The sequence below is a fragment of the Notamacropus eugenii genome, chromosome 4 (assembly GCF_028372415.1).
Source record: "Notamacropus eugenii isolate mMacEug1 chromosome 4, mMacEug1.pri_v2, whole genome shotgun sequence".
NCBI lineage: Eukaryota > Metazoa > Chordata > Mammalia > Diprotodontia > Macropodidae > Notamacropus > Notamacropus eugenii.
In genome coordinates, this window is record NC_092875.1 from 34109032 (window position 1) to 34389043 (window position 280012).

At 44.4% G+C, this 280012-nt stretch overlaps 9 protein-coding genes and 2 long non-coding RNA genes across 18 annotated transcripts; 3 read left to right on the top strand and 8 right to left on the bottom strand.

Moving 5' to 3' along the window:
• The first annotated feature begins 5334 nt into the window (after positions 1–5334).
• NAA25 (N-alpha-acetyltransferase 25, NatB auxiliary subunit) lies at positions 5335–52177 on the top strand. The gene is made up of 24 exons (XM_072600418.1): positions 5335–5442; positions 15531–15616; positions 16227–16365; positions 17346–17464; positions 19794–19868; positions 20866–20973; positions 21724–21802; positions 23194–23305; positions 23527–23616; positions 24086–24255; positions 25471–25583; positions 29545–29752; positions 31739–31828; positions 32380–32560; positions 33403–33502; positions 38282–38433; positions 39115–39240; positions 39419–39662; positions 42107–42230; positions 43264–43329; positions 44002–44099; positions 44921–45031; positions 47820–47966; positions 49844–52177. The coding sequence occupies exons 1-24, from the start codon at positions 5385–5387 to the stop codon at positions 49961–49963; spliced, it is 2916 nt and encodes a 971-aa protein (XP_072456519.1). The 5' UTR covers positions 5335–5384; the 3' UTR covers positions 49964–52177.
• Positions 52178–59905: 7728 nt separating this feature from the next.
• ERP29 (endoplasmic reticulum protein 29) lies at positions 59906–63017 on the bottom strand. Its single transcript, XM_072600419.1, has 3 exons — positions 62737–63017; positions 61870–62008; positions 59906–61043 (listed from the first exon to the last, which is right to left on the bottom strand). The coding sequence occupies exons 1-3, from the start codon at positions 62881–62883 to the stop codon at positions 60541–60543; spliced, it is 789 nt and encodes a 262-aa protein (XP_072456520.1). The 5' UTR covers positions 62884–63017; the 3' UTR covers positions 59906–60540.
• A 2207-nt stretch (positions 63018–65224) lies between these two features.
• Positions 65225–75212, bottom strand: LOC140499256 (uncharacterized). The gene is made up of 3 exons (XR_011965329.1): positions 74991–75212; positions 71413–74881; positions 65225–65345 (listed from the first exon to the last, which is right to left on the bottom strand). It is a non-coding gene; the product is annotated as an uncharacterized lncRNA (long non-coding RNA).
• A 2757-nt stretch (positions 75213–77969) lies between these two features.
• Positions 77970–123800, top strand: TMEM116 (transmembrane protein 116). Of its 4 annotated transcripts, XM_072600422.1 has the most exons (11): positions 77970–78117; positions 80077–80123; positions 81051–81114; positions 95515–95646; positions 111637–111741; positions 115224–115267; positions 115690–115773; positions 118315–118453; positions 120044–120188; positions 121352–121425; positions 123112–123800. In XM_072600422.1, the coding sequence occupies exons 1-11, from the start codon at positions 78070–78072 to the stop codon at positions 123304–123306; spliced, it is 1077 nt and encodes a 358-aa protein (XP_072456523.1). In that variant the 5' UTR covers positions 77970–78069; the 3' UTR covers positions 123307–123800. The 4 variants fall into 4 exon arrangements, with proteins under 4 accessions (XP_072456523.1, XP_072456524.1, XP_072456525.1 ...); XM_072600423.1 differs by lacking the exon at positions 121352–121425 and having other exon boundaries at positions 77976–78117; XM_072600424.1 differs by lacking the exon at positions 80077–80123 and having other exon boundaries at positions 78024–78117.
• Positions 123801–129286: 5486 nt separating this feature from the next.
• On the bottom strand, positions 129287–132357 carry LOC140499257 (disintegrin and metalloproteinase domain-containing protein 1-like). The gene has a single exon (XM_072600421.1). It carries the CDS (start codon positions 131756–131758, stop codon positions 129506–129508), a length of 2253 nt encoding a protein of 750 aa, XP_072456522.1. The 5' UTR covers positions 131759–132357; the 3' UTR covers positions 129287–129505.
• A 13922-nt stretch (positions 132358–146279) lies between these two features.
• Positions 146280–149752, bottom strand: LOC140499260 (uncharacterized). Its single transcript, XR_011965330.1, has 3 exons — positions 149608–149752; positions 149204–149318; positions 146280–148289 (listed from the first exon to the last, which is right to left on the bottom strand). It is a non-coding gene; the product is annotated as an uncharacterized lncRNA (long non-coding RNA).
• An 88-nt stretch (positions 149753–149840) lies between these two features.
• On the top strand, positions 149841–152853 carry LOC140499259 (disintegrin and metalloproteinase domain-containing protein 1-like). Its single transcript, XM_072600426.1, is given in 3 exon segments — positions 149841–150196; positions 150199–150240; positions 150243–152853. Coding segments are annotated over 3 exon segments (2583 nt in total). The 5' UTR covers positions 149841–150141; the 3' UTR covers positions 152729–152853.
• A 13986-nt stretch (positions 152854–166839) lies between these two features.
• Positions 166840–170026, bottom strand: LOC140499261 (disintegrin and metalloproteinase domain-containing protein 1a-like). Its single transcript, XM_072600427.1, has one exon. It carries the CDS (start codon positions 169547–169549, stop codon positions 167054–167056), a length of 2496 nt encoding a protein of 831 aa, XP_072456528.1. The 5' UTR covers positions 169550–170026; the 3' UTR covers positions 166840–167053.
• Positions 170027–174327: 4301 nt separating this feature from the next.
• LOC140498078 (disintegrin and metalloproteinase domain-containing protein 1a-like) lies at positions 174328–176883 on the bottom strand. Its single transcript, XM_072599389.1, has one exon. It carries the CDS (start codon positions 176827–176829, stop codon positions 174439–174441), a length of 2391 nt encoding a protein of 796 aa, XP_072455490.1. The 5' UTR covers positions 176830–176883; the 3' UTR covers positions 174328–174438.
• A 17362-nt stretch (positions 176884–194245) lies between these two features.
• LOC140499263 (disintegrin and metalloproteinase domain-containing protein 1a-like) lies at positions 194246–198937 on the bottom strand. Its single transcript, XM_072600428.1, has one exon. The coding sequence runs from the start codon at positions 197960–197962 to the stop codon at positions 195236–195238; it is 2727 nt and encodes a 908-aa protein (XP_072456529.1). The 5' UTR covers positions 197963–198937; the 3' UTR covers positions 194246–195235.
• A 10030-nt stretch (positions 198938–208967) lies between these two features.
• On the bottom strand, positions 208968–260431 carry MAPKAPK5 (MAPK activated protein kinase 5). 5 transcript variants are annotated; one of them, XM_072600430.1, is made up of 15 exons: positions 260175–260431; positions 243823–243896; positions 243011–243086; positions 241781–241878; positions 240345–240453; positions 238488–238577; positions 237606–237701; positions 230687–230797; positions 229845–229925; positions 224558–224745; positions 219296–219416; positions 217219–217349; positions 216784–216899; positions 215559–215663; positions 208968–213035 (listed from the first exon to the last, which is right to left on the bottom strand). In XM_072600430.1, exons 1-15 carry the CDS (start codon positions 260208–260210, stop codon positions 212941–212943), a joined length of 1527 nt encoding a protein of 508 aa, XP_072456531.1. In that variant the 5' UTR covers positions 260211–260431; the 3' UTR covers positions 208968–212940. The 5 variants fall into 5 exon arrangements, with proteins under 5 accessions (XP_072456531.1, XP_072456530.1, XP_072456534.1 ...); XM_072600429.1 differs by having other exon boundaries at positions 216778–216899; XM_072600433.1 differs by lacking the exon at positions 230687–230797.
• Between the last annotated feature and the right edge of the window lie 19581 nt (positions 260432–280012).

Sequence of the window (280012 nt, forward strand, 5' to 3'; positions counted from 1 at the left end):
CAGTGGGTGGGAACAAAGCAATGGAGGAAAAGCTAATAATACAAAGTTAGATGCAGGGTCTTTCAAGGCCAGGCAAGCTTTCAGGCCAGCAGTGTTGTTGTTGTTGTGGTCTGTCCTTTGTTCTCAAAGAGGACCATGATGTCAGGGAGGTATGAATTGGATTTCACTGGGGGAGGATTTTTCAAAGTCATCAGCCTCACTTTCTCCTCCAGAGCCATCTGGGTCCAGTGGCCAGATATAGATCAGGATGACTAGAGATGGCCCCCATGCAGTGGGAGACCTTGGCCTTGTTAAGCTAAGATTTTTAACAGGTCTTAATTTGACTGAGGCAATACCCATTAAGTGATTTAAGTCTAGGTAAGAAATGAGGCAAAGAATGACCTTTTCACCTAGTCAAAAAAACAGAAGAACAAAGAGAGAGAAAAGAGAAAAAAGTCAATCTGGTAGGGCAAAGACTCTTAGGGTTTCTGGCCAAAACAGAAACAATTGCGATTTACATTTACTCTGAGCCAGTCAGGGCCCAAACAATGACCAGGTAGGACTTGGCCTAGGGCCTGTTGTTGGCCAAGTAATGAGAGTCATGTTAGAGGCAAGACAGAGGTGAGAGAGATGGAGAAAACTCACCACCCAGCAGAGGAGATAAAGAGTGAGGGGAAATAGGGAGGTCCTGGTGGCCCAGCAACCACTCAGCTTGGACCCTTGACCTCTATCTTCTAAGGGGTTAAATCTTAGTAAAAGATAGACTATTAGCCTCCATTTATAAGGCTTTTAAAGGTCTACATATTGCTTTCCTCAAAGCCTTGTGAGGTTAGTAATATATTATCATCCTCATTTCCCAGATGAGGCTACAAAGCCTCAGAAAAGGAGGTGGGATGGTCATATAGCCAATAAGAGTCAAGGGTCATGATTTGAATTCAGGTCTCCTGACTCCAAGCCCAAATCTTCTTTTACAACACCCTGCCATCTTTCACTTTTGTTCAGTCTTTTCAGTCATACCTAACTCTGTGACCCCATTTAGGTTTTTTTTTTTGGCAATGGTCCTGAAGTGGTTTGCCACTTCCTTCTCCAGTTCATTTTTACAGATGAGGAAACTGAGACAAATATAGTTAAGTGACTTGCCCAAGGTCACAAAGCTAGTGTCTGAGGTCAGATCTGAACTCAGAAAGATGAGTCTTCTTGACTCTAGGCCCTCTGTGCACTATGGTGCCACCAGGCTGCCCCCTGCCATCTTTGTGTGTGTTCATCCTTGGTTGCCAAAGAAGACCATGCCATCAGAGAAATAATGACATGACTTGCACTTGAGTGAGGGGGGGCTGTGCAGGTCACCAGCCTCACTTCTCCTCCAGAGCCATCTGAATCCAGTGACCAGATATTCATCAGGATGACTGGAGATGACCCAAGATGAGGCAATTGGAGTTAAGTGACTTGCCCAAGGTCACACAGCTAGTGAGTGTCAAGTGTCTGAGGTGAGATTTGAACTTAAGTCCTCCTGACTCTTGCACTGGTGCTTGATCCACTGCACCACCTAGCTGCCATCCTTAGGGAAGGTAACAACAGCTAAATGCTATGTTTAGTCATGTTCAACTCCTCATGATCCCATGGACCACACTGTCCATTGGTGTTTTCTTGGCAAATATACTGCAGTTCTTCCTTCAGTAATAGATAATAGTACCTAACCTGTAGGTCTGCAAAGGGATTTATGTAGATTATCTTATTGGAGTCTTTGATATGGTATTATCTCTCTTTTATAGGGTCATAGATCAAGAGCAGAAATGTGTTGTATCTAATCCAAGCCTTTCATTTCACAGCTGAGGAAACTGAGGCCCAGAGAGGTTAAGAAACAAGTCCTTGGCCTGAATGGCAGTGAATCTTTGTGCTCAGGGCTTTGGACTCCACACTTTTGTTTCCTCATCTGTAAAATGGGGAGATTGGACTACATAGTCTCTGAGATCATTCTAGCTCCTGGCTTATCATCCTGTGACCCAGGTTTAAAATCTTTCCCCTGATCCTTACTACCTTTGTGACTTTGGTCAAGTCACCATCCCTGAGCCTCACTTTTCTTATCTGTAAAATGAAAGAAATTCGGACTACATTGCCTGTGAGGTCTCTTCTAGCTAAGCCTATGATCCTGCAGGACACCAACTGTTATCTCTTTTGTTTACATCTATCTCTCTAGTCCCTAGCAGTGCCTGGCGCATAGTAGGGGCTTAATACATATTTACTGACTGACCTAGTAATTGAGATTGATTGTAGGCATTCCATAGAATATTTAACTCCCCTATCCTCCAAAATACTAGAAGTGCTTTAAAGTGGGGGATGGGGGGGCAGAGTGGCCTGAATGAGCATCAGAGAAGGAAACCTGAGAAAAGGACCAGTCCCATCAGGAGAGTCTCTTTGTCTGGCCCTGTCCCAGGGGCTGTAGTTTTCCACTCTAGGAGGCTCTGACACTCAGATGATACAGACTCCCTTTCAGCACGGCCCTGAGCTGAACCCTAACTCTCCTCCCCTCTGTTTTCAGACCCATGTTCAGTCTCTCTCTCCCCAAAACCCTTTCTGGCCAAACCTACTTCCTTGTTAGAAGGGCCTGGGTGGGCGAGAGGTCACCTGAGCTCATTCTTGAAGGGGGTGAGGAGTTCTCAGAGGTGGGGGAAGGGGGTGAGTGGGGAGAGCCTACTAGATGTAGGGGACAGTAGCTACAAAGTCACTGGAGTGGGGACGGAATGCTGAATCTGGGGAACAGCTAGGAGGCCAGCTGGACTGGCAGAGAGAATTGAGTGCAGGGAACCAGCTCAAATTTCTTGATTTATTATAATCTCAGGCCTCTTGGTCCCTTGAGCCAGAGTCAGAAGACCTATATTTTCAGTCCTGACTCTGGCCTTTGCGTCCCTTGTCTTCTTAGAAAATTCCCATACTAAAGCCTCAGTTTCTTCATCTGAAAAATGGGCAAATGGCCTCTAAATGAAGGGGGGTTCAGTTAGGGGATACTAGCAACAAATCACGCTTCTTCACGACCTTAAGATTCGACAAGGGTTTCCTTCACAACCTCAGTGACTCCCTCTTCCCCTCTACCCCCATTTTTCAGATAAAGAAACTGAGGCCCTGAGATGTGAAGGGACTTGCTATGATTATACTGAGTCTGAGGTCAGGTTCAAACCCCAGTCTCCTGACTCCCAATCCAGCACTCTGTCCACACTCACCCTAAGGCAGGGGGGATCTTAACCTTAATCTTAGCGTTGTGGACCCTTTTGGTAATCTGGAGAAGCCCTCTTCAAAATCAGGTTCTTAAAATGCTTAAATTGGGGGCATCACAAAGGAAACCAACTATACTAAAGTGCAATTATTGCAATACATAGAAGCCCCCCCCCCCCCAAGATGTATCGAATTGCAAGTTACAAAGCCTTGCATCAGTTTCAGGCAGCCTCAAAGCCTGGGACACGTGCTGAGTTCTCAGAGTCTGGGGTCTCTGGACAAACTTCTCCCAATGGTCATAGATCAGACCTCCCATCCACTGGAATGTCCTCAAGGTTGTAGGTAGGGGTTTCTGGGGGTTTGAGTCCCCTGCCATCCCCACTTGCTCCTGAGGGGCTCCCCAGAAACTTCCAATGCTCAAAGAAACCTTAAAATATCTTTGAATTCAAGAATGTTAGAGCTGGAGTAGATCTCAGACAGCTTGTCCAAAGATGCCCATTTTGCAGATGAAGAAAGGGGAGAGAGTGGGAAGTAAGCAGACCTACAGCTTGAATGGAGGTCTTGATATCTCATTCAGCGTTCCTTTCAGTAGACTGCAATGCCCTCTCCTTATCTACTTCTTAGAATGGTAGAAACAGGCCTAGAAGAAGTCTTGGAGATTATCTTACAAATGAGGAAACGGAGGCGCAGAAAACTGAAGAGACTTACTTAACTTAGGTCACCTGGAATTCAGGTCCCTGTGGCTCCAAGTTAAGCCTTCTTTTCATTGTGTCATGCTTCCTCCTATGGGTTGGGATGAATGGACAATAGATCAATGCATTAAATAGCACGTATTATACATCTACTGTATGTCAGGATCTGGGGATACAAATCCAGGAATGACACAGTCCTGTACTCAAGTAGTTCTAATATGGGGAGATGACACATATTACTGGAGGGATAAACAGGGAAGGCAAGGAAGGTGTTGGACAGAGGGCTTGCTCTAAGAAGACCCGAATTCAAATCCTGTCACGAATGCTTATTAACTGTGATAAAATAATGATAATCATAATATCAGCAAGCATGTACATAGTATTTTGAGGTTTACAGAGTGCTTTGTGTAATTTGATCCTCACAATAACCCTGCAGGTGTAGGTGCCTTAATAATCCTCATTTTACAGATGAGAAAACTGATGCTGAGAAAGGGTAAGGGGCTTGCCTGTGGTCAGTAGGGGGTGCCAGGCACAGGCACATGCCCTGCAAACAGTAGGTCGGACTGTCTTGCCTTTCCCTATTTTCCCAGAGCTTAGCACATAGTAGGGGGGGGGGGCAGGCCTGGCACACAGTAGGTGCTTAACACATGTTAATTGATGGACTGTGCAAAAAAGGCAGTTGGGTCAGATTAGGAGTCAATCTTGGAATGACTGCTGGTCCTGGTCTGAGGCCCTGGATTTAAAGCTCACACCTGTATGACCTTGGACAAGTCATTTGCCTTCTGTAAACCTTGGGTTTAGATGAGCCGCTTTCTGGCCCATCTGGCTCCTCCGGCTCCTGGTCTAGGATCTCAAGAGTCGTGGTCAGATTTCCTTCCAGATGTTTCTATCTGGGGTGAGACCTTGGGGCACTCATGGGCCACTTACCTGGCCTCCATTTCCCCATCTGTAAAATGCGGGGTCGGACTGGAGGTTTCTGAGATGTCTTCCAGATTTAGGTGTATGATCTGGGTTCAAATCTCACCCCTGATCATTACTGCTTATGGGACCTTAGAACTCAAGCGGCCTGGCTGGGTCTGTCTATGACGCTAAGCCCCGGGTTCGAATCTCCCCAGTGACCCTTGCTGTCTCTGGGCTTCAGTTTCCCCAAGTGTAACCTCTGGTTTCTCTAAACTCCCCGGGCCAGGCGCCTCCTCCCCCTCATCCCACCGGCCCGCAGCCAATGGCCGGGGCAAGGGAACCCTCGCGACAGGCGATAGGCTCAGGCAGGGGCTGCCTCGCCGCGACAGGGCTCCGAGGGCGGGCTTCCAGCCAGGCGCAGGGCCCCATTGGCCCGAGGCGCCCGCCCGTCCTCCCCGCCCCTGTCCCGGCGCCGCGCTCGCCCCTATCGCGCACGTCTTATCGCGACCGCGGGCGGAGGACCGAGCGCGGCGCTGGCCCTTTAACGGCCCCGTCCCGGGGGCCGGCGCCGCGCGTGCGCACTGCGGCTCTGCGCTTGTCATCATGGCGACGCGGGGCCATGTGCAGGACCCTAACGACCGGCGCCTCCGGCCCATCTACGGTGAGTGACCCCGGCCGGGCGCCGGCCCCGAGAGCCGCTGGCCGGAGCCCAGCCCGCCATGAGGACCTGGAGGGCGGCCGGGAGCCGGGGCCCGGCGGCCGTCCGGAGCACGGGCCACTAGGCCGCGCCTCAGCCCCGGGCCTCGCGTGGCCGCCGATCCGGCCTCCCCCCGGCCCGGTCTCGGCGTCCGGCCCGGCGGGATTCCCGCGGGAGCGGGCCCGGCGTGGGACCCTGACCGTCCTCGGCCGGCGAGGCCGGCCCCTTCCCCTCGGGAGGGGAAACCAAGGCCCGGGGGCGGCAGCGCCGGCACTCGAACCCGGGCCGCTGGGTTTCCGAGGTCACCGGAGGGATCTTGGAGGGCATTCCCCTCCCCCTTCTTACAAGTGGGGAAACTGAGTCCCAGAGAAGCGGGGCAGGGACTTGGCCGCAGCACGTTGCGGGAAGCCCCGGGGCCGCCTGCTCTCTAAGTTCCGGCAGAGTCGGGGGAACTTCTTTTACAGACAGGGAAACTGAGGCCAGGGAGAGAGAAGGGGGCCTGGCGTGTAAGCGGCGGGCCGGGCTGGCCCTTGGTTTGTAGGTGATTCAGCGGAGGATGGGGGTGTCTGAGCACCAGACCCTTCGCTTTTACAGCTGGGGAAACTGAGAGCAGAGGGGGAGGGAACGGGAACGAATGACCCAGCCGACCTAAAGACACCCCCTGGTGTGCCTGCGGCTCAGGGAGGGGGCTTGGAGGGACAGTGAGTGTCAGAGGCACAAAGGACCCTAGAAACCAAGGAGTTCCCTGCCTGCCCCCCACGGGAAGGAGAGGTCTCCCCAATTCCAGAATTCTAGACTGAATTTTAGGCACAAACACTCTTCTTTCACTGCTGGAGAGGAAGCCTGGCGCTCTTTTCTTATCTGGTCCTCTCACTCCCACATCTAGCCGTGGGTAACTCCCACAGGAGGCCCAGGTCCTAGCCAGATCTCCCCTCCCTCCCTGTTCTGCCCCAGCCAGACTTCAGCCCCACCTGAACACCCCGTGCATGGCTCTTTGCTGTCCTCTCTGGGGCCAGGGCCTCCTCCAAATCCTGACTCAGGCCAGCTCTTCCCCAGGCCTCCTGGATTTCCCCCTGCCATCTCCCAGAGCTGCCCTGTGTTTGCAACAGTTGCATTTGCCTCGTCCTCTGTGGTGCATTAGGGTTCTTTGCCTGGGTGTCCTGGAGACTTCCCAAGAGCTCAAGGGCTCCCCAAGCTTTGTATCACCCCAGCTCTATGGTAGGGGCTTAATAAACACTGAGTTAAATTGATTTGAGAGAGTGTAGAGGCTGTCTTCTTCCATTAAGAGGCCCCTCACCTGGGGCTCAGTTACCTTAGCTGTAAAGTGGGGGGAGGGGGAGCAAACCCTGTCCAGCTCTGGACTTTGATCCATCCCATACTTTGCAGAGGGGAACCCCCAAGGGCAGGCAGGAAGTGTCTGGTATTGATCTCCTGGACTCTGGTCAAGAGGTCTCTTCACGTGCAAGCTCTTCCACTCACTGTCTCAGACTTTGGTTACTCTCCTCCGCCCTGTAAGCCTCAGTTTCCCCACCCACAAAAGTGAACAGTCATACTTGAACGGCTGAGCATCTTGGGTTGTTGTGAAGACCGAATAAAGTGCTTTGTAACCCCTAACACAGAATGGCTCCTGATTCTGAAAGTGAGACCTGGAGCCAGCGTGGGCCAAGCAGCTCACCATGACCGGCCTCCCCTGCCTTCTTGGCTCTCTGGGCTCCTGTGTCTGCCGAGCACATCCTCAATGTGACACTCACGTCGCCTGCCACTTCCGGCCTGACTGTGCATTAACTGGTGGAGAGATTGAACAGAGGAGAAAGACCCTGATGAGCAAATCTTGGGTACCTCCAGGTGTACCTTGGCTGGCCCCAGCCCTGGGCCAGTCTCCTCTGCCTGGATGAATGTGTGCTTTGTTACTTGTCTTTTTAGGAGAAGCTTCAAGGTCAGTGTTGTAGCTGGTGTGTGTTTGGGTTTTTGTTTTGGTTGGTGTTGCAAATTGAGGCCCCATGGAAGGATGGTCAGGTCACTCCTTTGCTTTATATTCCTAGGGCAGAGAGGCCAAGTTTTCTTTGTATTATACCATTGATGGGCTTTAGTAGCAGGCATTTATATAAGCCTTGGCATGTATCATGTCATTTGAAGCTAACAATAACCCTGGAAATTAGGAACTATAGAGATTCTCCCCATATTATAAGTGAGAGATCAAGGTACACAGCTCCATGGTGGAGCTGAGATTCCAGCTCTGGGCCCTGGGACTCCAAGCCTACCTGTCCACCGTGTCAGGCTTACTGCCTTTCCATTCCCTTTGCTTTGTGATGGAGTGAAATGGTAGCTCACATTTGTCATGCTTCATAGTTAGCAAAGCACTTTTCTCCTAATCCTGTGAGATCTGGCCTTTCATAGAAGGGACAGGACCCTGGGGCTTTGAATCACACAGGCGAGTCCAGGTGTCTTTGTATAGTAGCAAGCTTTCTGTTGGGTTTCCAGAGGGAAGAGATGCTGGGAGAAGTCTGAGAGAGGATCCCAGGGATCAGGATTCTGTGGCTCCACTAACTTTTTCCCCCAAAAGATTTATTGATGACTTTTTTTAACATCCTAATACTTTGTGAATATATGATCTTTCGTTGTCTTCCTTCCCCTCAATGAAATTGTCCCTTGTAATTCGGAAAAACAGTGAAGCATCATCTGTATCTGACAAAAGGTCAGCAGCATATTAGCGCTCTTTACATGGATGTTAATCCTAGCCTTTGTGAACATTGTTCTTCTAGTTACACTCACGTTGCTCTGCTTGATCATCATTTGTGGGTGCTTATGGGTAGATGCCACAGTGTTATAGCATACTGCAGTCTCCCTGTATACTTAAAATTGGATTTTTTAAAATGATGCTCTTAGTGACCATTGGATTCGTAAACAGATATTTCAAAAAGCTTTAGCTGTCTTCCACCAGAGTTCCTCTTCTGGTGCCAAATTGTGGCATGGAGGTGACCCTGGAGGCTGCTTGAAGGTGATGCCAACCTCTGGCAGGTCTTCATGGACTGTCAACCAAGGACCATCCCAGTGAGACACTTGTGATTCACCGGATGCTGCTGTGGGAACCAGGAACTGCTTTTTGGTGGGAGAGTTAGAGTTTGAGATGTCAGGTGTGGAGTTGAAATTCCAGTTGGAGTGCTTGGATTTTGGGTGGATTTTCTGTGGATTATGGGATTATTTAAGGTATTCCATAGAGCATCTTGCTTCATTCACCATAAGCTGTGGCAAAAGCTTGATGAGCAAGCTTTGGGTTTGGAGTTTTGGTTTCTGAAAAGCCTCCACCCACCCAGCTTATTAGAAACCCTGTTCCAATGGCCTCCTTTAGTGAAATTATTAGAATAAGAGAAATTGCAAGTTCCTTCTGTTCTCAGCAGATTTTTACTCTTGTGTGGGTTGATAGGACATGATACAGCTTCACTACCAGAGATTTTGATGAGAAGGGCTTGATTTTAATGCTGAGAAATAAAAATAGGTAAAACAACTTCTTAATAAAAGAGAATGATTAGGTAATAGCTTTTATTAGAAAGTAAAGCAGGAAAAGGTACCCTTACAAAAGCCTTGGGATTTGGGTTGTCTTAGACACCATCATGACCTCCCTGGGGGAGATGGTCCCGCCTTCGCCAAGCTTGGCTCAGGTCCAGTGAATCTTCTCAGGCTTTTTGGTCATAACTAGCATAGCTTTGTGGTGATTTTTGATGTTTCCCTCCAGGGCCTGGTCAGAGTCCAACCCAGGTACTTATTCTGGCTTCACCTCTGGGGTAAAAGCCGCCAAGGTTTGGGGGAATGTGAGATGCTTAGCCCTGGGCTCTGAAGTTCTCCCGAAGGTGCCCGACCATCCCGAGGAGCCCTGGTGCTTTAGGTTTGGAGGGTGGCCAGCTTTTTCATGAAAAGGGCCTTTGACCCATGTCTTTTGCTCTCTTTTAAAAGCATTCGGCCTTTCATAAAAACTCTACCTTTGAATTCCCCCAGATAACATTTCCACTCTCAATGTGTTTTTGAAATCTTTTTTAAGAGAGTGAAGAGCCAGCAATAATTAGATCCTCATGTTTTGCCTAGAGGTGCACTCATTGAACAAGCCTTTATTGAGCTCCACATATATGCCAGGCAGTGCTAGAAAAATAAAGACAAAAGATGAAATGACCTTTGCCACCTACTGGGAGAAACGCCATGAACTTGGATTAGTTAATATACACATGTGGGTATATACATGCACACACACGTGTACTTAATAAATCCACAGCAACCTGGTGTATAGGGTGGTGGGCAGGGATGCCCAGGTAACAGGGAATCAGCAGTGCTTCATGGAGAAAGAATTCCTTGAACAACCTTGAAGGAAGCTGGAGATTCTCCGAGGAAGAAGGGAGGACAGAGGAGGGCCAAGCAGGCATTAGGGGAATGGGAGAATTAGGGGAAGGTACAAAACCCTCAAGATGGGAGATGGGATCAGCAGGGAGAATCATCTGACTAACCGACAGAGGAGGTGAAGGAGCGTGGTGTCCAGTGAACCTGAGAAGATGGGCAGGAGTCGGGCGAAGGCTGGCACTGCCAACCCAAAGAGATTGTATTTTATCCTGATGGAAAGAAGGCACCATGGGAGTTTTGTGACTGGGTCAGAGCTGGTTTGGAGAGGGGACAGTGAAAGCATGTGGGAGCTGGCTGTGGCCAGAGTCTGGGCTGCCTTGGCTGGGCTGGGGGGGTAGGGGTGTTCATGGGAAGGGCAAGGTCACAGAGAGATCATTGTCATGGGAGGAGAGAGTTTGGCTTGTGCCAGCTCGTAGCTTAACCTGGCTCAGGGAAGATAGTGACAGTGTCTGTCAGAGGGCTTTCTTTTTCAGTTTGCCACACAGATTTGAGGCTTGAGTTTTGATTGCATTTACGCTTCTAAGTGAGGTGAAGCTTGGAGAAATTGGAAAATGGAGCCAGGTGATGGTTTCCTGCGGGCAGCCTGGCGATTCCTCTTAGGTGATCACCATCCTTCTCACAGAAGTTAGGAATACCCATGGCATTGGTACTGACCAGGACATCCTGGAATCAGAGTAGGTTGGGGCTTCTAGGAACTAGATTCCTACCTTAGAAGAAGGCTGTTGTGCCAGCGCGGGGCTGGGGCTGGCTGCCTCTGGTGGGGGAGGGTGGAGCTGCTGGGGTGAGGTGGGAGGGCAGCTTGAGGCCTATAGGCTTGTGGAAAGGCCATCCCAGGGGGTGGTGCTGGTGACCAGTCACAGCTGACAGAGCTGGGCAAGTATGGGGGGGGGGGGGGGGGGAGTTGTGCTGATGCTTGGCTTAGTAGACACATTGAGATTTCTAGACTGCTGAAGGAGGAAGGAGGCTTTCATGTGAATGGAGCTGGGCCGTGGATGAAGCCTGCTCCAGGAAGACACTGTGGGCATCCTCTAAATTTCCCTTTGCTGGGCCAAGTCCCAGTGGCCTCACCCTAGTTACAGCTCTGCGTCATGCTTCTGTGCCTCTGACCGTCCACTGCCTGTGGAGATGCTGCTTCTGAGCACCAAGGATGCCGCGACACCAAAGACAGCTTCGGTTCTTGTGCAGCCCCCAGGAGGAAGCGTTTCACTTTGGCTTATGGCCCACTGGGGTTCTGAGAGCAGTGCTTTCAGATCCTCTTCCCAGTTGGGCTCTGGTGTCAGCCCCCCCAGGAGGCTGTAATCCGAGCTGCCTGAAGGCAGCTTTTTGCTCCTCAGGAAACCTTCTCAAGCCCTCTGTTCAGTAGGGAAGGGAAGCAGTTTGAGTTTGCAGGGCATGTGCACATATAGAAACCAAAAAGGATCCATGTTCCATGAAGAAAACTTGCTAATTAGGTGGTACCTTCGTTAGTGCCTGCAGTTGCTGCATGTTTAGCAGAACAGTCACAGAAATCAGTGAGACCCCTGCTTGTGCTTCTTGCCCCCCAGTCGCCCCAGGTGTCCTGCTCAGGCTTAGTTCTAGCTTTGGCTTGGATGGAGAGCAGAGCTGAGAATCTAACACTCAGAGACAAGTTGGGCTAGATGGGAGGAAAGCCCTAGGAGAAGGTTTAGTGGGAATGGGAAGTAGTTTTCCAAGGGGCACCAGAAGTTCCCTCACTTTGTCAGTTGGAAATCACTTCTGGTGTTTTAGTCAGTTCAGAGGTCCCCGAGCTCAGCTTTGGCATCTTACCGTTGCTGATTTCCTGTAGCTCAGGGTGAAAGGGTTCTGTGTCCAAACCTCACGTGTTTGGCTGTAGTCAGTAGGATTCTTCCCCCAGTGGGCTCTTCTGTGATGTTTGAGGTATGCGCTAATGCTTCTCCTCCTACACCTCCAATCTACACGTTTTCAGTCACACTGCTGCTTTTGGAATTTGTCATGGGATATTGGTGCCATTTGCCAAATGTTACTCGTGGCCCCTTGGCAAACTTCTTCAACCCCACTTTGGGAGCACCTGCTTTATACACTTGTCCTTTATACAGTTGGTCTCTTTGGAGTCCCACAACCATTCTGCAAAGCAGTTCTGCAACTAGGGAAACTGAGACTCAGAGAGCTCAAGGCCACACACCTAGTAGGTGTTAGAAAATGGATCAGGGGTGGCATCCTCCTGACTCCAAGGTTGGAGAGAGGGGAAGGTCCGTTTGCTCCCAGATCTCTCTGACTTCAGATCTAGGACTTGACTCTGCCAGGCCTGGGGTCTCCATGTTCTGACTTGATATCTGACCCATATTCACCCTTCACCCATCTGACCGACCCTGACCTATGAGGGCTTTAAGCCGTGAGCGGTAATGTCCTGATACATTCCTTCTCTGACTTGACTCCCTGCTGTGTGGCCCAAGGGGCCCCTGGCCTTTCATCCCTCTCCTGTGCAGCAAAATTAGGAGGATAACCCTGAGATTTATTGCTCCTTCTAATTCAGAATCCAATTCCATCTCGCCAGCTGAGGATGCAAAGGGTGAGTCAAAAATTTGGCCAGGAAAGCTTTTCTGGAAACCTGTTGTAGACTCAATAGCAGAACAGATAACGATGGAGTAAGAGTTGGACACTTGTGATAATGTGCCTTCGACTTGGCCCAGAGCATGTATGGAAGGGCACATGGCAACTGGGAAAGAATTATGGAGGCCAGCCCTGTAGGTGAGTTTAAATGAGTGACTGGCAGAGAAACCTCTTTTACAAGCTTGTTCTTTCACTAGGTTATGCTGCTTGTATGATAAAGCATTAAGGTTGAAACGTACGTACGTGTGTGTGGCACGCGCAGTTTTAACTGTTGACCAGTTGGCACTTGTCCAGGCATCTGATTCCTGGGAGTCTTCATACTGAGAGAAGGAAACTTATTGGGACAACCATGTGCGACTGCTCTTCTCCATCCCTTTGGGGCATCTTTATGGCCAAGGGCATCTGACCCAGGATGGACCAGGCACAAGAAGCCTTATTCAATCCTGGTCAGCTCTGACTCCAGACTAGACCTAATTGACATTCAAGTTGTGGACACCATCAGCAGCAAAGTGAAGTGGCAGATGCTTCACAGCTTTGCTTGAGATTTGCTCGGCCAGTTAGTGCCTGATTGGAAGGGAGAGGACTACCCTCTTCAGGAATCGCCACGTGCGCCTTTGGAGAGGCGACAGCATCATTGCTCTGGGATCATCGACTGTCCTGGGAGCAGGAGACTAGAGAGCCTCCTGTCCATCTCCTCATTGAACGGATGGGGAAATTGACGTCTGGAGAGGTGAAGTCGTCTTGTTATGGGCTGTCCTGGGGCATCCCCGGAGTTCAATGGGCCTCTAGCTTTTGGTGATCCAGGATGCTATCCAGCCAGCCAGGTTGGTGGTCCCATGCTGGTGGCAAATGGCTGCCCTGGAGACTAACTTTCAATTCTTGACCTTAGATATTTGTTAGGTTGTTTATTCACAGGAGCAAATCTGTTTTGTTTTTGTTTTTATCAATTTATTAATCAGTTTATTAATTAATAACTAATCCTTAACTGGCAAGATAGAATTGAATTCTACAATCACTTCCATAAATCTTAGATTTTTCTCCCCCTTTCCTCCCCACTTCCTCTCCCCTCTTTCCCCAAGATGGTGTGCAATCTTATGTGGGTTCTGCACATATTTTCTTACCAAATACATTTTCACCTTAGTCATGTTGCATGGAAGAATTTAAACGAATGGGAGAAACCATGAGAAAACAACAGAACACAAGAGAAGATAGTCTGCTTCACTCTGCTGGATCTGTTCTTGAAGGTAGAGTGGGAAGACTACTGGACATTGGGAGTCAGGAGAGCTGGGCTCAGATCTCACCCTTAACACCTGAGACTCAGGTCACTGGACTTGCCAGAACCTCTGTGCCTTCCTTCCCTTTCAAACTGGAATGTGGACGCCAGTGGTGCCACCCTCCTGTGGTGGTAAGAAGGGCTTTGCAAGCTTTGTCCATGTTCCATCTCCCTGGGAGCTGTGCTTTCTTGGGAACTCCTGATTGAGCCCTGAAGTCAGTGCCTCACTTGAAGTTTAAGCTGCCTGGGAGCAGGGGAGGAGCACAGGTGCCTAGCCAGGGTGTTATCAGGGGCAGGCCCAGGCAAGCCAGGGATGACCTTTTGCCACAGTGCCAGACTTCCTGCCCCTGTTACCAGCTTTCCTTCCATTTCAGCCTCTGCTCAGTGGACTTCAGATAGAAATGGTACGGACAGAAGTTGCCACCCCCCACTATTCAGAGATGTTCATTGTTCACTAGACTGGCAGAGGGGGGTAATGATTGCCTTTTGGAGTTGAGTCAAAACAGGACAATTCCAGCAGCATTTAGGACGGTGTGTGCTTTGTCTTATTGCCACGTGGTTTTTATTTGTTTCTCTGAGTCTCATTTGGAGAGTTCCACAAGTTAGGAGACTGCAAGCTTCGTCCTTAAGTTTTTATGTCTTATTCTGTTGGAGATTTGGGCCGATCTTCCTGTGTGCAGGCCTTGCACTTGTGACGCAGCTTCTTGTTGAAATGGCCAGGTGACTGGGAGCTGTGGTTATAGTGTGAGGGAGCTTTGGTTGTGAGTCTGCATGCTTGATCGTATCTTGGTCGTATCCTGGTTGAAGGAGTGCTACATTTTTTGCATCCAGTAGAATCTGTTGCACTTTTTCAGTTTCCCTACAGAATGTCCATTGATCAGTAAGTGTGCACTCTTAGGGCTAACTCTCTGTGATTCCTCACTGGCAGTGCCCTGGCCTTGTAGAGCCCTCTGTCTACAAACACTTTTGCCATTGGTCAGTCGGATGAAGTCTTACTCCTGGTTCTCTTCCACTTCCTGCCTCATCGGCCTTTTACCAGCCCTGCTCTCATGAGAGAAGGGAAGCAGGTGGTGGAGGAGATGGAGGTCAGATCCAGATGTTTGGCTGCATAGGAGTATAGACTCAGATCTAGAGCTGAAGGGACCTTATATGCCACCTCTTACAGATGGGGAAACTGAGGCCTGGGGGGAGGGACTTGCCTACAGTCATGCAGGCCTCTGGCTCCAGAGCCAGTGCTCCTCCCACTGGACTGCCCTGCTTTTCTGCATTGATATCCTGATAAAACGGTTGGAATTGGAAGGTTGCCTCTAGAGCCCAGTGATCTGTGTGACTGAGGTCTCCCTATCAGAGGATGGGGTTGCCAGGACCTTTCTTTCATTTTGGGCTGCTGAGCCTAGGTCCTGGTGAGGATCGTATCCTGTGCCCAGTCATACATCCATAGTTAGGTAGTACCTACTTCTTATTTGGAAATGTTCCATTTTCATTCTCATTCATTCATTCAGTTACATTTCTTCCCCTCTTGTTGAAAATCAGTAGTATATGACCTGCTTAGTTCTCCTATAACAGACTCTTAGGGTTGGAAGGGGCTTACGCAGTCTTGGAGGTCAGCCCATATCTGGGCGAGAATCCCCTCTAGAAGTTGTCTTGCCTTGGCTTAAAGACCTGAGGGAAGAGGAACTGCCACCGTCTTAGGCCGCTGTCCTGGTCCACCGTCCAAGGCTGTTCTCCTGGGCTGCCCTCCTGGGCCGCGATCCTGGGCCACTCTCCCCTCTCTGACTGTTGCATTCTCTTTCCATTTTTATAGATTATCTCGATAATGGCAATAATAAGATGGCGATTCAGCAAGCCGATAAACTGCTGAAAAAGCACAAAGATCTGCATTGTGCCAAGGTGAGGCCGTTTGGCGTAAGGCATGTTTTATTTGGTGAATTAAAATGCACACGCACGCACACACATGCATGCACACACACATGTGCTCATGTGCTTCCTACTGCTCACACTTGGTCTTCCAGCCACTGTAAAGTCATTTTCGGATTCACCTCCTAAGTGTCTATTTACCTGTGGCTTTTCAGACTGTATTGGCTTAAAAATGAAATATTAAAAATGCTTTTAAGCATCAATTTCTATAAGGGCTTGGCTTTTCCACCGCCACATTATACACTGAGTCCATGCCCTTCTCTCCATTTATGAGGATTCAGTCTCTAAATATGTTTAAAACTCAGCTCAAATGCCACCTTCTGCTGAAAGCTAGAAAACTCATTTTTCCTTTCTCTGTATGTGGCCTCTCGGCCATCCTGGCTGCCCTGCCAGCTGACTTGCTGTGAGGTCCTCTGCAGTCCCCGTGTGTGTCCAGCAAGGGAAGGGAGGCTGGTGGATCAGATTCCCTGAAAAGTGAAAATCTGCTCCCATCTGCTTTGGAATGAAATCTCTGGGTTCCTATTTCCTTCTCTGAGTCTTTTTCATTCCCTTTCTAGCAGCTGTTTCTCACCTTCCTCCGTAGGTATTAAAAGCGATTGGTTTACAGAGGACTGGGAAGCAGGATGACGCCTTTGCCCTGGCGCGAGAAGTTGCTGCCCTCGAGCCCACTGATGACAATTCCTTGCAAGCACTGACCATCCTCTATCGGGAAATGCACAGACGTGGGTCTTTTGTTTAACTTTGTTTTTAATAACGTTGTGTCTCTTTTAAAAATGAGAGAGGAACCTTTGAATGTTAAGATTTTGTGCACACTTGGGTTTTGTCTTCTTGAAGTATCCTTGTAATTTAGCTGTCCAGAAGAGAGGGGAGCACTGGAGGCAGCTGGTGTGGGGCTGGGCAGAGGAGAGGGATGAGGTCCAGGAAGGGAGGAGATGGGCAGGGCCATGCTGGCTCTGCTCAATCCTCCCAGCTGTCAGAGACCTGAGAGCAGCAGTTCGGGGTCTACTCCATTAAGGATGGCATATGCGTTCATTCCTTCTCATTCTGTCCACCAGCCTCGGCCCTTCTCCCTATTTTTGTTTGCTATTCCAAGTAGTTTGAAGCAAAGCAGTGGCTCCTCTTTAGGGAAGTGGGAGGTCACTGGACCCACATGTACAAGAGTGTGACCATCAGTCCCATTTCTCAGGGGTTTATTGGCTACGGGCCTACTGTGTGTGGTCACATGGGAGCAGAGAGTTGGTCAGCTTGGCTTTTGTGACCAGACAGCTCAATGCCTTCCCTCATCTTCCAAGGACGCTGCCTTCTTCCAATAGCCGACGTTAGCAGCTCAGTGTCATGCTGTGTGCCTCCCTCTGCCTCCTCTGCATGTACAGTCCACCTGCACATCAGAGCTCTTGTCCTCCATTCCCTTCTCTCCATTCATGTAGAATCAGGCCCTGATCTCGTGGAGAGCTCAGCTGAGATGCCACTTTTGTCTCTCCCAGCACCCTTAGCTCTTAGAGCCCACTCTTTGGAAATTCTGTTGTCTGTATTCTAAATGTGGAACATCTCTGTGGAGATGTTGTGTCCTTCTCCCTGAGGGCAGGATGGTTGTGCCATCCCCAGGGCCCAGACCAGTAAGCCACTGAGAGTGGGATTGAAGCCTCTTTGGCCAAATGGGGAGGAGATGCACTGAGTGAAATCTCGCCTGTCTCTGTCGCAGCGGAACTGGTCACCAAGTTGTACGAGGCCGCTGTGAAGAAGGTTCCCAACAGTGAAGAGTACCACTCTCACCTCTTCATGGCCTACGCTCGAGTGGGGGAATACAAGAAGATGCAGCAGGTGAGTGGCCCTGCGGGCACTGCCACAAGGGCTGCGAGGCTGGTAATGTGCTTCTCTTGTGCTTGGAAAAGGGAGCTGGGCCTGTGTTCTCTGGTGGCTCTCCTGGCCTCTCTTCATGAGAGACAGAAAAGGGCAGAAATCCTGGAGCAGGCCTGTGTGAGCCAGCTGCGTGGCATGTGGTATTGTGTTGTTAATATTACTGATAGTTGGCATTTGTTAAGCCAAATTTACAAAGTGCTTTATTTACATGGGATCCTCACAACCCTGTGATCTAGATGCTACTATTTTTAGTTCACAGGGAGGAAACGAAGGCCCAATAGATGACCTATTCTCGGTAACACAGCTAGCATCTGAGGCAGGATTTGAACCTGGGTCTTCCTAACCCCCAAGTCCAGCTTCTCCCTACCCCTTCCAGGCCACCTCAGGCCCTGTGTCCCATCCTGCTGTATCTGGACAGCCCCAGCCAGACCTGGTGCTAAGCTGGATTCTTTAGGCTCCATGGAGTTCCTAGAGGGCCTCTGCCAAAGCTGGCCCCCAGCTGGACCACTCTCTTTTCCCCACCCCTAACCCTAACCGCAGCCTTCCTGACCACACTGCCTTGCCTTTGCTGGTGGGCCCTCCTGGGGTCCTAATGTCCTAAGGTGACCAGAGGAGACCTGGGCCTTGCCAGACCCTGCAGCCAGACTCTTGCTCATGTGCTTTCTTCCCCTCCTCGATGTGATCTCCCTGAGAGCAGGGGCTAGCTCCCTCTGTCTATCTGTATTCCCAGCTCTTGGGACATCTTAAGGAATAGCTGAGTAAAGGCTCTTGTATTTATTCATTTATCCATCCATGCTATCCAGTGGGCCCGACTGCCTCTCACTTACTTTGTTTGCAAAGTATCTTTAGTTCAGAAAGAAGTGCTTGTGGCTTTTAAAAAAATTAATGAATCAAGCATTTATTAAACACGTATTGTATGTAAAACATTTCTACAAGAAATGACCAGATCACTAGGGCAAAGCTGTGCCCTCTGGGAGTTCATAGTCTGATTTGGAGGAGTTAGCGGGTCTACAGATAGACAATAGCCCTGTAATTTACAATAATGATAGAAAGTACTTGTCCTTAAGGGCATCTGTTGGGACTGGGTAAGCTGGCCGTGGTTGATTACCTACCCCTTGGCTCAGCATTTTCAAATTAGGTTAATAGTGCCTAGAAAGGAAAATGTCTCTGAAAATTTTTTCCCTTGAATTTTATATATTTTTTAAGAGTGAAGAACTCAGGTAGATGAGAGCCTGCTAAATTAAGACAGTCTCAATCCCAACACATCCGAAAAATAACCTTCATGCTAAATAGAATTCACCTAGAAAAGCTTTCAGGTGCACGTTATGTTTAGTTACTGACTTGCCTTTCCTTTCTGTCATTTAAGTGGACTTGTATTACGAATGCTGTCTTCTCTGCTACTTAGCTGACTTTGGGACATCACTCTAATGCCCTTTAACAATGATGCTTTGATAGGCCAGTGTTTCTTCTGTGACTGCACATGATTCCCTTCTACAATAAATACAGTGTTGGGAGTCTCCAGGAACCATTTGAGAAATGCCAGGCTGCCTGACCAGCTTTAGACTTTCTTATGGCAGCTCCCCCTTCACGGGCTCATTTGTCCTGATGCTCATGTTGGGGTTTGGAATCATATTAAATAGAAGTCATCTTGGCACAAGGTGGGGCAGAGACGGATCCCAGCAGTCACATTTGCCTTTTGGGATCCACCAACAGACCATGTTCACAGTGGTAACTGCAGCTCACTGCCAGTCATTATTAAAATCAGCAGGTAAACTCAGAAAGTGTGGCCTGCTCAGGGCCTGTTTCTCCCCTCTTTGGGCTTTAGGCTGCTTCCCAGGCTGCTGTTAGAGCCTTTGACTCCTCCAGCCCTGCTGAAGTGAGTAAGGACTTGTCTTGGGGGACCCTCTGCTTGATCCTCCGCCCCAGTGCAGTTGGCACATGAGATACCACACAGCAGAAGTGCAACCTCCTGGAATAGCTGTGTCTTTTTACCCTTCCCTTGGATGCTACAGGCCATTCACTTTCCTCTTTGAAATGGGAATAGCATGTGTGTTATTTCCTTGGAGCTGGTTTCTTTTGGCTCCATAGCAGTATAATGTCTCAAAGTGGGTTTGTTTAGGCAAATCCTGAAGCCAGGGCCTGGTGGTTGCCTTGGGAGAGATGGCTGCCATTCTCAGGCCAGCCAGACTTTAACTTGAGGAGGACCGGGCAGAACAGGGCTTACATTGCTGATCATTGAGTCCTTTCATTGGGTCCAAGAACTTTCAAGTCCTGTCTTTTTCTCTTTCAGGCTGGAATGGCACTTTATAAGATTGTACCAAAAAACCCTTATTATTTTTGGTCTGTCATGAGTTTAATTATGCAGGTGAGTACGAGGTTCAGAATGGCGTGGGGAGCCTCCGTTTTAGACCCTGTCATTGCCGTCAGTAACCCACTTACTTCATATGCTTTTAGTAGGATATGGGGTTAGCGCCATTTCTAAATATGTTCTTATCTATTAACTTTGCACAGAGCTTATCTTGTCTCCTCACTAACAGATACAAGTGGTTTTTATGTTCTTTTTTGTACTTGTCATCTTAATATCCAGTGATACTGTTATCCTGGGTCATGGCAGCAGATGCCTGGGGGAGAAGGGGTTAGGAGAAGCTAACATGGTGTTTGGACCTTCCGAGATGAATTCATTAGCCAGCCCAGAACCCAGGAGTTAGCTAAAACACCTCAAGTTCACCTACTTTATTCATAAGTAGACATGGTTTCTAGTAGCCAGCAGTGAGCTCATGTGGGATGGGGGGAGAACAGGCCATGGTGACCTTCCATAGAATTCCTAGCGGTCTTCTGGTGCTACCATATGACCACACACCCTATGCTGGCCCAGCTGTCCAAGAGGAAAACTCACAGTGCCCTCCACTTAGTGAGTTCTCTCATTTAGACTCTGGCCCCCTCTGAAGCAGCTGCTGCTGCTCTATTGTGCAGGAGAGGGAGTGAGTGAACAAAGGTTCTGTGACTTGTGTGTAGCCACGTGGGTGAGACCAGCACTTTTCCCACTGTCCCTGCCTGCCCCTGAAACACAGATCAAGGGAAAAGCGATTCATGACTTCTGGAATAACCCTGTGTGGCTGTGCCTCCATTTACAAAATAGACTTTCTGGGGAGTTTTGTGTCCTGGGGAGCTCACTGTTTGAAGAAGTCCCTAGGTGAATTTGTTATAGTGAGTATTAGCCCTTTCTTGGATTGACTTTGTAGGTGTCGGTGAGGATGGGTGATTGCTAGCATCCATTGGCTCTTAATGGAGTTGGGTCAGAGGGAGCGTCTCGCCAAAGGCCACTGATGTGACAACTTGATGAATGTCTTTCCTTTCCTCAGTCTATATCAGCCCAGGATGAGAACCTGTCCAAAACCATGTTTTTACCCCTTGCTGAGAGAATGGTGGAGAAGATGGTTAAGGAAGACAAGATTGAAGCCGAGGCTGAAGTAGGTATCGTACAGACGTGAGGAGCAGCAGACAGAGCAGACGAGGGCTGGGGGAGACCTGGAAGAGGGGTCAGTGCTCAGGCTCATAGCTCAACTCGGATGGTTATTAGCAGCCGGATCTCAGGAAGTGCAAGGAAACAGAGTCTCAGTTTCATTATTTTTCAAAATGGAAATAGTTGTGCTGCTTGAACCAGTAACCTTACAGGTTTTGAGCATCAGATATGAGAGAGTACAGGAGAGTGCTGGCTATGTACTGCCATGTTTTTGTTATGTTGTGCCAGAGCGGCCTTCAGTGTGGTTCTGTGGGCCAGGACACAGCGGCCTCCAAAGTCTTTCCAGAGAGTTGCGTGGGTTGGCATCCTGCAGCATGACTGCTTTTCACTCTAGGTGTTGTGTCCTTGGCATTTAGTGCAGCCTCTCCCCCCCAGACCCATAGTAGGTGCTTTCTAAATGCGTTGATGGGATCTCAGTCCTACTGGAGGATTCAAGGATTTGTGAAGTGTCTTGCATGGGAGGTCTGCCTCTGTGAGCAATGTGGGGCACCTTGCCTAGAACAAGGACTCGAAAATGTGTTGTGGATGCTTAGGGCCGGGGCTTGTTGTCAGAAAACCTTTGGGTCACTCTCAGCCTGTTGGCAAGTGGACACCAGTGTCTGCCTTTGTCCTTGGTGAAACCCCAGCATGGCTGTTCCTCCATTCTTCCTGAAAGCGTCTTACTGGCTCCCATTTTCTTTTGGGTTTTACTCCTCAGGTCGAGCTTTATTACATGATTCTGGAGCGCTTGGGAAAGTACCAGGAAGCCTTGGATGTCATCAGAGGCAAGCTAGGAGGTAATGGCCTGTGGGTCAGGACTAAGTGAGCAGGGAGCTACCTGATACATATGGGCCTTCAGGCTGTGATTGGGCACTGTCACTGAAAGTTTCCTGTAACAGCAGGTCATAAGTTAAATAATTCACTTGCAACAGACATCACCAGTCTTTTGAGCATGATATGGGATGGTGTGGCTGGATCCTCCATAGAGCACCAGAGGGGAGCCCAGGAGCCATAGTTCAGGCCCCTCCTTTTACAGGAGGAAACGAGTCTGGGGTAGCCAACTGACTGGGCCCAGGCCATGCGGAGGCAGGGTCTGAACTGGGATCCTCTGACACTATGCTCTGGGCCTGGCCTGGACTACGCTGCTGCAGCATCTTTTCTGCCCCGCTAGTAGCAGCTTGTTCTATAGATGGGGAGGGGCAGTTTGTGAGTTGGCCTTGGACTGGGATTTCCCCCTTTTGTGCTGTCCTCTGTCCATGAATGAGAGAAGTCAGACCCAATCTGACTCTTGGAGTTAGCACCACATTTCCATGTTGGTTAGCGAAGTCCTGCTTCGTGTGCACATGCCCTCATGGCCCATCATGGCTTTTGAGCCCTGTGATCCTCTAAGTCTGACTTGTTCAGAAGTAGAAGAGACAGTGGGATGTTGTGGGCAGAGTGCTGGGGGGCAGTCAGGGCTGGAGTGGGGGAGAGATGGGCAAGGCCATATGCCTGTCAGCCTTCCCACGGAGATGCCTCCACGTGTCTTCTGTGGCTATAGATTATAAGTTATGGGAAGGTACTGCTGAATCCAGTGGCTTTTTTGTCATTCTTTGTTTTCCTAGTCAGCAGAAAATAAAAATACAGCTTTGCCCACGTGGAGGAGGTCTGCCAAATACTGTGGCTGTCAGAATGAGCTCCTCTGCGGGGCCAGGAGAGGATTTTCAAGGGCTTTCTAGCTGTGAAGCCTGTGATTCTCTGCCCCAGCATTAAAATCCTTTCTAAACCCCTCACTTGCCAAGCTGCACTAATGTTAAATTGCCAAGTCTGATTAGATCTGAGCTATGGATTCCTCTCTCCTCTGTGTTCAGCCTTGGGAATTGAGGTATTTCTGATGGAGTAGGATTCATTTTACTCCTTGGTGTCATCCTCCTCCTCATCACCCATTTTCCCCCGCCCCTCCTCCATCTCCTGCTCTGGCCAAAGCTAATGGTTCTTCCGCTCTGCCCAAGGACCAGCCTTCGGAAAAACGTCCCTCATTCCTGCTCTTTCACAGATGGTAGAGGGAAGGAAGGGAACAGGTTGTTGGGAAGGTGGGATAACCTTCAGGGTTCCCACTCCCCAGTATCATCCACAAGGGATTGTTGGTTTTGGTGATCACTCCTTAGGAAAGGAATCTTGTTTAAATGAATCCCTTTTGTGGTTGTAGAGAAGCTGACCAGCGAGCTCCAGAGCAGAGAAAACAAGTGTATGGCCATGTACAAGAAGCTAAGCAGGTGGCCGGAGTGCAATGCGCTGTCGCGGAGGCTTTTGTTAAAGAAGTGAGTGTGTGCTCGGTGCAGCTGGGAGGCAGGGATGTCCCTGGGTGGGTGGGGTGAGCAGTGACCAGCCTTAGCTTGGGGAGCCCCTGATGGGATGCGCCACTCTCCCCCTCTCAAGCCTGTGGCCCCACTGTGAAAAAGAGTTGAGGATCATAGTGCCCAAGTTCAGGTGGAGAGCATTCATTTTAATGGCCCCTATCATTTTGGTCTTTGATTTTTAGCTCAGATGACTGGCAGTTCTATCTGACTTACTTTGACTCTGTCTTTCAACTCATTGATGAAGCCTGGACCCCTCCTGCAGAAGGAGAACAGTAAGTGGGTTTGTTTCCTACCTTCCCCTTGAGGGGTTTGGAGGGGAGGGCAGCTCCTTGGGCTTCTCTCAGTTAGCAGCAGCTCTAGATGAGGGACAGCCCAGCACTCCTGGGACCATGGCAGTCTCCTCTGAGCAGAATGACAGGCGTGTTTCAGAGACAGTGGAAGCAGCCAACCCCTGCCTGGTAGTAAGGTGGGGGTAGCCTGCGGCAGAGTGTTGTCCACCTTGTCGGCTGCCACTCACCATAGCGGGTGATCCCCTGGAAGAACATCTTAACAGAAATGATGGTGATGTACAAACAATAAGTTGTCAATAAAGCTTGTTAAAAACAAGACGACGCGGCCCTTGTTCTCCTTTGTTGTCTGCCACTTTCTGCTTTCTCCCTGTTGGCAGCGGTTTCCTTGAGCCTTGGGGTGGGAGGTGGGGGAGAGGCCCAAGAGTCTGTGTGTCTGTGCATTTGTCCCCAGCTCTCTGGAAGGAGAAGTACATTATTCCGCAGAAGAAGCTGTGAAGTTCATCGAAGAAAGGATCCTGGAGGAGTCAAAGAGCTCCCGGCATCTCCGAGGTCCCTACCTGGCCAGGCTGGAGCTCATCCGACGTCTGCGGCACCAGGGCTGCAACGATGAGCACAAGCTGGGTGAGGAGTAGGCAGGTCCCTGCTAGCATGCTGTCATGGGGGAAGGTGGCGAGGGGCAGCTCTGTGGTGCTTCCGTGGTGGGGAGGTGGCAGAGGGCAGTTCTGTGGTGCTCCCGTGGTGGGGAGGAGGAGAGGGCAGCTCTGTGGTGCTCCCGTGGTGGGGAGGAGGAGAGGGCAGCTCTGCGGTGCTCCTGTGGTAGGGAGGTGGCAGAGGGCAGCTCTGTGGTGCTCCCGTGGTGGGGAGGTGGCAGAGGGCAGCTCTGTGGTGCTCCCGTGGTGGGGAGGTGGCAGAGGGCAGCTCTGTGGTGCTCCCTTGGTGGGGATTTGAAAGTGAGGAAGCTCTTTGGTGCTTCCATGGCAGAGTAGCTTTTCCTGTGCTTAGGAAGCCCCACCCCTGCCCATCTGCTATAAGCAGATTCTGGGCATATAAATGCATTTTAAGATCACCCAGTCGTGACGAGGGAACTAAGTCTGCTGCCAGAGAATGGTCCATGTTCCAAAGGCTCACAAAATGACTGACTCATAGTTCTTTTTCCCTGCCTCTCAGGAGTGCCCAATGTGCACACGCGTGCACGCACGCACACGCCCACAGTTGTAAGCACACACATTTCCTCTTTTGGGGTGCCTAAGTGCACGTCATCGTTCATATATTTCTTCCTACTAAAATGGAAGCACTTCAAGGCACTATAGAAAGTGTTGCAGAGAAAGGCTTTCCTTAAGGTCCGGCTCACTCTTGTGCTGGTTGGATTTGTCACTGTTTGGCCGTTAGGTCTGTAATCTTGAAGTATGATTTTTGGAAGGGAGAGGGCTGGTCTAGGTCATGATCTCGGCAGAGTGGTGAACCTGGCCTCAGGAGCCTCTTTCTGCCTGTGTCTGGGGCCAGCGTGGAGTGTTAGGGTTCTGTTTGAGGGGGCATGACGACCCTGGGTTCAGCCAGTCAGTGTCAGAAGTGGGGTTTGAAACTAGATATTCCTGACTGAGACCCCACAGCATGAGACAGAGAGGTTGACACTGGGAATGAAATGCCAGCCTTTAGACCCTTCCCCTTGAAGCAGGCCTTGGTTCTGGACTAGTCAGTCCTCTTTTCTCCCTTCCTGCCCATCATGCCTTTGGAGCTAATGAGGGGTCTGACTTTCACTGGCACCAGGCTCACAGCTCCCACTTATATGCTGATGTGCCCTTGAATGTTTAGTAATTTGGTGATTGTGTCTCCTAGGTGATCCAGAAGAGTTAATGTTTCAATATTTCAAGAAGTTTGGAGACAAGCCTTGCTGTTTCACTGACCTAAAGGTGTTTGTTGACCTCCTGCCTGCCTCACAGTGTACAAAGGTAAGAATGCTGCTACCAGGGGAGTGTCTTGGACACCAGGACAGGCCCAGAGGGATTCTACTTCTGTCTGGGAATGGAGCACTGAGCACTGATGGCTTTGACTTGACCAGGTTGTTTGGAAATCTCAGAGGAGTAGATTCAGCCTAAATACAGGGAATCACCAAAAAGGACCTGACTGACTAATCCTGACTGTTAGGGCCACTCCCTGAAATATCAAGACTTTTGTCAGAGCAGAGAACCCTCAGAATGGAAACTCAGGCCCATTAGGGTGAGTGACTTGTTTAGTTCTGTGGCTGCTGAGTGTCAGAGGCCAAAAACCAGTTTTTCTTCCTGAAGGCAGCTGATTGGAGCCATGCCCAGAGTGCCAAGCCTGAGTGAGGAAGGCCTGAGTTTAAGTCCAGCCTCAGGCCATTTCTAATTAGGTGACCCCGGGCAAGTCACTTCACTGATGCCTGCCTTAATTTCCTCATCTGTAAATTGGGGCTCATAACAGCTCCTCCTTCTCAGGATGGTTGTAAATTAAAAATAAGATGGTAATTGTAAAGTACTCAGTGCAGTGCTCTGGCACACAGTAGGTGCTTAATAAATGCTTGTTTCCTTCCTCTTCCCTTCCTGATATCAAGCCCAAGATCCTATCTGCTAAATTAGGTAGGTGTGAACCTGTAGTAACATATTGACAAGTGATCTCTGCAGTTTTAAAGTTTGCAAAGCCTTCTCCTTGGAACAACCCTTGGTCATAGGTCACGCGTATCCTTAGTCCCATTTTCCTAATGAGGAAAGACTTTGCCCAAGAGACAGGTCTTTGAGGCAGGTCTCGTACTCTGGTTCCCCTGTTTATGATTGCCTCCCTTGAATCAGTGAAGGCCCCCGTGGTGCACCTTTGGGTCTGTGCTAGGTGGTTAAAGACCCAGACACATGTTGGAATGGCTTCTCTGGTTGCGTTTGATGCCATGTAATTTGGACAGGCAATTTTCAGTCAGGGATTCTGGTTTTTCCCCATTGGATGAGAAACAGTAGAAACCCTGGACACTCAACAGCATTGTCTCTTAAAGCAAATGCTGCATGTGTGGGGAAGCGTAATCTGAGGGCCTTGCTGAGGGGGCAGTTGAAATGAAGCCACCCACCCATTGGCCTTAACATAGAAGGGTTACAAAAGAGGGTGAGGATATGTTGTTAATTTTTAGAGAATCCCTCCCAGAGGCTGGTTCTGAGCTCTCTGAAATCTCAGCACCTTCTCTGCTACACCCTCAGTACTTGGTGGGATTCGTTAAGTGTTGTCAGTGTGCCAAGAACTGTGCCCTGGTGCCAGAGGCTGGCCTCTGGGGGAACAGGCCCAAGACAGCACACTTTGGGAGAACTAGGGCCTAGGGAAAAATCTGTTTACAAGTTTCTCATTCCATCTCATACAGGGGAGAGCATTCATGCCACTTACCAGAAAAGAAACAGAAACTCTCCAAGGTCATTTGAGTCCCTGTTTCCTCTGCATTAGTAAGGGATGTACAGCCAGTTCCGTCCTTGGAGCCTCCTGCCCCTGCAGGCTCCGTAGGCTGATGGCAGCCGTCCCACTGCCTCTTTCCTTCCACTCTTGAAGTCTGGCTCCTCCCTGAGCTCCCGTAGGTGACTCCAGTCCTGTGCTCCCTTTTTCTATTTTCTTGTCTTCAGGAGAATGTGAGTTACTCTGGGTAACTTCCGGGTGATTCCTGTGCCTTCCCTCGGTCTATCACTTCTTACTTACTCTGTACGCAGCTTGCTGTGTTCATGTCTGTTTGTCTGCACATTGTCTCCCCCATGAGAGGACAGGGACAGTGTTTTGCCTCTTTTTCTCTCCTCAGCATTCAGCACGGTCCACATGGTAGGCACTTAATAAAGGTTTATTGATTGATTATTGATTTATTGATTGCAGACCCTTAATCCATGTTTATTGGATTGGAACATTGGGTGCTAAGTTCCCTCTTCCAGATGCTGCCTCTCTCCTTGGCTTCAGAGGCGCTGCGCCATCCTTCTCCATTGCCCTTGCCGGCTCTTCCTTCTCTTCTCTTGCTGTGACACGCTTTCTCAGTGGAGCCTCCTTCACTCCCCTACCTCCCCTGGCAGATACTTCAACATGCCTGTCCCTGGTCCTGCCCTGTCATGAACTCCAAATCTGAAGCATCCCCAACCCTGCCTGTTGGAGCATGTCCTCCTTCACTCCCTCAGTACTAATGCCAAGCTTCCTACCAGGTCTTAGCTTCCTATGTCCTGGCTCCCTTTGGCCTCCTAGGGAAGCCTGAGGACTCCTTCTTAGAATTCTCTCTTAAATGCACAAAATAAAATAGGTAGGATTACAAGGAAACTATGTTGAAAAACAATTATCAGAATATTTTTTAAAATGTCCACGGACCCAGGTGAAGAGCTTGTGCTTCATTCTCTCCTGTCTGCCCCTCACCCCACTGCCAAATCCTCTCATTCATAGATCTAGTCATGTCACTCTTGACCAACACAGTGGTCTCCTGTGCCTAATAGTCGGAGTTATAGCTGGTTTCCTTGGTACTCAAGGCCCTGAACACTGGTGCCGTACTTGATCCTGCATCAGTGAGCAGTGTGGGATAGCAGGTACAATGCTAATGTCACCTGGGGCTGCTTTCAGAGGGGCAGAGTGTGTAGGAGGGAGATTTGTCAGCATCTAGGGGAAGACAGCCAGAATGGGAGGCCTTGAGACCTTGTCATGCCTGCTTAAAGGCGCCAGGGATGTTTAATCAGAGGAGCCAAGAGAGCTGTGTCAAATATGTGACCAGATATCCCAGGGAAGAGGGATGAGCCCCGTTTCCTTTGACCCTAGTGTCAGGATGAGGAGCAAAGTGAGTGTATGTTGCCTGGAGGCAGATTCCTCACCATGAGAGCTGTCCAGTCATGGAAGGGGCTGTCATAGGGGGTAGCCCCAAGACATGGAAGGTCTTCACACAGAAGCCAGGTAAATACTTACTGGCCATGTACCCAAACGCTCACTAGCTGCGGGACTCTGGGCAAGTCCCACTGCCTCTAGTTCCTCATCTGAAAAGTGGGGATGATACCAGTGTTTACCACACAGGACTCCTGTGTGTATCAAATGAGAAAAATCTGTGAAATGCCTTATGAACTTTAAAGTGATTTATGAATGCTAGCTGCCGTGAGGGTGAGGGTGATGATGATGAGGTGGGAGTGCTGTTTTGGATCTCTTCGCTCTCCTGTTTGGTGTGATTCTGTCAGTCAGGCTGACCTGTTCTCTGTTCCCAGACATTCCTCTGAACACTCCCCCTGCCCCACCCCTAGCCCCCATGGACTACCTGTTTTTTATCTGCCACTGGACCTTGAGCTCTGTGAAGGCATTCCCCTTGTCCTGCCTCTGCATGGTAGCTCTTCTCCTACACTGTGGTCTCTGCACACAGTAGGCTTTTCACAAGTGTTTGTCAGAACAAACTGCATTCTTAGCTAATCCCGAAATGTAACTTGAGCTGTCCAGAATCTCTCTTTTTTTGTTTACTGCTTAACCCTGGGCCTAACCAGGGCATTGCATGGTAGCCTGTCTCAGCAGGGCTGTAGGGAGTTAGGAGGGACTGAACTCTAAGAATGACTTTAACTTCTCTGAGGCCAGGTTTGTGTCTTTTCCAGCCCAGACTGCAGGGCTTGCCCTATACTGGGCTCAGTCCAGAGATCCACGGTGTTGGAGTACAGGTGGTCACTTACCTCCAGCCTGGTGGGGGAGTGAAGGTCAGAACTTGGAAACCACCGTGGGGAGAGGCCCCTCCATTTGCTATCCCTGCCCCACCCCAGGGGGAGACCGATGGCAGCATTCGCCAGAGAATGAACCTCAAAGCCATCCCTGTTTAGTTTGTGAGGCAGTGGGATGGTTGCCAAGCTGGAACAGAGACGACCAGGCACCACCGGGTGGATGGTGGGCAGACCAGGACAACTCACAAACTCTGCCTCTCTTTCTCCTTGGCAGTTTATCAATCAGCTCCTTGGAGAGGTGCCGCTGTCTACCCCCACAGAAGATAAGCTGGCCCTGCCTGCCGACATCAGGGGCCTGCAGCAGCATCTGTGCGTGGTACAGCTGATGCGCCTCCTGGGCCTCTACCACAGCATGGAAAAGGACCAGAAGCAGAGGGTGGTCTGGGAGCTGATGCTGAGATATCAACACGGACTGGAATTTGGTGAGTTGCCTTCCCAGGGGTGGTCAGGGCACAGGGGACTCCTTGGATTGTCCATGGGGGTCCAGTATCTCCACCCTTCCAGCTGCTGAGTTCCTTGGGCTCTCTCTGATGGGACAGACTGGGACATGTATAGTTTATTGTATTATAGACCTATTTTTTTGCTCACCTTAAAATACATGAAGTGACCTGATAGTGAGCTCCCATCTCTGAATAGAAGCACACGTCCCTTTGTAAACAGATAAACCCTTCAGACGCCCACAAGCGTCTGGTTTCATCGGTGGAGGCATAGCCCCTGTGACTGTAAGTGAAGGGGACCTTTCCTTGGGACTGCAGCCCACGTTGCAGCTAGTGCTTGCATTGCAGACACCTGGCTTGTTTCTGTAGCTTGGGGGAGTGGTCAAGGGGGGCAACCTGCCAGCTCTGGCCTGGAAGGGGCAGGTTAGGACACTGAGGCCAAGAGAGGGGAGGGGCCTTCCCTGAGGTCATGTAGAAAGGCAGTAGGAGGCAGAGCCAGGATCGGAACCCACACCTGGCATCTCCTGCATGGCAGCGCTCTCCTTGACCTTTGCTTTCGAGATCCGTGGTCACCCCACCAAGCTGTCCAAGTACAGCTGGTCAAGAACAGCAGTGGTTGTGATCAGTTCCATTCTGTAACTGCTTTTTTGGTTGCTTTTTCTTTAAAGATGGCTTTTTTACATCATTTCCACATATGCCCCCTCCTAGGTGCCCCTTAATTCCTCCCTTGTAGCAGAGACTAGGAAAGAGACCAGTTTAGTGAAACCAACTAAAGCATCAGTTGCATCTGGTAGCATATCCCATATTCCATGCCCATAGTTCCCCACCTCTGCCATGAAGGGAGGGAGGAGCATTTTCTCAAGTCTCCGAGGCCTAGTTGGGCACTTTAATTCTTACCCTGCATTCCACTGTTGTAGTCCCTGTGTGTGTGGTTTTCTCAGCTCCACATCAATGTGTCTTCTTCTCTTTCTCCAAAATCATCATATTCTCAGGTTGTTCCTTATGCGACGATGATAATCTCTTGTATTCATGGGTTGCAGTTCATCCAGGCAGCCCCAAGGGGACCCTCTATGTTTCTGGTCCTTTGCTCCATAAAAAACAATATTGTTATGAATCTGGTGGTCAATGGGGTATTTCTTCCCCTCTCCGGCCTCTTTGGAGTTTGTGCCCAGAGTGCAATCTCTTGGTTGCTACAGTCTGTGGGCATTGTAAGTCATCTGATTGTGGGTGGGGGCAGGCAGGGAAGGCTGCCTCCCAGAACCTTAGATCAAGTCTCAGCTAACAGTGTGTGAGGCGGCCTGCCTTCCCATGATCCTGAGAGGCTCAGCCATCCCCATCCATTGTTTCCTGGCCATTTTGCTGAGTGTGACTCGAAACATCAGAGCTGTTTCGATTTGTATTTCTTTACTGGTGATTTGAAATCATTTTGAATATAGTTCATAGTTTACAATTCTTTTGAGAATGATTCATATTCTTTAACTCCTTAGCCAGTGGGGAGTTGTTCTTGGTCTTCCACCTCTGTGCTAACTCTCTATACACCTTGGCTGCCAGGCTGATATTGGTGCAAATAGACGTATATATATTCAGATTTTTACTAATCTACATGCTTTTCTTCTTATACTTCCTAATTGAATTGATTTTGTTTGTGCAAAAAAGCTTTCTAATTTGGTGTAACCAAAAGTACAGTGCTTTTTGCAGTCTGTCCCTTTTTTCATTAAGAAGTCTCCTCTTCCTGAAGTTGTGAGAGATCCCACCGTCCATTCTCCCTCCTCCCCATTTTTTCTATTTTAGCTGCATGTCCATCTGGGGTTGATTGTGGCCTCTGGGCCAAGGTGCAGCTCAGTAACTGCCTTCTGAGAATGCTCTGTGAGGCACAGGGAATTGATTACACACAGGCTCTGAGTAGAAGGCAGCACATGGGATGGCCGGAGCTTTCCCTGATGCTGAGACGATGCTTTTTTCCCTTTCCAGGAAAATCCTGTTTGAAAACAGAGCTGCAGTTTTCAGACTATTACTGCCTCCTTGCTGTGCACATGCTCACTGACATGTGGCTAGAAGCAGGTATACTGTGTATCCATCTGTGTCTCCTTCCCCCATTTCAGGCCTGATGACTGCACCAGGCTGGGCAAAGGGCTCACCCACTGAGGGGGTTTTCACCCTGTGCTCCTGTAGAACAGTTTGCTGTCTCCCTGGTCTGTTTGCCCAGTCCCAAAAGGTGTGGCTTGGCTTTTCTTGTCATCGTAAGTGAAAGATAATGATGGTTACCAGGACAAGCCAGCCCACCTCACTGCCTCCCCACTGCCCTTGGCTGTACCCAATGAGGTGGCCTCCGCAGCCCCTTCACACAGTGCTTCTCTGCCCTTACGGCCCAGGCCCAGGAGCAGTAGCATCGTGGTGACCCTACTTTGTAGACATAGAATGAAGCCTGAACAGGTCTATTGAGGCTCCAGATCTTGGGGAAATCCCCTGGCTGGCTGCAAGTGTGTGCATCAGGTGATGGCCGTTCTTCCCATGGGAACCTCTCCTCTTCATATCTGGTCACAGGGATGGCTTGTGTCCACTTTCCTGGCAGCATCACTGGATCATTTGCCTTTTTTTCCTTAAACTTCCAGGTGAAGAGAGAGCTGCGTGGCAGGCCCTGACATTGCTAGAAGAGGGCTTGACCCACAGTCCTTCCAATGCCCAGTTCAAATTGCTGCTTGTCCGAATCTACTGCTTACTCGGGGCATTTGAGCCCGTGGTGGACCTGTACTCCAGCCTTGATGCTAAACACATCCAGCACGACACCATCGGGTGGGTAGTAGATACTCAGAATGCTGTGCAACCCACTCTGCCCCGCTCCTCCTGGGTGCTGGGACAAAGTTGTCCCCTCTGATGGGAGATAGGAGCACTTTAGAATGTCATGGCCTGGGGAGTCTTCAATGGGGATTTCAGAGAGATGGGTTCAGATTCTGGCTTTGGGACAAGTCCTCCTTCTCTGGGCCCTCTGTAAAATGAGGGAGTTAGACCAGGATAGATCCCTGGAGTCTCTTCTAGCTAGAATCCTATGACTTGCCATGAAACAGGTCTTATTGGACCTGCCAGTGGTCTTCAATGTTGTATTAGCTTGTTAGAGTTGGGGTTGGTCCAGGGGTGGTGCTCTCTATCTGGAGGTTGGGTTATAGGACATATTTGTGGCTGACTCAGTGAGTCTTTATTGTGAAGTCTATTTGTCCCCTGACAAGGTTGAAAGTAATGCCTCATCTGGCCACCTGTTAAAACTCTGAGATTTTAAAAAAATATATTACTATTATTTTTGTTAGAGATCCTTTAGCATATGTGTTTCTACTTTTGTGATTAAGGTTGGAACCCACCCTTTAAAGTGTGCTTTTGGAGGAGGCTTTGGATTGTATTGAAGTATCAGGTTCATTGAGAATCCCAGGTTGAGATCCCAGCTGAAGGAGCCTTGTGAGGCTGAGTCACCCATCATGAGCCCAGTTGCCCAGTGCCTGGTGGCCTCCCGACCCCAGTTATCAAAGGCTGAGCCACCCATCCTGGGCCCAGCTGCCTGGTGCCTGGCGGCCTCCCAGCCCCAGTTACCCAGGGCAGTGTGCCCCATGTGTGCACTCATGACCTGCCTGTGATCTTTCTTCCAGCTATCTTCTGACCCGCTACGCAGAGCCTCTAGGTCAATATGCTGCTGCCTCCCAGGCCTGTAACTTTGCACTCAGGTTTTTCCACTCCAACCAGAAAGATGTAAGTGAAAACCTTTTCTTTTGTGGTCTCAGCTAATGAATGCCCCAACTCCAGTTAGAGCAGAATGTCCAAGTTGGGAGGGAGCTCCAAGGCCATACCTGGGGGGCCACAGAAGCACACTGTGTTTGAGAGGGTTCTACGTTCAAGGACTCTTCCTCTTCCTGTGGCCAAGCCAAGCCTGTGAAACCCATTACATTCTGTGGGGACGGATTTACAAGTGTCTCTGATCACATCCTTAGAATTTGGCAAGGTCAGGCCTATCTGACATGATCGGTCATAGAGATGTGGCCTGCCTTTCAGATCTGTGTCTTCTAATGACTGAGCTCTACAGGGGCACGTTCTCTCCAAGGGGATGACAAGTAGCTCATCAGAGTTTTCAGCCTTGGAACTCAGCAGCCGGCAGGCCTGGCTGGTCTTCATTTCTGAGTCTGTCTGTCAGCCACTGTACTCTGTGGTTAAATCACTGGAATATGGAACAAACTTTTTTTTTAAAGATAGTTTCATATTGTTTAGACTTGCAGTATTGCAGACTAAAAAGATGGGCGTCCTGTTTCACTTCAATTGGCCAGGCTGAACAGACTTTGACCAATCACTGAGATCGGTGTGTTGGGTGCATTACTGGTGGTGTGGTGGCCCTCGTCCAGGGGCTGACTGGGCATCTGGACAGGTCAGGTTTCAAGGGTCTCCATGTGCAAATGATGAGCAAAGCCAGGCTCTGCCGTTTATTAAGAAGGGAAGGAGTCCTTCAAACTGGGGATGGGGAAACCTTTGTCCTCTAGCTCCTTGAGGTTGGCATTTGGAAGTCAATGGGAATGCATGCTGTCGATCCAAGCTGTTAAGAAGCTTCCTAGAGAAAGGCTGCAGAGCTGCTGGAGTGACTCTTAGCCCGTTGAGTTCCTAGGCCTCATATTTTGCATAGTACCCACAGGTTTTCTTCTGTCGAAAACCTGCTTATTGTGTTTGATGCTTAGACTACCCAAATTTCAAAGCACTTAACCACTACATTGACTTGGCACTTGGCACAGAAAAGATGATTAACAAATGTTTATTGACTGAATTTGTTGTTCTTTGTAACCTTTGTCAGTCACAAAATGAGATAAAATTTTCAAAGCAACAGCCCCAACAAATGATTAGTCACAGAGGTTAGCACTTTGGAAGGATGACCAGCAGTCTCTCTGAGTAGCTGGCTGCTGGGATGTAGAGGGTCTCTGCTCAGTGACCTGTGGTTCTCCTGAGGAGGCGCACAGTGGGAGCTCACCTGTGGCTCCCAGTTTGTTGGAAGGAAAAGTTGGGGGTCAGTGAGCAAGTGTTAGATAAATGGTACCCAGCATGTGACTGACCATGGGCCTTTGTAGGCAATGAGTGGTGTGCCTGCTGCCAACTCTTCTTTGTGGGGGGACAGTACCCAACAGTGAAAGAGAAGGAAGGGCAGGTCCTTCATAAACCCTTTGCAGGGGGAATGTGTGTGGTGGGGAGCAGGGGCACCCTCATATCCCAAGGGAGTTGACTTCCAGAATCACCTCCCCTGGCAGAGCCTGCAGGAGCCATGGGCTCCAGGCTTCTCCCCTCTTAGTCATGTTTCTTTGCTTGTCATGGACTTTTTGTAAGAAAATGTTTCATTATATTTTAAAAAGAAAGACAACAAACGAAGATGTGAAGAAAATCCCAATATCTTGCTGGTTCTTCTTCTGGCCAAATGTAGGAATGACTGAAGAAATGAATGCCTTCCCCTGAGACACTGGACTGCTAGTGGAACATGTTGGGGGTGATCTGGCTTGAAGTAACTTAAGGGATGAATTCATCCCCATTCCCTTGTTTGGGACCTGCTGAGTTCTGTGGTCAGGAGGCCCTGTCTATGAAGATGTGAATTTTTGTGGCAATGATAATGTTTCGCTGTGTATTTATAAAGGTGATTCTCTGAAGTCAGAGATGGTTGTCTTACAGTGTTCTTCTGGCTTTGTGTCCAGAGGGCTGAAGAGATATTCGAGGTAAGAAGAAAGTGTCCAAAGAAAAGAAACTTGCTTCCAAGATGGAAGACGGCTTGGAATAATTTGTTTTCTCTCTGTGTGCTATCTGGCTGGTTGTGGCTTGTGGTGAGGGTAGGCTAATTCATTGGCCTGAAGGTATAGGATCTCACAGATTGGAACAGTAACAACTCAGCAGGAACCACGACTTCTCTCAAAGCTAATTTATTTTGAATGTTTTCCATCAAGAAGATCCAGTTGTGTTCAGTTGCTACTTACCTATCATGGACCTAGGGAAGAAGTCAGCACCCATGGGTAATAGCAGTCACAGAAGGTGGCGACAGGAGCCAGAAGCCACCTCTTCAGTGCGATGCCTGTGCTCCGTGGGTACCTGGATCTTCTGGCCAAAGACGGTGACTCCTGCCTGGAAATAAAGCCACAAACGAGAGCATGAGCTTAGCTGCTGACAGCTGCTAGATGAGGAATTGCAGATGGCCCTGGGGAGGGGGCCAGCTGCAGCCTTCTCTGCAGCGTGTGTGGTGTTCAGAACCTTCTTTGGAGAGGAGAGTGACGTGTGAGGGTCTTCTGTAGGCATCGCATGTTCTGGAGATTCAGAGCCACACAGCGTGTGTGCGTGCATGTGTGCGTGTGTGTGTTCATTGCTTTCCTAGTAGCACTTTTATTTCCTTTAGTGACCATTCAGTGTGAATTCTCAAAGCGTTGCTTTGAAATGGATGTTTCAAAGCTGCCGTGGGGAAAAATGAAAAAAAAAAAACATAGGTTTTTCTGTTTCAAGGCTCTTCCTGGTGAGGAGTCTAGCAGACTCCGACCGAGACCTTCCCTCTGCAAGAGTGAGCTGCTCTGGATTCCTGCAGCTATGAGAATGGACTTGTCTGTACTTTGGAATGTGCTGTTTTAAACAGTCAGGACCGTTAGGTTGGCATAACAGACTAGGTGTGATTCTTGAGTTGGCATCCGTGTCTCTCCTACCCTTTCTGCAGTGACCAGGGTTCATTTCAGAAGTCCACAGGGGACCCACAGCACCTCGGTGATCTAGAAATAAACACAGACAGCTCCCAGACCACCTCTTAGGGTTGTCAGCAGAGTGTGCTTGCCTGCAGTCTCTAGCCTGGCCTCCTGTTGGCCAAGCCGGGAGCGTGGGGTGCTCCTCTCCTTCATCTGACACTCTCTCACTCTGCTGATCCCCCTCCAGGGGGGACATGACCCAGGCAGACATGAAGGAGATCCAGCTGTCTGCTGGAAAGACAAGTCAGCGGGCTTCAGCTGCCTCTAGTTTGGTAAGGAGTGTGGCCTCCTTCTTGCTGAGTCCTCCAATTTTTCATCCTTGTATTTAAATTGTACTAAACCCATGTATTCCTGGGGCCACCCAGAGATGAGAGTTACCTCGTGCCTTGTGGTAGTGAGTTAGTTTGGAGGTGGGGTGGGTGCATTGAGCCACTGTGGTCTCCTGACCACCTGTGGAATCACAGGCTCCCAGGGAGTCCTCTCCAGCTGTGACCTCTTGAAGCCCTGCTGTCCCCTGCTCTCCGAGGGCCCATAGAATCCAGGCCTTTGGGAAGAATAGACATCCCCCCCCCCCCCCACATTCCCCCACCCCTCTGTAGGCAGTCAAGGAAAGAGGCGCTCTTGCTGCCCTTGGATCGTGCCAGAAGGTAACTTGAGGATTTTGAGGTAGTCCTTCTCTAAGCCCACAGGATCACAAGTAATCTTTTTAATTTTCTTGTGTCCGTCCGTCTTTAATTTCTCCAGATACTGCAGGCAAACAGCTCAGCGAGGTGTCCCGTGGGGGTTTAAAAGCCGCATCGAATGCAGTTGAATTAGCGCCCCTGGCGCAATCCCGCGGCCTGAAATGAACCCTGCGAGGCTGTTTATCAGAGGGTATGTTGTTGACTATTGCCCTATTTTCCTATCATGCCAATTATCCAGACATAATGGAGATGGGACAGAGGAAAATGAGGGAGGCCAACAGAAAAGAAACTGGTTGAGAGTGCTCGTGGCAGTGTGGTGCGCTTTCTGGCATACGTCAGCCTTTCTGGGAGGTTTTTGGAGGCCGGTGCTTTCTTGGGTCCTGCTGACATGGTCTCCCTCCTCCATCAGAGCTCTGCTGTCCATAACTTTTCTCTGGCTGCTAGACCAGAATGTCTGTCCTTCTGTGCTCTCTCAGGCTGCCTCTCCTAGGGTCTGTGGGCCACATGGAGGCTGTGTTCTCCACATGATGTCCCTTAGGTGCTCCAGTTATTGGGTTCTAATCCTTCATGTCCTCCAGATGGACTGATTGACGGTGCTGTGAGCCTTTGTGGTTGACATTGTTCGGCGTCTCACTTCAGTCTCGGTGTTATGTGATACTGTATTTGAAATAATAATAAAATGAGAAGGAGCCAGCATGTCTTTGGGCCTTTTTTTAGGTTTGGGGACCTGGGTAGGCAGTGGCTATGCTTTTGAAACCTTACTGGAAAAGGGCTATCCCTGTCTAAGTGGTATCTGCCTTGGAGTGGCTCAGGTCAGGGGTCACTGCCTTTCTAACCTAATCTGACCTCCGGTTCAGTGGGAGTGGACCAAGGGGTAGCTTCCACACCGCCGTGTATGGCAGCTGGGTCTGAGTTGTTATCAGCAAAGGGGATGCACAGAGAAGGTTGGGAAGGATGGGGAAATGGAAGGGAGAGGAGAGCTGAAGTTCTGTTCAGTGATCGTGGCCTGTTGGGTTTATTTGGGGCTTTTTGGTTGAGTTGCTTTGCCGCAGGTGTCTGATCTGTTGAAGAGCTTTGTGCCAAGGTGATATTTTTTGTCTCCCCAGACCTCAGAATATATTATTCAAGCCTACAAATATGGTGCGTTTGAGAAGATCCCAGAGTTCATCGCTTTTAGAAACAGGCTGAACAACTCTCTGCACTTTGCCCAAGTGCGCACAGAACGGATGTTGCTGGACTTGCTGCTTGAAGCCAACATGTGAGTCTGGGGTACATGATGGAGTTGAGGGGCGGTCACGGACCAGCCCCTGTGGCCGTCATCTGCACGGTGACACCCGCCCACCGCATAGCATAGCCTGTCTCAGGGCTACTCTGGGCCTGGAGCACTACTTCCTCTTCTTTTCCCTTTTTCACAATCTGTTTTGTGAGTATTGTCTATGGATCGTCTTTGGCCCAGCCCAGAGCCCCTTATACCTTCTGTGGCATCACTGACTCTGAAGGGAAGCAGCGCAGCCTGTGCCACCCACCGCACTCGCCTCCCTTTGGGCTGAGAGGCCTCATGTTACACAGAGCCTCATCTCTTGCTGCATCTCTTGCTACTTTTTGTCCCAGTAGAAGAAAACCTTAAAATGAGCATAGGTATTGAGCCCAGGAGCAGTGTGAGGCAGTGCAAAGACAATTGGATTGGGAGTCAGAGGACCCACACTCGAATACAACTCTGCCACTGGGTTTCCTTGGGACCATAAACAAGTTACTTCACCTTTCATAGCCTCCCTCATCTCCTCAGATCCCTCCAGCTCTGACCCTGGGATCCTGGCATCACAACTTTTCAGATGTTTGTAAACTTGTGATCTAATGTTCTAGTTAATTCTCTCTTTTTCCTCCTGAGCCCCCACAGCCTGCGTGTTTTGTAAACATGGATGTTATGTTTCTGTCACAGATCAACGACCTTAGAGGAAAGCATCAAGTCCATGAGTCTGAGTCCAGAGGAGGACGACATCCCTTGGAAAGACCTACGAGACAACAGAGACCTCCATGTTTTCTTCACGTGGGATCCCAAGGAGAGGTAATTCATATTTAATTGAGAATCATGCCAGCTTTCTTGTGAATGCCAAGTCTAGACAGGTGGTCCAACCTTTGTGGCCTGATGTGGTTGAGGAGCCGCTGGCAGGCTCAGAGGGTCAGTGGCTGCTCGAAAGGCCACATTCTGTTTGCTTACCCACTGCTGGTGCTTCTGTCTTAAGGGATGTTTCTGAGGAACATAAGAAACTCTCTCTGGAGGAAGAGACCCTCTGGCTGCGCATCCGTTCCCTGACTCTGAGATTGGTTAGTGGGCTTCCAGCCCTCAGCCACCCAGTAGAGCCAAAAAACTCAGACAAAACGACAGAGAATGGCGTCTCCTCAAAGATCGATATCATCCGTTCACTTCTTCGGCAATTGGAAGGTGTGCTGGATGCAGGAAAGCGATTTGTTGGACGGAAGGTTCAGGTACAGTCTGAAAAGCAGAACTGGGCCCGGCGTGGGGGATGCTACCTTTGTGAGAATGGGGTTTTCTGGGACCTCAGAGCCAAAGATGAGGTGTCAGGAGACCCAGGGGAATCCTGGCTATGCCAGTTCCTAGGGGTGGCCTGAACCTTGAGCACAGCCCCCCAGCCCCTGAGATCTTGGCCTCTATGAAATGAGGGTATTGGGCTTCAGAAGAACTCATTTAATCCATCTCTGCTGGACTGCCACCTTTTAAGTCCTTGGTGACGCTCCTCTGTGCCGTCAGCTTTCTCCAGGCTAAGCGTCCCACATTCCTCAGTGGGGTCTCATTTGGCATGAACTTGAGGCCCTTGGCCATGCTGGGTGATCTCCAGCTTCTCCGGGCCCCTGTCCTCCAGATCTGGCCGTACTCCCCTGTCCCATGGTGGGACAAGCACCTTCTACCTGGCCGCAACCTGGCATGGCATCCTCTTTTTGGCTGCTAACCCCTGCTGGCTCATGTTATGTCTGTTGTCCACTAAGGCTCTCGAGTCTTCTTTGTATGAATCGCTCTCTCAGCACGCCCTGTCTTCTGCTCGGGGATCTGATTGTTCTGAACCAAGGGTGAGATTTTACATTTACTTCAAATTCTGTTTCATCTTACTTGATCTGGTCCAGGGTCAGGATATTTTTGAGTCCTTCCTTGGTTATCCAGTGTTGCGTGTTAACTGTCTTTTTCATCTGTGAGTCATGCAGATTTGATAAGCCATAACCTTGTGTGACTTAATTCATATCATTGAGGGGATTGTTAAACAGTGTCGTGATAGACCCTAGAACCCTAGACTGCTCCTTGGAGAAGTCTTTCTGAGGTGTCATGGAACCACTTCTAGGAGCAGTTAGATCTGCTGGGGCTGGGTCTGATCATTTCTTTAGGTCCCAGTCTGTCTCACTGTCCTCCCACTGCACCTGCATTTCTACTTCTTCATTTAATGAAAAGCTTGAGCTGTTTGGGGCCAGTGCTCAGGAAACAGTCTCTTTAGCATTTCTTTGATCCTTGTCAGAAAATTAAATACAGGATCCTGTTTGTGATTTAGACACACATGGCAGCTCTTTTTGGTGACCGCTCCCTTGTCTGCACAGGCACTAGCCTTCCCATTAGTAACACACTCAAACTTTTTCCCACTGTTGTCCCCAGTGCCCCCTCTCTTGCCTTTCTTGAAAAACTGGCCCTTTGCCCTTCTTTGATTTTGTAGGACCTCTGCGCTCATCCGCTAATGTTGTTCCCAGGTCCCTGAGGGTGGCTCGGCAGTCCTATCTGCCAGCTCTTTCAGGACGTGAGGGTGGAGTTGTTCTGGTCCTGGGGTCGAATTCCTCCAGGATACCTAGTCCTCTCTTACTGTCTCCTTAATTTTCTTGGGATCAGCTCCCCCTTAGCTTTTCAAGTCCAAAAATGGTCCTTGTCAGAACAGAAGCAAAACAGCAATTTGGTGACTCCACCAGGTTTCCTAATAGTAATCATCTTGTCCAGCCCGTACAGTTATCCTCGCCCCTCTTTTATCGTTTTCTTTTTCCAAACATGTCTGAAACTGCCCTTCACCCCAGCCCAGTCCAGCCCCAGTCAATAACCCAGCTCCTCGCTGACCCCAGACTGTTCTGAGCTTGGCCATTCTTGATTGGATCTTTAGAGAATTGGTTAGAGGACTGCCCGGCCCCAGTACTGGCCCCCATCTTCCTTCATGTCTTTCAGAAGTTAACACAGATCTATTTCTGTCTTTGAGCATACAAAATCATACTGTATTTTTGCTTGATTTTTTTTTTAAGTGTCTAACTTGGTAGAGAATAATGTTTCCTTTTAGACTGTCCACCAAGTGTTCTGGGTCTGCTTAAACCTTGTGGTGCAGTGGAAAATGTACCACCTGGCTCTGGTGTCCAAGGACCTGTGTTCAAATTCTGACTAATCCTGTTACTGCCTGTGTGACTTTGGGCAAGTTAGTAATTCTCCTGGGCCTCCATTTCCTCTCTGTAAAATGAGTGGGTCAGGCCTAGTGGCCTCTGAGGTCTCTTATTCCATGTGTTAAATTCTTATAAGATGCCTTCATTGATGCCAAAAACAAGCCTTGACTTGAGTCAGTAAGGCCCAGTTGAAATCCTCCTGCCCTGATACTTATTAGCCACGTGACCCCAGATTAGGCCCCTTTGCAAAGGTGCCCCTTCCTGCTCTAAAGTGACAACAGTTAGTATCTCTGTCGAGCCTCACACAGGAGGTGTGCGCTCTCTGGGGTTGGTGCCACCGTCGGAGCTGCTGCTTTTAAGGGTTCTCAGCAGGTGGGGAAGGCCCCCACATCCTCCTGCCTCTTAAGGACACTTTACTGATCACATTAAGGTAGCCCAAGGTCGAGTCTTCTCTGAAGCTAAGATGGCTCCGCACATAGAAAGTAATGAGCTCTTTTTTCCTTTTCGCTCTCCAGTATCCTTTCCTTGGTCCCGTTCCCACGCGGATGGCTGGCTTCTTCAGCAGTGGCTGCTGTCAGTGCCAGACCAGCTCCTTTTATCTTGTCAGTGACATTTATGAACTAGATACCAATGGCCTAGGTAAGATGCCTGCATGTGTGTGTGTATGTGTGTGTGTGCACGTGTGCAAACATTCTTGTGTACATGCATGTGTGGGGGTTTGACCAGATAAATTGTGTTGTTGATTCGCAGATGGGTTGATTTTGTTTTCCCAGAAAATGAATTCAGCATTATGGGGAGAAAGCCCTCTGGTCAGCAGAGATTCTAAGCTTACATAATTAATAATGTTTCAGAAGGCAGGACCTCTGATTTCCCCCCGAATGTGGGCTTCGCCAGTGTGGATGAGGGCCGTGCCATCTTTAGTAGATGGCTGGCAGGGATAGGTCTGGCTGGAGCCCTTCATCCCTAGGTGCCCTGCCTGATCGTAGCTCACACAGAGCCACGGCAGGCTCTGGCACCAGCATCTGTCTGTAATGTGGTAGGGCCAACCTGATTATGGGGTGCTGCAGAGGCCTTAAAGAGCCTGAGTTTTGAAACCCCTCCTGCTGCGTCATTTGAGGGGGACAGCAGAGGGGCATAGTACACATTTGTTTGAGGCAGATGCATAATAATGATCATTGAAGTCTGTTAAAAAAAAAAATTCCATTTCCCAGTGGCCTGTCAGCATGTTAATTTACCGTTAATTGGGTGATTTAGAAATGGAAGGAATCATCTTGTTGAGACTGTATTTGTAAGTCGGTGTTTGGAGAACTGAACATTTGTTGTGGAAAACAGACCTTCTGAGCTTCTAACCCAATAAGTTATCATCATCATCTCAGTTCAGAATTAGGAATGGCTTTGTGGAATTGTTAAACCCAGCTTCTAGCTAATTCCATTTGCCTTTTTAGCCATTTGAAAGGCTAAATTAATTAATCTCCGCCTCCTTTGGGGCGACCGTTTTGGTCAAGAAGAAATGAGGTTTTTTTGGTTTTGAACAGTAACTCTGGGAGCCAGAGGTTCGAAGGCCATGGGTGCACTGAGGGTCAGGAGGGTTTTTGAGGGGCCTCCCCAGTTTTGTGTGACTTTCACCTTGAAATGTACCTGCTAAGCTTTAATTTCTTTTTTTCCATTTCAGAGGACACAACTGAGATCCAGGAGAGAATAGGGAATAGTTTTGAATCTTTACTAGAACAATTAAGGGGTAAGTGTCTGGACACTAATGGGTTCTTCTTATGGACATTCACACACCCGTCCTGAGTGGGCACAGCTGGAATCACCGAGGCCACCCTTATTTCTGGGCACCAGAGCTGAGGGCAGGCTTCTGGCCATGCCTTCCTCTGTGATGTAGCAGGGACACACTGCCTTGAAGGATGCCTTCCCTTCCCAGAAGCCCTCCGGCCTTCTGTGTTATTGCCCAAAAGGAGAGTATTTGAAGATGGAAAGTGGTTACCTGAGGCGCTGGGGGTCCTGAGTCTAGCAGGACTTGAGCAGAAGAGGCGCCTTGGGCCTTGCCATCAGGAGTGGTGCCCTTTCCTCCCCAGCTGCGGCCCCTGTCATTTCACCTTGTCCTTGGTCTGGGTGTGTGGGCTTGGGGGTTGCTCTTGTGATGGTGGGGAGATCTTAAAGAAGGAGGAGGTGCCTCAAGGTGCTCAGGAAGTGGGCAGCTGGCTCTCCCAGGGGCTCTGGCCGTCACTCAGCCCCCCGACATCTTGGCAGGAGATCTTAAAGAAGGAGGAGGTGCCTCAAGGTGCTCAGGAAGTGAGCAGCTGGCTCTCCCAGGGCTCCCTGGGGCTCTGACCGTCACTCAGCCACCCAACGTCTTGGCAGGAGTGCAAGGAGAGACAAACCAGGGACTTTTCTTTTTTTCTTGCAGAAGCATTCAGTCAGTGTAAAGGGGACATCTTAGAAGTAGAAGACAGGAGCCTGAAGACTCATCCCAGCATCTTAGAAAATCTAGTCTTCTTTGTGGAGGTGAGCGCTCCAAGCTCCCCTGCCTGCCTCCTATTTGTTCATCCTGTTGTTCACAGTGAGCTTTGATTTTCCCTTTTGTCCAACAGACATTGCTTAAACCCCCCGTGGAAGGAGGTGCCAGGCTGTGGGCCCCTCAGCATGGTGCCCTTCTGGACCAAAATGCCCTGCCCCATGAAGTCAGGTGGGCCTAGTACAGCAGGGAGGCACCCCCTGGTGTGAGGGCACTGGGGGACCCTGAGCAAGTCTCTTAGCCTCGGCCCGCCTCCCAGGATCCTTGCAGGATAATCAGTGGAAAACCGTGGGCCCCTCTTATGGAACCATGTAAATGAGAGCTCTTCCTGCTGCTGCTCTTTGCCCCTTAGCCACCCCTGGAAGGAGAGAGAGGAAAGTGAGTGAATCACTGTCGTCAGCCTGGGGATTCCAGGATGTCTCTCACAAGGCTCAGTTTTGAGTCGGAGGACCTGAATTCAAATCCCAGAGATGCTATGAACTAGTCCAAGTCAACCAACACTTAGTAAGCAAGCACCTACTGTGTGCCAGCCACTGGGCTAAGTTCTGGAAATACAGAGAAAGGCAAAAACAGTCCTTTCCTCGAAGAGCTCCTAGTCTAATGGCACACAATGTGCAGACAACTGTGATCAGTACCGTGTGCTCCCTAAGGGTCCCCTTGTATGGAATGAGGGGTGGCCCTTGAAGATCCCGAGTCCCTTCTTGGCTCTGAGTCAGGTCATCCCAAGATTGCCTCTCTCCCCCCCACCCCATCCCTCTCCCTACCCTGTTAAATAGTTTGACTAATACATGTTTTCTCTCCTTCCTTTCAGACCGTCTCCATTGTCCTGTGGGTGACTAGTTACTGTGACAGTGTCTTGCAGCCGTATAAATTAAATTTACAGAAAAGGAAAAAGAAGAAAAAAGAAACCAACCCCCTCATGGTAATAACACCAGATGGGGAGGGTTGGGATCCCTTTCCCTTCCCCCACAGAGGAGAGCCATTCCCCAGGGGCGCCTCACACACCCTTCTGTACCAGGCCATTCGAGGCAACAAGCCTTTGTGCATGGCACCAGGACCCTCTCATCTATCTTTTTCTCTCCCTAGACTATTTTCCCCTCCCTCCCCTCCCACACACACTGCAGCCCCAGGGGGTCTCTTATATGGGCCATCCCATCTTCCACCTTTGCCCCTTTGTCCAGACTGTCTTCTGCACCCTGAGCATTCTTTCCCTTGGGATCCCCAATTTTTCTCGAGGGTTGGCTCAAGGGCCACTTCTTGTGGGAGACTTTTCTTCATTTTCCCACACCTGCTGTTTATCTGCGGTGTTCTCAGATACTTTTGTGTTTGTCTGCATCCCTGTATCAGATTTCCTGGACCAATTGGAAACTCTGAGGACTCTTTTGTGTTTCTCTGTCCCCAGGGCCATGCACAAAATCCAGGCCTGATAAAAGCTTGCTGTGTCAAATGGCCTGGTGCAGGAGGGTGTGTGGGCTAAATGACTAGAAGGATATGCCCAAAGAGGCACCATTGTGGAATGGTGCCAACATGGACAGAAGTCTGTGGGCGAGGGCCACAGGCTCTGTGTGCAGTCCAGGGCTGCACAACGTTGTCATTGGTGGCTTGGGAAAGGCTTTGGGCGATCTGCTGCTTGTGTTTCTGGATGACACAGACTTGGGAGGGACACGGTCATTTTGACTGTCATAGACAGTTACACAGAATAGGCAGCGTAACCAGGACAGATGCATGCAGTCTTGGGGGGCCGTCTCCAGACGTCCTGATTCACATCTGGCCCCTGGAGCCACATGGCTCCAGAGGAGAGAGTGAGGCTGGTGACCTTGCACAGCCTTTCTCATTTCAATCTGGTTCACTTGTATGTCATGACCTCACCTCCCTGGTGTCAGGGTCCTCTTCCAGGATGAAGGCCAAACAGCAACTCTGGTTTAACACATAACTTCAGATGCACAAGATGGGAAAGACCTGGCTTGTTGGTTGACCTTTATTCTGAAAAAAGATCTGGGGGCCTTGGTGGTCTGCAAGCTTGGCTGAGAGGGGTGTCCCTGGCAGGTTGCCCTGAGTGCTCGGCATGGTTCTAGGTACCACATTTTTAGGAAGGAGAATGTCTGGAGGCCGGCAGAACTGTGACCAGGATGTTGTGTGGGAGAGCAGCTAGGCCCCGGCACAGGCAGGACCAGGGCCTTGGCCAGTGGTTGCAGGAGACAGGTTCAGGCTAGGTAAAATGAGGCCACTTCCATCTTGTCAGCTCTGAGGGGAGCCTGGGCTGTCCATGGCCTGGGGCAAACCTACCATTGGACTTTGAGGAAGACTGAATGACCACTGGTCTGCTGCACTGGAGAAGGAATCCTGGCTTGGGCTACAGGGGCGTAAGTCATCCCTGAGGCCCCTTCCCTTTCTGAGTTGCTGGCAGCCTGAATAGCTCAGAGGCCCAGACTGGGCAGGGTGGTCAGGAGAGCCCTGTATCCAAGGCCACTTTGGACACTCGCTGGGCCAACGCCCCTGGAGTGTGCATTTCCTCCTCTGTAAAATGGGGCTGATGAAGAGAGCACTTCAGAGCAAAGCCCAGAGAAACTTTGAGCTGTGTGTCCCATGGAGAGATCCTCAGAGTGCATTGGCAAAGCAGGATCGCAGTGACAAGCCTCATCTTGTGGGCTTGCAGGAGCAGCATGCAGGCTGCATCCTGACAATGGCTGTGGACTCTGGGCTAGCAGCGTGGCTGCTCCCAAGGCTCTTGGGTTGGTGTACAGGAGCATCTGAAGGGAGGCCTGGCCCCTGCTGCCTCCTGTCTCTCCCCTCGTTGAGCCTAGCTCCTTGAGCTATGCTGCCTGCCCCAGGAGTGATGCTTGGGATGGCCGGCCTCCCCAACGGAGACTGCAGGGACTCGGCCTGGGGTTCTTGAGGGTGGTAGTAGACCCAGACTTCCTGTCCCTCTCATCCTATTGATCACAGTTGATTAGCTGCTGGTGGTGCTGAGGAGGCAGGTGCTCTGAATTCAAGGTCCTGGACACTGTCCAGTCTGGGTCTGAAGGGAGATGTGGTCAGGTTGGCGGTAGTGGTCTGACCTGACTGGTCCATGGCATCTCCTGCCTCTCGCTCCAGGGGCCTCACTCCCTCTGTGAAACTCTTGGGGGTCCTGAGAAATAGTGATCCCAAGAGCTTTGGTCTGTTCTGAGCCTCCCCCCACCCCCATCCAGTCCAACAAGGGCCTGAGCTGTGGGCATGACCCTCACAAGGCCCTGGGGCTACAGAGACAAATGAAGAGCTACCCAGCTCACCCCTCTCCCCTGAGGAGCTCCCCTTCTGGGGGATACAGATGGGTAGGATTATCTGAAGTTGTAGAGAAGGGTCAGAGAGACCTTCCTGCAGGAGGGGACACCCAGCTGAGCCTCTGAGTGGGGAGTGAGGAGGGCCCAGAGCAATGCCTGCAGCATCTAGTTTGAAGAATAGTGAGGAAGCTGATCTGACTGGAAGGTTGTACCTGCAGAGCATCCCCTGAACCCCTGGCGGGGGGGCTCTCACTGCCAAGTCGATGAGCTCGTCTGTTGGGCTGGAGGTGGTAGGGAGAGCCCAAGGCTGAGACAGCAAGCAGATTCCCCAGGCTCTTCTCCCCCTGTGACTGTTGTCTGGTCGTGGGCTGTGCACACCCCCGGGGCTCCCAGGAAGCCCTGCCTGCCGTGGCCTGACTGGCTCTTTCTTGCCTTCTGTCCCCCCAGCCGCCTGTCTTCTCCAGCTTCCAGCACTATGTGGCTGGGCTCCAGTTGCTCATCTCCAGTGTCCTAGAGCACATCAGAGGGCTCGAGGCTCTTCTGGCTGCACTTAAACTTGAAGAATTGTCCCTAGAAGACCCTGCTGTTTCACAGGTAAGAGGAAGGTGACCTGGAGCCCCCCTGGGGCATCCCTGTCACTCTCAGGTGCCAGTTCACTGATGGAAAAGGGCCGGCTTAGTGCTGGGTATTAACAGTCAGGGTCTCTCCTCACCTTCGAGCCCAAGGTTAGGAGAAACAGCAGCCTCTGGGTTTGGATCCGAGGAGCTAAGTTCCAGATCCTGTGGCTGGGTGACCTTAGTTACAAGACTGCTTTCTGCTTCTTCATCTGCACAATGAGAGGGGGGGACTGGGGCCTGTCCCAGGGCACCCGTCTTGGAAGTGGACAATCAGCTTGGGTCTCTCAAAAGCTGTGGAAGGTTTGAAGAGCCCTTCGCAGATGTGACTTTGCATCATCCTAGGATGACCCTCTGGGAGGGCTCGTGTTACTTTCAAGGGGTTAGTGTTTTTAAATGAAGGAAACTGAAAATATTGTTATATAGTTGTCAGAATCTTAAAGTTAACAAGTGTATAGACCCCTTGAAGTCATCCACAGGGAGGTCCTTGGACTGCGAGCTAAAGATCTTAGTACTATACTATACTGTGCATATTAGCACCAACGTGGTGCCTTAAAACGATGATGACAGTTGCTGCCCTAGGCAGCTCCTTGACATTTACCAAGTGCGTGGCGTTAGTGTTTGATCCTTACACCAGCCCTGGCAGGGAGGCGCTAGTGGCGTCCTCACTTTGCAGATGGTGAAACTGAAACATGGGGAAAGTGACTTGACCAGGGTCACAGCTAGTAGATGTCTGCAGCTGGATTTAAACTGGGTCTTCCTGGTTCTGGTTCTGTCCTCCACTTAGCCTTTGCTGTGCTTAATTTTATTTACAATAAGTGATGCATAGAAATTACTGGGCCCCCGGCTCCCGAGAAACATGGGCATGGGCTCCTAACCTCATGCAGAAAAATGAAGGCACTTTTTAATTACTTCCTGTATGCCAAGCACTAGGGCTACACACGGAAGAGGGGAGACCATTTCTGCTCTCAGGGATCTCCACGCCAACACACAAGGGGGTCAGTTGTGCAGCCGGCCAAAGGGCCAGGGCCTTCAGCTGTCTCAGTGAGTCAGATGAGACCAAGGAGTCACCAGGGGGCAGAGAAAGCACATTTACACTCAAATCGGTGTTTTTAGATCCTAGCTGGTTTCTTTTCCTCAGCTGAGCCTAAAGGAATTGGCATGGAAGGCCTGGCCAGGAAATAGTTTATTAAATCTGGTGCCCTCCCTCCCCCACTGCTCTTCTTCCTTCTCTCCTTCCTGCCTTCCTGTTTCACCTTACAGTGGAAATATGGGGCTGTGCTTCTTTGCCTCAGTGGTTATGGGCGGCTGACTTGTTGCCTCAGGTGCCCAGACACCATCTGTGCTGGTGGGCTTGGTCACTGTGGAGGAGGGGCTGCTGCCTAGGATTGCCCTGACTTTAAGTATGGGAAGGAGCCCTAGCAAGGCCTAGGGCTGACCCAGGCATGTCTGAGGGTCAAGGGTGGGGTGGAGTGGGAGAGGCTTGATTCTTGTACAGAGTGTCGCTGGTCTATCTCATTCTCTCATCTCTTCTGCTTCCCTCATGTACAATCCAGCCTTTATAACAAAGGATCAGAAAGACAACTGGGCTGTGGTTCTGAAGCTGGCCGGGCTCCTGGGGGGGTGGGGGGGTGGCCAGCACCTCCATTTTCCATAGGAGATCTCATGCTCATAGGTGCATATACACATCCCACCCTCTTTCCCTCCAGGGCCTACCAGGCAAGCTGTGGTCCTTGCATTTCCTGGAGTGTTGGTGGCATCCTGACTCCTTGGTAGAGGGGGTTCTGGGCACTTGTGGGGGGCTCTGGGCAGGCCCCGCAGGCCTTGGCCAGCATCCTCTTGTCTCTCTCTCTGTAGGAGGAGAAGTTCACCAGGACTGTGCATGGGAAGGTGCAGAGCAGCTACCAGCACTCGCTGCAGGAGATTGGGGAGCTGCTGAAAAAGCGGCTGGAGACCATGAAGAAGCTCAAAGTGTAACTGCGAGGCCTGCACCGCCCGGAAAGACCCCGGGGCAGGCGCTGACCCCAGCGGAGCATCGCCAGCCTCCCGTGCAGTGCCGGGGGCCAGAGCTTCCTCCTCCAATGCATGAAGGACTTGGATCTTGAATTGATTTTTTAGGTATTAACTGTATGCAGCTGATTAAATTATTGTACATAAACCGGAAGCCGAGCCCTCCCCTAGGTCTGACCACTTTTTATACGTGTTCATTAAGCTGATGGCAGCAACTAGAGAAACCCTCCTCTTCTTCCTTTCCATCTCCAGAAACTTCTGGGGCTTGTTTTTAGAAGCAGCAATAGTGACTCAGAAATAAAAGCCTCGGCCTCCCCAGGAGGGAGAGTAGGGATCTGACCTGGCTTAGAAAGAGCAGACAGCAGAGAGGCCTGCTGGCTTGGGACCCATCTCTCTTCCTCCCAGAGCTTCCCAGGGGATGGGGCTGAGGAGCCTCTGCCCTGGACGTGCAGGTATGTCCCTGGTATCGATGCCAGCCGGCCAGGCACGAGAGAGCCGGCAGGTCTGGCTGCACTGGCCTCTGGCCTCTGGCCCCTGCCCCGTGCCCGTGTTTGAAATCTGAACCAGGATAGGGAGGCAGAGGAAGCAGCTGTCCAGGGGAGAGAGAGGAGCATGGACCATCTCCAAGCCTGCTCCTGACTAGCCCAGCCTCGTCCACAGTGTCCACGGTTTGGGAATGACGGGACAGGAGTCACTGTTGGAAAGCCAGAGACGTGATGTGAATAGTTTATGCAAGTGAAGCCCTGTACCACTGTTGCTGATTTCTTCAGTCATATACTACAATCAGTTCATGAATTAAAAACTAAAAAAGGTGCTTGAAAATGAAGGCTTAGTGCTTGAGGACCTTTACTAATGGGGCCGAGCAGGGAGGAAGCGAGCAGAGCTCTAGGCAATGTCCAAGAGCCCCTGGAGCTTTCTGTGTGATGAGGCAGAAATCCCCTCCATCCTGGGCAGGGGAGGGGCAGCCCTGCTCACCAGGAGGAGCCTGAGCTGGCAACCTTTGGAGGCGGTGCCCTGACCATGCCCCTTCCCCTGCCTGGGCACTGGGGGGAGCCTGAGCTGGCTGCCTTTGGAGGCAGTTCCCTGACCATACCCCTTCCTCTGCCTGGGCACCAGGGGCGCGTGAGGCTGGCTTCTTCCTTGACCCTCAAACTACACGCAGGATTATAACGACATCTTTTTCTCCAATGAAATTTGACCATTTTTTTTATTTCTTGGAAAGGTTGGGAAAAAAAATCTTCCTATGCAAAAACCACTTGCTTTTTTGGTCCTCCTGGCTTCAAGAGACCTTGGAGGCTTTTAGAAATCTGTGATCTGGCCTAGAGTAATTGATTCTCCTATTTAAAATTTGGAAGAAAGTTGAAAAGGATCATACCCCTTCCTCCAAAAAGACTTCTTAGAAGTGCTAGATCTTTGACACCTGGGACTCTGGAAGAGAGATGTTCTTGTGGGAAATGCCAGTGGTCAGTCTCCTGGACCGCCATCCACAAAGGAAGGATGAAGACCGAATATTCAAAGTGTGATGGACTTGAATATGGTTTGGCTACAGTCTCCAACCTCTTGGGGGTTGGGGGGGGGGCGCAAAATGCAGCCTTTTGAGCAAAGCTTTTGGAGGGGGCGGGGTGTGGGTGGGTGTGTCTGTGTGTGTGTGTGTGTGTGTGTGTGTGTGTGTGTGTGTGTGTGTGCGCTGAAGTGATGCTTTCCATCACCATCTTGAAATGTACAGTATGTAGAAATACCCTTTGAAAGATTAGAGATTGACCTCAGTCCATTGAGCATGCACAGGGTTGGGGAAGCTTGGTCTCTGTCCTTAGGGGCATCTCTCCAGCCAATCTCTGCTTCCTGGTGGCAGTCACCCCCTCCCCCCATCCCACCCCTCCCCAATGGTTCAGTGTCAAATAATGTTATTGGGGAAGGGGGGATGGCGATTGTTACTTCCTTTGTTTCTTGTTGACTTTTGTATTAACTGTAGCATTGAAATCAAATTCAACCTCTTACATCTTGCGATGTCTTTGTATAAAAACAACCGAAAACAAAAAACTAAATTGTGTGCAGAAATGGCCAACACCTTGTTGATCTAGTCTTTTGGAAACTTTGTCACATCCTATAAATTGTGTACAGTTAAAAAATATATCTATATCTATATATTCTTACATGAGTAAAGAAACACCCTCCAACAAAGTGGATGTCATTTGGTATTTGACAAGGAATCCCAAATAATTTCTTGCTGCTGCCGCTGCTGCTTTTTTGTTCGTGAGTTTTGTCTCGGAGTCGAGGTTTCCGTTTGGTGGGTTGTTTTGTTGGGTTTTTTTAAGTGTGCTGAATTGAGATTTTAAAACAAGGTAGGGTGTGGAAGAGAGTAGACAAGCTAAGGAGACCACCCCCTGAAAGCTTTGGGTTTTATTCCACTGGCGTCCTCTGAATTGACGTGGAGGTGAAATCATTTCTGGGGATGGCAGTGCCGATCCGGGAGCTCGCACATACACAAGAGGAAAACTTCTCCAGTCTTGTGCTGGGGATGCCTGTTCACCTGCCCCCCCCCCCCCCCCCCCCCCGCCCCGTTGTGTTTTTTTGTCACGATTTTAACTGTTCAAACATTGTGCAATCATTTTGTTCAATCAGAATTTGTCTTTTTTTTTTCTTTAACACATACAGGGTTTTCGTTGTACCTACAGCTTTGTTTTGTCAGCTGTCCTGAATTCCTGATGTAATTTATGAATGTAGAAGACCTGTTTATCTGTCCTTCAGAATTAAGTGACATGGCACAGTAAACCTGCTTTAACCTTTGATCATTTATATAAAAGATAGTTTCATTACAAGTTAGCCTACCTGCCTGCTGCTTCCTGTCACTGGTGTCCGACCCGTAGGGACCTTTTCCCTTACTAGTTTGGAGGCACCCATTCTGGGATCTGTGCAGAAAAAGGGATTATTCATGAAGTGCTACTTTTCAAAGAGAATCAGGCTTTTAAGAAAGCTAAGTAATGATGATAATCAGAGTGGGAGACCACCAGAGAGCCAGCCTTGAAGTTAGGACCACCCAGCAGGGCTTAGGCCCTGCTTCCAACCTGTACTGGCCACATGACCTCAGCCAGGGGATGTCTCAGGGCCCTGAGTCACTCTGAACAAACTAAAGATAGGGGGCCAGCCTGGATTGTGGAGGACATTTCCACTCCGGGCATTTCCTACACGAATTAAGTCACTAAGTTAGGACAAAAAGATGAGGATAATTTACATCAGTAGAGAGAAGCCTTATATATTAATGCAACCTTCCCATTTCTAGTATGCTTTTCAGGTCTGCAAAACTTACAACAGCCCTTGGTTGGTAGTGTGAGAGGGAATATTGTTCTATTTTACACATAAGAGAATAGAGGCCCAGAAGATTTCCAGGATCTTGGCCCCAGTCCCAAGGGGTACTCCATTGTATGGGCTGCGACTTGAAGTCTATTTGGCCACATGATTGGTGGTGGGTGCTGGACGTGGAGTCAAAAAACTAGAGTTCAGATCCTGCCTCTGCCACCTCGGTGACCTTGGGCAAGTCATTTTCTGCCTCCATTTATCTATAAAAATGAGAAGGTTGGATTCAGCTCCTAGGAACATCCAGTCCAGGTTCCTTTCTGTTCTGTAACGTTAATCACCCATGATTCTGACCTCAATGAGATCAGTCACCATAGGCCAGGTCCTTGGTCCTCAGGAAAGAGGCAATCCCACTCCAGCCTGCCCTTGCACCTGGCACAGGACAAGCAGCTGAGCAAGCCTCTGCCATGTTATATGCCACCCCCTCTTAAAAGCCAGAACAGACTTTCACTGGGGCCAGGTCAGAGTCCCAGCTAGCCATGACCCCTGGTCAGAGTGAGGTAAGACTCTCTCCGGGCCTCTGCTTCCCCTCTGCTCAGGGATACCGGGGGTGGTCCACCTGCAAGGCTGGTAGGGAGGAAAGCACACTGTGAGCGGAGTGCTGTTGTCCCATCATCAATGGGCTGTTGCATGCATTCATCAAGGGCCTACTGTGTGCCAGGCACTGCTAAGCACTATACAAATAAAGGGGTATGTGTGTGTGAATGTGTGCACACCCATGTGCACCTAAGGGAGAGCAGGTGGGCCATCTCTGACACAAGGCTATGTCACACACCTGGACAAGTCACCTATCTGTAAAGGGTTACGGTTGGGTCTGGATACAAGTGTGTGCACTCACATCCTCCGGTGACCCTCAACCCCAACAATGCTAACACTGGACCAGCCCATTCTGTGTGACTCCTGAGTGTACCTTCCCCAGGGGTCCACCTGCTGTGCTGGGGGGTAGTCTTCCTTGCTCTCTTGACATTGCGAGGATTCCAGTGGGACCCCCCCCAAATGTAAAAACATTTCTCTGATGGTGACCTTTACTCTTGTTTCTTATGGTTCCTTGTTAAGACCGAGACTGCTCTCAACAACCCCTCCCCATCATCCCTGGCCCTCTACAGACACTCCAGACCTGAAGAGATAGATAGATGTGTTCTGTGTCTCACAGTCATGCAGAATATTAGTATTAAAAGAGATAAGTTTTTGTTCCTTGAGGGAATTTGGTGTCAATGAGGGAGCTTTGCAACTTTGTCAGGGAAATCTAGTTTACTCTTTTCTAGCACTTCTGGGCCCAGTTCACCCGTGTGAAGTATTTGTCCAGATAGGTAGATCTCTCTGTCTCATCAATCTACTTCCTATCACCTTTCTATTTCTAGATCTATCTTATCTATCCAAAATCTATACCTACTTCCCTACCTTTATATCTCCCATCTGTTTTCTGCCTTTCTATCTTACCTGTATGTGTCTGTTTTCCTGTCTGATGGATGGTATCTCTGGATTGCCCTTGCGACTCCATGCCCTCCTCTGGGCCTTAGACATCCTTCATCCACTTGGCCTTCCCTGTGTGAATGGTCAAGCTAGATTCCTCTGCCTGGTCCAAGACCTCTCCCTGGAGGCTCGGCAGCATCCTGGCAGCACTCACTGTTGTCCTCTGGTGGGAGCACCTGTAGGATCTCATCAAACCCAGGGAATCCCAAGATGCTGCTTCTCATAGGACAAGAGGAAGAAATGGACCAAGAAAAGAGAAGCAGCTTGCCCAGACCCACCCAAATAGTAAGTAGCTGCACTAACATTCCAAACTACATTTCAAAGCTCCAAACTCACAGTGTGTTGAAATTTATCCTTTTTATGTCGTCCCCTTTTTGGATCAGCCAACGGACCACGGACTTTGTTGGAAGCCTGTAGCCCGGGGTTCATGAACTTATTTTTTGTTTTAATTTTTGATAAGAGCCTTTCTGTACATGGTGGGGGGGGGGGGTGGTAATCAGATATTCATTAAAAACCATAATTCTGAGAAGAGGTCTCTAGGCCTCCCCAGCTGGCAGCCCAGGATGCAGACAAGGTGAAGCAGCCCAGCCCTAGTCCACCCAATGCAACCCTCTCATTTGGTAGAGCACTGTCATGGAAAGGGAGCTGGGCTAGTGAAGAAAAACCTGAGTTTGGGTCCCTCCTCTGACAGCATCACCGGCAAGTCATGATCTCTCAGAGCCCCTAAATCCCATCTAAATCTCATGATGAAATTTCCTGTAATCACCTCTCAGGTTTGTTAGAGGCAGCTGGGTGTCCTAGTGGATAGACTGCTGGACCTGCAGTTAGGAAGACCAGAATTCAAATCATGTCTCAGACTAGCTGTGAGAAGACCCTGGACAAGTCACAGAATCTCTGTTTGCCTCAGTTTCCTCATTGTAAAATAGAGTTAGTAGTACCAACTCCCAAGATTGCTGGGAGGATCAAATAAGTCAATATATAAAACATTTTGTAAACCTTAAAACATATAAAGACTAGCTGTTACGATGAATAAGATCAAATGAGAGAATGTTTGTAAAAAATAACTTGTAAATTTTAAATCTCCACAAATGTCAGTTAACTTCAGGGGTCCTATCTTGGGAATGCCCTCATAGGTCATAAATAGAGCGATGGCCTCTCAAATGAGATATTTGTAAAGAGCTTAGGACCGTACATAGCGCATAGTGGGTGCTTTCCAATATGCTTCTCTTTCCTTCTCTCCGTCCCCAAGGTGATGGTAAATTGGATTTGTAATCAGTCGTATTGACACTGGGTTCATGGTTTAGCAAATTCAAGTCCTTCCTGTATATAATGAAGGCTGGAGATCCATGAAGGTGAATGACACCACCATCACCTCCACACACCCCACAGCTACTGATGCAGCCCTGACTTCTCTCCTGATCTGCAGCAACACCATGTAGGCATCTCAGATGCAGGGGGATCCTGGGAGAATCACTTCAACCTCTCTGGTCCCCATGAGGAATCAGAGCATCTGGGCTCCCAATTCTGCCACATATTACCTCAGTTTCCTTATCTCTAAAATGAGGGGTTCCCTTAACACTAAATCTGTGATCCTGAAACTAATGATTCCCTTGCCCCTTCTCCAAATCCTTTTTTTTTCTGTTGAGGGAACATAGAATAAAGTGCTTTCTAAACTCTTGGTTAATATCTTTGCCAACATGCAGGCTCATAGCCTTGGTCGTCCGTTCTTGCTTTAGTTCTCCCTCTCACGATCAATCTGTGGCCCCATCTTACTGATTCTACGTCCAGACTATGTCCTCTCCCTTCACTTGGCCGTCCCTCCCGAACAGCATCCTAATAAACATTTTTAAAAAAAGATTTTTTTTTTTAGACGCAGTCGGGATTAAGTGACTTGCCCAGGGTCACGCAGCTAGTGTCAAATGTTTGAGCCTCCTAAATAATCACCTCTTCTCCATCTGTCTCCCAACACAGCTGCAGAAAATATTCTACCTACAGTGAAAATCTGACCTGTCTACTCTTCTGCTGGAAAAATCCTTGGTGGCTCCCCATTGCCCCAAGAATCCTATCATGAACTCCATCACAATCTGCCTCCAACCAGGCTTATTATACACTGCTCCCCTTCACACCATCTTTATGTGGCTACCAGCCTGGGCTTAAGCTGACCCAATCCTGGCATCCCAGCTCCCTCTGGCCCTTTGTACATGCTGACTACCACACCTCCCGTGCCCTCCCTCCTCACTTCTGCTCCACATCCTTACATTTCTAAGCTGCCTCCTCCCAAAGGAAATGTTTTTCTTTATGAGCACTGTCTCCTTAAATAAACATATACACACTTAACTGTTTACATGCCATATCCAATTCCTGAAGGTAGGGACAGTGTGTGTATTGGGCGGATTTTTGTCCTTGCAATCCCAGCACCCCACACCTGTTAACCCATGAGGAGCAGGCATCTTAACACCTTCTGGCAGCAACAGGATAGAGTGGATTAACTGCCCCCTTTTCCACCTGGGTCAGAGGGTCCTTGAAAGAAGAGACTACGGGGGCCATCATGCCCAATCCCTTCCTTTACAAAGAAGGAAACAGAGGTACAGAGTTCCTTCAGCTATTCTGTGTCGGTGATGGGATTTGAATCCAGGTCGTCTGGCTCCAGAACCAGTCCTTCAGCAGAGCTACTGGCTTCATGCCATCATACTTGGCCCCAGAGGCCAGCGCAAGGGCAGTGAGGTCACTGTGGTTTGTGATTATTTTGGCCTCTCCATGAGGACCATGGAAATCCCCTCTGAGCATGGAGCCAACTTCCTTCCCCTTCCTGGTGGCTACTTTCCAGCTTCCCCCCAAAGGTGAGTGGGACCTTCAGGGCCTCTAGGACAGCCCCGGGAAACTGATCCAGGCATTGTTATAGGGTATTTAATTTAGAGCTAAACAGGGGAATGTGACAGAAAAAATACTGGGTTTAGAGTCGGGGGAACTGGGTTCCTATCCCCCCTCCCTGCCAGCTGGGCAGCCTTGGGCAGGTCATCTCTCTGGGCTTCACTTTGTTCATCTGTAAAATGGGGGGGAGGGGATCACATGACCCCTCTAGCCATGAATCTGCGATCAAATTCACCCTCTCAATTTTAGAGGAAGACGTTTTTAAAAATGACTTGCTCAACGTGCCACAGCCATTACGCAGCAGAAGCAGAATCTGAACTAAGGTTCCTTGATTCCATATCCAGTCTTGAACCCTAACACATGATTCTGCCTGCCTCCTCCCCTCCACCTCCCCAGCAAAACTGCTTTAATAATAATGCTGGCAGACGGGAAGGGAGAAGACAGAGAGCCCTTTGGATGTGGCTATGTTGGCTGACTCGGTTGGACCTAAATGATCCTCGTATGGGGGCAGCCAAACTTTCTCAGGTTGGAGGACATCTTAGGTCACCATCTGACCAAGAATTCAAGGGACGAGGCATCAACAGGAAGCTTACACCCCCCACAGCCTGTAATACTACTACAGATAACTGCTTCCCTCTCCAGGGAATGTCCCTAAAAGCCATTATGGTACGGTACAGTGTGCTCTGGACACTGTGTCCTTCCAAGGATGTCGATGGTGACAGTGATCTGTGTGGGAGGCAGGAACAAAGGAGCTGGTGAGAGGACGTGCCTGGGCTCAGCACTCGTGCTGTCCAGGTGGGCCTCAGTGTCCTTATCTGTAAGATGAGGTAGAATCTCTCAGTCATATCCCTGTAAAGCAAGGGTGCTGCTGAATACAATGCCTTTCCTGCTGTGGATTTATGATCTTACAGGGAATGGAAAATGCATTTATTAAAAACCTACTACTATGTGCCAGTGCATCAAGTAGTAGATAGAGCTTGGGGCCTGGGGAAAGGAAGACAGAAGTTCAAATTCTGCCTCAGATACTTCCTAGCTTGGACACCCTGGGCAAGTCATTTCACCCTGTTGGCCTCAGTTTCCTTCTCTGTAAAATGAGCTAGAGAAGGAAATGACAAACTACTCCAGTATCTTTGCCAAGAAAAACCCTAAATGGGGTCAGAAAGTCGGACACAACTGAAAAGAACCCAAAAGCAAAGGCTTTGTGCCAGAGTCTGGGCTAAGTGCTTTACAAACATCCCATTTGATCCTCACAACTCTGGGAAGTAGAGTGGAAGAAACTGAAGCAGACAAAGGTGACTTGCCCATGGTCAGTTGGCATCTAAGGATGGATTTTAACTCTGATCTCTTTTCAGGTCCAATATTCCATCCATGGTGTCACTTAGCTGCCTCAGCAGTGTCTGATTCTCTGGGACTCCAACTGGGGGTTTTCAGGGCAGAGGTATTGCAGACGTTTGCTGTTTCCTTCTCCGGCTCCAGCTCAGGACACTGAGGCAAACAGGGTGAAGTGACTTGCCCAGGGTCACACAGTATCTGACCGAGGCTGCATTTGAACTCAGGTCTTCCCGGGCTCCGTGAAGCTAGTTGCCCCTTCCATAAGGACTTTTTTCCCCTAAACCTTTCAAATCAGACTTAATACATTCACTGACATTGTCTTAAGGACAAAAGAGCCAACCAATTTGTCGGTCTAGATCTGTGCACCCCCCCCACCCCCCAAAAGGAGCTGTGTAATTTCTGATGGAGAATGGCCCAGGGTACCCACTGGCTTTTTAAAACCACTTCCTGTTGGTGGGGGTGGGAGGGGAGGATGCTGTATATGGCACCATAATTTCATCATGGAAGTAAATGTCAGTCCCCAGTGTAGAAACCTCTCTCCGTAGATACATGCTGATCTGTATCTTAGGATCAAAGATTTAAGGCTGGTAGGGTCTAATCCCCGGCAGTTTGCTGTGGAAAACTAAGGCCTATGGAGGTAATATAGCCAGCAGAGGAAAGATCTGAACCCAGGGCCTCTAAATCCAGTGGTTGGATCTCTGCACTGCTCAACCTTAGAGTGGCCTGGAGCACTCAGAGGTTAAGCCCGGGGTTAAGGGACCAGTATATACTGGAGGCAGGGCTGGAACCCTGGCCCTCCCAGCTACTCCCCCCATGATGCTTCTCCCAGACCATTTATAATGAATAAAAAACATAGACACCACCATGGGCAGAAAGTGGTTCAGGCAGTGAGAAAATATATTATGTAGCAATGGTTTGTAGAAAACACAGCATGGTCCATCCTCATCTTCCCAGAGGTTGAAAAGCAGAGCTCCCCCAACTCATGTGCCCCAGTGACCCAATGTAAACACTTTGGTTGCTCCCATGGAATCAGGGATGCCCAGGGTAGACCATCCAGGAATGGATGGGATTTGCATCTGGGCCCACTTCAGAATTAACAGAGGATGCTCATCCCCCTCGATGGCTACCAAAAATGGTGGGGAGGGAGATGGCAGAAATCCAAGTCCAGTGCCAGGGGATCCCCAGGGAAGCAGGAGGAGGAGAGGAAACCCAGAGAAGGAGAAGGGACATGGGGGATGAGGGGGGCTACCAAACCCAAACAGCGAGACTTTCATTTTTAAAGAGAATTACACTGTAGGGCCGGAGCAGTGCACTGTTTATTGTAGGTGTTAGCACCGAATCCTCTCTAGGGGCAGTCTTACCGGCGAGCTCCCCGATTCTACCATCTGGGTGCAGGGGAGGAAGATCCCTGGCGCCTTTGGTACCCGTATCTGGAGATCCCTGATGCCTGGGTCACTGGACCAGTCCCCAGATGCCTCCCCCTGCCCCCAGGTACCCCCCCCCCCCAATCCTCTTCAGAGCTCCTCTCTCCCCAACCCCTTCTTCTGAAAGGCAGTGAGGATGTTGAGGGTTTTCTGGAGCTCCTCTCTCTTTCCTTCGCTCATCTTGTTCTTTTCCGTCAGCTTGGTGATCCTGGCTGTCTCCGTGGCAACGAAGTCCTCACCCTGGTCCAGGATCTTCCCCATGATCTTCAGGTACTGCTCGGCCCACTTCCTCTCAGCCTCTTTGACCCCGGCCAGGCTGGCCTGGCCTTGCTTTATCAGGGCCTTCCGTTCTTCTGCCCCCTCTGCGCTAAGGAACTGGGCAGCCAGCGTGTCGTAGGGGAGCAAGCAGCCGGGCATGCCCAGGTAGACGCCCTGTCCCTTCAGCCAGCGCTGGATGGCACTCGCCTTCACCGGCCCCTGGTAGGGCAGCGGCTTCTCAAAGTCCCCGTTCTGGAAGAGGTAGAAGGCTGGGTAACTGTCTTTGCTGAGCTTGTACTTTTCGCCAAGTTCCACATTCAGCCTGTCGCCATAGTCTGTGAATGGAACCGGGTGTGAGGCATGAGGCCACCAGAGACAGACAGTGCACCCCACAAGGGCCCGGGGACACCCTTGTCATTCCCCAATCCTCTCTGGGCCGTGCCCCCAGGGGCAGGGAAGGCCACGTCCTGGGGACCCAGGCAGGGAGAAGCACTGGTCCCCTGAAGGCTGGAAGGAACTCCATGTTCATAGGAGCTGGAGAGGGTGAAGGGAGAGAGGGAGAGACAGACAGACATAGAGAGAGATACAGACAGACAGACACAGACAGACAGACACACATAGGCAGAGACAGAGACATAGACAGATGCAGACAGACAGAGACACACAGACAGAGACACAGACATAGACAGATGCAGACAGACAGAGACACATAGACAGACACAGACATAGACAGACAGACACACATAGGCAGAGACACAGACATAGACAGATGCAGACAGACAGAGACACATAGACAGACACAGACATAGATAGACACAGACAGACACACATAGGCAGAGACAGAGACATAGACAGATGCAGACAGACAGACACACACATAGACACAGACATAGACAGATGTAGACAGACACAGACAGACAGACACAGACAGACAGACACACACAGACAGACACAGACATAGACAGATGCAGACAGACAGAGACACATAGACAGACACAGACAGACAGACACAGACACAGACAGACAGACACAGACAGACAGACACAGACACAGACAGACAGACAGACACACATAGACAGAGACAGACACAGACAGACAGACACGCTCCCGGCTGCCGCCCCAGGAGCGGAGGACCCTCCCCCCCTCGGAGCCTGCTCTCACCTGAGATGCCCACCTCCGCCACCAGCAGGTCCTCGGCCGAGGCCGCCCGCTCCGCCAGGGCCTTGAACTCGTCCTGCTTCTCCCCGTAGGGGTACTGGGTGTCGAACTTGACCAGGACGTACTTGCTCTTGGGGATGACCTGGGGGAGGTGAGGCCGGCTCAGCCCTGGAGCCCAGACAGGGCTTCGCACGGCCCTGGGTTCGAAGGCTCCTTGCCCCACCCCCTCCAGGACCAGAACCACAGCCTGGTCTTACCGGGTCCTCGGGCACCTGGTTCAACCTGCTTATTTTACTGACAAGGTGAAGGACACCCTGGGAAAAGGCCCTAGTACCGCCCGTGGCTGCGCACAGTAGGTCTGCGGGTGGAGGGTGGCACCCGTGGGCCCATCACCGCAAAGACTCACGGGAAACGAAGCAGCCGAGGCAGAATCCGCACCCAGGAGCCTGGGGGGATGGCTGCCCGCTGCGCGGAGGCAGGAAATGAGGGGACCCGAGCTGGGCGGGAAATCTGCCGTGTCCGGGAGCCTCAGCAGAGCTAAGGGGCAGCAGGCACTGAGCAGGGGCTTTAGTGGACCCCCATCCCCCCAGAGCCCCCCCGCCCTTTCCCCAGGGCCTCCTGGGCTCCCCGCCCCCTCCACGACCTCGGCCCGCCGTGGGGGGGCGGCAGGGATGCAGGCGCGGCCCCGGGGCTCGGGCTGCGGCTCCCACTTGTCCCCAGGGGATTGGCCCCCACGTGCGGCCCCGCCCACTGGGAAGCGCGCGCGAGAGGCTGGGGCTTAGAGGGAAGGAAGCCGGTCTCCGCCCCCGTGCCCCCGCCGTGCCCCCCTCCCCGCTCGCCGTCCCCGGCCTCCCCAGGCCCCATTTGTACCTTGTAGAACGTGACGGTGTCCAGGGGCAGCGCGCCCTTGGTGTGCAGCCCGCGGCCGCCCGGTGAGGCGCCCAGCAGCAGCAGCAGCGCCAGCAGCAGCGCCCGCGGGGAGAGGGGGGTCCCGCCGCCGGCCCCCGCCGCAGCCATCGCGCCCCCCGGCCGCCTGCACCAGTCTGCCCGAGCCGCAGACGACTGGCCTCGGGGGGGGCAGGCGGGGGTCACGTGGCGCCCCCGCCCCGGAGGGGGAGGAGCAGCTGCCCGCCGGTGGCCCAGTCCGGGACCGGAGGGAGGGTGGGAGGCGCGGCCTGGAGAGGGAGGGGGAGGGGTGGGAGGCGCGGCCTGGAGAGGGAGGGGGAGGGGTGGGAGGAGCGGCCTGGAGAGGGAGGGGGAGGGGTGGGAGGAGCGGCCTGGAGAGGGAGGGGGAGGGGGAGGAGCGGCCTGGACAGGGAGGGGGAGGGGTGGGAGGAGCGGCCTGGAGAGGGAGGGGGAGGGGGAGGAGGCGCGGCCTGGAGAGGGAGGGGGAGGGGGAGGAGGAGGGGTCTGGAGAGGGAGGGGGAGGGGGAGGAGGCGCGGCCTGGAGAGGGAGGGGGAGGGGGAGGAGGCGCGGCCTGGAGAGGGAGGGGGAGGGGGAGGAGGCGCGGCCTGGAGAGGGAGGGGGAGGGGGAGGAGGCGCGGCCTGGAGAGGGAGGGGGAGGGGGAGGAGGAGGGGTCTGGAGAGGGAGGGGGAGGGGTGGGAGGAGCGGCCTGGAGGGGGGGAGGGGGAGGAGCGGCCTGGAGAGGGAGGGGGAGGGGGAGAAGGAGGGGTCTGGAGAGGGAGGGGGAGGGGTGGGAGGCGCGGCCTGGCGAGGGAGGGGGAGGGGGAGGAGCGGCCTGGAGAGGGAGGGGGAGGGGTGGGAGGAGCGGCCTGGAGAGGGAGGGGGAGGGGGAGGAGCGGCCTGGAGAGGGAGGGGGAGGGGTGGGAGGAGCGGCCTGGAGAGGGAGGGGGAGGGGGAGAAGGAGGGGGTCTGGAGAGGGAGGGGGAGGGGTGGGAGGCGCGGCCTGGCGAGGGAGGGGGAGGGGTGGGAGGCGCGGCCTGGCGAGGGAGGGGGAGGGGAAGGAGCGGCCTGGAGAGGGAGGGGGAGGGGGAGGAGCGGCCTGGAGGGGGGGAAGAACAACCTAGAAACACTGAAGCGAGAAGGGGGCGGGGCGACCGGTGAGACCGGGCTGGGGGCGGGGGAGCAGCCGGGAGAGGCTGGGGGGGGCCGGAGGGTCCTGCCCTCCCCCTTACCCACGCACACGCAGTCACCCACACTCCGGAAGATCTGGAGGGACCTTCATTTTACGGAGGACACGGAGGCCCACAGAGGTCGGGGGTCTTGGCCAAGGTCACGCTGGTGTTAGGTGGCAGGAGTCTGGACTCCAGAGCCCGGCCAGCCTCTCCAGGGCTGTCCTAGAAGGAAGAGGAGCCAGTCGGGCCACAGCCGGCCTGGTTCAGCCCAGGCTGTAGTTTGGGGCAATACTTGTATTTTTTGAATGGGCGAATGGCATTGTGTCCGAACAGCTCCCGACAGAATGTTCCTCATTCATTCACTCCCTCATTCATTCGTTCACTCACTCGCTCATTCACTCACTCATTCACTCACTCATTCACTCATTCATTCGCTCATTCATTCACTCATTCACTCATTCGCTCATTCATTCATTCGTTCACTCACTCGCTCATTCACTCATTCGCTCATTCATTCATTCATTCACTCATTCGCTCATTCATTCATTCGTTCACTCACTCGCTCATTCACTCACTCATTCATTCACTCATTCGCTCATTCATTCATTCATTCACTCATTCATTCCTTTATTCATGGTAGCTAGGTGGTGCAGTGAGTGGATGGAGCTCAGGGCCTGGAGTCAGGAAGAAGACCAGAGTTTTTATTATTATTACCAAACTCATTTAATTTTTAACATTTTTTTGAGTTCCAAAAGAGCTGAGTTTAAATCCAATGCAGACACTTTTTAACTTGTAACCCTGAGCAAGTCCCTGCCTGCCTCACTTTCCTCATCTGTAACATGGGGGAAATAACAGCACCTACTTTCCAGGGTTGTAGGGATCAAATGAGAAAATCATTGTAAAGTGCTTAAAGCAATGCCTGGGATATGGTAGACCCTTATCAGTATAAGCAATTATTACCAATATTACTATTATTAAGAGGATCTACCTCCCAGTGTCATTGTGAGGCTCAAAGGAGATGTTTGTAAAGTGCTTTTCAGACTTTCCAGCACTGCATAAATGCTAGTAAATATAATATTACAGATTATATATAATTAAATGTACTTATATATAATCATATATATTAGCTATTCATTTAACAAGCATACTTGTTAAATATAGCAATAAATTGTATAAATATAACCAACCCTACTGTGTGCCAGCAAACACCTAGTGTGCTGGGTGCTTCAGATACCCGATGAAAATGAACCAGTGCCCTGCCCTCAGGGAACTTACCTTCTATTGGTAGCTCCTGGAGGTCAGGCATTGCTTCATTTTTGCCTTGTATCCCCAGTGGACAGCACAGTGCCTGTCACTCAGTTGGCACAAATGGATACTTGCTGGTCTGTACTTCTGGAAAACTCTGAGGGTGGAAAAGCTTCTTTAGGAAAGTAGGTTGTAGGAAAATCACTATCACCATTTGCAGATGAAATCAAAATTCAGAGGTAAATGAAATCACTTATCCAGGGTCACACAGTCAGATATCTGAGGTGAGATTCAAACCCTGAGGTCCTGACTCCAAATCCTCCAAAACTGCCATACCACTTAATTAAAAAACATTTACGTATAGGCATATATCTGCCTACTATGGATAAAGTGAGAGGCAGCGTGGTAGAATGGATAGCAAGTTAGCTTCAGTCCAGAAGACCTCCCTCAGATGTTTATTTTATAAGCTGTGTGATTTCAGGCAAGTCACAGTCTCAGTTTCCTCCCCTGTAAAATAAGGCAATTGGATTCTAAGGTCTCTACAATCCCTTCCAGCTCTATTATCCTATGATCCTAGAGAACATGGAGTCTAATTAAGAGGAAAGCAAATAACTAAATATGCAGAATAGACTGAGATGTATACAAAGGACAGATCCAGGTAAAGGACTTGAGACATGTGACATCAATTTTACTTGATGCTGACCACAGTCAGAGAATCAGCTGATCAATGTATTTATTAAATAAGCCCCTACTAAGACTGTACTAGGTACTAGGGATGTAAAGAGAAAAGCAAAACAGAGTCTACCCTTAAAAAACTTACATTCTAACAGGGGTGTACATGTGTAAGTAGACAAAAAACACATATGTACATGGTGCTGGCTAATGAGCCCAAGTCCTTATAAGCATAAGCAGCGTGTTCATCTGATGCTACCTTCACATGGACTTGAGCATGCACAGACATTCTACAGACAAGTCCAGGAATTTGGCTCTAGGGACTGCCTTCTCTCTGCTAGGATTCTGGCTCCCATCACTAGATTCTCAATTCTTTTTTGCTGGCTTAACTTGATTCCAGCTGGACTCTGCTCCACTGGATGCCGCCAAGTGCCAGGATGATATAGCACTTAGCACAGTGCCTGGGTGTGAGGTGAAACCTTAAGAGTTGTTTTAATTTGCATTTTCCTATTTATGACTTTGAGTATTTTCATATGGTTATTGATCTCTTGTATTTCTTCCCCTAAAAAGTGCTTGTTTGTATCCTTAGGCCACTTATCACTTGGGATCAAGTGGGAAATGGTTCTTGTTCTTAAAATTTGATTCAATCTCCTATATATCTTAGAAATGAGACCTTTAGTAGAGATACTTGCTGCAAAGACTTTTTTCCCCCATGTACCTACTTTAGCCGAATTGTTTTGTTTGTACAAAACCCTTTTAATTTTATATAAGCAAAATCAAACCTTCTTTGAGCCTCTCTATCTCTTACTTGGTCATGAACTTTTCCCCTCTCCAGAAATGTCTCTGGTAATTTCTTCCTTACTCCTCTCACTTGTTTATGATGCCAGACTTTTCTCTAAGTCACGTACCCATTTGGAGATTGTCTTGGTGTGTGGTGTGAGATGTTGGTTTATACCTAGTTTCTGCCAGACTACTTTACAGTTTTCCCAGCAGATTTTGCTGAATAGTGAATTTTTGACCCAAGAGCTGGAGTCTTTTGGTTTGTCAAACACCACGTTATTGTGTGCTTGATCTGGCCCATTGATTGACCTCTCTGTTTCTTACTGGGCGCCGGATTGTTTTGATGAATACGGTTTTGCAGCACAGATCAGATATTGCTAGGCCCCCTTCCTTCCCACATTTTGAAGTTGACCCTTCCTTTAACTGATGTAGCATTCATACCCTGCTGCTGTGGAGGGGCAGGGAAGAAACAAGGGGCCCCTCTGAGTTTACCATGTTATACCAGGATGCCAAGTATCTTATCTTCTCAGGTGACTCAGTGCATAGAGTCAGGGCTTTGAATCAGAAAGATCTGAGTTCAAATGTGGCCTCATACACTTACTAGCTGTGTGACCCTGGGTAAGTCACTTAACCTTCGTTTGCCTCAATTTCCTCATCTGTAAAATGAAGGTAATAGCATTTTGTGAGGATCAAATGAATATTAGTGACATACTGGAAGCCATCTGTAGGAGAAGATGGGAGGAGAGGGGATCATGTGTTCAGAAGAAGAGCTACCTCTCTCTCTGAAACTAGAGAAATGAGGAAGTTGTGGAAGATGATGTCAAGGGGTGGTGAGATGAGGAACAGGGCAAAAGAGGAAGCTCTTTGAATGATTTTTTTAGCTATAGAGCAAAACAAAGTCTCTCGCTGAGAGTGCAGAGCAGAAGGTTTGAGAAAGTCTGGAACAGCCATTGTGGAGAGTAGGATCGATAATCCATGTGGTATCGTGGATAGAGCTCTGGGTCTGGAATCAAGAGGACCTGAATTTAAGCCCAGCTTCAGACCCTGCCTACCAGTGTGACCCTGGGCAAGTCACTTAACTCTATTTGCTTCAGTTTCCTCATCTGTAAAATGAACTGGTGAAGGAAATGGCAAACCACTCCAGTATCTCTACCAAGAAGATCCCAAACGGGATCAGAAGATTTGACTGAACAACCACATCAAAATGACAAATTGAGGTTCTTAGAGAATCAGCAAAGGAGGTTGCTCAGATAATTAGAACAAGAGAATAGGATGGTGAAAACAGAGAGAGGAGGGGGGATAGAGGAGAACGTGGCAGTGAACAGTACTGAATGTTGACCAGAAGGAGACAAAGTAGGGTTATCTATTCCCAGCATTGAGAATAGTGTGAGTAAAGGCAGTGAGGCAGACAGGAAGGGCAGCAGTGGATGGAATTCTGGGTTCAAATCCTTCTTCATATACTTATTAGCTGTGTGACCCTGGGCAAGTCACAACCTATTTGGGCTTTCTCATTTATGAAAAGAAAAGTTTGTATTAGATGGTTCTTCTAGTTCTAAATGAATGATCCTAAGGGCAATACTGTTTGGAGGTCAGAAAGGTATCCTAAAATTTATGTCACTGTGTTGTTGTTGAGTCATTTTTCAGTCATGTCTGACTCTCCATGACCCCATTTGGGGTTTTCTTGACAAAGATACTGGAGTGGTTTTCCATTTCCTTCTCCAGCTCATTTTCCAGACTAGGAAACTGAGGCAAACAGGGTAAAGTGACTTGTCCAGGGTCACACAACTAGATTCAACTAGTTCAGACTCAGGTCTTCCTAATTCTCAGTCCGTGCTCTATCTGCTGTGCCATCTTGCTGATTGTCATCAGAGGTGAAAACTTAGGCCCAGACAGGTGAGGGGATCTAGCCAAGGTCACCTAGTAAGTGGCAGCACTTGGATTCCATTGCTTGTCCTTTGCTTTCAAATCCACTCTTTCTTCTGCCAAGTCAGAAGGAGCAGGATCTGGGCAATGGTCTTCACCAACCTTACCACCCTGCCTCTGGCCAGTCCTAGTGGGAGGAGAAGGTGGGATATGCAAACATAACGGGATGGGAGATGGGAGGTGACATGGAAATGTGGGCCCCCACATTTGGTTGGCAGACAGGAAAACAGCAACCACAACTGCCTTGTAGAGGTGCTAGGGCTACAGAGAAAAACTTCTCAAACTCTAGCTGATGCTGCAGCCAAGAATGTGGGCAGCCGTAGATAATTCTGGCCTGGCCACTCCTTGAGCAATTTGAGGCCCTGTTCTTGGCAGAGACAAACGTCCTTTGTCTGAAAGCATCTTTTATCAGTTGGTGATGGTTATTAGCTCTGTCATCCTTATTATAGAACTGATTCGGGGCCTCATATGAGCCCTTTTAGTGGAGATTTCTGACTCAGGAACTTTACTTCTCTCATGAACCTTTAGGATCCTCCCCTTTTCTCCCTCCAGTCTTCCTCACCTAGTATTTTGTGTGTAGTACAGCAAAAAGCACACTGGATTTGGAAGCCCTCATTCTGACTCTGTGCGACTTTCTGTAAGTCCTTTGCCTTAGCTTGGCTTCACTTTCTTTGTCCATAAAATAAGAGGATTGGAGTAGATAACCCCTTGGACCTTTCCAGCTCAGTATTTGGTGAAATAATAATGATAATAGAAATAATAATACCTAACATTCATATAGCACCTACTATGTGTGGGTCACTATGCTAAGCACTTCATAGATATCTCATTGAAACCTCTTGTTATTTTGAATTCAATACAGCAGACATCTGGAAGCCACAACCTGGAGGACAAGCCCTCTTGGGGTTCAGTCCAAGACTGAAAATGATCCCCAGAGAGTAATATGAGGCGAGAACTTCCTCCACTCTTTCCACTATGGCAAGACTGACTGGTGGATAAGTCTGAGAGAGTTGTCTTATGATCAAAGAACATGACCAGAGTTAAATGGCACACACTTGAACCCTGATCTTCTTGATTCTAAGACTAGCCCTCTATCTACTTCCCTCACAAGTAGCTGATACAGTAGAAAGCGCACTGGATCTGGAATCAGAGGACTTCCAGCTTTGGTTTTCTCATCTATAAAATGAAGAGATTGGATTTTATGGCCTCTAAAGTCTAGATGGCACAGTGGATAGAATGTTGGACCTTGAGTTCAAATCTGACCTCAGATACTTACTAGCTATGGGACCCTGGGCAAGTCACTGTACCCTGTTTGCCTCAGTTTCCTCAACTGTGAAATGAGCCGGAGAAGAAAATGGCAAAACCTCTCCAGGCTCTTTGCCAAGAAATCCCCAGATGGGGTCACGAAGAGTCAGACATGACTGAAATGACTGAACAATGACGAAATCTTGTCTAGCTCTTAATCTGTGCTCCTAAGCAAAGGCCAAATGGCTACTTATTGAGTACGCCACAGCAAGGATTCCTTTGGCAGCTGGATTGGACTAGGTGGCCGCTGAAGTGCCTTCCAACTCTGGGATTTTGTAACTTACTCTAGGCCCTAGTTTCTTTCTCTTTGGACTTAATGAGCTCCACAAGGTCTTCCGTCTCTAGGTCCATGATCTTATAATCCTTGCTAGTGCAATTTACATCTTATATAATATTTCTAGGTTTGAAAAATGCTTTCCTTTTGCGTAAGGTGTGTGTGTGTGAGTGTGTGTGTGTGTGTACAAGTGTGTGTCTGTGTGTACAAGTGTGTGTGTGTGTGTGTGTTATACTACTTACTCTAACCACCATGAACCCCCTCCACCTCAATCACTGCACAAGAGGGAAGGAAGACCTACACATCTCTATTGAATCAATCCATCAAAAGCATAAACCAAGTGGGAGGAAGGCTCAGATATCTCTTTGGACTAATCAAAGGATGAAACTGGGTGTAATCACTTTCGGAGGCCTGAAGTCCTTTTTAAGCTATCCAATGAAAATGAAAGGGCCATTGAGATTGAAAGAATGATGCCTACCTTTGGGTCTATGTCTGTCTCAGAGAAGGGATTCTAGCAGTTAGATTTCAGGAGAGCGGTCTTAAGGAGAAAGACCTCAACTTATTCCTGTTCCATAGGGTAACAAAGTGGAGGAGGAGTGAACTGAGAAGTAATGTTATCCACACCACTCCCAACCCTACCCCATTGACCGAGTGACAACTTTATGAACTTGAGAAGATTGTAAGATTTGGAGTTCCCTTCAGCTTCAGTGGCAGGGTCCCCCTCAAGCAGCAATGGATGATGGCAGTAGCGTCAGTACTAGGATCTGAGAAGTGTCCTAAAGATAACTAGACACAGGAAAGGCAGTTACAGGATTCTATAAGGAAACTGACCCTTAGAGCCTGGCAGAAAGCTACACCCAAGGGAGAAAAGGACTTCCAGTGATCTGCAGTTGTAAATTTACCTTTTGGCTACACGAGCTTTCTAAATTTGAATCCACCTTCAACAGACATCTTGGGTACGAAAGGGGAGAGAGTGCCTTGGTTTGGGGGGATGTTTCTATGACAATTGCTTTTGCTCTGCTTGCTTAATAAATGTTCCCCTTTTATTTTTGTCTTTTATTTTTTGGTTTTCAACATTCACTTTTATAAGATTTTGAATTTCAAATTTTTTTCTCCCTTTCTCCCTCCCTTCCCCCCCCTCCAAAATGACAAGCAATCTGATATAGGTTACACATGTACAATCATATTAAACATATTTCCACATTAGTCATGTTGTGAAAGAATCAGAATAAAAAGGAAAAAAAAGAGAAAAAAATTGAAAATAGCATACTTTGATCTGTATTCAGATTCCATAGTTCTTTCTCTGGATGTGAATAGCATTTTCCATCATGAGTCTTTTGGAATTGTCTTAGATATTGTATTGCTGAGAAGAAATAAGTCTATAAAAGTTGGTTATTGAACAATGTTGCTGTTACCATGTACAATGTTCTCTTAATTCTGTTCATTTCACTCAGCATCAATTCATATAAGTTTTTCCAGGTTTTTCTCAAATCTACCTGTTCATCATTTCTTTTTTAAAAAAATTATTTGTTTCAGTTTTCAACAATCACTTCCAAAAGTTTTAAATTTTCTCTCCCACTCTCTCCCCTCCCACCTCGAGACATCATGTAATCTTTTATGAGTGCTATACTTACACTCATATTAAACGCATTTTCACGTTAGTCATGTTGCATAAAAGAATTAAAATTAATGGGAAAAGCCATGAGAAAAACCAAACCAAACCAAAACATAACACAAGAGAAATAATCTGGTTCATTCTGAGTTCTGATCCCATAGTTCTTTCTCTAGATGTGGATGACATTTTGCCTCGAGTCCTTTGGGAATGTTTTAGGTTCATGCTTCACTGTGAAGGATTAAGTCTACCAGAAAAAAATCCTCACACATTGTGGTTGTTACTGTGTACAGTGTTCTCCTGGTTCTGCTCATTTCACTTAGCATCAGTTCATATAAGTCTTTCCAGGTTTTTCTAAAGTTTGCCTTATTTCATTACATTCATATCCCACAACTTGTTCAGTCATCCATTCCCCAGTTGATGGGCATCTACTCGATTTCCAGTTCTTGGCCACCACAAAAAGAGCTGCTGTAAATATTTTTGTATATGTGAGACCTTTTCCTTTTTCATGATCTCTTTGGGATACAGACATAGTAGTGGTAAATACCCCTTTCTAAAAGCTAATTAAATCTGTCTGGCTAATTGAAAACCAATGGGGAGCATATCAGATGGAGGCTTGTGAGCAGCAATAGAGAATAAGGGAAAGGAGAAAGCATTTATTTAGTGCCTGCTATAAAGCAGGCTTGGTGCTAAGTGCTTTTACAAATATTCTCCCATTTGATCCTCATCACAACCTTGGAAAGTAAGTGCTATTATGGTCCCCATGTAATAGTCAAAGTAAGGCAAATATATTAAGTGATTTGCTCAGGGTCACAGAAATAGTAAGCACCTAAAGTCAGATTTGAACTCAGGACATTTCAGCCTCAGACCCAGTGCTCTATCGAGTGGGTTACCTAGCTGACTGAGATTAGAAAGTCTTCACACTCTTAGTTACCCCTAGAACCCTGAGGGAAGATGTAAAATCTACCACTGTTTGGGAACCTAGCCTTTAAATGTTAATGGAAGTTTGGAGAAAGTAAACTCAGAAGGATGTTATACTTAAAACAACTTGTTAGGTAGGTCATCCAAGGATTTTCATCCCCATTTTACATATGAGGAAACTGAGGCTCAGAGAATTGAAGAGATTTGCCCAATATTATATAGCTAGTGAGCATCTTGTAGCATCATTTGAACCTAGCTCTCCTGATTCTAGATCTAGAATTCTTTCCCTTGCACCACAAAAGCTGCTCCGCTCCTACTTTTCCAGTCTTCTTATGCCTTATCCTTTTCCATGTGCTCTGCAATCCAGGTATACTGGCCTACTGGTATCCTCAAACAGGTTACTACATCTCCCATCTCCACACCTTTGCACTGGCTGTCCCCCACACATGGAATGCCCTCCATCTTCACCTCTGCCTCCTGGTTTCCTTCAAGACTCAAGCAGCACCTGCTCCAGAAGCCCTTTCCCAGGGCTCCTAACTGCTGGTGTTGTCTCCTCTCGACTTACCTTGCTTCTGTTCTCTCTGAATCTTCAGGTTGTCTCTCCCATTAGAATAGTGTAGATGCTCATTCCATTAGACTGTAAGATCCTTGAGGGCAGATGCTGTTTTGCATTAGCTTTTGTATCCCTGGAGTTTAGCACATTCACTAAATCTAAAGGATGCACAGAAATTCAACAGGTGGAGAAGGGAAGGGAGGACATTCCAGGGGCAGGGAAAAGAGGACAATCAAAGGCATAGGATAAGCCTATTTAAGAGCAGCTAGAGGGTTCAATCAGGTATCGGTAAAGCCTGAGTTCAAATGTGGACTCACTTATTAGCTGTGTCACCCATCACTTGTGCAGCTAAGGGTGCCATAGGCCTGGAGTCAGGAAGACTCCCCTTTCTGAGTACAAATCTGGCTCAGACACTTACTAGTTGTGTGACCCTGGACAAGTCATTTCATCCTGCTTGCCTCAGTTTCCTCATCTGTAAAATGAGCTGGAGAAGGAAATGGCAACCCATTCTAGTATCTCTGCCAAGAAAACATCAAATCTGGATTAAAATACTTAATAGCTGTGTGACCCTGGACAAGTCACTTCACCCTGTTTGCCTCAGTTTCTTCACCTGTAAAATGAGCTGGAGAAGGCAAAAGCAAACCACTGCAGTATATCTGCCAAGAAAATCCCAAATGGGGTCACAGAGAGCTGGACATGACTAAAAGAACTGAACGTAAACAATAAAGTCACTTAATTGCTGCCTGTCTCAGTTTCCTCATCTGCAAAATGGAAATAATAAGAGCACCTACCTCTCAGGATTGTTGTGAGGATCACCATAAGATAGTATTTGTAAAATGCTCTTCAAATCTTAAAATGCTGTTTATTATTGTTGTTGTAATCAGCTCTAAGAATCTGCAGGAAACAGAGATAAGATAAGATTGGAGAAGTGGGGTAGTATTTGATTGCAGAAACAATGACAAGCAGAGTAGTTTAAACTTTGTTGGTTAGGTGATGGAGAGCCATGGAAGACGCTTGAGCAGAGTCAGAAAATGTACTGAGCAATCCATAAGGAGGAAGATTCTGGTACAAAGTGGTATGAAGAATACACGCAGTGGAAGGAAGAGGGAAGACCTGTTCTGTATCCATGGGATGAGGAGTCCTAGTAGGCAGGATTTTAAGATCACAGATTGAGAGATGGAAGGCTGGTCAGTTGTAACACCAATCATGGCAGTACACCTGAGGACTGCTGTTGTGAATGATTTCAAGGGTCTAATTGCATAGTATAATGAACTCTGTATTTACTTAGTAACAAGCTAAACATTATTCAACAAAGTAAAGCATGATATTCATAGAAACATCCTTAAGTAAAACATGCCATTCAGTCAATATATATCTCATAACAATAATGACATCCTTAATGAATACCAAGTATCCAAGGAAAGTCCTTTCTCAAAATATCACAGCATTCACCCTAGGTTACCCATTAATCCATTTCAAGTGTCCAAGAAAAGTCCTCTTTCATCTTAACTCGAGGTTGGCTTTCAAGTCCCACGGCTCTTCCTCTGTGGGCTGACCATTCCCAGCTATCGTCTGGATTCACATGTAGGCAGCTCTCTGCTCCTGCTCCATGTCTCAGCTTATGGGGACTGCTCCACCACAAAGCCTCTATCTCTGGGAAAACAAAGTTCACCAGGGTAACAATAAATACTACCACACACTCCCAGCACCATCATCTCAACTCACTGACAAAGATCAACAGACAGAAGAAATCAACACAGACCAACAGACGGGGCTTCTGTCTGAGAAATCAACATAACCCAACAGATGGGACTTCAGTCTGAGGAATTAACACAGATCAACAGACAGGGCTTCCTTCTGGCTCTCAGAGGTCTTCCTCTCAGCTCTCTTCTTCTCAATGCTGGCTCACCCTTTCAACATCGGCTCTCTTCACGTCTGCTTCTCTCAGCTCTGGCTCTCTTTATATACAGTTCTACTCAGTGTCTGATTGGCTAGAGCCCACTTTCATATGACTGGTTGGTTAAAACTCTACATGTGTGTGTATAAATATGTGTATATTTATACACACATTGTTTCTAGTTAAAGACTCTTGATTAATCAAAGGCAAGATTCAATCAGAGGCACTTGATTATATAAGACAAAAACAACAAAAAGATCCTACTTTAGTTGCCATTATATCATTTTAGATAGAAGGAAAGGGGTAGACAACAGTTAGCTGATTTGCCCCCAAAGTCCTCCAGGAGGTCACCGGTGGAGCCAGGGATGGGAGTGAGCTTTTCTGACCCCATCCTTCTTTCTGCTGTCCTGGGGAGTGAACAGCACCCACGCTAGAGGGAGAGCAATGAGAACAGAGAGGAGAGACCTGAGACAAGAGATAATGCTGGAAGCAGAGCCACCAGATTTGGCAGCCAATGAGCCATGACAGGGAAGGGAGAGGGAAGGGTTAACAACAGCATGAAATCAAATACGAGAACCTAGGTGAGTTAACATGTTGCCACCAGAAGGAGGAACAAGTTGGGAGGGAAGGCACTCAAGGTGGAGGAAATAATTAGTGGGAAAAGGCATGGTGATGGGGAAATTCCATGATGTGTTTCGGGAGCAGAATAGTTCAGCTTGGTTTTATCTGAAAAGTGTAAAGATGATTACTGAAAGGAGGATCAGGGGAACTAGTCACAGAGGGCCTTGAATACCAGGCCAAAAAGTCTGTATTTCATTCAGTTTGGTCATGGAAGGAAGGAAATAATCATTTACTAAACACCTGCTATGTCCTGGATACCGTGCTAGGCTCTTTCTGAATAATATTAGATCAACAAGCTGGGAAGTAGGTGCTATTTTAATCTCCTTTTTAAAGTTAAGGAAACTGAGGCAGACAAAGGTGAAGTGTCTTGACACTTTTTACAGATTTAGACAAAAATTCACATTTCACAGATGAGGAAACTGAGGCCAAAAGAAGCTAGATGACCTGCCAAGGGACATACAGATAGTAAGCTAGCAAGGATCCAAACTCAGGTTTGCCTGGTCCCAGGTGCAGAGAGCCATCGTCTGAATCAATCTCTGCACAGGGATGATCACTATTATTTCACTGGTATAAAGAAGTAGTCGTTAAGGAATATCAGACCGTTGCAAGTCAGTACCTTCTCTCCAATTTCTTATCTTAACAGAGTTGTCCAGGGCACTGAGACATTAAGCAGTTACAGAGGGTCAGGTCACGTGAGATCTGTCAGAGATGAGATTTGAACCCATGTCTTCCTGGCTTTGAGGCCTGCTAATTGATATGAGTTAATTGCGAGGCTTCAGAATATTTTCATGTAGAAAGATGGCTCTTGAGCAGAATTCTTAAGGGATTTTAAAAGGGGGAGGCTAAGTGGGAATGCATTCCAGATACAGGGTGGGGGGGAGATGTAAGAGTGTGGATGAAAAATAAAGAACCATGGGAGAGGAACAGTAAAGAAAACACGATATTCCTTTTGCCACTGAAAATGTTAAAGGCCAGTTTTACTAGAACATCTTGTCTCCACATCTAACACTGTCCCCTGGGCCATTCTGCCTCTCACAGGCTTCAATCTCTCGCAGCAGGCATTGTGCCCTGGGACAGGGACATCCCTGCCTTCAGGGAACCTACAGAGGTATCACTTCCACAAACAAGATATAATCTCTTTCCTCTACTGAACCCCAAACACGATACACTTACATTAGAGTTATTTCTATACTTGTCTTATCTCCCTTACTGGGCTGACAATAAATTTCTTCTGAGGTAGTTAAGTGGTTAAGTGACTTGCCCAGGGTCACACTTGCTAGTAAGTGTGTGAGTCTAAATTTGAACTCAGGTCCTCCAGACTCCAGGGCCAGTATCCACTGCACCACTTAGCTGCTCCTGACTGTAAGTTTCTTGGAGACATGTCTGATTTTTTAGTGTCCCCCACAAAACCTGGTGCGGAGTAGATGTTCCATAAATTTTTATTGAAATCATCAAGTGATGTGTCCTTTCCCACCTCCGCCATCTTTATCCAGAGCCATGGGGATGCCCCAAGACCCCCAAATTCAGAGAGTGCTGACCCAGCTCACCCTCCTTCAGCAGGTAGAAACAACTGAGCTTAGCGACTAGGTCAGCTACCCAGGTGCCTCTACCTGGCCCCACCTTGGTACTTTCCACCTTGATCACCCAGGCAATAGGCAGAATTTGAACTCAGCAGCTGCGACTCCAGAGCCAGTATCCATTCCCTAATATCATCTACTCCTCGGGCTGTCAAAACTACCCTGCATAAACTACAAAACCCCACTACAGAACACTGCACTACAAAATCACATCCATCCAGATGTAAGGAGTGTTGACTGGACTGAACTGGTCACCCACCACAGAACAAAGCAGGGACGAGAAAGAAATTTAATTGGAAAGTGAGGAAAATAAATTGCAAGCACAGATACATGTGCCAGAGCCCATCTCCTAGTGGGGTGCCTGAGGCAGCATGGAGAGGTCTCAATACTTCTACCTAGGCCTGCTCTCAGACTCATTCTTTTGGTGAGCTGCGGCAGGTCCCCTCTGGGCCTCAGTCTCCTCATCCGTAAAGTGAAGGCTGTTGGATGGTCTAATCTTGAGAGCCCATAACAATTCTACCATGCTATGTGTCAATGAAATCAGAACTCAAGTGAAGGAGAATATGGGTTTATTTGGCCTTTCCTCCTTCCCCTTCCTCCACACTCCCTCCTTGACCTTAAGAAGCCTGGCGGGATGGGCATGGGAGGAGCTCTCCGGGCTGTGCTCGGGGTGGAGTCATCCTGCAGAGGTTTTCGGACTAGGAGCCAGGCAAACTTTTCTGGAGATCACTGGGACTCTGGGCCCCATGGCCCTCCCGTCTGAGGCCAGTTACCTGGAAGACAAATGGGACTCGGTAAGAACTCGTTGGGGACCCTTAGGGAGGGCTAGCCCTCTCCTCTTCCTGCCCCTCTGCCTTCCTGTCCTCTGCTCTCTATTTCATATTTTTCTCCATTCTTTATCTATTCTCTCCCCTCCCTCTAGTATTATGGCAATTGAACACTATTGAGTGTTTCAGCCCCACGCAGCCCATCCTGTGCTTTTTCATTTCTCTAGTCTCACATTGCTTTCCTTTTCTCTTTCCTTTCTTTTTTCTTTTCTTTTTCCTCTCCTTTCTTCTCCCTCCTCCCTTCTCCCTCTCCCTTTCTCTGTCTCTGTCTCTGTCTCCCCCCTTTTCTCTCTCTCCCCCCCGTCCCTATTTCTCCCCCTCTCCCCTTCACCCTCCTTCCTTTCTCACCCTCCCCTTTCTCACTCCCGCTCCTTGTATCTGTCTCTCCTCTATCTCTCTCACTCTCCTCCCTATCTCTGTCATTCTTCTTCTCTTTTCCCTGTGCCTTCTATTCATTTTCTCTCTCATGTCTCCCTTTTTTCTTTTTTCTTTTCCCACTCCTCTATTTTGCTGTTTCCCTCCCCCATATCAGAGGCACAAGTAGGCTCCCCAGAGTTTGAGGGTTCTGAAGCAGTCGCGTCACCCAGGCCTCAGACTGGCGCTTTTGCCTCATTAACTTTAGACCCTTTGGGCTGTGGGAGAGGAGGTGCAGCCCCGGCCTCAGGCGCCGTTTGTCTACACCTCGGTTCTGTTCCCGATCTTCTCATCCCCACCCCTTCTCCTATTTAGGCTTCATTTGCTATGGTGCCTAAAGAACCAAGGATCATGTTCTACCAGAAGCCTTTACTGAACTCCCTGCTCCGAGTGCCCACCCTCCCCAACTTGGTGCTGCCGATGTTCAGTCATGTCCAGTCCTCTAGGACCCCGTCTGGAATTTTCTTGGCAAAGACACGTCCTTCTCTATCTCATTTTGTAGATAAGGAAACTGAGGCAAACTGGGTGAAGTGATTTACCCAGGGTCACACAGCTAGTAAGTGTCTGAAGCCGGATTTGAACTCAGGAAGGTTCCTGACTCTAGGTCCGGCATTCTATCCACTGAACCAGCTAGTCTTTCCCAACTGCTTTGCTTTTAACCGTCTTGTGTTTATTTGCATTTATTCTCTCTATCTTTGTTCTGTATATTTTTACTTATCTCCTCGATTAGAATGCAAACTCATTGCAGATTGTTTCACTCTTGGTATCTCCAAGTGCCTACATGGCATCTGGCACGCAGTAGACAATTAATAAACATTTGTCAGTTGATTTATCGGAAATGTCTCTTGGTTAGACAGCCTTGTGCTACCTAGAGAGGAACAGCTAAGTAAAATTGGAAGCAGCTCTGGTGGTGAGGTCAGAGGGTTTGGGTTCAAATCTCAGTTCTGCCCCCTTGCTATCTGTGTGACTTTGGGGAAATCACTAAACCCTCTCTAGGCCTCAGTTTCCTCATCTGTAAAATGAGAGGAAGACCCCTAAGGTTCCTTCTAGCAGGAATTTTTAGCCTTTTTTGTGTGTCATAGACCCCTTTGGCAGTGTGGTGAAACCTATGAACTCCTCAGATCATGATGTTAAATGCATAAAATAAAATACATAGGATTAAAAGGAAGCTAATTATAAAGTACAGTTATCAAACTATTAAAAAGATGAGTTCACAGACCCCAGATTAAGAATTAGTGCCTTGGGGTTCTAGTCTTATGATCTTGGGCAAATAATTTCACCTCTCTGGGCCTCAGTTTCCTCATTTGTAACATGAGTGGTCAGACTAGGTGGGCTCAGAAGCCCCTCCCAGCTTCAGATCTGTGACCCTATACTTCCTTGGGCCTCAGTTTCTCTATCTGTAAAATGAAGAGTTTGCATTAAATACCCCTGAGGCCTCTTTCAGTTCTTAGTTGTTTTTTCATTTTACTGAAAAGCTCACTTTCATATTTCTCCTTTTTCTTCCCTCCCCAGGTTTTTTCTGCGATACAAGGGATACAGTTTGTCATGGCTACTCTCAGGTATGTCCATTTCACGTGGCCATGGTAGGGCAGGCTGAGTGAGTCTTAGCAAATCTTGAGCCCTCGACTTTGGCTCCTTCTGTCTTTGTTTTCTACAGTTATAAGGTTCTTCTCTTCAGAGTGCTCCGGTGCTCTTTTCCCTAATGAGATCTTGAAACTAAAGCATGATACAACCAAACTAAGACTCTCCCCTTAACCACCCCATCAAAATGAAATGGTTGATGTTCAAAGTATTAGCTGGGATACTTTAGCACTTTAAGGACCTATTTGACTTAGGTCTACCAATCTATTTGATCCTCCTAACAACCCTGGGAGGTTTGTTGCTATTATCAATACCATTTTACAGATGAGGAAACTGAGGCTGAGATTAGACTAGCTAATAAATTGTATCATAGGAGCAGAGTGTCATAGCTCTGGAACTAGGGAGAAGAGCGAAGGGGTCTTATCCAACCCCTATCATCTTAAAGAGGAGAAACCTGAGACTCAGTGACTTGCCTTAAGGGCACACAGCTGCTTAAGTGTCTGAAGGAGGATTAGAATTTGGGTCTTTTTGACTCCAAATTCAATATTCTAATCATTTCCTGCAAAATCTCCTTAAAGTCAAACTTGATGACCAAACAAGGTCACCTAGCCTGTTTTTAATTAGCTGCCTTTTAACCAAAATCTTTATATGGTTCAGTAACGTCCTACTTTAGTCTTGGCACCACTTAGAATCCTTCCTTGTAACAAAGAAAAACAGCTAAGCTGGAAATCTAATCGTATACAGCCCCCATGTGAGAGTATATACAACATTCTGTCCCTATAGCCCTCCACCTTTTTTACTCAGAGAGGGAAAATGTGTTTCCTTGGTCCTTTGGAACTGAATGGCCAGTGCCTTTAAACTGAGTCATGATGAATGAATGGTTGCTTTCTTTTTTTTTTCGCCAGCATTATAGGATCAAGTTCAATCATTGCGTATACTTTCTTCCAGAACATAATGAAGTCTCCAGAGGTAAGTAAGCCTCTACCTTTGATTGGACTCTGGTTATTTTCATGATTGAGCTCTTAGAATGATAAAATCACAGAGTTAGGGATGAAAGGGACTCAGAGGCCATCTCGAATCTCTTTGTTTTTACAAATGAAGAAACAGAAATAGCCAGTTAGCATTTATGGAATGAAATGCTTTATCAATTTTATTTCATTTTGTCTTCATAACAACTCTGGGAGGTTTTGTCCCCATTTTTCAAGGAGGAAACTGAGGCCAACAGAATTTAAGTGAGGCAGGATTCCTGAAGAATCTTAAGGCAGGATTAGAATTTAGGTCTTCCTGACTCCAGGTCAAGTGCTTACAAGGGTACCTAGCTGCCCAGGGAGGTCAAACTACTTGCTTAAGGTCAAGTGGCATGGTGTCCAGTAGCAGATGCTTATCTGTGTGTGTACAGTTAGCTTGTTAGTTGGTGCTGATTATGTGGCACCTACACCAGGTCTGGCGAGGATGAGGAAAAATCTGTTTTCAGTTCAGCTAGACCTGGATGCAGATCCAGGCCAGCTGACCCTAACAGCTCAAGAAAGACCCTCTAGAGGTCTCTGCAACCCTCTAGGTCCTCAAGTGAGGCCCTTTGAACCCAAACTTCACAAAGCAAATCCCCGTAATAAAAGGATTTGTTCTGTAAAACTTGGACTCAGTCAAAAAGCCTCACCTGAGGACCTAAAAGGCCTCGTGGCTGTGAGGCCTCAAGTTCCCCACCTCTGCACTAGAAGAACAAGAATGACTCAGATTCTTACAGCATTCTTCACCTTCCCAAAGCCTGTCCCTATAACACTCTGGAAGGCGAGCACTAGATTGGGGTGGAGTTGCAATCCCAACTCTGCTAATGTTCTGGCTGCATGGTCCTGGGAAAAGTCATCACGTGGGGGCCTGTTTCCTCATCTGCTAATGAGGGAATTGAACCAGATGAGTTCTAAGATCCTTTCCAGCCTTAACTCACCAGGACATGGACTTTGCACTAGAAGGGACATTCGGGGTCATTTGAACCAACTCTTTAGTTTTACAGAGAAGGAAAATAAGGTCTATTTGAAGTCTTTCAACCAGAGAAGCCATGGTGGTATAATGGATAGAGCAAGGGAGTTTGAGTTGGGAAGACCCAAATTCAGATTTTGCTGCAGAGACTTGTAAGCTGTGTGACCCTGGGTGGGTTCTATAACCTCTCTGAGCCTCAGTTTCCTCATTTGTAAAATAGAGGTAGAATCAGAGTCAATAAAGTTATTAAGCACCTACTATATGCCAGCTGCACTGTGTTAAGTGTTAGGTTACAGAAAAAGGAAAAAAAGATATGACAGTCCTACTTTCGAGGAACTTATAGTATAATGGGAGAGACAACACATAAAAAGAAACTGACAAGGCATGGGAGCAAGGGGGGTAGGCAGGAGGTGGTACCCAAGCAAGGGATGTGATGAATTTATGAAGCCAGGGAGGGAAATGATCTGAGGAGGTGAGAGTTTCCAAGTCGATTTCATCTTTCAGAATGATGGGTTTCTGGAGATGATAAAGTCCAGGAAACACAGGACCAACCCATCACTAACTAGGTGTTGTTCCTTTGTTGCGGGGTGGGGGAGTCACGTGAGAAAATGTGTCAATTGCTTTGCAAATTTTAAAGTACTATAGGAATGCTATCCATTATTTTTGTTACCATTATTTCTGTCCTGGATCACCCAGGAGAAGTTGAAATTTGAATCCACCACCTCTGACTCCAAACCCAGTGCTTTATCCATTGTACCATGTGGGCTAATCGGAAGGCCTGGATTCACTTTCTGCCTCAGATAAGTGGCAGAGCTGGGATTTGAACCTTGATCCTCTGGTTCTAAGTCTAGCACTCACTTCTTTGCATCAAGATGTTCTATGATTCTATTTTTCTAATGAGGAGACTGAGGGGTGGAAGTTGCAGAGAGGCAAATTGAGACCTGAGCAGCTAGTTGGTGCATAGTTGGTGCTAGTTGGTCTTGAGTCAGGAAGCCTCATCTTCCTGAGTTCAAATTCGACCTCAAACACTTTCTAGGTGAGCAAGTCCCTTAACCCTGTTTACCTCAGTTTCTTCATCGGTAAAATGAGCTGGAGAAGAAAATGACAAACCACACTGGTATCCCTGCTAAGAAAAAAACAAAAGGGGTCGTGAAGAGTTGGACACAACTGTAAAGACCGAACAAAAACAAACTGATAATTGATACAAGGAAAATTTTTTGAATAATTCGAGCTATCTAATGTGTTATGAATGGGTTTTGACCCAGAGATAAATGTGCTGTTTGTGGTCAGACACTTATTACCATGACGGCTTCAGGGACATGACATTTTTGGCTACAGAAGCTTTTAAACACCATCTCACAAGTTGTAGCAGGATGTAGAAGCTATATCACAGAGAGGTAATCTAGGCTGATGAAATCTAGGATTCTTAAAATACTCAGCATTGCCCAGAAATACCAGGAATTAGGTCAGTTCCATTTAATTCACATCAAACAGCATTTATGAATCCCCAGCTATGTGCCAGGGGCTAGGCTGCAAAGAAAAAAACTGTCATAAAGCTTATGTTGTACTAAGGGAAAAATAATATGATGCACATATGAGTAATCGGGAAATGCATATATATCAGCAAATAAAAATATAGGAAGTAAACAAAGAAATTTCAAGGTGGGTTTATTGTTCAGTTATGTCTGACTCTCCATGACTCCATTTGAGGATTTTTTTTGGCAGAATTACTGGAATGATTTGCCATTTTCTTCTTCTCCAGTTCATTTTACAGATGAGGAAACTGAGACAAACAGGGTGAAGTGACTTGCCCAAGGTCACACAGCTAAGAAGTGTATGAGGTTGAATGTGAACTTGGGTCTTCCCGACTCCAGGCCCCAAGCTCTTTCTGCTGTACCACCTCACTGCCCTTGGGTGGTCAGGGTGGGTTGAGTGGGCTAACAACAGGTGGGATGAGCAAAAAGCTCATGGAGGAGGGGGCTGGTGTGTGTGTCTTGAGTGATGAGTTGGATAGAGGTGAGGAGGTAGGGCATTTTGGACCTGGAGGCTGGTCTTTGGTAGATGGAATCTATCACTTTCTCTGGAAAATAAAGGGTGCATGGGGGAGAAGTAGGAAAACCGATTAGAAAGTTATGGTAGAGTCTGGTTGTGGACAGGGGGAAGAACTGGCCCTATTGTTTTCCTAGTATAGCAAACTCCTTGGTGAGGAAGCACCTTCTACTAGTGTAGGCTGGCATCTTTTATGCAATTTTGCTGACTCAGTATTCCTTAATTTTTTTTTTTTTGTCTTCAGGACCCTTTTATACCTTTAAATATTATTGAAGACCCTAAAGAACTTTTTTTTGGTTTATGTGGATTCTATCTATCAATAGTTACCATATTAGAAGTTAAAATATCTTACTATTTATGAAAATAGTTTTGACCTCATGGACCCCCTGAGAAGCTCTTGGGGAAATTCCCAAGGCCCCTGGGCAACACTTTGAGAACCACTGGCTTAGAGAGTTTACTTAGAACACTGATTGGTTTGCCCAGGGTCATACTGTCAGGAGGTGGCAGAGGTTGGACTTAGAGGCTTTGAGGCTGTCCACTGCTGGTGCTGCTGCCATAGAAGCTAGAGTCTGGTCAAGAGAAGCTTTAACTGCCAAATAAAGGCTCACATCTTATCTTAGAGGTAATAGGGAGCCATGGAAACTGTTTACACATGGAGGGTGATGCATCAGAGCTATCAACGAAGTCTCTGCTGATACCTTCAAGGGGAGGTTTTGTGGAAGGTCCATTAGACTCCTGCTGATGGAAAGGGGACAGAAACAGGGGGACTCTAAGAAAGTGACCCTCAGTTGGAGAAATCTTCTATCCCTATCCGTCAACGATTGACTGGGCTCTAACTCAAACTTCTCTAATGTTTCTTTCCATGGTGGGAGTCTGAGTCCTGGTGTGGGTTAAGGACTGTGAAAGCGTGATTTAAGGAAGACTGAAGAGCTCTTCAGGAGTAAAGAGGGAACACAGCCTTCTGACCCAGTGTGGGCCTGAGGCTGAGGCCAAGGAAGCACCAAGCAATGGAGAGAATGCTGGAAATGGAGGCCCAGGACTGTGTTCCAATCTTTGCTCCCTTCACTATAAACTCTTTGTTTCTTCATTTGGCACCTGTGTTGGTTCTGTTAGATTGTAAAATGTGGGAGGACAGGATTTCTGTCTTGTATTTCCTTTGCATCATCTTGCTTTTCTGGGCCTCAGCTTCCAACTCTGAAAAATCAACAAGCATTTTTACAATGACTTGTTCCCATTAATCAAACATCTATTTCTCTTCCCTTCCACCCCCTCCCAGGGGTATAAAAAAAATCTTTCAACAAGCATTTATTAAGTGCCTACTATCTGCTAGATACTAGGGACAAAAAGACTCTAATGAAGCAGTCTCAGGAGTTTACAATCTAAACAGAATAGGTATATACAAAACAGATACAGTGTAATTGGGGAGACATTAATATTTGGGAAGAAGAATCATGTAAGGACTCATGTACGAGGTGACTCTTTAGTTGAATATTGAAGAAAGTTAAGAATTCAAGGATGGGGATGGCATACCAGGCAAGGAGAACAGACAGCATAAAGGCATGGAGAAGGGAAATGTACCCTGCATAAGGAACAGCAAATCTATATGAGGACCAGCTTGGCTGGACCATAGAATAAGAAAAGGTGGGATGGGGGTGTGGTAGGCTGGAAAGGTAGTATTGACCAGGTTTGAAGTTTCAAATGACCAATGAAATAGTTTCTATCTGATCTACAGGAAACCACTGGAGTTTAATGAGGGTGCATGGGTGACATGGTTAGACCTGCACTTTAGGAAAGTCACCTTTGATGATCTCTAAGGTCCTAATCTAAGCCATGAACCTTCATTAAAGAAAGATGAATGTCCAGACTGTGCAATTTTCTAGAATTAGGTGGTGCTGTGGGACTTGCTGACTGGCTGGTGACTCAGAAGGTAGCTGGAAGGAAAGAAGGAAGTGACGGGACACTTAACCACTCTCCTGCAAAGGCTACTGGAACACCGAGGACATCCAGGGCTTTGAGCTTCTAGAAACCTCCTAAATTTTCTCCCTTGTTCCCGACTCCTCTCCACCCTCTTCTCTTACCTGTTTATTAGCAGAGGATCTCAGCTTCACTGAAAAGACTGAGCCCATCCATTAGCTCCAGTTGACCTCCCTCCCTTGCTCAATTCCAGACTCTCTCAAAATATCCCCATTCTCTCTTCCTTTGCTTCAGTCTCAGGGTAAGGAGTGATCCTTCTCCTCGCCAATAGCAGTTCTATTTGTGCCTTTGATCCCATAATTTCTCTTTTCTTTTTCTAGCTTGTCCCTTCCTTCTCTCTTTGTGAATTCCCTTCTGAATTTTTAGTCTTTCCTTATCCATGGATCCTTCCCTGCTGCCCATGACCACTCCCAGGACTCCTCCATCCTGCTAAATAGCTTCCCTTGATCCTGAATCCCTTCAACCTGCCATCCTGCATAGTTAACTCTTCCCTTCACAGTCAACTGGAGTGCTGAATTTAGAGACAGAGGATGTGGGTTTGCATTTTGCCTTTGCTATTTACTACCTCTATGAGCTTGGACAAGTCATTGGATTACTCTGGATCTCAGTTTCCTCAAATATAAAATGAAATTTGATGATATGACCTCTAAGCTCCCTTCTAACTCTAAATCAATGGTTCTGAGATCCTAGAAAAAACCATCTACTTTTGTGACTTCTACTCACACTCTCTCTCTTCCTGTTTCTCAACTCCTTGCAATCTGGCTTCCATTTCCACTATTCAACTAAAATTGCTCTCTGAGAGGTGACTGATGATGAATTTATTGCTAAAGGGTTTTTCCTCTATCTTCTTGACTTCTATCTAGCTTCTATTCCTGTTGACCAGCCCCTCCTCATGGTTGAACTACGATGACCTTATTTTGTTATGGATTTCTTCCTGCCTGTTTGAATTTTCCCTTTCAGTTTTCTTTGCAGCGTCATTGCCCATGTCCCAAGCCTCAATGCCTTTGTGGATTCCAGGTCTGCGTCTTCTCTCCTCTCTCCTCATCAGCTCCCATGGATTCAACTTTGCTCATCATTCAGGCACCTCCCAAATCCACATATCCAACTTTCATCCCCCCCCCCCCAGGTTGGACATCTTCCCAATGGATTGCCCAAATTAACACAAGCAAAACAGAATCCTTTCTCCATGAACCCACCTTCCTCTTCTCTCTTTGTTCTAAGACCCCTGCATTCTTCCAGACACCCAGGTTTGCAACCTAGGAGTCATCCATGTTTCCCTCTACCCCATTCTCCCAATGTCCAGTCAATTGCCAAGTCTTGTTGATTTGACTCCCACAATGTTTCTCGTATTTGTAGCTTTCTTTCTTTCTTTTTTTATTAATTTGTTTTCAGTTTTCTACAATCACTTCCACAAGGCTTAGATTTTCTCCTCTTCCTTCCCTCTCCTTCCCTAAGACGGCATGCAATTTTATATGGTTTCTATACTTTCTTATTAAGCACATTTTCACATTAGTCATATTGCATAGAGGAATTAAAATGAATGGGGGGAACCATGAGAAAAAAAGAAACCAAAACAAAACACAAGAGAAAAATAGTCTGCTTCATTCTACGTTCCAATTCCATAGCTCTTTCTCTGCGTGTGGATGGCATTTTGCCTCGAGTCATTTGGGAATTGTAGCTTTCTTCCTACACACACTATAAACTTTCTTGTTCTGACCCTCATTATCTCTTGCTAGGTTATTCCAACAGCCTCCGGATTGGTCTCTCAGCCTCAGATCTCTTCCTTCTCTAATCTACCCTCTGCACAACTGTCAACATGACATTCCTAAAGTGCACATGAACTTCTTAGCTTCTAAGTCATTCTGTCAGTCCCTTGCTGAAGAAACTTTCTCTCTGAAGGAATGCAAATTCTTCATAGTAGTTAGGGTATTGGACTTGAAGTCAGGAATACCTGGGTTCAAATCCTGCCTCGGACATTATTTGTCTGGACAAATTGGAGCTTAATCTCTCAATGTCCAAGATTCCTCATCTTCGATGAACTTCCAAGGTCTCTTCCAACTCTAAATCTATGACCCTTTGATGACATATCCTCCACAATCTGCTCCTAGCCAGATTTTTTCCACACTGATTTTATATTATTCTCCTTTATTTACACTATTTTCAGACAAATAGTCCTTCTTGTTCTCAGAGCATGGAATCTCATCTCCAACTTCTGGACCTTTGTCCTGGCGGTTCCCCGTGCTTGGAATTCCCTGTCTCTTCAACTCTTCCTCTTAGTGCATGGCCCAATACAAAGATCACCTCTGTTAAGACAGCTTTGCTGCTCGCCCCAGTTGTTAATCCCTCTCCTCTACAAAAGACTATTTAAAATTTTTTTTTGTATCTATTGTGAATAAACTGTACCCCCTCCTCCCAGCAGAATTTAAACTCCTTGAGGGCAGGGACTAGTTCTCTTTGGTCCTTGTCTTCCCAACACTGGATTTTTCTTGGCGTTGAGTCATTTCAGTTCAGTCCAACTCTTCATGATCCCATTTGGGGTTTTCTTGCAAAGATCCAGAAATGGTTTGGCATTTCCTTCTCCAGCTCCTTTTACAGATGAAGAAACTGAGGAAACAGAGTGAAGTGACATAGCTAGTAAGTGTCTGTGGTAGAATTTGAACTCATAAAGATAAATCTTTCTGACTCCAAACATGGTACTCTAAGAACCATGGTGCCATCTAGATGACCACACTAGGTACTTAGTAGGTACTTAATAATTGCTTGCTGATTGATAGATATAAGATTGAGAGTTGAAAAATCATAGGATACCAGATTTAGAGTTAGAAGAGACCTTAGAGACCATTGGGTCCAATCCCCTCTGTGGGAAGAAAGAAAGTTTTCTTTTCCACATTCTTAGGTAATAAAGGTTGTGACCTAGCATGGACAGGTTAGAGGTCAGAAACTAATGCACAGGCCCAATGAGCTATGTGAGGAAAAGCCTATCAGAGAGGAGAACATGGAGTCACATGGCCAGTATCACAGGAGATCCAAAGTTCAGAGAACAGTATAAGAAGCCCCATCTTTGTGCACGTGTTGTAGTTGTCCTGTAACCTTACTGGGGAGGCTACCGGTCCATTCAGGGGGAATGGATGGAAAGATTAATTAAGGTTTTCCTGATTTCACAACAGGCATTGTTCTTTGTTTAAGATGAGCATGTTTCTCACTGTTGGGGGCTTATTAGACAGCTCACTTCTAACACCCTTCTTTTGCATATTAGGAAACGAAGGCCTGGGATGGGGGAAGGGAAGGTGGAGGGCGGTGGTCAGCAATGACTTGCTCAAGGTCAGGTAGTAAGTAGCAAAGGTAGAATCTGAACCTGATCCTCAGACTGCAGAGCCAGTGCTTGTACCATGCTGCCTTAAAGGTCATGTGGTGCAATACCTTCACTTCACAGGTGGAAAACCTGAAACCCAGAGGCAAGAGTGTTCCAGAGCCAGGACTGCTCAGTTTTCAGTGTGAACATTCACACCTCAGAAATCACTACAAATGGGCCTGGTTTTTTGTTTGTCTAGAATTTAGACTTTCTGAAGTCTACTGTCTACACTTAAGGAAGTATTCATAATGTAATTAAACTTCAAAATGTGGGTACCTACATATTCTCCCCTGAAAAGACCTGGGTGTTAAACATTTACCAGCATACCCCTGATCAGAGGAGAGGAAATGACAACTTGTTTAATGTCATCCAGACAGTAAATAGCAGAGCTTGGCATGGAATCCAAGCATAGTCAAAACTCCAACTCTTAAGTCCAAAAGGAAGCACTCCTGTAGGAGAATGGGCTGCCTTGGCAGGGAGGGAAATCTCCTCTCCTGGAGGTCTACAAAGTAAAGTATGAGTGACCATGTGCTGGGAATGCACCGTACGAAGGTCTTTGCTTTCCGTACAGCTGGATTCAGCTGTCTCTGTGATTCTTTATAAGCACAGTCAATTTTCGACTCCACCATGTTGCATTTTTAACTTGAAATCATCCAGATAAAAATATTTGAAGGGGGAGGGATAAAGAGCCAGCTTTGGCCCAGACGGGTGCCACAGTTTCCTCTCCCCTCCCCCCCCTTACCCAAGCGATGACTCTGGACCCTGCACCTGCCAGGGTATATGCCTGGGCCACATTTGTGCAGACTTCCTGTTTTCTCAATTCCTAACATTGTTTTTAGCTTAAAATAAAGGGCTGTGCAAACATTCTTTTGCGAAAGTTTCTATTTAATATTTTCATAGTGTTCCCTTATGACTATGTTTTCTCCTTCTTTGCACCTGATCTCCCTGGGATTAGGATGGTACATACAGCAAAGAGTCAATAAATACTCGTTGATGGTTTGGCAGATTCTTATCTCCATTTCCCAGAACACGTGGTTTTCCACCTGAGCACAGATGGAAACTTTCCTCACCACCCCCTCCTGTCCCAGCAACTCCCTGGGTAAACAGAGCTATTTCCTGGAACTGTGACCACTCACACACTTGCTCACAGAAGACCTCCCATCCTTCTCCACCCTGCCCCCATCTTTACACTGAATTGTTTGGTTTTAATTTCTCATCCATTAACAGTAGCATGCTTGGGGCATGTCACAGCTCAGTGGGATCTGTCACAGCTCAGTGGGATCTGTCATCTCTCCAGGCTCACTTGGGCCAGAGGACACACACTCAAGTTAGCCAAGGTCACTACCAAGTTACAAAGAGGAAGATTTTGTCTGGATGGAAGGAAGGCCTTCCTAACAATTACTCTGAGTGCCTATTTTTTCCACCAGTAGAATGAAAGCAGAATCATAGATATGGATCTGTAAGGGACCCCAGAGACCATCTCGTCCAAACCCCTGCTTTTACAGATGAGGAAACTGAGGCCTACAGTGGTAAACTGATTTACCCAAAGTCACACTGGGAATAAACATCAGAGGTGGGATTTGAACCCAGGTCCTCTGACTCCAACTTTATTTTTTGCATTTGGTTCCCCATTGCCTAATGGGGTGGCTGGCACATATCAGGTGTCTCGTTGAATGAATGGGTCAGTGTCCAAAATTAGAATTGGCTGCCTTGGGAAGTAGTGAGTTCCCTGCACACTAGAGGTATCCCAGCAAAGTTTGGACAAGCACTTCCCAGATATGTCACACTGGGGATTCTTTTCAAGCCTAAGTTGGGCTGCATGGCCACCGGGATCTTGTCTAATTCTAAGATTCTACGATTGTGTGATTGTGTGATATGGGAAAGTATCAACCTTGAAGTAAAGAGGCTTTGTAATTTCTTCACATTATGAGATCAATCATGCATTCCCTTTTTATTCTCCAATAGAAGATACACGAGTTGGCATGCTTCTCTTCTACAGGTGGGACAACTGAGGCTTTATGTCAGCAGAATGTTGGGATTACAGAATTTCAGAGCTGAAAGAACCTCGGAAGCCAAGAGATCAGTGTTTTCCCTAAACAAAAAAGTTCTACAGAGTCACTATGAAATGGTCATGCTGCCTTTGAGTGAAGGTCTCTAGTGAGGGAACCTCTTGAGATAGCCTGCTCCAGTGTGGATTCTTGGGACATTTTTCCTCACATGAAGCCTCTCTATAATGCAATTTGCCTTCAGCCTGTCATTCCAGGCCTGTTATGTGCTTAACATATACTGGCTCCATCTCCCATCTCCACACCCTTGACCAGGCTGTGCCCCTGAGCCTGTGCCTTGATATGCATCTCCTCAGAGAGTCCCTAACTTCCCTTGAGGCTTAGGTCAAAGGCCACCACTGATAGGAAGTGCTTAGCAGAGTGCATGGCACATAGTAGGTGCTCAATGATTGTTTCTCTCCTTCTCCTGACCTGCTAGTGCCCTTTCTCCATATTTACTTCATTCCTTCATATTGATATTGTGTTTACTTTCCAAGCCTGGGAAAAAATATCTTGTATTTAATTTTCTGCGTAGATTTGTTTCTCTTTAGTAATTCAATCCAATAAATAAATTTATGAAACACCTACTATGTGTCAAGTTACACTGAGGATAAAAATAAGGAAAAGAAAGACAGTCCCTGTGTTCAGGGAGTTTACAGTCTAAGGTGAGGGGAGAGACACCACACAAAAGAAAGCTGACAGGTTTGGTTTTGTATTTGTATCACCAGCTCTTAGCATGGTGGATGGAACACAGCAGCATTTAGAGAGGGTGTGAAAGTTTGCAAATGCTTCACTAATGTTATCTCATTTGAACTTCACAACAATCCTGGAAGGCAGGTGCTATTATTAGCCCCATTTTACACATGAGGAAACTGAGGCAGAGAAGCTAAGTGACTTGCCCAGGGTCACATAGCTAGTAAGTGTCTGAGGCTGGATTTGAACTCAGGTCTTCCTGATTCTAGGTCCACAGCTCTGACTGCTGTATCACTTCACCCTCTTGGAAAGAATGAAATCATAAGTGCTCGCAGCTCTCGTCTCTGGGGCCAAGGAGGACAAGACTCTTCCACATGGCAAAGCTTCAGATACCTGAAGGCAGGTCTCATGTGCCCCCAGAGCTCTCTCTTCTTCAGGATAAGGCTCCCCAGTTCTTTTCAAGTGATGTTTTCAGACTTCTCTCCTTTCACCATCCTGGTCCCTCTCCTCTGGAGATGCTTCAGCTTCTGCATATTCTTCCAAAACTATCATGCCCAGCATTGAGCTGAGCACTGAACTCTAGATGTTGTCTGGCCAGGGCAAAGGATGGCATGACTCTCACTCCACGGACCTGGAAGCTGTGGCCTTGTGCTATTTGGACCTTAGATCTCCAGCTATTTGGGGGAGAATATAATGGGAAGAAAGGAGCCTGCAAGGGAATACTTCTGGAAGATATGTGTTCCAGAGACACAAATCAAATTATTTCCTGCTAAAGACTGGAGTGTTAAAACTTGATGCTCCACAAATAAGCCTCGTGCTACTCCCACCCAGTATTAACTATGATGCCACAAGCATTGGAGGGGCATGTCCTTATTTTGTTCCTGTTTTCTCTGCTAAGGACAAATTGAAAGATCTGACAGGGACTCCATAGCTAAGATGATTAAGGAAATGGTGATAGGGAGCCTACTTGTCCTTGATGAGTTTATTACCTTGCCTGATGAAGATCAAAGAACTGGCAGATGCGAGGGTTGCTGAGCCATGGTTATGAGTCAGTCTTTGAGACATCATGGGGAGCGGAAAAGTACTGCAGGATTGGAGAAGGGCAAATGTCTCAATGTTCAAAAAAAGGAAGAAAATGGAGTCTGCAGACTAGAGACCAGCAAACTTGACTTTGATTCTTGGTCAGACTATGAAAAGGATGGTTAGTGAACATTTAGAAAAGGAAGCAATAATCACAGAGTGATGAGCACATGGCTTCGTTAATTATAGGTCATAGCAGTCTGATTTCATTTTCTGCCTTGTCAGAGTTGCTAGACTGGTTGATCAGGGAAAGTCTGTAGATGCAGATTACAGCAAAACATTGATAAAAAAACATTTCATGAAATTCTTGTGGAGAAAGATGGAGAGAGGGCAGGAAAGGAAGCAAATATTTATAAACTTGTACTCTGTGCCAGGCACTGGGCTAAGTGCTTTACAAATGTTAACTAATTTAATCCTTACAGCTCATTATTATTATATATTATTATAATTATATATGATACATATATGCTTACATATAATATATTCTATATTATATATATAAAATATAATATAAAATTATAATGTATTTAATTAACTCATTTGATCCCGCAAGGTAGGTGCTATTATTATCCCCATTTTACAGTTGAGGAAATTGAGGCAAAGAGAGGCTAAGTGACTTGTCCGGGGTCACGTAGCTAATAAGTGTCTGAGACCAGATTTGAACTTACATTATTATAGATGAGTAGATTGAGGCGCAGAAACGCTAAGCTATTTGTCCAAAGTTACACAGTAAATATCAGAGCCAAGATTTTAATCCAGCTCCTAGGATTCCAAGTCCAGCCCTCGTTTCCATTATTCCGTATTTCCTTCTTATGGCAGAGCAAACTTGAAAGAAAAAAAAAAGTTTGCCAAGCAAAAACACTGGGCTTTCAGCAAGTGAAATTTAATTAGAACAAATATAAAATCTTACACTTGCTTTCAGAAAGTCAGTTGCATGAGTACAAAATGGAGGAGGACAATGGCAAACTCAGCCCTGTGACTGAGTAGCCGAAACAGTTAATCCCACCTTACGCTACCTTAAGAAAACCATAGCATCTGGGGTAAGGAGGTGATGGGCCCTCTGCACTCTGCCCCGGTCACAGTCTATTTGGAGTACTATGTTCGGTCCTGAGTGCCACATTTCAGGAAGGATATTGGTAAGTCAGAGAACATCCACAGGAGGGTGGCCAGGGTAGTGAAAGGCCGTAAGTCCATGTCATCTGAAGTTCTAGGGATGCTTAAAGTCCTGGAGGAGACCCAGGTGCGGCATGAAAGGTATCTTCAATATTCATAGGGCTATGACATGGGACTATTCTTATCCTCTTTGAAACAATAGATTGGAGGTATAAAGAAGAAAATTTAGACTTGAAGTCAGGAAAACCTTCCTAACAATTAGAGTTGTCCAGAAATGAAATGGCCTGCCTGTTTAGTGTTCAATGCCCTTCGTAAACTGCTTCCTCTTTCCAGTCTTGTTACACCTCCCTCCTTCCTCCCTATTCCGTGATTCCATGACAATGGCCTCCTTTGGTCAAGACACTGCATCTCCCAACACTGGACATTTGCATTGGTCATCCCTCATGCCTGAAACACCTTCCCTCCTCATCTCTGCCTCATGGAGCTTCTCTCTTCCTTTAACTCAAGCACCATCTTCTGCATTAAACTTTTCCTGATCTCCCCAACTACCAGTCTTCTCCCTCCCTAACTACCCTGTTTTTAACTGCTTGAAACACATTTGTATTGATTCACATTTTCTTTATAGTGTATGTATATATTTTTACATAGCTTTGTTGTCTCAGGTATAAGGTCCTAACAGTTAGATTCTTCTGTTCTCTGTACTTCTTCCCCAGGGCCTAGCACAGAGTAGTTGCTTAATAAATACTTTTAGAATGATGGATTGGTCCATTATAATGGGTAATTGAAGAGGCAGCTAGGTGGCTCAGTGGATAGCACCCTGGCCCTGGAGACAGGAAGATCTGAGTTCAAATCTGGCCTCAGACCCTTGACACTTACTAGCTGTGTGACCCTGGGCAAGTCACTTAACCCCAATCGACTCACCAATAATAATAATGATAGATAATTGAATGATGGATAGGGGTCCACTCCCATGGACTGTCAGAGTTGGATGGGATCTCAGAGGTCACCTAATCCAATCCATACCTTAGTGGTTTTAGAAGTTCTCTTCAATTCGTGTATAAAGCCCACCTCCCTTTGCTTTGACAGGTGAGACCACTTTTGTGCTTGAGTTTCTCGGACCTGCTTCTGGGGATGTGTTGGCTCCTGGGAGCTCTGCTGTATGGGACCCCAACGGCCAGTGAGGACGTGGTCTGTTATAACCTTCAAGCCACAGGTCAGGTGAGTCTCCCCAGGTGACTGCTTACCTGTCAAGATGAGACTTCTGAGATGGGAAGGAAGCCAGGTTGGGAAAATGTCTTTCAAGGAGGGGTCTTCCATTTCAGCCCCAAAGCTCACCTTATTTCTGGAGTAGGCCACCTCATCTACTCTTTTCATCCATCTCTAGTAGTCAACAGGCTTCTGCTGGGGTACCCTGTCCGGTACCCTGAGGCCAGAAAGAATCTTTAGTGAGTCCAGAGCCTGCAAATGGAGGGTGTCAGGCATAATGCCAATAGATGATAAAGGCAGAAGGTTTAACAGCCAGCATCTCTACAGCATTTAAAGGTTTGCAAAAGGCTTTACACGGGTTATATATTTCACTTGATCCTCAAGACAATTCTGGGAGGTAGGTGATATTATAATTCTCACCTAAGAGATAGGGCTGAGTACAATTAGAACTCAAGCCTACTTGACTCCAAGTCCAGTGCTCTATCCCCGGGGCCACAAGGGGCCATCGAGAGAAGCCAGAAGTTGCGTTTAAGAGTCAGATGGAGAACAGGGAAGTTGTAATGTCCCTAAAATCAAAAGAAGGAGAGAGAAAAGGAAGGAGGAAGAGGTGGTCAAGTGGCCCAGGCTTCAGAGATGCAAGGAGGGTGAGCCTTGAGAAAAAAGCCATTGGATTGAATAATTCAACGAACATCTGAATAATAATGATAATTACTAGGTAGCATTTCTGTAGTACCTACTATGTGCCGGGCACATCCCGGCAATCCTGGGAGGGAGATGCCATTAATATCCCCATTTTACAGTTGAAGAAACTGAGGCCAACAGAGTTGTTAAGTGACTTTCCCAGGATCACACAGCTAGGAAGCATCTGAGGCCAGATTTGACTCAAGTCTTCCTAATTCCAGGCCCAGTGCTCCATCCACTGACCCACCCAGCCATCTCTGTGAATAATTTTAATAGCTAACATTTAAATAGCACTTACTATATGCCAGTCACTGTACTAACTGCTTTAGGATCTCATCTGATTCTCAAAACAACCCTGCTAGTAGGTGCTCTTATTATTATGTGAAAGAAACTGAGGTTGAATGACTTGTCGAGGGTCACAAAACTAACAGGGATCTGAGGCCAGATGTGAACTCAGATCTTCTTGACACCAACTGCCTTTTGGGGAGCAATTTTAATAGAATGGGGGGATGTAGCTGAAGCCTCATTTCAGGGTGTAAGGAGGATCGTGGTCATGGACCTCTGGAGACGTCAGAGTAGATGACTCTTGTAAGAGAAGGGGAGGAGAGTGGGGGCGGTAACTGGATGGAGAAGGGGAGCCCAGAGGATCCATTAAGTTATGGCTGAGAAGAACAATTCAGGGCAGATCCGAGAGGGGAATCTTGCCTGGGAAGAGTCAGCGCACGTGGGCTCTGCCACTGAGCTGGAAAATAGGAAAACAATCATTGACTATGGTCAGCAATCCCCGGGAGGGGCACAGACAGGGCAGACAAGGCCACCCGTGTCCCTGCCCCAGCCCCAGCTCTGCCCCCAGCCTGGAGCTGTTAAATGAACCAAGTGGGAATCCCTGGGCCCATCCCTGGGCAGGAACCATGCTGGGCACTAGGAATCTAGAGAAAAAAAGGGAATCCTTCTCTGCTCTTCTTGAGCTTATATTCTGGGAGAGGTGATGTGTGCATAAATAGATGGATAAAAAATCAAAAGGTAAGTGGGGCGAGGGACTGGGAGAGGGCCGGTCATCAGGAAAAACTCCCTGTGGGAGGAAGGGCTGCTGGAGCATTTTCTCTGAGGCCGAGGCAGGGAGCGAGGGCACTCCAGGTCCAGGGATCAGCTAGTGCCAAGACTGGGAGATGGAGAGTTATGTTGGAGCAGAGCAAGAATTCACCTGCACTGCACACAGCAGGAAGAATAAAGAGGGAAAAGGAGATTGGGAAGAGGCCTGGAAGGTAAACTGAGGGGCTCACACGTGACCTGGGGCAACTGGAGTTTTTATCTGGGGAAGCGATGTGGGCAGAAAATCATCTTGGCCATGAGTAGAGGATGGACCATGGAGGGGTGAACTCAGAGACAAGGAGGCTAAGGGGTGGTGAGGCCCTAAGCTGGGAAGGGGCTGGGAAGGACTGAGTCTCTAAAACTGGCCATTTCCATTCAAAAGACAGCAACATTGATGGATTTGTCTTCTTTTAACACCAACATTTATGGAGGGACTATCATGTGCCAGGTCCTGTGTTAAGGACTGCAGTTTACAAAAGTAAAAGACAGACAGACTGACAAGAGAGAGGGAAACAGAGACAGTGAGAGAGACAGAGAGACAGAGACAGAGAGACACACGCACATACACAGAGAAAGACAGAGAGAGAGAGGGAGAGACGGAGAGAAAGAGAGAGAGAGAGAGAGAGAGAGAGAGAGAGAGCACAAGCACTGGGCTGTTTGGATCAGGTAAAGCCTTATGTGGGAGATGGTGGCTGAGTTGTGTTTTGAAGTAAGGGAGGGCTTTTGACATTTCTAAGCTTGGCCTCAGGTTACTCTGTGGATCACTTGTCCTATGCTGATATATGTCCAATCTTGACCTGCTGAGAATCCCACCAGCATCAGCCCTCAGACCAGCAATGCAGCTTAATGACAACAGAATCCTTAGCTGTAGCAGGGGTGTGCTGGAGGCTGCTGGTTCTGGCTGTGAGAACCAATTGTTAAATTTTCAGTTTGAGAACTTATAACTTGGAAATCTGAAAATGCTACAAATTAGGGTTTGATTTCTTGTTTTGCTGATTGTCTAGATTTCAAGAGGTGGAGAAAATATTAATAATACAGATCAAACTTAACAGTGAACTCAGCACTACATTTCCCCCCCCCTTTGGAAAGTGGGCCATTAAACATTTACCAGCACAAGAATATTGGGTCTGGAGAGAGGAACACCTAAGTTTAAATCTGACCCCAGACGCTTCCTTGCTATGTGACACTGGGCAAGTTACTTAACTCCTGTTGGCCTCAACTTTCTCATCTGTAAAACAGGGATAACAATATTACCTCCCTCCCAGGGTTGTCATGAGGACTAAATGAAATAATTATTGTAAAGGGCTTAACACAGTGCCTGGCATACGCTGAGTGTTATATAAATGTTACCTATTCTGCCGCTGCTTTAAGAGTTATTGTGATTGTGGGGTTTGTCCTTCTTTCTCAAAGAAGACCATGACATCAAGATGATGACATGACTTTTTTTTAATTTTAATTTTTAAATTATTATTATTTGTTTTCAGTTTTCTACAATTACTTCCATAAGTCTTAGATTTTCTCCCTCTCCCTCCCCTCTCCTCCCCAAGACAGCATGCAATCTTATATGGATTGTACACGTACATTCTTATTAAACACACTTTTACATTGGTCATGTTACATTTGCATAGAAGAATGAAAATGAAGAGGAGAAATCATGAGAAAAACCATAACAAAACAAAACATAACATATGTGAACATATTCTGCTTCATTCTGTGATCCAGTTCCACAGTTTTTTCTCTGGATGTGGAAGGCATTTTGCCTCCAGAGTCCTTTGGAAATGTTTTAGGTCTTTGTATTGCTGTGAAGGGCTAAGTCTACCAGAAAATTCCTCATACACTGTGGTTGTTACTGTGTACAAAGTTCTCCTGGTTCTGCTCCTTTCACTCAGCATCACTTCATATAAGTCCTTCCAGGCCTCTCTTAAGTCTTCCTGTTCATCATTTCTTGTAGCACAATAGTATTCCATTGCATTCATATACCACAACTTGTTCAGCCATTGCCCAGCTGATGGGCATCCCCTTGATTTCTGGTTCTTGGCCACCACAAAGAGAGCTGCTGTAAATATTTTTGTCCATGTGGGACCCTTTCCCATTTTTATGATCTCTTTGTAATAGAGTCCTAGAAGCAATATTGCTGGGTCAAAGGGTATGCACATTTTTGTAGCCCTTTGGACATAGTTCTAAATTGCTCTCCATAATGGTTGGATCAGCTCACAACTCCACCAACAATGACTTAGTGTTCCAACTCTCCCACATCTTCTCCAACATTCATCATCTTCCTGTTTTGTCATGTTAGCCAATCTGATAGGTGTGTATCTCAGAGTTGTTTTGAACTGCATCTCTCCAATCAATAGTGATTTAGAGCATATTTTCATGTGACTATAGATAGCTTTAATTTCTTCCTCTGAAAACTGCCTGTTCATATCCTTTAACCATTTATCAATTAGGGAATGACTTGTATTCTTGTAAATTTGACACAGTTCTCTATATATTCTAGAAATGAGGCCTTTATCACAGACACTAGTTGCAAAAATTCTTTCCCAGTTTTCTGCTTCCTTCTTAATCTTGGTTGCATTGGGTTTGTTTGTGGAAAAATTTCAATTTAATGTAATCAAAATTATCCATTTTGCACTTCATAATGTTCTCTCTCTTGTTTGGTCATAAATTTCCCCATTCTCCATAAATCTGACAAATATACTATTCCTTGCTCACTTAATTTGTTTATAGTATCAGTCTTTATACCTAGATCATGTATCCATTTGGACTTTATTCTTGTGTATGATGTCGGGCATTGGTCTATGCGCAGTTTCCACCACATTGTTATCTAATTTTCCCAGCAGTTTTTGTCAAACAGTGAGTTCTTATCCCAGAACCCAGGGCCCTTGGGTTTATCAAACAGCAGGTTGCTATATTCATCGACTACTGTGTCTTAAGTACCTAACCTGTTCCACTGGTCTACCCCTCTATATCTTAGCCAGTACCAAGTGGTTTTGATGATTGCTGCTTTATAATACAATTTTAGATCTGGTAGGGCTAGACCACTTTCCCTAGCATTTCTTTTCATTAGTTCCCTTGATATTCTGGACCTTTTGTTCTTCCAGATGAATTTTGATATTATTTTTTCTAGCTCTAGAAAATAATTATCTGGTAATTTGAATAGTACGGTACTGAATAAGTAAATTAATTTAGGTACAATTGTCATTTTTATTATATTAGCTTGGCCCACCCACGAGCAATTGACATTTTTCCAATTACTTAAATCTGACTTTATTTGTACGAAAAGTGTTTTGTAATTGTGTTCATATAGTCCCTGGGTTTGTTTTGAAAGGTACACTCCCAGATATTTTATAGTGTCTAATGTAGCTTTAAATGGCATTTCTCTTTCTATCTCTGGCTGTTGGGCTTTTTTAGTAATATATAGAAGTTCAGATGATTTGTGTGGCTTTATTTTGTAACCTGCAACTTTGCCAAAGTTATTTATTATTTCAAGTGGTTTCTTACTTGATTCTCTAGATTCTTTAAGTAGATCATCATATCATCTGCAAAGAGTGATAACTTAGTTTCTTCTTTGCCTATTCTAATTCCTTCAATTTCTTTTTCTTCTCTTATTGCTACCCCTAACATTTCTAGTACCATATTGAATAACAGTGGTAATAATGGACATCCTTGTTTCACCCCTGACCTTATTGGAAATGCATCTAGCTTATCCCCATTGCATGTAATGCTTGCTTATGGTTTTGTTTTTTATGTTTATTATTTATGATAATGTATTATTATTAAATATATTAAATTATTATTATAATAATTTATTATTTACATTTGTTTATTATTTTATGGAATGCTCCATTTATTCCTATGCTCTCCAGAGTTTTGAATAGGAATGGGTGTTGTATTTTGTCAAAAGCTTTTTCTGCATCTATTGAGATAATCATGTGATTTCTGTGAGTTTTGTTGTTGGTATGATCAATAATGCTAATAGTTTTCCTAATATTGAAACAGACCCGCATTTCTGGTATAAATCCTACCTGATCATAATGTATTATTCTCATGATAAGTTGCTGTATTCTTTTTGCTAATATCTTACTTAAAATTTTTGCATCTATACTCACTAGAAAACTTGGTCTATTCATTTTTTCTCTGTTTTGGCTCTTCCTGGTTTAGGTATCAGAACCATATTTGTATCGTAACAAAACTCCTTCTTCTCCAATTTTCCCAAATAGTCTATAGAGTATTGGAATTAACTGTTCTTTAAATGTTTGATAGAATTCACTTGTAAATCCATCTGGCCCTGGAGATTTTGTCCTAGGAAGTTCATTGATGGCTTGTTCAATTTCTTTTTCTGAGATGGGGTTATTTAAGTATTTAACTTCCTCTTCTGTTAATCTGAGCAATTTATAATTTTTAAATATTTAAATAAATATTATATATAGAATTTATACATTTTATATTACATAAAATATTATATAATATAAAATAATTTTTAAAAATTTAAATATTCATCCATTAAAATAATTTTAAAAAGAAATTAAAGGTGACATTAAAGTTGTAAGCCTGGATGCCTGGAAAGATGGTGGTTTATTTGACAAACTTGGGAAATTTGGAAGTGAGCAGGATTTTGACAGAAATATGAGTTCTACTTAGCTCATGTTGAGTTTGAGACACCTATGGAACAAGATCCAGTTCAAAATGCTCAAAAGCAAATTGGTGATTCAAGCATTCAAGAGAAAGACTGAGGCTGGATATAGAGAGCTGGGCATCATTGGCACAGAAATAGTCATGGCACCCATGGGAGCTGATGAGATTGATGGGTGAGAGGACTCAAGAGAAAAGAGAAGGTCCATGAAAGAACCTTGGGGGCCCTGGGAGTGACTCTGGGGAAACAAATACACACAAAAAAATGAAACATCCCTACAACTTATTTTTTTCTTTCCTTAAAAAATGAACAACTAAACAAAAGCTAAAATCTTTAGGATGACGTATTTATTTGTTCCCTTTCTTACAGTCTGACTGTATTAGCTGCCTCATTTAACAATGCTCTCTGGGAAAATGTGTATCCTATAGGAGGGCAGGATTTTCATTTCTTTTTATTCATTTTTTTGAATATTGAGGCTTTTTCCCTCCCTCATAAAACCATTTTCTTTTAAGACATTCTATTAATTTTGTAGCTAGGTGGTACAGTGAATAGAGCACCAGGCTCAGAATAAGGAAGATTCATCCTCCTGAGCTCAAACCTGGCCTCAGATATTTACTAGCTGTGTGACCCTGGGCAAGTCACTTCACCCTCTTTGCCTCAGTTCCCTCATCTGTCAAATGAGCTAGAGAAGGAAATTACAAACCACTCCAGTATCTCTACCAAGAAAACCCCAAGTGGAGTCACAAAGAATCAGACGTGACTGAACAACAATAAATAATTTTGCTCCTTTTCCCACATAATTACTGTCTTCTGAGGCTGTCATGTGGAAGAGGATTCCTTGGCTTGGACCCCGGAGGGCAGGACTGGGGGGGGGGGATGGGTGGATATTGGGCGAAAGCTGATTTGATCTTGATGGCAGAAAAAATGTGCTGACCAACAGTTCTCCCCACATGGCACAGACTGCCCTCCAAGACTCAGGAGGCTCCCCTTGACTGGAAGTCTTTGAACAAAGGCTGGATGATAACTTAGGACCATAGATTCCTAGATACAGAATCGGAGGGGACCTCAGAGTCTTCTAGTCCAACCCTGTTATTTTACAGATGAGGAAACTGAAGCCCAGAGTCACAACATCATAGGATCACAGCTCTGGAGATGTCCCCTAGTCCAACTGCCTCATTTTACAGGTGAGGAAACTGAGGCCCAGGGATATTACTGGTTTGGGATATCCTCATGGGCTGGATTATCTGGCCTTGGAGGTCCCTTCCAGCTTAGAGATTCTGGGACCCCTTTACCTTTTGGGGTGAGGGGGAAGATGGGAAGGAAGGCTGGGGAGCTGAAAGGTTTTTCTACGATCTCTCCCCAGAAAACTGACAAGTTCAGTTTCAAAACTGAACCCACAGAGAACTTTGGAATCCTTAAAGATATGCACCAAAGGGAGAGACTGAAATGAAACCCAATTCCCCCAAAACCTTGGCAAGGTTTAGACCAGTTTCCCCATCTTCAGGCCAGACCCAGATGCTCTTGAGAAGAGGGCTGACTCAGCCAGCTTAGCCTCAGATGGTCAGCCACACAGTGAGCCCCTTGTTTCTACAAGTGGATAGTGGAGAGGCCCTAGACCTGGGAGTGTCACCATAGCAGAAGGAGCTCTTAAACCTCCTACGTCAAGGGAGCAGGACAGGGAAGGGTTTGAAAGGCAGTACCACCTCCCTGTAGCTGTATGAGCCTGGGCAAATCACTTATCCTCTGCCTCAGTTTCCTGTAAAATAAAATAAAATAAAAGTTCTCTGTAAAATAGTAACAATTGCATCTGCTTCCCAGAGGTATTGGGTTGTCATAAGGATAAAATGAGATAAGATTTATAAAACACTGCAAATCTGAAAATTCTATCTAAATGTGATTTTATTGTTGAGTCATTTCAGCTGTGTTCCTGTTGGGGGTTTTCTTGACAAAGATATTGGAATGGTTTGCCATTTCCTTCTCCAGCTTATTTGACTGATGAGTATACTGAGGGTGAAGTGACTTGCCCAAAGTCACATAGCTAGTAAATATCTGAGGTCAGATTTGAACTCAGGAAGGTGAGTCTTCCTGACTCCAGATCTGGAATTCTATCCACTGTGGTGCCACCTACCTGCCCATCTAAATGTGATGTACATGTATGTATGTATGTGTATGTGCATATGTATACACATATGTATATATGCATATGTATACACACACATATACATATATAGACATATGTCTATATACACACCCACCCACATATATATATACTTGTGTATGTATTTGTGTGTGTATACACACATGTACACATGCACACACAGAGGATTGAACCTGAGGACAGGAAGGCACAGTTTTGAATACTGACTTAGACATTAGCTGTATGCAAGCCAGTGACTAAGACATATTACCTTCTGCTTCAATGAAACTACAGTGAAAAATGAGCTAGGTTCAAATCCTGGTTTTCCTCTTTCTTATCTGGGTGAGCTTGGGGGATCAATCAATCAACTGGTATTTATTAATCAATTAATCAACAATCAATTTATTAATCAATTAACAGGTATTTATTAAGTGCAGACTCTGTAGTAGGGGTTGGAGATAAAGGTAGAAAGGAAGTTGCAATCCCTGCCTGCATCTCCTGCATCTCCCCACTTCTCACACAGCCATGACTTTAGTTAATTCAGGCCCTCTCATCTAGATCACAAAAAGACTGTGAGATTTGGCAATGAAGGGGTACTGGTAATTTTGGAGAAGATAATTTCAGTTGAGTGATCGGGTCCAAAGCCACATTGCAAAGGGTTGAGGACTGTGAGAAAGGAAAGTTTAAGCAGTGAGTGTGGACAGCTGAGAAAGGAAGATATAGGATAACATTATGAGGGGATGGTAGGGTCTTTTCAGTCTTTTTTCAGTTGTGTTGGACTCTTCATGAGCCAATTTGGGGTTTTCTTGGCAGAGATACTGAAGTAGTTTGCCATTTCCTTCTCCAGTTTATTTTACAGATGAAGAAACTGAACTGAAACAGGTGAAGTGACTTGCCCAGGGTCACACAACTAATAAGTTTTTGAGCCTGGATTTGAACTCAGGTCTTCCTGACTCCAGACCCCAAGCTCTATCTTCTAGACCACTTAGCTGCCCCTAGCAGCATCTAGTGAACTTTTATAAAGGACAGTATTTGAAGGAAGGCACATTGATAAAGAGAGGTTGAAGATTTTAGGAGTGGGGGTGGGATGGTTGACACACAATCTACTGGAAAAGATAGGAAGGGATGGGACTGAGTGCACATGTAGAGGCATTGGCTTTGGCCACCTCCTTGTCAAAGGCTAGGTGGAAGGACAGAGAGTGGGAGACAATATTGAGGGGCTTTGAGATAAAGAGAATAAGTGGAAAGGGAGATGGGAAAATCACTTAACCTCCATTTGCTCAAACTGTAAAATGAGGGGATTAGACCAGGTGAAATCCCAGTTCTAGGTTTCTGTGATCCTGGGCAGGATATCAGTTTCCCCATCTGTAAAATGAGGCTAAGAGCAGCACCTGCCCCACAGGACAGTCATGAGGATCAGATGAGATGTTATGTGTAGAGTCCTGTATAAATGGGAGCTGTTATTTTTGTAACTAAAGGGACTTTGTCATTCAGGGAAATCTCGTTTTGCAGATGGAGAAACTGAGGACCAGGAAGTAAAGTGGTTTGCCCAAGGTCCCACAGCTGATAAGTGGCAGAGGTGGGATTTGAAGCCCATTTCTCTCTCTGTGATACCAGATTGCCTCCTTAGAGTATCATTAGACTCTGGAATGGGTCACCCAAGGAAATTTGTGATTTCCTTTTTTGAACTTCCAAAAGGAATAACTTCTCATCTTACATTTGAACACCAAAAATTCATTTTTGTGGTTTTACAAGTACAACATGAGAGAGGTCATGGTTAGACCACAGTAATTCTGAAAAAGAGCTGGGGTTTTCAGTGGACTACAAGCTCATTGTGAGTGAACAGTGTGACGTGGCACCTAATACAATCTTGGTCTGAATTGAAAGCTGAGTATTGAGAGGGAGTAGTGGAGACTAAATGTCACTTGTCAGTCATGTTACAGTGGGATTTTTGTTTGCTTATAGGTCACTGAGGTCCTTCCATGACTCAAATTCTATGATTCATCTCTAGTCTGGACTCTCAGCAGTGTGTCTACAGACAGGATCTGGATGAAGGGTTGAGGTTCTATCTCGATCTGGGATTCTAAGACATCTACTCTCCTTTTCCATTTTGCTCAAGGCTTTTCTTCCCCTTTGCCCAGGGGAAGTGGGATAAACCAGACCCAGAACTGCTCTCTCCCTGCTTTTTCATTATCTTCAGCACGGCATCCAATCCTTCAATCTCCCGTCATTCTATTGAGATTGTTCTCTTCAGAGTGATCTATGAATCACCAAACCCAATGGCCTTTTCTCAGTCTTCCCCCTTCTTGACCTCTCTACAGCCTTTGGAATGATTGCCCTTGACCTTGACATTCTCCTGTCTCTAAGTTTTCATGACAGTGAACTGTCTTGATTGTCCTCCCACATATCTGACCATCTCCTTGGCTAGATCTTCATTTCATGGTTGCTGATGGCGAGTGTCTTCCAAGGCCCTGTTTTCTTCTCCCTTTATTCCATTTTCCTTAGTGATCTCATGAGCTCCCATGGATTCAATGAACATCTCTATACTGTTGATTCTCAGATCTACTTATCCAATCCTAACCTTTCTCCTGACATCCAGCCTCCTATCTCCAACTGCCTCTTGGAGATCTCAGACTGGATATTCTATAGACGTCTTAAATTCAACATATCCACAACTAAGTTCATTATTCCCCTTCCCCCCAAGTCTTCCCTTCTTCTTGACTTCCATATTGAGGGAGCCGCCATCTTCTCAGTCATCCAAACTTGCAATCTGGGTATCATCCTCTACTCCTCATTCTTTCTCACACACCTTACCCCCCATATCCAATCAGTTGCCAAATCTTGTTGGTTTTACTTCTGCAACATCTCCCTTCTCTCTTCTGATACTGCCACCATCTTGGTTCAGGCCCTTATCACCTCATATCTGAACGATGGCAACAGTTGGTGGTTGGTCTCCCTACCGCAATTCTCTCCCCACTCCAGTTCTACTTCCATTTATCTGTCAAATTGATCTGATCATATCATCCCCTATTTCAGGTTCCCTGCCCTATTCATCAACTCTAGTAACTCCTTATTGCCCCCAGGACTGAATATAAAATATATTACAAAATATAAATATAATATAAATTTATGTATAATATAATATTTATAATAAATATATTATAAATATAAAAATATCATAAAATATAAATTATACCTCATATATCCATATAATACTTATTACATGAATATTGTATTAGATATTATATTACAAATATTATAAAATATTTATATACAATATATTTATATAATAAATTTTATATTATAAATATTATAAAATGTAAGAGAAACATCATATATTTATCTGTGATATTTATATAATAAATATTATAAAATGTATTGTAAAATATTAAAAATATATCAAATAGAAAAGCCTTGGTTTGGCATTCAAAGCCCTTCACAACTTGGCCAATTTGACCTTTCCAGACTTCTTATGCCTTCCATTCCTTTCCTGACTTCCTTCAAGTTTCAGTTAAAATCTTGCCTTCTGCAAATTTTCCCACAATCCTCTTTAATCTTAGTGCCCCCCCCCCACAATTTATCCTGTCTATTTTCATGCCATCTCCCTCACTGTGAGCTTCCTGAGGGACTGTCTTCTTTTCTCTTGATTTCCTTTGTTTCTCTAGCACTTAGCACAGTAAATGCGCTTTTAAAAAATCCTTATTAACTTGACTTGCCTATCTTTCCTTGGTCACTCCAACGCTGACTACTCCTATTTCCCCAATGCCTTTACCAGTTTTCTAACTCCAGGGCCTAAGTTCTTTCTATTGTACCACAACACCTCCCAGAAAACCCACCCTTGGTCATTCCCTGACCAAGGGTTGATTTGGGAGCTAGCTCCCAGACTAACTTGAATTGATTTCTACATGATAGCTTGAGACCTGGAGTTTTCCTCCGGGTTACTTGTTACTGTGAGCTCAGCTGTCTGACCCATAAGCTGGTGAGTGACAGTAGAAAGAGAAATGGAACTGGAGTCAGAGACCTCAGTTCAGGTGCTACCTCTGTCACTTAGTGACCTTAGGGAAGTCAGTTTCCTCATCTGTAAAATAAGAGGATTGAACTCAAAGGCCCTTTGCAGTTCTAAATCTATGATCTATGATCCTGTGATGCCTGCATGACATCTGGACTGGAAAGTTCCACTGGGACCATCTGGCTCTGAGAGACGCAATCCGATTAAATCTGCCTAGACAGTATATTCTTAGATTCTCTGATGGTGTGGCTCTGCATAAATCAAAATCTTTTGTAGCCTCAGTCAAGACTGTGGGGCCTTAGCTTTGTAGAGTTTGGTTCGATCCCTTGAATTATAGTTAAACTAGAAATCCTACATTTGGGGGATGGGGAGCAGGTGAGAGAAGAACCTGACCTTTTTGGCTCCTGAAAACTCACCGTGAGCAAGTCCAGGATTTTTCCTTCTGCAATTAGCCTAAGTTGGAGTGTGCACCCCTGAGGGAGGTGGGGCTGGAGAAATAGCAAAGCTTTCTTTCCCAAGGTCAGCCGTTTGTTGACCTATAGCTGTTTACTTTGAGACTGGCTGAAGTATATGTAGTCATCCTTTCTTTGCATCACTTTGCAAAGTACATATTTTACATTATTTGAACCGCATGGTCCTGGAAACTGCCAGTAGGGATAAGGATTGGATTTATGATTTCCTTGTATGGAACTCTCAAATGAGGAAACCCCTCAGATAGTCACCTTCTTCGCAATTTATAGGGTAAATGACTTCTCCAGGGTCCTATAGCTTCCCTAGATGTCATTGTTATCCTCATTTTTCAAATGAGGAAATTGAGGCTGAGAGAGCTGAAATGACTTAGAGGAGCAGAGCAGTGTGATAGCCTCAATATGGTCCTAGAATGACTCCCTGTCCACTCTGTGACACTGCCTTCCAGCTGTGATGGTTATTTCTTCATCCTGGACCATATTTTCCATTGTGCTTATTTCCCATGTCTTCATTCTGGGCTCATCTTTAGTCTGAAGTCATGTCAACCAGTTTCCTTTGGAGGATCTTGGGAGTATTTTCATAGAATCTCTCTTTCCCTCAAATCCTATATCGTCCAATTCATTTTTACAATGGATACATTTTGTTTGTACGTTGACTTTATTTAGAGCGCTGGGCCTAATGTCAGGAAGACTCCTCCTTCTAAGTTCAAATCTGGCCTCAGACACTTACCTAGCTGTGTGACCCTGAGAAAGTCCCTTAACCCCATTTGTTAAGCCCCATCTGTTTCTTCATATGTGAAATGAGCTGGAGAAGGAAACAGCAAACCACTCCAGTATCTTTGCCAAGAAAACCCCAAATGGGGTCAGGAAGGGTCAGAAGTGACTGAAAATGACTGATCAATAACAACAAACATTTTTCAATCTATCCCTCTCCTTCCTTTGCAATGAATCCCTCCCCTTATGAGACAGGATGAAAAAAGAAAATGGAAATAAAGTTCAAGAGAACCATACCCATAGTCCCCCACCTCTGCAAAGAAGGGAATAGGATGTATTTTCTTTTCTTTTTTTTTTTTTTTGGAGGGAAGCAAGGTATTTGGGGTTAAGTGACTTGCCCAAGGTCACACAGCTATTAAGTGCCAAGTTTCTGAGGTTGGATTTGAACTGGGGTCCTTCTGAGTCCAGGGGCCAATGCTCCGCCACCTAGCCCTGTAAGATGTATTTTCTCACTTCCCTGTTGTCCAGTTTGTTCACTATAATTTCACAGCAGTCACTTCTCTCAATCATATTTACATACACTTGAGAAACTCATTATTTAGAGGGGAAAACAATCTATGAAGATTTTTGTTGTGGTTTTGAAATATGAATATTTTTTCCCCTTTCTTTTACATCTGCATCTACAAGTCTTGGAATAGTGTGTTTAGTTCTGGGTACAGTAGTTGAAGGAGAAAATCCAGCACCACCCTCAGAGTTAGAACCCTCTGACACATACTGACTGTGTGACTGCAGGCATGTTACTTGCCTCTCGGTCTCAGAATCCTTATCTGTAAAATGAGGGGGTTGGATGAGATGCTCTCTGAGGTCCTTTTCAGCTGTAAGTTTTTTAAAGATATTGTGAACTGCATTGATAGAATGTGTTTCCATACTGGGAGGTTCCTACACTGGTAAAAATCACAGGTCCAGGTTCCCCCACCCCCCTTTTCTTCCCCTCTCCAAAAGTGACAAATTGGAGCATGACCAGAAAAGGTGAATAAGCCTTGAAACCATCATCTGATAAAAGCTGAAGAAACTAGGGCTGCCTGGAGGGGGAGGAGAAGATTCAGGGCACACACAATAGCTCTCTTCAAGTATTTGAAGGGATCTTATACAGGAGAGGAAATAGGCATTCCATGTAGCTCTGGAGGAATGAACTAGAACCAGGAAGTGGAAATCACAGAGAAGGGAAACTTGGTTCAGAGCTAGAAAGAACCTTCCAAATATTTGAACATTCTAACAAAGGAATTCCATTCAATTCATATAAACATTTATTGTACTATTATTGTGATCAAGGAGTACATGAAGTGCTAAGCTCAAAAGCTAGAAGACCTGGGTTCATCTCCCACCTCTCATTCTAGCTGTGAGATGACTGGCCAATCATTTAACCACTATTTGTCTCAGACTGCTCCCTAGAACAGATCTACTGAGTTATAGTCATGTTGGCTTCCGCACACAAAGTTCCCCCTACTGACAAAATCACATATTCTTCACATATTCATTTATGTTCAAGGCACTGTGCGAGGCTTTGGAATAGGCTTCTTTGTGAAGGACAGTGAGCCCTATTGTAAATTAAGTAAGCAGAGCGTAGATGACTGCTTATCCAGGATGCTCTCTGTGACTGTAGAATTCGTGCATTGGATGGGAATTTGGATTAGGTCACTTCAGAGGTTCCTATTTAAATCCAAAGAATTTTTGTGATATATTAGGTTGGCTAGAAGTGTAATATATCCAGGGATGTGTTGGAGCCAATTGTTAAATGTTCAGAGTGAGCATTTGCACTTTGGTAATTGAAAAAGGCTAAGCTGTGGCTTGATTTATTATATTGTTAATTATCTAGACTTAAAGAAAGTGAAGGAGAAAATGTTAATGATGCAAATTAAATTTGTATTGTGGGTTTGTTTGTTCTTCTGGAGAGCTGGTTGTTAAACCTTTACCATCACACCCCTGGAAACAGCTCTGAACTTTCCTGCAAAGGCAGCTGGTGGTGGTGTTGTGAGCATTTAGCAACAGACATCAGCAACCTCCATATCCATTGTAGAGATTGGAGCTGGGCTCCAGTTGGGTTTGGCTTGTCTGAGTCACAGATAAGTCACTAAATTTTCCCTAGTTTTGAAATGCCCCACCCCCACTGGTGAAACAGCAAGTGGTTAATGCCATTAGGAAAAATTGGGAGGCCAAGGGAATGAATGGGTGAGTGGACAAATTTGACCAGTTGTCTGAATTTTCCTAGATCTTCTACATCTCGTCCTTTCTCTACACTGTCAACTTCACATGGCACCTTTACATGGACCTGAAGGTGAAATACAACCAGAATGTCTACTCGGTCCCCTCAATGGTGAGTGCAGCTGAGGGAATACAAGGAAAGTCTATTAACACTTCCCTCCTTGGGAAAGAAGGTGGAGGGCTACAGGTGAGGAATGGAGTGTATGCTGTCAGGCTTGGCCGATAAGCTGCTTTTCTCTGGTCCAAGGAGGGACCCATTGGTGTGGGGGTGGGGTATTTTAAGAAACAGTTGTAGTGTAAAAATGAAAATCATTAATAAAACTTTTAAAAATTAAATTTAAAATAAAAATTAATTAATTAAATTTAAATTTAAAAAAAATTTAAATTAATTTAAGGGGCAGCTAGGTGGTGCCATAGTGGATAGAGCACCAGCCCTGAAGTCAGGAGGATCTGAGTTCAAATTTGGCCTCAGACACCCTGGGCAAGTCACTCAATCTGAATTGCCTCCAAAAAGTTAAAAAAAAATTAAAAGAAGAGTATAGTAATGCAGGGGAAAGAGCATTGATCCTAGAGTCAGAGGACTTAGGTTTGAATCCTGAGACTGCCACTTACTATCTATGTAATCTCAGGCAATTCACTTAAGCTTTCTGAGTCTAGCTTTCCTCATTTGTGAACTGAGAGAGTTGAGTTAGATAATCTCTAAAATCTCATTCAGTCTATGATCTACGGTCCCATGAAAAAAATGAGGTCTTTCTACCCTTTCCAAAAAACATTAGCTTCTCCTCTTGACCTGGGTGCACTGGATGAGACTTAATTAAAGAAGACCTTTGCTTTTGGCCTCCCAGAGTTTCCCTTCTGTCTCCCTGGCTTTGGGGAAGCAAACCTTGCAGTGGACCATAGAACTATAACTTTCCAAAAAGGCTTGTTTTGGAGAATAGGGAGTTCAGGAGGCTTAGAGAAAGGCCCTTCTCCAAGTCTTCTGCGGTCAAAAAGAAGCCACTTTGCACTGTGCATTCACCCATCCTTGTCATAATCTGGAATGCAGGCACTGGAAAGGAGCAGAAGCTCTGATGGTCAAAGGATGATGAATGTTTAACCTTTGGTTAACACCCTGGCCACAGGGATGATGTTTAACCTGAACAAGACTTAGTGCCACCAGAAGAGCCATCTTCAAGATTTGTACAGCTGTCCAGTGACTGGAGAGATACTTGGTCTGTTTGGCCCCAGAGGGCAGATTTAGCAGCTAGGAGTGAATTAATGTTGCATGTTGGGAAGAGCTTCTAGCAATGGGGGCTATCTCCAGGTGGGATGGGCTCCTCCTCCTTGGGGATCTTCAGGCAGAGCCACGTGAATTTTAAAGGGCATTCTTGTTCATGTATGGACTTCACAGAATAGCTACTGAGGTCCCTTCCAGCTATCTAAATCAGAAGAGGGACCACAAGGGCAGAGGCATCTTCTAGGGGGAGAAGGCTGCTGGGAGGTAGTGCAGAAGGTCAGAGAGTCAGCACTGAAGCTTAGAAAGGAGGGAGGTTTGAGACTGGTTCCCTCTCCAGTACGCTGTGCTGTCCCTGATATCTATTTTGTATATAATCTCCATATATTATATATGTCTATCAGTCGGTCAGTCAATAAGTATTTATTAAGCACCAATGGTGTGCCAGGCACTGTGATAAGCCCTGGGGATACAAAAAGAGGCAAAAGCTCCTACCTTCAAGGAACTTACAGTGTAATGGGGGAGACAAGCAAACAAACTATCTATGGGATAAATTGGAAATAATCAGTGGAGAGAAGGTGCTAGAAAGACTTCTTGGAGAAGGTGGGATTTTGGCTGAGACTTGAAAGAAGTCAGAGAAGCCAGGAGGCCAGATGATATCTATTCCAGGCACAGGAGAGAGCCAGAAAAAAGGCCGAGACAGAGATGGAGCACAGTAAAGAGGCTAGTGTCGCTGAATTGAAAAGTACATGGTAGGGAATAAGAAGCCTGGAAATGGCAGGCAGAGTCTGGGCTGCGAAGGGCTTTAAACATCAGACAGAATGTCATCTGCCCTTACAGACATTCTAAGCCTCTTGGGGGCAAGTCCCTTTTTATTTAAGTACCTGCCATACAGCTTGATAAGTTACCTCCCTGGTTGTCTCCTCTGTAAAATGGGGGTGATACTTGAACCACCTATCTTATTTTGGAAACCTTAGCTGTATAAGTGAGGAATTATTACAGCTGTTCCTAGCTGATAGTGTGCCGGGCCTGGAGTCAAGAAGACGCCCTCTTTGTGATTTCATATCTGACCTTGCACACTTACTAGACCCTGGACAAGTCACTTAAACCTGTTTGACTCAGATTCTCATCTGTAAAAGGTCTTTCCCCAGGCCTCAGTGAGTCGTCTTGACTTATGCCTTGCCACTGGATTTTGATGCCTCTTGGAGGAGAGAGCGAGGCTGACTTTGGCTCACTTAAATCCAGTTCATGCGCAAGTCAAAACATTACCCGTGATGTCACTAGACCTCTTCAGGAACAAAGAGCAGCATCTGTTTCTGTAATAAATACTCATTGATTGATTGGTTTCTTTTATGTGTTCCCAGTGCTCAGCACAGTGGCCTGCCCAGAGTCAATGATTAATAAATGTGTTGAATTTAATTAAAAGGCAGGGGTATTTAATAACTGTTCTTGAAGTCAGTCTCCTTCCTGAGGCTCCATAGCATAATCCTGGCCAATGTCTGCTTTATTCTCTGCTTAAAGAGTTCTTTCATCCCCTAGTGATGACTGGATAGGAAGGAAGATGAGTTATAGACTTTCTGATTTCCATTTCTTCAGCTTCCTGCCTTCCTGGATTAAATCTATCCTGCCCTTCTCATCTATCTTTGTCTTTTGACAATAGTCAAGAGTGAGAATGCAGAAACCCAGGGGGTAAAGGGGCTCAAGACAAGGCATTCAGGGGGAGAAAGCATGAGCTCTCTCCTCACCATCTTGCTTCTCTAGACATGTATAATACCTGTATAATATCAGAGCACACACCCTGTTATATACAAATAGCACTGATTACATAATGTCACAGACAACTTTCCAAGACTGTCAATTGCATATAGCTAATTTACTCTGATGGAGGGATTTCCTTACTTAAAGTTCCCTAAACTGATAAAATCTTGTCTGATTTAAAAACATCCTCCCCTATCTCTTAATTCTGTTAATTATCTTTTATTTGTGGTTGTTAAGTCATTTTTCAGTCATGTCCAACTCTTCATGACCCTATTTGAAGTTTTCTTGGCAAAGATACTGCAACAGTTTACTATTTCCTTCTCCAGATCATTTTACAGATGAGGAAACTGAGGCAAACAGGGTTAAGTGACTTGCCCAGAGTCATACAACTAATAAGTGTTTGAGGTTGGGTTTCAACTCAGGTCTTCTTATTATAAACTCCTAAAAGGCAAAGATTATACCGCTATTCCCTTAACCTGTGGGTACCTCAGACACTTTGCTGGCAGTGAGGCACTGATCTATATTGAAAAGAGAGAAACTAGTTGGTGTTTATCATATGGGGATCTTTCCCATAATGCAACAGCCTAGTCTTAGGACACTGATCCCATTTGTCATTCTCACAGGACTACACCTCCCGAGTTGGATGGATAGCTGTTGTTTTGTCCAGGTGAGATTCTGCCTCTCTTTCCTCTTCTTGTGAAGGTTTGAATTCTCTGAATGCTAGGGTACGAAGAAAAAGGAGAGCCATTTAGGGAATGAGTAAACAAATGTAATGAAAAATTGCTGTGCTGTAAGAAATAATGAATAGGAGAGATCTAGAGAAGCATGGGAAGACTTCTAAGAACTGAGTCAGAGCAAATGAAGCAAGACCAGGAAGATAAAATAGACAATGATGACAGCGTTCTTGGAGAATTGTGATAGCAAGAAAAAAGCATCCTTCTTCTCTGAGAGGAGTGTTTGTATGTGTGTGTGTGAGTGTGTGTGAGTGAGTGTGTGTGAATGTGTGTATGTGTGTTGGAGGAGAGAGGAGAAGGGAGTTTGGAGGGAAGGGAGGTTTGTTCCTGAGGGTTGTGTATTCTCTTTTCCCAGCCTAATTCCTCTGCTGCTGATGGCACCTATATTCTACCTGGGAAACAGCAGTGAATGTTTCCATAACTTCAGCCAGAGTCATAGGTATGTAAAGCTCAAATCTATTCACTCTGCTCTTTTTCCTCTTATCTTCTTAGATCAGAACCATTCTTTTCCTGCTCTTATTTCATATTATTCCCCTTCATGGACTCTCTGTTCAAGTTGGCCCCATGTTGATTCCATCTTCGCCTCTGTGCTTTAGTATAGACTGGAATTCACTCCTTTCTCTGGCCATTGGGGTTAAGTGACTCACCCAGGGTAACGCAGCTAGTAAGTATCTGAGGTCAGATTGGGACTCAGGTCCTCCTGACTGCAGGGCCAGTGTTCTGCACCATATGTGCATCCATAGCACCACCTAGCTGCACCTCCTCCTCTATGTGTCAAGAACTCCCTAGCTTCCTTTTCACCCAGTTCAGGTGGGACCTCCTATGTTGACCTCTTGCCCTATAGTGATTAGCTAGGTGATGCAGTGGATAGAGCACCAGTGCAGGAGTCAGGAGGATCTGAGTTCAAATCTCACCTCAGACACTTGACCCTCACTAGCTGTGTGACCTTGGGCAAGTCACTTAACCCCAACTGCCTCATCCTGGGTCATCTCCAGTCATCCTGATGAATATCTGGTCCCTGGATTCAGATGGCTCTGGAGGAGAAGTGAGGCTGGTGACCTGCACAGCCCTCCCTCACTCAAAACAAAGTCAAGTGCAAGTCATGTGATCACTTCTCTGATGGCGTGGTCTTCTTCGGCAATGAAGGACGAACACACACTCTCTACCTCTCAGAATTGCTTTATATCGTTTTATTTGTATGTTGCATTTGCCTGCTTGTGTACATTTTATATCTCCCTGGTAAAACATAAGCTACTTGAAAGCAGGGACCACTTCATTGTCTTTGCATCCCCCTGGTGCCTAGCACACAGCTGGTGCTTCATAAGTGCTTGCTGAGTGATGTTATCGCCAGTGCCTAGTATAGTTCATGGCACATAGTACCTAAATGGTTGGGGATTGATTCTTGGTTGGTTGGTGGTAGCTGTGGGGTAAGAGCTATGGATCATGGCTAGAGAAGAGGCTGACTTAGTCATAATTATTAATGATGATTATAACTGAAAGACAGTGTGGCATAGTGGATCAAGAGTGGGGGCCTTGAAGCCAGGAAGACCTGGGTTCAAATCCTGCCCCTGGCACATAGTAACTATGACCTTAGGCAAATCACTTAACAACTCAGTGCCATGGACAACTCTCTAAGACTGTAGTCAGAGAGGTGCCAGCTTCAATTGGCAGAGGAAGTTTTCTCATCTGAAAGTTATCAATATGATAACAGTAGCCTGTGTATCAGAGATGTGTAGATAGATATGGAAATGTTTCACCCTACCTCCCCCCTTCCTGGGCAGGGGGAGGACAGCTGTGGCTGGCTGGTCACTTCTTCCATTGCCCCACTCTGCTGTATCCAATAGGGATATTTGGCTGGAATTACTTCTATCTATTACTTATCAGATATTTGAAGTCTAGGGGCAGGACCATTTTTTGTTTGTTTGCTTTTTTTGGAGAAGGGAGAATTGGATAAAAACACTTTTCAAGGAAATAGTTCCCCGCCAGACCTGGAGAATAGCTATGAATTTAATCTCAGCGGGTTCAGCTTCCGCTCTTACCAAACATATATTACACAAAAGAGTCATGAATACTGGGCAAACATCAAAGTCAGCAGTAAATAGTAACTGGGGAAGCCAGACAGATTCATTTAGGTGATGGACCACTCAAGAGGTAGGGAGCTCTGTGATCCCAGAGAAAGATGAAATCTCAGTACTGTCAGTGAGAAAATGAACTCACTCAATGAGTTCATTCTTAGCAGTCTCTGCAGGTGCAGTTGCTGGGAATCAAGGTACCTTTTGGGGTGCTAGCTCTTTCCTATATGATTGTGTTTTGGTGGGGTAGTCTCAATGTCTATACCTCACCTTCTCTTGCATCAATTATCTTTCTCTTTTCCTGGTCTCACTCTCTCTGTTTTTGTCTCTCTGTTTCTGTCTCTCTCTGTCTCTGTCTCTCTCTGTCCCTCAGTCCGTCTGTCTCTCTGTCTGTGTCTCTTTGTCTCTGTTTCTCTCTTCTCTCTCTCAGAAGTCATATCTCCCTGGAAGTAGGAAGCCTCCTTCAGGGGACCACAAAGCTTGCCTAAAGGTGGGGCTACATCCACATGGATGAAACCACAGATCCAGTTCCCATCATGTGACATGAATAATAACAGCTAATGTACACATAGTATTTAAGTTTTGCCAAGTACCTTACAGATATGATCTTATTCGATTCTCAAAACACCCCTGTAGGTAGATACTATTATTACTCTGTTAGGACAATGTTTGTAGGTATTTGTGTGTATGTGTTTGTATGTTTTCATGTGTGTATATGTTTGTGTGTGTGCATGTATGTGTGTGTGTGTTGTAGTGGGGAGTGGGGTTAGCAGTGACCAAAGCATCCTGGACATTTAGATGGGTTTCAAAGTGACATGTTCATTGCTTTGAGTTAGCCATTGGCATCCCTCTGGTCCTAGTACCATAGCTGTTCTGCCTGCTGACTCTCATTCCTTCATTTATCCTAGGTGTCTCCTGATGCACTCACCACCCCCAGCCATGGCTGAACTCCTGCCTTCTGCCAGCACTTTGGTCTGCAGAAACCTCTACTTTTACGGGCTCATTGTCTTCCTGACTAGCTTCCTGCTCAGCCTCCTTGCCATTGTGGTACAGTGCCAGAGGGCTTTTTGGGGCTGGTTGTCCAGCAGTCTAGAGCTGGGGTGGGGCGAGCTTCTCCTCAAAGTCTGGGACAGGTTCTTCCCAGACAACTCCAAGCCAAAAGGGTAGAGTCCCAATCTCAGAAACTCAGAGTTGGAAGATCCCTCAGTATCATGAAGCAGAATGATATTCTGGATAGAGCCCTGGACTAAAAAGATCTGGATTCAAATCCAGATTTTGATACTTGCTATCTCAATTCATAATTTATTGTTAAAATTGAGGACCTTTGTCATGAAGTTTGCTTTTTTCCCCTTTTCAAAACCCATTGACATCATCCACCATTCTCTCTTCCTTTACTCCAGGGTCTGATGAAGACCTTGTGTCTCCACAACATCTCTCCTCTGTGCCCCTTCCCTTCTCTCCCTTTCCCTCTCTTCATAATGTCTCCCCTGGACACCTACAACAGCCTGTTGGTTGTTCTTCCTACTTGAAGTCTCTGTCCACTCCAGTCCATACTCCATACAGCTGCTAAAGTGATCTTCCCAAAATGAACATCTGACCAGGTCACTACCTCCTCATAACCTCTGGTGGCTCCCTCTTGCCTCAAGGATAAAAATATAAACTACTGCTCAACCTTTAAAGTCCTTTACAACCTGACTCCAAATACCTTCACAACCTTATTATGTATCTCTCCCTTTCTTGTCCAAGGAAACTGGCCATGCAACCTTTCCTCTTCTGTCTCCTACCTTTGTACTGGTCATGACCCTCCCTTTTTAAATCTCTAGTTTCTTTAAGACTCAGTTCAGGACCCTCCTTCTACATTTCATTTGCCTTGAGCCTCCCAGTGGCTCATACTCTCCCAAAATTTGAATAGATTCTGTACATACTTTTGACGTACAAGTTGTCTCCCTGATAGAACAAGGGCAGGGACTGTTCCAATTTTATCTTTGAATCTCCATCACCCACCACATGGCCCACCACATAACAAGTACTTAATAAACAGTTATTGACTCATTGGGGAAGGCTGGAACAGTTAGAGGCCAGTGGTGAAGAGTTTTAAATGCCAAACAGTGAAAATTATATTTGATCCCAGAGCTAATAACCATTGGAGTTTGCTTTGAGATGCCAGGATATGTTTTTGCATTAATTGTTTTTTTTTGGTTAAATTAAAAATGTTAAATTAATAAAAATCTAGTTTCTCTCCTTCCCATGGGGGTAAATCCCTTGTAACAAACATGTATAATCAAGTAAAACAAATTCCCACATTAGTCTCATCCAAAGAGTACATGATTGGTAAGATATGGATAATCTCTTATGATCAGCTTCCAGAATTGTGGTTGGTCATCATGTTGATCAGAATTCTTAAGCCTCAAAGTTGTTCTAATGGTGTTGGTGTTATGGCATAAACTGTTCTCCTGGTTCTGCCTACTGCACTCTGCATCTGTTTGTACAAGTCTTCCTAGGTCTCTCTAAAACCATCTCCATCATTTCTTCCAACACAATCATTTTCCGTTACTTTTGTACGTCACAATGACTCTCTCATGAAGAGGAAGGACCCTCCACATGACTTCCATCTACCTTCCTCTGACTTCTCTCCAGGCATTACTCATCCGGGCCCAGATACTGTATAAGAGGTTTGTGAAGTCCACTGGCTTCCTGGGCGATGAGCAGTGGGCTGCGATCCGTGTGGTGGAGCACCGAGTGTGTTTCTATCCAGCCGCCTTCTTTTGCTGTTGGGGTCCAGGTGAGCAGCTCAGGATTAGAGGAGTCCCAGGGAAAGAACTCTAGTCCAGAAAAGGGTTTGAGGGAACCAGTCTGTCAAAATCTCTCTGCATTGTTTGTGACCCCTTTTGGGGTTTTCTTGGCAAAGATATTAGACTGGTTTGCATTTCCTTCTCCAACTCATTTTACAGATAAGGAAACTGAGGCAGACAGGGTGAAATGACTTGCCCAGGGTCACACAGCTAGTAAGTGTCTGAAGCCACATTTGAACTCAGGTCTTCCTGACTCCAAACACAGCCCTCTATCCACTGTGCCACCTCGCTGCCCTTCAACTACCTAGACCTATCTACACCCTCTGGTTTCTCCACCCACCCTATTATTTTCTTCTGCAGGGTGTCTTACCTCTTTTAAGAGAAGCTTGTAGTACAGTAGAAAAACCACAGGACCTGGAGTTGGGTTTGAATCCTAGCTCTGTGACTTCAGGCAAATCACTTCAACTCTCTGGATCTCAGTTTCCTCTCCTGTAAAAGAAGGGCCATGGATTCTTTAGTTTTAGATCTCTAAGCCTAAACCTCTGACTTCCTAGCAAGTAGTCATCCAGCTTTTGCTTGGTCAGTTTAGAGTGAGAGAACAGCATCTTCTTATAGCAAATCCATCCACCATTAATGCCAAAACTGCAGTGAAATCCATCAGAAGGGGAGACAGAAGATAGAGCATGTTGTTTGTATCTTCAGACCTGAGGCTACAGGGCCATGAAGCTCCCAGTTTCATTTCTAGTTATTCCCTAACCCACATTTCTATGCTGGGGGTACAAGGGAGGGCCATGGAAACTTATCAGAAATCATAAACTATCAGAATGGAAAGGGTCCTTGGTGGTCATCTAGTCTAGTAGCTCCCTGAGTCAGATTTTCATCTCTGGCCTCTGACCAAAGGCTGTTCAGCCTTTGTTTGAAGACTTGGAATGAGGACCAGAGGCATCCATTCTCTTCTGAGGCAGCTCACTTCATTTGGGGGTGACTCACTCTTAGAATGTTTTTCCCAACATTAAACTTGAATTTGTTTTGAGGGTTTTTTGGGGGGACAGATTTCCTGGTTTCCAGTTGCCCCATGGTTCCAAGTAGAACAATAATAGCCTTCAAATAAGGTGATACTATGTCTCTCTAAGGCCATTCTCTGTATTCTCAGCTGCCATCTTGGTGATCCTCAAGCTGACCAAGCCAGAGAACACCCAGCTACACATGGCTCTCTATGTTCTCCAGGTAACTCATTCCTGCCTCAGCTTTGCCCTTGACCTCTGCCCCCTGCTCTCCATCTGACATCTGACCTCCTAGCTGCATACCCATATAAATAAATACTGGCCACTGGCTAAATGTAAGCAGGACTGGCACCCTAAACAATGGGGAAACTGCTTTGCCAAAATGCCTACAAGAATCCTAGAGAGTGCATGACTCCAGCTGGCTTCGTTGGCTGAGGGACCTTGCTAGTAGCATGATGTAGTAAAGAGAGGGCCAACTTTGGAGTTAGGAAGATCTGAGTTCAAATTTTGCCTCTGATATATCCTAATTGGATGACCCCTAGCAAGTCATTTAACTTCTTAGTGACCCAGGCAACTTTCTAAGACTGTCCATCAATGGAAAGAGTTTTGACACCTGGAATTTCTCACAACAATGAAATCAGAAGTCTGGACCCCAAAAGAAGAATTCAAAAAATACCAATGAAACCACAAATCTGTACCCCAAAAGAAGAATGACCATGAAATTACAAGTCTGAACCCTAAAATAAGAGTCCCCCCAAATACCGGTGAAATCATGAGTCTAGACCAAAATTAAAAAAAAAAAAGCCAAATGGAGGGATGGGGCATACATGATGGAAACAAAAGTTCAATAATGTACTCTCATGAAACTTGGGTAAAAAATAATATAATTATTTTAGTGGGGTTAAAGGAGAATGTTTGGGATGAATTTAACTTCTGGGAAGCTTGAAGTGGTTGGTCTGCTTGCCAGAAATGATCTGACTGAAAGATTAGGCTGATGTAAGAGAAGTGACAGGGTAATAGATTCGGGGAACTTGTGCACGGATCTGCTGGTCCAAACTAGAAGTTTGTATTCTGTCAAAGGGCCTCACTTGAGGACCTAGAGGGTCACATGTGGCCTTGAAGATGCAGGTTCCTCACCTCTATGCTAGTCCACCTCTGTCATGTTATAGAAGAAGAAACTGAGAAACAGAGAGGTGGTATCTTATCCAGGAACACGCAGCTGATGTATGGCAGGGGCAGAACCTGAACTCAGCTCTTTCTGGCTGTACATCTGGCACTCTAGGACCATCTTTCTGCTTTTATGTAAAGCCTGGGAAATAATTGTCCCTATGAAGATTCAGCTTGGTACACAGAGAGCTAAGAGACCATCGACAAACTTGTGAAGTCTGGAATGGGATGTGGCAGCCAGAGGGAGATCCCCTGCCTTTCTCTCTGACCAGTGCCCTAGTAGCGCAGAAGTGGACAGGGAATTTGATGCTAGAGCTCAGGGAATGAGCTTGAGAAAATGTTAAGACCTGTAGTAAGGGTGGGACAGCCAGAGTGTGGTCTTCTGAGTGCTGAAATTTAGAGGGCACCAACAACACCATTGTGAGGTGTGTATCCTTCTTGTGGGAAGCTGGAGCCCCATCTCCTCGCTCCCTTCCCCCTACCTCCTCAGCAGTGGCCAGCCTTTCAGAAACATAGAAATCTTGAGATATCCCAAGGCAAGCTTTCTTTCTCTCCTTGCTGGTCACTCTCTAGGTGACCTCCTTTTAAGAAGAAAATACCTTAGTTACGGTTCTAAGAAGTAGAAATATCCTTTGAAAAGGCCAAGGCTGATGGGTGGCTGAGAACAGAATGGTCCTCATTGGGCAGAATGTCCTTCTGGGAGACTGCAAGGTAGACATTATTACCTCTCTGTTTCCCCTAGGCTCTCACAGCAGCATCCCAAGGTTTGCTCAACTGTGGGGTCTACGGCTGGACGCAACACAGATTCCACAGGCTCAGACAGGAGGCGCGGAGGGATGCAGACACCCAGACTCCCCTGTTACGCTCCCAGAAGAGGTTTTACACTGGTTGTCTAGCTAGATCTACTCCAGCAGATGCTGCCTCTACCATTCTCTGAAATTTGAGAGGAACTGGAGCCACTAAGGCGGAGACATTCTGCAGAATTGTGCCAGGCGGTGATGGTGAAGCGGACCAGGAAATACTGCCCCTAGGAGCTGCTTGGGACTCTGGTCATCCCTGTTCCTTCTCCCCTCCCAGTCCCCCAGCATTTCAGGCCTCAGAGGATTATCAATTTTGGAACATGGAGAGTAGTGCCTGGGTTGGTTATCAGTTGCACTGGGTAGAGTCTCTTCTCAGCTATGTTTCTCTTTTGTCACCATTCATTTCTAGTTGTAAAGATCTCAGTTCAGGGAGATGAGCCCACCCCCACCTCCTGAGATGACTAGCATTACCTCAAGAAGGCTCAGAATTGTGGAGCTCTCTTGTGGAAACAAGAGAAACCCCAGATAATTATTTATAAATGTTATTGTTAGACGTGCATCTCTGTTCCCTTGGATGTGGGGAGGAATAAACTCTTCCTCCAACACCTTGTTTAAGATTAACCACAACAAAGGCCTGAGTTTCCTTGTCTTGGGGGTGGGACTTGGGGGCTGAGGGAATGGCTCAGGAAACCAAGAAAAAAAAACCCAAGGTCACGACTGACTCCAAACCTGCCTTTTCTGGGGCTTTCAAGTAGTCTTCTTTCTATTTTCTTATTTTCTCTCTTCTGAGGCTTGAGCACATGGCCACGTACTGTTGGGACAAGGGTTTTAAGGCAAACTAGGCTCAAGTGCTAAGAAGTGATCAGAAATTCTAAAGTATCAGTAACTGACCATCATTTCTAGATAAACTGATTCCAAATCACCAAATTATTGATGACCTAGAGTTGGAAGGGACCTCCAAAGTTACCTAGTCCAAGCACCTCATTTTACTGTTGTTCAGACGTTTCATTCATATCTGACTCTTGGTGACCCCATTTGGGGTTTTCTTGGCAAAGATACTGGAGTGGTTTGCCATTTCCTTCTCTAGCTCCTTTTACTGATGAGGAAACTGAAGCAAACAGGGTGAAGTGACTAGCCCAGGGTCACACAGGAAACTGAAGCAAACAGGGTGAAGTGACTTGCCCAAGGTCACACAGCTAGTAAATGTCTGAGGCCAGATTTGAACTCAGGAAGATGAGACTTTCTGACTCCAAAGCCCCATGCTCCATCCATTGTGCTACCTAGTTTCTTTCCTGCCCCTCCTCCCATTTTACAGGTGAAAAGAATAAGGCCCAAAGGTCTCCAGTAATGCTCCCTGTTCTCTGTTGATTCATAACACTGGAGATCTGATGTCTGAGGATCAGAGATTTAGAGCTGGAGGAGAAGTCAGAGGTCAGCTCGTCCAAGGCCTTCATTTTACACAAGATGTAGTAAATGTATTTGGAGTCTGATGACACAGGTTCAACTTCTGCCTCTCACACTCATTCCCTGTGTGATCCTGGACAGTAACTCGCATTTATGTATCATCTTAAGGTTTGCAAAACACTTCACATAAATTATCTCACTTGATCCTAACAACTCTGGGAGGTTGCTGCTACTATCATCCTCTTTTCATTCTCGAGCAAACTAAGGCAAACAGATGTTAAGTGATTTTTGCCCAGGGTCACACAGCAGCTAAGTGTTTGAGGCAGGATTCAAAATCAGGACTTCCTGACTCCAAGTTTGATACTATGCATTATGCTACCTAATGGAAACACTTCACTTTTCAGAGCCTCAGTTCTTCATCTCTAAAATAAAAAGGCCAGACTCTAAGAGCCTATGAGTCTTGGATGGGGTTGTAGGGACAAGAAAAAGTTAGGTTAGGTCTTCTGAGCTTCATCAGGTGCTGGAAGTGCCTAGCCCACTTTCTCCTGAGTTTCCCAGTGACTAGAACTTGGTCTCTCCAACTGCAGGGTCACTATGGCTCAAAAGAGAAACCGAGGCTGGGGCAGATCACAGCATGACTATGTAGTCAGAGGCAGAGTGAACCAGGTGACTGAGATAGGATTCTGTGGGAACGCCTGGAGTTTTTGGTGCTTACTAAGGTACCTGGGATCACTTCTTCTGCCAAGGGGATTAATAAGTAGGTTGAAAAGTCCCCACATCAATGGGTTCTTGGGAGAAGGTTGAGGAAATTCAGGAGTGCTTCTTAGGGTCCTGGGAAATGTCATCCACCTCCTACTCCTGACATCAGAAAGCTCATTGATTTGGAGATGGAAGAAACCTTAGCAGAGACCTTTAACAGAGAAAGAAACTGAGGATGAGGGAGATTAAAGACCAAAAGCTGGGATTTGAACCCCCAACTTCAGTTGGCCTGACATCTCTGTTTCCAGAATGTCTCTTGTGTCCTCACTATTGTCCCCTGGCTCAGGAGCCCTGATTTCAGGTGAGAACTGAATTAAGGCAAGTACCTCACTCAAGAAGTATGCTTCTATTTACTTTACCTATTCATGGCAAGGGGCAGCTAGGTGACATCATAATATATAGAGCACAGGACTTAGAATCAGGCTCATCTTCCTGAGTTCAAATCTGGTTTCAGATACTTTCTAGCTGTGTGACGCTGGGCAAGTCACTTAACCCAGTTTGCCTCGGTTTCCTAGTCTATAAAATGAGCTACAGAAGGAAATGGCAAACATTTCAATATCTTTTCCAAGGAAACTACAAATGGATTGATGGAGAGTTGGACATGACTGAAACAACTGAACAACAAATTCATGGCAGTGCCTCAAGGATCTGTGACTGGATCAGTGTAGGTGATGCCATACAATGATACCTATCCTTTCCTCTCTATCTAAACAGATGAACTTCATGAGCTGCTGTGGCCAAAAAATTCATCCCTTGGTAGCCAACCTCCACATTTAGCCAGGTTGTCTGAGCAGTCATTGGAAAAACAATTTAAATGTATGTATGCATATAGATACATGCATATAAACCCATATACATATATACATAAATATATAATATAGACAAAAATATATCCATGTGTACATGCATACATGCATACCCATATATATACACAGATACACTTGTAGACACAAACATAGAAACAGACATAGATATAGACATAGACATACATAGAGACAAAGATAGAGACAGAGACAGACATACACATACACATAGAAACAGACATAAACATAGACAGAGAAACAGACATAGACATAGAAATAGATATAGACATAGAAATCAACATAGACATAGAAACAGACATAGACATAGAAATCGACATAGACATAGAAACAGACATAGACATAGAAATAGACATAGAAACAGACATAGACATAGAAATGCATATAGACATAGAAACAGACATAGACATAGAAACAGACATAGACATAGAAATAGACATAGACATAGAAATAGATATAGACATAGACATACATAGAGACAAAGATAGAGACAGAGACAGACATACACATACACATAGAAACAGACATAAACATAGACAGAGAAACAGACATAGACATAGAAATAGATATAGACATAGAAATCAACATAGACATAGAAACAGACATAGATATAGACAGACATAGAAATCGACATAGACATAGAAACAGACATAGATATAGACATAGACATAGAAATCGACATAGACATAGAAACAGACATAAATATAGACATAGACATAGAAATCGACATAGACATAGAAACAGACATAGACATAGAAACAGAGACATAGACATAGAAACAGACATAGACATAGAAATAGATATAGACATAGAAACAGACACAGACATAGAAACAGACATAGACATAGAAACAGAGACATAGACATAGAAACAGACATAGACATAGAAATAGACATAGATATAGACATAGACATAGAAACAGACATAGACATAGAAATAGACATAGAAACAGACATAGACATAGAAATAGGCATAGACATAGAAAGACATAGACATAGAAATAGACATAGACATAGAAATAGACATAGACATAGAAACAGACATATAGAAACAGACATAGACATAGAAATACATATAAACATAGACATAGAAACAGACATAAAGATAGAAACATTGATATAGAAACAGATATAAACATAGACATGCCAGACACTGGGATTGTTCCTGAAGTCCTTCTAGCCTGGCAGGACCTACCTGAACCTGGGATTGTAAGATCTTAGATCGAGAACTGAAAGGGACCTTGGAAGACATTTGGTCTAACTGCCTCACTTTACAGATGAGAACACAAGGGAGCTAAGGGAGGTCCTTGCTCAATGTCGCACAGGTGGTCAACATCTGAGGTGAGATTGGAATCACTGACCTCTGACCCCACCCTCCTATCCCATGTTTGTGCCTGCTGCCATATTCTCCCAGGACCTCCACATCTTAGAATTCTGAATTCCCATCAGGGCTCAGTTCTAGGTCCCCCTTCTGTACAAGGCTTTGTCTCATCTTCCCTCTCCACCTCCACCTGCTACTTTTTTCCTCACTTCTTCAAAAGTCTTTGGTATTTTTTAAAATTTTTGCCCATGAGGCTAGGGAACTCGCAGTGTGGAAATCCATACAGGTTAGTGTTTCATTTCATATACCTGGGGCTGGAAAGGAACCCAGAAATCATATATTCCAATCCCCTCACTTTTCAGATGAGGAAACTGAGGCCAGGGACGGAACATGACTTGCCCAAGGTGACCTAAGCATTAAGTCTCAGAGATGGAACTTGAACCCAGGACCTCCAGCTTCAGTCTATAAACATCTTATTAAAGAGTGGCCTGAGAGATTTAGCACGATGCCTGGCACATAGTAGGTGCTTAATACATGTTCAACTGTTAGCACATTGCCTAGCACATAGTAAGTGCTTAGTAAACGCTGACTGGTTGTGTAGCTGGGGATAGGTCAGGACAGCAGTGCCCCCATCTGGTGTATTCATTCCACCACACCTATCCTCACTTTATATTAACCCTGTCAGTATATGTTTTGTACTGACTCCTTCAGGAGGATGTAACCTCCCTGAAGACAGGAATAATTTCCTTGTTGTTTCTGTGTCCATCACACAATGCTGACCAGGCAGTAGGACGCGTGATCATGGATCTAGCTCAGGGCTTCTTGATCTTGTATCCTGGATCTCTTGGACAGTGGGCTGGTGAAGCCTGTGGACCCCCTCTCAAAATAAGGTTTTTAAATAATTAAAGGTAATGTTAGATTTCAGTTTGAGGTTAACAAAGATAGAGATGTCATTTTTTCCCCATACAAATTCACATCCACCTTCTTTCCCCGGAAATATATCCACAGACCCCATCTAGAGCTGGAAGGACACTTCAGAGTCTGTCTGGTTCGTCATTTTACAGACAAGGAAACTGAGGCAGGTACAGTTTAAGGTAGCAACATAAATTGGATTAGAGAAATTGGACTCCAGGGTCAGTGCTCCAGAAAGAGCTTAGCACATTGTTGGGCAAACAGTAAGTGCCTAATAAGTGCTTGTGGATTGATTTCACCATAGAATGGTGTTCCCTTGTCCTCAAATAGCTGAAGAAATAATAATAATAAAAGTTGGCATTAAAGGAGTTTTTTAAGGGTTGTGAAACGCTTTACAAGTATTATCTCATTTTATCCTCCAAACAACTCAAACAAATAGTATCTCCATTTTACAGCTGAGGAAAATGAGGCAGAAAGAGGTTAAGTGACTTGCTCAGGGTCATACAGCTAGTGAATGTCTGAGGCTGAATCTGAATTCAGATCTTCCTGACTCCAGTGGGCAGCTAGGTGGTGCCATAGTGCATAGAGTGCCAGGTCTGAATTCGGAAAGACTCCTCTTCCTGAATTCAAATGTGGCCTCAGATACTTACCAGCGGTGTGATCCTGGGGCAAGTCACTCAACCCAATTTGTCTCGGTTTCCTCATCTGTAAAATGAACTGGAGGGGGAAATAACAAACTACTCCAGTATCTTTGCCAAGAAAACCCCAAATGGGATCACAAAGATTCAGATATGACTTAAATGGCCGAACTGAACTTCCTGCCTCCAAGTCCAACCCTGTGCCACCTAGCTAAATGCTTGAATTGAATAAAAAACCCTCCATCAGTCACCACTACATCCCATGAAGTTTGAATAGGATTTTAGTGGAAGTGATCTTCATTCATTTTTAATTAAAAAAAAGAAATTGGAAGCACTAGCATCTTCCTAGCAGAGCCTGGTCCCTTGTGGAGAGGCTGGGTGCTGATGATCTTGCCTTCTGCTGGACTGTTATAAGCACTTACAGAAATGAAGGGACCCGATGAAGCCGGGGAGGTGGGGGAGGGGCAAGGGGAGTTTCATGCCTAGCCAACCTCCCTGCCCATTGAACTATCCTGAGTCTCCAGCTCCCTGCCCTGGGCCTTTTCCATCTTCCACCAAAAGCAAATCCCCACAAAGGCAATGGGTGTGAGCAGCAGGGCAGTGGCCATCAGGAACCAGAGCAGGGCAGCCAGCTTCTGGTGGATGACTCTGGCCTTGGGGGAGGGACCACTGTCCATGCTGCCTCCATGGCCCTGGGATGCGCATGTTGGTGGGCCATAGCCATAATTGCAGTGACAGTTTTGGAGGTTGTTGCAGACCCCTCTCTCATGACATTGGATCAGGCTGCAGTCCTGGTGGAGCATGGCCTCAGCATCCAGGCAGGACTGGTTGATACAGATCTTCTGTGGGCCACACGAGGTGCCGTCCTTCACTGAACCATCATGGGGTATATCCAGGGTGCTGTGAAGATCCGCCCCCCAGCACCATGTGTCTTCCACGAGGACCTGAATGAGAGTATGGTGGCTCTTTCTATGGGGAAGGCTCTGGACATTCTCACAGTACAAGCTCCCACACATGATATCCTTAGGTTGGCACTTAATAAAGACCCTGACTGGTCCTTGCCACTTGCTGCCACAGTTCCCAAACCGGTCCCCCTGGGTGTTCATGTGATAGCAGCGGGCTGGGGCAGCTCTCGAGCCCTTCCCAAATACCTCCACACACTGGCTCTCTAGGCTTCTACACCGCCCCTGGTAGCAGGAACCTTTGCCCTTGCATGGGGCACCATCTTGTTTGTAGGAATCAGGCTGGCACCACATGGAGGTGCCATTGCAGTATTCAGGAAGGTCACACTCATCCACGCTGGGACGACAGGGCATAGTTGCTTGGGTAAACCTGCATTTTCTACAGCAGGGCCCAAAAGCACAATCTGAGCCTTTCTTCAGTCGGCATGAGGGCAGGCAACACGGGTCCTTCACACAGTCCCAATGACTGCCACAGTCACATGCCTCCCCTTCCTCCACAATCTTGTTCCCGCAGTACTGCCTTCCAAAGGGGCTCCTTGGCTCAGGTTTGTTGTACAGACAGATCCCTTTGCTCCTGCTCAACATCTCATAGAAGGTTTCCACGCTACAGTTGCTGAAGCTCCCCTCCAGGGTGATGGACTTGTGCATGGAACAGAGGAGTGAATCAGGGCATGAGCAACCTGGATGGTCATGCTTCATGCCCAGGTTGTGGCTCAGCTCATGGGCCAGGAGGGCAGCAAACCGAGGCACATCATCATGATGGAAGACCTCCACACCTGTCTTGTTCCCAGAGGTGCAGACACTCCCCACAAATGCCTGGCCTTGGTGGGTCCCAAGATCCTGCCCAGTGACCAGGTGAGCAACATCGTGCCTTGCCCTTTTGGGGAGCTCTGAAGCTTGCCATCGGTTAAAGTCATAGAGTGTTTCCTGAAGGTCCCAAGAGATCTGGACTAGGTCCCTCTCAGACCAGATCTCCACCCCAGCCAACACAACTTCTAGGTTGATCTGCATCATGCGTTGGTTGACCAAAGCAAGGACATCCATAAGTGTCTGAGTGGTTGTGGTCACATTCCTGTCCCACATCTGGAACCGACTGTTGTCCACTACTATAAAGATCTCCAAGTACTTTGTGTGTGACCAGGCATAGGGGAAGTATGCTGGGGAGAGTTCCATTTGGCTGAGGCCTATCTTGTGTGCCCAGGACTCTTGGTTTTCCCTTTCCTTGACCGCACAGGCATCACGGGATACCTTAGATAAGCGATACACAGCATGTTCAAATTTTTTAGAGGATTTGACTGGTAGGATGCCGAAGGCAATTGTCTGGATGATGAGGATTCCTTTGAGCCCTGAGCAGGTGCTGATGGATGCAAAGGACCCCTGGTCACCTACCAGGTACCCATCATAGTAGCAATCATCTTGGATAAAAGGCATGTCCAGACCTGGGATCCCTTTAGAGTAGGTGTAGACAGGGAAGTTCTGGATGGAGAGCCCTTTTTTCTGCTTCAGGCTAATGACATGCCACCTCCCTTTCATAAAGAAGGAGTAGTGCATCTTCTCTGGTTGGTCTTCTCTCCTCCAGCTTGCCAGTCTCCTAGGGATGATGATTTCATAGAAAGAGAAATACACTGATCTCTGAATGCAGTATGTACCTGGAAGAAGAATCTCCACCAACAGTAAGAAGACCCCCAACTTGACATGGGAGGGACTGAGTCCAAACCCCAAGGTTTGCATCTGGGGACCCCTGGATGGAAACTCTTTCTGCTCCTCATCCATGACCCATTGACTCTCCTGTAGGGAGTGGGGCTGGAGACACAGTCATGAACATGACCAGAGAGAAACAGTTTAGGATGCTGGGACTCTGACCTTCAGCTCCTTGACTCAGGCCCCTGTCCTTTGGGTGACATGACCCTATCTCACCCCCAAAAGCTGCCTGCAGAGGAATTGACTCTCACCCCCAGAGAACCTCCAGGATCTCAGATGACTCCATTCTCTACCAATGACCATAAGACAGGGTCTGATTTTGTGATATCCTTATGGCAACAGCAGCCAGGGCTTTTTGGATCTCCTCCCTGAATGAGCTCTTTCTGTCTTTACAGTGGGGCTCTTACCACCATACCCTAGCCTTGGATGGTACCTAGCATCAAAATAAAAATCACATCTCCTTTTCCCCTCATCCCTCAGAACCATGGAAAACCCCTCCCCCTCCACTCAGTCATCCGTTGCTCTGCTGGCTTTGAATCCAACAGTTCCAGAGATGGAGGGTACAGGTGTGTGTGTGTGTGTGTGTGTGTGTGTGTGTGTGTGTGTGTGTGTGTGTGTGACCCAGAGTTCTGCTCTGTTTCCCAAAGCAAGACTCTTCTATTGTGTTTTTCTCTCTCTGGCACAGAGCCTCCTCTCTGGGTCATCGACTAATGACCTCGGACCTTGTCTAAACCAGAGCAGCCTGGCCATACGCAAGCCTTCTCACAAGGGACCAAGCTCTGCTACAAAGATGGCCTCCAAAGCAAGGAACCAACTGTCTCCTTCTCCCACTCTCTCTTCCTCTGACTGAAATTCTCCCACCCTCTGAGGGTTGGAGCCTGTCTCTCTGGGCTTTCATGGTCCCTTCACAGGTTCGTAGATTGAGAGCTGGAAAAGACTCTAGAGATAATCCAGTCCAACTACCTCATCTTACAGATGAGGAAACTGAGACCCAGGGAGGTTGTGGGACTTGCCTGAGGTCACCTAGGTAGTAAATGCTGTTGGGATCTTAGATCTAGAGCAGAAAGAGGTATTGGGGGTCATCTAATCCACCGTCCTCATGTAATAGATAAGCAAACCAAGACCCTGAGAGTTGGAATAACTTGTGCAAGTCCAGTTTGTCTGATTTCAAGCTCAGTGCTCTTTCTGCCACACTGTGAGATGGTGTTATTTAAGTATTTTACTTCCTCTTCTGTTAATATGGGCAATTTATATTTTTGTAAATATTCATCCATTTCACTAAGATTGTAAAATGTATGGGCATATAAATTGGGCAAAACAGCTTCTAATTATTGTTTTAATTTCCTCTTCATTTTTCTGCCACACTTGGAGGGGAGGGTTTGAGGACACTTTAGGCATTGCCTACATGTCCTACTTGACAGATGTCACCAATCATAATACTGATACTCTGAGTAGCACTAAGCAGATATAGTAGGGTCTGGAGTATTGCAGGGGGTTTCTTCAGGTAGGAACAACAGAGGACAGAATCAGAGAAGAGACAAGACAGGGATTTGGTACTTTGGTATGGGAGGAATAGATTGTCTCTGATGACCAAAAATTGTCCTGAAGGATCCTGTATTCTGAGCTTTATACAAATGATTCTGACGGTCTTTGTCTAAGGAGAATCATTTCTTTTCCTTTTCTTATTTAATGTTTTACTGATGCCTTTTTTTTTTTTATTCTTCAAGCATCTCCTGATATATTCCTTCCCTCTGCCCATTGACAACCTTCTCCATTTCTCAGCTCTGGGCATTTTCATTGACTGTCCTTCAAGCCTGGAACATTCTCCCTCCTTATCTCCACCCCTTGGATCCCCTGGCTTCCTTCCAGTCTCAGCTAAAATCTCACCTTCTACAGGAAGTTTTTCCTGATCCCTCTTAATTCTAGTGCCTACCTTAGTTAATTATTTCCTATTTATCCTGTATATAGCTTGTTACTTGATGTCTTTCCCAATAGATTATGAACTTCTCAAGGGAAGAGATTCTCTTTTTGCCTGTGTTTATATCCCAGCACTTAGTATAGTGCCTGGCACACAGTAGGCACTTAATAAATGCTTATTGGCTGGCACATAGTAGGTGCTTAACAAGTGCACAGGTGCAGGTATTCTATTTCCTTTCCCCTATGTGAAGAGATTTTTTTTTTATTGGCCATCAAAATCAAAACTGTGTATGCATATAAATCTCTTGTTCTTTACTCAGTCTCTCATTCTTTATTCCCTACCTATGCTGTAGTGAGGAGGATGAAGTTCTGTGGTCTTCTGCAGGTCTTGGCTCCACCATTACTTTGGTTTTCCTCTTATTTTTTTGAAAGCAAATTAACCATTTATCTCTTTTTATTGTTCCCCCATCCCCCAATAAAACCAGCTTCTAGTTTTACTTATCAGGTTGGTGGTTTTCTCACTTTCAATTTTGTTGATCTCTCCTTTGATTTTCAGAACTTCTAATCTGATGTTAAATTGGAGATTTTTAATTTGTTCTTTTTCATTTCTTTAGTTGTGTGCCCAATTCATCGATCTGTTCTTTCTCTATTTTATTGATGTAAATGTTTAGAGGTATAAATTTTCCCTAAAGTATTGCTTTGATTGCATCCCATAAGTTTTGGTACATTGTCTCATTGTTGTCATTCTCTTTAATGAAATTATTGTTACAATGATGTGTTTTTTAACCCACTCGTTCATTAAATTAGTTGATTTTCAATTAACTTTTCATCTGTTTCCATGGTCCTTTATTGTGTAATTGTTATTGCATTGTGATCTGAAAGGATATATGTAATATTTTTGCTTTGCTGCATTTGGTTCTGAGGAGGTGGTCAGTGGATTCTTTCAATTTCTATTTTACCTTCTGGTTCTAGGATATCAGAGTAGTTTTCTTTGATAATTTCTTGAAATATGTTTAAGCTCTCTCTCTTCTCTCTCTCTCTCTCTCTCTCTCTCTCTCATTCTTTCTCTTTTTGATCATGGCTTTTAGGTAGTCCAATAATTCTTAAATTATTTCTCTTTAATTTATCTCTCAGGTTAGTTGCTTTTCCAATGACGTACTTCACACTTTCTTCTATTTTTTCATTATTTTTATTTTGTTTGATTGTTTTTTGATGTCTCATGGAATCATTAGTTTCCATTTGCCCAATTCTAATTTTTAAGGAATTACTTACTTCAGCGAACTTTTGCACCTCCTTTTCCATTTGGCCAATTCTACTTTTTTAAGGAGTTCTTTTCTTTAATGAATTTTAATTTTTTTTTCCATTTGGCCAAATCTTCTCTTTAAAGGAGTTCTCCTCAGGGTATTTTTGTGCCTCTTTTACTATTTGGCCAATTCTGTTTTCTAAGGTGTTTTCAGAATTGTTTGTTGACTCTAGTTTTATAATTTACTTGCCTTACTCACATTTCTCCCCCCCTGCCATTTTTCCTCTGCTTCTCTTATTTTATTTTTAAAATCCTTTTTGAGCTCTTCCAGGAATTCTTTTGGGGGCCTTGTACCCAGTTCATATTTTTCTTTGAAGTTTTGCATGTGGTTATTTTTGGTTGGTTGCCTTCTTCTTGGGTTTGTGTCTTGATCTTCCTTGTCATCATAGTAACTTTATGTCATCAGGTTCTTCTTTTGTTGTTTGCTCATTTTCCTAGCTTATTTCTTGATTCATAACTTTGTGTTAAAGCCAGGCTCTGCTCCAGGGGTGGAGAGGGCACTGTATCAAGCTTCGTGTTTTTCTCGTTGCTGTTTTCAGAGCTACTCTGAGGATCTGTAGGTTTTCAGTTCTTCCAAGGTGGTATGATCTAAGGAGAGATGTGTGTACTACTTTGCTGACTTCTGCTATGGTCTGTGAGTGAGCATAAGCACTCTTCTCTGCTCTGGAACTGTGAGCAGGTCCCCTGCACCCCTACTACCACAAACTCTAGTGAGCTATTCCTCTTAGCTCTGGGACTGTGACCTGGGACTACAATATGGAATTGTGTGGCAATATGACAGAGTCCTGCACCCAATGCCAGCAAAGAGTCCTTTGTAATCTCCTTCTGGCAAGTTGTCCAATCCCCTTAACATCTGTGGACTGAGATCTCCCAAAGCTGCTGCTGCTGAACTCTCTCCAAGGGCCACTGCCCAGTTTGTCCTGTACTGGGAGGTCTGTGCTGGGCTCCTGGTCTGACCACCACTCAGCTGAGAGAGATCTTTCCCACCAACCTCCTAAGTTTCCCTAGGCTAGAAAATTATTTTATCCTGACATTTTATTGGTTGTGCCATTCCTGAATTTGATTTGAGGCATTATTTTAAAGTTGTTTGGATGGGAACTGGGGAGAACTTAGATGAGTCTCTGCCTTTACTCCACTGTCTTGGTTCTGCCTTTATGACTGCTGCTTTTTAATGTAGTTTTTCATCTGGATGTACTATTCCCTCTTCATTACTGCCTTTTTTCTTTGTTTCTTTTTGTTATTGGTTAAAGAAACAGAGAAGTAGATCAATAGACTAGACTAGACAAGGGGGACTCACAAATGATGGAACTCAAGAGTTTAATATATCTGAAAACAAATTACTTAAGAAAGAATTCCCTATTTGGTAAGAACTGTATGGGAAACTGGAAATCAATATGGAAAAAAATTAGACTTAGACCAGTCTCTTACAGTGTATTTTACAGTAAATTAATAGTGGATACATGACATGAATATTAAAGATTAAAGCATAAAAACAATGAGAAGAGAAGCAATCATATATCTTTCACATCTCTGGGTAGGAGATGTATTCTTAACCAAATAAGGGATAGAGGTGATAGTAAAAGAGAAAATAAATCATTTTGACTGCATGAAATTGAAAAGTTTCACACAAACCAAATTAATGTACCCAGAATAAAAAGGGAAGTGGTTATATAAGAAAAAAAAGTCTTTGTGTCAAATTTCTCAGATAAAGGCATGGTATCCAAGATGTATATATTATATTTGTATGCGTGTGTGTGTGTGTGTATACATATATATACATATATATGATCTCTGTATATCTACATACGCACACACTCTCTCTATATATATAATATGTATATTATATATACATACACATACACACAGTATATATGACCAAAAGTCATCCTCAATAGATAAATAAAGAATGTGAAAAAGTTATTCTCAAAAAAATTGCAAACTATTAACAACAACATAAACAAACAACATCCAAGTCACTATTAATAAGAGAAATGCAAATCCAAAGAACCTTGAGATTTCACTTCACACCCAGAAAACTGGCAAAGATGACAAAGGAGGGAATAATGTTGAAGGAGTTGTAGGAAAAAAGGCATACTAGTACATTGCTGATGGACCTGTGAATCAATATAACCATTCTGGAAAACAATTTTGAATGATGCAAATAAAATTAATAACATATCTAGACCTTTCACCCAGAGATTCCACTAGTAGATATGTACCCCAAGCAAGTCATTAACAAAACAAAATCCCAATATATACGAAAATATTTATATCAGCAGTTTTTGTGATAGCAAAGAATTAGAAACAAAGTAGATGCAATTTAATTGGGAAATGGCTAAACAAATTGTGGCACACACATGTAATGGAATATTAGTGTGTTATAGGAAATGATGAATATAGACAGAAGCAAGGGAAGACTTGCATTCAGAATGAGGACTTGCATTCAGAGTGAATTAAATGGAGCCCAGAAAACAATTTACAAAATGACTAAATGTAAATGAAAGAACAATTGTAAAACAATAGAAAATGGATGCTGTGAAAAAAATGCAAAAAGCAAGTATGGCCCCAAAGAAAGGATAGGAAAAGATACCTCACTATTTCTTTGTACCAGTGGGAGGCTGGCAGGTATGGAATATTACCTTTTTTTTTCAGATTTTTTTGACTTATTGATTAGTTTTGCTTTTCTTTTTTTCTCTCTTTAAAAAATTCTTTGTTATATGGTATGGGCCTCTGGGAGGAGGGAAGGAGAGAGGAATAAGGGGAGAATTTAGGTGACAAGAAAGATATCAATAAAAGTAATTTTAAAAAAACATATAATTTAATCAACTCATTTCAGCTTCTCAAAAAGTCAGTACACAAATAGAATTCATGTGTATTGGGTGTAGGGCAGGTGATCAGATTTTCCTCACCTTTTCTCCATCAAAGGTTTCCAAATGAACGACTTCTGTGATCAGTTAACAGCCAAAACAAGCGGAGCCAAGATGGAAGAGTGAGAGCAACTATTCACCCAAGTTCTTTTTTTTAGATCTTTTTTTTTTTTTTATTTAGCTTTTAACATTCATTTTCACAAAATTTTGGGTTACAAATTTTTCCCCTTTTCTCCCCTCCCCCCCCAAACGCCAAGCATTCTAATTGCCCCTATGACCAATCTGCTCTCTCTTCTATCATCCCTCTCTGCCCTTGTCTCCATCTTCTCTTTTGTCCTGTAGGGGCAGATAGCTTTCTATACCCCTTTACCTGTTTTTCTTATTTCCTAGTGGCAAGAACATTACTTGACAGTTGATCCTAACACTTTGAGTTCCAACTTCTCTTCCTCCCTCCCTCCCCACCCCTTCCCTTTGGAAGGCAAGCAATTCAATATAGGCCATATCTGTGCAGTTTTGCAAATGACTTCCATAATAGTTGTGTTGTATAGGACTAACTATATTTCCCTCCATCCTATCCTGTCCCCCATTACTTCTATTCTCTTTTGATCCTATCCCTCCCCATGAGTGTCGACCTCGAATTGCACTCTCCTCCTCATGCCCTGCCTTCTATCATCCCCCCCACCCTGCTTGTCCCCTTATCCCCCACTTTCCTGTATTGTGAGATAGGTTTTCCTACCAAAATGAGTGTGCACTTTATTCTTTTCTTTAGTGGAATGTGATGAGAGTAGACTTCATGTTTTTCTCTCACCTCCCCTCTTTATCCCTCCACTAATGAGTCTTTTGATTGCCTCGTTTATGAGAGATAACTTGCCCCATTCAATTTCTCCCTTTCTCTTCCCAATATATTTCTCTCTCACTGCTTGATTTCATTTTGTTTTAAAGATATGATCCCAACCTATTCAATTCACTCTGTGCACTCTGTCTCTATGTATGTGAGCGTGTGTGCATGTGTAATCCCACCCAGTACCCAGATACTGAAATGTTTCAAGAGTTACAAATATTGTCTTTCCATGTAGGAATGTAAACAGTTCAGCTTTAGTAAGTCCCTTATGACTTCACTTTGCTGTTCACCTTTTCATGGTTCTCTTCATTCTTGTGTTTGAAAGTCAAATTTTCTTTTCAGCTCTGGTCTTTTCATCAAGAATACTTGAAAATCCTCTATTTCATTGAAAGACCATTTTTTCCCCTGAAGTATTATAGTCAGTTTTGCTGGGTAGTTGATTCTTGGTTTTAGTCCTAGTTCCTTTGACTTCTGGAATATCCTATTCCATGCCCTTCGATCCCTTAATGTAGAAGCTGCTAGATCTTGTGTTATCCTGATTGTATTTCCACAATACTTGAATTGTTTCTTTCTAGCTGCTTGCAATATTTTCTCTTTCACCTGGGAGTTCTGGAATTTGGCCACAATGTTCCTAGGAGTTTCTCTTTTTGGATCTCTTTCAGGCGGTGTTCTGTGGATTCCTTGAATATTTATTTTGCCCTCTGGTTCTAGAATCTCAGGGCAGTTTTCCTTGATAATTTCATGAAAGATGATGTCTAGGCTCTTTTTCTGATCATGGCTTTCAGGTAGGCCCATAATTTTTAAATTGTCTCTCCTGGCTCTATTTTCCAGGTCAGTTGTTTTTCCAATGAGATATTTCACATTATCTTCCATTTTTTCATTCTTTTGGTTTTGTTTTGTGATTTCTTGGTTTCTCATAAAGTCATTAGCCTCCATCTGTTCCATTCTAATTTTGAAAGAACTATTTTCTTCAGTGAGCTTTTGAATCTCCTTTTCCATTTGGCTAATTCTGCTTTTGAAAGCATTCTTCTCCTCATTGGCTTTTTGAACCTCTTTTGCCAATTGAGTTAGGCTAGTTTTCGAGGTGTTATTTTCTTCAACATTTTTTTGGGTCTCCTTTAGCAGGGAGCTGATTTGCTGTTCATGCTTTGACTTCATGTCTCTCATTTCTCTTCCCAGCTTTTCCTCCACCTCTCTAACTTGATTTTCAAAATTCTTTTTGAGCTCTTCCATGGCCTGTTCCCATTGAGTGGGCTGGGACGCAGAAGCCTTGATTTCTGTGTCTTTGCCTGATGGTAAGCATTGTTCTTCCTCATCAGAAAGGAAGGGAGGAAATGCCTGTTCACCAAGAAAGTAACCTTCTATAGTCTTATTTCTTTTCCCTTTTCTGGGCATTTTCCCAGCCAGTGACTTGACCTCTGAATATTTTCCTCACACCCACCTCACCTCCTGATCCTCCCAGCCAGTGTTTGGGGTCGGAGATTCAAATGCTGCTTCCAGCCTCAGGGCTTTGGGCGGGGGCAGGGCTGCTATTCAGTGTGGGATTAAATTCAGATGCTCAGGTGAGGGCAGGGCTGCCTCAGTTCCCTCAGGGAGTTTATGCACAGACCTTCAACAATGGATCCAGGCTCCTGCCTGCTTGGAGAGCCCTGGTCTGCCGCTGCCCCTCAGCTTCTGTCTCCCAAGGGGGCCCGAGCCATGGGGGCACCCCACTCCCCCCTCGACCCGCCAAAGGGACTCTCTCACCGACCCCTGTCACCTGTGGGTGGAGGGACCCGCGTGGCTGCTGGAGATCCCGTCCCTGAAGCCCGCTCGGATCTGTTCCTCTCGGTGCCGCGGCCGCGGCAGGGCTGTACTCAGCTCCCAGTCCCGGCGCCCAGTCCGCAGCACAAAGGACCTTTTACGAGAGGTTTGCAGGTCTCTCCGGAACAGAAATCTCCCTCGCTCCAATGTTCTGTGGCCTCTGGGTGCAGAATTCGCCGTGAGTTACTTCTTTGTAGTTGTTCTATGGGTTGTGGGTTCGGAGCTATGTGTATGTGCGTCTTTCTACTACGCCATCTTGGCTCCGCCCCCCCTATTCACCCAAGTTCTAAGACAAACTCCTTCAGATACCTCTAAAAAGAGAATCTGAACCGATTTTGGAGGGGCAGAATCCAACTGGAAACAGACTGTGGCACACTCACAGACCAAGACAGATTGGAAGGCTGATGGGAAGGATCTGTTGCCTGGATCTGGAGGAGCACACAGCTCACGGTGCACAGGCTGTACCAGTGCGTCCCTGCTGCTGCCGGGCCGAGCAGGAAGCCCCCGGAGGTCTGAAGCAGTGGCCACACTGCAGCATCTCAGGCATGTCAGCCCAGGATGGAAGGCCAGCAGAACTGAGCAAATGAGAGGCCAGAGACCCAGGTGTCTCCAGCAGTGGCTCCTTAGACTATCAGCCCACAGATTAAATGTCTGCAAATCACCTACTTGAACTTCTGGGAGCAAAGATGGCAGAGTGATCAGTAAATGCTCTCCCCCTCCTTTTGTTGAACTTGAAAGACCTTAAAGTATTTCCCCAGAAAAGATCCTGGAACGGTGGAATCAGCCAAAGGGGCAAACAGTCTTTTAACTCACGAGGTTAGGAAAGTTGCAAAGGGGGGTCCCTCAGGCTATGACTGAAGGGGACCAGTGCAGGACCAGAGCTGTCCCATGCAGCTCCACCTCAGCAAACCAGGAGGAGAACCTGAGCCCCAGGGGGGTGGAGCGTGCAACCACCAACATCAGGACCCCAGGCATGCCTCAGCACCCCAGAGTTTGCCTATGCTCTAGCTCAGCAGAGGAGACCTCCTGTGGCCAGACCACTCCTCCCCAACACTTAACACAGCTAAGTCCAGTGTAACTCCAGGGAAACACAGAAAGACTTCACCTGACCCGTCCTTTTGAATACCAGCCAGCTCAGTACCAGGTAAGTTGCAGCATTTTAGCTTCCAGTTGAAAGAACCAGAGGTCACAACACACAACATCTCAAGTTCAAGGCACAAGAACTGTCGGACAGAGCCCCTTGTGCCCCAGAAGCAGAGATCTACTTTAAAGGGTGAGCATCATGAGTAAGAAGCAAAGCAGAAAAGAAAAGATCATAGAATTTTTCTATGGGGACAAGGACCAAAACACAAATACCAAAGAGGTCAGCCCTGAGACTGTACTCCCATCTGAAACTTCAGAAAGGAATATGAGCTGGTCTGAAGCCTAAAGAGAATTCTTTGAAGAGCTGAAGAAGGATTTTAAAATTCGAATTAGAAAAATAGAAGAAAAAACTGGCCAATGATTTTAACAATACGAAAAAAGAAATAACAGAAGAATTTAAAAGGAAAATTGTACAAATGGAAAAGGAGGTGCAAAAACTAACTGAGGACAACAATTTGATAAAAATTAGAATCGTGCACGTAGAAGCTAATGACTCTATGAGACATCAAGAATCAGTCAAACAGATTCTAAAGAATGAAAAGATAGAAGAAAATGTAACATATCTAATTGGAAAAAGAACTGACCTGGAAAATAGATCCAGGAGAGAAAATCTACAAATTATTGGTCTACCAGAAGCCACAATGAAACACAGAGTCTGGACATTTTTTTCCAAGAAATCTTCAAGGAAAACTGCCCAGAAGTCCTAGATCCAGAGGGCAAAATAGTCATTGAAAGAATCACCATTCACCTCCTGAAAGGGATTGCAAACTAAAAACACCAAGAAATATCATTGCCAAATTCCAGAACTATCAAGTGAAGGAGAAAATACTGCAGGCAACCAGAAAGAAATCATTCAAATATCGAGGAGCTACAGTCAGGATCGCACAGGACCTTGCAGCTTCTACATTAAAAGACTGAAGGAATTGGAATATGATATTCCATAAGGCAAAGGACCTGGGACAACAACCAAGGATCAATTACCCAGCAAAGTTGAGCATAATATTTCAGGCAAGGAGATAGACATTCAGTGAAATAAGGGATTTCCAGACCATCTGAATGAAAAGGCTAGAGCTCAACAGAAAATTTGATCTTCGAACACAAGTCTCAAGAGAGACATAAAAAGGTAAACAGGAGGGAAAAAAACCTTGTTATTCAATGTGGGCAAACTGTTTGCATTCCTATAAGGGAATATGATACTTGTTAATCTTGAGAATTGCATATTTACCATGATATATAAAAGGGATATAAATAGAAGGAGCAGGTATAAAGTAAATGATATGACAATAAAAAATGTGATTTAAGGGTGAGAAGGATTTGTAATAGGAGATATGAAAAGGAGGAGTCAGAAAATGGTAAATTACATCACAGGAAGAGGCACAAAAATATATTACAGTAGAGGGAAAGAAGGAAGGGAGATGAGCATTGTTTGAGATTTACTCTCATCTGATTTGGTTCAAGGAGGGAACAAACTCAGTTAAGTATAGAAATCTAACTAGATCTATAGGCAGTATGAGAGGAAGGGGGAAAAAGGAGAGGAGGCTAAAAGGGAGGGAAGAAGCAGTAAAAGAAAAGGGGAGTAAAAGGGAGGGGTCTGAAAGAAGGAAGGAAAGACTGAGGGAGGAGGTTGTCAAAAATTAAAACTATTGTGGAGGAGAAGGGAGAACTAAAAGCACAAACTGTGGGAAAGAGGATGGAGGGAAAGACACAGATAGTAATCATAACTGTGAATGTGAATGGGATGAATTCTCCCATAAAATGGAGACAGATAGCAGAATGGATTAAAATCCATAATCCAATAATACGTTGTTTACAAGAAACACATTTGAAACAGGGGGATACAAACAGGGTAAAGGTAAAAGTTCAGAGCAGAGTATAGTGTGCTTCATCTGATGTAAAAAAAAACAACAGGGCTAGCAATCCTAATCTCAGACAAAGCAAAAGCAGAAATAGATCTAATCAAAAGAGATAAGGAAAGAAACTATATCCTACTAAACGGCACCATAGACAACAAAGCAATATCATTACTAAATATATATACTCCAAGTGGTATAGCATCCAAATTCTTAGAGGAGAAGTTAAGGGAGTTACAGGAAGAAATAGACAACAAAACTAGAGTAGTGGGGGACCTCAACCTCTCCCTCTCTGAACTTGAGAAATCTAACCTCAAAATATACAAGAAAGAAATTAAGGTGGTGAATAAAACTCTGGATAAGGTAGATATGATAGATCTCTGGAGAAAACTGAATGGGGATAGAAAGGAATATACCTTTTTCTCAGTGGTACATGGCACAATACAAAAATTGACCATGAACTAGACCATAAAACCCTCACAATCCAGTGCAGAAAGGCAGATATAGTCAATGCATCCTTCTCAGATCATAATGCGAGAAAAATTATATATAACCAAAGGCCATAGAAATATAAACCAAAAATTAATTGGAAACTAGATAATCTAATACTAAAAAGTGAAGGGGTTAAACAACAAATCATAGAAACAATCAACAACTTCATTCAAGAGAATGACGATAATGAGACAACCTACCAAATCTTATGGGATACTGTAAAAGCAGCTCTTAGGGCAAGTTTTATATCCTTGAATGCCTACATGAATAAAATAGAGAAAGAGGAGATCAGTGAATTGGGTATGCAACTGAAAAAACTAGAAAAAGAACAAATTGAAAATCCCCAAGTAAATACCAAATTAGAAATACTGAAAACCAAAGGAGAAATTAATAAAATTGAAATTAAGAAAATAAATTCATTCTTAATAAATTAAGAAAATAAGTAAAACTAAGAGTTAGTTTTATGAAAAAAACAATAAAATTGATAAACCTTTGGTCAATTTGATTAAAAAAAGAAAGAAGAAAACCAAAGTTACCAATATCAAAAATGAAAAGGGTAAACTAATCTCCAATGAGGAAGAAATTAAAGCAATAATTAGAAGTTATTTTGCCCAACTGTAAGCCCATAAATTCAACAATCTAAATGAGATGGATGATTATTTTTAAAAAATATAAATTGCCCAAATTAACAGAAAAGGAAGTTGAATACTTAAATAATCCCATCTCAGAGAAAGAAATTGAACAAGCCATCAATGAACTCCCTTGAATGAAATCTCCAAGGTCAGATGGATTTACCAGTGAATTCTATCAAACATTTGAAGAGCAGTTAATTCCAATATTCTGTAAACTATTTGGGAAAATTGGGGTAGAAGGAGTCCTACCAAATTCTTTTTATGATACAAATATGGTTCTGATACCTAAACCAGGAAGAGCCAAAACAGAGAAAGAAAATTATAGACCAATTTCTCTAATGAATATAGATACAAAAATTTTAAATAAAATGTTAGCAAAAAGAATACAGCAACTTATCACAAGAATAATACATTATGAACAGGTAGGATTTATACCAGGAATGCAGGACTGGTTCAATATTAGGAAAACTATTAGCATTATTGATCATGTCAACAACAAAACTAACAGAAATCACATAAATATCTCAATAGGTGAAGAAAAAGCTTTTGACAAAATACAACACCCATTCCTACTGAAAACACTGGAGAGCATAGGAATAAATGGAACTTTCGATAAAATAATAAGCAGTATCTACCCAAAACCATCAGCAAGCATTACATGCAGTGGGAATAAGCTAGATGCATTTCCAATAAGATCAGGGGTGAAACAAGGATGTCCATTATTACCACTGTTATTCAATATGGTACTAGAAATGTTAGGGGTAGCAATAAGAGAAGAAAAAGAAATTGAAGGAATTAGAATAGGCAAAGAAGAAACTAAGTTATCACTCTTTGCAAATGATATGATGATATACTTAGAGAATCCTAGAGAATCAAGTAAAAAACTGCTTGAAATAATAAACAACTTCGGCAAAGTTGCAGGTTAAAGGCCTCATTTCTAAAATATATAGAGAACTGAGTCAAATATACAAGAATACAAGTCATTCCCCAATTGATAAATGGTCAAAGGAAATGAACAGGCAGTTTTCAGAGGAAGAAATTAAAACTATCTACAGTCATATGAAAAAATGCTCTAAATCACTATGGATTAGAGAGATGCAAATCAAAACAACTTTGAGGTACCACATCACACCTATCAAATTGGCTAACATGACAAAACAGGAAGATGATGAATGTTGGAGAAGATTTGGGAGAGTTAGAACACTAATTCATTGTTGGTGGAGCTGTGAGCTGATCCAACCATTATGGAGAGCAATTTGGAATTATGCCCAAAGGGCTACAAAAATGTACATACCCTTTGACGCAGCAATATTCCCTTCTAGGACTGTATCCCAAAGAGACCATAAAAATGGGAAAGGGTCCCACATGTACAAAAATATTTATAGCAGCTCTCTTTGTGGTGGCCAAAAACCGGAAATCAAAGGGATAGGAATGGCTGAACAAGTTGTGATACATGAATGTAATGGAATACTATTGTGCTATAAGAAATGATGAACAGGAAGACTTCAGAAAGGCCTGGAAAGTTTATATGAACTGATACTGAGTGAAAGGAGCAGAATCAGGATAACTTTGTACACAACAACAACCATAGTGAGTTTTTCTGATAGACTTAGTCCTTCATAGGACTAAGGATCTAAAAAATTCTCAATGGACTTTTGAGGTAAAACGCCTTCCCCATCCAGAGAAAGAACTATGGAATTGGATCGCAGAACGAAGCAGATCATTTTCTTTTGCGTTATGTTTTATGGTTTCTTCCATTCATTTTAATTCTTCTAATTAACATGACTATGGTGAAATTGTATTTGATAGGAATGGATGTGTAGAACCTATATAAGATTACAAGCTATCTAGGGGAGGGAGAGGATAGGGAGGAGGAGGGAGGGAAAAAAATCTAAGATATGTGGAAGTGATTATTGAACACTGAAAAAAAATAAAATAATAATTAAAAAAAAAAGTCAAAACAGAATACTTTAGGGGGAAGTGACAGTGGGAATTATCTCCTGACCTAATTGTAGGAAGATTTTCCCCACTCTCATCTTGAATCATTGAGTAGAACCACTGCTATCTAGGGGCTTAGCCTAGAAAATACTCACTATCTGCTAACATACTCAGTCTTCTTTCCTTCTAATGTCCAGTGAAGGATTTGGTGCCAGTCAGAGTCACCCAAAGGGAAGTCAGTTTAGTTAAAGAACATCTTTTTTAAAATTACACTTTTCCTATGCCTCGGTGGCCCTGCTTTCTCCCCCTTTTCCTCAAATTGCATACTGCCATGCTCAAAAATTCCCAGTCATTCAGCTGTTAAAGCCAGCCAAATCTCAGTGGCTCTTAGATAGATAACCCTTAAGTTTATGTCTTTCCTTAGTCTGTTTAAAAACAAGATATTTACATTCAGACCCTATAGAAAAATACATATCTAACTGATACCCTGACCTCTCCAACGATCTTTCTGTTCATTAAAGTATACAAAAGGCACTTTGATCCTTCAAGATCAAATTACTTCCTAAGGAAATATCCCCCAACTTTGTCCAGCTATCTTTTTAATTTAAAAAATTGGGGTAAAATTTGCCCCCCAAAATGTGGTTTTATTTCAAGACAAAAAGGATGAAGGTTCTAAAAGACATGCCAAATGCTAGCTATACAATCCCAATTGTACTGAGCTTGCTTTTTCTAATGAGGTTCTCTATGTGTATAGGATAATCCCAATTCATATACTCTCTTGTTCCTGCTCCCTACACAGTATCATCCAATTTCTTGCTGGATCTGGATGTCTTTTTGCTCTAGTATACTACCACAGGTCCTAGTTCAGTCCCCACATTGGAATACTCTTCTCAGAGTCTCCAGAGCTCACAAAATTCAATCTCCTTATGCTAACCCAGGATGGAAAAATGTCTCACTATGATTTTTCCTTGGGTTTCTGATTATGACTCAATCTGGTGCTCTTTTCTAGGTTATTGGCTAGCATAGTTGTGGAGGAGAGATAGGCTATACTGCTTGTTTCAACACCACTATTTTTGCTGGTCTCTCTATAGGTTCTATCTCTTCCATTGGTTCTAAGGTCTTCCTCCACTCCTACTTCTACTGAGATGAAAAAGTAATCCCTAACCCCTAGACAGGCTCTAGATTCTTCCCTCATTCCCTTCTTTTACCATCATCCTTGTTACCCAGACTAGTTTGGTTTAGTGACCATCATATTTTTTAAAAATGTCAATGGGAATAAATTTATAAGCAAAGCATTGACAGAAATCAGTCTAGGAGAATACTGATTTGAAATGCTGGAATGCTTTGAGCAACAGAGAACAGAAGAGGTCTCTCTCCTTTTCTCCTCTTCTCTCAGGTAGGGAGGGGAAACAAAGTGGATATTGAACAGTCTAGAAAGAGTTTCTCACCCATCAAGGGTGGCAGAGGAGAATGGAAGACATCAGGGACCTGGTATGGACAATTGACCACCCCATTCCATGATCTGCTGCTTCTGCTGGAGCCCCATCTTGTCTGTTAGGTGCCATTGTGGCTCAACAACTTGTCAAACCTTGCACTCCACAAGTTCCTCTTGGGTTTGTCGGAGGGGGAATGGCACTAGCCATTGGTCATCTCAGCCCCAACAAGACTCTAAGCATTGCTGCCTCATCAGTCTCTCCTGGCTTCTCTCCTTTGTAGAAGTCCATTCAGGGTCAATGTCAAGGGCATTTGGGAGTAAAGGTGTATGCTTAGCTGCCTTACACCCTTCCTTCTTTCCATCTTAAATCTCCATGGTAGCACTATCAAAAGAGCAAAACAATGGTTACATTCACACTTTGTACTCTCCCCCAGTAGAATATTAGTTCCTTGAGGGCAGGGACTTTGTCATTTTGTTTCTGTGTTTCCAAATCTAGCACAGTGCCTTCACCATTAGTAGGTGTTTAATAAATGAGTTGGATTAGATTAGATTATTGGATCTTTCTCTGTTCAATTTTCTTATAACCCTTTTTTTCTGATTATTTCCTGTTATGGTTATTCCATCCCCATGAATTTATAAATTCCCTGAGGGCACCATCCTATTTTATGTTTTCACCATCTTATTTTATGTTTGGTATCTCTGATACATGGTGTAATGGAGATCTGCTAGGAGGGAGTGCCTCAGGAGCTACACCAAAAATTATATTCTACTTTGCTATTTTGAAACTTTGGGGAAACTAGACACAAAAATTCCCAGGCTGCGTTTAAATAGGTCTCTTTGTGGGATGAAGGGGAAGACTGGGTTAATGTACGTTCCAGACCATGTTTACGTATCTTTTTTGTTGGTTTCATTGGTTTAATGAGCCAACACAAGAATAATTATTTTTAAAAGACTGATCTGTTCTACTCACTTCTATTTTTTTATGAATCAAAGACAGGTTTAATTCAATTCAACAAATATTTATTAACCCTGCTATGTGCAAGACTCTATTGCTAGCATAGTTGGAAGGAGACCAATGGAAGAGGTTTTATGGAGGTAAAATCAATGAGCCTTGGCCACTGCCTGCATCAGGAATGGGGAACCTCAAGGCCACATGTGGACTTCTAAGAAAGTCAAAGAGAATTAGGCTGTATGAGCATGTTTATTTCTCCCAAACAGGCAAAAGTGTGCCCATCATGCATGGGAGTTCATTTGGAAATGAGCTCAAAGAAAGGTCAGTTGGAGGAGACTACATACCCAAAGAGCAAAGAAGCATTTCCTCCTCTTTCCCCGACTCAAGATGCCTGTGTCCTTCATCAGTCAAAATTAGAGTTTCCGTAGAACAAGAGAATACCCTTAGGGTGTCCGGTTTCTGTCAGTCATAAACAAGAGAATGTTACAAAATAAAAGTGTCATAACAGGATAGTGTCCCCTAAAACAAGAAGATAAAAGAAATGCCATTGATCAAATTCAAAGTGCCTGGTCCTTATCAGTCATAAATAGGACTGTGTCAGGTGCATCTAGCAGGAAAACTTTGGATTCATGTGAAAAGAATTATGGCATGCTAATTCAAAATGGGCCCAAATGTCCCTTTCTGACTGGCCAGTCCAGGTTTTCGGTCTCCTTTGGCGGATAAAGGGCTGGAACAGGTCTCATACTACCTATAAAGGGTCCAGCCCCCAAACTTCTGGCATCGAGGAGACTCTGAATCAGAGAGAGATAGCATTGACAATGTGCAACAAAATTAATAATACTGGCTTTGGCCAAAGGGGAAAGCAAGTAGACTGAGCCCTATCCACATGGACCTTTGCCCCACCCCACCCCCAGCTCTGTAACTCTTGGATTCAAAGCCTGTGGGAGGGGTTTCCATTGTGATGGCAGATAAAAGGGAGTGTAGGGATGTTTTTTCACACCAAGAGGTACTGAAAGGACATCTGCAGTCAGTACATCTGCTGTGAGGGCAGAAGAAACTTATCTAGGAAACCAGAGGGATATAGAGAGGGGTGAGGCTGCACCTACTAGAACCCTAAGAGCCAAAGAGAGGAAGGAATCAGAGAGCCACCTGAGATTCTAGGAATTCTCTGGGAGGGGAATGAACAGCCTACAGAACTTCAAGATCATGTCATTGAGAGGACCAAGGTCCAGGTGAGGAGTCCAGGGCAGAGGCCCAGCATCATCATTGCTTCCTTCAGGTCATGTCTGGGGCTGTAGCCCAAGTTATGCCCTCTGACTCCCCTCCTGGGGAGCCAAGAGGCCATGGATGAGGAGAAAAGAGAGTTCTCTTTCAGAGAGCCCCAGATGTGGGAGTGGGGTCTTAGGCTGGGATCCTCCCATGCCAGCCTGGGGTTCTTCCTTCTGTTGATAGTGGTACTCCTTCCAGGCATTCATTGTGCCTTGGGGTCAGTTTATTACTCATCCTATGAAATAGTTATCCCCAGGGGATTAACCATCAAGGGAGGGGAAGAAGGAACAAGCAAAATCTATTCAATATTTATGAGAGGCAAGAGGCAGGTGATTCATCTGAAACAAAAGACAGGGCTGTTTGCTAAGAACTTCCCTGTCTATACTTACTACGATGGGAAACTAGGCTTGGACGTGTCTTTTCTCCCGGATGACTGCTACTATGATGGCTATGTGGAAAGTGATCTGGGATCCCTTGTGTCTCTCAGTACCTGCTCAGGCCTCAAGGGTATGATAACCATAGAGAAAACAGTCTATAATATTGAGCCCATTGATGCTTCAAGTAAGTTTGAACACGTCCTGTATGAAATGAAAAAGGACACACCGGATAAATGCAAGGGGCCTAAGAGAGAACCTCTCCCTTTCAAGAGCCGTTTAGAAGGGAAACAATATGAAGATGATTTAGATGAAGCTGGGGAGGACGTTTCGAAAAGACCACTGAATTATATCTGGTCACACACCAAGTACTTGGAGATGTTCGTTGTGGTCGACAAGAACAGATTCGAAATGTGGGATAGAAACGTGACCAAGACAACCCAGATGGTGATGGATATCATCTCACACGTCAACAGCTACACTCATGAAATCAACATCAAAGTTGTCCTGATTGGTATGGAGATCTGGAAGCAGAGGAATCCGATCAGTCTTCCAGTCCAGCTAAGGGAAGCCCTTCCTGTTTTCAACAGATGGCGGGACAGGTCCCTCTTCCATAGGGTGATTCATGATGTCGCCCATCTGATAGTAGGGCATAATCCTGGAAGCGTTGTGGGAGATGCCTATTTCCAAGGGGCTTGTGTGCTCGGGAATGCTGCAGCAATTGAATCCTTCTATCATGAAGACATTGTCCGTTTTTCTGCCCTCATGGCCCATGAGATGGGCCACAATCTAGGCATGGTGCATGACCATAGAGACTGCTTGTGCGGTGAACGCTATTTTTGCATCATGCATGAGTTTATCACCCATGAGATGCATTTTAGTAACTGCAGTAAGGACAATTTATATGACTACCTGAGGCTACACAGAGGATCCTGCCTCTACAACAAGCCAGAACCTAGGCAAGTAATGAGAATGTCAATCTGTGGGAACAAAGTGCTAGACAGAGGGGAGGAATGTGACTGTGGCAGTGTAGAGACCTGTGCAAAGAACCCTTGCTGCCTGTCCACATGCAGGATGGCGAGAGGTGCCATGTGTGCCTTTGGGCCCTGCTGTAAAGGCTGCCAATTTCAGTTAAGGGGCAGAGTTTGCCGTCCCAGCAGGGATGAATGTGACCTCCCTGAATATTGCAATGGAACCTCAATGTGGTGTCAGCCAGATGTCTACAAACAAAATGGCACCCCATGCAGAGGTCAAGGGTTTTGCTATGAAGGGCGCTGTCGGGAACTGGATCAACAGTGTGTTGAGGTCTTTGGCGAAGGCTCCAGGTCTGCCCGGGATAGTTGTTACCGGCTCATGAACACCAAAGGGGACCGGTTTGGGAACTGTGGCAGTGAATTTACTGGGGATCTACACAAGGCCTTTGTGAAGTGTGCTGAGAAAGATATTAAGTGTGGGAAGCTTATGTGTGAGAATGTGCAGAGGCTGCCCAAAATGAGGGACCACCACAACTTTATCCAGGTGCGCCAGGAGAACACTTGGTGCTGGGGGGCAGACCTCTTTGAGGGGATAGGAATTGCTGATAGAGGAGAAGTAGACACTGGTACCACGTGTGGCCCAAACAGAATGTGCCTCAACAATTCCTGCTCTAATGCAAGGTTGCTCAGGTTTGGGTGCAATCCAGTTACCAAGTGTCATAGGAAAGGGGTGTGTAACAACTTGAATCATTGCCACTGTGATTCTGGCTATGCCCCCCCAACTTGTAAGGCAAGAGGTGATGGGGGCAGTATAGACAGTGGACCCCCTCCTCAAACCTATATTCCGCCTTTTCCAACTACAACCACCACTACCACCACCACTCGCCAGACCACCAGAATTACTCGCCAGACCACCAAAACCACTCGCCAGACCACCACCACTACCGACACCACTGTTTCCCCTCCAACCATCACCTCCCTATCACAAAGCCATCCTACTGATCCCCCAGGGATTATCATCACTCCTGGCAGGTTCCCAAGCAAAGAACACAGGGAAAAAGTACTGGTCATCTTCTTGTTTTTGGTTATTCTCATTCTCCTTGTGAACAGTATAATCTGGTATCTCATTATCCTGGCCTATACTCAGAGAAGAACTGTGATAAGGAAAATAAAAAAGAAATTCCACCAAAAAAGGCCCAGAAAAAGGACATCAAAGGTCCATCATGTAAGAAGAATCAAGCAGAAGCATTGAAGCTGAGCTGGCCAAAAAGGAAGTGCTGTTTTCCAGTACCTATCGAATGGCACCAAGTCATGCTTTGGAAGCACAGGTGTTATTTGGAACAGGAATCATTTGAATAAAAAGATAAGTGAAAAATACAGGTGAGATATTGACTTGAGCTTGGGGCTACATAGAACTGGGGTCTCTCTTGAGTTGTGGGAAAACATAGGTGCTCCATGAGGAGACTAGGACTGTGAGTGAGACCCCTTTGAGAGGTCTGGGATCATTGGCAACAGGAAAAGCAACCTCCAGAGTACTGTGGCCAGCACAGTCCAGCAGGTCCGGGGCCGTTACGGGCTCACAGAGCGAGGACGAAAAGACAGGCAGGACACAGTAGTCTGAACAAGCTGAGTTTATTCTAGACAGACTGAGCCAAGAAGTTAGGGGGTTGGGGTGCTTAAAAAAACCATAGGGGTAGCAATTGAGGCATGAAACAACAGATTGTGATAAGTAGCAAGGGAGGCCTCAAGGCCTCTTTATCGGAATGTTATCCTGCATAGCAGGAGCCCTGATTCCTGGAACTTCAACACCCGAATTCAAGGATGTGCACCTGAGAATAATATTTCACTTAACTTCTCAAGTCAGTTACTCTCCCTTGGAGGAGGGGAACTCTTGATAAGGGGCTCTTTCAAACCCTTCAAGGTTCTCTACACCAGAGAGGACAGGGGACTTTAGGAACAGGACAGGGTGTCTGGGCTCAGGAGGCAATACTTTTCTTTCTTTTTCCCTTGGAACCTTTTCTACATAGTCCTAAATTCTCTGGATCAGTCACCAGTCAGATCCTCCCACCTTTCAGACCTAAGGACTAAATTATTTTCCTTCCCAGTATCTCCCTGCTCCCTTGGCTGCTTGGCTCCCAGAACTTCCTTTCTATCCTCTCTTCTCCTTCCCCTCAAAAAAAAGTCTGAGGTTGAGGAATTTTGACCCAAGGAAACAGATCAGGTGAGCTGAACCCACCAGCCTATGACCTCAAGCCTACTTGAGAAAGAATACATGAGATCCAGCAAGTATTTACCCAGGTTTTGAAGACTTCCAATGACCAGGAGGTCCCCACCTCTAAGGCAGCCCATGCTGCTCTCAGATAGGTCTTATTGTTAGGAATATATTTTCCCTTGCTATCCAGGTGAAAAATGCTTCTTGGTAGCTTTCTACCCACTGCTTCTGGTTCTATCCTCTGGGTCCAAGTTTCCACACAACAGCCCTTTGGATATGCAGAAGATATTTTGTCCCAACCACAACTCCTGAAAGCCATTCCTTCCTAAGGCCAAATATCCCATGTTCTCTCACACATGGGATCCTAGAACAAGAATTGACCTCAAAGACTAGTACAACTCCTTCATTTTACAGAAGAGCAGAGGCACAAAGAGACTAGTTACTTGCCCAAGGTAACAAGGTAGTAAAAATGAGATGCAGGATTTGACACCCTGGCCTCTGACTAAAGGGCTCCCCCTTTTCCCACAATATTTTCATCCAGTCCTCACACACCATTCTATCAGTCCTTCCTGTGATATGACTTACAGTGTGGTAGGGGGTTTGCCACATGAGCAAGTAATCCTGGGATATATGTTCCCAAGAGAAGAAATTCTTGATGACTAATTTGAAGGCAGACTCTAAGGTGTCTGCCTAGGTCCTTCTCACCTCATATCTCTAGATGAAGGTTGGAGTTTCCAAGCCAGTTTTCCTGCCCCTGATTTCTCCCCTCCCAAACATCCTCTATACAAATCCCCACTGCTAGGTTATTTTTCAATCCTTCCATGCTTCAGGAATTCATGCCTTCCCCAGTGGATTTATTCCTTCCAAAAAGGCAGACTCTAAACTCTCAATGACTCATGTCTCAACGTGTCATGACAATTGCCATGTCCAGAATAACCCATTACCTTGTGACCAACTTGGTCATGGGACCACTAGGGTAAACTTCCTAAACAGCAACTTTACTGTTAGTCTCCTATAAAACAACCTTTACTGGTTCTTCAACATCCAGAGTTTAAGGGAAGGGAACAAGCATTTACTAAGCACCATGTTCCAGACACTGTGCTAAAACACTTTACAAATATACTCACAACAACAGTTAAGAGGTAGGTGCTACTATGATCCCTATTTTACAACTGAAGAAACCAGGTAGACACTGGTCAAGTGACTTGCTCGTGGTTCAGACAGCTGGTAAGTATCCAAGTAAGATTTGAACTCAAATCTTCCTGACTTTTACATCACCTGCACTCCCTTTATTGTTAGCAATGTTAACCATTTGGCATCATTCTCCAAGGCTTTAGATCAATAATCATTCCATCGTGGTTATCTGTGACAGTAGAATCTTTTTTGTGTAGTTTTTCTATGTATTCTTGTCATCTCTTTTTAATTTCTTCTGCTTCTGTTAAATCTCTACCATTTTTGTCTTTTATCATACCCTTTTTCCACATGAAACTTTCCCTTGATACCTCTAATTTTCTTGAAGAGATCTCTAAGTCTTTCCCATTTTATTGTTTTCTTCTATTTCTTTGCGTTGCTCAGGGCTGTGTGCTTGCTCCTATGCTTTTTAGCATGATGTTTTCAACTATGTTGTCAGATGCTTTCGATGAGGACGAACAAAGCATCAATGTCAGCTGCTTCATTGATGGTAAATTATTTAACTTGAAAAGGCTATAAGCCAAGACTAAAGTGGAGTGAGAGTTGGTGTGTGATTTTTTTATTTGCAGATGATTGTGTTCTCAATGAAGCCTCCGAAGCTGAGATGCAACAAAGGATGGATCAATTCTCTGCTGCTTGTGCTAACTCTGGCCTAACAATTAACACTAAGAAAACACAGGTGCTCCATCAACCACCACCACACCATCCATACATGGAACCATCGGTTACGCCAAATGGAGAGATTTTGAGTGCTGTGGATAAGTGCCCTTACCTTAGCAGTATATGTTCCAGGGACGTACACATGGATTGATGCAAACATTGTCAGAGCTAGCTCAGTGTTTGGGAGGCTCTGAAGAAAAGTTTGGGAGAGAAGAGGTATTAGACTGACTACCAAACTGAAGGTCTGCCGAGTTGTTGTTCTGACCTCATTGTTGTATGCCTGTGAAACATGGACAGTCTACCAGCACCATGCCAGGAAACTGAAACGCTTCTATTTGAATTGTCTTAGGAAGACTCTGAAGAGTACCTGGCAGGATAAGGGACCACACACTGAGGTCCCTTCTTGAACTAAACTGTCAAGTATTCAAACTCTATTGTAAAGAGCACAATTCAGATGGGCTGGACACATTGTTCAAGTGTATGCTTGCCTAAAAGATTATTTTACAGAGAATTCATGCAAGGAAGGCATTGCTGTTGGTCAGAAGAATTGCTCCAAGGACACTCACAAGGTTTCTTTGAAAAACTTTGGAGTAAACTGCATGATACGAGAGATGTTGACCCAGAACTGCCCAACATGGCATGCCCACATCAAAGAGAAGGCGCTGTGCTCTATGAGCAAAACAGAATTGCAGTAGCTCAAAAGAGATGTGAAAATTTAGACATATGTCCATCCAAATGTTCACATGGGCTATTTGTGAGGGAACTGGGATAGAGCCTTCTGAGCTTGTATCAGTCTGATCACTGACAGCTAGGACACACTACACTTTGACCCCAACATAGTGATGTCATTTTGGTCCTCTTCAAGAATGAAAGACAACAACCAAGTTACCTCTCCTGGAATTCTCCATTAAATTGGGTATATCTTTCCCTTCCTCCTTTCTTTCACTTCTTGACTGTTTGTTGTTGTGTTTGTCCTTCATTCTGAAGGAGAACCATGACATCAGGGAGGTGATATGACTTGGATTTGAGTGAGGGAGGGCTGTGCAGGTCACCAGCCTCGCTTCTCCTCCAGGGCTGTCTTGGCTATTTGCAAGCCTCTTCAGAAAAGCGGTTCGGTTTCTGGCTCTTCTTCTTTGGAATGTTTTGTTGTTGCTGTCACTGTTATTGCCTCCTGTACAACATTGCACACCTCTGTCATGGTTCTTGAGGCACTCCATCTACCATATTTAATCCCTTAAATCTATTAATCACTCCTACTTCTTTTTAGGTCGTACCTATATGGTCTTATAAAAAAACAAAACAGTGGCCACTGGTTTAGAAAAGATCAGCGTATGTCCCAACCCCAGAGAAGGGCAATGGCAAGCAATGTTCACATTACCAAATAATTGCATTCATTTCACATACCAGCAAGGTTACACTTGAGAATTCTGCAAGTTAGGCTTTAGCAATATGTGAACCAAGAATTACTAGAAGAGCAGGCTGTTTTTTAAAAAATATATGATTTATTTATTTTCAGTTTTTAACATTCACTTCCAAAAGATTTTGAATTCAAAATTTTCTCCCCATCTCTTCCCATCCCCCATCCCAGGACAGCATGCACCCCATCCACCCCTTCCTCCATTCTGTCCTCCCTTATATTATGCACCCATCTTCCATCCCCCTTCCCCTCTACTTTCCTGTAGGGCAGAATAGATTTCTATACTCCATTGCCTGCATAGCTTAATTTTCAGTTGCATGCTAAAACAATTTTTAACATTCATTCTTAAAGCTTTGGGTTCCATATTCTCTCCCTCCTTTCCCACCCACCCTCATTGAGAAAACAAGCAATTCAATATATGTCATAAATATGTAACAAATGCAAAACACTTCCATAACAGTTATGTTGTAAAAGCCTAACCACATTTCCCTCTGTCCTATCCTGCCCTTCATTTATTCCATTCTCTCCCTTGACCTGTCTGTCCGCCAACAATAGTGTTTGTTTCTGATTATCCCTTTCCCCAATTTGCTGTTTCTTCTATTATCATCCCTCTCCTATGCCCTTCCCCCTTCCATTCCTGCAGGAAATAAATTTCCATATCCAATTGAATGTGTGTTATTCCCTCCTTAAGCCAAATCCCATGAAAATAAGGCTCACTTTTTTCCTTTCATCTCTCCACTCTTCCCCTCCATTGTAAAAGTTCTTTCTTCCCTCTTTTATGTGAGATGATTTGCTATGTTCTACCTCTCCCTTTCTGTTACCCCTAATACATTCAATTCAACAGTAAATTTTATTTTTTTTAGGTATTCTTCCTTCATATTCAGCTCACCATATGCCCTCTTTGTATATATATGTATGTATGTATAGATATATATACATATATATACACACAACATACACCATGTACATATACATACCTAAACATATATAATAAACATATACATACACACCCATACCCACCTACATATATATGTATATATATGTGTGTGTATGTGTATATATATATACACATATATACATACGTATATATGTGTGTATATATATATATTCCCTCTAAGGTCTCAGGAGTTACAAATAGCATCCTTCCATGTAGGAATGTAGGAATTTGCAATATAGTTCATGTAGGAATGAACCGTTTACAATTCAACTTTAATGAATTTCTAAAGGCTTCTCTTTCCTGTTTATCTTTTCATGTTTCTCTTGATTCTTGTATTTGAAAAACAAATTTTCTATTCAGCTCTGGTCTTTTCAACAAGAATGCTTGGAAGTCCTCTATTTCACTTAATTCCATTTTTCCCCCTGAAATATTATACTCAGTTTTACTAGGTATGTGATTTTTGGTTTTCCTTTTTGGTATCTCCTTTGACCTCTGGAATATCATATTCCAAGCCCTTAAATCCCTTAGTGTAGAAGCTGATAAATCTTGAGTTATCCTGATTGTATTTCCACAATACTGGAATTGTTTCTGTCTGGCTGCTTTTAATATTTTCTCCTTGACCTGGGAACTCTGAAATTTGACTACAATATTCTTAGGAGTTTTCCTTTAGGGATTTCTTTCAGGAGGTGATTGGTGAATTCTTTCCATTTCTATTTTATCCTCTGGGTCTAGAATATCAGGCAGTTTTCCTTGATAATTTCTTGGAAGATGATGTCTAGGCTTTTTTTTAATCTTGGCTTTCAGGAAGACCAATAATTTTTAAATTATCTCTCCTGGATCTATTTTCCAGATTGGTTGTTTTTCTAATGAGATATTTCACATTGTCTTCTATTTTTTCATTCTTTTGGTTTTGTTTTGTAATTTCTCAGTTTCTCATAAAGTCATTAGCTTCCATCTGCTCCATTCTAATTTTTAAAGAACTATTTATGTCAGTGAGCTTTTGAACCTCCTTTTCCATTTAACTAATTCTGCTTTTTAAAGCATTCTTCTCCTCATTGGCTTTTTGAATCTCTTTTGCCATTTGGGTTAGTCTATTTTCAAAGGTGTTATTTTCTTCAGCATGTTTTGGGTTCTCCTTTAACAAGTTGTTGACTTGTTTTTCATGATTTTCTTGCATCCCTCTCATTTCTCTTCCCAATTTTTCCTCCACCTCTCTTACTTGATTTTCAAAATCCTTTTTGAGCTCTTCCATGGCCTGAGACTATTGCGTATTTTTTTTTTTTGTAGGTTTTAGACGTAGAAGCCTTGACTTTGATGTCTTGGTCTGATGGTATGCTTTGTGCTTCCTCGTCTGAAAGGATGGAAGAAAATATCTGTTCACCAGGAAAACAACCTTCTATAGGCTTATTTTTTCCCCTTTTTTGGGCATTTTCCCATCCAGTTACTTGACTTTTGAGTCCTTTGTCAAGTGGAGGGTATTCTTTAGGGACCTGTAAGTTGTCAAGTTCCTTCAAGGTGGCATAATCAAGGGAGAGGAGTTTACTCTTCTCCTGACCTGCGAGCAGGATTCCCCCTCCACCGGCTCCATTATGCATGTGCTTCCCCTCACCCCAGGATCACCACTCAGGACTGAGATTCAGATTGGCTGCTAGATTCCCCCAGGGTCTTTAGGCTGAGGGCTCCAAAAGTGGATGCTGCTTCCACAGAGGCTGCTGCCTCCCTGGGGCTGGGCCTGGGGCCAGACTAGGCTCCCTTCTCATCCAGGTGAAAGAGCTTTCTTACTGACTTTTGAAGCTGCTTTGGCATTTGTGGGTTGAGAACCACAGCTGCTACCTGTGATTCCACGCCCTGAATACTGCTCCAGTCCTTGGTGGGTGGCCAAGGTTGAGCTGCACACCACACTGAGCCCGATGTGATAGACCTTTCCTGTCAGCCTTTCAGGCTATCTTGAGCTGGAAATTTCTTTCACTCTGTTGTTTTGTGACTTCTGCTTCTCTAGAATTTGTTTAGCATCATTTTTTACAAGTATTTTATAGGCTATGGGGGTAGAACTAGAGCAGGTCCATCCTTCTACTCCGTCATCTTCAGCAGGCTGATTTTTGAAGAGGCAGAAGAACTAGAGACCAAATTGCCAACATTCATTTATTCGATTATGGAAGAAGCAAGGAAGTTGCAGAAAAACATTTAGTTCTGCTTCATTGACTACTTAAAAGAAAAAAATGGCAATAAGAATAAAGTGGAAAAATTATGCTCTTTGAAGTTTTTTTTAAAGAATGCATAGAAGAGAAGAGAAAGAGGGTCAGAAGGAAATACACATAAGCAAGACAGTTTTGAAAACCATAGGTTGAATTAATCATATCCTTAAAAGGAAAAGTAAACTATTCATTGAGATTCATTGACTGTACTAAAGCCTTTAACTGTGTGGGTCATAACAAATTATGGCAAGTCCTAAAAGGAATGGGAATACCAGATCATCTTACTTGTTTCCCAAGGAACCTGTAAAGAAGCAACAATTAGAACTGAACATGGAACAACGTATTGGTTTATGATTGGGAGAGAAGTATGACAAGGCTGTATTTTGTCACTATATTTAACTTATATGCAGAGTATGTTATGTGAAATGGCAGGCTGGATTAATCAAAAGCTGAAATTAAGGTTGACAGAAAAAATACCAACAATCCCAGATATACAGATGATACCATTCTGATAGTGTACAGTGAAGAGGAATTAAGAAACCTCTTGATGAGGGTGAAAGAGGACGTATAAAAGCTGGCTTAACATAAAAAAAAGATCTTGGCAACCGATCCCATTACTTCCTGACACATAGAGATAGAAGAAATGGAAGCGTGTCTTGGACTCAAAGATCACTGCCGATGGTGACTACAGTCGTGAAATTAAAAGACACTCCCTGGAAGGAAAGCTATGACACATTTGGACAGAATACTAAAAAGCTGAGACATCTTTTTTGCCAACAAAAGTTCAGACAGTCAAAGGTATGGTTTTTCTAGTAGCAATGCATATGGCATTGAGAGTTGGACTATAAGGAAAGCTGAGTGTTGCAGAATAGATGCTTTCAAAATGTGGTACTGGAGAAGATTTTTGAGAGTTCCTCAGACAGCAAGGAGATCAAATCAGTCAATATTTAAAGAGTTAATTCAGATTATTCACCAGAAGGGTCAAATACTAAACTGAAGCTTAAATCCATAATGAGAAGATGGGACTCACTGGAAAAGACCCTGGTGTTAGGAAAGATTAAAGGCAAAATGAAAAGGAGACAGCAGAAGATGAGATGGATAGATGGTATTGTGGAAACAACAAATATGAGCTTGGAGATAGTAGGGGATAGAAGGGCCTGGTATACTGTGGTCCATGGAGTCAGGAAGAATTGAATACAGCTGAACATCTGAACAACAGCAACTTCCTGATTTCAAGCCCAGCATTCTAAACTGCACCATCTGGTTTAGCATACCTTTTTTTTCACTTTTTAAAAATTTATTTTTGATTTTCAATATTCACTTCCATAAGATTTTGAGTTCTAAATATTCCTCCCCTCCCCAAGATGTCATGCAATCTGATAAAAGCTGTACATATATATTCATATTAAACATATTTTCACATTAGTCATGTCGTAAAGGACAATTGGAACCAATGAGAAAAAACAAACAAAAAATAAGAGAGCCAATAGTCTGCTTCCATCTGCATTCAGACTCCATGGTTCTTTCTCTGGATGTGCATAGCATCTTCCATCTTGAGTCTTTTGGAGTTGTCTTAGATCCTTGTATTGCTGAGAAGACCTAAATCTATCAAAGTCAGTATAGTGTTCTCCTGGTTCTGCCCATTTCACTCAGAATCAGTTCATATAAGTCTTTCTAGGTTTTTCTGAAGTTTACCTTATCATTTCTTATACCACAATAATATTCCATCACATTCACATACCACAACTTGTTCAGCTATTCCCCAATTGATGGGCATCTCCTCAATTTCTAATTCTTGGCCACTACAAAAAGAGCTGCCATAAATGTTTTTGTATGTGTGAGTCCGTTTCCCATTTTTGTGACCTCTTTGGGATACAGACCTAGAAGTAATATTGCTGTGTCAAAGAGTATGCAGTTTTATAGCCTTTAGCCATAGTTCCAAATTGCTCTTCAGAAAGCCTGCATCAGTTTACAACTCCACCAACAATGTATTACTGTTCCAATTTTCCCACATCTCCAACATTTCTCAACCCTGGGAGGTAGGTATTCTTATTATCCCCATTTTAGAGATGGGAATACTGGGTCTCACAGAAGTTATGTGACTTGCCTAGGGTCACACAGCTGGTGAGTGTCTAAAGTTAAATGCCTGTAGTATGGTATTCCTAACACTACCCCTCTACTCACACCTACACTTTACTCTCATGGGATCACAGAGGAGGAATTCTAGAGAAACTGGAGATTTTTACTCTAGAAAGGAGAAAATTCGGGGGAAAAATGTGTCTCTTCAAGAATTTGAGGAGCTAACCCATGGCAGAGGGATTGACCTTGTTCTGCCTGGCTCCAGAAGACCAACCTTGGAGTGATGAATGGAAGTTAGTTACAGTGGCTTGTCTTGAGAAGGGTAAGGCTCAATCAAAGTACATAATTTACTAATGAAATTCTTCATATTTCAAAGTTCTCTACAAGTGATAGCTATTATCATTAATGCATTATCTTGTAGGAGGCATTCTCAAGTGAGGGTTGGATGTCCATGTCTCAAAGATGGTGTAGGGAATCACAGGATCCTAGCTCTACAGCCAGACAGGACCTCAGAGGCCAGTTGTGCCAACCCCTTCTCCCACTTTACAGATGAGGAAAGTGAGGCCCAGAGAGATGAAGGGTCACCCAGGTCATCAAGGTCACACAAGTTATATGCATTCAAACCAGCCATCCCTCTTTCTCTGGACTTCACCACATCTCAGCTGCCTCCTGACTCTGCTCCCTTTACTGTTGGTGAACTCTACCTGGTTCCTCCATTTTTGGGAAGGACTCTAGACCAGCCATCCCTCATTCTCCAAATTTAGTCACCATGTCCCCAAATGAATGCCTCCCAACTTGTCAGCTTATCAGCTCCCATTTGTGTCTTGTCTTTTAAAATTAGAATGTAAACTCCTTAAGGTGAGGGAATACATTTTTGCTTTATAGATGAGCAATGCTAGATTTGGATCCAGGTCTTTTTAATGCTAATTTCAGCACTGCATCCAATACAGAATTTAGCTGCCTCTACTGCAAAGAAGCAAATACTACTGATAATTACTGTGATTATTAACTTAGGATATAATTTATACCATGATTTATGATTTGCAGGATTAGGCACACGGTAAACGCTTAATGCTTGGTATATAGGACCAAATGCTAGGTACACAGTAAGCACTTAATACTTGTAGCCCGCCTGCCTGACTTTTGAACAAGATAAACTCCCTAAGAGTCATTTTCTAGTCATATTTCTTCCTGGTATATCTCAATAATACCTGAAATAACGTGCATAAACTGTTTTGCAAACCTTAAAACCTTGTATAAATTATGTATTATGATAATAAAGTAATTAGTGTTAGTATTTGCCTCTTACATTAGAGGCAGTCAAATGCTGTATTGGATAGAGTGCTGAAATTAGCATCAGGAAGACCTGGATTCAAATCTAGTTCCAGACACTTGATATCTGTGTAGTTTGCTATCTATAAAATGGGGATAATTATAGGAGTTATGTCAGAGTTTGGGGGCAGCTAGGTGGTGCAGTGGATAGAATGCTGGACTCATTTTACTGAGTTCAGATCTGGCCTCAGACACTTCCTAGCTGTGTGACCCTGGGCAAGTCACTTAACCCTGCTTGCCTCAGTTTCCTTATCTGTAAAATGAGCTAGAGAAGGAAATGGAAAACCACTCCAGTATCTTTGCCAAGAAAATCCCAAATGGGGTCAACAAGAACCAGACATGACAGAAGAAACAACTGAACAACAAATTCTCAGGGAAATTGTAAGGATAAAATGAGATCATATTTGTAAAGCTCTGTATAAATGCTATTGTAATACTCCACTGCACTTGGAAATAATGACGTTTATTGTTGGCTCCTTTCTTAAGGTTTGTCTCCTGTGAATTTCTGGATTTTGTCACACAAAAACACTGTACATTTTGCTGAAGGTGTTGGAGCAGGGATTCTTTTAGGGATATTGGTCAGACCATATGGCCTCAGAAATCCCATCTCTACAATTTGGGGATTCTGATTAAATTCCATGCAGGCAATCCCCAAAGCCATCCCTGGCTCAGTCCTCACCCTCGAACTCCAGTCCTATGTTTTCAGCCTTCCATAGGATATTTCCACTTGGATGTCCCAGACCAAAATCAGTATCTTCTTTCTAAATTGTATTCCTCTTCTGTTTTTCTCTGCTTCTCTCAAAGGCGTCACTCGTTCTCAGTTGTCAAGACTGAAAACTTTGGGGTTATCTTGACTTTTTCATTTTCTGTCATCTCCTATTTCCTGATAGTCTCAAAGTCTATGGGCTGTACTTCTGAAATATCTCTTGAATCTGTACTTCTTTCTCTTCACTTTCTCTTCACTACAATAGCTACTGCCTTATTTAAGGCCCTTTTCACTCCTTGCCTATACTCTTATAAGAGATACCTAAATGGCACATGAAAGCCAAATAAGCTCCTGTACTAGGAATCTAATCATGTTATGACTATTACATATTATTATTATTATTGTCATTAGATGCAGTCAGATAACACAGTGAATTAAGAAAATTGCATCTGGAGTCAGAAAGTACTGAATTCAAATCTAACCTCAGGTACTTCCTAGCTGTGTGACCCTGGGCAAGTCACTTAACTTCTATCTGCCTCAGTTTCCTCAACTGTAAAATGGGGATCATAACAACATCTACTTTCTAGTTATTGTAAACATCTAATGAGATAATATTTGTAAAACTCTTAGTACAGTGCCTGGCACACAGTAGTTGCTTAATAAATGCTTGTTCCTTTCCTCTCCCCGTTCAAAAACTTTCTATGAATCCCCCCTTACCAAGCAGATTATTTCCCACTTATGTTGACCCATTCCCTTGCCCTTTGCTACACAATATCCCGTGCTGGGAACAGACTTTCCCCCCTTTTCTGACTGTTAAAATCTTTCTGTCCAAATGGCTGAACAAGTTACTATATATCATTATGATGGAATACTGTTTTGCTATAAGAAATAATGAGAGGGATGCTCTCAGAAAAACCTAGACTTACATGAACTGATGCAAAGTGAAAAGAGCAGAACCAGGAGAACATTGTATACAGCAACAGGAACATTGTTTTGTATGATGATCAACTGTGAAAGTCTTAACTAATCTCAGCAATACAAAGATCTAAGACAACTCTGAAGGACTTGTGATGAAAAATTCTATTCACCTCCAGAGAAAAAACTGGTGGAGTGTGACTGCAGATTGAAATAATCTTTTTCTTTACTTCCTTATTTTTCTTGGGGTTTTCTGGTCTGAATTTTCTTCTACAACATGACTAAAACATAGAAAAGTTTTGTATGACTGCACAGATATAATCTGTATCAAATGATTTGCCTTCTCAATGAGGGAGGGGGATGGGAAAGGAGGATGGGAGAGAATTTGGAACAAAAAAAATTTTTTGCTTTTACTTGTAATTGGGGAAAAAATAAAATATACATTAACAAAATCTTTCCTTCCCATCAAAGCTTAGCCTAGGTATCACCTTCTGTTGAAAGCCCATCCTGATACCTTCAGTTCAAAATAATCCTCATTCCTCAAATCTCTTGCACAATTGTGTTTGCTTAAGAAAAATTCATAAGTTCTTTTCTCAAATTAATTCAGTCAGGATGTGGATCGTGGGTTTCAACCTAGAAAGGACTGCCCAAATCTCATTTTACAGAAGAGGAAAATACCCAGAGAGGTCAAGGGCATTGTCTAAAATCACACAGATAGTAAGAGACAGACCTGGAGTTTGAAACCAGGTCCTCTGGCTTTTCATCCCAGATTCTTCTACCATTCCATGCTTTCTTCTCACAGGGTGGGAGATGCTCATCTTTTTCTTAAAGCAAGGAAGCTTCTGGGTGAAAGGATCCTACCCCAGGGTGATCCAAAATCTCCCAGGCTTTAAGTAGGTACCACCCCTGGGACCATGGGCCAGTCACTGAATGTCATAGGTTTCTCATTTGTTCTCATTTGTGTGAGTGAAACAATGGTGAAATGATGGTGGGGAATGGTGGTGTGTATGTTGGTGGTGGGGAGAGTGATTCTTGATCATATTAAAGGTCTTTTCCAGCTCTAAATTCTATGATCTTTGGAAATAAAATTTTACCAAGAAGAAATCAAAGAAACAACTTGAGAGGCCCTTTATAAGCTAAAGTCTTCAGATTTCTCCCAAGTCCCACCCTGAGAAAACTTTATTTACTTTCTATGGAGTCAAAAAAGAAAGCAGCTTTTGGTTTCTCCAGTTGTGGAGCCACCGTAGCGTAAACACAAGGCTGAGTCTGGGGTCAGAGAGAGGACCAAGGTTCCGGAGGCAAAGAAAAATCAGTATGAACCAGATGAATGAGAATTAGCTGAGGGTCTCATGTTGCTGACTAGGGGAGGTGTTACTCCCCTAATCTATGATTCTCGAGGATACCAGAAAATCAAGGAATCTGCAGGTTGGAAGACTGTCTAGGGGATATTACAAGCAGGAAGGGTGAGGCATCAAGCTTAGAAAAGATGACAATGCTAGGAATGTTAGTCCACTGGTGGGAAGGGCAGCTGATCCAAAGGACCCAAGTACCATTTCCCAAATGGATTCAGGGAGGTCATGTGGGGGAAGGTGAGCAGAGGGGTCAAGCAGCTGTGCCATTTGAAGGGTCCCTGGCCTCTCTGTGGCTGTATCATACCTCATCTCCTTCCACAGTATTCCTACAATTCCAGGTCACCTGAAAAGATACATCAGCTAAGGATACCATTTAATTTATTCCTTTATTCAAACCCTCTCCGTCTCAGGGAAAGCAACAAAATACATGCACACATTTTCTGAGAGGGTCATCCCATGTTTACTTCCATGGTATATACCATTCCTAGTGCCCTTACCAGGCCATGAGCACCATTACTCCCTGGAAGGCAGGTGTCTGAACATCTCACTCCGTACATGCAGTTCATGGTGGACTGAACACGTTACGGAGGAGGTGGGTTCGTTGTTTGATGAGTTTCGGAAATTTCAGCACCTTCTTTATCATCTCTACCTAACAAAGTTTTATTTTGGTAGAAAAAGACGACAAAAATGAGGGCTAGCAGACCTACGAGGAGGACCATATTGACAATCAAGGCTGAGATCATAAGAATGAGACCTGGGATTTTTTTGTAAACTTTCTTGGCGAAACATTCTGGAGACCTTGTGGCATCTGGAACGCCACCCTCAATGGTGGGACCAAAGCTGAGAAGGGGGGCTTCAGAACCTATCTCATGTATATCAGACTTGGCACCAGGGGTAATTGCACGAGGCACAGCAAAGTGGACTGCTTCAGTGGGAGGGTTGTTTTGAGGAGGGAATGGGGCTCTGACCTCCAAGGCAGGACTGACCTCCAAAGGGGGGCCACTGTCCATACTGCCCCCAAAGCCCATGGAATCACACATGGGAGGGGCATAGCCATCATCACAGTGACAGTGCTTGAGGTTGTTACAGACCCCTCGGCCATGGCACATGGTCTCTGGCTCACAGTCATACTGCAGCGCCTGCACGGCAGAGCACGTGCGGTTGAGACAGATCTTCTGGGGGCCACACAAGGTGCCTTCCTGCACAGCCCCTCCATCAGGGAGATCCACATCCTCAAAGAGGTCCACTCCCCAGCACCATGTGTTCTCCAGGGGGATCTGGATGAGAGTGTGGTGGTCCCTCATTTGGGGCAACCTCAGGATATCCTCACACAGCAGCCTCCCACACATGACATTCTCAGGCTCACACTTGACAAACACCTTGTGTAAGCCCTTCTGGTCACTGCCACAGTTCCCAAACCTGTCCCCTTGGCTGTTCAGGTGATGGTAACAGCTATGCCGGGCAACTCTGGAACCCTCCCCAAACACCTCCACACACTGGCTCTGCAGGCTCCTACAGCGGCCCTGGTAGCAGTACCCTTCACCCCTGCAAGGGGTGCCATCTTGCTTGTAGGTGTCTGGCTGGCACCACATGGAGCTGCCATTACAGTACTCAGGGAGGTCACACTCATCCATGCTGGCACGACAGGGTGTGGAGGCCTTCAGAAACTTGCACTTTCTGCAGCAGGCTCCAAAAGCACAGTCTGAGCCCAGCCTCAGCTGGCAAGAGGGCAGGCAGCATGGGTCCTTCATGCAGTCTTGAGGACCACCACAGTCACACTCCTCCCCTTGGTCTACCATGTGGTCCCCACAGAAGGGCTTGCTGACCATGCCCCTGGGCCCTGGTTTGTCATAGAGGCATGATCCTTTGTGCTGCTGCAGGAATTCATAGAAATCCTCCAAGCTGCAGTTGCTGAAATGACTCTCAAAGCTGATTGTGGCAAGCATGATGCAGGATGGCTGGTCAGGACACATGCAAGCCAGGTGGTCATGCTTCATGCCCAAGTTGTGGCCCAACTCATGGACCATGAGCAAGGCAAACAGAGTGGGATCTTCATGGTAGAAAGATTCCACTCCTGCTGCAAGCTCAGACACACAGGCCCCATTGAGAAAGGCTTCCCCCATGAACTCCCCTGGGTCATAGCCCACTATGAGATGGGCAACATCATGCTTTGCCCGACTGACCAGCTCCCCTTCTCTCCAGTGGTTGAAATTGTGCAGCACTTCCCGCAAATCCCCAGAAACCCTCACCTGGTCCCTCTCTGTCCAGATCTCCAAACCTGTCAGGACCACCTTGACACGGATTCCTTGGCTGTAAGTGTTGACATGGGCAAGGGCATCCATCACCATCTGGACTGTCTTGGTCATGTTGCTGTTCCACATTTGGAAACGCCTGTTGTCGACCACGACAAACATCTCCACATACTTGGTGTGTGACCAGATGTAGCTGAGAAATTTGACATCTTTGTAGCCATAATCCTCATCCTTTCTCGGTTTCAGATTGGGTGTGGACTGTGGGGTATCTTCTGCTTTGACCTTACAGGAGCCTCTTACATGCTCATCCATGTGATACAAAACATGTTCAAAATCCTTTGAGGTGACAATGGGCTCAATGCCATAGACTGACTTCTCTATAGTTATCATGCCTTTAAGGCCTGAGCAGGTGCTAACAGAAACCAGGGACTGCTGCTCACCTTCCACGTATCCATCATAATAGCAGTTATCTTGGATAAAAGGCATGTCCACGTCTAAAGCCTCTTTGGTGTAGGTGTAGATAGGAAAGTTCTTGAGGAACAATCCTCTTTTCAATCTCAGGTGAATTACCTGCCTTTTACCTCTCATTATTAGTATGTAGGACAGTTTTTCTATTGATTCTTCCCTGCTTCTGAATGTTACTAATTTCCTGGGGATGACTATTTCATAATAAGAGTAAGACTCCTGGACACAGGATATGCCTGTGAGAAGCATGCCCACCCACAGAAAGATGATCTCCAGGCCAGTGATGGAGGAGCCCAGGCCAAGGCCCCAGACCCTCATCTGGGGTCCTTTGAATAGATGTTTTTTTCTAGTCTCACCCATGGCCACGTGGCTTCCCTGGGAGAAGGGCCAGGTGAGCTGGAGCCAGTAGCTGGAGTACCTGGAGCTGCAGCCACAGACATGGCCCACGTGAAGCAGCTGATGAAGATTGGGCCTCTCTCCTTGGGTGCCTCACTTTTGGTTCAGTGGCATGGTCCTTGTCCCCAGACCTCTGCAGGCTGCCTGCAAAGGAGCTCAGGTCCTCAGGTGACTTTCTGTCTTCTTCTGTCCACCCCCTGCAGATCTGCCTTCTAGCCCTTGCCACAGTCTGATTCTGTGGCCTTCCTAGGACAGCAACAGCTCAAGTGCTTCTAGGACCACTCGACTCCATTCTGCTCCTTCTCTGGCTCCCAAAGAGGGCTCTACCAAATAGTACCCCAGTCCTGAACTAGACTTGGGACAAAAGGATGAAAAAATCACCTCTCATCCCTTCCTTAGCCATGATCAACATGAAAAATACCCCTCCCCCACCATGCCAGGCAGCCGTTGCCCTGCCAACTCTAAGAATCCAACAGTTCCAGGGTCAGGACAGGTCTGTGGGCTGGGCCTCAGAGCTCTCTGCTCACTCCTCCTGTCCTCAAATACCACCCCACCCCTACTCTATTCCACACTGTCTGTCTTGGGAGATTTAGTGCCTTACCCCCAAAGCAGTTTTAGATTCGATTCCTAATGTGATAGTGACTTCAGAGGGTCCCCTGGACATCCACACTCACTTTTCGAGGAGCTGAGCCTGCCCCTGGCACCCTGATGTTCTCCCTTCTCTCAGAGGACGTTGGCTGCTACATGCCAATGAAAGTTCAGGTCACTGTTATGAGACCCCAGATAAAAACAGAATATCCTCAAATAGGGGGCATATAAGGGACAGAAAATTTGTAAGTGTTTTCTTCTTGTGCTCAGGAAAACATGACTTGGCATCCAAATAGTATGGCCACTTCTACTAACGTATAATCTAGAGTAGCTTGGAGGGAATTTATCCTAAGGTTCAGTGTGGAATGAGTGATGGATTTGAGGTTATAAAATTCCTGGATTCAAATCCTCCCTTCTTTCTCCCCCAAATGCTCTTGGACAAGGGAACAAGCATGTATGTAGCGCCTACTATGTGCTGTGCTGAGTGTTTACAAACATGATTCAATTTTGGGAGGCAGGCGTTATTATGGTTTCCATTTACATTTGAGGAAACCAAGGCAGACAGAGGCTGAGTAACTTGCCCAGAGTCACACAGCTAGAAGGGATCTAAGCTAAATTTAAATGCAGGTCTTCTTGACTCCAGGCCCAGCACTCTGTGCTATGGCACCCTTACCTGCAAGTTACACAACCTCTCTAAGGCTGCATGTCCTCATCTGTAAAATGGGGTCGTTTGGGGCAGCTGGGTGGCGAAAGTGGATAGAATGCTGGACCTGGAGTCAAGAAGAGAGTTCAAATCCAGCCTCAGACACTTACTAGCTGTGTGACCCTGGGCAAGTCATTTCACCCTGTTGGCCTCAGTTTCCTCCTCTGTAAAATGAGCTGGAGAAGGAAATGGCAAACCATTCTAGTAGCTTTGTCAAGAAAACCCCAAATGAGGTCACAAAGAATCAGACACAATGGAACAACCACCACCATGACTCTATCTTATATTTATAAAGATGATTTTTTGAACCCAATCCTAAGACTTTACATTCATTCTAACTAAATTTCATCTGATAAGATTCAACCCTTCTCACCAAGATCTCTAAAATCTTTTTGGAGTCTGACTCTGTTATTAGGTGTTAGCTGTTTCTCACAGATTTGTGTCACCTGCAGATTTGATGCCTCTATGTCCCTTTTCCAAGTCACTGTTAAGGGCCAACTATGCATCCCCTGGGGGGCTTCCATTGGAGATCCCCAGATAAACTGACATTTAACCATTCACCAATGACTGTATTATCTCTAGTGCATATCTCTTTAAAATTCCCACAGTAACTCTATGATAGATACTTGATCTTACTATCTGCCTTGCCCTTCGATGTGACTTCTGATCCACTAGCCCTTGCTGTTTGATCTGCTACCGTCTCCTACTCTGTAGAACCTCCAGACACCTCGCCATAAAGGACTCCATGTTTCCAGGGCTTTCCAAGGGGCCTATGATGTCTTGACCTGGTGAGTATAACACCTGGCCCCTCTAGATCTCTCCAGCCCCAACTATGCTTCATATTTCATTCCAGTCTTACAATTTTCTTATCATCAGCCTGGCCACCCTATAGTGGACCCTTCTCTTCTACCTTTCCCTACCAGCTGTCTAGCTCTGGAACCAAAATAAAACCAACACTTCCATGATGGCTGGAAAAACCAGGCCAATCATTCCCTCTCTGACTCAGCACTATCCCTGTGACTTCTCAAAACAAAATATGCCTTCCTGGCTACCCCATAAGGGTTGTCTCTCCCTCTTAGAAAGTAAGCTTGTTGAAGTCAAGTATCTGTGTACCCAGCATTCAGCACAATGTTTGGCTTATGTTAAGCTTTTGTTGTTTGGTCGTTTTTCAGGAATGTTTGATTCTTTGTGACCCCATTTGTAATTTTCTTGGCAAAGATATTACAGTAGTTTGCTATTCCTTCCTCCAACTCATTTTACAGATGAGGAAACAGAGGCAAACAGGATGAAATGACTTGCCCAGGGTCACACAGCCAGTAAGTATCTGAGGCTGAATTTTAACTCAGGAAGACGAGTCTTCCTGCCCCTAGGCCTGGCACTCTACCTACTGTGCTACCTAGTTCCCTTATATACTAAATATGTTTTAAAATGTTAATATTTTCTGTTCTAACATCACCTACACTTCCCATTACCTACCATCTCCCTCCTCCTCCCAGAAAACCATTTCTTCTAATAAATTAAAAAGAAAAAAAATTCAATAAACTGACACATTGAAAACATCTGGTGTCTTACACAGTGTTCCACATCCACAGTCCCCCACCTCTGAAAAGAAGATGCAGGGAGCTCCTTCTTCTATAGGTCCAAGCTCAGACAGCATAGAATAAATACCTAACTCTACATATATACATGCTGTCTCTCATCAGAATGTATGAGACAGTAGCGACTCTTTGTTTGGGGGGGTTTGGGGTGGGGAATGATATATAGGGTGCCTTTCTTTTTATCCCTAGTACTTGGGCCCATGCTGTTTCTGCTGAGTTGTTTTTCAGTCATGTCTAACTCTCCATGACCCCATTTGGCAGAGACACTGGAGTAGTTTGCCATTTCCTTTTCCAGCTCATTTTACAGGTAAGGAAACTGAGGCAAACAGGGTGAAGTGATTTGCCCAGGGTCACACAGCCAGTAAGTGTCTGAGGCTGGATTTGAACTTGAGTCTTCCTGACTCCAGACTTGACGCTCTATCCACTGCACCACCTAGTTGCCATGTAAGTCTTAGCTGGTATTATTATTTGTTACAAAGGAATATTCAATGTCAATAAGCATATTGTGAAATGATTCTATTATTTTTAAAGAATAAATGATAATAATAGTATATGTATATATATATACACATATATGTATGTGTGTGTACACATATCGCTTTAAGATCTGCAAAGTCCTTTACTAATATTTTCTTAGTTGATCATCACAAAATCCCTGGGAGGTAGGTGCTATTATGATCCCTATTTTACAGTTGAAGAAAGTGAGGCAGATAGTGACTAGTGTCTGAGACTTTTTAAAAGGTCCAAATAAAAATTACTATTATTACTTAGCGGAAAATGCTAAAGACATGTCTATTAAGTAATATTTCTTTTTTTTGACAGGGTTAACTAGACAGTTACCAAGACTTTAGCTACACTTTTGACTTTTCACAGTCACTTCAGCTATACTCATGAATAAGCTAGAAAGGCAGAGAAGCAATGTGATATGGTGGATAAAGTTTTAGACTTACACTCAGAAAGACAGTTTCAAATTCTGCCTCAGATTAAAAGCTGGATGAAAGCTATGTGGCACAGTGGATGGTGTGTCTGGGCCTGAAGTCAGGAGGTCCTGAGTTCAAAGCCAGCTTCAGATACTTAGTAGCTGTGTGAGTCTGGGCAAGTCACTTAACTTCTGGTTGCCTTAATCCATTGGAAAAGGAAAGGGCAAACTACTCGAGTATCTTTGCCAAGAAAACCCTAAATGGGGTCATGAAGAGTTGAGCATAACTGAAAAACAACTAAACAACAAGACACAACCTCTATGATTTTCAGCTTCCTCATCTATAATGCAATTAATTTAATTTGGAACTAACTGAATAGCTTGAATCAAAGCCATTGAAGTCAACTTAATGTTTTTGTCAGTGACTTAAATTCAGAGATATACAGCATGCCTATCCAATTTGCAGATTAGAGAGCCAGGAAATCCTGGAGCCATCTAAATGGAGACCTACAGGACTTGAGATACTAACAGTACTTAACATGTAAGGTTCACAAAGCTCTTTACGCAAGTGATCTAATTCGATCCTCTCAAAAACCTTGTGAGGTGGGTATCATTGTGGTTTCCATTTTACACATCAGGGAATTGAGACAAGAGTAGGTTAAGCAGGGTGCCCAAGGTCACACAGATCTTCCTGACTCCAAATCAACTTCTCTATCTACTGGGCATGTGTCCAGAGCAACCCCAGTAAAGAAAGATAAGGAAGTTCAGTACTGCCCCTCTGGTCATGGATTGTACTAGAATACTTATCCTTATTCTTAAAGGGTGACCTGGCATGCATATGCAGAATCTTGACCCTCCCACAATGCTCCCAATTCTAGGAAGTCTAAGGAAATACATCAGGTGTGGACAGTATTTTATTTTTTCATCTCCCTGCTTAAGATTACTATGTGATTGAAAAATTGCTAGAGTGCATTTTCATGTCCCAGCCATGGTCTTCTCCTACCCCCTATTTAGGTCATGGAGGCCAGAGTTTGCTACCAAAGCCTTACTTCCTATAACTCCACTTGTACCCACCCTGCATCTCTTCCGATTGTCCTCCTCTTCTTTCTTTCTCTAACTCGGAGGGTCTGAACTTAATCTTATTGAACAAGGATAAGGAAACAAAAGTCAACAGGATGATCAAGAAGACAATGGAAATCAAAATCCAAACAGAGGATTTGCTTCCTATGCTTTTTCCTTCAGACTTGATGGTCATGGTAGGACAGGTGATGGCTGGGTAAGGGAAAGGGGTAAAGTCAGAAGCAGAGATGTCTTCAGGAGTAGGGGGTTCTAGAGGAGTTGGGAAAAGGTATTCTTGAGCAGATAGAGCAGCTCCCTCAAGAAAAGGTTCACTGCTCTCCAAAGAAAAGGTTCTGACATCCATGGAAAAAACTCTGACCTCCAGGGCAGGACTGACCTCCAGAGGGGAGCCACTGTCCACACTGCCCCCAAAGCCCATGGAATCACACATGGGAGGGGCATAGCCATCATCACAGTGACAGTGCTTGAGGTTGTTACAGACCCCTCGGCCATGGCACATGGTCTCTGGCTCACAGTCGCACTGCAGCGCCTGCACGGCAGAGCACGTGCGGTTGAGACAGATCTTCTGGGGGCCACACAAGGTGCCTTCCTGCACAGCCCCTCCATCAGGGAGATCCACATCCTCAAAGAGATCCACTCCCCAGCACCATGTGTTCTCCAGGGGGATCTGGATGAGAGTGTGGTGGTCCCTCATTTGGGGCAACCTCAGGATATCCTCACACAGCAGCCTCCCACACATGACATTCTCAGGCTCACACTTGACAAACACCTTGTGTAAGCCCTTCTGGTCACTGCCACAGTTCCCAAACCTGTCCCCTTGGCTGTTCAGGTGATGGTAACAGCTATGCCGGGCAACTCTGGAACCCTCCCCAAACACCTCCACACACTGGCTCTGCAGGCTCCTACAGCGGCCCTGGTAGCAGTACCCTTCACCCCTGCAAGGGGTGCCATCTTGCTTGTAGGTGTCTGGCTGGCACCACATGGAGCTGCCATTACAGTACTCAGGGAGGTCACACTCATCCATGCTGGCACGACAGGGTGTGGAGGCCTTCAGAAACTTGCACTTTCTGCAGCAGGCTCCAAAAGCACAGTCTGAGCCCAGCCTCAGCTGGCAAGAGGGCAGGCAGCATGGGTCCTTCATGCAGTCTTGAGGACCACCACAGTCACACTCCTCCCCTTGGTCTACCATGTGGTCCCCACAGAAGGGCTTGCTGACCATGCCCCTGGGCCCTGGTTTGTCATAGAGGCATGATCCTTTGTGCTGCTGCAGGAATTCATAGAAATCCTCCAAGCTGCAGTTGCTGAAATGACTCTCAAAGCTGATTGTGGCAAGCATGATGCAGGATGGCTGGTCAGGACACATGCAAGCCAGGTGGTCATGCTTCATGCCCAAGTTATGGCCCAACTCATGGACCATGAGCAAGGCAAACAGAGTGGGATCTTCATGGTAGAAAGATTCCACTCCTGCTGCAAGCTCAGACACACAGGCCCCATTGAGAAAGGCTTCCCCCATGAACTCCCCTGGGTCATAGCCCACTATGAGATGGGCAACATCATGCTTTGCCCGACTGACCAGCTCCCCTTCTCTCCAGTGGTTGAAATTGTGCAGCACTTCCCGCAAATCCCCAGAAACCCTCACCTGGTCCCTCTCTGTCCAGATCTCCAAACCTGTCAGGACCACCTTGACACGGATTCCCTGACTGTAGGTGTTGACATGGGCAAGGGTGTCCATCACCATCTGGACTGTCTTGGTCACGTTGCTGTTCCACATTTGGAAACACCTGTTGTCGACCACGACAAACATCTCCACATACTTGGTGTGTGACCAGATGTAGTTCAGGGCCTCAGTTTCAAGCATCTCTTTCTCTTCCTTTCTCTGTTTCTGCACACTGCTTCTGGATCTTTGGTCTTCCTCAGTGGTCACCCTGCAGGAACTGTGGAGCTGCCAATCCACATGATATAAGATGTGTTCAAACTGCCTCAATGTTTCAATCGGTTCAATGCCATAGACTGATTCATCCATACTTATGATGCCCTGGAGCCCTGAACAAGTGCTGATGGACACATGGGACCACTGCTCACCTTCCACGTATCCATCATAATAACAGTCATCCTGGATAAAAGGCATGTCCAGGTCTAAGTTCTCTTTGGCGTAGGTGTAGACAGGGAAGTTCTTGACAAAAATCCCTCTCTTCAGCTTCAGGTGAATCACAAGCTTCTTGCCTCTCATGTATAACAGGTAGGATACTTTTCTTTCTGAGCCTTCCCTGCCCTTGAAAGTTAACTTCTTTGGGGTGACTATTTCATAAGAGTAATCTACTGATCCCAGGACACAGGACATGCCTATGAAAAGCATCCCTATGAATAGCACACTTCCCAAACCAACAAGGGAAAATCTCAGATCTACACCTTCCAACTTGAAAGTCTTCAATGAGAATACTGTCTCAGTTTCATCCATAACTACCTAGTTCTCTAGGCTGAGTGGTTCTAACTAGAGCAACAATCACAATTCTAACCCAAGTAGAAGTGCTAATGGTGTTGGGTCTCTGTCCCTCAGATTGCTCTCTGCTGGTTCTCTCAATAATATGGTCTTTTCTCTAATAGCTCTAGAGAGTGTTAATTCTCAGCCTCAGAGAATCCCAAAATTCTTAGGTGACCCACTGGGCTCCCTCACTTCCTCCATGAACCTCACTTTTGTCCCATAGTACATTTCTGTGACTTCCTTGAAACAGCAATAACCTCATTTCTCCTTGGGGTATCTTGAACGAGCCCTTTTTTGCTCTCACAATGGGGGTACTGGCTACCAATCACCTTGCCCAAGACAGGACTCAGGGAAGAAAGAAAAATCTTCTCTCATTCCTCTGTCAACCCACAGTGGACAACTCACTTCCCCACCCCCCCACCCCACCCCCCATAGCAGCAGGCTTCTCTCTGCTAGGTATTTGAATCCCAGAATTCCATAGCTGGGAGTCAGAGATCTGAGAGGACTGTGGTCTTGGTCCCAGGTATCTCTTGTCAGTGATGATCAACATTCCCAAATAGAAAGTGATCTCTCCAAAGAGACAATATATTGGTTTTATCTTTGTATCCTGGCACCTGGAACATAATAGCTATTTTAATCAATGTTAATTTAATTAAATTAATTGACCTGTCCAAGGTCACAAAGGTAGTAAGTAACAGGGGCAGGTTTTGGATTCCCTTAACTCCAAATCCAGTATACTTTCCAATAGTCTCATCCCTCCATTGGCAGCCTCAGGAAGGGTGGTTTTTTTCATTATCGTGTATATATTGTAGTACAAGGAGTAGAAGATTTCCCAATAAGTCAATAGGGAGTAACATCACCTCCCAATAAGAAGGTTAATGCTCCTGTGTATAGGAGGAACCTTGCCCCTCTCTTGGGCTCTAGCCCCACAATACTTTTTGAGTTCACATGGATTTTATTTCACTCAAGAAAACCTAGCACCAGCTCCCAAGGTAGGGATGGGGATGGGGCTGATAGGGCCATGTCCAACATAGATTATGTCTACTCAAATAAGGGTCTGGAAGGATTTAAGGGACCTTTTCTTGACATAAACCATGAAAAAAAAGAACCTGTTTTAGTCCCCTACATTATTCTCTTTTATTATTCTTGTGCCTTTGGGGATATTTGGTCAAATATGGTCTTATCAGGGCTGTAGCATGATCAAATGGATAGAGAGCTTACCATGAAGAGCTGGGATCACAGTCTCCTGACTTAGACTTGCTGTATGACCCTGAGAACGTCACTTACTTCTCAGTGCCTCTAAGAGAACTCTCCACGACTTAAACTCAAAGAAGGGTGGCTTAATCTGTGATAATGCAGAGAATTCCTATAGGCATTGTCCCTCACTGATAAAGTGACCTCCTTTCTCACCCATCAAAATAAAATAAAGGTCTCTTTTAGCCTGTATTTTGATTTTTTTTTTTAATTCTCTTAGTGGACCAGCAGGACTACAGTGATTTTGTAAAGAGGCAAATTCACTCTGCTACACTCAGTGCTACTTTAAAAAATCAGAACACCTCCCGATAAGCAGTCCCCTTTTTACCAATCATTATCACCTTCTGCCTCAATAGACCATTTTTATACTGACGTTCCATGGGATCTCAAAGTCAACATTCCAGAAACTGAGCTCTCTTTTCATCCAGACATCCCTGTTTCTGCCTCAAGCAGCACCATCCTGCCAGTCACCCTGGTTCTCAATGTCTATGTTAACCCCAGCTCCTCAGTCTTCCTCACCTCCAACAATGGATAAGTTGTAAGATCTTGATTTCACTTTACTTGATGTTCTCTCACACTTGGTGATCCCCAGCTGTCTTCTCACATACCCAGTGTCTTAGTTCAAACCTACATCGCCACTCACCTTGACTATTGCAATAGCCTCCCTGTCTCAAATCTCTCGCTCCTTCAATCCACTTCACACAGCTATCAAAGCAATTTTCTTAAAGTACAGGTCTGATCTTGTCATTCCACTATTTAATAAACTCCAATGGCTCCCTATTGATTCAGGAAAGCAATCACAGATCTGTTCTCTATCTATGCATAAATATGTATGTGTGTATACATATGCGTATATATGCGTTCGTACACGTGTGTATACATGTGTGCACGTGTATGTGCATGCGTGTGTATGTGTGTGCGTATAGATACATATATGTTTGTTTGTTTATTGGCGGGTGGCCTCCCACTGCCCACCTTCTCCCCAACTTCCATGCACACATACATGCAGACTGTCCTCTCTCTGAATTTGCTCACCGAACCCACACACATGCCTTCCTGTAACTACCCTCAAAGTTCTAAAGGTACTCTTGAGGGGATGAAAGACTACTTCCCTACTAACACTGAAGTTCCCAAGCCAATTCAATTACTGTATTTCTCCGCACAGTCATCACCACTGCATAATCATTGCACCCTGTTTTTTCAGTCCCAAAATTGGTCGATAATCTTTCAACATGTAATTGCCATATGACCACATTCTGTTGGTCATATCACTTAAAAGGTAAACAGCGGCGGTGTACTCACCAGTCGCATGTGGATACACATTTATCTCTTGCTCATCGTGAGCCTAGAATTCTCAGCACATGCACATTGTCACTATTCAATTTTAATATGCATATTCTCGCATATTCCATGCATCCTAATCTTGCACCAAAGGCAATTCAGTAATAAATGATTTTTAAGTAATACCAGCACAAATTTTTAACACCCTTTTGTGCAAGAAACTTGGCATAAAGTCTGCAATGATTATGCAGTGATATATGGTCATTTTTAACAAAAGCAAAACAAAATTGATTAATTTCATAACATTCTACCCAAAAACCTGGGGCGCCCTCTCCCACCAACGCACACAGCATCAATGGGGAAAAGTGAGCACAAATTTTAAATATCATCACGGGGAGGCCCAAGAGTAGGGAAAACATACAATAGGGCAACTCACAATTCTGGAACTTTGGACTTCAGTGTCCTTTCGTTTCCTTGGGGTTGAGCCTCCCATTGATGGTCATGGCATTGGTGTTGAACAATTCCATTTAGCAGCCCTATTATTAAGCTGAGCTGTTCCATGACTGTGCTGTGCTGGTCTGCTCCCAACTAATGGGCATCCCTGCAATTTTCAGTTCTTTGCCACCACAAAGAGAGCTACTATAAATATCTTAAAACATATAGATTCTTTTTCTTGTTCCCTAGTCATCTTGGGGAACAGACCTAGTAGTGGTATTGTTGGGTCAAAGGGTATAGGCAATTTAATAACTCTTTGCTGACCAAGGAAAGTATTTTTGCTTTTCCAGATTTGGAGAGCAATCTTTTTTGCTCTCCAAAATGGTTGGGTCAGTTCACAACTCCACCAACAGTGATTTGGTGTACCAATTTTTCCACATGCCTTCCAACATTTGCAGCCTTCTTCAATTGTTTTAGTCAGTCTAATAGGTGTAAAATGATTATCTCAGGGTTGTTTCAATCTGCATTACTCTTTTCAATAATGATTTAAAGCATTTTCCATATGACTATAATTTGTTTTTCTTCATTGGAAAATTGCCTGTTCATATCCTTTGATCATTTGTCAATTGGGGGATGACTCATATTCTTATAGATTTGGCAAAATTCTTTATATTTTTGAGATATGAGGCCTTTATCTGAGAAACTGTCTATAATATTTTCCCCATGCTTTCTGCTTTCCTTTTTATCTTGGCTACAGTTGTTTTATTTGTACAAAACCTTTTTAATTTAATATAATCAGAATTATGAGTTTTATACTTACTCTGTTCTCTATCTCATTTATTCATTAGTTGCTTGCCTATTCATAAATCTGATAGGTAATATGTTCCATAGTCTTCAGATTCTCTTATCTAGGTCATGTATTCATATTGACCATATCTTGGTAAATGGTGTAACATACTGGTCTGTGCTCAATTTCTGCCAGACTGCTTCTAGCTTTCCCAACAATTTTTACCAAATAACAAATTCTTATCCTCAAAACTTAAGTCTTTACACTCGTCAAACACAAGGTTATTATAGTAATTTGCTGTGGTAAATTGTATGTCTACTCTGTTCCACTGATCTACCTTTCCATTTCTTAGCCATTACCAGATACTTTTGATGATTAATGCCTTATGATAGAGTTTAAGATCTGGCACTGTTAAACCTCCTTCTTTAACATTTTTTATTAGTCCCTTTGATAATCTTAACCTTTTATTCTTCTAAATAAATTTTGGCATTTCTTTGAATTCAGTAAAATAACTTTTGGCTAAATTAATTTTGTCATTTTTTTCAAACTCAGTAAAATAACTTTTGGCTAATTTAATTGAAATGGCATTGAATATATAAACAAATTTAGGCAAAATTGTCACTTTTATTACATTGTTCCTGCCTACTCATGAACAATTAATATGTCCTTCTGTCTTCCATTTCTTCTTTTACCCTCACCAAATCTGGTCCTCCTCCTTACATGTGGGTGCTCTGGTTATAGGAATATAACTTTTGGTCACTTACGTTTTATAACACATTTTAGGGCTTGGGGCCTAGATTTTTAAATTTTTAAATTTATTTTTTTCTTTTTCAAAAAGTTGGAACAAAATACTTTTTGTCTTGAAGTTTTCATTTATGGTTTCTTGAAATATAGCTCTGATAAAACAGGCTTTAAAAAGGCCATTGTGTTCCATTTTGTTCTCTTTGAGAACAAAGGACAAACAATAAACAACATTTTTAGTATTTATATGGAACTTTCAACTGTTCAAAGCATTGTACAAACATGGTGGTTAGGAAGGCTTAGATTCAAATTCTACCTCTGATACCTCTTACCTGTGAGACTGTGGGCAAGTCGTGGCATCTACTGCATGCTCAGTTTCCTCATCTGTAAAATGGGGGGGTTAATAATACTTATAATACTTTGCTCACAGGGCAGTTGCAATAATGAAATAAAATAATGTATATAATTCAACAAGTATTTATTGAGTGCCTACTGCGTACCCTCTGTTCTAGATTTCAGGGACAAAAAGACAAAAATGAAAAATAGTCCATAACATCAAAGAGTTTTATATTTTACTGAGGAGAAGACATGTATATAATGTGCTTTGCAAACCTTGAAACTAAAGTGACTTGTGGTCCAGGACTCCCCAAGACTCTGGGCTCACATGGACTACATCCAAATTCAGAGTCTGACCCTAACATTTCCCTCTGGCTCATTACATTCATGCCTGGAGTTTACTCCAAAAAAAAATCCAACTTGTTAATGTTAATGATCTGAAATGCTGCGTTAGTTTTCTGAGACCCTCTTATGATTCAATTATTTAAGTAGATCCACAATCATATTGTTTTAGGATTTCCCTCATCATAATTTCATGCAGGTTCCCATCCTGTAGATGAAACTCCTATCCATGCCCACCAATAAAGGTACCACAGAGGACCCATCCAATATCTGGTGGCCTTCCTCAATTTTTTCCATATCACAAGAGTATCAATGAACCCTTGGACTGTCCATCTGTCACCTCTGTCCATCACTCTTTGGCAAACCCTTTGGCTGGCACAGCCTAAGAAATCCCAGCCCCCTCTTCTAACTAGGAAGGTGACGTTCAAAAGAAACAGTGTTGGAAACTTCCTATCCAACTCCCATGTTCAAAATGATTCAGCCATATGCTTCTACAAAGTCACTGTTACTAATTTACAAGTTAGGGCAGCCCCATGAACCATCCATGTCTGCAATTTCAGGAATTCTCTAGAAGAAATGGAAAAGGACAAAGGAGGAAGTGTCAGATCCTTTGAAGAAAATTTCCTTTTGTAGAATAACACATAGGGTAGATCCTTCCAACATAATCCATCCTTCCAAGAATCTAAGCTAACTAATTCATCTGGGTAGAGCCAACACCACTGAAACTCAAGATTCAGGAAGTACAAAGGGATGGTTCTAAACCAATCAATTAATCTTGAGAGCATCCCCAGTCTCTGAGACTCACTTAGCTGTTTTATCCTCTTAACAAGATGCCAAAGGGCATGTCTGGGTGGTCCATCAAAAATTCCAAATAAAAGTTTACTATAATCTATGCTTGTTAAACTCTGGACCCAACTCAACGTCCATCTGGCCCATCTGACCCTAATATACATAATGATGGACAAACTCTACCTAAATTCATGGTGTAAACTAGACAAAAGACAGTTTTCATTTACAAACACTGTCAGATGTAGAAGATCAGGCCAAACTCTTTTGAGTGAATGATATTATTTGTCCTTTGTTTTCAAAGAAAACCAAAAACATCAGGGGGTGATGGCTTGTGCATGAATTGGATTTAAGTGAGGCAGAGTTGCAGAATATCATCAACCTCACTCTGTCTTCCTGAGTCTTCAAAGTCCAGTGACAAAACAAAAGTCAAAATGACTGGTGATGACCCAAGATGCATTGGATGACCTCTACTTCTTTAATGCCTGATCAAGCTCTAAGTACTCCACAGTGCCTGCATCAGCTGCTTCATAGGCACTGGAACCCCCTGAACTCACTGACATGTTCTGTAGGTTACCCTCAACCTGCTTTGACCCATGTGTCAAGATGGTTTACCAGGGTATGGCTGCTGGATATGCTACATAGCTTCTTGGAGTCAGAGGTGAGAGTTGGGTGAATCAGGTGGATACCAAAGGTGAATGAGCAGCCCTGAAAAGGGCTCAGCAAGCCCTCACACCAGAGATGCTGGTCCTCCTGAACACCTCACACACTCCTGAGTGAATATAGATCTCTTCCAGAAGGCTCAACAATGTTCTCGGACTTGTAATCAGCCACCTTGTTATTTGCAAAAGAGACTATCTAGCAGACTGCATCATCCATAGGGAATCTCTCTTTAACTTTGCTCTGCTGGATGTCCTCCATTAAAATAACAGATGCCTTTGGCGAACATATGCCTTATGCCTCACCTGATATTAGTAAACAGAGGATCATGGAATGAGATTATTTCCATCGCTATATCTTTTAAGGAATTTTGAATGCTTTTAACATATGGGTAGGTAACTTCTTGTTAAAAGAGGGCCCATAAGGCCTTCTTCCAAATCAAATATTATTTTGTAATCAGCAAACAATAAGCACAATGAAACCTTGTATTCTCTACACTCATCAGTCAACTGTGAATTAGTAAAACATAGTCCATTGTTGAAGGACACTTTCAAAAATCTGCTTATTTCTAAAAACACCCTTACTGAGGATCCTGCTTCATGACAGACAACTTGCATTAAAATTTTATATAAAAGGAAGTGTATGAACATAATTTGGTAGTTACTGTTTTCTCAGTTACTTTATCAGCGTTAGAAAGGCTTGCCTAATTTTCATGCCTTTGGTAATGTTCAGATACCATGTACATTGATCACTCAGAGCTTTCACAATTTTATCACTTTCTCTATAGATCTCTTCTACATACCCTTAGTCTAATCCAGTCTAATCTACTTCTTCTAAAAACACATTTGGGACTGTAAGGATAGGATCTAAGTGTGGTGGTTCCACTGTTCTTCATGAAAAAGAATGTGATAACAATTTTTACATGTTTTTTTTTCCTTCAATTTTCCTTCTGAGGTGTTCTCCTTCCATTTTTATCCCTAAATGGCCTTGGGATGATTTTGCCTATTTGGATCTCTTGAGGTTTTCTTTAAATTGGTTTTACCCTTCACTGATTCTCTGCTCCATGAAAGGATACTGCTCATAATTTTCCATCATCTTTCTTTGTAAGATTTTACAAATGAATTTATATTTTGCCCTGGTCTTGCCCCTGACCACCATTTCTTTCAGTTTGGCAGTGAGATGGTTGCTAACTGGGCTCCATGTTGTGGCAATCCATTTACACTAGCTAATCTTCTTCATGAAATTAATATAATTGGTATTGATGTCATTTCCATTGGCCATTTCCCAGTTTGGGTTTTCAATTTCTTTGAATAGTTCAGGATTGATTTGTTTCAATTTTCTGCCATTTCTTTTTCTCATTATTATGCTTTCTTTTTTCTAGTCACTAATTCTGATTATAGGTCTGGCAAATTGACTAGAAACAGATAACTAGTACAGAGATAATTCCACATCAATATCAGGTTTTTTCTTGTCCGTTAAAATGTAACATATTTCATTTTTTTGCAATGCTGTTTGGTATATAGTATGTCCAGCACTTAACAACTTTCCATATTTTACCCGGTTAGTGCTTGCAAAAGAGACTTGGTCTGAATGCGGCTTAAAAAAAAATCTTTGGAGGAAATCCTGAAATAACTGAAAAACAGCAAATAAAAAGTGAACAAATAGAAAACAAATTTGACGGAATAACAGACAAAAAGATAAGGGAGTTTGGGTAGAAGTGCAAGCTCAGAAGATAAGCTGGAAAAACATTGCCAAGCAATCAATAAGTATTTATGAAGTGCCAAACCTAAACTAGGCACAGATATAAATATGAAGAATTAAGTAAATCTCACTTCTCAAGAGGCTTATATCTCCAAGCAATAGAGGGAAAAATTAAGGATTTAGAGGATTCGTGAATTAGTCATCATGGTGACTTTGGAAGAGCATTGGACTAAGAGTCACAGGATAGTCTCCACTGACCTTCAGCTCCATCATTTAATAGCCATGTGACCTTAGGCAAGTCATTTTACCTCTCATTGCCTCAGTTTCTTTATCTGTAAAATGAACAGATTCAACCACATGATGTTTTTTATAGTTTCTCCAGCCATAAATCCTATTATCTTAAGACTTCAAAATTATTTTGTGAATGAAGGGAAATATAGGAAGAAACCAAGACAATCTTTAAAAAAAATAAAGTATTTTTAATCATCATTTTTCCTTTCTGAACACATTGGAAAAGAATGAAGATAGTCTATTTCAAGACTTACAGCATTCATCCTTTGAAAAAAAGGGGTCATTGATGCCCTTTGCTTTTTTATCCCATTTATTTCATGAAATGTCTCACTCCTATATAGAACGTTTCCTTGTAAGAAAGAAAGATCCCCAGACTCTACGGAAAGAAGCAAGGGAGTTTGTTTTATGATCTGCCTTCAGACCAAGGTTGTTTGTTGTAAATTATCTGAATTTAGCTTCTATTCCCTTTACCTTAGTCAATGTGTTTTTAAAACTTCCCAGAGTTTTCAGAAACAAAGGACCTTCTGGAAACTGAAAGAATCCACAGAACTTTCAAAATGAAGAATGTGAAAATCACATGTGTGAATTTCAATTCATGTGAAATGTGAATTTCACCTCATCCAAATAGATCACTGAGTATCAGAACTGTAGCAATGACGAAAAAACAAACAAACTGACTTCTAAGAAGATGGCAGAGTGAAAGGTCCAAAAGCAAACAGGATTTTTAACTGAGCCCCCACAAAAACCAACAGAAAGAATTCCTATTCATACATTAAAAAAAAAAATCAATCAATTAATTAATCAATTTTAAAAAATTCCTATTCATATGCCACCACCACCACCACCACCACACATACACACACAAAGAAACTCCCTTAATAAAATTGTTTTTCAAGAAAGGAACAAAGAAATGAGAAAACAAAAGAAATGGAAATAAAAAGGAGTCGAAGAAAGGTAATCATTTAACACCAGCTATGACCCTAGAAATAGAGTCAGAGACACAAGAATGTGGATAATCAATACATTGCAAGGAAATGAAGGAAGAAATAAAATTAGTAAAGAAGGAACAAGAAAAAAATCACAACAAAATTCAACAACTGGGAAATATCAGCGGAAAATCGAGCAATCCCATAAGCACCTATGGCCTGCACTATGTATGTTAGGTGTCAAGGATACAAAGACATGTAAACAAAACCAGCAATCTGCTGAAGGAGCTTGTGTTTTATAGGGAAACAACATGTACACATATACAAAGTAAATGCAAGATAATATTGGTAAATATAAAATGACACTCATTAACGTTGAATTGATTTCCTGGAAATCAGAATAGCAAGAAAAATGGAAGGAGTAATTTGTTGTTGATTGAGTAGTTTTTCAGTCATGTCCAATTCTTTGTGATCCTTTTTGGGGTTTTCTTGGCAGAGAAATACTACAGTTGTTTGCCATTTTATTCTCCAATTATTTTACAGATTAGGAAACTGAGACAAACACAAGGGTGAAGTGACTTGCCCAAGGTCACATAGCTAGGAAAAGACTAGATTTGAACTAAGGAAGATGAGTCTTCCTGACTCCAGGGTTGGTGCTCTATGCGTTATAGCAACGCCCAACCAGGTTTCTTGCCAAGACAGCAGGGAGATATAGAGGAAGGCAGACTGCTCAGCTACCAAAGACCCACTCCAGCAAAACCCAGAACTAATAATGAAAAAGAAATCCAAGGGAAAACTACAGAAAACAACTTCTTCCAGTCTAGAATTGCACAAAATGTTGACCAGGAAGTTCCCACTCTCCCCATTTCCAGTTCTCTTGTATATGTGTCCCAGATTTAGCCAAATCTCACCAGTGTCTGGCAGACAGCAGGCACTCCATAAATTCTAGCAGATAACTGAAGAAGTGACAAATTTGAGGAAGATAGAGAAACAGAGAAAAACATGCGAACTGGTGGGTTATTTTCTTTTGGTCTATATCTTGTTATGCAATATGACTAATATAGACACATGTTTTGTACCATTGCACACGTATAACCTGTAAAATTGCTTTCCATTTCAAGGAGGGAGGGAGAAAATTTGGAACGCAAATTTTTTTTAAATGAATGTTAAAAATTGTCTTTACATTAGTTGGAAAAATTAAATATTATTTAAAAGAGAAAAAGAAAACCATGAACTGAAGTAAAGTGAGCAAGGCAGAAAACAACATACACATTGACTAAGGTAAAGGGAACAGAAACTGAATTCAGATGAACTGCAATGAATAACCTTGGTCTTAAGGCAGATGATAAGACAAACCTCCTTCCTTCTTTTCCATAGAGTCTGAGGGTTTTTCTTTCTTACAAGGAAAATTTCTCTATAGGAGTGAGGCATCTCAGGAAACAAATGGGATGAAAAAACAAAGGGAATCAATGACACTTTTCTTTTCAAAGAAAGAATCTATAAATCACAAACTATCATAGAATAATGGCTTTTATACAAACCTGAGTTATTCCTGATTTCTCAGAATAGCTTGGATTCTCAGCCATAATGCTACATTGACCACATGGTTCGACATTTTATCATTCTCCATTTTTTTCATGACCTGGCTTCATCTCTCAGTTTCTTCCTCAGGTCATCACTTTAGATATTTCTTTGAGAACTGCGCTAGAGTTCTCATAAAAGGGAAAGAGCTGGGGAATGTGCTTCAGAGAATCACCTAAGAGTAACAAGCCTGCATTGATTGCTACTTCCTATGCCCTGCCTCAGTGGAGTGTCATGTTTTTAGCTTCATACAGAATAGACCTTATTCATCCAGGAGTCAATTCCTGAAGGAGTATGCATTGGTCACTCTGTCAACCCTATATGAAAATCAATCCAGATTTCCTACCACAGATTCTACTCAGTTCACAGACCTTGGAGAAGTCATGGAGAAGATGGAGTGTCATCTAGTCCAACCCCTTCGCCTTCTAGATGGAGAAACTGAGGCCAGAGCGAGATTGAGTGACAAAGTCCATGTAAGTAGAGAGTAGCATCTGAAGGATCTGATCCTGGGTCCTCTGACTCCATATTGGGTGCCCTTGCACTGTACCACATTGCTTCTGGTGGCATGTGGTTTTAGACCAAGGGTGACTTGATCCCACTCTTAGGCCGGATTATGGCCTATACCAGCTGTCTCCTCTGACCTGTCCAATGCATACTCACTCCTTCAGTAACTGGTTCCAGGATGAATAGGGTCTATTACACATGAAGCTATTAGACAATAGATACCACAACCTGATTTGACTGTCATGAAAATGAATATGAACCAAAGGGGTTTTTTGTTGCTGGGAAATAACACATAAGGAAAAGCAGAAATATGGGCCAGGAGTTAGGGAGATTTTTGATTGCTTTGTGATTTGTTTTTGTTCTTCTTCAACTCATGTACCATAGGCTTCCAAACTCCCCAGGTTACCATAGATAATATAGATGCCAGAGGATATCATAGCTCATCATGCCCCTAAGGGACAAGCTTGAGCCTTCACTTCAGTGGCTTTTCTCAGGCACACCTGTCCCCATCCATTGATCCTCTGCCTCAACTCATTCTCTGATATTTAGGACCCTCTCACCCTATCTTCCTCTCACCGTGTCAGTGATATTGAATCCCTGGCTGCCCAAAACAAAAACAACAAACCAAGAACCTCCCCCATCTCCTTCATTCCCATCCACCTCAACCTTATCCCTACCATGTTCCACTCCAGATCTGCCAGTTTCTTCTACTGCACCCATAATTAACAAATTTTCTCACATATAAAACATTTTCATCTCTCACTCTCATCCTTTGGCTCACTGGGACCTGGACCACCCTTGGGAAGTCACCCTTTTCAGTACTGACTGCACATCCTCTCATATCTCAACTCCTTTATCATGATGGGGGACTCAGAATGCTCACTGCTTCCCATTGTCACTTCCCAGCTCTCCCTCTACCACCATCCTTTGCACTCGTCTCCAAGATTCACTACATTAAAATTTACCACTCAATCCACCTGACAGTGAGTATTATATATTTACCCTAGAGAATTCTCCCTAGTGAGTCAGCACCTGGTTTACATTCTGTCTCTCCACCCCAACTCTTGCCTTCATACCAAGGTGATTCAGGACGCATGTTGGTGTTCCCTTAAAGACACCAACTTTTCAATTTCTCTTCCATTAGAATTTTTTGCAATTCAATAAACATTTATTAAGTGCCTACTATGTGCCAGGCACTGTGTTAAGCACTAAGGGTACCAAAAAATGCAAAAGACAGTCCCTGGCCTCAAGGTGCTTATAATCTAATAGGGGAAACAATGTGTGAACAAATATATACAAAGAAAGTTGTTTGTCCTTCCTTTTCCAGAAGGACCAGTGACATCATAGGGTGATGTCTTGACTTGCGTGTGAATTGGATTTAAGTGAGGCAGAGTTGCACAAAGTTGTCAGCCTCTCTCTTCCAGAGTCCAGTGGCAAGACAAAAGTCAGGATGATGGGCAATGACCCAGCATGCAATGGATGGCCTTGGCATCTTCAGTATCTGAAGCTCTAAGTACTCCACAGCACCTGCTTCTGCTGCCTTCATGTTCATTGGACAAATTATTCTCATTGACCCATTCCGCCAAGGAAGTCTTCACCTGCTTGGGGTGCACATGCCAGTAACTCAGCAATGGGTTTAAGGCCTGTAGGTTATCCTCAGTTTGGTTGATGGAGATGATTTTGCCAGTGTGGCTGCTGTGCAAGCTACTGCTTCTTCGAGCTATAAGTGAGAGCTGAGTAACAGGTGGACACCAAAGATGGATAAGTAGTCCTGAAAAAGACTCAGCACATCAGAGGTGCTAGTCCTCCCTGAACACCCCACCATCTCACCAAGGGAAAAGACGAATTAAAAGAGATTGGGGAAGCCTTCTTGTAGAAGGTGGGGTTTTATTTTGGACTTAAAGGAAGTCAGAGAAGTTAGGAAGCATATATGAGGAGGGACAAAGACATCCAGAGAAAATGCCCAGAGCTGAGATGGAGTCTCTCTTTTGTAAAACAGCCAGGAAGCCAGTGTCATGGGATAGAAGAGTTATGTGTTGGGGTGTAAGGTATAAGAAGAATGGAAAGATGGGAGGGGGAAGATTATGAAGGGCTTTGATTGTCAAAAAGAACATTTTATATTTGATCCTCAAGGTGATAGGGAACTATTGGAGTTTATTGAGTCACCTGTGTTTTAGGAAAATCAGTTCAGTGACTCACTGGAGACAGGCAGATCCTTCACAAGGCTGTTGAAACAATCCAAGTGTGAGGCAATGAGGGCCTGCCACAGGATGATAACAGTGTCAGAGGAGAGAAGGGGTATTGCAGAGGAGACTGAAAGACTTTGGCAAACAGATTAGACATGAGGTTGAGAGAGGGAGAAGCCCAGGATGACTCTTAACTGAGAGCCTCAGGGACAAGGAAGATGGTGTTGCTCTCTATAGTAATAGGGAAGGGGGCAGGGAGGATTTAGGGGACAAGATGAGTTCTGTTTTGAATATGTTGAGTTTGGAATGTCTACTAGACATCCAGCGTGGGAAGTCTGAAAGGCAGTTGAAGATGTCAGCAGAGTAGATTGGGGCAGGAAAGGCAGATTTGAGAGTCATCAGCATAGAGATGATAATTAAATCCATGGGAGTTGATGAAATGACCAAGTGAAGTAATATAGAGGGAAAAGAGAAGAGGGTCCAGGACAGAACCCTGAAGGACACCTTCAAGTGTGTGATCTGGAAGAGGATGCAGCAAAGAAGACTAATTAGGAGCAGTCAGATATGTAGCAGCAAAACCAGGAGAGAGGGGTAGCCAGAAAACCCAGAGGTAAGACAGTATCAATGCAGAGAGGGGGATCAACAAATACTGTCAAATCTGCAAAGGGGTTAAGGAAAATGGAGATTAAGAAAAGACCATTAAATTTAGCAACTAAGAGTTCACTGGTAATTTTGGAGAGAGCAGTTCTGGTGAAATGATAAGGTTGGAAGTCATATTGTAAGAGGTTAAGAAGGGAGAAGAAAGACAGAGGAGACTGATTGTAAGTGGCCTTTTTGAGGATCTTAGTTATAAAGGGTAGAAGAGATAGAGGATGATGGTTAGCTGGGATGGAAGGATCAAGTAAGAATTTTTTCAGGATGGGGGAAACAGGGGCATGTTTGTAGGAAGTAGAGAAGGAGCCAGTAGAGACTGAAAATAAGTGAAAGAGTGGGGAATTGGAAGAGATGGTCTAGGAACTCTTCATCAGGTACATGGGTCAGCCTTGTTAAGAAGTAAAGTCATCTTTTCACATGAGACATGGCAGTCTATGTGTAAGGCATGAAGGCAATGAATGTGGGAGTAGCCCAATGCTGAGGCTTCACTGGACATAACAGGAGATATGATAAGGGCTCAAGAAATTGAAGATAGCAGAATAGTATAGAACTGAATTGGTTCACCAAGGAATCAAAATGAGAGAAGACATTGAGAGTGGCTAGTGCAGGGGAGATGACCTGGGAGAGAATTGAGGGGTCAAGGGATTGGAAGTCATTGTGTGGACCAAGAGTAGGGTTTTGTAATGGAAGGGCAGAAGGAGAGGTGAAAAACCAAGAGATTATGGTTCTATGGGGGGAATATCAGAATTCTTTTAGATCAAAGTGGTACATTTGCAGGTGATGGCAAAATTAAGGGTATGACCATCTTTGTGTGTGGCTGAGTTGGGGTGGAGGAGTAGCTCATGCAAGAAAAGTGGGTTGAGGAACTAGGTAGTTAGGACATTTGAGAGAATTGGTTGAATGGTGAAGTCCCTAGAAGGAAGGCAGGAATTGGGGAGAAGAGAAAAATTGTGAGCCAGATACTAAACTCATTGAGGAAGAAAGGGGAATACTTGTAAAGTCCTTGAGATCAGGGTATTGTTTCTGCGTGTGTATATGTGTCTGTGCTTCAGTGTGTGTGTGTGTGTGTGTGTGTGTGTGTGTGTGTGTGTGTGTGTGTGTGTGTGTGTGTGTGTGTGTGTGCGTTTGTGTTACCAACACCTAGCACAGTACCTGTTGCATTTGTTGTTTGGTCATTTTTTAGTCATGTCTGACCCTTTGTGACTCCATTTTGAGTATTCTTGGCAAAGAAACTGGAGTGGTTTGCCACTTCCTTCTCCAGTATATTCAATGAATTCATTTTGTCAGACAATCAACAGTTAGTACCCGAGGCTGGATTTTAATTTAGGTCTTCCTGACTCCAGGCCCAGTGCTCTAGCCTGGCACACAGAAAGCTCTGAATAACTGTCTGTTGATTAACTTTGGGAGCACAGAATCCCCATAAGGAATTAAGTGGGGATTACAAAGAATTTTCCAATCCTATGTCAGACAGTCATCTAGAACCAGACTTAGAATCAGCATCAGTGGGAAAGAGTCAAAAGAACAAACTTAACCTGGGAACATTTCAGCTAGCATTTATTGGCCGTTCTTTGTTAAGATGGCTCATAGTCTTTACTAGACTAAAGAGCTAGCAGCTTGTTTATCATGCAGTGAGCTGGCACAGTGGATAAAGCACTAAACCTGGAATTAGGAACACTTGAGTTCAAATCCTAACTCAAATATTTTATTAGCTGTGTGACCCTGGGCAAGTCACAATCTCTGTTTGCCTGCTTCCTCAACTGTAAAATGGGGATAATAAGAGACTTAGCTCAAAGGACTGTTGGAAGGATCAAATGAGGTAGTATTTGTAAAGCTCTCAGCAGAGTAAGAGTTTAATAAGTGCTTGTTGTATTCCTTTCTTCCTGCCTTATTGTTAGGCAGGGGCTTTCTGAGCAAGCTGGGGATCCAGTCCAGAAGATAAGAATAAAGAAAACCAGAGTGACTAGGACAGTTTCTAACCCAGAAAAGGAACAGCAAGGTTGGCAGAGAGAGCCCAGTGGGAAGTGTAGGCACAACATCCATCAGGGAACAGTGTGTCAGTATTACTACAAGGTAATGATAGCCCTTTAGCTTCAGGGCATGGGCTATCCTCACCACATATGTCCCCTACACAAGCATACTTGCCCCACACAGGTTCCTAGTGAGTGTCTCTTCCCCTATGTTCCACCCCCACATGTATTCTGTAAATATTCCATCCATGTATGTTTTCTGGTCATGAATATATATGTCTACTCCAATAGTTTGTATAAGAACCTTTAAAAGAGTATAACCTATGTGTATTTGGTGAGTGGTGAGGAATCTTTTCCTTGTCCCTCCATTTATTATATTATTTTTATTAAATATATGTTGTTTTGAGTGAATGACTGGTTGGTAAAAGTAAGTGCATCCAAGGAATCTGGTGAACTATGATTTTGAGTGGTTGTTGACCTCACTGAATACTTCAGATCTGAGGTGGTTCCTGAGGAGGTTCCATGTGTGAGAGGAGGTACCCAGGTGCTACATATGGAAAAATCCCTGAATTTCTGAGTCCTACCCAACTCTGGTAATCCTTTACCTACTTCCATCCTGGGTTACCCAGCAAAATGCTCCTGGTCTGTTCATGTGTGTGTTGGCCCTAGATTAAAGGCTGATCCGAGAGTGAGGCTGGGCAATTCATGGTTTCACAGATGAAGGAAATAGAGTGAACCAGATGACTAAGTGAGAACTAGAATAAAGTTTTGAACTCGTCACTGCCCACCCTCTGATCTGGGACACCCAGGGAGGTCAAGGGTCCCCAGAGTCAGAAGATTTTCTAGCAGAAGGGCCTAGAAAAGAAGCAAAGGGATTGAAGGGGCAACATCCACGGAGGCAGAAGACAAAGGTAAGACCCACAAGAGCATACGTTCACAGATTATATATAGCTGGAAGGGATTTTTGTTCATGCTACAGTATATTTTCCATGAGGAAGTATGGTAGGGATGGAAGAATCATGAATGGCTGGTATCCCTTCAATTAGAGGGGATTTTTGCTGACTTCTTTTCAAGTTCAAAGTCCAACACGTCCAAAGGTTAGTGAGCATATTTAATAGGCTGGTTTGATTTGTGAATATGATACTTACTGGTCTACATAGTACACTGTGTAAGTACAATTTCTATTTAACAGACTTACTGATCAATTTTCTTTTATCTGTAATAACATCCAAAATCTACAGCATACCTCGAAAAATTCACAGCACACATGGGATAGACCCTTTGAGAACCATCTCTCCTGAATTTCCCACAGATGAAGAACATGAGGGACCAGTGAAACCCAAGGTCACAGATATCATAAATGGCAAAGCCAAGGTGTCAATGCAGGTCCTTGTATCTAACATATTTCCACTTCACTCTAATATTAAGAAGAAAAAACCAACAAACCCAACCCACATGGCTAGAAGGGAAGGAGGAGCAAATTGATGGATGAGTCAGAGTTTGGCCACATGTCCAGAGAGTAAAGATGAGTATGCTCAGTGACAGTCCCTCTGGTGGCAGTGCTGCCCTGCTTCAGAGGTGACTTGGACTCTGGACCTAACTTTCACAGTTGACTCACAGTTGCTGGCAGTCTGAAGAGAGCTATTACTTTGGGGCATTCTTTTATTCAAACCCTCTCTGTTCCAGGGGAAAAAGGGAGAGCTTGGAAGTCCCCACCACTTGGACACATGATCTGGTCCTGTTCCCTCTCAGGGATCCTCAAAGTTGAGGCCTGCTCATGTTCACTGAGGGCTTCCAGTTAGTTTGCACCATGTCCTCCCATCCTCGAGACCCTCTCTTGCTTTTCTTCTAAACTGTTCTGTTCGTCCTCCTCTTTTTTCTCTCCTCCTCTTCTGCTTCTTCCTCCTCCCTTTCTTCCTCCCTTTCCTCATCCTTCTCCTCTTCCTCCTCTTTATATGTCTCTTCCTCTTCTCTCATTGGTTCTGATTTGTAAAGGACAGATAAAACTTGCTCTCTCTCCTCCTCCTCCTCCTCCACCCTGTCCTTCTGTCGAAACAGTACATATAATAGGCAATACATTAATATGAGAAAAACAAGGATTATGACCAAGATCTCAAAAAAGGACAGAAGAGACCTGCTGGATTCTTGGCTGCTGTCATTTTCCCAGCTGGTATTTTCCTGGCTGGCATTTTCCCAGCTGGCATTCTCCCGGCTGGCATTCTCTGTAGTAGGGCCAGTAGAGGGTTCAGATGTTGGAAAGGGGCTACCTAGGGATTGAAGACGACGGGAGTTATGACCTTGAGCTCTGATGAAGAAGGGAGGACCCTGCAGTCTAAGAGGGGAAGTGTGCAAACTAGGAGACAGGTTGTTTGCAAGAGGAGCTGGGGCTATTTGGGGTTTCTGATATAAGAGAAGTGACTTAGGAGAAAGGGTTCTGACCTCCACAGGGGAGCCACTGCCCACACTGCCCCCAAAACCCACGGAATCACACGTGGGAGGGGCATAGCCATCATCATAGTGACAGTGCTTGAGGTTGTTACAGACCCCTCGGCCATGGCACAGGGCCTCTGGCTCACAGTCATACTGCAATGCCTGCATGGCAGAGCACGTGCGGTTGAGACAGATCTTCTGGGGGCCACACAAGGTGCCTTCCTGCACAGCCCCTCCATCAGGGAGATCCACATCCTCAAAGAGATCCACTCCCCAGCACCATGTGTTCTCCAGGGGGATCTGGATGAGAGTGTGGTGGTCCCTCATTTGGGGCAACCTCAGGATATCCTCACACAGCAGCCTCCCACACATGACATTCTCAGGCTCACACTTGACAAACACCTTGTGTAAGCCCTTCTGGTCACTGCCACAGTTCCCAAACCTGTCCCCTTGGCTGTTCAGGTGATGGTAACAGCTATGCCGGGCAACTCTGGAACCCTCCCCAAACACCTCCACACACTGGCTCTGCAGGCTCCTACAGCGGCCCTGGTAGCAGTACCCTTCACCCCTGCAAGGGGTGCCATCTTGCTTGTAGGTGTCTGGCTGGCACCACATGGAGCTGCCATTACAGTACTCAGGGAGGTCACACTCATCCATGCTGGCACGACAGGGTGTGGAGGCCTTCAGAAACTTGCACTTTCTGCAGCAGGCTCCAAAAGCACAGTCTGAGCCCAGCCTCAGCTGGCAAGAGGGCAGGCAGCACGGGTCCTTCATGCAGTCTTGAGGACCACCACAGTCACACTCCTCCCCTTGGTCTACCATGTGGTCCCCACAGAAGGGCTTGCTGACCATGCCCCTGGGCCCTGGTTTGTCATAGAGGCATGATCCTTTGTGTTGCGGTAGGAATTCATAGAAATCCTCCAAGCTGCAGTTGCTAAAATGACTCTCAAAGCTGATTGTTGCAAGCATGATGCAGGATGGCTGGTCAGGACACATGCAAGCCAGGTGGTCATGCTTCATGCCCAAGTTATGGCCCAACTCATGGACCATGAGCAAAGCAAACAGAGTAGGATCTTCATGGTAGAAAGATTCCACTCCTGCTGCAAGCTCAGACACACAGGCCCCATTGAGAAAGGCTTCCCCCATGAACTCCCCTGGGTCATAGCCCACTATGAGATGGGCAACATCATGCTTTGCCCGACTGACCAGCTCCCCTTCTCTCCAGTGGTTGAAATTGTGCAGCACTTCCTGCAAGTCCCCAGAAACCCTCACCTGGTCCCTCTCTGTCCAGATCTCCAAACCTGTCAGGACCACCTTGACACGGATTCCCTGACTGTAGGTGTTGACATGGGCAAGGGCGTCCATCACCATCTGGACTGTCTTGGTCACGCTGCTTTTCCACATTTGGAAACGCCTGTTGTTGACCACGACAAACATCTCTACATACTTGGTGTGTGACCAGATGTAGTTCAGGGCCTCAGGTTCAAGCATCTCTTTCTCTTCCTTTCTCTGTTTCTGCACACTGCTTCTGGATCTTTGGTCTTCCTCAGTGGTCACCCTGCAGGAACTGTGGAGCTGCCAATCCACATGATATAAGATGTGTTCAAACTGCCTCAATGTTTCAATGGGTTCAATGCAATAGACCATTTTCTGGATGGTCACTATGCCCCAAAGGCCTGAACAGGTGCTGACAGACACAATGGACCCCAGCTCACCTTCTACGAATCCATCATAGTGGCAACTGTCTGGGATAAAAGACATGTCTAAACTTGGGACACCTTTGGAGTAGGTGTAGACAGGGAAATTCTTGACAAATAATCTTCTCCTGAAGTGAATAACTTGCCTCTTCTCTTTCATTAGCAGCACATATGACAGTTTACCTTTTGAATCTTCTTTGTCCCCGAATGTTAACCTACTGGGGATGATGGTTTCATAGGAAGAGTGATGTACTGATTCTGAGGTACCATAAATACCTAGGAAAAGAATGTTCACCAATAACAAGAAGATGCCCAGCCTGATGTGATAGGCTCCAAGAACGAGATCCAAGACCCCCATCTGGGAAGTCGTCGATGAAAATTCTCTCTCAACCTCATTCATGACCATTTGTTTCTCAGAGACCCTAACTGGAGCCACAGTCACAGACATAACTCAAGTCAAGTAACTGATGATGTCCTCAGCACCGTCCTCACTGTGGTCCCTGATTTCAATTACATGGTCATTTCTTTAAGTTCTGTAGCTTCTTAATGGCCACCATCCTCAGAATTTCCCCCCCACTCCCTGATCTACTGACCTCCCCTCTTCCCCTTAAATGGTTTGGTTCTGCAGCCCCCATGCAAGAGCAGTAGCCTCAGTGTTCCCTGCTGGCATTCCCCAGTGAGCCTTTTGCCTTCATAGACAGCTAGGACAATAGAGGGCCAACCAGTAGGCTAGCTCAGGACAGACATAGGTCAAAAAAGTAATACCATTTCTCTCTCCATTCTTAGCCCCAGACACTCTGGGCACAGACCCCTCCCCCACCCGTTCAGGGTATCCGTTACTCTGCCCACTCTTTGAATCTAAGAGTTCCAGAGGTGGGGCCCAGAGATCTGAGCAAGGCCTAGAACTTTTCTCACTACATGCTCTCCCAAAACCAGCACCATTTGTCCTGTTCCACTCTCCCTCTCTGATTCGGTGCCTCTTCTGCTCCCAAAATTGACCACTGATCTGCTGGTGACCAGACAATGTCCCACTAACATTCACTCTCACTCTCAAAGGGACTGAGCCTACCCTTTCTGCCATATTTCCCATTTCCTTTGGAATAAGTAACAGACCCTGCACCATCCTATCCGGTAAGTGCCAATTTACCAATACTTAATTGAGACAGCAGTTCTGAAGTTTCAAGGAGAAATCAACCTCTCCAAAGATTCAGGGAACCGCATCAAGTGGGCAAAGTTCTTAATAATATTTGTGTGGTGCTTTACAAATATTATCTCATTCAAATCTTACAATAAGTGCTGTTATCCCCATTTTACAACTGAGGAAACTGAGGCAGAGAGAGATTTGCCCAAGATCACATGACAAGTAAGTGTCTGAGACTGGATTTGAACTTAGATTTTCCTGACTCCCAGCCTGGTGATCTGCCTCTGCAGCTGTGGACAAATATAAAGTTTATTCATTCAACATTCATTTATTAAGCAAGCACCTAATGTCATGGGCTTACAGAAGAAAAAAAAATATTTGAACTCTGTATTTTAGGCAGAAGCCTGCAAGAAACAATTTTTATCCATGTTACTAACCAATAATTTAATTAATAATTTTTAATAATAATTATTTCAATTAGACAAACTTTTATCACTTCTACTTAGACACAGGTCTAGAAAGGGGCAGAATTTCTCCATAGCTTTGAAAAAATCTTTCTTATGTAAGCCACTTCTGGAGTTATAATTTGTAGTAATCTCAAACAAGAAACACAATTCCAGTTGAAATTAAGCAAGGGTTTAGAACTGAGGTAACAAGTCAGGCAGCAGTTTGCTTCAGCAAACAGAGCAGAGGTCACAGTCTTTGGCCCACCCAGAGATTCTAAAACCATTCCTCTCTGACCATTACTTCTAAGAAAACAGTTAACCTGGGGCCCATAAATTACACACAGTTACACACATACACACAAACACATAGATGCATATATGTATATAAGCACATATGTGTATATATGTGTGTATGTATGTTTCTTTTGTAATGGGGGTCTGCAGCATGCGCAAACCCTACCAGCTTTTTACCTTGATGCAATCTGTCCATGTGAGGAACCTAGGAAGACTGCTTTCAGGAGAGACAGTGGAGCAGGCATAGACATTCTATAACTAATTCCAGTTGGCTAATTATATGGTTGGTTGAAGCCTTTTTCAGTTGGCTATATAGCTAAAACTGTCAGCATCTTCAAAAGTCAGCTTTGGCTGTCTTTGCTTCTTCTGTGTCTGCAGGAACTCCACTTTTTGCTCATGAGAGACCATGCGCTGAGGGGAAGAAAAGTGTTCAAGCCTTTCCCTCTTAAGCCATGTGGCCCCAGGTACCCCCTGGGTCTTTCATTCTTTTCCATTTGGGGTTCAGATGCTGTAGGGAGTGGGTTGCCTGACCACAAGAGAGGGGGCCATGGGAATTCAGGAGCCAGAATCTAGGCTGGTCAGCACAGCACTGATGTCCCAAGGAACAAGGAGTAACTTTGGAGAGTAGTTTTCAGGACCACAACCTGGCCAAAAGATTCATCTGCCAGCAATGTTGCCTTTAGATGTGAACTTGGAAAGACCAATGCTTTGTAGGAACTGAGACAAGTTCTGAGTACTCCCCCAGAAACTGAGGCATAAGACAGAACATTCTGTCCTCAGGTAGCTCTCAAGCTACTGGGGGAAATGTTTGTACTTCTGTTCTTTCTACAGCTGAAAGTAAAAAATCCTCTGTAAAAGGTACTCAGTCAAGTGATTAAATGGAATTGAGGTGCTCAACACCAACCCCCCAATAAATGGGGGAGGGAGGAACATAGCCTATGATGACTTTAAGTCAATGGCAACAGAAAAAGCCAGGAAGGCAACCCACAACACTCCAGTGAATCCGTTTGTCAACCCCATAAGACCCCTATAGATCACCAGACTTATGGTACTACCCTGAGAGGTTAGATTCCCCAGGAGAATCTAAGTTGTGCTCCAACACAACCTGCTAGTATCCCAGTAAGTTTCACTTTCACTCCTGAAATTCATAAAGGTATCAAGTCTTATGGTACCATACTGATAATTGGGACTGCTCCAGAAAAGAAATATACTTGGCGTTGCTAAACAGACTTCCTCCCCATACCCAATATTTCCACTTTCACCTCCGGAAACTTAAATAGGCCTCCAGCCTTATGGTACTACTCTGAGTTTAGTCAACTCTCCTGGAAACAGAATGCCTTTGGGACTGTTTAATCCTCATGGATTTTCAGTGTCCTAAAATCTCATAGTAGCAGTAGAGGGCAAAGTTGAGGTTTGGCTCCCTCATGTTGTGTCCTTATAGCCCAATTACTCCTCTAGATGTGAGGTCTCATGTGCCCCAAGAAACTGGGGTTGCCTAGGCCCTTCTCTTGCTAAAACGTTGAAATCCAGAATTGAGCCGACCAAGAAATCTTCCCTTCTCTACCCAAAAGGCTGGGATTTAGAAACTATTCCTCCAGAAAGCTGAGGGTCAGGAACTTCCACCATTCAGACATGGTTCCTCTATCCATCTCTTGAGTTGAAAGATTACATGATTGCTTCTTCAAAGTTGGGTCCATATGACAGAGAATATAAGACACCTCTAGCACACATCAGCCACTAGCAAATCCTATGGGATGAAGAGAAACCTCATCCTTGTCCCCAGAACCCAGCCCTATTCTTAGTTCTTTGGCTTGCTGAAGAGGTCACTGGACAAAAAAAAAAGGTGATGGTGCAACTAACTCCCATTTATCGTTCCAACACTAAGGATTGGTTCTTCCTACAACACTCCAAGCCAACTAATTCATCACCAACCAACCACAAGGAGACCAGAACAGATCAAATGGGCATGTACCACCTCTTTCACAGGGAGTGGTAATCAAAGGCCCAGAGACTCCATCTCCTGGGAAATTCATCAAGTTATTCAGTGAATTCCTCTGATTCAATTAATCAATAATTTACTAACAATCTACAATTGCCAGGCACTGTGCAAGAAACCAGGGTTACAAAGACAGAAATGGAAGAGCACCTACCCTAAAGGAGCTTACATCCTACTGGAGGAGAACAATACGTATATAAATAGGAAATATATTCAAAGTAAATATAAGGTAAATTGTTGGGCCAGGGAAAACATGAACAACTGGAGGGAATCTAGCACATGTGAAGGCAGCTGGGGATTCCAAGAGAATGAGGCATAAGTGAAAGTCAATACAAAGGCATCATACATAGGCCAGCTTGGCTAGAATGTAGTGCACATCAAGCCAAAGCAAGAGCATTTATTAAGCATTTACTGTGTGCTAAGCACTGGAGATACAAATATAAGCAAATAGGATGAGAATCTCTGCCTTCAAGGAGCTTCTATTCTAATAGGGGAAGATAATACGTACAACGAAGCTGAAAGTGGGGGAAAGGTGGTTTCCCTCATTCTGGAATTTGGGAATCAGCGTACATTTATTTCATAGCTGGTTGAGTCCTTTCCCTCTCAGGCTTCACCTTTGCAAACTGAAGTTTTTAAGTCTGTCCTCATAAGATAAGAGCTCCATTGATGTGACCATCTCAGTTACCCCTATGGACTTTCTCTGGGTCCATTCTATGTTTCTTAAGTCACGTACTGGTCTGCACTTGACCCCAACATTAGGTATGTCACTTTTTTTGCCAAAAGGCACACCTTAACACACTGGCTCTCTAGACTCTTGCACGAACTGCCCTTGGTAGCAACCACCATCTTGCTTGGAGGTGTCTGCTTGGCACCATTGGAGTACTCAAGGTCATACTCATCCCCCTGGGAATGACAGGGCATGGCTGCCCTGTCTACACTCTTTGCAGTAGGGTCCAAAAGCAGTCTGAGCCTTTTCTCATCTGGCAGCAGCAGTCCTTCCCACAATCCTGTTGAATGCCTCATCCTTGCCTTCTATTTATCCCATAGTCTCCAAAGAAGAGTTTCCTGAGCCTCCATTCCCCTGGGGCATGATTTGTGTGAAGGGTAAGGTCCATTGTGGGGAGGTAGAAGTTCACAGAAAGAGTTTGAAATGATCACTAAAGTTACCCTCAAAGGTAACAAAATTGAATCATAATTCTGGTCTGGTCTAGACTTAGGTAAGCCAAGTGGCCACACTTCATGCCCAGACTGTAGTCCAGATCATGCTGAATTATCAGTGTAGCAAACTGAAGGGCATCATCATGAGAGAAGCATTTGACCCTCACTTCAAGCCTAGCAATGGAGGCATCACCAAGGTTTATAGATGTTCCAGGATCATGCCCCAAAATAAGACGGACGTTTTCGTATTCTGCCTCTGGTGAAAACTGCAAAGGACTCCCTAAAAGCGCATGGAATCTTCTTCTGGTTCAAATCTCCAAAGCCATCTTAACCACCATTACCATGAAACCCTGGCTATAGGCTTTGACACGTGCAAGGACACCCATTACCATCTGCACCATCTTGACCATCTGAAGCTATCGATTCTCAACAACAAACAGCTCCATGTACTTGAGGTATGATCAGATAGCGTTCAGGGCTATGTCTTGTTTTTAGATTCTGCATGCTGGTTCCAAGTTTTTGGTTTTCTTCTCCAGTGACTCTACAGAAGCTAAATGGGTATTCAATCATGCAGTAGTTGATGTGTGCAGACTCCCTTGAGAATGAAGCTGTTGCTGACAGACAGAAGGGACCCAGCTCACTTTCTATAGATCTATCGTGGTCACAGTCACTAGGATGCCACTGTGTAGGTGTAGTTAGGGAAGTTTTTGACAAACCTCTTTTTTAGCTTCAGGTGAAACCATCTGACTCTTGCTTTTCATAAGCACTGGGCAGACCACTTCTCCCAGTCTTCCCTTCCCCAGAAAGATAACCACCTAGCGATGACTGTTCTACAAAAGCAATTTGCTGGATTTCTGGTCAAGATGGCTACATTAACAAAAAAGCAGACTCCCTGGCTCCCACATACCTATTCTAGGAAATTAATGAAATTTGTATCAGACTGAAAAATGATCGCAAAACTACAGTAAGGGACCTTTGACCTTTCCCCATCCCAGAACCGTGCAAAAAGTGTCAAAGGGCCAAAGGCAATAGAAAGGGGTGTTACCAGTAAAGCCAATGCCAGTGTAAGCAAACAAGACAAGCATCCCAGGACAACCAGGAGACAGGCAAAAAAACCATGTAGTCCGGCAGTCACGCAATAAGCATTTATTTGTGCTTTGTGCCAGGCATTGTGCTAAGCACTGGGGATACAAAGAAAAGCAAAACATTCCCTGCCCTCAAGCTTACAACCTAATGAGAGAGACAAGCAGCAAACAAATATATGCAAACAAGCCATACGTAGGATAATTGGGACATAATTAAGAGGGAAGGCACTAAAATTAAGAGGAAAGACTTCCTGTAGATGGCATTTTCATTGACAGACTATTCCAATTGCAGAGGAGAGTCTGGATTGAAGACCATGTTCGGGGGGAGGGGAGAGAGGAAGAAGGGGCAACTGGAAAGGTTGTGGGCAGGGAGGAAGTCTAGATTATGTAGGACTTTGAACATCAAACAGAGGATTGTATTTGGTCCTGGAAGTGAGAGGGAGTCACTAGAGGGAGTCTGCAAGCCTCTGTATCTGGACAAAGTAAGAGCAGAGAGCTCCTTCAAGAAAACCCCGGGAAAGGGAAGATCAGAAAGCCCCAGAGTGGTAAGAAATTTTCAGGGGCACCAGAAATACATAATATTGACCTTGTAAGCACAGGGGAACATTAGTAACCAGTACAACAAGGTGGCACTCAGCCTGGGACAGTCCAGGCACACAGATGCTCTGAGATCCCTAGAACTATCTTGAAACATCACAGAGAGTCAATGCTCTGAATCTAAAAGATGAGGGGAAGGGGAAGAGTTAGTTCCAATAAGTGGGGTCAATTAAGGTAACAGAGGATACGATTAAGCAGGGCTGATCATCCCAACCAAAAGCACAGAAGGGGGCAAAGTCCTACACTGGCATAAATCCTTAATTCAGGAACTAAAAGATGAGTAAACCAAAAAAGAAACTCAGCAATGGAAAAAAATACAAGACAGCTAAATGTGCCTAAAAATCTAGCCTACAAGGAGAAAGTGACCCTTTAGCAGCTACAAGTAAAATCTCAAAGGAAAAATGCCATCTGATGCCATTAATGACATGGTCCATCATCATCACAGATCTCCAGGTGATGCCTGCAGTGTGAATATCTAAAATAAAAATTCCAAGAGAAAAGAGTCAGTAATCAGGTAAACCTGACTCAAATCCTTGAAAACCAGAACAAACTAAATAGAAATCAATCACTCCATGATACTTTAAGAAATATCAGAACAAAATCTAAAGATTTAAAAAATAGAAGAAAATGTAAGATATCTGATATAAAAAACAACTGACCTGGAAAACAATTCAAGTAGAAATGTAACTAAAAATCATTGGACTCTCTGAAAACCACAATTTAAAAAAAAATACTCTGGATACTCTATGTCAAGAAATCATAAGTGATGTCTTGCCCAGATATATTGGAACTAGAGGGCAAGATGAAGGTAGAAAAAAATTCACTTATCACTTCCTGAAAGGAACTCCAAAAAATAAAGTCCCAAGAACACCAGAGGCAAAGAAAAAATACCACAAGCATCCAGAAAAAAAGCAATTCAAATACCAAGACATTATAGCTATGAATAGGATCACATAAGACCTGGCAGCTCCTACAATAAACTAGAGGAGATCTTGGAATAAAATAGTCCAAAAGGCAAAAAAAATACAGGCTTATAACCAAGAATAACATAACCTGAGTTAAAGAATATTCCTACTGGGGGAAAAATTTACTTTTAATGGAATAGAGGATTTTCAAGGATTGCTGAGGAAAAGATCAGAACTGAGTTTGAAGGGTCAAGAGAAACCTTAAAAGGTAAATTAATTTGAGCAATTGGAAGGTACTGTTTGATGCTGTAGTGCTAACATTCTTATTAAGGGAAAAGAAACAAGTATCCCTTCTGAATCTTAATATCTTGAAAATATATAGAAATGATTCAAGACAATTCCAAAGGACTCATGAAGAAAAATGCTATCCATCTCCAAACAAAGAACTGACAAACTCTTAAGTGCAACTACTTTTCCCTTTATTTTCTACAACATGACTAAGGTGGAAATGTTTTGCATGACTTCACATGTACAATGAGTACCATACTGCTTGCCTTCTCAATGGATGGAGGAAGGAGAGAATTTGAAACTCAAGTTTTTAAAATGAATGTTAAAAAATAAATAAAAATTTAAAAGAAAACTTAAAAAGTATATGAAATCTCTTGGAAAAATGTAATGAGGAAATTAAATAAGAAAAATAGATGAAGGGGGTGGATTGGATCTGTTCTGAGAATTTTAAGAGGAGTAGGGGGGTAAAGAAATACACTAGTGTAGAAAGGAGGAAGAAGGGGGTGGAATTTGCCAAGAAGAGTATATAAATATGGAGGAAAGTTTGGTGTGTTTTCAGTCAAATAAGTGAGCATTTATTAAGTATTTCTCAGTGCCAGGCACTGTGCTAAATAATGGGCCAAAAAGAAAAGCAAAAACCGTTTCTGTCTTTGAGGAACTCGTAATCAAATGGGAGACAACACGCAAAAAACACTATATGCAAACAAAATATATACAGGATAAATTGGAGATAATGTCAGAGTGAAAGCATCTGCCTTAAGGGAGACTAGGAAAGGCTTCCCACAGAGGGCTCAACTTTAGCTGAGACTTAAAGCCAGGGGAGCCAGGAGGCAGGCATGAGGAGAGAGAATATTTCAAGCCCAAGAGACAACTAGTGAAAACACACAGCTCCAATGTAGTATGTCAAACTATATGTGTGTGTTCAATCTTCCTTAGTCTGTCTCAGATAAGAGTGGGGGTAGAACAGTTTATGTAAGGATAATAATATAATATGGTAAGGACAAACAACTCCAAAAGGTTAAAGACTCCCATCAGCACAATGACTAATCAATGATCCTCAGGACTTGGGATGGGTTCTGTTCCTCACTTCCTGACAAAGGGGATGGACTGAAGGTATAGATAGACATTTTTGGACATGGTTCCAGCGTGGGATCAAGTCTTGCTTACCTATACTTAACTGTTCTTTTTCCTTCTTGATATGGGAGAGTTGGAACACTGATTTATTGTTGGTGGAGCTGTGAGCAGCTCCAAACATTCTGAAGAGCCATTTGGAACTATGCCCGAAGGGCTACAAAAATGTGCATACCCTTTGACCCAGCAATACCACTTCTGGGACTGTATCCCTAAGAGATCATAGAAATGAGAAAGGGTCCCACATGTACAATATTTATAACAGCTCTTTGTGGTGGCCAAAAACTGGAAATCAAGGGGATGCCCATCAATTGAGGAATGACTGAACAAGTTGTGGCATATGAATGTAATGGAATACTATTGTGCTATGAGAAACAATGAACAGGAAGACTTCAGAGAGGCCTGGAAAGACTTGTATGAACTGATGCTGAGTGAAAGGAGCAGAACCAGGAGAACTTTGTACACAGCAACAACCACACAGTGTGAGGAATTTTTCTGGTAGACTCAGTACTTCACTGAAATGCATGGACTTAAAAAATTTCCAATGGACTCAAGGCAAAACACCATCCACATTCAGAGAAAGAACTATGGAATTGGATTGCAGGCAGAAACAGACCATTTTCTTTTGTATCATGTTATGTTTTGTTGTGTTTTATGGTTTCCCCCGTTCATTTTAATTCTTCTATGCAACATGCATTTAATAGGAATGTATGTGTAGAACCTATATAAGATTATACACTGTCTTGGAGAGGGAGTGGGGAGGGAGGGGGGAATGAGGGGGAGAAAGAGGAAAAAAATCTAAGATATATGGAAGTGATTGTCAAACACTGAAAACAAATAATTCAATTTTAAAAAAAAAGAAAGAAGAGGCCATTGAAACTTTTTTAACATGCAGAAAAGAAAAGCCGTAAGTTCAAAAGGAAGAAAAGACAAACAGACCAGTTTCGAAAGTAATGTGTGGAATGTATAATATTATACATTTTTCTTTTTTAAAAGCAAGAGGTGAGAGATGGAGATTCAGTTTCATATACGACCCTTTTTTTTGTATTCTACTGTGTACGTGGAAATGCTTGTTTTTGGAGTTCAGAAATTAAAAAAAAAAATTTTTAAAGCAACATACTGATTCCAGGGCATAGCACTTGCTGGGGAGAACCTCCCCTGAAAGCAAGAATAAATCCAGCCTGTTAAGGAAGGATCTCAGCCTTATTTATGGCCTCTGCTTTCCAGGAGAGAGCTCAGATTTCACGGAGCAGCTGACAATTCTGGGGGTGTTTCTCAGCATCTTACCTCAGTTCCAGATGCCATTAATGACACGGTCCATCATCACAAATCTCCAGGTGATGCCTGCAGCGCTGCTGTTTTGGCCACTGAGAATCCCAGGATGTCAGGTAAACCCTCTGGCTACCTCTATCCCATGCTGATCTCCCTTTTGTTTCTCACAGTACCTGACTCTGTGACCTGCCCAGAACCAGAGCAACTTTAGTGAGACTTGGACAAGTAGGAACTCTCTCTGCCCACCCAGTGGGTAGTGTCAGTATCCCAGCTTTAAGGACAAAGCTCAGAGAAAAAAGAATTCTTTCTTCTACAGCCCCAGGCACTGTGACCACCCCTCACAGCAGAGGCATCTCGTCTTATTCGGCAGAGACACTGAACTGAAGAGAATTGTGCTGGGACAGATCCAGATCTGCGGCTGTGGCCAAGGGCTCTGCTCACTCCTTTCCCCAAAACTAGTAGTATTCTCTGCTCCAACTTGCACTCACTTGGCTCCCAAGGTCTTGGAGAGTTGGCCATTAGTGTTGGGCACCACCCCTTCACATACATAGACCTCACACACACACAGATCTCCCCCAACCCGACTTTCATATTCAGAGGAGTTTTTCGCTCATAGGAAAATTTCTCAGGAGCAAAATGGTGTACAAGTTCCTTCCCTACCCCTACTCCCAATTTTTAAATATAATTTCTGGTGTATATATTTCACAATTGCAAATAAATACAATTTAAGATGTTTTCTACTCTATCATACAGAAAAGTACACAACATGTAACAAAGACAGCACTGGTGCTTTTTTTTTTCTTTCTTTTTTTCTATTCACCTGCTACCATTTACTAAAACAAGTATAGATAGGCTGTAAGGCATGCGAATGAAACACAGGATCACAGATTCAGAGTTACAATAGAAGGGTCTTTCAAAATTATCTAGTCCCATCCCCTCATTTTACAAAGGGAGAAAGTGAGGCCCAAAGAAAGAAAGGGATGAGCCCAAAATGAATATCCACCCAATATCCCAAAGATAGTCAAGTAGCAGACCTGAATTTGAACCCATAAGAAGGCTGCTACCCTTTTGAGGTGCATAGCCAAATATCTTCCTGTGGCTTCCCTTTTATTCTAAAAATAAGACTCAGCATCTCTTAGCTTTAGTAAAATCATTTTATATACAACAATGTAGAATATTTACAATATAATACTGATTTCAAAATAAAAGTAAGCATACAGGTAACACTGACAAAGGAGAACACTCTTGACCTGACACAGAAATGAAGAGTAGGTACTATGTGATATCTCACATGCCATCACTGCTGTAGACCAAACTGTCTGGGGTGATGGTTTTATTATCAATTTATAGCACTTCTCTCCTTGAATGGATGACAAAGTTTTTCTTCATCATCTGACAAGAATATAAAACATGGTCAGACAGCTGGGTCACTAGTTCTGAAGAATACCCAAGGACCAAATGGTTTCTAGACACATCTTTGTCTCTGCATTTCATACAAAAAAGCATTGCTTTAAAATTGTCCAATGTGAACATTTCAATTCGAAGAATCTGGGGAGAGATTCCTCCAGGACTTCACAAAAATCATTGGAATTACATATTTGGGTGACTATTTTGAAACCAAAGAGTGGGATGGCATAAGAGTAATCGTTTGTAGGGGAGGAACCATTCAGACCTTTGATTCCACTGGCACAGGGAACTCCCAGTTTGGAAAATTCCTGCACTTGAGGCATACCTCCAACCCATCTGCACCTTCTAGTCTCAGAATCAAAATGAATGACAACAGCTCTGAGAGGTCAATTGCTTTGGCCAAGGTCACCCAGCCAGGGTGTCAGAGACAGAACAGTTCTCCGGGCTGCAAGATCAGCCCCTAGTCACTTACACCATGCTCCACAGTAATAGCTGACATTAATGAGTTGAGAACTTCACATCCAGTACCTCTCTCAATAATTACATTTTTTTTCACTTAAAGGATTAAAACATAATTAGAACTCAAATTACATCCCATCTTTATTCTAAAACACAATTGTTTTAGACATAACATGCCTGAAATCAATCATCTGACCTTCAACCTCATGTTATCCTACTTGTACCTATCAATCCTTCAAATTGGTCCTTTCTCAAATGGACAATACACTCAACATGAATGCTCTAAAAAGGCGGGGGAGGGGAAGGTAATTTCTTATATCCACACACTTCAAACACCAACTTCTGACGACCCTCTCCCTGCCCGTGCACATTAGTTTATAAAGACACACAAGGACACAGGTAGAATTGGCTCTGCCACCTACCAGACACCTAACTATGGGTGATCCAAAGGCATTTCACTAAAGAACAAAGGCTTGCCTAAATAAATCAATGGGGAGAGGGTCAGAGGTACAATGGGGAAAAGTCAAGACAGTCTATACCTGGTGACTTCATGGGATTCACCACTCTAGGCAGGAGCAGTCTTCTTATCAACTCTCCAGTTCAAAAGGCCTACAGATTAGCAATAATGTGTCAAAGCCTTTCAAGAGTAGGATGTTCTCTAATATTTACACAAAAAAGAAACACATGAAAATTCTGTTCAGGATTGGATTACATCTGCTTTTTGCTTTACCAACAAAGCAGGAGAGATTGCTACTTCAAAGTAAGCACAAGCCCTAGGGGCCATGAGACCAGGGCAACCTTCACTGGACAAGGATCCCTGGCTCCAAGGGCTCCAAGAACACTGAGCCCTACCATCTAAACCAATCACTCTGCTCTTTCACAGCCCAGAAGGATAGCCATGACTGAGTCATGACTGAATGACAGTAGATCAGACTTCCCAGGTAGCCTATATAGTGTCGGCTCAGTCCTCCTATGGGCATAAAGACACTTCTACTTGATTCGATGGACTGATGTTCAATGTAGCATAAGGTGAAGTACAGGTAACCTCCTGATCACTGCCTCAGATGCCCCCTTACACCATGGCCACAGTTCACCACATCCAGCCCTAACAAAAAAGAGTTCAAAGTGATGGTTCTCAAAAATGTCCAGGCCACCAGAACTCTGAGGTGGAGATGATGTTCCAAAGGCCACCACAGAAGGGACAGCTGAATAACAGTAACATCAGGATGACAAGTGTTTGCTTCCAACACAGTCTTCCTGGTGCCTCCCTTAGCCCTAACCTCGATGTCTCACCCCCCACTTCCTTCTTGGACCTCTCCTCTATCACCAGGAAGATGGGAAACTCCATGTTTGGCTGCCAGAAACAATCCAGTTAGAAGTTTTCCTGACAGAGGTTAGGGTCTTTGAAACTACCTGTGATCTCAATGGCCCGGATTATCTCCAAACCAGGTTTTTGGATTAGTAGAGAAAAATATCCATTAGACTCCACTCCTTAACTCCCTCAGGTTTAGGTTTTGCTGCTCTCAGCCAAGAGAGAACACAATTATTTGTAACCATGAGCACGTAATGGCTCCTCTGATGGCAGAAAGCATGGCCAAAGGGGACTGATGTCTAGCCATGCTGGGTGAGCTGGACAGCAACATGAGGAGAGAGCCCCTGGAGGCAAAGAGCCTCTCTAAATGGCCACTGGCATTCTTACAAACTGCCAGAGTTGGCCCCAAGTGGTTCTAACCAATCTGAAGATCTGTTAAAAAACAGAGCTTTGAAAAGGTAAACAGGCACAGAGCAGCAACCCAAGTGTCTAAATTTTCAACTGGAAATGCAGAAATCTAAGGTGCTCCCTGAAAGCAGCAATGGTTTCATTTTGATCTCTAACCCCAGAGCCTGACACTAGGAGTGGCTGATCCACAGCAGTAGGAGCTTCATCAGGGCCTGCTGGGTAAGAGACTGCTTCACCCCAACAGAATGGAAGATCCTTCAAGGCACTGACTGTTTTGTTTTCTCCTCTGCATCCCTAAGGCCTAGTCCAGCGCTTTAATCGGTGCTAGCTGACTGACCTGGCATGCTACAAAAGGTGAACAAACCTACTGCTTCTCTTCCTGAACAGGATCTCAGTTTACATCACCTAATCTGCTTACCTATATAGGTACCAAAGTCTCTCTAAAGGCCTCCATTTATTAAAGGAAAACATTACAACAGATTTGTTCTACATTTTGAGGACCATGCTCTGAATTACATTCAGTCTAATGAGTGGCTATGACAGTTGAGTGAACATTATGGGAGCACGAAGGAGAAACACGGCCAAAAAGGCTGAGAGAAGAGCACAAATTTGGGGAGAAACCCAAATAATGCAGAAGTCTCTAGTCTCAGAGTCAGCAGATATGTACAATGCACAGCCTTCCAAGCCTTGGACCAAGGTTTAGAATCAACAGAGAAACAAGCAAAGAGAAACAACAAGAGAGAAACTTCAATTCTGGTCTGGAAAAAGAAAGCTAATGCTCCAAGGGACCTACAAGCAAAAAAGAGTAAATGGACCAGAACCTGCCTTTACTAAACTATTCGAATCCTTTTCATTCCTTACCATTACACAAAGAGAAAATCTCAAGGGACCTTACTATTCCACCCTAGAAAGACCAGAAGAAAAACAAGAAAGGAAACAAGACAAGTTGTATACCAAAGAATCCCGCAGGCACAGGCAAGCACAGTGACAGCGGCCTCAGAGGCCAGGAGGGCTGAGGAGCTGCTGGCTGGGTTCTCAAGGACGGCCATCTGGAGCCAGAGCCAAACGAGCTGCACCCCTGCCCCACCAGGTGCTCCAGCTGTCCCAGCTCTGACGGTTGAGGGGGAGGACATGGGGAGCAGATGGGATTATATTCCACAGTCCCTGTTCCAGTTTTTTACTGCGGAGAAAGACCCATGGAGCTACTCAGCTGCTTGTCACTGGTAAAGTGCTTCTGCGCCTAGTACAAGTCAAAGGATCTTGGTGACATGACCTGCCTGTCTGAGAGACACACAAATGAACAACACAGGAGTCATAATCTATCTCTAAGAACTGAGCTTGTCTTAAAAAAATATTACAGTACCAATGATTCTTGTATCTACACCTATACAGCATCTTTCAGCAGTATGGAAATTTAATGAAATTATGATTTATTAATTTACATAAAAATTACTTTGTACAGTTAAGGGATAAATTTTCAAAATGTAAAAAATAAAACCAAAACAAACTAATGCTCTGAGGCTGTGGCTACTGGGACTCATGAGAGGCAGTCTGCTCTTCAATCACTTGTTTCACAATTTCAGCCAGTTTCAGTCGATCAACTTTATCTGTGAATCCACGACCTGAAAACCAAAAAAGAAAGAAAAGAAAGAACAGAGTCAGTACCAGCCTCTGGGGGCCAAGAAGCAGCAGGGGAAGGGGCCAGGGCCTGAGCCTGGCTCCTCATACAACCCATCTTCATGCAAGGCAGACTCAGGAGGGAATCCTCGAGTGCCCAAGAGGGATCGGCAATGCAGACTTTCACTTGGCCTTTAACCATCAGTGCCTGGTCAGCCCCATCACCCAGGGTGGGGAAAGAGGTCAGAGAGGTACCTCAGTATCAGTTTACTTATCACACACACACACTCAAGGGAGCTCATCTCTGCCAAGGCTAGGAGTCTCTATAAGCTAAGTGACAGCCACAGCGTGTGCCCAGACAACAAATCTGCAGCTACAGCAAGGCAGAGGTGCAATCTGCCCCTTATCCCAGCATTCTGGTACTCACAGGCTCACACAACTGGAAAGCCCACATCTGACTCTAAATCATCCCTACAAAACAATCATCCAAGTCTGAATGAACGCCTCTTGGGAAGCTGTTACTTGCACTGACTTTTCTCCAAGTCCTTTGAACCTTTGAACCTCCTTACCTTGGCTCCCCCAATTTTTACTTTCCAGGCTAAAAATCTCCAGTTCCTCTGACTGATCTTAGTATGGCGTCATTAAACATGCTCTTTCTAAAAGGTGGCATGGAGCCTGGAATACACAATTGCAGTAGTAGTCTGACCAGGGCAGAATACGATGGGACTGTCAGCTCTCATTTTGGACACTTCCTCTGTTAGTGTTTAGGCCAGCCTCATCACCCAGCTGACAAGGAACAAGCACCTACATGTGCAAGGCAGTGTGCCAGCTACTTTACATATATCCTCTCATTTAATCCCCACACACCCCTGGGAAGGAGGTCCTCTTATGATCCCCATTTTATAGCTGAAGAAACAGGTAAACAGAGATAAAGTGACTTGCCCAGGGTCACATAGCAAATAAATGTCTGAGGATAGAGTTGACTCAGGTCTTCCAAATTCCAGGACTAGCTTTCTGTCTACTAAGAAATCCAAATCTTTTAAAGATGAATTGCTACCTGTGAAGGTGATTTTTTTAAAACCCAAATGTAAGACTTTATATTTGTCCCCATTAAGTTTCAGCTTCTCAAGTTTGGCTCAGTGTTATAGCCTGTCCAAATCTTCTTGAGTTCTTACAATCACTCAGCATGTTAGTCACTCTTCCTAGATGATGGCATCTACAACTCTGAGAAGCACACCATATGACCTTTCTTCAGGGTCCAAGGATAATAATGTTCAAAGATCCTAGTGGTACTCTATGAGAGACCTTCCAAGGCAACAATATGATGTGAAGGACTCTCCTTAAGTCTGATTTCAAATACACCTGAGTGCACACTTCTCTAAGTCCATCTTATCCACAAGGAAACCATAAAACAGTCTTTCAAGCATTTGCTAAAAAATCAGGATATTAAAACTCTGGCATTCCTCCAAGCTACCAGGCTGGTAACTAATCTAGATCAAAAAGGAAACAAGGAGAGTTGTTCTCTGTGTTCTCTGCTCTCTGTGGTCACCACCTATCTCCTTGCCTAGATGTCCACTGACCATTCCTTTGAAGGCATACTTAAGAATTTTGCCAGAAATCATAATTAAACTCATTGGTCTATAATCTATACATTCTGCTAGCTTCCTTTTTTTTAATCAGGAAAACACCTGCTCTTCTTGAGTCCTCTGGCACCCCTCCCATCTCCAGATCCTCAAAGATCACAAAGAGTGGCTAAGCAATTACATCAATAATCCTCTCAGCACCCTAGGACAGCTGGTCTGGATCTGACCACTGGGAATAGACTGTCTTGGTCTGAATACGTCATAGAGAATAAACTGGAAAACAAGACTCCCCCTTGGTTATGCCCAGATTTAAGGAGTTTCCTGTTCCCCCACGACCTCTCTTCTCCTAACTGAAGGCTGACATAAGAGGAGGCAGTTTCCACGGAGCTTATCCTCATCTTCCTTCCCTCTACACTAGGCAGCTTGGTGGCACAGTGGATAAAGCTGGGCCTGGAGACGATACTTCCCAGCTGAGTGGTCCTGGGCAAGTTGATTAACCTCTGAATCAGTTTCCTCATCTGTAAAATGGGGATAATAACCATAGCTACTTCCCAGGATTATCGTGAGGATCAAATGAGACAATACTTGTAAAGCACTGGCAAATCTTCAAGTGCTCTATAAATGCAAGCTATTGTTATCCCTCTCCTCTGCTGTCAGTGACCCTGAAGGCTGCTTCAATCAGATGGTTTCTCCCAAAGTTCCACCTCTTGTGAATTATCACACCTTCCACCCTCCTCCTTCTTGGTGTGAATGCTTTGGGGCTGCTTTCCTCCAGGATGAACCCAGGGTTCTGAGAATCACTCTCCAAGACTCATGATAACAGCAGCAGTAGCTGCAGCACGTGGAGAGCTGCCTAAAGCCTTGCCCGCCCTGCCCCTTGCAGCCTGAGGTCCTGCCACTTGCCCCAGATGCCATCTCGGGGCTGGCCTCCCGCCACAGCCGTACCATTCCAGCTGAAGCTCTGCAGGGTGTCCCGCAGGAGTTTGCATTCCCGATTGTACTTCCAGGCCTCTTGCATCACTTCATTCAGCTTCTCATCTTCGTTCTCTCCTATTGAAAGGGATGAACAGGAAGTTGTGTTTTCTCAGAAGCAGCACAGGGTAGAAGGAGCATCAGAGAAGTCCCTTTCCTTAGGTGAGGCTTGGAGGGACTGGGGGAGGGGAAGGAGAAAGGAAGCAGGAGGGAAGGAGAGGACCAGGAGACAGGATTTTTCATCAGTTTATTATCCAAGATCAAATATGTAAAATCTCAGTCTTACTATCCTTCCCTACTTGGACCCAGACAGTCCCAGGTCATTAGAAGGCCTTGGTTCCTCACAGTCTCCTCCATTTCCCCTCAGAGTGTAGCCCTAAACCCTTCACATTTGGGGACACAACATGAATCGAGTCATTAGGTTTGCTCACACCCTGAGCAGGGAGGCAAGGTCAACCCCTACCAGACTCTGAAACCCCACGTCAGGCAGGGCAAAGTTCAGCGGGCTACCTGATTACCTTGAGCTCTTTTCCTATCTCAAAACAGCTGGATCATTAAAGAATTGTCTTGAAAGGGCTTGTGTCAGGGAAATAGTGGGACTTTTCCTAAAAGCTGAATAGTTAGTGAAGACAGGTGAGAACAGTGAGGCCTTCGGTTAGCTCTCTGACTGCTACAAAGACCCATTGGTGTCTAACAAGAAGCAAAGGAGAATATACTATGATTATCACCCACAAACACCAAGGACTCAAGCTTGGTACACTTTGTACACATCACAGAGTAGCAGCAATAGTAAGTTTTAAACCACTAAATGTGTTGTTTTTCTTGCTACCAAGATGCTAAGCAAAGTCTTGACCACAGACTCCTAAATCTGGAAGAGATGCTCAGCAATCTACACCCTTGGGCATTAAAGAAGTCTTCCAAGTTCATCTATCTGTTCAGAGACTCAACCACATCCCTCTCTGCAAAAGTACAAAGGGCAAGGAAACCCAAAGACAGAGAGCTAACAATACGTCTCTGAGGCTCCATATAAGATTTTGCTCAGTGGACACAGGATTATCCTGAAGTCTTTTTGAAACACAAAGATAGAGGGGCTGCTACACAAAGAGCTACTACTTTTCCAACCCAAGCGCACACGTGCACATACACACGGAACCCGCAGACGGACAAAGAAAGCATTCTTAAAGAGTGTGACCTTTACCAGCCTGGGGCAGAATGCACTGAGCAATGACATCTCGCAGTTTCTCCAGCGCCACATTGGAGTCCTCTGCTCCGTTCTCAGGGTCATGAATATAGACACCATCCTTAGGCTTCGTGCTTTGAAACGTTGGAGGAAAAGTAATTTTTTTTTAAAAAGTCAGATTTCCCAATCCAAACCCCTGAAGAGAGGCTAAGCCCACACGCACCCAAGGAAAAAGACTGTGACTAAAAAGCTGCTCAAACAATATCATGGCTACACCTCCCAAATGCTGACAATGCCTTGAGCACACTGAGTTGCACCCTCCCAGGGCATGGGCAACTAAGGAAGAAAGTTGAAGATTCCTTGCACAGCTGGGTTTGGGTAGACAGAACCAAACTACATTAGCCTTGTTGTCTGTAAGGGGAATAAAGCAATCCAGAAACAAAACCAAATTACCCAAGCAATTTCCTCTTTCTGAGAATGGGATTATTTACAGAGTGCAGGGGTTTGAGGCTGACTTTGAGGTCCTGGATTCTCATGTTGGCCAGCTGTTCTGCATGAGCCTGTTGGATTCCAGCAACTACTGCCTGAATAGAAAGCAGCCAAGTTAGTTTAGCATTTCACACAGTGCCTGGCACATAGCAGACAATCAACGCTTGCTTACAGACTGATCGAAAAAGACACTTGGCCATGTTGGAGGAAAACTCAAAATCATTCCAATTCCATTTCACCAGGTTATCACAGGGATCATTCTACCAAACCAAGTAAGGATCCCATCACGGCAAGTGGGTTACCAAGGACATACAGGTCAGGACAACTGAAAAAACAAAGGAGTAGCAGCACCAGTAGTAACAACCACAGTAACAGTAATGGCAATGGTAGCAGTGGCAGTAATAATGCTGTTACCAAAGCATGGTCACATACACTGTCTCATGAGAACCTCACCAGAACCCTAGGAGATAGGAAGGACAGATGTTCCTATGGCTATGGCCACTCAATGGCCAAGAGACTTGCTCAACGTCACAGAGCAGCAGTAAGCTCCCACAGCGAAGCGCACTTTCCTGTTTCATAAGATTTATACCCAGATTTTCTAACCCTGAAGTCCAACGTTCTTTCCCTCAGATTTGAGAGCTCATTTCCAGAATTATTATGCAGCTTTACAAAAAGATTAGCTATAGATAGTATTCAGTAAAGAATGTCCCAAATCACATCTTTGGCCCTCTGATTCTTTCAGCTCTCCATTTACTCCTCTGAACATCGTGTCCCTTCTCACAGCTTCAACCAGACCATTTCTATGGTGATCACTACCATTCATTCTGACCTCTTGCTTGAACTCCAGCTCCACATTTCCAACTGCCTAATGAATGCTTCTACCCAGATGTCCTACTATCTTCTCAACACATCTAGAACCAAACTCAAACCCAATTTCCCTCCCAAACTATCTTGCCTCTCCCACTTCCTACTTTCTGTCAATCACACCATTGCCCTCTAGGCTCAAAACCACTAAATCTTCTCTGAACCCCCCTTTGCTTTATCCTCTACATCTAGCCAGACAAACTCTTCTGATGGATTTTTCCTTCTAAATGTCCTTCATATCCCATTTATCCATCTGTTCCTTCCTCTTTCTTCCAAATGCCAAGAAACTCCTCCAAAGCCCTGATCACTTCATACCTAGACTATTGCCACAGGTTCCTGGATGACTTCTCTACCTGCCATTTCTCCTTCCAATCAAAATCACCCTCCAACTGCAAGCACACACCAACCTTCCTAAAACACCACCTTTGCTGTAGCCCCACGTCATTAGAAACCTGTGATGGCTCCTATGGCATCAAGTCCAAACTCTTCTGCCTGGCTTTCAAGGTCTTTCACAATCTGGCTCCCTCTCCCTCGCCAACTTCATTTGCCTTTAGCCCATGACCTGATGCAAACTCAGTTTCTTCCATGTGCAGATTCTAGGTGTTTGTTCCTGGGACTTCACTAGCCCCTGGGAATGTCTTTGGCTCATCCAAGGCCCAGCTCTCAGGTCCTAATTCCTCTTGGACCCTTCTGATTCCTCTAGGCCCGTGTTAATTACCCTCTTCTCTGCACTCTAAAAGCTTCTCCAGTTCTACACAATGACACAATTATCTACTATCTGACACTATTGTCCAACTGTTTTCTACATTGGAAACAAGGCTTTAAGCAGCTTGAGGTCAAGGACTGAGTCTTCTCTATAACCTACAATGCTGAATACAGGGGTAGACACAAGGGAAGTGTTCAATAAACACTGGAAAAAAAAAACAACTGGGAGTAGAGACCTATATTTCAACCACTCCAGGCACAGGTGGGTAATCCCTTGGAGTGTATCTCCTAGGTCTTGGTCTAGTCTTCTATGAAAACAAATACATTCTTTTGCACAAATGTTATCTCTCTGATACATACCACCTGAGTACCAGTATCTCCTAAAAGGATAGCTGACCACAACATGATACTCTGTCCCTACATTCCTGCTAGAACAACCTTTCCCAGAAACAAAAGAGATGTCAGCAAAAACCTTGTCCATCATCAGCTGGGCAGATGGCAACACGTTGTCCAGAGCTTCATTCGAGTTTAGCCAGGGGTGGTCCAACACCCCCTCAATGGTAAGCCGCTCCTCCGGCTTGACCTTCAGCAACCTGTGGGAAGAAGACAAATATATCTGACCTGTCCAGCTGCTAGTGGGAATTCTAATGGAAACAGGTGGCCTAGAGCTGGTTTTCATCCTTCCCAGTGTCTCCTCACCTTCCTCAATTTGCCAGTCAAGCTCACTGAAACTTAAAGTATATAAAAAAACTGTGGCTGAGAAATCAAGAAGTCTCTCCTACTCTACCTTGGGGAATTCCAGTGTCGATACTGCTGTTCCTTCAAGAATCCCCAGTCAATTCACACTGGGGCCAAATTACTAACCTATCATTAGGATCAGCCCCCCTGTGGTTTCAGGTTACAGATGGAGGACTTGGCAGAAGCAGAAAGGATGCACCACAGAGAAAAGGATTTAGTTCAGGTACATTTAGACACCCTCTGAACTTCATGTAGCTCTTCAGAGGCAACCTGAGATGCAAGGTCTAAATTTCTGAATATTAATTATTTTACACAAAGGATGACTACAGTTGAATGGTTATTCTGGCCAATGGTGAGTGCAAATGAGGCTATGGAGGAACAGAGCTGTAAGTAGGACCACAGACTTGCTCTTACTTTCATAGGATGGAGGCAATCTAAAGCTAAACATCAGTATTTCTGAGGGCTGGGCATTAGCATTCAGACTTGGGGAACTGCCCAATAAATTTCTGGTCACCTTTAGCAAACACAGTTGGTTTCTGCTGCATTGCCTCCCAAGGATGAACACAACATAGTTCTTCCACCCAAGTCCTAGTTACCCAGCTGATCTTTCAAAAACGTTATCTGGAATGGCTCTATACTTTGTTATTACATTAATTCCATATTACAGACATCATTTACAACACTTTCTAGACTGCAACTACCAAGAAGTCACCTACAGAGTAAAGATTCCTTTTAGAATCATATGATCACAATTTAGACTCAGAAGGGCCACTAAGTATCATTGAGTCCAATCACTTCATTTTAGAGACAGAGAAACTTAAGGCCCAGACAGATGAAGTGATTTGCCAAGGTCACCCAGGAAATCAGTGGTAAACTGAGGACAGGAATTCAGGTTTTCTGTCTTCAAAGCCAAAGTCCTCTCCCTTAAGCTTTGCTTGCCGACAGGCTAATGTCATTCAAGCAGGTATGAAGGACAAAACTGTCAAGAAATACTACACAGAAGCAACAATAAGTAGACGCAGTTGTTCTAATTTAGGATAACCAGTTTCTCCATGTACATGTCACAATAACATTGTCTAGTGTAAACTGAAGCTAGATCAACAAGTGAGATGCCACGGGAAGAGGCAAATGGGAGTGGCACATACTAGACTTAAGAAAAAGAGCCACTAGAGTAGAACTCTGTAATATTCTTCTAAAATATAAATTACTCTTCTGTATGGTTTTTAAAAACCTTTATCGCCTGACTCCCCCCCCACCTTCCCAGCCTCATTCTACATTATTCCCCTTCATGCACCTGGCAGTCCAGCCAAACTGGCCTTGCTGTTGCATTCTACAAAGCTCTCTCTCCCATCTCTGTGGTTTTGCGTTGACTGTCCTCCCCAAACCTGCAATGCTCTCCCTCCTTGCCCCAACCTCACAAAATCCCTCCTTTAATTCAAGACTCTACTCAAGCACTGTCTTCTACAGGAAGCTTTTCCTGATCCCCCTCCCCCCACCAACTACCTTGTATTTATCTGGATGTTATATACTTCCTTTGTACCTGTTGTTGGGGAGGGAGAGGGGAGAAAATCTAAAATTTATGGAAGTGAATATTGAAAAGTAAAAACAAATAAACTGATAAATTTGGGGAAAAAAATAAAAGAAATGTCTGTTGTCTGTTGACTGGATGATGATGATTCAGACCCAGATGAAATTCCAGGCTTGTCTACTCCATCTATATCCCGAGTAGACATCAGTGGCATGGCATATAACAAGTCTTCCTGGAGAGGCAGTCAGGAGAGCTGTGTCTGTGTACACGCGCACAATTGCTTCATGCAATTTTCATCTATGTGTGTGTATGCATATGTCTGCTTCTCCATCCCTAGAGCATCGTGTGTGCTCAGGCCCTCTCTGATGGCTAAGGGTCAGTCTTCCTAAATGAGGTCAGACTGTGAAAATAAGGTCTACTTGAAACAGCCTAGACTTGCATCTCTATAACAGCAAGAACCTAACCGAGGAAGCTCAGGGCAGAACATAAGCTCTTAGGGATAACAGGTGATTTACTGTGGTCTTTATACTCTCATTACCCAGCTGAAGTGCCTGGCACATAGTAGGAGCTTAATAAAATGCTTGTTGAATTGAACAGAATAGAACAGATTTGAGAATCCCAGACATAAAGCATGGAGATGCATTTCAAAGGCATTATGAAACATATACAGGCATTAAGAGAAGTGGCAAAGATAACTCCATTTTATAGATGAAGAAACAGAGACTCAGCTTTGCTTAAGGCAAAGCAGTGAAAGTAGAGCATGGCACCCAAGACCTTAAGCTACACTATTTTATGCAGAGCTGGGTGAAAAAAAACAAACCTACCTCTAATCTCAAATCCCATCTTCTCCACAAGGCCTTTTTCCTTTGCTCAAGCTGCTAATGCCTTCCCCTCTGAAAAACTTTCCATAACTTTATATATATGAAGCATCTATCAAGTTATCTACATGTTGTTTCCCCATTAGAATGTAAGGTCCTTGAGGGCAAGGAATGGTTTTGCCCTTTTTTGAAGCCTGGCATATAACAAGCACTTGATAAATGAGTTGATGGACTGATTTTCTATAAAATCTCTCAGTTCCTCACAGGGTCATAGAGCTGGAAGACCTCTGTAGCCATAGAGTATACTAGTTCAATCTACATCTGGAGAGGAATATCCAACAAATGATAGACAAGACACCTTGCAAGAAGGCCCGCAGCATGTGTCTGAAGACTCCAAAAAGGAGATAAGCCCACTGCTCTTCAGGCAATTCACTGCCTTTCTGGACAGCTCTAACGACGCGTCACCATTCTCCTCTTTCCTTCTGTCAAAACCCAGGATAACAGCTGACCTTCTTCAATCCTGTACCACCTCTCATTTCCAGGGACTTTTCAAGATCACTGATGGTTGCTTAGCTAGTACATCCCTCAATTCTATCAGCATCTTTAGAGTTCATCTGGGCCAGGTGACTTAAAAGTCATCCAACGCTACTAAGTGTTTTCTTATTATTGCCTTATCTGTTTAGGGTTTAGGTTCCCTTTTAGCTATTTTCTGGCTTTTCCTGTCCAAAGAATACACTCCTTAGCAGAGAAAACAGAAAAAAAACAAGAACAAGTATTTCTATGTTGTTATCATCATCCACCATCAGCAATGGTCAAGGCCCCTCTTAGATCTGTTTCCCCAACACATCACTATCACTAAGCCAATGATCTGTGATAAACATCATTAAAAACCCCACACTAGCCATGGACAAGCTTCAGTTCAACAAGCATTTAGGAAGCATCTCTTCTATAAGTGTTCTGGTATAACAGACAGAGGACTGGACTAGGTCAGAAAGATCTGGTTCAATCCCTGCCTCTGACATATGCTGGCTTGTATGACCAAGACTAGGGAGTAACAAACTCTCAGTGCCCTAGGAACACTCTAAGACACAAATCGATTGTTGCTATGCTTATGTAGAAGGAATTTCCAAACCAAGAGATTCCTAGACACTGATGAAACCAAAAAATAAACAATTAATTAAGGCATGCTTTGCTGTGCAGACAAACAAGTCCTGGTCTTCCAAGAATTTACATTCTATTGGATATAACTTAGACTTGCCTGAGGCTAGGTAAGAAGTTAAGTGGATTGCTCATGGTCACAGAGGAAGGATTTGAACCCAGGTCTTCTGGATCCAAGTTCTGCTCTCTGTTCAATAGCTAGACCGCCTTAAGGACATCCAGCTCAGAAGCCAAACAGTATTGAAAGTGGTTCTCAGGAGGCCCTATGGAAGAGGAGGCACTACAGGCTATTTAAGATCTAGCTTTGGTTTTTCCAAGTCCTCTTCTGTTGCCCACAGCATCCTGTCCAAACTTGGCCCAATGTGACCATCAGCACTGGCGACTCCACTCTTCCTGCACCATGTCACTTACTTTTCTGTTCATCCTCTCTGGCCTGTCCTGCTTCAATCATCTCTTAATCAAAATTGGAAGAAAAACCTGGGAGATTGTATCTGAAGAGAGTAGAGTCAGGAGATCACGTCTGACTCTTCATGACAACATCTGGGATTTTCTTGGCAGAGATACTGGAGTGGTTTGCCATTTCCTTCTCCAGCTCATTTCACAGATGAAGAGAGTGAGGCCAACAGGGTGAAGTAACTTACCCAGGGTCCCATAGCTAGTAAGTGTCAGAGACTGGACTTGAACTCAGGTCTTCTGGACTCCAGGCCCAGCACTCTATCTACTGTACCACTGAGCTGCCTTTCCAAATCTTAAAGAACGATATAAACATCAGCTCTTATGTACTGCAAAAGAGGGACTGGACTTGTTCTGCTCAGACCTGAGGACAGAACTCAGAACAAGGGGGGAAGCTTTAGAGAGGCTGGTTTTCAGTTCAATGTAGGGAAAAAAAACTTACTCAAATCATGGCATTCGAAAGTAGAACAGGCCAGCTAGGAAGAGGCAGGCCTGGAAGCCCTGCTGCCAGGGGGTCCATACAGGGAGCCTCTGGGAATGGGAGGCAGGGGAGAAAAGCCAAAGCTTTGAAGCCGACCAGAGCAGGGCAGCCCCTAACTATACTTCCAGCCTCAGGGAAACAGGAAGCTTTATTTTTTTTTTAAAGTGGAATAAGCTGCCTGAGTAGAGAGTGAGCCTCTGGTCACTACAGATCTCCAAACAAATGACAGATATGACCATATTGGTGATAATATAAAGGGTATTTGTCCTTGTGTATGGCTTGGACTAAATGGCCCCTGGCATGTCTTTTCTAACTCGGTGATTCTGGGTTTCTGGCCTCAAGCAAAGCATTAAGAGTGACAAAGGAAATTCCAAGGGTTGTGGAAAAACACATTTTGAGTTACTTGGGCTCATCATCCCTCCACAGCAGTGGGAGGCCATACCAAGGATCCCGCCCCACTCCGTCCCACCAACACCAGCCCCCCCCACCCTCCCCAGGCCCTCTGATCTGCTCAAATGATAACAGAGAAGTAACAGAACAAAGCCTCTGTGGACTCACTTTCTCACAATGTCTTTGGCCATCTCTGAGATCTGGCTCCACTCTTCCTCAGGAAACTCAAAGCTTCCTGTCATGATCTTTCTCCGCATGTCCTTTGGAATTGTCCGGCTGTGGTGTTTGGAGTAAAAAGGTGGGTAGCCGCACAGCATCACATAAATGATCACCCCCAAGGACCACAAGTCACAGCTCTGAAAGCAAGGAGAGGGTCACTTTGGGGCACAACGGGGGATGGAGAAGAGCCAGGAAACAAACCTCACATGACCTGCAGCAAGCAGCTACCTGGAATGCATTGAGCTGGTCTGGCCTGTAGGTAATCACCTCTGGAGAAAAATGCTCCCAGCTCCTAAGACAGCAAACTTTTCTATTCAAAGTATTTATTTTCATGCAGCCAAAGCAAAGACACAAAATACATTCAGTTCAACAAGCATTTATTACAAGCTGCTCCAGGTGGAAAATGTAAATGATGTCACATGTCTTCCCTTTGGCCAGCCTCAAAGCACATGTTTAACCACCAGCCTAGACTGAGATGGAAGATACAATCCTTTTCCTGGTGCATAAGGGTCCTGCTGGGGGAAGAAAAGATACTTGACCTTAACAATCAACACAAGTGATTTCTGAAAGGGGCTAACAAGGTAGCTCCGGGTACATCTTAGAGACCTTGTGAATGAGCACCCAGTCAGCCGTCACCAAGGTTATCATAAATGGCAAGGGTTGGGATGCAGAGGATCTGGGTTTGAATCCTAGCTCAGCCACGTGCTAGCCATGTGACCTTGGACAAGTCATTTCCTGTGTTTGTGCCTCAGTTTCTTCATCTGTAAAATGAGGGAGCTGGACTAGATGTCCTTTAAGGATTCTCCCGGTCTTAAGTCTGATACTGAGCAAACATCCTTCCTGGGCCTTCCTGCACAGATGGACACATTCTGACAAAAACAGAGCTGTTCTCTGGTAAGTACATCACCGGAGACAGGGCAAGTCCTGGGCTCTGGCCAAGGGGACTCACTCTCTTCTTCCAGACAGTCTCAGCCGTCTCTGGACCCCCACGATGGCTCCCACATGACTTTGTCCTGTCATACAAGATGGAATCTGCCCCCATCCCCACAACGAGCCCTTCTCTTAGAACAGCAAAAATGAGAACAGGTCATGCTGCAGCACTTGAAGGTCTGCAAAGGTCTACACATGCTCTCCGGGAGGCTTCCCAGCAGTCCCACCTGGGGGAGGTGGGTTTCAGGTTTCCCCAATAGAAAAAAAAAAAAAGAAACCAAAAGGCCTTCCTTGGATCTATTCACCCCAAGCAGCCAATGCTTCATTTCGTGTCCCTCTCCCTTCCCAGTCAGACATCTCGAAGAAGGTGCCTGCCCTTGGTGACCACTTCCTGACCAACTGCTCTATACTCCTCAAGTACTTTCCCTGCCACACCTTTCCTTACCTGTGCCCAGCACTGCCTCCTTCCTCCTCTCCACTTCTGAATTCTTAACTTTAAAAAAAAGCCCAACTCGAATATCACCTGTTCAATAAAGTTTTTTCTGATTCCTTAGAGGTTAATGGCTTTCTCCCACAAACCTCACACATAACCGTGTGTGAGGCAGCCGGGCCTGGAATCAGGAAAATCCAGCCTCCAATACCTCCTAGCTGTGGGACACTGAGTGACTCACTTCCCTGCTGTCTGCCTCATGTGTAAAATGAGGAAGAACAAAGGAGATACTACTGATAAAGCACTTAGCACAGTGCCTGGCACAAAGGAGGTGCTATATTGTACTGTATATTGTAAGCTTCCTGAGAGCAAATATTATGTGTTATCGAAATTTTGCATCTCCTCTAGTACTATGTTCTGCAAACAGCAAGCACTTTATAAATAACGTACAACAGAAGCCTAAACTTAGAGCTAGAAGTCACCTCGTCCAACCACCTCACGAGGAAAAGGAAGCCACAAAAAGTAAAGGTCACACAGGGAGTGAGGGACAGAGCATTCTTCACACTTCATCATGCCTGGGAGGCCCAGCTCTCCCCTCTGGGAGTAGCAGCAGCACCTGGTGGTGCCTCGGCTCCTTTATCCATAGGATGCAGGGGCTGGATTAGAGGCTGTCGAGGTGAGTCTCGGCTTTGGCCTTGTCCAACTCTAAATAGTTACTGAACAGATTACTAGAACCAACCAGCCTTGTTCTTGGTGCCTAGGCAAGGTAAAAGAACAATTCTCCTTCTGGATAACACAGTCCTCCCAGCCGTCCTCAGCACCTGGGATCCACATGGTCTGCAGAGGTCACCTCTCTAGGCAAAGCAAGCCAGTGTGAATGCCACAATGGGACCAGCTCCCCCATACCTGGCCTCTCAGGGCTCTTCGGAGATGGCTCAGTTCAACAGAGTTTCAGGCACTGTTTCAGAAGCTCTTGACAGTAGAGAGAAGGGACTGCCTCTTTTCATACCCATTAGGCTACCTACCCCGCTGAGAAGACAAAGGGAAGGCAAATGGAGGCTCTTCCTTAAGACCTTTTAGGATTAATTTTTCTATCAAGCTGACCTACCACATGAGAACTCCTCAGCCCTGGAAACACTAACCAGGTCTGCCCAAGGGGGTCTGTCTCCCTCTAGGGAAGGGATAAGATGGGATCTTCCACCCAGCTAATGGCCTGGCCCAAATGTCACTGTTCTCCAAAGGCACTTTCATTGTAAAATGAATTGAGATGGTATCGTAAGGCTGACTTCTGTCAGTTTTACTGAGTTTTTTCTTTCTTTTTTCTTTAAAAATGATATTTTTAAATGACATGATCCTCTGGAAAGAGGGAGGAGAGGAATATTAGGGGAAATTTTAATGATGCAAAAACTCAAAAGCTAGCAAACAACATTTATCTTAAATAGATACAGATATATAGATACATGTATCTCTATATTAAGATAAATGTATATGAAAATGTATTTTAAGATGTTATTGCTATCTTATTTTTTATATCATCAAAATTATATGTATTTAATATATACAAAAACTACATATATATTATATATATCTTGATGATGTAAAAGAACTAAAGACAGGTGTACAAATGCATATATACATATATATCGCGCATACCAAACGAGAATTTCTATTGAGCTCCTGAGGTGCCCCATCAACCCACATGAGGTCCCAAATTTAAGAATATGAGTGAAGAACTCTTGAATCTCCTCAGCACAGTGCTGCATTAAATCTTGGTCACCATCAATTTGATATTTTATTAAGAATAACGAACCCCTGAGAGAAACAGGTTCAAATCATTATTCCATACTCCCTGGAGAAGGCAAGGTCAAACATCAAAGATTTGAGTTTTGTGCCCCTGCAATGCGAGTGCTAGATTCTAATGATGGATGTGGGTCTATTGTCCCTGCTATACTGTATGCTCCAAGGGCAGGCCAAGCTCTCCCTAACGCCACGCTCTGAACCCAGTAAGCACTCAATAAGCAGTCATCAAGACAGGCAGTTCAGGGCCCACATGACACAGGATCTCCAATGATATTCAAGTCCTTTGCACCAGGGGAGTCAAACTAAAATAAGAAGAGGGGATCTACCCCACAGTGAGTTGGAAAGCACCAAAACAACATTATCAATGTGCTGTATTTCTATTTCCTTTCTTAAACATTTCCCAATGGTTCAGGTCACCCCAGGGGCTCTGCTGGCTCCCTTTGGTCAGGGGGGACAGTAAGGCCTCTACAGTATCTCATCTGCAGCACAGTGCCTGGAACACAGGAGGCACCAATAAATGCCTGGTGATTGATTAACTTAGGTTGTGTCTATATGACAGTTAACTGTTGATCTAATCTGTCAAAAGTTCAGTTAGTTTGGATGTTTAACTCTCTTGTAGACAACAACCAACCAACCATTTATTCTGTATGTACCCATATTTTCCCAGGTTGTTATCCCTGATAGAATATAAGTTCCCCGAGGGTGGAGGTTATTTTACCCTTGTGTTGGTCTGTGTGTGTGTGTTCGTCCTTCATTGCTGAAGAAGACAATGCCATCAGAGAAATGATGACATGACTTTCTATTCTGTGCCTAGCACACACTAGCTACTTTATGAATGCTTCTTCACGAACTGATTGGATAGGCAACCTTGATGTTGGACAAAAGACCCCAAGGCTAACTGTGCAACGACTGTAGTGACTGGATGTTCTGAGTGACACATGGGGTGTTTGCTATATCAGTGACTCGATGATGAACACAGGTTACGGGATGACAGACACAGGACCCTGGAATCTTCAGGCTGGAAGGGACCTAAGAGATTCTCCCATTCAAGCTCTGGATTTGGACAGCCCCAAAGGTAAACGACTTGATCAAGGTCATGGTAAATGGTAAAGCTAGGACTGAACCCCGGATCTTCGGAAACCCCAAGTGTGGCTCCTCCTGTCCTACTACACTGTCTCCTTCCATCCTGAAGGTCCCAGGAACCTTACGGGCTCCACTAACAGTAGCCACTTCAGGAGTTTCCTCATACCCCTATCTCTGTATGGAGGTAGAGCAGTTATTCCCAAAGTCTGGTCTGCACTACAGACCATTGGGCTTGGGAGTAGAAAAGATTCGAGTTCAAATTTCACTTTAGTCACTTAACTGTGGGATGTTGGGCAACTCACTCTCTCTGAGTCTGTTTCCTCATCTGTACACACTGAGGGGTTGGAATGGGCAGCCTCAAAGGTCCCTCCCAGCTCTAGAGCTCCAATCCTATGATGATCCTCAGAACAAGAGATTCTCTTATATAATTGTCTTCAATACCTCAAGGACTGGTAATTTCATTGGCGTGGGCAATCCAAAGGTGACACTTGCATAAGTGCCTGCATGTCTATAACATGGAAACTGCCACCCTTATTTTTGGCACAAATCCCTCTGTTATCTTTCAGAAAACATCAGACAGCCCATCATTAACGTCTCATCAAAAGTAGTTTCAGTCTTCCTGTTCATTTTGAACTAACAAAAAGGAGGAGTGTCAATGAAAGTAGCTGAGGGATCTTTCGACCCAAAAAGAGGAGTCCTCAAAAATGCTTAAGAAGCACAGCTCTAGAACAGAAGCCAAAAGGGCACAACATAAACAAAGGGCAACCAAGTGAGAACTCCACTCCCACAGAAAAACACCAAGAGCCTTCAAGTGAACCACAGCCAGTGGGCCCTCCCATGGAAATTCCATTGCTTTGTATCACACATGAGGCAACAGGCAAAAATGGTAGAACCCTCCCAGGCCTCAGCTCCAGGCTCTTTCTGGTAGACACCAAAAGTGACTAACTCTCTGCATAAGGAGATGGCCAAGAGAGGTACATCCCAGAAGCTTACCTTATTGTAAGTGTAGGGTGTGGGCGAGGTAGGTATGATCCCAGACTTCTCTTTTTGATGCCTTCTTTGTGCCTCCAATACCTGGTGGACCAAGTCAAAAGCAGAAAAGTCATCACTGACCACAAACGCCATTCACCTTGACCTTAGGACTTCTAGGAAGGTCACAGGGTCAAACAACTGCTAACTAGAAAGGTCAAATCTGGCTTTGGTCAGCTTCTTAGTCATACACATCTCTCAAGTCTGCAAGGTTAGGATCTGGTTGGGAAAGTTCATCTCTCCAAAAAAAAGTCTTGCTGTATGGGGAGCAAATTGTAATCATATTCTGCTACATAAATTATTATCAGTGTTTATTCTACTGAGAAATCTATATGAACTGCTCTGAGCCTATTCCCAGGCTGCTGGGATGTGAGCAAGGATGCCTTTCCTTGCAGACACATCACAACTCCCTGCACAAGGGGACGGGGATGATGGCACTTCTTTCATAGGCACCATTCTCCGGATTTAAACCTGGGCAGATCAACCACCTGGACCAACCGCATCATTCTGCAGATGCAGATGTCTGAGGGCCAGAGAAGGAAAGTCCCTTTCTTGAGGTCAGTTAGGAAGTAGCAGAGATAGATTCACAGCCATGTTCTCTAACTCCAAATTTCGTGTTTTTGCTATCTTTTTCTGGGGAAGTATTCACTTTTTCAGGCTCCTTAGAGCCCATTCCTAGGTGATGGGACAACAAGCCTCTGCCAAAGTCATGTGAAAAAGCGAACCCATCTCTAAAAATGGACAGAATCAGATCTTTGAAAACCAAAAGAAGAGAAACCTGGATGGAATCAATGAGTTTGATTCACCAGCCCCAGATGAAGTCCTTCCTGGGCTCCTGAAAGACTTGGAGTTTGTGACTGCTCGGAGCTGAAGGAACATGGAGAAGGAATGATGTTTCCCAGAAATACTGACTGGATCTTCAAAAAGAGAAAGACAAGTGGAGTCAGAAAACTATGGGCTGCTGAGTCTGACTTTGATTCCTTGCAAACCTCCAAATGTATAATTAAAAGAATAGTTTGTGATCATTTTGAAAGTGAGATTATCACTAATAGAGCAGAACGGCCTATCATCAAAACAGGTCATACTAAACTAACTTCACTTATTCTTTATAAGATTACATGACTGGAAGATCAGTGCAGTGCTGTGTATGCTCCTGAGTCTGGCACTGCGCAGGCAGTTAATAAATATTGGTTCATTACTTGATTGATCCCTGATTAATTTAGAAAGACATTCACGTTATCCTTGTGGATGAGAGGGAGAGATGCAAACTGGACAATCAGGTGTATTAAGATCCAACGAAACGATTAGACACGAAGAAGAGTTGTTGTTGTTGTTGTTGAGTCATTTCAGTCGTAGCTAACTCTCTGTGACCCCATTTGGGGGTTTTCTTGGCAGAGATACTGGAGTAGTTTGCCATTTCCTTCTCCAGCTCATTTTACAGACGAGGAAACTGAGACAAACAGGGTGACATGACTTGCCCAGGGTCACACAGGGTGTCTGAAGCCAGATTTGAACTCATAAAGATGAGTCTCCCTGATTCCAAGCCCAGTGCTCTATCCCCTGTGCCACTTAACTGTCCTTCGAAGAGAACAGGAAGGAGCAACTTGCAAGAGGAGGGAAGGGAGCTGACCATGGTGAACTGACTGGAAGCCAGGTCACATGAAGAAAATCAATTAAAGGCACTAACCTAAAGAGAGAAAACTCAGTAGGGACATCACAGCTGTCTTCAAGTATGGAAGGATTTTAATGGGAAGGAAGCACTGGATGTGTTCACAGAATTAGTGGGCAGAACTTACAGCAATGGGGGGAAGTTAGAGGTTTATGCTTGATGTAAAAAAACAAAACTTGCTAACAATCAGAGTTACCCCCAATGTGGATGGAGTTGTCTCAAGAGGGAGTGGTTCCTGTCAATAGGTCTCCTGCAAAGATGACCACCTACTGGGGATGTGGCAAAGAGGATGCTTGGTCACATACAGGTTAGATTTTGACCAAGAATTCCATGAGGAAGCACAGAGCCCAAGAAGATCAAAGATAGGAAGAAAGGCCAATAAAGAGGCAGAGCAGCTCTCAGGAGATGGCCCTCAATTAAGGAACAGCTAACCAAACTGGTCTATGAGTGTAATGGATTATTACTACTCTATAAGAAATGAGGGCAGCTGGGTGGGAAAGTGGATAGAGTGCCAGGCCTAGAGTCATCTTCCCAAGCTGAAATATGGCCTAAGATCATTACTAGCTGGGCAGCCCTGGGCAAGTCACTTCACCATGTTTGCCTCAGTTTCCTCATCTGTAAAATGATCTGTAGAAGGAAATGGCAAATCACTCCAGTATCTCTGCCAAGAAAACCCCAAGTGGGGTCACAAAGAGTCGGACATGACTGAAAATGACTGAAGAACAAGAAGAAGAAATATGATAAATACAGATAAACTTGGTAAGATTTATATGAACTAATGCAGAAAAGAGTATGAAGAACCAAGAAAACACACAAAATGATGACAACAATGTAAATGGAAAGAAAAAAAGCCAATTAAAGGTTCTGTAATTATAATGAACCTAGGAAAGAGAGCCTCCCATTCTTTGCCATGGCAGGAGGATATGGGGGGGGAGAATTCCATATACCATCTTGGTTAATTTTGCAGAACTATTTCTTCTCTTCCCTCCTTTTATTCTTTGTTATACAAGATGCCTTACTGTGTAGGAAATGAATTAGAAATGAAAGTGACAGGAAAAAACAAAAGGATATGAACTGGATCTGTGATTCAGTGGGGAACTCCCAGGTGAAGAAAATCCCTCTACCAATGCGGGTAAGACACTTTCTACACAACAGTTCTTACAGCAGGAGTTCTGAACTTGGGGTCCATGAAGATTTTTTAAACTATCTGATAACTGTATTTCAATGTAATTGGTTTCCTCTCTAACCCTATGCATTTTATATATTTAAAAAAGTAATTCTAAGAAGGGTCCACAAGCATCACCAGACTGCCCAAGGGGTCCAGGACCCAAAATTGGTTAATAATCCCTGACTCAGAAAATTACCCAGGGTTACACAGTCAGAAGGTCAGGGGCAGAATGTGAATCCAGGTCCTTCTGGTTCAGAGTCCAGGTCTCTAACCACTATCATTATGCAGCTGTCTCTCCAACAAACAACAAAAAGTACCCTTAAAAAATGTTTTTAAAAAACATGATTTGAGAGAAATATTAATTGCTCATGAGTAGCAGGCCCAGCCAATATTTTTTAAAATGACAATATTACCCAAATTAATTATAAAAGCATTACTTTATGGAGCTGGAAAAAAATAATGTCAAAATTCATCTGAAGAAATAAAAAGATCAGGAACCTCAATGAAAATAATGGAAAAGAAAAAAAGGAAATTTAGCAATGCCAGATCTCAAATCATACCTCAAAACAGTAATCATCAAAATGATTTACTACTGGTCAAAAAAGAGAGATCGATCATTTTAAGAGATTAGGTTCACAATACTCAGAGGCAAACTAATGCAGTGGCCTAATATCTGAAAGACCCAGAGACCACAATTACTTGCATAGAACCATTCAACAAAATCTAATAAGAAAACTCGAAAACAGTCTAATGTAAAACTGGTACAGATCAACATCTCATACCACATACCAAGATAAGTTCCAAATGGACACATGGTTTAGATATAAAGGGTGACATCAGAAACAAATTAGAGGAGCAAAGAGGGAATCACCTTTCAAATCTATGGACAGGGAAACAACTCATGACCAAACAGGATTGAATCACAGAAAATAAAAATTTCAATTACATAAAAATTTAAAGTTTTTGCACAAACAAAACCAATGTAGCTAAAATTAGAATGGAAGAATGTAACCAGGAAAAATATAGATTCTCCAATAAAGGCCTCATTTCCAAGATACATAAGGAACTAATTTAAATTCATTTAATAAGAATCATTCCCCAAATAATAAATGGTCAAAGGGATATGAACAAGCAGTTTTCAGAGGAACAAATCTAAGCTATTAAGAGTCATGTGAAAATATGTTCCTATTTACTAATAACTGGAGAGGTGGATTTCAAGCAACTTTGAGGTTCTACCTCATACCCCTTAGGTTAGTAAAGGTGACAAAACAAGAAAATGAGAAGTGCTGAAGGAGTTGGAGGGAAATATACACTTTAATGTACTCCTGATAGAGTTGTGAACTGACCTAGCCATTCTGGAAAGCATTATCACCTACACTCCAAAGAAATCAAAGAAAGAGGAAAAGGATTCTTATGTACAAAAATATTTAAAGCAACTCTTTTTGTAGTGGCAAAGAACTAGAAACTAAAGAGATGCCCATCAATTGGAAAATGGTATCAAATTGTAATAAAATATTATTGTGACATAAGAAATGATGAAAGGGAAAGTTTCAGAGAAACCTGAGAAGACTTGAAATGATGCAGAAGGAAGTGAACTGAACCAGGAGAACAATTTTTATAGTAACAAAACAAACAACTGTGAAAGACTTTTAAGAGCTCTGATCAATGCACAGGTCAACCTCAATTGCAAAGGACCACAAGCAAGCGTGATGCCCATCTTCTTACAAAGAGGTGACAGACTTAGGGCAGACTGAGACATATTTTTTGACATTGTCAATGCAAGAATTTGTCTTGCTTCACTACATATCTGTTAAAAGGGTTGTTTTTCTCCCCTATTGGAAGAGGTGATAAGAGGGGAAGAAAATGGATTTTTATTCATTAAAAAAATTTAATTTAAAAAAAGATATGTTTTAAATTGGATGGTATCTAAGGTCCCTTCCACCTTTGAGATTTTATGGGTATTAAAAATAAGCTGATGTACAGGAAAGTGGGGGAGAAGGGGATAAGCAGGGTGGGGGAGATGATGGAAGAGAGGGCAATGGGAGGAGGGAGCAATTAAAAGTCAACACTCTTGGGAGGGACAAGGTCAAAAGTGAGAATAGAAGAACTAGGGGCAGAGTAGGATGGAGGGAAATATAGTGAGTCTTACACAACATGACTATTATGGAAGTTATTTGCAAAACTACACATATATGGCCTATACTGAATTACTCGCCTTCCCAGTGGGGATGGGTGGGGAGGGAGGGAGGAAGAAAAGTTGGAACTCAAAGTTTTAGGAATAATTGTTGAGTATTGTTCTTGCATACAACTGGGAAATAAGGAATACAGGTAATGGCGTACAGAAATTTATCATGCCCTACAGGACAAATGAGAAGATGGGGATAAGGAAAGAGAAAGATGTTAGAAGGGAGGGCAGATTGGTGGTAGGGGTAATTAGAATGCTTGGAGTTTTGGGGTGGGGGAGGGGAGAGATGGGGAGAAAATTTGGAACTTAAAATTTTGAGGAAATGATTGTTGCAAACTTAAAATAAATAAATAAACTAAAAAAATAAGCTGACGAAAATTTGGGGCCCCATTTTAGAGAAAAACCTCCATGAAGAAGGGGGAGTCAGTAAGGAATGAGCTTAATTGTATCCCCAAAATATTTTCTTTCAATCAAATGAACAAAGCTTATCAACACTGTATTACAGAAATCACATACTTAGAAGTAACAATGAGAGTGCATAGCCATGCAGACATTATTCTGGCTGCCCTCCTCCCAAATCCTTTCTGAAGCTTGTTAAATATCTCCTTATTACAGTTCCCCAAACAGTCTACAAACACTCCCAATGTGTTCCGATCAAGAGGAGAGCAGTATTCTGAAGCTGGCCGTTCCCTTACTGCAGATGGACAGCACCCTACCTCTCTTGGGCTGCCATGACCCAGAGCTGAATCCTCAAGAGCTTCATGGCCACTAAGACTTGAACACTTCACTTGCTGCAGCTCCCTGACCTTCTACTTGGGCAGTGATCTTTTAAATTCAAGGGCAGGTCTTTACAGTGAACCCCAATGACTGTCACTTTATGAGAATGGGCCCAAGGCCAACTTGAGCCTGTTGAGATCTTTCTGGATCCTGAATCAACTGTCCATGCCAGCTTTGTGCCACTGGCAAATGTGAGGAGCACACCATCTAGTCTTTCATCTAAGTCATGGGTACAGATGTTCAATGGCCTGGGTCCAAGCAGAGTTGCCCTGGAGACATCTCCCGAAGCTAACAGAAAGCCCCTGATGATTACCCTCTCAGGTCTCATCAATCCATCAGCTCCACCTCTCTCTCTCAATGACTAGCCCATGTTTCTCCGTCCTGTCCACAAAGGTAACATGGGAGATTTTTGTCAAAATACTTTGCTGAAGCCTAGGTAAACTTTATCTCAGCAAGCCACTCATCTCCCACCCTAGTAACTGTCAAAAAAAGGAAATGAAGTTAGTCTGACATGGCCTGCTCCTGAGGAAGTCACACTGGTTCTCTTGGTGATCACCACTTCCCTTGAAAATGCTCTCCACCTCTCCCTTTACTAACACACTCTAGCACTTTGTCAGGCACCGAAATTCAAGTTTACTAACTGGTACATTATATTTTTTGAAAATCAGGATATTAGATCTTCTTCATCCCAGTGCATTCCTCTAAATCTTCACAACCTTCTGTGAAGAGGTCTGTGTCAATGTGGATAGGGGGCTAGACTTGGGTCAGGAAGCCAGGGCTTCAAATTCCACCACTCACAGTGACCAACTGTGTAACTGGGGAAAGTCACTTAAACTCTGAGATCCAGCTTCCACGTCTGAAAAACAGTAACAGTATCTACCTCAAAGACTGCTAGAAGGCTCAGCTGTTATTACTATTATAATGACATTATTTTAAGAATAAAATGTTAATCATCATCATTATCATATTACGTATGTATGATCATACTGCTTACAACTAATTAACTGTCATATAATGGTAATGATATTGTTAATTAGAATTACTGAGGCAGCAAGGTGACACAATAGATAGAGGGCTGGACCTGGAATGAAGAAGACCTGAGATCAACTCTGGTCTCGGACACTAACTGGGTGACCCTGGGAAAGTCACTTTCTCTCTGCCTGCCTCAGCTTCTCCATCTATAAAATGGGGATGATAATAACAGGACCTAACCCCAAGAGTTGTTATGAGGATCAAAATTATTGATATATATATATTTTTATTTACATTATAATGATATAATATTATTGTTAACATAATATGCTATTTACATTTACTATATATACTTATAAAGTGCTTTCTAAACCTTCAAGTGTTTTATAAATGCCATTGTTGCTGCTATTATTTCAAAGATCACAGAGAGTGGTTCAGAAGTGGAATAAAGACTGGATGATTTTAGGGTCAGGGGACCTGGATTCAAAGCCCAGCTCTGCCACCTACCACCACCTTGTTAAGTCTCCAGAGGCTCTTCCAGCTCTAAATTATGCTCCCAGGACCTCTGCTCCAGTTCTTTCCCAATCCGGGAATGGAGCTGGTCCAGACCATCTGCTAAGGGCAGTAAGATGCTCTCCTCTAATCTCCTTACTTGCCTGGTGTTTCAGCCTCCATTAACCATTTGTGTACTAGGCTTTCCTCTCTAAACCAATGATACAGATGAAAACTCACATATGAATTAGAAATTTAACTCAGGTCTAAGTGAAAATCATTCCATTTTTCTCAAGCTAATCCTATGAATAACACCCAAAGGAAACACTAGCCAAACTCTTGGATCTTATTCTAAAAGCTCTCATTTATAAGACAATATGTGTGCATCCTGAGAAGGAAAGAAGGTGATGTCACTTCTTCACATACAAAAATGAGTCTAGGACAGGAAAAGCTCATTCTTACCTGAGGTGCTACGTAGTAAGGGGTGAACTGGGGCGTCATCAAGTCCCCTTGGTCAATTTTGGCAAATCCAAAGTCACACAACTTAACTGGAGCATCCTAAAATGAGGCAAGTGAGACATATCACTTGAAAGTTCTGCCTTGTGTTGGATATCACATCTGGGGTATGAAGGTCCAGGGAAGCAGGGTCTGGGGGGAATAGTTCACCTTACTAATGTAGATTGAGGAATATCTTTACTCCCATACAGTAACTGTAACTGTACCAACCAGGAAAAGAAACAATGGAAAAGTAAGCCTGAAACCAAATGTGTCCCAATCTTAGTGACCTATTACTTGTAACAGAAGACTGAATCCCTGACTGTTTCAGAAAAAGACTGACAGTTAAGTACAAAGTGCTTAATGCTATGCTTAACACTTGTTTTAAGACTTAGAAAAATTTAGAGGGAAATTTTATGCCAGTAGAACAAGTATATAGCAATGAACAGGGTTAAAAAGTTGCTTTTATCAAGTGTTAACAAGCCCAAAATTTTAATTCAAGGCCAAGCAACAGCATTCCCCCTTATACTGACAGGACACATTCCTTCTATCTTCTTCCCTTCCCCCGGCTGGAATCAAGCCTGACTGTGGTCATGGGCTCCCAGCAACTGGCCTCTCTTTCGGGCCAAATATAGCTATGGGAGCCAACGCTGAGTACACAAGATTTCTGAGACCCAGGCCTTCAGTGATATATGTGGGTGCTGGCAAAGGATCAAACCAGGGTTTTGGTACTCCCTGAAGCCTTATGGCCTAAGCCCTCTCTGCCCTCTCACCCCTGAATTTGGCCCATGCAGCCTGAGCTGGGGTTGGAAGAATAACTTGAAATTGTCAAAAAGCCGGGATTCTCACCAAAGAGTTATCCTTGAAGAGCAGATTCTCAGGCTTGAGGTCTCTGTGTGCAATGTTTAGTGAGTGACAGTGCTGCAAAGCCAAAGCTATCTGGAAAAGGGCACAATAAATCAACTGAAATTTAGGAGTGAAAAGGGGCTGCATTCCCCTTGCTTAGTTAGACCTCAGAGGAAAATTAAACAATTAGCCTTTTTCCCAAAATGCAGTACAGACATTTTCAAACAGATTATACTTTTGGAGAAACCCGAAGCAGAGGACATGAAAGAGCAGTCCCACCAAATGAAACCAAGGACTCAGATTTAGCGGTAAGCCGCCAGACACCAACACTGGCAAGCAGAGTGGGCTTGGGCTATGTGCGAAGACCAGCAGGAAGGGAGCACCTGTCAGGCATTGTTCTTTAAAAATGCAAAGCCTCCCTTCATCAGTTGTGCCCTTTTCAGTCCAAGTCGAAGTCCAGAGTAAACAGGGATATTCTTCTGGCGGAGGGCAGTAGCGGCCCCTGAGTCCATTTCAACGTAAGCTTTACAAAGACTTTTCCTCACATCACCCCTGTGAGGTAGATCATAAAAGGATTCTTATTCCTATTTTTTCAGATGAGGAAACTGAGTCTCAGAGAGATGAAGTGACCTGAGCTTGGCTGCCCATGTTTAGAGGCAGGGATTCACACCCACCGCCCTGGATCCAAGTCCTTCTTTCTTCCCACTGCACCATACTGATTTTCCTAGACCCAAGCAATAATAAACAATAGAACTGAGTTCAGAAGGCAGTCACATTCTGTGATCTTCAGGTTCTGACTTTGAAGAAAAAAAATCTGAAACCATCCAGCTTAATTTTTCCATCTGACTTTCCTCCTAGCTCAGGCTAAACGTTGACAAGTTGTTTATATATATATGGGTTTGGGGCAGGAGGCTGGGTTCTGTTGTCTTCAAGATAACCACAGGGCATTCTTTATTCCAAAAGAAATTTTAATGTAAGATTTGTTATGCTAACGGAAGATTTTAAAAAGATATTCAAAGCCGGAGGATAGCATTTCCTAGTTATTCCAAAAATAACATTCCTCTCTGCTGCTCAATGGCATCATGGAAAATTTGGCAGTACTTTCTACTCAGAACTATTTGTGCTGTGAGAAATGATTTTTTCTCCCCTCAGCTGGCCTGAAAACACGACCTCTGAGACTTAGCTTTTCACCTTCTCAAGAGGTCTATTCTCCAGCTGGAGTTCATGAGGTAAATCATCTCTATGACAACCAAACATGAGGTCACACAGAGGAAGAACCCTCGATAGGGACAGGCAGAAGCAGGGGAAATTCAGAGAAACAAAGATCTTACATACAGTAGGAAATCAAAGAAGAAAGAGAAAGGAAGGCTACACACACATGCTTGCATACACACATGTACACACACACGCATGCACTCACACACACACTTTCCCCACCACCCTTAGTATTTTTACAGGCACAATGATCTTGGAATACACCCCGAAAACACAGTCCCCTAGGCATTATCAGCAATATTTTAACTCAGCCAAGAAATAGCATGTCAGAGATTCCCTATCTCAAAGATACCCATAGCTACCCAGTACCATCCTCCATCATGAGCAGAACAACTAGTCGTGCTGTAGGTTTCAGAGAACAGCAAAGTCAAAGTGGCCATCCCTGCAGCCTGGGGGACCCCCAAAAGGCACCAGTTCACAAAGGTCCCATCTCTCTGCCCAGAGGGCTTTTCCGATCGCATAACAAAGCAGGCAATGAGAGCATCAGATCAAACAAAGCTTTCCTCGGGGCCTCCTTGTTTCCCCCCAACGAAATTGTTCTTGCCCCAAGTTTGCAGCTGGGTGGCTAGGCAGGGGTTCACTTGCCTGCTTTGTTACTTGGCTGGCTTGCTTCTCTGTAAAGTGCCGGTGCTGGCTGATTCTGTGAAATAGCTCTCCCCCTTCCATCATCTCCATTACAATTAGGAGTCGAGCCCTGTTTGAAAGCATTTGATTTTTGTTAAAGTGAAAAAAATACTCAAACATCAAGTTGTTGACTTAACGATGCACATTTCACACCTGGAAAGTGTGCCACCCTTTTATCCATGTTTAAATACTGCTAGATCAATTATGAACTGTCTCTCTCCCCTTCCCCTGGTTCTACCAACCAGACCCTACAGTGCCACACAAAGTTAAGCCAGCTAAGACACAGTCTAAGAAACTAAAATGGAAGCAACCCATTTGTTTTTAGGTCACTGAAAACTTTTTTTGTATCTTTAACAAACTCTTAACTTCATTAAGAATTTAAGATGGGGCAAGATCTTGTAAGCATAGGACCTAATAAATATTCCATAGTATTTTGGATGGGATCACAAGATCCAATATTCTAGTGCTTGGAGATACATCAGAGGCTACCTAGTCCAAAGCTCTCATTTTACTGATGAAGAAACTAAGGCAGCCATAAGGAGATTAAGTGACTTACCCAAGGTCACAGAGCTATAAGCATCAGCGAAATGTGAACCCAGGTTCACTGAATTCAGAGGAAGTGACTTAACACTGCACCACAGAATTATAATGAAAACACTGTCACTGTTCTCCCCTCCTTGCCCCACCCCCCAAAAAATGTGCTTTTGGGGGCATAAGATGGTAATATAACTGATTCTATATCATTAAGATCTGTTCTTCTCTTTTTCACCTAGTCCCCAATGTAACCCATAATATGTATGTGCAAGACGAGGTTACAGAGAGGTATGATCTGTGGTCATGGAACAAAGGGCTGGTGGGAAACAGACCTACTGCAATCCCGTCTTCACTGGTACCAAACCAATGAGCCACCCAACTACAGAGATCATCTCCCATGAAAAATGAGATTCAACCAGAACCTGCCTTGTCCCACTGGAGCTACTAAAAGCAAACAATCAGACATCCCCCCCAAAGTTCCCAAGAAGACTCCTTCTATTTCGGCCACCTCTTTTCAATACGAAGGCTTCATATCTAAATGTTGCTTGCTTCCAAAAGTTTTCACCAATAATGCCTCCTTATCAAATAGAGACCATTTAGTTTGTGATCTATATTTACCAGGGTAGGCCCATGTCCTTCTTTATTTTCAAAGTAAAGTAGTGATGCTTGTTACAAATGGTGAGAAAGCAGATCTGTGCTGGACAACACAAGATGGTAACTTTACAAAAAGTAGAAATTTCTGCTCAATTTCCATTCTAGCAACTGGGGTTTTTTATAGCCAGGTTAACTTTCAAGATTTTGCCTTAAACACCAGCGAGCTGAGAAATGGGAAGCAAGTGTTCCAACTTTCCCAAGCATCTTACCTTGGGCTGGATTCATGAGGAAACTGCACACTGTTAGCGTATACTTCAATAATCTGCACAATATTTGGATGTGTTGCACACATCATATGCAGACGTACCTTAAAGAGAAGAGGAAAGGTTACCATGGAGGGGGTTTTGCAAATGCTTTCCTTCCAAACTTCCAGGGTCCTGAAAGAGCCCAGTGGAATGAGGAGGCAGCATGTTGGGGGGGGGGGGGGGGGGGGAAGCCCAACCCCTGGGACTGACAAAAGGATTTTTTCTGAATAAAAAGAGAAGACTGGATCTTCAAGGAAATCCTCTTACTATCGTCCCAGAAGTTAGATTTGAAAGGGAAGACAAAAGAAACCTCCCCGGCTGTCACTGCAGCAAGGCTGAGGCTGACAATTGCAAGGTCAAAGGTCCCAGCTACCCACACACTCCCTTTCAGTGCTATTTCCATGAACCAAGCTCCCATATGGATGGACTTTGTACCTTACTGTCTAACGGAAAAATGAACCGAACGGTAACAATCAGCCTTGTGCAAAGCCTTACTTTTTGTTCAATAAGTCACTGCTTTTTATTCAAGAGATTCCTATGCATGCGATCTTTGGCAGACTGGAGTAGTCCCAGCAATACAGAAAAAAAAAAAGGCATTCAAGAGCTGTGAAACCAGCCTCACAACAACATGCAGACTTGATTTCAGCCTTCCTAAGAATCCTGTTGAAGTCATCCCACCTAAATCATCACTTTCAGGAGTTCTGTGCCCTCTGTTCACCACTGCTCTGCCTTCTCCCACAAATCCCCTGCCCCTACTCACACATGGAGCTGAGGTCATCCATCCCCAGGCTCCAGTGAACAGACAACTGAGTCAGTATGAACACTTCGGAGATCAAGGACCATAAAGACTCAAAGAAGGTTGAGAGGCTGTTCTCAAGAGTCGTGCCCAAAAGGAAGTGTGTGCCCATTGTATGCCAGTTAGTACTACTTCAACAACACCTTCAAGAGAAGTTTAAATCACAAGCTGAGGAAGGAAGGACAACAGCATGAAGCCCCAGGTGGGAAATCCCAACTCAGCTTTCTGAGTCTAAATGAAATTCTCTTCTATGTGTTTGTGTCACTTTAAAAAGGCAAAATGCTGAATATTTGGCTACTTTAAAGTTAATAAAGGAGGAAAAAGAACTGTTTCTACAAATAAAAATGGAGGAAAGAAAGAAGGAAGGAAAGAAAGAGAAAGACAGACACAGATCATACCTCATTCCGAGCTTTAGGACGATCAAGAAGAATTTTCAGTGCAAATCGTTCTTGGGTAGATTTTTTCACACAGACCCTGTTATGGACAAAAGGGATGTGTGGTCAGAGATCACATTAGAAAGAAAACTCTGTCCTTTATCTAAAGATCTGCATATAAATTATATAAACATTCCCAAGCCATTATCCTCCCCTAAAAGGACTGGCCAAACAATTCTTCCCTATCCAGGTGAATACAGAATAGAAAGAAGTCTGTGTAAGCCAGTAACATTGTGACCAGGACTTGTCTGAGGGCAGGATTCAGTTCTAGTTCCCATCTAACACTCTCACAGTGGAAGCTGCAGGGAGTACAAGTGGCTCTTTTGGCAAAAGCTCTGCAAACGTGGCTCCATAAACTTAACTCCTCATACCACTGCTAAAGCTATGTCAGTGGAAAACACATCTGAGGGAAATACAGAAACTTTTGTATTTATTTTTATTTCTAAATGTACCAAAAAAAAAAATCTTTTAAACAGCTGTAGTGTCATTCTAAGTGATAATTCTATGTTATTTTCAAATCCCGCTGTACACTAGACTTCAAAAACATTCCAAACATCCCTCATCAGCACAGTGTTACCACATTTCTTGCATGGCAAAACTGTTATGCACTATGTTAATATAATCACTGCAAGTCACATATCAACAAGGAATCTGTCAGAAAATTATCTGTATCATCCAAAAAAAGGGGGCAGGGGAGTGGAAAGACAACAACATTTGAGTTAAAATCAATCTAGTATCCATTTCTAAAGCAGACATTCAAATATATACTTTCTTACCTAACTGGACCACTAATTCCAGCTCCCAATTTCTGAGTCCAATTAATATTGTATTCCTCTAAAATGGAGGTCTCCTATTAAAATAAAAAGGGGGAGGGAAAAGGAAATACAGAATTAGTCCCTCAATTAAGATTCAGAATCTCCTAGTCTTCACAGAGACTCTTACACATAGTACATATTTGATCAAATAAATGTTTGCTGAATAAATTAATTCCACTGGGATGACAAAGACGCTCCTTTCACTTAATGTCTCAATTGAAAAGAAACTATGACATAATTCTGGCAGTGGCTTGATGTACGATGTTAATCACTGAAAATTCAGTCACCTTGTTTGGGACAGGGTTTACACCCAAAAAAGGAAGAAGGGCCAAGATAAAAGGCTTTTCTACAAAGCTTATGTAAGCTGCAAAATAATGATAATGACAATAAATAAGAACTTTTGTTTAGATAATTTTTTTCGAAATAACTTCAACAATTGCTCTAAGTCACTATTTAAAAAACGGTGAGATACCACCTCACAACTATCAGATTGGCTAATATAAAAGAAAAGGAAAATGACCAATGTTGGAGGGAATGTGGAAAAACTGGGACACTAATACATTGCTGGTGGAGTTGTGAACTGATCCAGCCGTTCTGGAGAGCAATTTAAAACTGAAAGAGCAAAAAATTGTGCATATTCTTTGACCTAGCAATAGCACTACTAGGTCTGTATGCCAAAGAGATTAAAAAAAAAAAAAAAGGCAAAGGACCTACATGTACTAAAATATTCACAGCAGCTCTTTTTGTGGTGGCAAAGAGTTAGAAATTATGGGGATGCCCATAAACTGGGGAACAGCTGAACAAATTGTGGTCTATCATTCTGATGGAACACAGATAGGAAATGACGAGGAGGCTTTCAGAAAATCTGTAAAGATTTACATGAACGGATGCCAAGAGCAGCGAGCAGAACCACTTATACTGTTACTGCATAGAGTAACAGCAATGCTGTAAGATGATCATCTGTGAATGACGGAGCAAACAATGATCTAAGACAACTCTGAAGGATTTACGAGGAAGAACGCTGCCCAGCTCTCCAGAAAGAGAATTCATGGCGTTTGAGTGCAGACCAAAGCGGACTTTTTTACTTTGTTTTCCTTGGATCTTTTTTGGGGAGGAGGCAGAATTTGTGTTTTTGTTTGCTAATATGTAAATATGTTTTGCATAACTACATGTATAACATACATCAAATTGCCTGCCTTCTCAGGAGGAGGGAGAAAATTTGGAACACAAATTTAAAAAAAAAAAATTAAAGTTCAAAACTTTTCACATGTAATTGGAAATTTTTTTAAAAATACTTCAACAATTTAGTTATAAAACTGCTAAGAGGGGTTCTTAACCTGGGGGTTAGTGAACTCTTTTTTAAATGTTTTGGTACCTGCATTTCAGTATAATTAGTTTCCTTTGTAAGCCTATATCTTGTGCACTTAAAAAAATTCTGAGGAAGGGTCCATGGGCTTCACCAGATTGCCAAAGTCAGTCAGTCATCAAATTTGTATTAGATGCCCACAACATGCTAGGCACTATGCTAAGTACTGAGTATGCAAAGAAAGGCAAAAGACAGTCCCCATTCTCAAGGAACTCACAGTCTAATGAGGGAGACAAGAAGCAAATAACAATGTACAAACAAGACAGAATCAGGATCAGTTGGAGATTATCAGTAGACAGAAGGCACTAGTATGAAGAGGCATCGGAGAAAGGCTTCTCGTCAAAGATGAGATTTTTGCTGGGACTTGGAGGAACCCAGAGAAACCAGGAGATGGAGATGAGGAGGGCATAAATTCCAAGCATGGCAGAAACGCCGTGAAAATGCTCAGAGTCCAGTGTTTTGGCTTGTATATTTGCCTACTAGAAAAGCAGGAAGGGGATAGGTTCCAAAGAGCTTTGAACCCTAAAGGATGTTATACTGAATCCTGAGGTGATATGAAGCCATTAAGAGTTTACTGAATAGGGGTTTATACAATCAGACAAAAACAGACTGGATTGGTGAGAGACTTGAGGCAGAGAATGCAACCAGAAGGTTATTACAATAGCCAAACGTAAGGTTTTAGGTTATCAGAATATATATCAAAAGTGTTGCATAAGTGAGAGATACTACAGAGGCAGAATCAACAGAACTTGGCAAAAGACTGGATTTGGGAGGTGAGAGAGAGAAAGGAGTCGAAGATGACCCCTGGCAAGCCTAGGGATGGGAACCGATGACAATGCCCAATACAGTAATAGGAAAATGAGGAAGAAGGAAGACTTTGGGAGAAAAGATAATGACCAGTTTGAGATGTGTAGAAGAGGCAAGAGACTGGATGACAAGAATAATTAGAGTTGGATAAGCAGATCTGGAGAGGATCACTGGAAACTTTGAAGAGAGTCTCTGTTGAATGATGAAAAAGCAAGACTACAGAGTTAAGAGAGTGAGAGGAGAGAAAGTGGAGGCACTGAATTCATGGGTCCTTGATTTAAAACAAAACCAAAAACAAGTTAAGAACCCATGGAATAACCTGTTCCTGGAAATTTAAGGAACAAGAGTCTAACATATAATACCACATAAAAGAAAGTAAAGTGTGGAAGAGGAAAATATGCTACTAACCAAAATAAATAAGTCAGATAAGAAAATTCAAATAAAAGTCTTAGTGCTAACTAAAAACAAACATCTCTAAATCCTCAACATCACTACCCTGATTAAAAAGCTTATGTTGTTATCAGTCATCAAAGTCTTCCTGGCCCAGAATCATGCCTTGCAGTCGATCAAAGAATGATAAAGAAATACTCCTCAACATCTGTCCAAACCAAGGAGGGAGATCAAAAAACTGTTCCTTCATTTAGCAAATATTTACCAAGTCCATACTATGTGCTATCAGGGGATGTGCAGAGAAATTCTCTGACTTCAAATTGCTTTAACTGTACTGGCAGACAGGTCATCTGAGTAGATAATGAGTAAATAAAGATAATTTAAGGCAAGTGAAAGCATAGTACTAGCAGCTGCAGAGACTAGGAAAGGTCTTTTGTAGGAGATGGCACCAAAACTGAGCCTTGAAGAAAGCTAGAGATCCCAAAAGGTTGTAGTGAAGGGAGAAAGTATTTTACCCACAAATATGAGGCTAGAATAAAACAAATTTCCCCAACTGACAAATGGGCAAAGGATATGAAAAGGAAGTTTTCAGGGGAAAAAAAATCTAAAGCTATCAATAACCTTGTGAAAAAATACTCCTAATCACTAAGGATTAGAAAATGCAAATTTGAGCAACTCTAAGGTTCTACCTTCTGAGTCCTTAGACTGGCAAAGTTGACAGAAAGGGAAAACAACAAATGTTGAAGGGGCTAAGGAAAAACAGGGACAATTAAACAGGGAACAGGAAATCTCCCAGTTATTCTGAAAAGCAATTTGAAACTATGCCTAGAAAGTTACCAACGTATGTATAGCCTGGACCCAGTAATATTACTATAACCCCAAAAGATCCAAGTAAGAGAAAAGAATCATGTGCAAAAATACTGTATACACCCACAACAGCACTGCACTAAATGACAAGAATGTAAGGCTTCCTAATGATAATGATGACCATAGCACTTTCAGGCTTGTGTGTGTGTGTTTGTCCTTTGTTGCCAAAGAAGACCATGCCATCAGAGAAATAATGACATGACTTGTACTTGACATTGTTTTGAGTGAGGGAGGGCTGTGCAGGTCACCAGCTTCCCTTCTCCTCCAGAGCCATCTGAATCCAGTGACCAGATATTCATCAGGATGACTGGAGATGACCCAGGATGAGGCAATTAGGGTTAAGTGACTTGCCCAAGGTCACACGGCCAGTGAGTGTCAAGTGTCTGAGGTGACATTTGAACTCAGGTCCTCCTGACTCCTGCACTGATGTTCTATCCACTGCACCACCGAGCTGCCCCTTCAGGCGCTGTACATGTGCAATCTCATTTGATTCTCCTAACAACCCCAGAGGTAGGCAGCTGAGGAAACTGAGGTATTTGCCCAGTGTCTCACAGCTCATGCCTAGACTGGATTTGAACTCAGGTTTTTTTGTCTCCAGGTCTAGTACTCTTCCCCATTGCACCCTGAGATACCTTCGACATATTATAAAGACAACTTTAAATGTCTTAGGAACGGTAATCATCACAACAAACTACCACCACTCCAGAGGACAAATGATGAAGCTGCCTCCTGACAGTGGGCTCAGCATGAACACCGAGACAGCTTGAGGGGCATGCACGCTGCAGGAATTTGTTTTGCTTTGACTAAGCATGTTTGTAAGAAGCTTTGCTTTCTTTCTTTTTTTTTCTTTTTCAAGGGGGGACAAAAGTGGAAGGGGAAAGGAAGATTTTTGTTCACCAAAAATGTAATTTAATTTTCAAAATGTAATAATTTTCAAAAAAAGAACTAAATAAACTCCTTTGGGAGAGCTGTCTGGAAAAACTTAACACTAAACTTGTATCTATGAGTAAAAGAAACTGCTCCTGTTCTAGGGTTTCCCAAATCCCAGCTCTCCTCCTTTCATTTTCTCAAATACCTTTCCTTGTACAGTTTTATTAATACTTCCATGAATACTGTCCATATTGAAGACAAATTAAATCCTAGCACACCAAAGAGGAAACAGTTCAACATCCTAATGTTAGACTGATTGTAACTGACATGTTTACTCACAAAGCTCAAAGCCAGAAGTGAAAAGTGGGAAGAGATAATAAGTAAAGGAATCTTACTAGAAAGAAAGGCTACCTGACAATTAATCCATCAACAAGCATATATTGAACACCTAATACATGTCAGGTAATAGGCATACAAAGACATAAATGAAATGGGCCTTGCACTCAAGTGTCTTACATTCTAATAAAGGAGACATGAATAAAGATATACACAAGATACACAGTAAATCAATGAACATATTATGTATCAGGCAATGCCCAGGAGATCATACTCTAATAAGGGAGATAAAAATTATATTGGCTTAGAGACAGTTAAATCTCAATTCATGAAAATGCAAGTTCAAAGCCAGCCTCTGCCATTCATTAGCCATGTGACCCTGGGAAAGTCACTTAACCTGTCTGCCTCAGTTTCCTCATCTGTAAAATGAAGATCATAACAGCACTGACCACCAAGGGTTGCGGTAATAAGGAGAGGAGAGGGGAAGGAGAGATGAATGATAGATAGATAGATGGATAGATGGATAGATAGATAGATAGATAGGCAGACAGATAGATAGATAAACGGACAGAGGTTAAGCGTCTTGCTAACCTTAAAGCACTAAACAAACACTAGGTATTTGAGATGGAAGGCACTAACAGTTCTGGTGAGCAAGAAAGACTTTACGTAGAAAACCGATAAGATCAAGCCAATGGGCGGATACATGGAATGAGAAAGAAGCCAGAATAACACGACTGGTTGACAATCTGGAGGCCAGGTGGGGCCCTCAACAGTGACAGGGAAGTTCTGAAAAGGACTGCCTGAGGTTAAGTCTGTTGTGGACATGCTGGGTTTGAAATGCCATTGGACAGGCCGCCGGCAGAGGTGGGACTAGAGCTCGAGGAAAAAACTAGGGCTGGCATACAGACTTCATCACCATCAGCATAGAAGTGAGATCACGTAAAGAAAAGAGAAAAGTGTCCAGCACAGAGCTGGGGGGAATACCCACAGTTAGGAAGTAGTCTTCCAATTCAATTCCACAACCATTTACATACAACATGCTTAATAATTCAAGTGCCAGGCACTGTGCAAGGAACTGTGGATACAAACAAGAAAAAGAAAAGTCAGTCCTGGCTCTCAAGAAGTTTACTGTTTAATGGGGGAAGACATCCACCAAAGGAAGCTGGAAAGGGGTGGGAGGCCTCAGGAGGTGGCTGGTGCAGGGCATCTTGGTCTGGAAAGCTGGAACCAAGTGAACTGCTAATGGAAAGTGAGGGAACTAAAAGGTCCAAATGCTGCGTTCTAGAAAGGAAGGCTCTGGGAGGAGGCTGGGGAGAGAAGGCTGAGCAAGGAAGTAGTTCAGTACTCAAGGCTGAGTTAACAGTATGGTGAGAAGATTTTTTTCATGAAGATCCAGAAAAAGAGAATGAGAGAGAATGGTCAGGTAGGCCAAGACCCCAGAGACAGCAGGGTCTCAAAAACCCAGAGAGGAGCAAGAACCCAAGAGAATGGGATCAAGCATCAAATGCTGCAGAGAAGACAAAAAGGAAGAGAACTGAAAAAAGGCCATTCAATTGGCAACGATGAGAACACTGGTAAGTTCAAAAAGAGCAGACAGATCACAGAGGGTTTAGAAGAGAAAGAGGAGAGTGAGCAGAGGCCCCTCAGATTTCTGGCTGGTTGATTTTCTCCTCTAGAGGCAGATAGGTGGCATGGAATGTTGGACCTGGAGGCAAGAAGACCCGAGGTCAATCTGAGCTTTGCGACCTTGGGCCAATCACTTAGTCTCTCTCTCAAATTCAGTTTCCTCTATAATAGCAGTAACTACCTCCCAGAATTGTTGTGAATATCAAATGAGAAAACACCTGGGAAGCATTTTGCAAACCTTAAAGTGCTATATAAATGCTATCTATTACCATCATTATCGTCATCATCTTTGCTGTCATTATTATGGTATTTATCTACAGAGAAGATATAGAGGCCAACAGCTAGTAGAGAAGGTAGGACCGAATGAGGGGTTTTTTCAAGGATAACAGAAACATGGGCATGTCTGTAGACAGAAAGAAAGGAGTCAGTTGACAGGGAAAGACTGAAGATAAAGAGAGAGGGCTGAAATACTGGCAGAGGAAACTGCGGGAAAAGCCCAGAAAGGATGGGATTAAAGGACTTTGTAGAAGAGCAGGTCTTGGTAAGATGACAGGCCACATCTTCAACAGAGATTAAAGGAGATAATGGGGGATGATGTTAGGAGGATATGAGACAGAGGACATCGACAGAACAGGCAGCTTTTAGAAAATGGCCTCAATTTTTTTCAGTGAAATGTGAGGTAATGTTCTCAGCTGAGAGAGTGGGGGGAAGAGACTTGAAAAAAGATGAGGAGCTTTAGCATAACCTTTGGGGTAAGCGGGATACAAGATTGCTGCAGAAAGTGCAAGACAACAGATTTGCAGCGGAGCCAATTAGCACAGTTCTGTGCACCCCTCCAGCTCCATTCAGCAGCACATGAAGAGCAGAGGAGGCCAGGGTCATCCAGGCTAGAGGTCTGGTAAGGCAGGACCCGTGAATGAGACAAGGGAGTCAAGATTTAGGAGACAGTCTACAGTTGAACTGCTGACCTGATTCCAGCGGTCAAGACTGACGAGGGAGAAGAATAGGGTGAGCATAGTAGAGAGCTAACAGAGTACTGAGAAGGGGAGAAAGTGGAAGTCATGGTGGGAACAGTTTTAGGGGATATAAGGCAGAGGTAATACAGAATATGAAAAACAGAATTTTGGAAAAGTTGTGGGAGAGAGAAAGATTAAGAGTATGACCATCCCTGTGTGAAGCTGAGGTACAGCAGAGGAGGTCATGGACATTGAGCAGATTGAAGATCTCGGATGTTGGGGTATTTGAGGGCACATGAACATGTATGTTGAAGTCCCCTTTAAGGAGACAAGGACCAAAGTTGGGGTGGAAAAAAAGATTGTAAATAGGAGTACTAAGTTTACCAAGGAAAACGTGAATGGCTAAACCTGGCCATGAAGGTCTTTAGATGCCAAACAGAAATTTACATTTGGTCCTGTAGGTTATATGGAGCTACTGGACTTTCTTGCCTAGAGGAGCAACACTGGTCAATTGACAAGGCTCTATTTTATTCCAGTTTTTTTCCTGTATGTGAAATAGAAAGCAAAATGGCAGCCCCTGAGCTCAAAGAGCTTACTTCTTACTGAGGGAGAAAATGGGCAAAACTCAATCCACACAAAATGGACACAAGGTGACCTACTAGGGAAGAACAAGCTGAAGGGATCAAGAAAGTTCCGATGAAGAAAAAAAAGGGGCACTCAAGTTAAATCTGAAAGAAATGAAGGACTCTGAGAGGCAGAGATCTGAAGAGATTACATTCTAGGCACAGGGGACAACATGTACCCAAAGCACCGTCAGTAAGGAACAGCCTGGCCGGTCTGGAGATCTGCAAAAAGAAATGACATTAACATAAATCTTGAGAAGGCTGGCCTCTTCTGCTTGGCTCTGAAGAGGCTTCCAGTGCCAAACTGAGAAACTGTATTTGATCCCTTCAGCCCTGGGATTCAAACTTGGCCAAATCTTGTCACTTCTATCTCCATAACACCCTCACTTGTGTCCTTCTTACCACTCACAGTCAATACCCTCTTTTAAAGCTGGATCTTTCACCCAGACTTTCCATATCTTCTGGATTGACATCCCTGCCTTAAGTCTGCCCTACACAGCCAGCAGTGATTTTCCTAAAGCAAGAGTCTGAACATTACCATACTGCCTTCTTCACCATTCCCAACATATCACACTATTTCCTATTTGGGTGTTTCTACACTGGCTGTCCTCACCTGAAAGACAGTCCTTCCTCACCTCTGCCTCTTAGAATCCCTGGTTTCTCTCACAGTTCAGCTTAAAAATAATAGTTAATAAAAACAGCATTAACATAGCAATTTAAGCTCTTTGCAAATATTATCTCATTATAACCTCACAACACTTCTAGAAAGTAGGTGCTAACACCCTGGTTTAATAGATGGAGGGACTAAGGCAGCCAGGTTAAGGGCCTTGCCAACGGTCACACAGCTTGTAGGATCTGAGGTTGGATTTGAACTCAGGTCTCCTTGACTCTGGGCCCTGCACTCTACCCACTGCCTCTTGAGCCATCCTCCTGGATGACATTCTTCCTCATCCCCTCAGATGGTAGTTCCTGCCTTCCCTCCCCTCCAGTTTACCTCATATGTGTATCTACACATTCTATGTGTTTGTATGTATGGGTATATTGTCATATTCTTGCTCCACATTACAGCATTTGTATCCCCAGTATCTAACAGTGCCTGGCACATAGCAGTCACTTAATAACTACTTGACTGACTAACTATAGGGATACTAGGCAGGCAATTGAGTGAGTGCGTGGCTTGAGGGAGTGACATGACCAGAAGTGTTTTAGGAACATCATTTTTTCAGCTTTGTGCAGGACTGATTGGGGTGGGAGGAGATTTGAAGCAAGGACTCTAAGTAGGAGGCAACTGGACCCATCCAGGTGGGAGGTGAAAAGGGCCATTTGGGGAGAGAGATGCAAACAAATGTGAGGGACACTCCCTCAATACAGAGGTAAAAGGAAAGTCTAGCTCTGTATTTGGCAAAATACTTGGCAACAATATGGCAGTTTATTGAATGGGGGTGGAGGGGGAAACCACAAGGATGAGGAAGCTGAGGAGGAGTCCCAGGTTATGAACCTGAGCGATGGAAGGATGGTCGTGCCCTCAACAAAAATAAGAACATTCAAAAGAGGTGAAAATTGTGGGGAGAAGATGAGACCACCTGACTAAAATATGAAGTAGATTGTTGAATATTTCCCTGGAGATCTTTACCATAAAGTTCCTAGTATCTCTACCCACGGTGGCCCTGAGGGACTATTTCTTAATAAGCATTTATTTTATCTGCTACCATATGCCAGGTACTTCAATATTTTTTTCTTTTCTATAATTTTATTATATATTTTGTTTTCAAATCACCTGTATCTCCCAATATAACCTCCCTCTCCTTCTGTCCCTCCCCTTCCCAGAGGGCCACAGTAACAAATAATTTTTAAAAAGGAAAACTAATTTATCAAACTCATCAACAGTGAAAAAGCCTGACATTATATGCAGTGTTCCACACCCATAATTCTTGGCCTCTGAACACGGGGAGGGGCAAAGCCTTCCCATATCTCTTCTCTACAACCTCACTTAGTCATTACACTTTGGCCACATTCCATTCCAATTGCAGTGCTGTGGCTACTCTTGCATGGTTATATTCATTGTGTATATGTACATATTATTCTTGAGATTCTGCTTACTTCACTTTGCATCAGTTCATGTGGCTTCCCATGCTTCTCTAGAGTTTTTATAGTCATCACTTCTGAGAGTACAATAATATTCTATTACACTCTTGTCCCATAATCTGCTTAGGCTTTTCCCCATTCACTGACATCTACTTTGTTTCTAATTCTTTGGTACTAGAAAAAGTTGCTATAAATATTTTGGTGTATATGGCGCCTTTCTTTTTATCAGTGAACTCCCTGAGGTACATGCCTAGCAGTGGAATTTCTGGGACAAAGGGCATAAACATTTTAAATCACTTTCTTCACATAATTCCAAACTTTCCAGAATGGCTGTTCCAACTCACAACCCCACCAAAAATGCAACCCTGTGTCCATCTTTCCACATCTCTAACGCTAATTACTCCTGGGTCTTAATGGTTTTTTTGGTCATCGTTGCCAACCTGTTCAGTATAAAGTAAACCTCCTGGTTGTTCTTAATTAAGTTTCTCTTATTAGTGACTTGGAGCATCATTTCACACAGCTGCTCAGAATTTACAATTCTTCGGGTAGGAATTGTTGGTTCATATCCTATGACTACTTGTCTATTGGAGAAAAGCTTTGGGCCATATATTGTGGTTAGTATCCAATACATCTTAGATATCAGATCCTTACCAGCGGTGTTGCTATAGAGCTCTTTTCCCAGGTGACCACTTCCTTTCTTATCCTAGATGCATTAACTTTGTTCATGCATAAGCTTTTCAATTTCGTGTATTAGAAATTATCATTTTACTTTTGTAATCAACTCTTTCATACCTTTATTGGTTAATAATTCATCCTCTAGCCAAGGCTGTAAAAGATTCTGGCTCTGGTTTTCTTCTCATTTTTTTATAATAGGATCATTAATGTTTCTGTTGTATATCAATTTTTGAGTTTACTATGACATATGATCTACCTAGATGCTTCCTAAAACAAATACTCCGATGGGCCTTTGCTCTCACTGACACAATACTCCTCCAATCCATCAAAACCTGACTAAGTCATTTAGCTCTCAATTATGTCTAAGGCTCCCCAGAGGAAATCCTCCTTCTCCACCCCTCCCCACCTATAACATTCACTCCCTAAGCGGACGGTGGGACAATCACATGAGCTCAGTTCTGGACCACAGTGTGTGCTGTGCTGTTCCCACAATAACTGCACTAAATTCGACACCAATATGGAAAACCCCACGCTCTAGACCCAAGAACAGTGAGGACAACCAAGTCATGTAAGGAGGGATCAAGGTGCAACATCTAAAATAGACTAGGTCAGGGCTCGGGAGCTGATTTCAAAGCTAATCAACTCAAGCAAATAATGTTCTAATTTAAAAATATTTATTGAACACCTACTAGGTGTAAAACAGAATGCTAGGAAACATGGAAGAATAAATATGTAAACCTGAGTACTGCAAAAGTTTACAGTCCAGTAAAGGAGATATAGCAAGGGCACTAGAATCAAGTATTATTAAAGCAGAATGGGGTAATGGTTACATGGATGATGTGAAGAACTAAAAGAATTCAAAGGGCAGAACAGAAATCTAAGACTGTCCACTAGAGTGAAAGTCAACAGGCACTTATTATTAAGTACCTACTATGTGCCAAGTACTGGGCTATGGCACTTTCCCTTCTCTTCTTCAAGCTAGCCTCCTTCAGTCCTTTCAAGCTCCTTCAGTCCTCCAAGAGTCCTCAAACAGCACAGGCCTCAGGCTTTCTATAATGCATCACTGCAAAGGCCAACATGGTCCAGTGGACAAAGTTCTGGACTTGGACTCCTATGCCCTGAGTTCACAGTCTACCTCTGCTACACATTTACCTACTATCTGTGTAACTAACCTCTCTTAAGGTCTCATGACCTCCTTTTGAATTAAACAAAAGTCAGCCTTGAAAGGACCCTCAAAGATGATTGACTCCAAAGCATTTCCACATACAAACTATCATTTGGAAAGGGCCAACAAGTGGTCAACCAGCCCTGCTCAAGGATGTCTAGCACCTCCCACAGCAGCCCAGGCTACTAGTGGTCATTCTAATTGCTAGGGAATTTCAACTGATGTCAAGACTAAGTGTGCCTTGGCCTCTTCCACCCACTGCTCCATCTTCTGATCTCAGGCACCAAGCAAAACGAGTGACTGGGTCTCCCAGTCCTTCCACCTCTAGGGCAAACAGCCCTTACTCATGTGGCATAATCTCAAGGCCTTTCCCACTACTACTTATCCTTTTCTTGGTGGTCTCCAATTCATCTCCAGGCTTTCTAAGTGTGGCCCCTCAGCCTGAACAGCACCAAGGCTGCTAACACCACAAATAAATGAATTCCCCAAGATGTCACAGAACCAAAGTTTTATGGGAACAAAAGAGGCCCAAACTAGGAACTGATGGTTACTGCAAGACATTTCCATCAGATACTCTTTTAATTCCACCACTCCCTAACAACACACTTCTAGAGGGCTTTAAGGTGACCTAAAAACCAAGCTAGGTAATGCAGGCAGTCTCATTCCCATTTCACTAAAGAGAAAAACAGAGGCTCAGAAAGATGTGACTTGACTGCTTCATAGTCAGTCAGGGTCAAACTTGGGTCTTCAGACGTCAAGGCCTGTGCCAGCTTGTGCCATGCTGCCTCTGAGAAGGCACTGAACCCATGCAAGGCGATGCATAACAGGCAACTCTATTTGGTACCAACAAGTTGTATGTAACTATTAGTAAAGCTGTTAATCAAGAAAAGCTGTAAAACACGGAGGCCAGAAAATTAATTTGGGCTGTGCTCAAAAAAAGTCTTTTCCTGAGCTGAAAATTCTGACTTTCTAAACTACATGTCCTATTTACGTACCTGAAAAACACAGACTAGGAGGCTTGCAAGCATACACGCAATTTTTTCCCTTGGGTCATCTTCACAATAGCATATAATTCAGTCATAAAATTTAAAAAAAAATTTCCAATTCCCAAAGAAGAAGAGTCAGATACAACAAAGCAGAAAATGAATTTTAAACCTTGATTTTTTTAAAGGCATAGGTCTTTCTCAGTATTTAAACTGCTTCCCAAGCTTCCTTGAAAAGTCGATACTCCTACTACACCAAATAGTCCCTAGTACATATTGTCTAAGAGAAGACCTAGTAGACAAAAAAGCAGATAAAAAGCCAACCTGAAAACCTGGGTTCAAGTTCTGTCTTTTACCTTATATTAGTCATGTAAGTAACTCTGGCCAACCACTGAACCAACCAGGCTGACCTAACGTTCCAAAGTGCAGAGGCACTTACCTACCTTGATAATGGGAGTCTCCTCACCCCTGGGCTACCTATAACAATGAAGTCCCTGGCCTGGTGCTGAACTCTATATCACTGCTTATAAAATACACAAAAAACTGAACTGACGTAAGTACTGACCCAGTCACTGGAAGCCACCCTTCCAGGGTTCATATGCAGAAGGAAGTCTAAGCTGCCAAAGCAAGCCTGTGTCAGGGAGACAACCCGAAGAAGAATGAAATACTCTGACAGATCAAAAACTTTGGTTTACAAGATGTCAGGAACAAATGATACACATCAAACTTTTCATCAAAAGTGGCATGACAGCTTCTAGCTTGCTTCTACATTGTACAGTTTAAGCCCTCATACTTTCTAGACATATATCCATCAAAATAATTTTCAGACATGTCAAGAACAATTTGGCTTGTTTCATTTTAAAAGAAAAAAATCCATCTACAAGCATTTAAGTACTTCCTGAGTGCCAGGCATTGTGCTAAGCACTCAAGATTCAAAGAAAAAGAAGCCAAAACAGGAAGAAAAAAATAGACTTTAGAAAACTCATTTTATTATGGGCCCCTTAAAAATCCCATTTATTTGTCTCTCCCCTAGTAAAGAAAGCAATAAGTCAGTAAGCACTCTTAGTTCTTCTTAAACATATTAAAACTCAACAGGAGAACCTGCAGAGGTTTGGAGGTCAAACCAAGGACTTTTGGAAGCACATTTCTTATCTCACAAGGGAAATCCTATTATTCTGTCCATTCATTTTCCAGATGAAGCTCAGAGCTGTGTAGGGAACGGTCTAGCTCACACAGCTACAACATCAGCAGAGGCAAGAATTGAAGTCCCAATTCCGGACTCCAAGGTGGGAGCTCAAATTCATCCCCTTCCACTGCCTCTGCTCTGCACAGCAGGATTCCCTTTGGAGAGAATGCTTCAAAGTATCCAAAGTCATCAAAAAAGCAGCCAAAATGCTCCCTAAAAACTCCAAAGTCAATCCCTTTCCTGGAACTCACTTCCAGACAGACACATGCATATAGTTTCAAGAGAAATAAGCCATAGTCATACAGGACACTCTCCTGTTTGGTCTAATTAAGTCATGTAAGAACCTTAAATGTTAACTGATCACTCATAGTATCAACACCTTTTTCAAGAATTTGTTTGGGGTTGTTTGTTCTTTGTTACCCTAGGGGAAGGGGGAGAAGGAAGAGCCAAAGTAGGAATGGGAAGGGCAGAAAACCTAGAGAATGTTACTCCCTCCAGACAGTACCAGATGCTGGGGTGAAGGGGGAAGGGCTGCTCACCAGCACCTTTGGAAGCAGAAGGGATGGCTGGGGAGGGGCGGGGGAGAGGGTGTTGCTGGGGCAGAAGTGGTGTGTAGAGGACAGAGACCTCTAAACTAAGCCTCAGAAATCCTGGTTTAAATCCCATCTCTGCCCTGAATTAGTCTGGGACCACAGCCAGGATGGCTTTCAGCTTCCACATCGATGAAGATGGATTACAAACAACTATCTAAAAGCGTGGTGGAGTGGAAAACTCTGAGGTTTCAAGCTTAGCTCTGCTCTTTGCTACCTGTTGAGACTTTGAGGGAAGTACTAAATCTCTGTAAAAGAAGAGGGATGGTATCTAAGATGGTAAGAAGACGATATCTAAGCCCTTCCACTCCAAATAAACTTTGGGCAAACCTGATGCCTCAGTTTATCGTTCTACAAAATTAGAGGCTTGAACTAGACAGTCTCTGAGACCCTTTCCAGTTTTAAATTCTATGATATTGCAACCTCCCAGGGTGGTGTAAACCAGAAAGAAAACCATCCATAAAGGAGAGTTATACCCACATGCCCGGCTTTGAGCAGAAGGAAAGGAAGGACCAAGGTATGGTGTTGTGAGTAGGAAGGCAGAGACATGAACAGCAGGCAAGTGGGAACAGTGCAGAGAGCACTAAATTCGGAGTCAAAAGACCTGGGCTTAACTCTTGGTTCTTTTGCTTGCTGCCTTTGTTTCTTTGGATAAATTCTTTCCCCAAGGAGGGCCTTAATTTCAGGTGTTAAAAGATGTTAGACTAGAAGATCTCTAAGTGCTTCCCATATCTCTTCTCATTTAAACCCAACTCTGTGTGATAAGGAAGGGGAGTATTATCCCCATTTGACAGATAAGGAAACTCCCACAGCTACTATCCAAAGCTATCTTCCGGATACCAAGTCCAGCGCTCCACCCACTAACTCCACTGCCTTATGTAGATGTATAACACACACACAAGGACCATCTCAGGAAGAAAAAAAAAGGGGGAGTGGGGGGTGGATTTTGACCCAAAACTTTCTAATCCAAGGTCAGCACCCTGGCCCTGGTGAGCCTTCTGCATGGTCAGCCTGACCGACAGCCTTCCTCTAGACAAGCTGGAGGAAACTGAGGCTACCAAGGCCCTCTGTCCTTCCACTGAGATGGTCGTTTGGGGGGATGCTCAGGGAGGAGGTCCTTCTTCTCCAGCTCTGGAGGCATGGAATTCTGGCACACGTTAGTTGTCTAAATGAACATCATCTCTCAGGGGAGCCTCAGGACAACCCTATGATGAGGGTACCATTTCACAGAGACAAACTGAGGCTCAGGGAGATGAAGGCCCCTCTCCCTCGGCCTCCTCCCAAGAGCCTGGCCCAGGAGTCCCACCAAAGCTCTCCTGGATGACCGCCTCTCAGCCCCCACCCTCTCCCGAGGGGGCACCCCAGTTAGCAGCAACGTCTCCATTTCACAAAAAGGGGAAACCGAGGCCCCCAGAGCTGGTGAACATCAAGGGGCCGGCTGTGAAGACTGCCTGGGGACCTCGGACCGTGGGCCGAGTCTGCCTGCCTCAGTCTCCCCACCTGTAAAATGGAATCTGCGATAGCACTTGCCCCCTGGAGCAGTCGTGAGGCTCACGGCGGTGACACCTGTCATCGGCGGCTCCCGGTAACGTCTCATCGGAACTTCGCAGTGAGAGGCGGGTGATGTCACTATTCACGGAGGGGACACCGAGGCCGGAGGAGGCTGCGGTGCCTCCCCGTGGCGCCCCAAACCAGCCCAGGGTAGCTAAGAGCGCCCCTTCATCTCTCCCCCGCTGCGCACCCCCGGGCGGCCGCGGAGGCTGGGGGCCCTCCTTCTTCCCCGCCTACCTTGATGTTCTTCTCCATCTCCGTGTCCGCGGACATGCTCCTCGGCGCGGTCCCCGCGGCCCGGACGCGGCGCGGGCGGCCCCGGCCCCCGGGGGGCGAGGGAGGGCTCGGGGGCAGCGGGGCCGGGGGCGCTAGGCCGGCGGCGGGCGGGGGCTCCCCTCGGGGCGGCTGCTGCTGCTGCCGCCGGCGCCGCGGCCTCCCCGCCTCATCCCCGGGCTCCGGGGGCGGAGCGAGGAGAGGGGCCGAGGCCCCGCCGCCGCCGCCGCCCGCCCCGCCGCCGCCCGCGCCGCCGCCGCCGCTCAGGCCCGCCGCGGCCGCCAGCTCCCGCCGCGGAGCCGCCGCCGCCGCCGCCGGGGCCTCCGCCGCCACCGCCGCCGCCGCGATCCCGCTCCGGCTCGGGCTCCCGCTCCTGCTCCCGATCCCGCCGCCGCCGCCGCCGCCGCCGTCGCCTCAGCGCCAGACATCGCCGGGACACCCGCGCCGGGCCGCCCCGCCGCCTGCCCGACCGCCGCTCCCGGCCCGCCACGCCCAGCCCGCGCCGGGCGACCGCCTGAAGAAGCCTCGAACCCGCCGACGCATGCTGCCCCGGCGCCGGAATTTTCCGAGCCCGCCCCGAGCCGCGGGGACGCCGAACAGGCGTCCCCGGGACCCGCCCGGCTGCGCGACACCGGCACGGGAGGCCCCCGCCTCGCCTCAGCCTCCGCCCTCCCGGCGGCCCGCCTGGGGTCCTTCGACAGCTACGGTCTCCGAGATGATGACGTCATTAGAAACCGGAGTGGGCGGGGGAGGGAGGCGGGGGAGGGGGCGGAGCAACCTGAGACTTTGCAGAGAATGTTCGGAGAGCCTGGAATGCGCACGTGTGAGCCACGTGGGCTGCTGTTCCTGGGCTAGTGGAAACAGACAAGAGCTGAAAGGGACCGACCATCCCTCATTTCACAGAGGAGGAAACTGAGACCCAAAGGGTAACCAGCAGAGAGAATCCAGAGTGTCCTGGATCCAGGGATGGAAGGAACCTCAGTGACCCTCTACCAACCACCACTCATTTTACAAAGGAGGAAATTGAGGCCAAGAGAAATTAAGTGACTATGGAATTCACACAGTCAGAAAATCCTACTAGAGCTGGAAGAGCCCTCAAAAACCATCCAGACCAACCCCTTCATTTTACCAAAAAAAGCAAGTCCCTGGGAGGCCTTTGACTTGTGAAAGCTCACACAATACCATAGACAAGATTCAAAAGATCCTATCAAGTGTCAACAAGCATTTATTAAGCACCTACTGTGTGCTAGGCTCTGTACTAAATTCTGGGGTTATAGAAGAAGATCAGATTAGTCCTTCTGGACGAATTCACATTCTAATGGAGGAGAGAACATACAGACCCTCTTTGTACAAATAAGATATATACAGGGTAAGGTGGAGATAATAGACACAGGGAAGACATTAGCATTTAGAGGGACAAGGAACAATTTTGTTCAGAAGGTGGGGTTTTAGCTGAGACTTGAAGGAAACTAGAGAGAAGGAAGGAGAATGTTCCAGGCATGAGGGTGGCCACTGAAAATATCTGGATGTGGGAGTCCAAGGCACCTTTAACAGAGAGAATATGGAGGAGAGGAAGGTGGAAGAAAACTGGAAAAGTAGGAGCAAGGTTATTAGCTTTACAAGCCAAACAAAGGGTTTTATATTTAATTCCAGAGGTAAGAGACCTCAGAAGCCATCTGGACCAACCCTCCTCATTTGACAAAAAGGAAACTGAGGTTTGAGGGTCTTAAGTGACTTGTCTAAAGTTAGACATCAGCAGAAACAAAATTCAAAATGTAGCTCTAGAGAGGAAAGAGAAAAATCAAAGATTATTCCAGAGCAACCTCCTCATTTTGCAGATGAAAACAACCAAGATGAGCAAATTAAAGGGGCAGCGAGGTGGTATATTTGATAGAGTACCAGCCATGGAGTCAGGAGGACTTAAGCTCCAATGTGACCTCAGACACTAGCTGTATGACCCTGGCCAAGTCACTTCACCCCAACTGCCTCCAAAAAAAAAGGATGTGTTAAATGGCAGAAGTAGGGGTCCAAACCAGCTTTATCATATATCATCTACTTTTAAATTGTAGGACAAAAGAACTTAGACATCATCTGTCCTAACTCGGCTTTTTTTAACAAAGAGAAACTGAGAGAATGAGAGGAATTTATTCAAGGCATTTCAGCAAGTTAGAGGTGTAAGCCCTGTCCCAAAGAGCATTGGTATGGGACTCTCCTTATTGGTAGAGATGAAGGACCAGCCCCCTGTATGAGGAAAGAAATGAAGTTGTCCAGAGGTGAGAGCTTCAGTTTTCAGCTAGTGCCCTTTGAGACTCTCAGAGTGACAGTCTGCTTTGAGTGGAAGGTGGAATTGAAGTTGGCTTCCAGTTTGGGGAGAAAAGCTAGAAGGAGCCAGCACTACTTTAGGCTGCTAAAGGAACAGATTCTGGGAGGACATGAGAAGAGGAGTCAGTCTCTATCATGCCCCTTTTCCCAGCTTTCTAATAGAGATTTTGGGGAATTTCTCCTTGGATGAGAACAAAGGCACTCTCTCTTGGTTGATCTGAGTTATCTTGCTCCAAATGGGAGATCTCTTTCCCTCTATTGTCAGATAGATAGCTTCCTCTGTATAGCATCTCTGATTTCTGTTTGCCTGTAATTTGGATAAATGGGTTTCTTCACTAGTCACTGGGTGGAGCAGATATCAGATGGGAAAGGAAGACTCTCCCCCACCCCCCACCTCAAGCTCCATATCTAAAGCTTGAGTGGCAAAGCTGGGCACGAAAACCATGGTTCATGGATAAGGGATAGTATTGATGAACTGAGAATATCAGTGCTAAGAGAGACTGAATAACTTCTCCAAAGATCCTTAATGTCCATGTTGTAGGAGAAAATCCACTTCCCTATTCCCTAGCCCTTCCAGTCCTGACCTCCAGTTAGTCTCCTCTCTTTTTTGCTGTGGGAAGAAGTAGAATTTCCAGAGTCTTTAAGCCAGCGTTCAAGGCATCCTGGCCAAGCCCTGCCAGAAGGACTCTGAACACAAAATGTCAGAGCAGGAAGAGGCCTTGGAGACCATCTATTCTAATCTTCTCATTTTACAAAGAAAGAAACAACCCCATGGAGGAGGAGTGACCTGTTCTTCTGACTCCCTACTCCATCCCTTTCATACAGGGAGAAGAAAGATGTGAGTTCCTCCCCAGTCCACTGGGAATACAGTAAGCAGAAGGGGCACAAAGGGGGATTGCCAGCCTGGGTCTGACAGCACTACTCCAGCTCTCTGGATGCTCTCTCTGCTGACAAGGTGGGGATGGGGGAATAAGAGGGAAGGTAAAGGTGGGAGGGCATTTGTGGGAGGGGAGGGTTGAAACCACAGTAATAGTGGGGGGAAAGAGCCTTCACAACTTTGCCATTTATCCTTGAGTCAATGGGGACTCATTACAGTTTATAGTGCACAGGATCAGAGCTGTGCCTTAGGAAAATCACCTTAGCACCTGGATGTAGGATGCACTGGAGTGGGAAGAGAATTGAGACTGGAAAATCAATTAAAATGCTGTTGTAATAACCTAAGGGTACAGTGATGGGTAACTAAGCTGGTGGTTGTGTGATTGGAGAAACGGGGACATATAGGAGAGAGATTGTGAAAAACAAATAAGGAGAGTTCAGCAAGACATCAGGGTTGTGAACCTGGGTGACCAGGAGAATGGAAGTGTCCTTGACAGTAATGGTGAAGGTGGGAAGTAGAGAAATTCTGGGGACTGGGGAGAAAATAATGAATTTTGTTTTGGATACATGGGGTTTAAGATGTCTAGAGAGAGGAGAAAGGCAGCTGAAGGAAGAAGGAAAAGTGTACAGACATCTAGCAGCCTCTCTCATTTTGCAGATGGGAAAATTGAGGCCAGAGAAGCTAAGTGACTTGACAAAGGCCAAATAAGGTGGTAAGTAAGAGGCAGGATTTTGACTCCAGACTCAGACATTGTGTTTTCTTCTATTAGATGAGGCTGTTTATCCTCCCAAAGTCAAGGGAGTTGCGGGGGTGGCTTCTTTTACTAAATTCTTTTCCTCAGAGGTTCAGAGCTGGAAAAGGACTAACCCAACACCCTGAGTTTATAGATAAGGAACCTGACACCAAGAGATTAAATAACTGTACAAGGTCACACAAGTGATTAAGTAGTAGAGCCAAAATTTGAACTCGAGCCCATACTGAGAAAAAAAAAAAATCACATCTCTGTCAAGCGCCCTCTCCCCTTCCACACATGCTAAGAAACAAAGCAACCCTGAGGTTTTGTTCATGAGGGATGGATGAGCCTGGCAGGAAGTTAAGGAGTGATTTACTTCTCCTCCAAAGCAAAAGCAGGTTCCTTTCCTCCTCCCTGGGGCCAAAGAGACAAGTCTTAGCCAGGCTCATTTATAATTCTTTTAAAAGTCTACTTACGGTGCACATTTTCAGAGCCAGCCAGTAATGCTGCCTTTAGGGATACAATCCCCAAATCAAAATCCTGTTAATTGCCTTGAGCAGAGCTGGGAGACGTGATGCCTTGCATAACAACAAAGCATCTCTTTATAACCACTGCAACTTCACCCCTTTCTAAGCAACAACATCACAATTAAAGAAAAAAAAACTCTTCTACTCAAGTATGTTCTTCCCAGAGCTAGATATAAGGCAAGTACCTGGGAGAGAGTCACTAATGAGCCTTTGCCACAGAGGCAAAGGGGAGGCCTGAACTGGAAACCCTCTGAGGGTCTCTGACTGGCTAATGTGCCTGCCTCCTATGACATGTATTCAGAAAATGATCAGCAAGGTCGGTATTAGGCCTAGCTCAGCCACTAGTCGCTTGTGTTATTTTGGGTAAGACACATCACTTTTCTTGGCCTCAGTTTTTTAATCTGTAAATTGAATGGATTGCACTAGTGAAGCAGGTTCCCTCCTAACTCTGACATTCTCTTGTCTTAGGTTCTTGTATCCCTGCTCTGACTTCCTGTGTTCTCAGGCCCCTCTTGGCTTTGATATTCCCTTTTATAAGGTCTCTCCTACCTTTGACATTCTGGGTTCCAAGATCCCTCCCAACTCTGACATTCTGGGTTCTAAAACCCCTTCCAGCTCTAATAATCTGAGTTCTGAGGGCCCTCCCAGCTCTGACATTCTGGTTCTAAGGGATCTCCCAGCTCTGACATTCTGGTTCTAAGGAATCTCCCAGCTCTGACATTATGGTTCTAAGGGATCTCCCAGCTCTGACATTCTGGGTTCCAAGATCCCTCCCAACTCTGACATTCTGGGTTCTAAAACCCCTTCCAGCTCTAATAATCTGAGTTCTGAGGGCCCTCCCAGCTCTGACATTCTGGTTCTAAAGGATCTCCCAGCTCTGACATTCTGGGTTCTAAAGGCCCTCCCAGCTCTGACATTCTGGGTTCTAAAGGCCCTCCCAGCTCTGACATTCTGGGTTCTAAAGGCCCTCCCAGCTCTGACATTCTGGGTTCTAAAGGCCCTCCCAGCTCTGACATTCTGGGTTCTAAAGGCCCTCCCAGCTCTGACATTCTGGGTTCTAAAGGCCCTCCCAGCTCTGACATTCTGGGTTCTAAAGGCCCTCCCAGCTCTGACATTCTGGGTTCTAAAGGCCCTCCCAGCTCTGACATTCTGGGTTCTAAAGGCCCTCCCAGCTCTGACATTCTGGGTTCTAAAGGCCCTCCCAGCTCTGACATTCTGGGTTCTAAAGGCCCTCCCAGCTCTGACATTCTGGGCTCTACGGGCCCTCCCAGCCCTGACATTCTGGGTTCTAAAGGCCCTCCCAGCTCTGACATTCTGGGCTCTACGGGCCCTCCCAGCACTGATATCCTTTGTGCTATAATTTTAAGATTATGTAACTGGATAAAGAACTAGGAAAGATATTAGAAAGACTTGGATTCAAGTACTCCTTCTAACAAAAATGCTGGCTTATGTGAAACATGGCCAAGTACTTCTGCAGTCTGTGTCCCTGGTGGCCCTCTAAACAGTAAGAGAGAGAGCAGATACTGATCCGCTCGTCTACACTGTAAAACAGAGTTCCTCCCTAAGAGAACATCAAATCACAAGCCTAGTTAGACTATATAGAAATATAAATATATACATTTCAATCAATTAATCACTATTTATTATATATACATGTAGGTATATACACACACACGTGTATGTGTGTGTGTGTGTGTGTGTGTGTGTGTGTGTGTGTATATATGCATAGATGCTTTTAAATGACGGGAGAAGGAAATAAAACCTAAAAAGGAAAATGACAAATGCTCTAGGAACTGGGGGAAACCAGGCACACTAATGCACGCTGGTAAAACTGCGAATTTGTCCATCTGTTCTGAAAAACAATTCAGAACTAAGCCCCAGGAGTTACTAAATAGCTCATACCCTTTGACCTGGCAATACCACTTCTACACCCAAAAAAAGATCAAATGAAGGAAAATGTCCTTTTTATATAAAAATATTTATAGCAACTCTTTTTGTAGTGGCACAGAACTGAAAACCAAGAGGATGCGTATCAAATGGGGAAGAGTTTATGACGCAGGGGTGTCATGTGTTACTACTGTACTGTAAGGTTTCAGAGAAACTGATAAAACTTGTATCAACTATTGCAAAGTAAAGTGAGTAGAAGCAAGAGAATTTAAACAAAAATAGCTTTGAAAGATGCAAGAACCATGATCAACAAAATGCCAACCACCATTCCAGAAGATTCAAGATAAAACAAGCTACTTACCTCCTGACAAAGAAGTGAAGGGCTCAGAGTGTAGGCTGAGTTATACGTTTTGGGGGATATGGCCAGTGTGGACTCTCTTTTGCTTAAGTACTCATATTTATTACAAGGTTTTTATATTTATTTTTATTCATTTGGGGGGAGCGGAAGAAGATGGGAGGGAGAGAAAATATATTTTGTTTGTTGAGAAAATTTTAATTTTAAAAAATGAACTTAACCAAAATCACACAGTCAAAGCATAACTCTTTCCTCAGCTGGTCTAACCCCTTTCCTCTTCTCCTTGCTGTCCCTCTTGTCTATCTCTACATGATCAAAGGATCATCAATTTATGGCTGGAATGGACCTTTAAAGTCATCTAATCTAGTCCCCTAATTTTACAGATGGAGAAATCAAGTTGAGTGATATACCCAAAGTCACATGAGTAGGAAATGACCAAGCCAGAATTCTGACTCCAAAAGACACTGATGCCTTTCACATCTTCTGGTGCCACTGGTGCCAGAGTACTCAAGTTTTCCTTCAGTCCTCAAAGTCATTTGCGTCTTCCATGTTGTATAAAGCATCTTCCCTGCTTATCATAATGCCAGGTTCTTCTTTGGACTTCCTGTGCTCCATCCTTCCCAATGCTACTGACCTTCCTATACTCCCTAGTTCCCTTTCCCAGAAACAGCTAAAGTCTCTATGGCTGAGTCTCCCAGAATCTCTCCTTGGAGAGCCTTACCAACTACAGGTGGGTCCCAAGAACTGGAGAAAAGAGCCTGGAGGTGGAGGAATGGGACAGTTAATGCAGATCAGTGGTGAAAGTTAACTTGTAGACAACCCTGGAGATAACACACTATGTTATCTCCAAAGCTTAATTGCCTTTATCCAGCAGCTCATTTTAAAACTCTAACAAAGGCTAAAGCAAGCGAGTTAATAAATAATACAAATTATTCACTTTCCTCTTTGATTTGTGATTCTCTTATCTCCCCTATTATTACAGTTGGAACTGAAACCATCTTGCCCCAAGGGAGTGTACCTAACACAAATTTTGGGAAAGATCGTCCAAGAGGAGGGGTAGGAGGAGACTTGGTTTATCATCAGGCCCACAAGGAAATATAGCTCTTCTTATTTCTCAGGTAAAAATGTTTTCCCTAATGGGATACAGAACTATCCCATTTAGAGTATTTTTAAGGAATAAAAAGCAGTTAAGGAGTTAAACTATTGGCTAATCAGGTAATTAGCATTTTAAAGGGAAATGATAAGATCTGATAACACTTGTGGCTCAAAACCCAAGTTAAAACTGGTTTACACAAAAATGTACTAATCCTTCTGAATCCAATAATTCTCTCTCCTCACAGATTATAGAATCTTTTCCTTAATCTCTCATCTACCTCCACTTAGAAGTATGCGTCTTTTCTTCTGTCTGTCGCTGTTCCTTCCCCCACCCAATCCTTCCTCCTTCTGCCTTTCTCCTTTCTTCTGATACGGCATTGGCCAGGTAAATTAACTGGGTTTTCAACATATATTCTGCTGCTGCAGTGCTTGTGGACATATATAAATTGTATATGCATATATAATTAAACTTTAATCGCTTAAAACTATATACTAAGACTTTGGGGTCAATTTGTGTATGTAGAATTTTTTTCACCTGCTCTCCCAGTTGTATAGATAGATAGATAGATAGATAGATAGATAGATAGATAGATAGATAGATAGATAGGCAGATAGATGGATGACTGCTTTCATCTAACCAGAAGGAGAACCTTCCTCTGATATTGAGGACCAATTAACAGGATATGGTATGCCAATTTCTTCAGTGAAACTGAACACACATCCTCACATTTAGCCTCATCAGCCTACCAGAGATTCTTATGTCCCTGAGAGATTCCCCTAACTTGCCTGAGCCTGAACTGTGTCTCATTATACCCTGAGCGCCGTATTAAATCTGTGGATTTAAGAATATTTTCATTGAAGCAGCATACAGTGATGGAAAATGGAGTCAGGAAAACCTGAGTTTATCAAGTTATTTATATGTTTGTCTTCTATTATAATGTAACATTGACCAAGTTGCCTCAAGCAGCTGTGGTCCTGGGATACCCCTTTTCAGGGAGTCCGTACTAAGATGTTATAGTTTCTAAGACTTTATCAATAGATATAGTTCATATATACAAAAGTTTTGAGGGTGGGAAGAGTTCTCTATAATTTTTAAGAATATGAAGGGTTCCTTAGACCAAAAAGTTCAAAAATCTTTGTACTAAATCAGAGAGATGTTCTTTTGAAGTTCCTGATGCTAATGAAATCTCATACCCTTCACTTTTAAAAACGCATTTACTGCTAAATAATAAAGGAAAACATCACTAATGCCAGGAACCTGGCAGAAGCAGGAAAGCAATATGAGTACAACCATGTAAATGGGAAGAAAGAGAAAATAATCCAAACTGAATGATGGGAAATTATGAAGACCAAGGTCAGTCTCAAAGAAGAGATGAGAATGTGCCCCACCCCACTTCTTTGAAGAGGAGAGAGCTTGGGTGTGGGAAGCTGAATATTTCCTATTTCATGTTTCAGGCTTTTTCCATATTGTGGCTGGTTTTTGTTGAACTGTTTTTTATCCTCCCCCCGGCCTTTGTCATAAGAGAGAGTTCTCTGGGAGGAAAAGAAAGATAATTAATTCACATAGAAACAAAAGATATCAATGTCAATTTATTTTCTTTTTAAAGAAGGAGGGAAAAAAAGAAAATATTCCCAGTGATGAGCCGAACACCTGGAAAGCACAATAATTATTCAGCAACAAGAAAGCTGTAGCACTAACTGAAACATAGGAGATGAGGATGATTTCTGTAGGATATAATCATTGGGTCCCATTTAGGAAGCAGCTGGTTACCATTATCATCCCCATTTCACAGAGAAGGAAACAGAGTCATAGAGAGGTTTTTATATTTTCAGGGGCATCTAGGTAGCACAGGGAATAGAACACCAATAGAATAGAAAGCTCTGGATTCAGGAGGACCTGAGTTCAAATTTGGACTCAGACACTTACTAGTTATGTGACTCTGGGCAAGTCACTTACTCCTGTGTGCCTCAGTTTTCTCATCGGCAAAGGAAGTGGCAAACCACGCCAGTATCTTTGCCAAGAAAACCCCAAATGGGGTCACAAAGAGGGGGACACACAACTGAAAAATGACTGAACCCAATTAGTCTACCCTCTTTATCTCTACCTTTTGGCTTCCCTGCTTTGCTGTCTCAGCTCAGTTCTCACATTCTACAAGAAACCTTTCCCAATCCCTCTTAATTCTAGCCTCTTCTCTCTGTGGATCACTCCCAATTTATCTTCTCTATAACTTGTTTATAGATAATTGTTTGCATGCCATCCCATTATATTGTGAGTTCCTCAAGAGCACACAGTAGGTGCACAGTATTTCTTATACTTACTACAGTGCAATAACAAGCTTGTTGACTGATGGACTTCCTCACCTGTATCGTGAGAGGAGTGGATGGCCTCTCACTCCTTCCAGTTCAATATTCCGTCTCCAGTTTATATCTTACATCAATACCTTTAAATATGTTCCAAAGATCAGGTTTTAAAACTTCCCTACAGTCTTCTTCAAATCAAACATGCAGGTTGTTTTCCCTTTGCAAAAGGATTGGTATCAAATAAACTCTGACCTTTTCTGCAAGTAAAGGCAAAGGCAACTAAGATTGAAGGAATGCTAAAATAGATCCTAAGAACCCTGGGATTCTTTAGTGGGTAAAGAATGTTGGTCCTTTGAGAAAGGGCGGGCTGGTACAGATTTTATGGGGAGGAATATTTTGGCATTACCTGCATTTTCATGTTGCATTGACTTTTGTGGGGTGTGTATGTATCAGACTGACTGGTTTTAGATTCTGAGATTAAGAACTTTTTTAATTTAAAATGCCCCCTGCCCTTCTCATCCAGGAACATGCCTCTTCTATGCCAGCCCTCTTCTCCCATTCTTTCTTGGGGGCCTCCATGTTGAAGTAGGGGCCCAGACTGACTCCCCTCCTGGCTCTTCACCTCCACCCCTATATAGGTACCTTTCCCCTCTTCCCCACCTTTTTAAACTTTTTTTGTGTATCATTTCCCCATTAAAATATAAGGTCCTTGAGGGCAGGGACCAGTTTTCTTTTTTGCTTGTATTATGGTGCCTAGCACATAGTAGGTGCTTGCTGCCTGGCCTATCTTCCTGTCTTCCAGCTCTTTCTCCCCCTGCACCGTCATCCTGCCATCACAATATGTAGAATACAAGCTCATTGCAAGTAAGAATTAGTTCATTCTTTGTACTTGTATACCCACCACAGTGACTGGCACTGGTGTTTCAATAAATACTATTGATTGGTTGGTCCCTGTACAAATAGAACTGGCTTTCTGGGTGCTCTTCATATAGGCTACAGTGTCCCATCTCTGCCTTTACATTGGAAGTTCCCCATGCCTGAAATGCATTCCCTCCTCACCCTTATCTTGAAGGAAATCTCTACTTTTCAGGTCTTAGCTGGATGACCATCTTCTACACATGAAGTCCTTCCTGATCCCTTCAACACTAATGCTTTCCCGTACCAAATTACCTTCTGTTTGTTTGTTTTTTAATATGAGGACTAGGGAAGTGACTTATGTTTTGGGTTTTTTTTAAATAGAAAACTCCAAGATGAGAAAATTCCCTCTCCAGTGAATGTCACCTTCTATGTTGCCTGGTGCCTAGCCAGAGTCATATAGCCAGTATATATCAGTTAATACTTGGACCCAGGTCTTCCTGGCTCCAAAGTTAGCTCTGTATGCACCGTTCCCTCTTCCTTTTTACATACATATTGTCTCCTCTGATAAAATGTAAGCTCTTTCTGGTGAGGGACCACTTCATTTTGTTATCTCCTGTACCTACCCCAGTGCAAAGAACATAGTAAGTGCTTGATAAACACTTGCTGATTACATGACTAATGTGGAAATATGTTTTGCATGACTACACATGAATCACCTATAGCAAACTGCATTCTTAGTAAGGGGGATGGAAAAAGACGGAGGGAGAGAATTTAGAACTCAAAATTTTAAAAAAAAGAATGGTAAAAATTATTTTTACATGTAATTGAGGCAAAAAATAAGATATGAAAAGAAATATTTTTTTTTAAAGATAAATACTTGTTGATTGAGGACCATTCTGTATTCATCTTGGGTTCATGACTTGCCATGGCCAAGGAGTCCTTCACCAAGTGACCAGAATGCTGGTGACAATCCCCTCCATCCTTGGCTTGGAGAAGAGACTTGGTCTGCTTCTGAGTGGGACTTTCTAGCTTGGAAGAATTTGCCAGACCTTGTACCCCACTGGGGTAGCCTTCAAGATCCCAGGATCACCTCCATCCTCCATTGAGTACCTAAGTTACACCCATGGACAAATATCAAAAGCACTGTGACCTGTATTGTTGCAAGGAACACTAAACTCCATGTGATCACAGAACCACCAGGATATATGAATGAAGGAATGAAATGAAATGAGTACCATTAGGTACTTCCTCCTGTAAGCCAGGCCTTGTGCTAAGCATGGGCACACAAGGATGAGGCAGCTCCTGCCCTCCAGAAGAAGGGAACAAGCAGGTATTCAATACTACTATGTGCCAAGTACTATGCTAGGTGCTTTACCAGTATTATCGAATTTGACTCTCACAGCAACCCTGGGAGACAGGTGCTATTTTGATCCCCATTATACAGTTAAGAAAACTCAGGCAGTCAGAAGTTAAGGTCCAATTTGTGCAGAGTCACATCACTGGAAAATGTCTGAGGCAGGATTTAAGGTCAGGTCTTCTTGACTTCAAGTCCGTCACTCTGAGCATTTTGGCGCCATCTGCTGCCAAGAGTCTTACGTTTTAATGCATTTATTTGAGCAAAATGTTCAAACTTTTCCCAAGATTCTACAACTGTACCTTATGCAAATTATGTTTAAATATTTATCAAATTTTAAATACTTATTTAAACTAGTGTATTTTCATGTTAAAAATAAAATTAAATATTAAATTTAGGTTGAAAATGAAATATTTCTCAAACTTTATTAAACATGTATATTTATTATTAAATATCAAATATTTGTTGTCATGATAGCTCTTTATGGGTAGATGACATAATAGGAGCATGAGGGTAAGAAGTGGAAGGAACCTTAGAAAACAAGCCCTTCAACCCTCTTCTTTTGCAGAGAAGGAAACTCTAAGCGAGTCCCTTTGGTAGAAACTTATAAGCGCAGATGAAAGATGAAAATCTGCCCTCAGAGGCCAGAAAGTCACAGAGATCACAAAAGCTCAAGTTGGAAAGAACCTTAGGCATTATCTAGTTTCCGTTTTGCCCTGCCACCAGCAGCCCTGCTCATTTTACAGATGAGAAAATTGAATAAAACCCCAAGAGGTTAATACACTTGCCCCAAAGGCACATAGAATAAGTCCAGTTACTTTTCCACATGATAGTCCTTGAAATGGTTGAAGAGGGATCTTGTCGCTCCCTCCACCCTAGCAGAATATCTTGTCCAAGGTCAGAGTTGTAACTTGCCTAAACAAACAGGACTTTGCCCAGAGTACTATCTTGGGGCAAAGAGGAGATGCTTCCCCGCTGCAGCGATAACTGTATCTTTAGGATAGTAGAAACTAGAGGTTAAAGGGACTTTAAAGGCCATCTAACTTAATCCCCTCATTTTACAGATGAGGGAATTGAGGTACTAGGAGGTTAATCCTTGCTTCCCGGTGTACCACACAGTCCTAGGTCACCACTCCCGGGTGTCACCGTACTGCTGTGCTCCTCTCTTGGAGTCCAGTTTCTACTGTAACCCTTCCCATGTGAGAGATGGACTTTCTAAGGGATGGGCTCCCCCACCTCTGGACATAGCTACCTATAGTAAGACAGCATGGTATAGTGGATAGAGCTCTGAATTTGGAGTGACAAAGACCTGGATTCAAATCCTGTCTCAAGACGCTTGCTAGCTGTGTGACTCTGGGCAAGTCACATAAATCTGTTTGCCTCAGTGTCCTGAACTGTAAAATAAGCATAATAAGAGCACCCGTCTCACATGGCTGTGAAAATAATAATAATAGCACTACTAGTTAGCACACTGTACTAAGCACTTTACAAATATTATTTCACTGGTTCACACATGCCCAGAAGATATCATTAGCTCCATTTTACACTTTAGGAAACAGAGACAAACAGAGGTTACCTGACTTGCCCAAGGCCACATAGCTAGTAAATACCTATGGCCAGATTAGAACTCGAGTCTTCCTGACTCCAGGCCTAGTGTTTTACCCACTGTGACTACCTAGCTACAAATAAGATGACATCTGTAAACAGTTTTGTAAACTTAAAAATGCTATCAAAATGTTGTCTTATTATTATACTAATATGCAGTTGTTTTTCAGTCACATCCAGCTCTTTGTGACCCCATTTGGGGTTTTCTTGGCAAAGATACTAGAGTGGTTTGTCACTTCTTCTCCAGCTCATTTTACAGATGAGGAAACTGAGGCAAAGAGAATGAAGTGACTTGCCATGGGTCACACAGCCGGTAAGTATCCGAGGGCAGATTTGAACTCAGAAAGTTGAGTCTTCCTGACTCCAGGCCAGGCAATCTATCCACTGTACCCCCTAGCTGCTCCATATGAATGCTACATTATTATATTATTTGTATATTATGCATATTCATATTGCATTAATATGAACATTAATTGTTAGTACACTCCGTGCTTCTTCCCAGGCCATGTCCTCATTTACCCCAGGTACCAAAATTCTGAGTTATGACTCTGCCCAAAGTAAAAAATACAGCAAGTGACAGAGCCAAGGATAAATAAATTAATGATAGGCGTTATCATTGTACATAATATATATATGTTCACTATGTGCCAGGAACTGTGCTAAGTTCTGAGTTTCAGACTTTGATTCCCTGACTAAAAGAAGCATGTTTCTTCTTTGAAAAGCATACTTTTAAATTGTTAAATGAACAATTAATAAGTTTCAGAGGAGGGGCTGATCTGCATTGGCAAAGGGAATCCTTCCCTGGAAGGTTCCTATATAACACTGAAATCACGGGACTAGAAAAAAAACCAATCATCAAAAAACCCAAACATTTCACTGGACAAAAAGGACAATGAACAGCCACAACAGAAGGGCTGCGTGTGAAACTGGGAACCTCTAGCGAATGAATGGTGATTCTCCAGCATCATTCTTTCTATTCTGTGCATTTGTATAAAGGTGCCCTTGGTCTGGGCTATTGGGGTGTAAGCTCCCTAAAAGCAGGGCCTGTCTCACTTTTGTCTGCGTCTCCAGCCCTTATTAATTAGTACAGGGCCTGCTACACCAGAGATGCTCAATAAGTGCTTATGGATGGATGGATCGATATAAATCTCTCCACTTGGCATGGAAAGCTCTGTATAACTTGGCTTTTCCTATTTTCCTGATCTTGTGTTACTCACTCCCTTCCTCACACTCTACAAATCAGAAACGCTGGCCTCACATGTGAAAGCCCATCTCTGTGACTTTGTACTGGTTGTCCCTTATGCCTGGAATGCTTTCCATTCTCACCCTCACCTCTTAAAGTCCCTTTTTTTCTTCAAGACTCATCTCAGGTACCACTTTCTGCTGGAGACCTTTCCCAGTGCTCCCAACTGTTAGTGCTTTCTTATTATCCAAGACGACTTTCCACGGACTCTATAATTATATATCTACTTAAGTAATGTTGGCTCTCACACTAGAATAGAAGCTCCTTAAGGACAGAGACTGGTTTTTGCCATGTGGGGAATGTTCTCCCTCCTCAACTCTTCTTACTGACTTCTCGGACTTCAAGTCCCAACTAAAATCCCATGTTATATGGGAAGCTTTTCCCAACCCCTCTTCATTCTTGTGCCTTCCCTCTGTTAATTATTTCCTATTTTTCTTGTATAAATATATATGCATATATTGACTATTGTTTATATTATAAATATATATGTATATGTATATGTGTATGTGTGTATTAGATCGTGAACTCCTTGTGGGTACATATTGTCTTTTTCCCTTTTTTGTATCTCCAACTTAGCACAGTGCCTGGCATACAGTAAGTACTTAACACTTGTTTATTAATTGATTTTGCATGTGTGTTCACAGAGTCTAGCACATTGCATGGCACATAATGGGCACTTAATAAGACCAGATGCTTTATTAATCATTCCCTCATCAAAGGTTGTTGAATGCCTCTCATAAAAAGAAGCAATCGTAGTTTACTGAAATCTATAGCATTGTCTTACACGCGCACACACACACAGAAGAAAACCAGCATCTCCTTCTGGAGTCTTAGATAAGGGCAGAAGAAAAATCACCTAATTTGTTCCAAGAAGGGGGCTTATGTAAAGGCATCCAGCATCCAAGAAAAGCTTTGGCAACTGCAGCAAAATCTCTAAAGATGTCTATGACAGGAAGGTCCCCTCCAGACTTAGAAGTGTCCAAAGGCAACATCAGTGGTGAATTGTTCATTGATTTATTAAGACCCAGAATGAGGAAGAGTCTCCCCAAAGAGGACTCTCAAATTCTACCAATGAATTCACAGCCTCATACTCATCAGCCTTGGTACTTCCAGTTTATGAGATCAAAAAAGGGATTGCAAGGGAGTCTGGTTGGGTTGAGACAATGCTCCTCGTTCTTTGGAAACTCTTCAGGAAAGCCCATGATGGTAGCAAGCAAGGAGTGATGCTTCAATTAGACTTTAATAAGTCATGGAAGACAAATGGCATCAGGACAGGAGGAGGGCTGGTAGAGGGAGGCAGACAGCCTGGGGAAGATAACAGGTATGGAGAAGGCACAGAGTCAGTTACATAACCTCATCTGGGCAGCACTTGGGCAGCATGGACTCTACCAGTTGGACGAGTGGTCAAGAGGCAGGCGTCTGGGATTTTAGATGGAGGGTGGACTAACTGTTATCTGTGCCACCTTTGGCTTAGTTCAGTGGCACATTAACACCATCTCCAAGTTATCATCACAACCTTAGGCTTAGTTCATTTGCATCACATTTTGCTGGGTTACCCCAAGCTTATCTGCAACTTTCAGACCAAAGGCAGTTAGCAGGATGAGGCATCTTCACACTGGCTACCATCGCCTAAGGGGACCTCAGTCCCCGTGGACTAAGTTGCCTGTGGTTTTTCTATGATCCCCTAATTTATGGGACAGTTTGTGACTTCTGGGTTTCCCATTTGAAATTTTATTTCCTACTATTATTCCTTATATTAGCTGGTTATAAATTTACCATACTAACTGGAGTGGAGTAGGGAAAGGGGATCAGAGGAGGCAGAGAAAGATACCATTTCAACCCAAATGGGAAGGGAAAAGAAATAAGCATGTGCCAGGGACTGGGTTACATGCTTTACAAATAGTCTCCTCACAACAACCCTGCCAGGTAAATCCAGGGCAGAAGTAACAGCTGATCTGATATTCCCCTCTTCAGATTTCTTATAGTGTCTTATTTGAGTGTCTCCATTTAATTAGATTCAAAGTGTTTATTAAAGATCAAGGTGAGAAGTACTGTGACTTAGTATTTAAAGGTCTGGCCTTAGAGGCTGGGGTCCGTGTCTCACTTCTGATTTGTACTGACTATGCCCTTAAGCAATCTCTCAGTACAGAGGGTCAGTAAACTTTTTCTACAAAGGGTCAGATAGTAAATATTTGGAGCTTTATGAGCCAGGAGGCAAAATCAAGGCCATTGTGTATTTATTTGTAGAACAAGAAAAAACAAATTTCCACAAATTTTTTAATTTACAAAATTCCAAGTATAGTAATGATTGACTACAATTATTTGTAACAAAGGTCTTACTAGTGAGAAGAATTAAATTCTTTTGGGGGGGATAATATTTCATTTAATTAAGGTTCAAAGTTAGTATTCCCTATCCACAAAATCACTTGCAAAAGTTCATCTATTAGTATTGATCTGTAAGGAGATTTACATATTTCATGTATGAAAATGACTTTTCATGAAGATAGGTCTTGCCAAATACCGATATAAATCCATGGGCATATGTTTTAATTAATCTTTAATTGAGCATATTCATCATTGTGTGGGCAGTAGACAGAGCACTGGGCCCAAAATCAGGAAAACATCATTTTATCATCTGGCCTTAGAGTATGTGACCCTAGGTAAGTCTCTTAGCCTCTATTTCCTCATCTGTAAAATGGGTATCATAATAGCACCTACTTCCCAGAGCTGTTGTAAGGATGAAATAAGATAATATTTTTAAAATGCTTAACATAGTACCTGGCACATAGTAGGCTTCATATGTTGTTCACATGTCCAGTCATTTTTAATCATGTCTGACTCTTCATGACCCATTTGGGGTTTTCTTGGCAGAGACACTCGAGTGATTTGCCATTTCCTTCTCCAGCTCATTTGACAGATGAGGAAACTGAAGTAAATAGCATTAAGTGACTTGACTAGGATCACATAATCATTACCTTCTCCAGTTCATTTTATAGAAGGAGAAACTGAGGCAAACAGAGTCAAATGATTTGCCCGGGGTCACCCAGCTGGTAAATGTCTGAGGTCAAATCTGAATTCAGGAGGATGAGTCTTCCTGACCCTGGGGCTGGCACTCTATCCACTGTGCCACCTAGCTGCCATTTAGGCACCATATATGTGCTGTCATTATCACTCAAAAGGGAAGTCTACTAGATTCTTCTCTTAATAGTGACCTTTTAGCATGTCATTATATTGCAGATTCTCACTGAAGGTTAACTAGAAGCTCCTCAATTTCACAGTTAAACAAATTTTGAAATATGGAAATTTCTTTTGCTCTTACATCAAGGTTCAAAAAGCATTGCTAGAACTGTAGTTTGAGCTCAGAAAATAGACCTGCTGCAGATTTGTGTGAGAGTGGAGATATAGATTCTTGTTTTAACTATTGATAGCTCAGGAAGCAGATAAAGCAGTTTGACCTTACTGATCACTCAAATACCATGAGTTGTCACTGAACTAATTTTACTGTAGAATAAGTTTCACCTATTGGTACTTTGTTTTGCCTTATAATTTTAGGTTGGATTCATTAAGAAAAATTATTGTCTGCTGCAAAAGTTGATTTCCAAAGCCATTCAGTGTTTGATAATAGTGGCTAATAATGGCAGTTTTTATTATTCAGAAAAAAAAATCAATTTCAGTTCTTAGCTCAAAAAATTGTAATTAAACTTTTTTCCCCTCCCCTTTTCTTCTTTTGATAGGACAGTGCGTTGATAATAAGAAATAAAGAAAATGTGGAAGTACAGTGAAATGCATGGTATTTCAAATATTGTCCAGTGATAAATTTTCACATCACAAATTATTGTTCTTTTAATTTTTTTCTTGACAAAAACAGAAAAGATTTGCCAAGGTTTGCAGACCCTTATCTTAGTGCTCCCTAAGATTCTAAGTTACAAAATAGTCACTTGGTCAAAAAGCATTAATCAAATGCTCACTATGAGCCAACATAAATAGAAGGTCCCTACTCTCAAGGAGATGAGAAGGAAGGGGGGTGGAGTAAAGGGAGAAAGGAGTGACAAGGTAGTGAAGTCCATCCAGTAAGAAGGAGAGCCTGGAAAGGAATGAAGGATGGCTGGCCTGGGGCCCTTTCTCAAAATAGCAAATCATCAGGAACTCACTAATGAGAGATGGGGAAAGTTGTTCCAGCATAAGGAAGCAAGCTGGGGCATCAGGTATTAAAGCACACTGGTAGAGGGATTGTCCTCACCTGGAGTTCTCCAGAGAATGAAATCACAGGTCAGGACTCCCCTTTTCCCTTCTCACTCATGTGGGCATCTAGGTGGTGCAGTGGATAGAGCACCAATGCAGGAGTCAGGAAGACCTGAGTGTCTTTATAATATGTCGAAGGTATCTCAGGGTGCAATGGGGATGAGTACTGGACCTGGAGGCAAAAAAACCTGAGTTCAAATCCAGTCTAGGCATGAGCTGTGAGACACTGGGCAAATACCTCAGTTTCCTCAGCTGCCTACCTCTGGGGTTGTTAGGAGAATCAAATGAGATTGCACATGTACCGCGCCTGAAGGGGCAGCTCGGTGGTGCAGTGGATAGAACATCAGTGCAGGAGTCAGGAGGACCTGAGTTCAAATGTCACCTCAGACACTTGACACTCACT

Coding starts and splice junctions, on each gene's coding strand:
- LOC140499261 (XM_072600427.1), bottom strand. CDS start 169,549: ATGGGTGAGACTAGAAAAAAACATCTATTCAAAGGACCCCAGATGAGG.
- LOC140499257 (XM_072600421.1), bottom strand. CDS start 131,758: ATGGATGAGGAGCAGAAAGAGTTTCCATCCAGGGGTCCCCAGATGCAA.
- LOC140498078 (XM_072599389.1), bottom strand. CDS start 176,829: ATGCTTTTCATAGGCATGTCCTGTGTCCTGGGATCAGTAGATTACTCT.
- NAA25 (XM_072600418.1), top strand. CDS start 5,385: ATGGCGACGCGGGGCCATGTGCAGGACCCTAACGACCGGCGCCTCCGG. Junction 19,869..20,865: donor TCATGAGTTTAATTATGCAG/GTGAGTACGAGG, acceptor TCCTTTCCTCAG/TCTATATCAGCCCAGGATGA. Junction 24,256..25,470: donor CAACGATGAGCACAAGCTGG/GTGAGGAGTAGG, acceptor TGTGTCTCCTAG/GTGATCCAGAAGAGTTAATG.
- MAPKAPK5 (XM_072600429.1), bottom strand. CDS start 260,210: ATGTCCGCGGACACGGAGATGGAGAAGAACATCAAG. Junction 238,578..240,344: donor CCAGCCAAGTAACAAAGCAG/GCAAGTGAACCC, acceptor GCCCTTTTCCAG/ATAGCTTTGGCTTTGCAGCA. Junction 213,036..215,558: donor GCAGAGCTTCAGCTGGAATG/GTACGGCTGTGG, acceptor TTTGGTTTTCAG/GTCGTGGATTCACAGATAAA.
- LOC140499263 (XM_072600428.1), bottom strand. CDS start 197,962: ATGTCTGTGACTGTGGCTCCAGTTAGGGTCTCTGAGAAACAAATGGTC.
- TMEM116 (XM_072600422.1), top strand. CDS start 78,070: ATGGCCCTCCCGTCTGAGGCCAGTTACCTGGAAGACAAATGGGACTCG. Junction 111,742..115,223: donor TCTACTCGGTCCCCTCAATG/GTGAGTGCAGCT, acceptor TCATTCTCACAG/GACTACACCTCCCGAGTTGG. Junction 118,454..120,043: donor TCAGCCTCCTTGCCATTGTG/GTACAGTGCCAG, acceptor ACTTCTCTCCAG/GCATTACTCATCCGGGCCCA.
- ERP29 (XM_072600419.1), bottom strand. CDS start 62,883: ATGGCTGCGGCGGGGGCCGGCGGCGGGACCCCCCTCTCCCCGCGGGCG. Junction 62,009..62,736: donor ACACCGTCACGTTCTACAAG/GTACAAATGGGG, acceptor CACCTCCCCCAG/GTCATCCCCAAGAGCAAGTA. Junction 61,044..61,869: donor GGCGGAGGTGGGCATCTCAG/GTGAGAGCAGGC, acceptor TTCCATTCACAG/ACTATGGCGACAGGCTGAAT.